The sequence below is a fragment of the Streptopelia decaocto genome (assembly GCF_964273445.1).
Source record: "Streptopelia decaocto genome assembly, chromosome: 18".
Classification (NCBI taxonomy): domain Eukaryota; kingdom Metazoa; phylum Chordata; class Aves; order Columbiformes; family Columbidae; genus Streptopelia; species Streptopelia decaocto.
Window position 1 is genome coordinate 1,699,223 of NC_138673.1, and position 288,358 is coordinate 1,987,580.

The following is a 288,358-nucleotide window of genomic DNA, read 5'->3' on the forward strand; positions in this document are numbered from 1 at the left end:
TGAATCATGCTTACATTCCACAGATGAAGACATACGTAACTTGCTGGTTTTCAATCTATTATTTTACTGTGCTGTGTTCTGACAGTGCAATTACATTTCCTTGGCATCACTTAAAACCTGTTTCTTTCCCAAGAATTTAATATAGAAAAAGAAAAGGCTCACAACATTTTCATTTCTATATATTGTGGATTGTTATCAGGACTGGATCTCAGTTTTCTCCAGTTCAAGTAGGACATTTTAGGCAGCTCTGGAAACTGTAGAATCTTTACCAAGAGCAAGATGTACAGAAAATCTGACAACAACATTTTAATTGGGAGAGTACTCCACTCCTACCTCTCCATTGCAAAAGTCTGAAAAACTGCCCCAATTTGGCATCTTTGCTAGGAAAGAATTTCAGCCCCAGAAGCAAGGGAATAGGGAGAAGGAGAAAAAGGAAATTCTCTGGATCTAAAGATCGGTACTTGACTGTTTGATGATGAAAATGCCTTTGAGTTCTTTTGTTTTCTGTCAAGACAGACCAAAATAGTTTGTAGCCTTGAAAAGCATTACTACATGAAATTGCCATTTTCCACCCAATTACTGTCTACAGCTGCCCATGGCCAGGCTTTGCCAGCATCAGGAACAAGCAGCTTCAAACACTGTTGGTTTTACGGTGCTTTAGGTGAGATCCCTGCAAAAACTTCCCTTTATCAGCTGCTCTTGTGTCTTCATCAGCCACCAAGTAGACATTTGACTGTCCCGTTTGAAGCTGTTGAGCTACCGCTCTGGTCTTGCCAACACTTGGGCATGTCTTGTCTCTTTTGTGACCAGTCCCACTAAACCCAGACCATAAAGCCGATGTGTTTGCAGCATCAGGCCCCTGGGGATTGATTTGACATCGGTCCTCAAATACATCTTTCTGCATTCATCTTGCACCAGCCCAAGGAGGGTATTACATTCGCAACCATCTCTTTCAGAGGAGCCAAAGCTATTTAGAGCTTCACGCACCAGTTCTTGTTGTCTCACATTTTAATTGGGGAGGGGGTTAGAAGAGAAATGAAGTTCCTCGTGGACTCCGGGGTAAATGAGAAGTAACTCGTTAGAGTTAATTAGCTTAAACTGGAATAAACCCAGAATCCAGCCTTTTGCCATTTAATCCATATGAGGATCTAGGTAATCAATGCCTCCAGATTCATCTCTAGGCAGTTCTTCACTAATACATGCATCTCCTTTTTTGCTTTTTGTCATTATTTCATCCCTCTCTGTTTTCAAGCCATTTACCATTCATTGCTAAACTGACCATTTTTTGCTCGTTAACAAAAGACATGGCATTTTAATTAAAGAAAACAACTCACAAAGTCAGTGCATAATGGTTAACAAAAAAAAAAAAAAAACCAACAAAAAAACTTTGTATAAAATACTGTAAATATTAATATAAATTAACTTGGCATGCAACCTAAATAAATCCTATGTTATTGCAAGTTACCCAAGTGTATAAAGACATGTATAAAGGAAAACCGAATGCCATATGTATCGGCTATTTCCTCTAACCAAACACTACTGTAAATATATAATCTGTATAAAAAGATTTTAATTTTACCATTATTTATGCAATAGAAATAAAGGTTTTTTTCTTTTGATGAGGGATGAAGTTCCTTTTTTTCCTCATTTCGAAGCACTGATATTTATTCATGCCCAAGTACAAGAGCAAAAGCTAGATTTGCATAAAATATTAGAACAGAGAGCCTTTCTTCCTTCTGAGGGATACATGAACATTTGGGGGTTTTATTTTGCTTTGAAAATAGATTTACATATTTTAAAGCCTGTTACTACAGAAAGAGCTCCTGGCTTAATAGATGCCTTGGCTGTTCAGAGCTGGGATCAAGGTTTCGAGACCAACACAGATGCGCGGGACTCATTACCATGCCAAAGAGAAGCATTTGAACTTCTCTTCTGGCAGTGGAAGCCAAAGCCACAACTGGTGGGGTTGGTGGGCACCAAAAGCAGGTCTCAAAGAGAAGGTTCTGACTATGCCATGTGCTCTTTTATGCTTAAAAACTCAGTTCCCTTTATTGCACATCACCCAGCGAGGCAGAGCCTGTTGTTGCCCTGAGCTCAGCTGGGCTTGCGTCCAGGGTGTTGCTGCCAGGAAGAGGACATTGACCACAGGTTTTAATCCCGTGTCTTCTGCCAAGGATCTGAACCAAGAGAGCTGCTCTGTGAGGCCAAACTACACTCGTGTCCTGAAGAGCAGCTGCTCCCATAGCAAATCCAGATCAGTTCATTGGATATTAGGAACAATTTCTTCCCCAAAGGGCTGTCGGGCATTGGAACAGGGCGCCCAGGGCAGTGGTGGAGTCACCATCCCTGGAGGGGTTGACAAGGTTCTCAGGGACATGGGTCAGTGCTAGAATTAGGTTATGGTTGGACTTGATCTTTAGGGTTTCTTCCAACCAAAATGATTCTATGATTTCTCTCTAGACCATTCCCCACGTCTATCAGTCCGCCATGTCCTATAAGCTCTTGGGCTGGAGAAGATGAGGATGAGATTAATTATTATCCCCAAAATTGCTTGTAGTGGTGCTTAAATTAAAGCTTAAAAGGAAACGGCTGATGTAGACAAGTCATCTTCTCCCAGGTGGACCCAAATCACAGTGGTAGGACTGCTGGGACAACCAGTGCAGCCCCCAAAGCTCCCACCATGCCCGTAGGTAGAGCACCACCTCTACCTTGTCCTTGGAAAGGAGCTGCGACACTTTCACAAGTCCTGGCCATTTTTGCAAAAATAGCACTTCTGATTCTTTCATTTAAACTCTTTTCAGAATGGTTTTCCTCAGACAATGATAGATAGCACACTCCATTTCATGGGCTCACATGATTTATTAATTGCAACTGTTTGGACAAGAGCCTGGTGGCTCAGATACTGTTCCTTGTTCCTGGAACCATCACAACTTTCAGTATGAGCAATTGTCTATGCATGGATTACCACTGAAAAGCAAGCCATGCAGGAACCTTATGTTTACAAAATTTGTGATCTAACAGTTTAAAAAAAGATACTGTAGACTCTAGTTGACCTCTTACGTTATGGAACTGGAGAGCGTTTTAATGAATGGGTTAGGAATAAACCTGAATTCATTACAGGAATGGATCAAATGAATTGTAGGAGTTCCTATATATTTATTGTAGAAACAAATGAGTAGTCAAATCAATTCTCTGCTGGAAGCAGAAAGCTGCACCACACGGTTCTCTTTTGAAAACAGGGTCCTCACCCAAATCATTGCATTCGATGTCCTCAATGAAACCCCAGGTTTCTATGTTGTATTTCAGCCACCAGAACCATTCAGAAATCGAAATTTGCTGGTGTCATTGCCCATACGCATCTGCTGTGCCCACCAGCCCTCAGCGAGGACGAGCACCAGGGAATCTTCACTGACTGCAGGGAGAGAACACAGACTGAGACCAAACTGCTTTATCCCACCATAAACAGCCCAAGCATGCAACCACTGGTCCAGCTCCACCAAAGCCTGCTCAGTTCGCACGTTATTTAATGCTGCCCATTCAGCACAGACATCCAGGTGAAGGATTCCACCCCATTGTTCAGCTCTGCCCCAGCGGGACCTTTCGGGTATTTGCTGCCGACGGGCAGGAACGACTGCGGGTCCGATCCAGCTCCCGCGGAGCCGGTGGAAACATTCCCAGACCTAGTGGGATTTGGATTAGGTCATCCTACAGCACAGTATTTCACACCCTGGCTCTTTGCTTTGTTTAAATGGAGTCTGGCCAAGGCCTCAAATTTAATCACTGAAATATAAACACTGAAGAAAGAAGGCTTTTCTTAGTCTGAATGAAATTCAGGCACGACCCCATCGAAAACCTCTTGCTATCAATGCACTCCCCTAGCTCAAAACTCCTATCAGACAGTATTTTTGGTTAGACACAACATTTTCCTCCAGGTAGGAACACTCTGCTCATGACCCTGCAGGCTGGCTTTACTATTAGGATCTCACCCACACTTCTTCCTGATTAACATCTACAGAAAGTATCTGCTAATGCAAATCCAGAGGCAGTAATTTATTTGGTAAAAGCTAGTTAATCCTGGCAAGGCTTTCCTGTGTTAAGTATAGACTAATATCATCTTGTTTTAATTGCTTCTTTAAGAGTTTCCCCCAAATCAAAAACATTTTAATTAAAAAATCCACCAAGAGTATCTTCCAGATCTTTTCCCATTTATTCTGCTTCCCACCACAATTATCAGCACATTTGTGAAGTTCTAAAGAAAGTAATTACAGCAGATGTTGATCGCTGCCGCTAGCACTGAGGTCGCTGAATGCTGCACATCAGTCTCCCAGCTTCTACTTCTTTGCAACTGTCTGAAGCAGAAATTTCCATTCTTGGTCTTTGCTCAGCCAAGAGCCATCTCATTTTACCTATAATGCCATTTGTAATGAATAAAAGTCCTGTCCAACCACCACATCCCCAAAAGGCAAGATGATAAATCCTCTACAAGTGCCACCAGCACACACAGTTACAACAGTGTAGAAGTCTCAGACTGAAGATGCCACAGGCACTCCTGCCACACTGAAATAAATGTCATTTAACCCCAATCTCTGTCTGGGTTTCTACTTGCCTACAATGAGCTGGCTTTAGAATAAGCCGTCAAAACCAGTTCACCATAAAATGACAGAAAGCTGAGATAGTCACAGAACAGCTGTACTTGTCCTTACAGACAGAAATTCGACACAACAGTGTAAGCACGGGGTCAGCAACCTGTAGCATGAGGCTGATGGTGCGGGCAAGCAAATTTTCAGTATCCTCTGAGCTGCAAAACTATGTGAGGAGCAGTGTCCCCTTTCTCTGCTTTGGGAAGAAAAATAGCACACAAGCAGTGCTCACTCAAATGCTTGCTGATGGTGGAGTACTTCTAGGTCTGAGCTAAGATTACATATAGAGCAAAAGTACCTTATGAAGTTGTGCAAAAGCTCCAGATCTTCTTTCTCTACATGACAAGTTAGTTTCACAAAAAACTCAGCTCTCTGCCTTCAGCCCATCAGTTTTTGGCCTCTGTTCTTCTGAACCCACCAAGCCCGATCTGCCGGAACGGTCCCGCTCCCCTGGGGATGCCGGACAAATCCCGCACGCACACGGACTGGTGGATTTAACACACCGGCTCGTACTCCAAGTTCAGCACATCTTAGAGAGCAGAAGCTGGTTTCCACAGGGCCGAATTTCATGCACACAAATTCTAGGGTAACACCATTAATACTACAAATATGTAGCGTTACGGGTTGGTGTGGGAAGGCAGGCGAGGCTCAGCCGGCACCTCGACTCCTGGCACAGCCATGGGGACAAAGCAGGGCCCCTCTGTCCCAAGGAGAACACGATGGTGAGCACAGCTGCTGCTGAGCCCTCTCCTCATTTGGCAAGTTCCAGTCTGCAAATTGTTTTACAGAAAGCACTAAAAGCTCCCGAAGTGAAGGATTTCAGATGGAGGGGCTGAGAGACCCCAGCTCTGGCAGTACGAACAGTACCGCTATAATAAGGGTAATCACTGCGTGTTGTACGGAAAAACCTCTTGAGTGATTGCTGTTTGCAGAGGCTGATTAAATAGAAATTAAACTCATCTGCATGTTCAGCAAGAGATGTGAACCGAATAGCAAGAGCATCCTTCCCATGGCTGCACGGAGCATTTGGGAAGCTAATCCCATGGCTTGGCATGTCCACACCTGGGCTGCTCCGCACCTTCTGGACCAGCGCCAGCAACCTTGGCATTTATTGCAATGAAAAGAACCACATACACATACACAGAGATGGTTTCAGCTGCAGTATGAACAAGCAATTCACTGGCCTCAAGTTGTTTGTGGGGGCAGAATGCAGCTCCCTGTCTTGCCACTGCTGCATTACCAGTTCCAGCTGGTCGTCTTGATTTCATTCGACCTCTCTAAACTCCTCTCCATCTTGTGCCTGGGTCCTGGCAATGCACCAAGTGCTCCATGTGTCTTTGCCTTTAAGTAAACAGACAAACCCTAAGTCATGAGGGGCCAAATTCTACACCACCAAGCATTATGGCTATGACTATGAAGAGATTTCTTAACCTTGGTTGAAAATGAGAATTGCTTCTTACGGTGAAAGCAAGCTCCAAGTACAGAAACAGGCTCTAGAATAACACTTGTCTATACAGCCTTGCCAAAATTAAATGTATTTGCTAGTGTATAACCCATACTTTAATCCTGAAGACCTTCAACCACATACTTTGAATACTTATTATTGCTTAAACTTGATTTCAGAGAGCATTTTTTGAATCAATCAGCTACTGTCCTGTTCTTTTGGAGACTGATCACAAAACTCACTGCCTCTTGGACATATTAAACTAGCAATTACTTTAAAATGTTTGTCCCCTTTAGAGAGGAAAAACAAGCACTGGTTCAGAGAACAGAAGGAAAGAAACGACTCAAGAGGGACAAAAATATGTCAAATCTGAAGAAACGTTGAGCATATGGACTTGTTTACGCTGGTCTCAGTAATAGGCTCAAAGAAAGAGACGGGTAGTGCATTAGGGGTACTACAAACCACTGTTATTTCTTGGGAAAGCAGTTATAGAGCTGTTGGGATAAATTGCTTCTAAGAATTCAGGGTACGGACTTGCTGACATCTGTCAGGCAGGAAGTTCAAGTTCAAATCACAATCACAATTATTGCAGTACTTTTAACCAAATCAGAGAGTGAACTTGCACGAATAAAAGGACTCCTTTATGCAGAAGCTGGCAAAATGAAAAAAACCCCTTCTGCTTTCCAGAACTCCCAACCAACCTCCAGCAGCCCAGGCAACCACAGAGTTTCCTCGGCAGCCTCGCTGAACTCCTGACCTGATCTAGCAGAAAGTCCTGCGCTAGCACAAAGGTTGTTATTGCTGCAGCCGCGCCAACGCCGCGCTCCCAGCGAAGGATTAACATTTAATTCTTTCTAAATTTGGTTTATGAAATATTGACACGCTGGTGCCTTCGCAGTAAGCTGTAAAGACATCTTCTCCGCGGCGTGCAGCGGGAGCTCGGTGATGTTTATTTACTTATCCCTTTCACTAGGTTTGGCTCCGAACGCTCGCTCTGCAATTGTTAGTGAGCGCCCCAGGCTGAGCGAAGCAGATACCAGCAGGTAGAGCTAACAACCAGTGTTAATAAAAACCAATGGAGCATTCTGACAAGGAATACCGTTATCCCTTTACAGCTCACAGTCTCGCTCTGACACAAGATGATGATCAACAGATGTAGAAGCATCAGCTGGGGGCAGCTCCAGAAATCTGTCTCTTAAAACACATCCTTTTGCAGTCCCAACCATCTGATTTATATATTCTCAGACATTTCTTAATACTTTTGGGACAGCTTATCTTATTGGCTAAAAAAATCCACCGATGTCTGCATCACTTCTAAGTGTGAAATAATGTTTTTAAGGTTATTGCGACCCTAGCGATGTTAGACCCTTTCCAGTCGCAGTGACCTCATTAATGACAATCCTTTGTATTGAAACGGTCCAGCTTTGTACAGGTCTCACTGCACAGCAAAGAGGAATTGGGATAACAGCGTCCTGTTGGCCTTCCAAACACGCTCTGGTCCAAGACATGACCTCACCACAAGGCTTTGCTGCCTCTTGCCGGAACAATGCCTTCTTCTGTATCCCGGGGAAATCAGTCACCGCTCTGGCACGCTAAGGTGGGTTCAGGAGCGGAGCTTGTGGCTCACACCTCTGCCTTAATCCAAACCAGGAGCAAGAATCTGCATTCACTGAGCAGCTGCAAAGACACGCTTAGAAGTAGCAATCTGCCTCTTGGAAAATAGGATGAGGAATTACATTTTCATTGGCATCTGCAGCAGAAATGAGGCTGCCCACACCCACGCAATGGGGCTGATGCACCGTGAGCACGAGAAGCCCCAAGCCAGGAGTAGCTTGGGGGCTGCCACGAGCCCCATGTTGTCCCCATTCCCACCAAACTGCAGGCACAGAGGTGGACTGGTGACAGCATGGGGGAAGCTGGCATGGGATACAACTTCCCTGATGTATCCCAACTGCGACACGAGGCATCTTTATCTCCAGGTGTTCACAGAATCACAGAATGTCCAGAGTTGGAAGGGATCCACGTGGATCATCGAGTCCAACTCCTGTCCCTGCATAAGACCCTCCATCTTCACCACCAGCAGCCCAATTATACTGTAGAGCTCCACTGGTTCTTCAGGCAGACTGCAGTGACAGTGGAGATACAGACAATTTCAGTAAGCATCTTAATGAGCCGTTCGTTCATCCAAATGGTGTCCTGGACTCTACTGAGTCCCAGCGGCTCATACAGTAAGACAAGCTCAGGTGTAGGCGTCTGAACTGTAGCTGTCCACATTTAACCACCCGAAGCCTGTCCCTATTTCTTTAGCCATTAGGAAAAAATGATGAGCCAACTCTTGATGGTTCTCCCCACCCTGTACGGATCTGTGAGTGTCCTAAACACCAGCAGAAATTTCACTGTCTAACAAAAAGCTCCGTTTTGTCTTCTCAGCTCTCACCCTCATCCCTCTAGTCTGAGCTGACATCAATAGTGAATGACACGGGATGAGACAGGGGTCAGCCCAAGAGTAACCTTAAGTATTTCTGGTTTGGGGGATTTCCATTTACCTTCCATTACATCCAAATACTTTGTTTTTCAGAATATGATCAATAACCTGATAAGACACTGCTGACCCAAATTCTTGTTTTTACAAATCTTTCACCAAAGTCAGAGGCAGAGCTTACCTAAGCAACAAATAAAGAATTCATGGTCACTCTAACCCACATTACCATTGACTTTTTCCTTTGCAAGAGTAAATGAGTGTAAATAGCACAGTCTACATCTGTTCTGGAGAATGAGAAAAGCATATTCTTTTTATTTGGTTTGGTTTTCCTATTACTCTCTGCATATAGAAGAGCTACCTTAATTAATGCAAGCTTATTATGAAATTAGAGCACCAATATCATTAAAGCATTGATTAAAACACCAATGAAACCACCAGCTAAACCACTTTTGAAAGAGGAGGAATATGAACACTACTTGATTAAATATTATAATTCAGTCAATAGTTAAACATTCAATTGTATTGACTTAATTTCTACATTGAACTGCAAATAAGCATCTCTTGGGACCTAATTATGTTAGTTTTGCTTCCTTTGTTGTTTGCTAGAGTTTGTGTGTTTGTTTGTTTCGATATTTCCTAAACTCCTGATAGAGCAGAACTTCCATTCCAGGGCACCGTACTTCACGGAGATAATTCATGAGTAATAAGGAGTTTTGGTTATTGTGTTTATTTTTTGAAATTAACTTTCGGAAATCCATAACATCTATGAAAAGAAGCCATGCCTCCTTCAGATAATGAGTTTGTTAATGAACTTAGCAGCTCAGTCAAATCAATACCCTTGCCCCATATTTACTGAAGGTCACTCTGGCGCTCAGTGAAGAAATTTGCCACCCTCCTTTCCACATCCATCAAAGAGAAACATTGTGGCAACATCCCAAGCAACCTCCATCTCCTCAATGACACACAAGGAAATCACATCTTCAGAGCCACCTCTAGCACTGGACGGATCCGCAGCACAATGGACTCCCAAGGAGGAGTGAGAGTCCCCTCTAGGAAGCCCTGACCCTTGAAGGCTCTGGTCCAAGGCTGATGGAACCAGAGAAATGGGGAATGCAACTGATCCTCCCATATTCAGCATGCAGTGACACAAGTCAAACCTCTCTGTCACCTGCACAAGAACAATGGGGAAGTCCTTCCTGAAGGGAGGAAAGAGAGAAGGTGTATTGAAGGAAACAGTAAAGAAGGAAGCTCAGAGATGTTAAACTGTATCAGCCATCCCCACCTCCTCCCTCTTGGAGATGAGCAAAACCCACCATCATCAGAGCAAATTCCATTTTGGGGCTCCTCAGCCTCATGTTCAGCCTGGAGAACAGGAGCTGAGGGGAGACCTTCTGATCTCTGAACTGCCTGAAAGGAGCTTGGAGCCAGGGGGGTCGGGCTCTGCTCCCCAGGAACAAGCACCAGGAGCAGAGGAAACGGCCTCAAGTTGCGCCAGGGGAGGTTGAGGTTGGATTTAGGAACAATTTATTCCCCAAAGAGCTGTGGGGCATTGGAACAGGCTGCCCAGGGCAGTGCTGGAGTCACCATCCCTGGAGGGTTGGACAGACGGAGATGAGGTTCTCAGGACATGGGCCAGTGCCAGGGGTGGGTTATGTTTGGACTCCATGATCTTGAAGGTCTCTTCCAGCAAAATGATTCCATGGCTCTACATGGCCATGGTCTCCTGCTTCTCTCTTCTCCTCGCAGCTGCTCTCCATCTTGCTCTTCACACCTGGGGCCTCCTGATCAGGCCAAGCTTCTCCCAGGCCCAAAGACTGATGGCCCAGTTGTCTCCTGGCATCTCCTTCACCCCCTGAGCACGCTACCACAGCCATCTCACATATGTTTGTTTCCAGCATTTGCACGGGCCTCCCAATTGGTCCCAAGGAGTGTTTCTGTCCTTTAAAGCCACAAAGTGAGCTGTCTGAGCAAATGTGTCCAGCGTAAACATGGCTATTGACCACCTGTTTAGCACTTGGCAGCTTTGTCTAAGTAACATCTGGGAACATCAGAGAGCCTGGAGGAGGCCACGTGCCCAGCCTGTCCCTCAGACTGTACAGGATGAAGGAAGCACACCTCTTCTTGAGGTTGTCAAGACATCCCTATGCTTTCCAGTGCTTACTGAGCAACCAGTTGCAAGTCAGACGGGCACTTTTGTAAGAGACAAGATTGCATTTCAGATTCTTGCAGGATGTTTGCTCTGAAAAACTAGCACAGCTTCATTTGCCTGTTCTTTTTCCCCTACAATATTCTCCAGTCTCTTTTACTTAGAGAAATGAAACAGCTATGAAGTGAGCACCAAGATGAAAGAGAAGAGGAGGAGGAGATTTTCTAGCACTTTTTTTTGCTCAGCATTTGCATTGGATCCTTAATTGGGTCTGCAGGAACGTCTGATCTGTCCCAGCGTGCAGCTTACTCACTGGCTGTGCTGACACCTCCCAAAACAAAGCTCAGCTTACCTACAAACGCGTGTTTTCATCAGGAACGTGTCTTGAGGGCGAGCAGCCAGGGATCAGCGTGCACATGTAGTCTTGTCTGTCCCCTGTGCCTGACACGGCTGCACAGCTCAGAGCAGAGGTTTTACAAAGCCTGTGTTCAAATAAAACTAGGCTAAAGTGTGAAAAACTGCTAGTTTGTCCTACTTGGTAAGTGCAACTCACATAGCTCCAGAAAAGTTGGTACAATTGTTGGGACACTTCCCAGTTCCCCCATTAGGAGGCAAAAATCATTAGTCAGCCCCCAGTGGGAGGGTTGAGTTTGGGTGGGTTTATTTTTGTATAAAACACTTGCCACAGAGTGGACACACAACAAGCTCTGAGCTGGACTTGGACTAAGAAAAGCTAAAACTATCTCGGTTCTTTGCTCAGCAAAGAGGAAAGAAGAGTACATGAATGTTACCACCGCTTGCAGAAGGACACTGAAGCAGTTTAAAGTTAGAAACACAAATCAAAGCCCAAATGAGCTTTGAGGCTGCAGCAAATGTGCTGTTGTGTGTCATTTGCAGCAATGCAGAAATAATGTTGTGGCACGTGTGTGAGATGTTAAAAAGAACAAACAACAACAGCAACAAAAAGGGTAAGGGGTTATCAACATGATGGTCTCCATCAAGTTACCTCTCATAAACTGAAAGCATCTTCTGAAACTGAGGGGGGAAAAAAAACAGTTTATGACATCTAGTGGTAAAAGCAGATGTGCACATGGGCACTGTCGCTGCACGGAGCCCTGAGAGACACTCGTACGCCAGTCAGGGCAGCCGGGCTGTTTGCAGCAGCGAGTTCGCTGTGCTTACATCTGCACTCCTTGACAATAATCTGTGTGCAAAGTGTCAATTCTTTCTATCAAAAGTCAAGGCGCTACATGCAACGGGTGAGCGCTTTCAATTCCACCACCGCCTGCACGGCACATGGCAAAACAGACCTTTGCGTAGGCAGACACCACGCTGACAACAGCAGATAGCTTTGGCTCAAACCCAGATATCCGTGAGCTTTTATTGTAAACCTTGTAGCTGGTTTCTTAGAAATGATGGCTGGCTGCATCTTTCACTCTTCTGGTTTAGAAAAATGTCCATGCTAGAGTAAGAAAAAAGCTGCTGAAACTGCACACGGGATTCCTGAAGTGAGCAGGTACAAGTCATTGCTCACAGAATAATAGAATCATAGAATAATTGAATAGTTTTGGTTGGAGGGACCTTCCCAGCTCCCCAGTGCCCCCCCTGCCATGAGCAGGGACATCTTCACCAGCTCAGGTTGCTCAGAGCCCCGTCCAGCCTGGCCTGGGATGGATCATCCACCACCTCTCTGGGCAGCCTGGGCCAGGCTCTCACCACCCTCAGCGGCAACAATTTCTTCCTCATGTCCCATCAAATGATGGGAGCACTCACAGAGGCTGTTTGACATCCCAGAGCACATGCAATTCCTGGTGTAACTGTACTTTTCTCTTATTGCGCTAGTAAGAGGCGGCACATATTCTTTCTAAGTGCCTTTATATGAAGTACTGTGATGGTGACAGATTGCTGCTTTAGGATGCAGGATAAACAGCTTTTCTAGGTCATTTGGTGCTGTTCTCCATCACAGAAGAGCTGTGAGGCTTGACCATCACCACCAAAGGCACTTGGCTCTTCCTCATGGTCTCCTCATCACCCGTTGCTGCTCCAAGGACTCCTCTTGGCTGCTGCACACGAGGCTCAGCTCTGCTCCGGTCCTGGAACCCACCAGGGACGCCCAGAGCAGGTCAGTCAGGGTCCCCTGGAACCAAGAAAAACCCCCGAGAATGGGAAAGAAAAGAGTGGACGTGCCTTTTGAAGGGGGAAAGTAAATATTGCAATGTACACCCAGCTACAGCATGATTTGATGGTGCTGCTAAAATGCACACAGCTCCACCTAATAACTCAGCACAAATAACATAATGCTGAATAAAGATTTGTCCACAGGAAATTAATGGGAATCAATTTAGAAGAATATTACTGTTTACACAGGATAAGCTGCATCCCTGGCTGCCTTTTAAAGCAACTCTTTAAACTCTAAAAAGTACCAATTACAAAGTTCTGAATCACTTTGTCTTTTTACTGCTAGAAACCCTTTGTATAAAGAGTTGCCACACACAAAGATGAGCAAAAAGCTGCAGTTTCTCTTTTAGACTCACAACCCAATACATTTTTAAGTCCAGGAGACTGTCTGGGTGCCAGGGAAAGGACAAGGTGACTGAGTTGGCAGAGATGGGGACTTTATCAAATGACGTGGTAGTGGGTCCAATACTATCACTGCTCCCTAGGACCTTGATGTTATCTAAAGCTCTTTCTGCACAGAACAGGCCAAATGAGATAAAAAGAAGATTCTCCTGTGACCCTGCCATTTCTGCCAAGCTCTTCCACCACAGGACAGTCTGCAGAAGGCAGAGCTACTTTGCTAGAGTGGCTTTTCAGTTTGTAACACAAGGCTTTGTTGAGCAGCGGTGGTCACAAGCAACTTTTGGTTAATCCTTTCTTATAACTCTTATTTTGAGAGAGATCACAACACTTTCTAATCCTACAACAGCCAGTGCTTTGGAGCTCAAGGGATGCAAACAGATCTCACAGCTCTGGTTTCTGTTCTGGGCACCAGAGCAAGAAAATTAGGGTTTCATCATCATTTCCCCATGTGACCAAGAGCATGGAAATCCTCTCTTCCTGTTCTGTTTCATTATTACAAAGTGGAAGTTGCTAAGCAGAAAAGGAAACATTTCTTTATTCCAGACTTACACGAAAATATAAATGAAAGACCCAGGAGAGAAGGCACGTGAGTGTCCTTCAGCAGCCCCAGCTCATGCTTAGTTGTGGTGTGGTCTCCCCAGGGCAGAGCAGAGGGGCAGGAGAACCTCTCTGACCTACTGACCACCCCCTTCTAACCCACCCCAGGTACCATTGGCTTCCTGGCCACAAGGGCCCAGTGCTGGCTCATGGTCACCCTGCTGTCCCCAGGACCCCGAGGTCCCTTTCCCTTGTGCTGCTCTCTAACAGGTCATTCCCCAACTTACACTGGAACCTGGGGTTGTTCCTCCAGCCGAGCTTCCTAATCCTGGATGTGGTTCTCCACCCTCGTGCAGTTTCCAACATTAAATTGCATGAGCCATTTATCTGCCTTCAACCCAAATCTCCAAAGCGCACAGCAAATTAACTGGCTCCATTTTTGCTGCCCGCTTCCACGCCATGGGGATGCTCTTGGCAGCCTCTGCTAAATGACGTAGGCTGCTGTCTACCTGGTAGGTGGTTTTGGCCCTAAATCTATTCCTGTAACAAATTCTATTGTCACCTTAGCAGACCGGTAGTTGACCTTTATTCATTTCTGTACTGAAATATGGTTAAACAGGGCTTTGGTTGCTGTGAGGTGTAGAGGGAGGAGGACAAGCAAGCCTGCACTACTCATGAAGCCCCAAAGCATCCCGGGTTGTGCTTTCTCAATCAATGCCACCTTGTCACAGCTTTCAGACCTTCTAGTGTGTTGCCCTCGTGCATCCCATTGCTGGAAAGGCTTAGTTTTCCCCCAGTTTGGCCCTGCCCTTGAAGCAGAAGGTCCCAGACCGTGCTGGGAGCATCTCTGCTCTCCAACCAGCTCCCTCACCTGCTGGGAAAGTTGGAAATCTCACCCCAAGGACCCAAACCCAAGCAGCAAGAGGTGTGTTGGATGTCACCTGTCAGGGAGAGCGAGGCTTCCTCCCCACCACTCGTTTAGCATCGGTGCTTCCAGACCTTGCTCCCAGATGGATCGCCCTTTTTTTTTCTTGCCTTAGGATCCTGGGGACCTCTTGTGGTGGAAAGTAAAAATGTGTTTATCTGAGAAGAGTACGAGAGGACCGGGCAGTCCAGACTGGCAGGGTCAGTAGCTTCTCTAAAGACACTTTAGCAATAGAAGGCAGACGCGTTGGGGATGACACCAGGACTGAAATAAAGCAGATTTCTGTGTCCACCAAGGCACTCGGGAGGAAGAGGGATGCTGCTATGCTGACTTGTGGATCTCAGCATTAGATTACTTGTTTTAAGACTCTGCTGGCCCAAGGGTATGGAAACCAAGGAAGAGAAAGTCAAAACAGCTCAAGCTAGACTGTTTCTCTGCAAAATGCCTGTGGGTTGCTAAAGAATGATGGGTGATTTAGTCCCTTTGAAGATTTTAGTGCCCTCTCCAGTCAGCTGGCACGATCAGCTCTGCTTGGAAAGACACCCTACAGAATGCAGATGCCCAGACCGGGTCCCAAACCCCCACCCCGCTCCGTCTTGCTCTCTATAAAACACGTGTAGGAGACCACGAAGACAAGACCGACGCAAAGGCGAATGCAGCTGGGAAGGCTGTGGGGAGAACAGTCCATTCGCTGTGCTGTTGGCTTGCTCATCTACAAGGGCTTTGCTCTTAACATGAAAAAAAAATACAGTGTAATTTTCAAAGGCTTTTTTGCTTGATGGAGTCTCCTGCTCAGCACCTCCAAGAGCTCAGGACATTCTTTAGTTAGCTTTTCACGCCCGTGGTCCTGTGGCCCATGCTGTTCCAAGGGGCTCACACCAGAGGCCACAGCACAGGACATGAGCCCAGGGCAGCGCTGGCAAAGCCACCGCAGCACCAGCCCATGTAAGTCCCTCTCTCCTCTGAGCAGCCACAAGATCCCTCCCTGCCATGTCAAAGCTATTTAATGTGAAGCCACAATTACACACCACTCCTAATATAGCTCTTAGATGGAAACCCAGACGATCTATACCTGCCCTTTAAAATATTAAACTACCAGTTTCTCTCTCTTTCTCTTGTCTCCAAATGTTTGAATAATTAACCTGCCACTGATTGCCAGCAGTGCCTCTGCCAGAGCTGCTTTGGGACAACTTGGCTCCCAGGGAACTGGGCTGTCCTTGGGGGGAGGTAAAGCAAACCCCCCGACAGGAGACCCTGTTCTGCGGCCGGTCCCCATCACCCACCCAGCCCCCGGGGAACAGGTCCCTGGCACTTGCCCGATGCCTTGTCAGCAAATATATTTCTTTTGCTATGATTTCTTTTAATGCCATGTGATATGAACTGTTCTTCTGAGTGTCCTAGAGATGGACAGTTCCTGTAATCCAGGCCTTTTGCCCCAGATGCTACTGTTCAAATAGCAGATTTATTATTTTTAACTTTTCTCCTTATTTCTAATCCTGTGTTTTCTTTCCCCGTTTTTTAAGGCCATCCTGTTGCCTGTGCAGAGATGCCTCTAATAACTCTGACGTTGCCCCAGATGGTTTGCCGAGTAGTTTAGATGGGGTTTATTAGGATCATGTGTGTGTTTGGGGTTTATTAGGCTCGTTTTCCATGTTGGAAAAGACCAAGACCTCAGCAGATCCAGCAGTTCCCAGTGCTGATGATAACACCCCGATGCTCACACAGCATCAGGGCTGGGGCAGCAAGAGGCTGGGAGGGGACACGGCTGCAGCGGGGAGCGAGCAACTGGCTGCCTGTTGGCATTAATTCAAAGCAAATATCAAGGAGATTTTGCAGGTTGAATGGACAGAGTTGTGTTTGAAGGTGAGGTTTGACTCCAGAGCTCTGTTTTCACCCTCAACTTCAGCAGTGCCAGTCAAAGGCAACACAGCTCCACTGCTCTTCCTTCTGTCTCTCCTCTCCGCCTGGAGGTGTAATTCCCTGGTTTGATACACTGATAGCCAGGACACTTGCTGTAGTTAAGGATCGGGGTTAAAAAGGTCTGAAAACACACACACACTCACACAGAAGATATTGGACTGTCCCTTGCACCACTGGACACTCCCATGCTCAGCATACGGCAAAACAGGGACGTGTGGCTGACACCAGAGCATCCCCGAAGGAAGAACCCATCAGGCACACTGGGAGCTCCGAGCTTGAAATTCACATTCCTGTTTATTGCCACATGTGCCGAGTGACAAACTCCTGTCCAGGAGCTGTGTCCTGAGGGTGCCGGCCAGGCAGACATCCCCAGTCTGTGCCCTCTCTCCAGCTGGGCAAATATAAACCATTTTAAACATGCTTTCTGTTAAAGCAAGAATCAACTTTCAGAGTTAAAGCTTCACATAAAGTCACGCAGTCACCAGGGCACCACTCGAGCCATTCATATCTTTATTCAAAAGCCCTTTTTTGCCCCCATTGGGGATTTGCTAGCCCCATAGCCGAGCCCTGCCCTGCTCACAGCCTTGCTGTCACCCTGGGCTTTTAATGCTGCAAAAGTGCCGGGCTGTTTGGTTTCCAGGCACAAGGTGGCACTGGGGAAGCAGCTTTGCCTGTCGCTGGGCTCTGGCTCCCCCCCCGTTATCCCCACAGACACAGACACAGCCTGGGATGTGGGGCTGGAAAAGTTGAGTCTTCTGTCCCTCTGCTCCGTGAGACCCCCTGCAGTGCTGGTGCAGCTCTGGGGACAGCACGGGACACACACGGACCTGCTGGAGAGCGGCCAGAGGAGCCACAGGAATGACCCGAGGCTGGAACAGCTCTGCTGGGAGGACAGGCTGAGAGAGCTGGGGGTTCAGCTGGAGAAGAGAAGCTCCGGGGAGACCTTAGTGCAGCTTTTCCGTACTTAAAAGGGGCCCATAACAAAGATGGGGACAGACTTTTCAGCAGGGCCTGTTGTGACAGGACAAGGGGCGATGGTGATTCATGGGAGGTGGTAGATGAACCATCCCTGGAGACATCCCAGGCCAGGCTGGACGGGGCTCTGAGCAACCTGAGCTGGTAAAGATGTCCCTGCTCATGGAAGAGCAGGAGCTGGGGGAGCTGGGAAGGTCCCTCCAACCCAAACTGCTCTATGATTCTATTATTCTGGTTTTTGGGTTTTTTTTTTACATGCATGCACTGTAGTATGTTTCCCTTCAATGAGGATGTGAGCATGCAGCAGAGGGCAGAGTGTTCTACCCTGGGAAACAGGGAAAGGTGACTCAGGTGTCACCAGCCCCATGGGCAAGGAGTAGCCTCTGGGCAAGGACTGAGCACCAGCACCTTCCCTGGGCTGCCTGAGAGAGGGGAGCAGCTCGAGGCAGCTGCCAGTGCTGCTGGAGTACACGAGATGATGGTCACTGGTGGAGGACCCACATGCGCCTGTCTGCACGGGCAGTGGTTTTCACCGAATCATTTTGGTTGGAAAAGACCCTCAAGATCATTGAATACAACCATAAGCCACCCCTGGTGCTGCCCCATGTCCTGAGAACCTCATCTCCGTCTGTCCAACCCTCCAGGGACGGTGACTCCAGCACTGCCCTGGGCAGCCTGTTCCAATGCCCCACAGCCCTTTGGGGAAGAAATTGTTCCCACATCCAACCTCAGCCTCCCCTGGCGCAACTTGAGGCCGTTTCCTCTGCTCCTGGTGCTTGTTCCTGGGGAGCAGAGCCCGACCCCCCTGGCTCCAAGCTCCTTTCAGGCAGTTCAGAGATCAGAAGGTCTCCCCTCAGCTCCTGTTCTCCAGCTGAACCCCCCAGGTCCCTCAGCCGCTCCATCACACTTGTGCTCCAGCCCCTCACCAGTTCCGTTCCCTTCTCTCAACTCGCTCCAGCACCTCAAGGGTTTTTTTGGTGTGAGGGGCCCAGAACTGACCCCAGGATCTGAAGTTTGGCCTCCCCAGTGCCCAGCACAGAGGGATGATCACTTCTCTAGCCCTGCGCTATGACTGTGCCCAAATACCTTCTCCTGTCTCCATCCTTCATCTCAGATGTTTCAGCCGTCTCTCTGACCGTGCTTAACACAGCTCCAGCCCAGGGACACCCACGTTGTTCGGGGCATGCAGGGTCTCTCGTAATAAATGGCTGGAGCATGTTGCACACAGCAAAGCTGAAAAATAACAGTCATGAAATGTTAAAGACCCCAACAAGGAGCAAATACCTCCTAGGTAGTTTTCCAGGCCGATGGTTACAACAATCTCACTTTATGTTTACACACAAATAACAATAATTAAAGCAAAACCCAACAGAACTGCGTGCACTCCTAACCAGATTGAAAATTAAAAAAATAAAACCCTCCTTGGGAAACAATTACACTTGTTCTGTGCTGTTTAGCGATTCTGAGTCTCATAGGAGTCCAATCTTTTAATGAAACATATTATAAGATGCAATTACAAAGGTTAAGATCCCATGTATCCAGGGCAAAACGATGTCCCTGCTCCACAGGATGGGAGCGGGAAGAGTTTTGTGCTCAAAGGCACAGCTGACTCTGTTTGATGAACAGTATTAGCATTATTGACTGGATAGTCTGTCTCATTGCAGCTTAATAGTAAAATTGCAGAGAAATAGATGAGCTTATTACTTTTTGTAATTTCATGCAAAAATTTGTGATATGGGGGAAATCATTCATTAAAACACGAAAAGCAGCTTGTTTGATTTTAAGGCTTTAAGGACTCTGATTCAAAGGCTTCAGTAATAAATCCATTTTACCTGCCGCTTTGCTCCAGGAAGGATCCAAACACCACGGGGCTTTCACTTTGTATGCGATCAAATATTAAGGAACAATTTAGCAGGTGTTTTTCACTCCTCACCTTGCAACTCCAACCATTAAATAATTCATATAGGACTAAAATCCGCTCTCCGTCCAATTGCAATGGGCAGATGCTCCTGTTCGCATCCCTGCACCTGCAGTAAAAGGAAATGGGTGTTAACCGGGACCACCGTGTGCTGGGAGCAGGGTTTCTGGCCCCATCTGTAGCGCAGCGGGAACAGTTCACAGCCATGTTCAGCCCGCAAGCACGTTCCTTGCAAAACATCGTTTTTTTAGAAATGTGCATCTCAGAAAAATCATGTTTTCCCTCGCCTGCTATTGTCACTGATCACTTGCCTCGCAGCAGTCAAGAGATAGCAGCTGATTAATATCAAATCTCTGGGAGCCGTTAGATATCCATCAAAGGCCTGAAGAGTGTGTCTTTTGCCTATTGAAACAGTTTAACCACTGATGGGATTATAATTATCTCGCTATCAACTGCAACAAAGCAGCTCAGCAGGAGCTGCTACACTTAAACAGAGGAGGTCAACTGAATTATCCTAGTGGGAAAGGAAACGTGAGACCATGACCTTGCTCCATAGATCGCCTATAATTAATTGGGTTTATGATTTATACTGTGGCCAAGCTTTCCCCTGGTGGTCCCAGGCCAGCGGGTCACACACTTGGCAGCTGGATGGTCCCTTGTTGTCACCTCCCATTGAGGCTTTGGGATGTGGGAAACCACTCCGCAGCAAGGAGGGAGCGATTCCTGGCTCCAGCGGTCACGGATGAGCAGCAGCTGCTGCTTTTGCGATAGGAAGCATGAGAAAGCTGCAGCTCGCTCTTTTCTGGACCAGAAGAATCATAACATATGGGAGCAGAAGGAAAAAAAAATCCATCCAGGCTGCTTGTTCAGCCTGGAGAAGAGAAGCTCCGGGGAGACCTTATTGCGGCCTTTCTGGACTTAAAAGGGGCCCATAAGAAAGATGGGGACAGACTTTTCAGCAGGGTCTGTAGTGGCAGAGGAAGGGGTGATGGTTTTAAACTGAAGGAGAGAGATTCAGGCTGGACATGAGGAAGGAATTGTTGGCCCTGAGGGTGGTGAGAGCCTGGCCCAGGTTGGCCAGAGAGGTGGTGGCTGAACCATCCCTGGAGACATCCCAGGCCAGGCTGGACGGGGCTCTGAGCAACCTGAGCTGGTGCAGATGTCCCTGCTCATGGCAGGGGGGGCACTGGGGGAGCTGGGAAGGGCCCTTCAGCCCAAACTGTTCTGTAATTCATGGTCCTACCACTGGGCTCACTACAGGGCACCTGGATAGGAGGCTCTGGGTATTTCTTCCACTCTCATTTAGCTCAAATGGGGTAGCATAAAGACTAGTAGAGTAATTGCTTTGTTTTGTTTTGTTTTCCTTGTTAGAAAAATAAAGTCAATCTCAGCCTACAGCAAAACCAGGTTCCTGAGACCCACATCCTCACATCTGCCCTCGTCCCTTTCACCCTCCCTCTGCACGAGCGCTCTGGAGCTCTCAATGAAGAACCACAGGCTCACCCCACCACCGTGTCCCAGACACCACGGCTTTCTGCTGCTTGAAAGCAGGATCCACCTGTTGCCTGCAGCCTTTCATGGTAGGAAGGTCTCGGAGTCTGGATAAGAGGTGGCTTTGGCCATGCGATCACCACCACCCAGCCTGTGTCAGGGCAGAGGCAGGACGGGTAGCAGCTGCTCTAACGAGCTGTGCCGATGTCTAGTTATTAGCAATAAAAAGAGAGACAAAAAAAAGAGGGATTTGGATTATAGGCACTATGATTAAAATTTAAAGAAACACAAACTGGTTTCCAACTCCAAATGCAAACTTGGAGAGGAAAGCTCTAGATGGGGAATCTAAGCAGCAAAGTGATGATGTACAAAGAACAAAATAACTAGGGGAGAAAACAAGAATATGGCGAAAACAAAGCAAAAGGAAAAAAGAAGAAAGATGAAATGGGGTAGAAGAAGAGAGTGAAAAAAATCAGAAGTGGAAATAGGCAATCAAAATAAATAGTGAAGGGAAGAGAGAGCAAACAAAAGGAAAAACATGGAGAATAAAGGGAAGAGAGAGGAGAGAGATGGAGCAAACTCACGCAGAGAACAAAGAGGGGGATGCAAGGCAGCCCCAGACACAAAAACTAAGACAAAACAGCGCTGAAGACAAAGGGAAAGTCGAACAAAAATAGCACTAGAGCAGAAAACATGAAGGGAGTGAAGGTACCAGCAAGATGACACTGGAGTCGAGGGGCAAAGCAGCATGTGGAACAGCGCGGGAGGGCAAACCGGGGCAGATGCTGCTCCTGAGCTGCTCATTCTCCATCCAGCACAGCCCTGTGGAACGAGGGCAGTCCCGGCAGTGGGCAAAGGGAGCAGGTCCCAGCAGAGCCCCACAGCCATGGGTGGGTCCCACACCATCCAACCCATTACAGCCTGGCTGCCTCCCCACCCTGGGGAAACGTGTCCTGCTCTGTGCACAGAAACCACTGAAACAGCTCTGGCACTGAGCCCTGTCCCTGAGAACCTCATCTGTCCAGCCCTCCAGGGATGGTGACTCCAGCACTGCCCTGGGCAGCCTGTTCCAATGCCCCACAGCCCTTTCGGGAAGAAATTGTTCCCCACATCCAACCTCACCCTCCCCTGGTGCAACTTGAGGCCGTTTCCTCTGCTCCTGGCGCTTGTTCCTGGGGAGCAGAGCCCGACCCCCCTGGCTCCAAGCTCCTTTCAGGCAGTTCAGAGATCAGAAGGTCTCCCCTCAGCTCCTGTTCTCCAGCTGAACCCCCCAGGTCCCTCAGCCGCTCCCATCGCACTTGTGCTCCAGCCCCTCACCAGCTCCGTTCCCTTCTCTCCACTCGCTCCAGCACCTCAAGGGCTGCCTTGGTGTGAGGGGCCCAAAACTGACTCCTGGATTTGAGGTGGGGCCTCACCATCCCACTCCACTTTTTAATTAGAATAAATGGAATTATTTTTCCCCAAGTCAAGCCTGTTTTGCCCATGACAGTAATTGCTGAGTGATCTACCTGCCCTTATCTCGACCCATGAGGTTTTTCATCCTTTCTCTGTCGAGCCAAGGGGGTGAGAGAGCAGCTGGGTGGGCACCCAGGGGCCAGCCAAGGTCAAACCCACCAGACCCCCCTCAGCTCAGCCTCGGGAAGCTCCTGCATGTGCCAATGCCCCACGCGGGATCTCTGCTCTGTCCACACAGAGCAGCATCCCTGCATTTTCCCAAGACGAATCTTGGAGCACATTTTCATTGCTGCGGAGCACTGTGGGCAATAACCAGCCTGCTCAGGGGAGCGCAGGGGCTGGAAGGATCCTCACAGTGGCTGTTCTGCTCTCAAAACGCCATGAGTCGTTACCGGTCTAGCGCCGGGTGCCACATTCCGCATCTCAGCACAGCCAACCACCTTGTCCTCACTCGGCTGTTATTTTCCTCCCGGCTGTGATTTCTGAAGAGCACAATAAGAAATGAGCTCCTGCACAAGTTCTTGCCTAACTATGAAATACTTGCCTATAACAATAAAACCTAGAATTACAATAGCCAGGGAAGACATTTGGAGAGCTATTACCCATCACATCTCAGAGCCACCAGATGGGGATAAAAGACGAAAATCCTCCTCTGGAAAGCTCTCTGGGTTATACAGTCTCTCTTCTTGTTATTTTGCCTCCTGTGAGAGGAACAACACTTGACACAGAGGATCATGATGGCTGTTCTAGGTAGCGATTCCTGCATACTTTCAAAATAAATATTGTGCAGTTTAGTATGCCCTGGAGCTAATGCCTAGGTGGTTATTTTCCCAAAAAACGGCATTGCCTTGAGCACAACCAGCGTGCGGTATCTGAGCTCTGGCTTGCATGAGTAACCCGAACTAGCAGTCCTGTACACGGGAACTGACCCTTTTATCTTCTGCTATAATTCCAACCTCAGGCCACAGCTGAGACGTCCCCGGGGTGTGGAGCTGCGGATGGCACCAGCTGCTGCACCCAACTGAGACACCGGCAGGGATTTATCACAGTAAATCCTCGTGGGATGTGACACTCACCCCACTTGCTCTCCACAAGATATCCTGGATGAGTGGAGGCTGCTGAGCTGGGATTTCAAGCCTGTCATTTTGCTAGGTTATTCTATTTTGGATGTGTTGCTGGGAGGATGCTGTCACTTGGCTTCAAAGCAGAAGGCACAGCTGAGATGCCGGTCCCGCCAGCACTGACTTACCTGCAAACCTGAGCTCAGCCACTGGCTCCAGTGTTTCGTGTGGCTCCTGCCTGCACGAAGATTTAAAGCCATTAATAAATTGGGGATTTTTTTTATCTATAAGAGCAGTGATTGCAGGAACCACCTTGTCCCAACACACAGGATCAGCCCACCTCAAGATCTTGGCCTTTCAGTGAAAACCCAGAAGATCTCAGCCCCTCACCTTTCCGGCACTAGGCTGATGGGGTGGGAGGGTTTACGTCCCTAAAGTGGGTACAAAGTTTTTCTGATGTTTAAAGTACCATTTAGAGATCACTTTGGTTTGGCAGTGACAGGGAAGGGCTCCTACCCTGTTGCCCCGAAAATAAGACCTGCCCCAAGAATAAGCCCTAGCATGATTTTCAGGATTTTTGAGGGTGCTTGAAATATAAGCCCTACTCCAAAAATAAGCTCTAGTTATAGAACATTTAAAAAGTCAATTTAAATAGTATCCAGGCAGCTATACATGTAAAAAAGCAATAAGTCTCAGAGCAAGAATTAATATAAGATCCTGTCTTATTTTCGGCGAAACAGGGTATTACCACGATATTACTTCATCCCAAAATCCTTGGAAATCCAGCTGAGATTCCTAATGGTCAGACACGCTTTTCCTATTCCCCAGCCCAACGCAGGACGGCTTCTCATCCACCAAGGTGAGCTGTGGAGATCTCAAAATGCCAGTTTCACAGTGCAGAGTGGAGCAGTTAAATCTCTTATCTATTAGCAGTGGATGAGCGCCCAAAGTTCCCAGTGACCAAGCAGAGAGGCTTTTCTATTGGGAGTCCCGGAGTTAAACTTGTGAAATGACAGCAGTTCAACTTTGTTTGAGGGCTTAGAGGGAACTTTCCGAAAGTTTGGCTCCCTGCCCTAAAGATCACACTGAAGGCATCGAAACAGTAAGAGCTCACGGTTCACTTCAATCGATGATTGTACCACTCTCCAACCGGGACCTTTCCCTTTAGAAACCCTTGAGCGTGTAAAATGCACAAACCAAGAGTGCGGCTTCTCTTCCATCACTCTTTGTGGGTGCAAACGGGACACCCCATGACGGAGCTTTATTTATTAACACCACACTCTGCCCAAACAGGCCCAAGGCTGGAGGTGACACTTACCCGGACTGACGCTGACAACCTTGGCTGGTGCCCTCAGGACACCCGCAGACACGGTCCCCTCCGGCGCGGGCATATATAACACTGACCCACACCTCACTGTCCTTATAGAGACACCGCATCACCCGCCAAACTGGATCTTAGGACAACACGGATGTCAGAAAGTGGGTCTAAGGAGAGCCCCAAGCTTCAGCTGACATTAGAAACCTGCAGCCTGGGTACAGGAATGCATTTGCAAGCGATGCTTTTTTACCGTGTAACGTCTCTTTTCAGCTTCTTCAATGTAACTGCATTATCTCAGTGAGTGGCAGCCGGCAGGGATGGATGAAATGGGAGGTTAATCTGCATCGGCCATCTCTCTTGATTTCTCCTTCATTTCCATTTCCTTTTAAAATGGAAGTTCCATTAAAACAGCAGCACTTTTCTATTAAATAAGTAACAGAGAAGAATGACTGCCTCTGTATCTCATCAGCAGTGAATCTTTTTAAAATCACTCAAGAGGCAAGGCTCAAATCATATATTTAATAAGAACCACTTCGATATCACTTTTTAAAGCAATTAACATATTATTAGAGATAAGCGCAAGATGCAACATTTAGACCCAGATTTCTACAGTTTAGGAGGGCGTGGACATCGGGTCGTTGCCTCGGCAATCGTCTCCGCATGTCACAAACTGGTGTCACAACAGAACTTCAGTTACATGGACACAGCAGATTAAATTCTCGCTTTTAATCCTGATTTTACTCATGCTGCTTCTTTTCAGTCATTTGAAAAGGACTCTGTGTCCACCGGTGAGAATGGACAAACCACCTCAATGGGGTTTCTGCTCCACCTCAGGGTCCTGGAGCAAAGTGTCCATTCCCACCAACCCCTTCCTTCTGGATGTCCAGGCATTTGCTTTCGTTATGGAGCACGAAGGAAACGCATATTGGAACCTTCACTTTTTTTAAAGGATCAAATAATCCCATCACCAACAGGATCCCCATGAGCAACAGGATCCCCATCGCCAGGTCGTTCTGTGTCACCTGGTTCCCAGCAGACGTCCATCAGCTCCAAGAGGCCCCACAAATGCCACCAGGCAGCTGGAGCTGCTTGGTGGCTCACCCAGGGGCTGCTGCCTCGCAAGCGGAGCCGTGCGGCCGTCCCAGGGTGACTCTGGTGACAATCCCGCGCGTTAAACAGAGCGAGTCCCTCCTGCCAATTACAGCAGCCGAGGTGCAGCCACAGATTCGTTTGTGCTGCTGGTGACAGGGACAGAAACCTCCAGCAGCTGAAGCAGATGGAAGGCTGGGGGCGGTGACACCTTATACCAGCACAATTAAATCTGACAAAGCCCATCTGTTGGTGCCCCGGGCACTGGCAGGACTAGAGCTGAACTGGGAACTGTGAATTACAGCACAGGCAACATCCAAACGTGTTTTGGTTGTTTCTCCTGAAACATGCAGGCTTTTCCCAACACCAAACAATATGTGGCTTCCACTGACAACTGACAGCAAACTGATTGCTCAATTAAAGGGCATTTTACCATTTTGACCACGGGCTGCGAAGTTTCAAATCCCCCAGACCTTCCTGGAGTCCATCATTACATTGCTTTTCTTAGAAAGCAGCAATAAATGCAAAGGGAAACACGTCATGCACCTAAAGACACTGTGATCATGTTGGTTTTATAAGTGCTAAAATTTATTAGACAAGAGATGACGCAACAGCGAATAAGAGCAAAATTCTACATTGACTCCCTACTTTGCAATTCAGGACAACTAAGAGGTTTTACTTCATTAAGGAAGGCAAGGGAAAAAATCAGAGACAACCCCAATGGAAGAGGAAGTCTTGTCAAGCCTAAATGAACAATCAGTCCTATGCGATGCTCACTGCTGTAGAAAGAACAATGCAACGTATCTGCTTCTGTTCAATAAATTACTAAAACATCAGTTATAAACCTGCTGCATGGCATTGAAAATTAAACTCATTAAACGTCCAGGTAGCTCCATCCTGATGCAAATGGAAGACAGAAATGAGCGCTCTGCAGCAAACAACTCTGTGCACGTCCCATCTTTGGGAAACATTATTTACACGTACACTTCATATATTAATATATTTTAGTGCACCCTAGCCAGAGGGCAACCAGAAAGAGTATTATTCCACGAGAAGGACAGGAGATGGGCTGGCTTCTCCCCGCCACCGAGCGGAGCCTGTATCCACCCTTTAGTCTGGAATCCACATAAAACAACTTTCCAAGACCACATTTCCCTTCGCTGGTTAGCCAGGTATCAGGACCCCAAACCAGCGGTCTCCCATGATGGTAGATTTTGTAGCCGCGACTACTGCGGGCCAAAAAAAGCAGGTGAGATTGCTCCACAACCTTCAAGTGACTCCAAGGTCAAGAATTTCAGCCAAACGGCCATTTAGTGGTGTCTTGCCCTCCCTCTCCATCGCCCATGAAGACTGCAGCACCGTGTGGTGTTTGGGGTGGACCTTGCCCATAGTCTCACATTGCCCAGGCAGGATGGGTGTGTCTGAGCTTCAGGAAGAGATCTACACCACTACAAAGTTACGGAGACGACCACTATTAAGGTCTTCATTCAGAGCAAGAATGCCTTAAAAACAAACCTTACAGCCTCCATGGGAGGGAAGCCCACACAGGACTTTCTCTTGCGTTACCTGCTCTCGGTGCATTGCACACACCAGCAGGTCCAGCCTCATTTCTACAGGGAAAGAGTGAAAAAAGGGTGATGGTGGGTGTCCAAGGGGGTTGTCCAAGGGGACAGTGCCAGGCCATCAGCTTTGCTGGGAGGGCAAGGTGGATCTTGCAGCTCCCTGATCTGCAGTCTGATTGATCCCCAAAAGAGAAGACAACTAGCCACCCAAGGTCTTTTCCAAGGGGAAGCCATATGGGGTGACCATGGGAGGGACCGGTGGCAGGAGCATGTTGGTGATGGAGGGGGAACAATAGGAAATCGGTGTTTTCATTCAATAGGATGCTGTTTAATGACACCTGTGATCCATGGGAGCCACTGAGGTGTCTCTGAGAGCTTTGCTGCTCCCAGCCTCAGGCAAGGGGCTGCGGGATGCAAGGGTGAGAAGGGGGAAAGAGATTGCACCTAGCAAAACACCACATCTTGCAAATTCAGCTCATTTAGGGCCTGGAAACCTTTTCCTCCCACAAGTATGTAAGTTTTCCTGCTTGCCAGGTAGGTACATCCAGGGTCTCTTGACTCTGATCGTGCTGCAAACCTACCTGGCCCCTTTGGGAGAGCTTGGAGATGTCCGGGAAAGCAACAATTCCCTGTCAGTAAAACGCTCACAAGACTGCATGAGCTTATTACAGTCATTCCAGCAGAAATAAGTGGTACCTTTTAGAGTGCTCGCCAGAAGAAAATAGCAGTTCTGACCCAATTTCACACAGTTGGGATCAGCTGTGGGAGACTAATATACAATAAAAATAAAAAGACACAAATGCCCGTTTCCCCCATGTCCTCTCCTAATAACATGAATAAAGCTCTGTTTTGATATTTTGTCCTTCCCAAAGGAGTCCAGTCAGTTCAGTCCAAGCCAGCTGTGGTTTGAGTCCAACTCCTCTGACCCTTCCACCCTTTACTTGATGAAATTCTTAATCGTCCACCTTTGTCCTGTGCAGCTGCGAAGAATCAGATCGATGCCGGCCATTCCTCTGTTCTCCACTTCCAAGCATCGTCCCGTTCCCTTGTTCAGGATGGCACCATTCTAAAATTAAAGGATACGGGGAAAATATTAAAAAAAAATAAAGACACGGGGTTGCCTGTGAAGCCAGCCAGGCCCCAGGGCTGCCCAGGAGCGCAGCTGCGTCCTCGTGCATTGCTGGAAGCACTTGCTTGGGCAGTAATGCAATTCAAACAATGAAATATTTCCTAAAGTAATCAATGTGAATTACATGAGCAACATTTATCATCGACAAGACGGATCCCTGAGCAACCAAAGGACATCAGTAACCTTTAAACAGCGTGGCTGCACCCCTGCGCTACAAAGGTGTGATACTTCTGTAAATGTGTATTATTTACTCTCTGCTTTGGGACAAAAGTGCTATGTTTTCTTGTATTTCAGCATAGATTATCTGTAAGAAACAAAGAAATCTGGAAGGGAGTAATTCAAAACCTGCCTGGACACCTTCCTGTGTAACCTCATCTGGGTGTTCCTGCTCCATGGGGGGATTGCACTGGATGAGCTTTCCAGGTCCCTTCCAATCCCTGACATTCTGTCATTCTGTGATTCATCGTCAGGGTAGGTTACATACACCTGAGGGTATCAGAAAGGGAAACTTCTATTGGAAATAGTCCTAAAATATTGTCCCTGCCTCCGATCCCCCTTTTCCCTGTCCCCTAGGACTTGTCACCTGCTGCTACACGGGACCATTTCACTTCATCCCGCAGCATCTCGCACCAATGATGCGCCCGCGGTTTGGGAAGCGGCATCGGCGACAGTCCCACAACAAACCTGTATGAAATTCCAGCGCTTATGGAGGCTGCTCTTGACCTTTTCGCAATCGAGGAGCTGAGGGAAGCGGCTTTTCACGTTATCCACCAGGCAGCGGGTATCGGGGAGAAGAGTCGTGGTGCCGAGGGCGCCGAGATGAAGGAATCCCTCCTTGGTGTAGCGCGCAAGCTGCGGGACGGGGAAGGAGAGGAAGAAAATCATCAGTACCTTTGGAGCATCGTTAAAAAGTGACGGAAAGGACAAGTTTGCAGAGCCCCAGGAAAAAAAAAACCAACTGTGAGGATGGTGCACAAAGTAGAACTGATGAGAGGAAAAACCCAACTTTGTGTCTTTTTTCTTGTTGTTTTGTTTTTGGTTTTGTTGTTGGTTTTGTTGTTTTTTTCTGATGCAGATGAGGAGCTGGAGCATAGAGAAGGGAAAATAATAACTCTCAGCCTTAAACCCACCACGGGGCAGACCCCCCCAGCCTCCTTTGGACCCAGACACCGCAGGCTGGGGACGTGGATGCTTTCCCCTGGTTTCTGCCGGAGCCAGCTGGCTTGGCTGGTCCTGCTGGCCCAGCCCGGGGTTTCTCACATGTTTGGCGAGCCAGCCTTGCTTTGGCCAGCAAACGGTGCTGCTGGTGTGTCTGGCACAGCCCTCCAGCAACTCCAACAGCCGCCAGGCCGCAACGGCAGCCCGAGGAGACCAAGAAATAACAGGCCCCGTTCCCCAGTGGATGGAAGCCCAAATCTCGTTCCAGCGCTGAAGCAAAGGCTCAGGATCGCAGCTCAGCCCTGCAGCACCCCCACGTTCCCAGGGACATGACTTGGCTGCCAGGGCTGGGAGCATTGGGGCCGGTGGCTCTTGGGGACGCGGCACAGGCAGGACATAGATGGCACCGACACAGCACCAGGGCCGCACACAAAGGGCTCCTCCATTTGCGGTGTTTAAAGAATCCCAGCCAAATACTTCCCTCAACATATTTAAATTCAGGAGTGAAAAGGGATGAATGACAGCGGCCTGCCTTTTATAGTTCAAGGGAAAGATATACACAGCTGCTTATTTAAATTATGAATCAATCTATTATCTAGCAGACAAATGAGTATTCAGCACATTAATTGACTGAGCATATCTATGACCCAGATGCTTCAAAACAGCCAGTAAATCACACTGGGAGTTTGGGTTATCTCAACTGGAATAATTAAACACTGAAAATCAAGTTAAAACAATGTAGCAGGGTCCAACTCCAGCATGAAAGCACAGGTACAATCTTGGTGCTTGAGGCCCATTCTGCCTTCCCTCCATGACGCTGGCTGCAGGTCCGGGTGTGCGGGATTGGGATGGGTGCCTGTCGCGCTTTGCTCCCAGCTGCTGATGCAGCTACACTTCCAGCCAACGTGTGTCTGAAAGCAAGACCTCCCCTACTGCCCATCCCACCGAGGTCCATCTGCCAAAGGGACTGATGCCCTGGCAGATTGAACAGCCCACACCATGCAGCTGATGCTGGCATGGGACAAGGTTGCCCTGTTCCATCCCCCAGCACAGGATCTGCCCTTCTGCCCCCAAAGCCCTTTGCTAAGATGGTGCAGATGGTTCACGTCTCTTTATCTTTGCAATTAATTCCCCCTCCAAACAGCTGCGCTGGTGCATTGGGGCGAACAGGCTGAGAGAGCTGGGGTGTTCAGCCCGGAGAAGAGAAGCTCCGGGGAGACCCTATTGTGGCCTTTCTGGACTTAAAAGGGGCTGATAAGAAAGATGGGGACAGACTTTTGAGCAGGGCCTGTTGGCACAGAACAAGGGGTGATGGTTTTAAACTACAGAAGAGGAGATCCAGGATGGACACGAGGAAGAAATTGTTGCCCCTGAGGGTGGTGAGAGCCTGGCCCAGGTTGGCCAGAGAGGTGGTGGCTGAACCATCCCTGGAGACATCCCAGGCCAGGCTGGACGGGGCTCTGAGCAACCTGAGCTGGTGAAGATGTCCCTGCTCATGGCAGGGGGGGCACTGGGGGAGCTTTAAATGTCCCTTCAACCCAAACCATCCTGTGATTCTACAACAGGAGGGCAGCCTGCAAAGCTTCAAGCTGTAACCATCATCACCTCCTCCTCCTCCCACTGATTCTCCATCTCCTCCAAGTGCCTGACCACAGGATGGGGATCCTGGCCATGCCCAGGCCCAGCTCACATGGCTGAGGTCCCAGCAAGGGACGTGCCCTACGTACGAGGCTGGAGCAACCTGGGCATGACCCCTGAGCATCTCCAGCCCAGCTGAAGGCTCACATTCACTTTATTTGTTTTTCACAGTTCCATGTCTCAATGAGCCAAGCTTCAAGTGCTGACAGCATGTTTTTAACCATGCAACTCACCTGAATTGAGCACCGACACAGAGAATGAGGACAACTGCCTTGTAAAAAGAGAGAGGAATATAAAGGAAAAGACAAAAAAGACAAGCTCTCTGCATGACAGACAGAAGAAATCATCCAGAGGTCTCTAATGGGCAGTGCAAGTTATTCTCCTCCTGTTTTCAAAATTTTCCTACCACGTACATAATTAGTGTGCCAGACACTTCCTTTTTTATGCTGTTTGGCAGCTCATCTTCAGACAGTTGGCCTAATGCCCACAAGGCAACATGATTTCTGCTCTTACATGTTACCGCCTAATGTGGTGGGAAAAATAAGTAGAGCAAAAATCAAATCTTTCCCGAGGAAGGGAGCAGGGCGGGTGCTGGAGGGAGACAGAACGAGCTGAAAAACAAACACGGGTATTATGAAAAATGCATTAAGTGCATCTATTAGATGTGTCATCTACTATGTATAATAGCCAGATAAATAAAGCACTGAACACGTGTCTGGATCCAGCACTCTGTCTAGAGCCTGATCTGCTCTGCCGAGCGCAGTGGAGGCTCCGCAGCAGCCGGTCCAGCCCTCCAGCCGCCAAACCTGAGAGCGACTATCCCCCCAAAATCCCACCTAACTCGGGAGTGCACGCTCTGCTAAGACATCTATGGGATTTTTGTCTTTTGGAATATTTTGCCATAGAGGTTCTCAAGGACATGGGTTAGTGCTAGAGTTGGGTTATGGTTGGACTTGATGATCCTGAGGGTCTCTTCCAACTGAAGTGATTCTATGATGCCTTAATTCTTCTTTGGTAACCTTGCTTCTCTCCAGAGCAAGCCAGAGGTCTCAAGCACAAGGTGACAGTGGGGGGTGAAGCACTCGGGTAAATGGGAGTCCTATGTTGAAGCAGCGATCCTGCTAAAGCTGGGTTTTTCTTGAGCAATAAAAGGCCAGAGCAGAGGCCGACACCGGGACGGCCCCGCAGGCTGTTGTGCGAGTGCAGCTGCAACCTGGATTCCGTCTGGATTTGCCCGTACTAGAAGAGACGGGAAACATCTCAGTCTCATGACCACGTTGCATTGACCAACATTTTCAAGAGTAGCTCCAGAGACTGCAACACATAAGACCTGAGCCGCCCTTAGAAACTGAAGGTGCCACACAAATGCTTTATGGTACCAGTAAATTGCACCCGCCGTTCTTATTGAAACCTTCTGAGTAGCAGTTCAGCAACTCAACAACTTGGTATCTAAAGCAAAGTTGTGTGTTTCAACATGGCCAGCACAGCCCCAGATGATGGTCTCTGGGAAAGGCAGTTGATGAGAACATATCCTTTGGCTGAATATGAAAGTTGTGTGAGCAAGATGTAATAGCAAGAGATTTCTGCAAGTGCTCATAGGGACATTCAGCATCAGTGCAAACACCCCTGGTGTAACACCGCTCCTTGGTTCAGGGGCTGCCAAGAGCAGGGACAATCTGCTCCTTCTTTGGGTGCTGTGTTTGGGGAATCTCAGCAATGTAATTGTGCAAATCCTGTTGTTTTCCTGATTCTGTGATTCTGTGAGTGTATCCAACCCACCCGGCACCACCTCGACAGTCCGTGCTCCTCCTCATCCTCACGCACAGCCAGGCGAGCTCTGCCCACAGGAGCTGGGACGGCTCTTCCACCAAACCTTCTGTTGGACCACAATGGTTTCCTCCTCTCCAATGTTACATAAGGATCATCCCTCCTGCTCTTGACTCTTGCATTACCAGCCACTCCAAAAATGTTGCCTACATCAGCACGTGTCTGGAGAAGGTTCCTCCTTTGGGGATCCCACGCCTGCTTTGCAGTCACTAAGGTTTTCATCACATGGACATCATGGTGTTTAACGATAATAACAGTTCATCCTTCTCCTCAGAAAATTATTTCATTGATAAAGAAGGAAGTTTTGCTGACGTGCAGTCCAGTTGCAAGAAGTTAATGAGAGCCCATGCCGTATAACCAGTTAAATCCAGTGGTATTTAATGTAACAAAACCATGTTTTTTCTGGCTTTGGATAAAGGCAAATCAACAAAGTCAAATATCTGAGTTTAAATTCTGCTTTACTTGCCCTAAAAATACATGTTTTCTTTTGAAGTGAGCTGTCCTGTGTCTCACTGCCAGGCAGGAGCTGAAGGAACAGGGGAGGATATGGACGATCCAGCAGGAAAAAACCAATCACGGAGATACCAGCCTGAGTGAATTACCCAGCCTGGCATGGGACAAGAAAGAAGGGAAAGACCAAGAGGAAAGACCAGAGAAAAAGAGTTAAAAACTATTACCAAGCTAACCATTTAGAAGTGCTTAATAGTGATGAGGTCTTAGACCTCTTAATTAGTGTTAGTGGCCCAAAGTCACATCCCCTGACAGAAACACTGATCCATAGCCATGGGCTCTTACAAACACCTTTCCAGGTAAAAAAACTGCATCTTGCAGAGTCGGCCACTGTTTTACACCACTTTTACGCCACTGATCTCCCATCAGCAAATGTGCTCCACCAATAAATCTTCTTTGATTATTGTTGCTGGCTGGCTGCATCTCAGGGATGGGAGAAAGTTAATTAGACATCTTAGCACCTGGGAAATAAAAGCCTTGACGACCTTCATTGACTCTATTGGAAAATAATTTAAGGTTGTTTAGCTTCCTTTCCGCACTGAGTAGATCATCAATTAGCAACCACAACTAAAGTGTCCAGTATTTTCTTCTTAACACAATTTAATCTGACGTGCTCTTTTGTCACCTTTGATCCTGCAGTGTCCCGGATGATCTCGGTATTGATGGTTTTGTCCTCAAGTTCTGGTGCTTAAATGGGCAAAACATATTTTATCCTGTAATTAAATGAAATGCTCCGCTGGGTGAACATTATCTTAAGCTTTATAGTATTATAGTGCTTTCCATCACCTTAATATATCACCATAGTTCTGTCACTCCAATGAGGTATTGCTATATTATTAGTGTAATACATCATTACAGCAAGGTGTTTTCCTGATGTATTGCTTAAAAAATGAAGCCATCAGGAAGAAAAAAATCCATGAGCAGGCTCAATATAATTACAGGATAAAATGATACTTCATCATGAAATCTGATAATGATTTGACCTGGAAGTGAATGAAAGTAGAGAGAATGGGAAAGGGAAAACAAGAGGAAAAGAAACCCAAATTTTCCCCCAGTGACAGATGCTACAGCTGCAAGCAAAAGCCAAGCCCCCATCTGCATTCGGCACCACATACGGGATCCATATGAAGGCTACAGGCTTAGCTTAAACAGATTAGCAGCCACCAGCAGAGAGAGCAGAAACTCAAGATATTATTTGGTATTATTATAATACCAACTGCCCTGCCTGGAACAGGACAAAACTCTCCCCGCAGAGCAGGTCAGCGCCCCTTTCTCTGCGCTGCTCACACACAGACACGCAGCAGCACGGAGTGGGGATGGATGGATGGATGGATGGGCTGCACATCAAGAGCGATGACTTACCAAAAATCCCCAAATTTGAGGGACCTGGGGGGTTCAGCTGGAGAACAGGAGCTGAGGGGAGACCTTCTGATCTCTGACCTGCCTGAAAGGAGCTTGGAGCCAGGGGGGTCGGGCTCTGCTCCCCAGGAACAAGCGCCAGGAGCAGAGGAAATGGCCTCAAGTTGCGCCAGGGGAGGCTGAGGTTGGATCTGGGGAACAATTTCTTCCCAAAGGGCTGTGGGGCATTGGAACAGGCTGCCCAGGGCAGTGCTGGAGTCACCATCCCTGGAGGGTTGGACAGACAGACATGAGGTTTTCAGGACATGGGGCAGTGCCAGGGGTGGGTTATGGTTGGACTGGATGATCTTGAGGGGCTTTTCCAACCCAAATGTGATTTTACACCCAGTGTGGCAGAGAACAGGACCCGCGACCCCACTGTCCTCGCATCATTAAATGCCTGCAGGGCGCCCAAACCTTCCCCTCACTCACTGCCGCTGAGGAACCTGCTCCTTACCTGGGAATTGCATTTAAATGTGTGTGCCTGAGCCACGGCACCAAAGAGAGGAGCTGAGATTTGAGGATGCTATACGAACACTGAGCTCAGGCACCACTGTGGGTGCTTCTGGATGCAGAACAACTCAAATGGAACTGCAACTCCTTCTGTTTCATACATATATATATAAAACAAGCAAACTATTTGAACAAAGTGTTGACATTACTTCTAATTAAATTCCCAGCAATAAATTACAACATGCAGCCCATTAGTTAAACGGTAGCAGCAAAAGTCCCATTTCTTTTGTGCGGCGTCCGTGCTTCTGCAAAAGGCTCATTTCAAAGCTTCTGCACTCACTGATAGCTACTTTTAAAAAGCACTTTCAAGGAGTTAAGTTAATTGCATGTATTGCTAAACAAAAGAACTGCCAAGAACTGGCTCTCAGCTGGAGAGGGAAGGGACAATGTGGAGGTGGAAGACCAAGAAGAAAAATCTGCACTGAGTTTGCACGACAGGCGAGCTGGAGGGAGCCAGCGGCACCGCAACATTTCACTGGAGAGTATCAGGTAGGGAAAGAAAACATCGTTAAGTTTAATCACAGAAAGAGCTGAGGAAAAAATAAATAACCTGCTTTTTACCATTCATCTTAAAGCCCAGGGTTAGCAGACAATGTCAGGCTAATTCAGTTTCTCATACTGTAATGCACTTAGAGGTTCAAGTCTCCATCCAGAAAGTCCAAGAGGTAGTTTGTGCCATTTAAGAAAAAAAAGGTGTGCATTTAAGCAACAGCGAGGTTATATTTAGCTTGATCAGCCACAGTTGACTGATCTTTGTTTAAAGGCAAGGATAAACCAAAGTGAGATTTCTCTCTCCCGCACAGGACTCCTGCAGCCAGTGCTTGGGCTCAGCTGGCTCCGGGATCTTGTAGTTCAGGCTCAGATGAGCTTTGGGGTTACTTAGTCCTGGTGAGCCTGGAAAGTCCGGGCTGACCATATCGTGAGAACGGGCTCTTTATGCATTTCCATCACTTGAACTGTACACTTTTAAGTTGAAAATGAGCCTCTTCAAGCTTGCTGAACCCCCAGACACTCACTAAGGAGAACAGCTGTGCTGCAGCTCTGCATCCCCAACTCGCTCCATCTCAATCTTTAACTCACCCTCACACCAGCGAGGCCCATTTTGCAGGCAGAGAATCAAGAAAGACATGTTTAAGTCGTATTTGTGGCCTGTGATAGAACAGAGAACTGACACCCCGTCTTTTTAAGCCCTGATTAATGTGCTGGGTTTTCAGCCAGATTTGATGAGCGAATCATTAAGATGTGACAACAAAAGAACAGATCTTATCTCGGGAAAGCTACCAGGAATGAGATCACATGTTCCCAGACCCTGGGGTACAGCTGCGAGATTTTGTTGTGAACTCTAATACATGTTTCCCACCTGAAAAGCCACATTTTGGCACCTCCCTCCCTTGGAAAGTCCTCCTAGCGCGTACGGGCTGCACGAGAACTGCGAAGCTACACTGACTTTATCTGTAACATCCAACGGATTAAAGCAAGTTCTGTTTCCAAGATCAAGTTTACATATCTCTGGTATTCACACAAGTTTTCAATATTTGGGTAATCAAAAAAGAGACACCCAAATGCAAGATGTGCTACAACCCATCGCAGGCTAGAATGCAACTGGAGCCAGCAAACCAGTCACAGAAGCCTCTGTTTCAACGGGAAAGCTCTGATGCTTAAATTGGAAATCTGCTCAATAAATAAATTACCCTAAATATGCTGGGAAACCCTCCTGTGTGGTGGGGCACTTTTCTTCCTCTCCCTGCTCTCCTTTCCAATTCATGGGAGAAATTTTCACCGGCAGGGTTTTATTACACAAATACCTGCAGGTACTTAACGGAATGGTCTTTATTACGTTGTATTTTACAATTTTGGTCTTAACGAATGCAACCACCGTACTTTCTGCTGTAACATCATGAAGGAACCAGACGTTTCCCCTCGCTGTACCTGCACGGAGACCCCGGTGACCCGGTGCAGAGCTGCAGGGCAGGCTGGCCCAGCTCCCAGGAGCAGCGATTCAGCACTGGTGTTGAGCACTTCCAGGTAATTTATACACTTCTGGGTTGAGAGGAAGGTTTGAGACAGTAACGTGCCTTTGATGGCACAGTAAATCTGTCAGACACTGGAGTGTATCAGGATTTGAGTCTTCCCTCATTGCTGTGTCACCTCCCGTGCTGCTGCCGTCGTGCAGGAATTTCAACAGGACCTCGGTGCTCACAGCACTTTAGACACACGGTCCTGCCCACCCAGCAGCTCTCAGCCTAAACCTCACCTGATGGCACTGGTTTGTGGTCATGATGATAAAACAAGCTGTTGGAAGGCACGAGCAATGGGAGAGTTACAAACATCGTGATGCCAAGATGGAAAATGGTAGAATGACAAGCCAGGGCTGCCTTAGTTGGTAAGGGAAGAACACAGCCCATAGAGCACAGCGACCAGAATACCTGCAATGAGAGGGCAGGTCTTCCCTAAAACACGCAAGGACAGATCGTTGTCCTGCAAATAAAATGAAATCTCTGTCTACCCCTTAAACATACCTAACACTGCATCCAGGCACAACTAGGATGGGATTGTCTCACCCAAATCAGTGTTAAACTTCCAGTGTAAGACTTGTCCTCTTGGCCATGGAGAATGAGCCGCAGGACCTACCCCACCGTGGGGGGTTCCGTGGGTGGTCTCCTGAGGCACAACCCGACTTCTTTTTCAGAGAATGTGGATAACAGCTTCAGTCTAGAAACGCGGTGCTCAGACAGCTCTTAGGTTCAGTTTTGCCCCAATTTCTAAGCAGATCAGTAGATAAAGCCCCTTCAGTATAAATGTGGCAGATCCAGAGAAGGTAACAGGGAAATATTTCTGAGTCTGGCAATGAGCAAGGACTTTTCAATGAAGAGAAAAGAAAATCAACAGAAGAAACAGTTTTGTCCCAGCGGAGTTTATCCCATGTTATCCCATTGCCACTACAGGCTGTGCAAGCACAATGACAGTAGAGCCCGTCATCCGCAACCTCCCTGCCTTGGCTGAATTTCTAAATTTCACAGCATTTACATGGGAAACACAAACAAAAGGAGGAGCTTGAAGCCAGACAGATACGTACATCAAATCCTGATGATAAACACCCGGGTCCTCACTGGATAGAGCCAAAGCACCAGAAGAACAAGTGCTGCTACTCTGTGGCTTTTGGGAGGTCAGACACAATTTTGGTAATGAAAGAAAACCTAAAAACCACATTGTAATTCTTGAAAAGCACATGTGTCGTAACATGGCCATTCTGTGTCTAGACTTAAAAGGAAACTTGTTGTATTTTCTCCTTAAAGATTGTAGGTGAGACGGATACTGTGATAAGGGAGCTGGATGATGAGATGATGATCACCAGGTACAGAGAAAGAAAAACACAAAGGAAATCACAAGATTTAGGTAAAAGACTGAGGTGAGGATATAAGCAGAGATAAGAGAAAAACAGTTAGCAGGGAACTGGGTAAATTATCCTTGGAGCTGATGTTCCTGGAAGTCCAGAGTCTGCTGTTGGTTTTACAGACACCAGCAGTGATGGAGTTGCTGTTGGACACGGGTTGTTCCAACTCCACGGCAATGGAAGCAGCAGCTTCTTAAAACATGAGAGAGAAAACTACAGAAGGGGCTGAATTAGTTCATCATCACTAACTTTGAGTGTTTGACACATCCATTAATCCTGTAAAAGATATAAGATCTAGAAAGAATCTTGGAATGATGGTTTCAAATCTAGAATAAACTTCAAATTAAGATAAGAAGCTTTTGGCTTGCTCTAAAACTTTGGCGAGGCAAAACAAGCGCTAGAAAACTGACGCGATGGTAAATCCCAGCCAAGCTGAAACGGCGATTAGCATCCCGTTAAGAAGCACTGTTTGTTTTCTCTGCCCAGTTGGTACATTTTTACTCTGCTGGGCGAAAGAAAAGAAACATCTTAAAGTGCTCTGCTTGTGTCCGCTCTGCTCGGCTCATTGGTTATTTGCTTTCAGCATTATTTACCCGCATCTAGAAGATTTTTTCAAATTATGCTTTTACTTGCAGCTCCGGAATGATTACGGTAATCCAGAAAACAGCCTAAGAGCAGCTGGGGAAATGCACCTTTACATCCGAGATATTTTTAACAAGCTGGGCCTTATACATTAGATGGAGAAGCCAACAGACACGCTGCGCATCCGCGCTCCCTCCTCTGCCAGGTACAACCTGCGTGTCCCCACCTGCGGTCCCCAGCCGTGACACGGGTACAATATTGCTGTGTGGTTCTCCTGCGGGCCCTGGTCCAGGCACACGTCTTTCGCCTTGTTGTTTCGAAGCTGTAAAACACAGAAAGTGCAGAGTTATACGGCCCCGTCTCTCCAGACACAAGCAATAAACTGATGCGCAGTGATGCCTCTGGCCTCTTGTGTTATAGAAAGAATTTATGGTGCTATATCACCAGGCATAATCAGGCAGAGAAAGGTTTAGTGTGCTGTATGTTTTCTTTAAATACAGAGCCTAATGATGACTGCTTTTATATAATAATCACCATTCAAAGGAGCCAACTTCCTTGAGCACAGTTTTCTTTGTATTTGGTCATGTGTGGTGGCAACAAACATACTTTTAGACCGCCGGCAGTGTGTTGCCAGGAGCCTCAAATCAATGCAGAATTGCTTGTATTCCATCAAAATCTCAACAAAGCAGGGGGAAAAAGTCCAGTTAGCAGAAAGAGCTCCTTCGAATCATCGTGGAGATGCAGAGGCGGACAAACGGCCGTCAGGGACTGATGGACACGCTTGAGGCGCAGAGTGGAAGTGCTGGGTTCATGTGACAAAGACCGTTGGCGTCACTGCAGAGGTGTCCTCTCCCCAATTCCCCTATGTAGGGCAACTGCAATAGTGCTTTGGAAAATACTGCTTTGGGGGAGGTTTTAGCTTGAAGGCATTAAGTTAACTTTGATAATAAATCTTTCTTAAAATTAATAAATCATTCTTAAAATCCATGCCCATGTGGGGTGTTCAGGCTGTTCCTTCTCAAACTGCCACTATTCCATGAGACCTATTGCAACAGAATATTATTAGTTCCCATAAATGCCTTTTTTTCTATTCCCAGTACAGTCTCCAATCCAGAAGAGATTGAATTAAGTCTCCTTACTTTATCTTGTCCTTAAGCTGTTGTGACAACACACTGTATCCTACAGAGACCTTGTAAGGAATTAGGCTGAGTTTAAGTCAAAGGGTTTTATGAGACGACCGTGCATTAAAAATACACATACAGCTGCTTAATCCATGGAGTCAATGAGTAATATAGATAATTTTCTGTCAGTTCAGTAAATGTGGTATTAAAATATTTTACTGTATATGGCCTCCAAGATCAGAAATAAATCCCCAAATAAGTTTTTAGAAGAAACTCTGAACAGATTTATATAATTATACACAAATAGTAGGTTTTGATGCACATTCCTCTCCTTTCAGGCTATTTCTCATAGGAGACTCCCCAGCTGTAAATACTACCAGTGTGATCTAAGGGACCGCTCCGTGTTAATTACCTCGCCATAAGCGACCGTGTTGTTGTATCTTCTCATTTCCGGATAAACGTGGTCCAGATACCACTGGAAATTTTTACACTTCAAGCTCTTCCTTAACGCTTTTCTCTCGGAAACATCCCCAATGTCAATACCTGGATTCTGAAAAATAAATACACAGAATGTCACTGAATGGTTACTCTTAAAAAAAGATCAAAAATGAGTGTATTTTACGGATGTTTCCACCTGAGAACTGCCAGCAGTTGAGTAATTAAATGAAAAGGCCATGCCAGGGAATTTTGGCATGTGTGCCAAAGGCTGAAGTCATCCTTGCAGAAGTCACAAGGAAAATGTGGGTTTATAAGCCCCAGTGAGAAGGAGACACCTACTTATCTCACAGGTTTTGAAGGCATCCTTGAAATGGCCACCAGACCGATGCTGGACACGATTTGGTGCTGGCAGGTAATTTAGAAAAGAGAATCCAAGTGGAAAAGAAAAGGTTTGGAAGGAAACAAGGGAAGCACAGTGTAACAGTGGCGAATCTTCCGACCCACTGCCCTGGGGTTTGGGTCCACCTGAGAAAGGTGAAATCTGTCAACGGGCACAACGACAAAGTGTATTGAACACATCTCACCTCTGGTTTCGGTACTGACGTACTGGACTTCCAGATGAGCTTAACATCAAATGTAAGTCAGGATTTAAAAGATGTTCATGTGCTGTATCCTGGAGACTGGACAATGTCCTCAGACACATGGTGTGAATTTTGGGGTTGTCCTGTGCAGGGACAGGAGTTGGACTCGATGATCCTTGTGGGTCCTTCCAACTCACGACATTTATGGTTCTATGAACTGCAAATCCCTGACTGAGCACTGAACACCAAACCCCTTCCCCTTACACACCAGGGGTGTGTGATGCTGCTAAGAGTTAAGAAGTATAAAGCAAGGGAGAGGGAAGAAAAGAAGAAAAAAGAGAAAGGCTTACGATTCATATAGGCAGACAACTAAGAATAAAGGATAAAAATGACAGGACAAGAGAAGTTGAGGCCGAACCTCAGAAAAACCTCCTGACAAGTGGGACAATTAGTGGTGAAATAGTCTCCCTGGAGACACAGAGGAACCCCGCTGCTCCAGACGATTTAAAAGCAGACGAGGCTACAAGATCCGTCCCCAGAGGAATAATCTGCCAGGAGCAGGGGCTGAGGAGACCTGCCCCCCTCTACCCTTTTATTCCATTACAGCATTTGGGGACTTAATGCAGCAGCCAGGTGAAGGAAAACAAAGGCTCAGTGCAGCCCCTTTTACTCTTCCTACAAGTGTCGGGGGGTTTAATCTGGTTTAGCTCCTGCTCTTGTCTTTTGCAGTGATCATTAAATACAGCTGGAAAAGCAATTTTCCATTACAATGCTTGTAATGATCTTCTAATGAATTATTCACTCTACTTTACAGAAGACACCATTTCAATGCATGACTGGTAGCTCGTAGGTAAAAATAAAGATGATTGAGCGTAGACAGGTAAGACAGGCTGAAATCTTGAGGGGGCGAGATGGGACACAAAGGAAAGCGGGACCACAAACCAGTCAGTGCCCGAAATATTCAGCGCTTGTGGTCTGGCTGGGGTTTGAATATAGTAGCATCACAAAATAATTCCGTATCTGTATTAATATCAACCCCCTGCAAAATACCACCCGCCAAACAAGGCTTCACTAAAACTCAATCTCAGTTTTATCGGTATGACCTATATAAGAATCCCAAATGGTTTTTAGGGAGAGTTGGATCTGTTCCCCCAGCGCTGATCCCTGTGGCGCTGCCTTTTCCCAGCCCTACAGCACCTGCAGTTTCTCATTGAATGTTAATCCCTTTCTTCCCTCTGTTCCCGAGCAGGAGTGCGGTGCCTGACATCTAGAAAGAAATCAGGGATTAGGGCTGAACCCACGGTACTTTATGATCCCTGCCCACGGGTGTTTGGATCTTGCAACCTATTTTTAAGAGAGATCTGAAATCCCTCAGTCCTGCAGACAAATCTCTGCCTCTCCAAAATCCTTGTGCCTGTCACAGGCAGTGCCCTCCTGCAGCTCGCTGTGTAAACACTATTTCTTTCCATTTCCAGTCATTTATTTCTCAATAACAAACTAATCCAGGACTCTCCACCACTGGCAGCTCACAGACCCTTCCCAGGTGCCTGTTGCTCTTTAATGCAGTACAAAATCCTGACTACTGTGGCTCTAAATGCCAGTAACTCTCCCCAGGTGTAACCTTTCCACAGAAAGCAGCGGCTCATTGTTTTGTGTTTTCCAGAACGCCCGGGTGTGTGGTGCTGCCAGCCGGGGAGGCTGCTGCTGCACCAGCGGGACCGAAGCAGCTCTTTACAGGGGTGTGAGCAGCGAAGTATGAGCCTTTTGGAAGGAAGCAGTTGTGGTGAACAGCAGGGTGACCATGAGCCAGCACTGGGCCCTTGTGGCCAGGAAGCCAATGGTACCTGGGGTGGGTTAGAAGGGGGTGGTCAGTAGGTCAGAGAGGTTCTCCTGCCCCTCTGCTCTGCCCTGGGGAGACCACACCTGGAATATTGTGTCCAGTTGTGGCCCCTCAGTTCCAGCAGGACAGGGAACTGCTGGAGAGAGTCCAGCGCAGCCACCAAGATGCTGAAGGGAGTGGAGCATCTCCCGTGTGAGGAAAGGCTGAGGGAGCTGGGGCTCTGGAGCTGGACAAGAGGACACTGAGGGGTGGCTCATTCATGGGGATCAATATGGAAAGGAGGAGTGTCAGGAGGATGGAGCCAGGCTCTTCTTAGTGACAACCAGTGACAGGACAAGGGGCAATGGGTGCAAACTGGAACACAGGAAGTTCCACTTAAATATGTGAAGCAACTTCTTCCCAGTGAGGGTGGCAGAGCCTGGCCCAGGCTGCCCAGGGAGGTTGTGGAGTCTCCTTCTGTGCAGACATTCCAACCCGCCTGGACACCTTCCTGTGTAACCTCATCTGGGTGTTCCTGCTCCAGCGGGGGGATTGGGCCGGATGAACTTTCAAGGTCCTTTCCAATCCCTGACATTCTGGGATTCTGTGATTTTGCCTTTATTTTTAGCAGCAAAAGGGTGGCTGGAAATAACCACTCACACAGGGTCTGGTCACTCACGGCAACTTCACCAGCCCAGTGCTCGTGCCGGCGTACGCTGCATGTGCAGTGAGTGGTGGGGAATCCATGTCCCAGCCATCACCTGGAGAGCATTGTGCCCACCCCTCCCCATCGCCCCTTCTTCTCCCTCGGGCAGGACCAGATGAGGGGGCCGGTGCATCCAGGGCGCTCCCAGCGCGCTCCGGGCAGCGTTCAGAGCCAGGAGGCAGGAGATGCCCTTGGGTTTCATGATTAGACACAAGCTGCACAGAGACCACAGCTCAAGCAGCAGCCTCGGACCTACAGAAATTCCTCCTGAAGCCTATAGAGCTTTATGCAGAAGTGCACAGCATCACGTAGAGAGGTCCACATGCAGGATGTGTTCTCTGGGCACAGTCAGCCTGTCTTGTTGGTGGGACCCCAATGTTTTCTAACGACACACCTTGCTGCCACACAGCAAGATTTACACGGAAAATCGTGTGTCAGATCTAAGAAAATCAAACAATTTCTGAACAAATAAATAGAACCACCAAAGCTATTTAAAGGGTGGTTTTGGTGCATTTGCACATGGTGCTGCTGGGAGGGGATCTCTGGCAAGCCACCGACCTCCCATCCTTTATCTCTGAATATGGTTTCTAAGCGTTGATTGCCTCAACTTCCCCAGCACTGGCAAAGCAAATGGCCCAGGCCCCTGGACCACACATCGTCTGCAGCAAACAGCAGCGACAGCATCTGGAGCTTGGAAACCCACGCTGGGCTGCACGTAACACAGACCTGCCCGAGCCGCAGGGAAAACCTTCACGGATGCTGATATTAATAATCTTCTGCCAACCAACTCTACAGACAGACTCCATCTGCAGAGCAGCGTAATGACACAAATTCATGCCATGTAAACACTCCACAGGGAGATAAACACTACAATCCAGGTTTAATTTTTAGAAATGAAAATAAAAAGGCTGATGCAAACTGCAGGAATTCCTCCCAAGTCTGCAGGCTTCGCAGCATCTCCAGCAAAGCTGAGGGAGGTCTGCTGACTTCCACAGCTGGGGATGTGACCTGGGGTATTTAAGCTTATCTTTCACCCAGGGGCACCAAATGCTCTATAATTCAATTTTTTAACCCAATAAAGTGAAGATTTAGGATAAGGTGCAACAGCCGTACCTCTAGCGGCAGGTTCCACGCAATGTAGACGTGGGATTTGTAGTCGTCCATCCACACCTCGGCCACCCGCAGGGCGTTGCGCTTGGTGTAGAACCCGATGTTGTTGTTGTAGGGCTTCTTCTTGCGCTCGATGTGAGCCACCCGGGAGCAGGGCAGGACCTCCATGCTGCCGCCGCACAGCCACACCTGCAACGCAACCGCACGGCGCCATCAGCACAGGGAAATTAAAAAGAATGACGTGGTGGGGTTTGAGTTTTCTCACATCCCATCACGCTTATCGCTCATCATATCACTTTCTTGCTCTCTATAATTGCACAAGGCTACAGGCTTAGCTTAAACAGATTAGCAGCCACCAGCAGAGAGAGCAGAAACTCAAGATATTATTTGGTATTATTATAATACCAACTGCCCTGTCTGGAAGGAGACAAATCTCTCCCTGCAGAGCAGGTCAGTGCCCCTTTCTCTGCGCTGCTCACACACAGACACGGAGTGGGGATGGATGGATGGATGGATGGATGGATGGATGGATGGATGGATGGATGAGCTGCACATCAAGAGCGAGGACTTATTAAAAATCCCCAAATTTGAGGGACCTGGGGGGTTCAGCTGGAGAACAGGAGCTGAGGGGAGACCTTCTGATCTCTGAACTGCCTGAAAGGAGCTTGGAGCCAGGGGGGTCGGGCTCTGCTCCCCAGGAACAAGCACCAGGAGCAGAGGAAACGGCCTCAAGTTGCACCAGGGGAGGCTGAGGTTGGATGTGGGGAACAATTTCTCCCCCAAAGGGCTGTGGGGCATTGGAACAGGCTGCCCAGGGCAGTGCTGGAGTCACCATCCCTGGAGGGTTGGACAGACGGACATGAGGTTCTCAGGGACATGGGGCAGTGCCAGGGGTGGGTTATGGTTGGACTCCATGATCCTGAGGGTCTCTTCCAACCAAAATGATTCTATGATAATTTAGGTGGCAGATGGAAACCCATGACCAGGTTTGGCCTTTGCTCAATGGAGACAGGGAGAGTTTAAAGTGTGCCCGGAGCAAAACATGTGTTGACATTGGAGGAACGAGATCCATGTGCACGTGGTATTAACGCATCGTAGGACTGGCTGCTGTGTTTACAGTGATGTTGCCACTAAATAAAAAGCATTAGAGACTGGAATAGTTGAAACAATTGCGAGATCGCCTCTTGCAGAAGAGATGAGTCAGTGAAACATATGGCAGGGACAGATTTCTCCCACTTGAAAACATTTGTTCATTATTTTTCTTTCACATGCTGCTTAAAATTCCCTTAATTCACAGTTTACAAGTTAATACAATTTTTTGAGATCTTCTTTTTATCATATGGAGAGGGAATTCACAGAAAGACTCGCCATACCTGCGTTCTTCCCTCCCCGTTTGTCTTCACCAAGACGTTATTTATCTTAAATTGAACACGTGCGTCCAGGACACCAGGACTTCAGGCAATCGTTACAAACACATATGCCAAACAGCCCTAATAATCCCAGTTTCGCCTGTTTTGCAGTCTGCTCTTCATTATCACCGTGCACAGCTGTTGTAACACCCATCGTTTCTGGGATCTCTTCCAGGCTCACCACCTTTTATCCCATCTGTGTTCCTGAAATTCTACCGACCCCGCTCGATCCCCTCTCCCGACACTCCAAGGAGCCTCCTGGCTGTATCGGGTGCCCCTTTTTAATCTCTAAACTGTGATTTCAGCCCAGCCAACGTGGGCCATGAGCGCAGGGGGTGCAGCCGGGATTACCCTTGGGGTGATGCTGCTACTCGTGCTGCTCTCAGTGGGACTGCTGCAAAACATAAGAGCGCACACCCTAAAATCAGAGCCCCATTTATTAGCTTGTGCATAAACACATAGCAAAAAAATTCCCATTTTACCCCTGTTTTGCCGTTTGACCTTTCTGAACACTTTCCAATATAATTTCATGCCTCCAGAGCTGATGTCTGAGATGAAGAACACGCTCGTCCGTCCTGCCCAGCCACAACCACTCTTGTCTCACAAGGTCTCCTCTAAGTTTTGCAACCGGCCACGTGCTGGCAAAACAAGAAGTGAGCAAGGCAGTTCCAAAAAAAGAAATAATGGTTTTTAAAGGAGTATTCTAAAGGCAACAGTTTGACAGAAATTGTGTTTCTCGCCTGCTCAGTTCTTTAGTTTCTCGAATGGGAGCATCGAGCTCATCCCTCGGGTGCTCCCAAAGCTGGTGGGTTCAGCCACAACACTGAATCAAACAGCCAGTCCTGGAAGACTCCCAGCACCACCTGTAGCTTTGGGGATTTGTTAGGTTTTTGTCCTGATTTCAGATCAGAATAATTATTTTTCAAATGTAAAAACCGTGACGTAATTAAAATGTCATTTTTCAGCAAGCTTGCCTCCAGCAGTTAAGATGCAATATTGTCTTTCTGTGATTTAGTTCAAAAATTCACGTGGCTTTATGGTAGACTGTTTTCCTAGCTTTCTGGAATAGTGTATAAACTACCCTGAAATGCACATATTGTAATAATCTGAGAGAGAAAGTGTTGGGCATTGTGCAACGTGTTATATACATATCCACAAGTCAACTCCAGAGAGATCAATAAAAATATAATTTAAAAGAGGCACTTATGGAATGAGAGACCACATTTCTATCTCCTAAATAAAGCCTAAATTGTCACGATAAATTTTAAAAAATCTTGTTTTACAAGGCATTTATAAACGTTTCTGCTGGTAACAATGGGAGCAGAGCCCTATCCCATGGGAAACGCTGCCGGCATCCCCGTCCGCAGCGTGCGGAGGAAACCATGGCCTTGGAATAAACTGCTCCTTCATGTGCAGCCCGGTGAGGACCTTCTGTTCCTGTGACATCCAAAAAAACACGTGAACATGTCCACCTGGGCTGCAATCCTGAGACATGGTAGATTCCTCATGTTCATAGCAAATACGTCTACAATCCCGTCAGATACTGCAACTAACAGGACAATCAGTCCAGGAATACAGACCCTGCTCCATCTCCCCCGTGTCTAGTTGTCTCATCTAGCACAATCACACGATGGGTGGTCCCATCTCCTCCATGCTCTAAGGAACCTAGAAAACACCTCAAACCAGGTTTTTAGTCTGGTATTTGTGGACACGGGCTGCCCAGGAATTATTTTACAGTGTCTGTGAAAAGGATAGGGCAAAAAGTTAATAAATAATGTACTGTAACCTAACTTGGATAAGTTTTTGAAGGGTTCTTCTCCTCACCTGGGAAAATTCACAGGACTTGGAGATTAGAAACATCTGAAAAACACTGTTGTAGACATTTAACTTCGAAATATTCCTAAAAGTCTTTCTGTTCCAAATAATTCCTTATAATACGGTATCTTGAAGGGGCCTCAGCCGAGGTTAAACTGCCACTGCACTGGGAACAATCCCCATGAGTTGTGACAAGCTCTCTCTTCATGTGATTGTATCTCAGTTAGATTCCACAAGTTGGAAAAGGAGAGAACACAGACAGACAGCACAGAAATAACTTGTCAAGCTGCTCAGAGGAAGAACCAAGACAATAATTCACACTTTCTCTATCCCAGCCTAGTGATGTCCTCGCTGTGACCTCCAAACGTCTGTCTTAAGCATCTCTCCACAGGACTTGTAGAATAATTCCGGCTGGAAGGGACTTTTGGAGGGCTCAAATCTGGGCGAGCTTCCGAGTCGGAGCAGCTTTCCCAGGACCTGCCCAGTCCTGGACAGAGAACGGGGGCTCCACAACCTCTTGTGGTCCCGGTGGATGCTCTTGTTGTGGGAGCTGAGCAGAGAAGGGATATTTTTCCTGTTCACATTAATAAAACCAGTTTGAAATCAAATTTGTGCCAGAGCCAGCGCTCACTGTAAGTGCTCATAGGAGGGAGGAGGCAGCCCTGGGATGCTCACAGCCTCTCCGTTCCCTAAGATACTTCTTGGACTATGTCCTATGTACATCAGCAGGAGAAAAATAAAGAATTGGGGATATTTCAGGTTTTTTGTCAGCACAAATGCCTAAACAGCAAAGCAGTTGTGTGTCCATGTGGTTTATCTTTTACGCAGAGCTCCCACCTGGACCCGCCAAGCGCAGCCTGTTGCGTGATGGATTTGCAGCAATTTTGTGTGTGTAGCTTCACCTTCAGTGTTCAGGGCCAGACACCTTGTTTCAAAAGGGCATCCCGATACAGCAGCTTGTGCTGCCCCTTGTGCAGCCAGGTGACAGCAGCGTCCCCTGGGGACAGCGCGGAGCTCCGGCTGTGTCTGGGTCCCGCTGCCACGAAATCACGCTGAAAAGGTGCAATTTACCAAGCACAGCAGTCAGCCGGTGTTTGCTACGCAGAAAATCGTTACTTGTGATGCTCCGCAAAGCAGCGTCCGTGCTGTGTCCAGACCCCAAGGTAAACGGAAAGAAATTAAGGAGATATTTTGTAGCCGCGCTTTCAGGAAGAGGAGAACACCAAAATGTGGTCCTGGGGAATGGGGAACCAGGTGGAACGAGCTCTGCGAGCAGGTGAGGGAGGATTTCAAACCCACTTCATCTCTACTCTGGTCCTGGGGACTGAAGGAATAGTTTGTAATGAGGACTTAATGTGAGGCAAGGTGCTTTCTGGGCAGCCGTGAAGGACACTTTCCCATGGCAGTGGTGGATCCACGAGCACAGCTGGTGCCCTGTTTGCCATAGGCAGAGGTGCATGTGTGTGGGGAAGGGTTACTGCTGCTCTTCTGGATGTTCATGTCATCTCAGATCTCCTAATGGAGCCATGACCAAAGATGCCCTTGTTCGTGTGGGCTGGGTCACCCTAAACAGTGCTACAGTCCATAGGTTCTGCCTTCGCTGGGAGGGCTCACGCAAGCAGCTTTCGCAGCAGATCTGGAGTATTTTCTTAAGGTACACTCTGATTCTTTAATTATTATAAATAATCCAAACATGTAAGTTCCCTGTAGACAGGGAAAAGCGTGAACTGACCAAGATACTTTTGCCTTTTTCGTGCCATCAACACAAGGCTCTTGGTAATGTGGAGGATGTAACACGCGGGTGTGCAGATTAAAACCATGTGAATCCTTCCCGTGTCTGACACAACGCTGTTGCTGGTTAGAGAGAGAGGCTGAAATCCCAGCTCTGGGAAAGACAATGGGAGTTGATCTTAGGGGGGGCAGGACTTAATATCTCTTACTATGAAGATTAGACTGTACAGGAGCAGTGTTAATACTATTATTCATAAAAATAGGAATGAAGCTCTGTTTTCAAACAGTGCTGTGTATAACAGGAGGAAAAAAATGACATTTTTGCTTCTAGATCTGTCCCCACTCACTCAATCCTCTTGGCTATATCGCCTTTGTGCACTAGTTGAAGGGTTGAATTTCTGGCTGCCACGAGCAAGCTCAAGTCCTCTGAAGTCAGTGGCCATGCACCCAAAGTACGACTACGTCAAGGAAATGCTGTGATCTTTGTTAAATCAACATCTAATGGTGAGTACGAGCCCTGGCTGCTTGCTCTGGCAACTGCTGAAGATGAAAGAGAGTCCAGATGGACGGCCCCCAGGATAGTTCCACGGTCTCGGAGTGTTTCATGGACGGATCAAGCAGCTGTGCCACAGTTATCACCCGAAACGCTGGCCCCAAAGACAGAGTTTCCAAATTTGCAATCACAGCTCAGCGGGTGTTCTGTCCTGATGGGAAATATTTCAGGAGTTGGCCAGACTTGAAGGAGCAGTGTTCAACAGATGATGGTGCCTACCACGTTGAGATGAGCAGGTTATTAATCTCAGAGCGCCTTTGCACAATGCTTTACCCACACATGTACTGGAATTTTAACACGTTTTTTTAGCGGAGGTTGAATGCTGCCTGTGACAATCAGCTATCAAGTGGTGTTGCTGATGATAGCTTCAGAGCCACAGCAATTGCTCAGGCTTTAAACTTTCATACTTGCTTTGAGTTGCGAAGTATTCATTATTTCAAAGTATAAGACGGCTCCACTGAAGAGAGGATTTTAACGCTGCCAGAGAAAATAAGCAGATGGCAGAGTGAATGGCAAAAATATGACAGCACGGCCCTGGTCTCTGGCCATCTGCTTTGGATCTTAGTTTAACATTTCAAACTTGCACAGACTAAGTGTGTCTGCAGCAGCGCTGGGCAGGAGCACACGGCAGCCAACAGGTGAGGATCTGTCCTTGCTGAAATGGGCAGATACTTTTTCCCCTCTAAAACCAAGGCCAGACAACAGCTCGGTTCCAGATTTTGCTCACCCTGCCCGAGCTGCCCAGAGGTTATTACGGAGGAGACAGCCAGTGTTTGGGGCAGTGCTCTTGCTTTCGGAAGGACTAGGAAAATAGGTTTTGCGCTGGCTCCCTCCAAGTCTTCCGGACATCAGTTTTGAGCAACAAAATTCATGGTCTGGTGAGGGGCTGGAGCACAAGTGTGATGGAGCGGCTGAGGGAGCTGGGGGGTTCAGCTGGAGAACAGGAGCTGAGGGGAGACCTTCTGATCTCTGAACTGCCTGAAAGGAGCTTGGAGCCAGGGGGGTCGGGCTCTGCTCCCCAGGAACAAGCGCCAGGAGCAGAGGAAACGGCCTCAAGTTGCGCCAGGGGAGGCTGAGGTTGGATGTGGGGAACAATTTCTTCCCCAAAGGGCTGTGGGGCATTGGAACAGGCTGCCCAGGGCAGTGCTGGAGTCACCATCCCTGGAGGGTTGGACAGATCAAGTTCTCAAGACATGGGGCAGTGCCAGGGGTGGGGGAACCGTTGGACTTGATTATTTTAAGGGTCTTTCCCAACCAAAACAATTATCCAATTCTATGAATCTATAAATCTATACCTGTGGTTCAGAGACATCCAGCAGTGGTTGGCAGAGTGAGCTCTGTGCACCAGGGACGGGTAGGACCCTTTGAAGCTCCTCTTAAGAAGAAGAAGATCTAAAACTGAGGCACAGAGCCTTAGATACACCTGACAGTTTGTTTCAACACTGCTGTTGATCATCTTTTCTAAGCATAATGAATGAGAGAGACTGTGGCAAAAACATGGGAGAGCTGAGGAAACGTTGTCAGTCTGGTTTTGAGCGCTGACAAGGCGTAAAATACCTCACGTGTGTACGTGTCTGCTCACAGTCACAGGCACTCACACCAAATAACACACACAGACGCCGCAAACGTTTCATCTCTCTGTATTCGCATGCTCTAGTTTTAACTTCATTAGCTGCTCTTTTTTGATGAGTTCCTTGAGCAGCTTTCGGCAGAGACGACGGGCTGAGTCACATTCCATCGTATCCATCGACGAACACGGATGGAGGAGCTCGGCTCCATCCCAGCGCCTTCCCCATCGGCAGCTGATGAGACGACATCCATAATTACAGATCACAAAAGCCGCAGTTGTGATGTGCTGGAGTTAAGAGGACGGGAAGAGCTCGGTGGAGCCGACGCTGTCAGCTCAGGAGCTGCTCTATCATGCGCCTGCCTCTCTCTGCATAAATAATTCTCTTTCAGAGCTGCCTCTTTTGGTGAAAATGATACACGGCACCTTCCCCCCTCCTCCTGCCGCTCCCACGCGGAATCCTGTTAGTCCGAAGAACCGTCTACAGATAATTTTCTCCAAAGGCTTTTTTTGCATGAAAAATAGATCAAAATTCTGTTGAACTATTTAGGCTGTTTTATTTTTACAGCTTTGACAGAAATGATAATAGGAAAATGACATCAAGATGCTTTTGGTACACTACTGGCAATAAAATCTTTAAAAAAAGAGCAACCTCCAAGTAGTTCAGGGTCAAATCCTGCAGGTAATTTCTGTACTACAAGCGTATAAAGCCCAGCATGTTCTTCATCTCCTGAAAGGTCTTACAGGTATTGTTGATGCTGTTTTGAAGGCACTTGTCTTTTATGAGTTGGTAATAATCTTTGCATTATACTATTACAACATAATCAAGTACTTGTCAGGCTGCCAAGACTGAACAGATAACATCAGAGCGCTGAGGAGTTTTAGTACTAAACTTATTAGGAGAGACCCAGATTTACACCGCAATCATTGCAAACCACTGCAGCACTTTGTGCTCCGCTGAATGTGGGTCTTGGCCATACGGGAGCTGGGGATGCAGATTTTGGCTCCAGCTCCAGCCAAGGCTGGGAGTTCAGATGCAGGAGCATCTCTCCAGTCTCACCAAGCACTTGCAAGATGCGGATTCAAAAATATCCTGTTCCACTTTTCTTTTCTTTTTTTTGGAGGTGCTAAAATGACAGAGCTACAGTCGCTCTGGTTGCCATAGTTTGATTCAGAAGCAATTAAAATATCTGTCCTGATGCACCGAGAAGTGAAATGCTTCTTTCCAGCGTTTTTTCCAAGCCAAGGGGACGCAGACAGTTGTCATTACAGCTAATCCTCCTCCCGCTGTGCTTTGTGATTGGAGTCTTTGAAATGGAGCTTCCCACCAAGCCCGTCCTTACGTATCTTATCTGGTGATAACGTCAAATCAATACCTGTTGTAGCCGGGAATGATGCGCTATTTAGAGCAGGTTGTATTGCATTTGTTGGAGAAGCACGGCATAAATTTTTCATAACAAAAACCTCCAGTTTGAGCGAAAGCAGTTGCGGTGCCTGCGTATCCTTCTCCTTGAATAGAGGCAGCACAGAGAAATCACTGCTTTGCACTGACGTGAAGCTTTATTCTAATGTCTCCAGTATGTAATATGTTAAACTATTTATGTTCCTTGCCAAGTTAAGAGGGTGAAAACGGTGGCTATTACCTGGTAATAGGATGAGGATTTGAGGAGCGAATGGTGCACCTGAGTTCCACTCTTATTTGGCATTTTTAAGTGGCCGTTATAAAAGGGATTAATTTAGTAGCATCAGCAGGAAAGGTAAGACATTTGGACAACATAGACATTCCTATTATTGGTCTGGCACAAGATAGACAGGAACCCGTCCAAAGTGGTATCAGCCATGAGGATAAAATGTGAGTAAAGGAATGCCAAAAACGATAAAGAATTTGTTGTTTTAAATGTAGTATTGCCCTCTCCTCCCACTTCCATCCTCTGCTTGAATAGACAGGGTCTGAGATGGTCAGGATAGGACATGGTCCATTGAAAAATCCTGTTTGAAGGACATGGCACATGAACACTGCGCCTGAGCTGGCTGCTCGGCCCCCGTCCTCTCGGAAAGGTTTTCCATGGTCTTATTAGAAAGATTTTCATTCTAGCAATGAAATTCCTTTTCCTGTTTCAGCTGCAGGATATTGAGTCTCTTTCTCTTCCTCATAATGGTTTCCAAGGTAATTTATGGGTTGTGCAGGATGGAGCTGTGTTCAGATTCCTCGTGGCAGTTCTTGGTCGGGCTGGTGGTCTTGGCTGTAGGTACAACACAGCACCTTTGCTGGAACTACAGCAAAATGGCCTCAGTGGTGGTATATTCACTGCTTTTGTATAAACCCTCACACCGCCAGTCCTCCCTTGATGTGATCTGTGAAAATCCACATATCCTAATTAAAAAGCCATCCTCTTCAAGGAGTGCTTGAGTCCACCCGCAGAGATGGTGAATGCTCTGTTCCACTGCGGCAGAAGGGAAAAGTTCCCAGAGAGAGCTGATTTTCCTTCCTTTCTTTCTTTTCCCCTCCGTATGTGGTTTCCTAACTCACCCTCATGTAATTCAGCTTAACATCTCTATTGAAGTCCTTGCCGTGATTGTTACATGAGACAGTGGTGGTCACAATAGCTTGAAAGGAGCACTGCAATGGGGATAGGGGATGTAACATCTATGTAAGTATATGTAAAAATGGAAAATATTATCTAGCTTGCTGTGTGTGAGTTATGCAGCTTCTGATTGTCTTCCATTAACAGCCATCATTTAATGATGAGGAGGTGTTTATTTACCAGAATTTGGATTTAATAGCCTTGCTGTGGTACGTGTCTCTCCCCGCTATGTCACACAAGTCTTGCCCTGAAGGCAATAAAGGTCCTACTGCTGAATTACACCTGTACGGACCAAACCATAAGGCTTTCTAGAGGTAGTAAGGCCAACACTTCACCTTTTCTGTGTGCTGAGGATGCTTAAATCACAGGCAGGTTCTGCGTTACCTCTCTCTTCATCCCATTCCTGACCCATTTGCTGCTCCGCCACCTCAGGGACAAGGAGGTGACAGCCTGGGCTTGGCCCTGGGGACGTCCTCCCGCGTGATGGGGACTGAGCAGGGCCGAAACGGGAACAGAAATGATAGAAACGGCTTCAGATCTGGAGCTGGAAACGTATCCGTACGTGTTGTTTCTTCTGAAAAATGATTAATTTGGAGAGATACCGTCTCTCAGAACCATACGAGGGAGCATGTGGAGAAATGATTATTTCTTTGCCTTTATTGCTGTTTCTCGATTTTATTATTTAGGTCTTTGTTCTGATACATTCCTTATTATTTTAGCTTCCCTGGGTAATTGTGTTTTTCCCTTAAACTAGGAAGTTACTTTTAAAAGAAAGGAGGGGGGTGAAGATAAGGCAAAGCTGTTAAATGGGAAATCTATTGCTAATTAAGGCACGGTTTTGCTAATCACCTTAGAAATGAAGTTATCAGCTGAAAAAGCCTGGAATTTGTGTAATGAAAGTTAGGAGCAGGTTGGGTTTTTTTTCCCCCGTTTCCTTCTGTCACAATACATTCAGAGATTAAAAGTTTAACTTGCAGACTTATCTTGACACCGTTAGACATGATGTCTCTTTGCATTAACTGCAGGCAGGCTCGAGCTGTTCTAGGATATATTTCGGTCTGAATAGTTAAAATTTGGCAACGTTACGAGCACGTAAAGTCAGGATCCTTTAATGGGAGCTGTCGGTGTTCATCGTGGATGTCGTGCCGCACTCCAGCTAGAACGCCATGTCCAGGACCCAAGGTAGTCACTGTCCCTTCTTATTTTTTGCTGTTGCTATTATTATTAATGATATCCAAGGGATAAGGAGGAACAGTATGGTTTTTCAGCTGGCGATGCTGATGGATGAGAGGAGAAGGTGCTGTGCTGGGCCAGGGGCTGGAAGGGGGCAAGGGACCAGCCCCAGTTTTGCCTCCCATTTTGCAGAAGTCCTCTTTTTTTGTTCTGATGTCAACCTTCTTTGTGCAAAAACCAGACGGTGAGCCTGAATTCCCTTGCAGCGGCATGAAGAGACGAGGGACATACGAGTTATCCTGTCATCCCAGGGGATGCAGCCCCTGCATCAGTGTTTTCTGCTGAAAATATTCTCCTTCAGTTTGACGTTCCCTGCCCGTGGGCACCACGGCATAGCAAGGGCTGGTTGCAGAAGGCTGGGGAGAGGAATGAGGTTTTTTTAATATATAATATATGCGTCAAACCTTTGTTTTCCGTGCCTTCACCTGTGCGCATCCTTTGCTGTTTGGTGGGTGCTGGCTGGGTCGCAATGCTGCATGTGGGCACCTGCAGCCCTGGGTGTCCCTGTTCCACGGGGTGCATGGAGGGGAACACGAGGGAGGCAGCAGTGCCCCCATGCTCAGCAGCATCCTCCTGCTTGCCCCAAATGGCATCCAGAGACATCTTCTGGGTCGCTCCCTCCAAGCGAACCAGACCTGTAAAGCGCTAATAGCACTGATGATTGGATATTAGGAAAAAAAACTTCCTGTAAAGGGCTGTGGGGCATTGGAACAGGCTGCCCAGGGCAGTGCTGGAGTCACCATCCCTGGAGGGGTTGGACAGACAGAGATGAGGTTCTCAGGTCAGTGCCAAGAGTGGGTTATGCTTGTTTGGACTCAAAGATCCTGAGCGTCTCTTCCAACTGAAATGATTCTATGAGTCTATGACATTGCCAGCCTCAAGGCATGATCTTGGCCAACCCTCCCACAGCTGCTTCTAGGCCTGCTCATCCGGGCAGCGCAGACGTGAGGCTGGGGTAGCCCAGGAGAGGCCTTCGGCACCTCCTGGGTGGTGGATCTCCCCTGGGTCACCCTTTTCTGCCCGGCTGGCTCCTTTGACACCAGGCAGACTACCAAAAGCCCTTTTGTTTGAATGACGCTTCTTGGGAATAGGCAGACAGCAGCAAAGCACATTGATAGCCGCGGTATATTTTTGAGGGCAAAGGGGATCATGGACAGTAATTGTTCCTAACTGCTTAACACTTTGAAAATTGTTTCTGCGGCTGTTGCAATGAGCTGATCAAACAAACCCGGGATTTTTGGACCATCAGTATGCTGCGTTTTGTGAGCAGTTTTCCATTTCCCCTCCATACCAGGAGTGCAGTAACTGCAGGGGACATGGACATCCCCAGGCAATGCCAGGGTGTCTCCTCCCTTGGCTTGTGCTCGGTCCTGGTCCCCATTCTTTTCCAGGATGCTCCCAAACACAATGGTTCCTCGAGTCCTTCGTGAATGAAGGATGTATCCTAGGAACAAAGACACACGGACTGCTCCATAGGAGCACTGTAAAAACAACTTTAATTTTGCAAATGCAGGCCTGAAGGCTGATGGCAGAGGAGATCCCAGAACCCCAGGCTGGTTGGGCTGCAGGAGCTCTGCAGATCCCCAGCCCAGCCCTGCTCACGCAGGGTCACAGAGCAGATCACACAGGTGGGTCCAGGCGGTTTGAATGTCTCAGAGAAGGAGACTCCACACCCGCTCTGGGCAGCCTGGGCCAGGCTCTGGCACCTCCCAGCAAACAAGTTTCTGCTCATGTTCACATGGAGCCTCCTGTGTTTCAGTCTGTGCCCGTTGCCCCTCACCCTGGCGTTGGGCACCATTGAACAGAGTCTGGTCCGTCCTCTGACACGCACCCAGAGCTACTGATCCCATTGATCAGATCCCTCTCAGCTTCTCTTCTCCAGCTCAACAGCCCCAGCTCTCTCAGTGTCTCCTCATCACAAAGATGCTCCAGACCCCTCAGCATCTCTGTGTCCCTCCGCTGGACTCTCCAGTAATTCCTTGTCCTTCCTAAATTGGGGAGCCCAAACTGGACCCAGTGCTGCAGATGTGGCCTCAAGATGCTGGTGTCTTGGCTTGGAAGTTACACGTGCACGAGAACAGCGCCTGGACCTCCCATGTAGCTCTGCTGCTGTATCGCATGGTGCTCAATCTGCTCCCGAATTCGTGTTATCCCAGCGCAGGTCACTGAGGCTGTTTCTCAAATGCTTTCACACACCCATGACACCTTCATGCTTTCTGGAGGGGGATGAGAAAGCCAAGCTGGTTCACCCCACCCCTGGATCGTGACGATGTCTCATGTTGACCAAAGTTCACGGCCCCCATGTGCAAACACTGCTGGAGAGTATCTGGCCAATGCACTTTCAGCTTAATTTGGACATTTCACCGATCAAGAGAAATCGCTGCTTCTCCACTCTGAATTCTTAGGAAGTCACATTTTTCTTGGAAAATAATTGCAGGTGTCTTACCCACCAGCTTTGTGAAAAACACATCAAAGGTCTCTGGGTGATGGATTTGTTTTCTGTTTGTTTCTCTGGGATTTCTTCACTAGAATTTAGCGTTAACTGGTTATTTATAAATCCCAGCGTCTTTCTGTACATTTGATTATTCCTGCGTGTAGACTGATGGAGAAGTTATTGAGTCACCGTCATTTACTGGAGGGGAATGCTTCTATTTTTAGCTCTGTGTCTCTTTACGGGTGGATGACTGGCAAGCTAATAGTCGTGTTGAAATCTGAATGTCAGAAAACACGGCAGAAACTTGAGATTGCTTGTCTTATTTAACCTGCTGTGTTACATACTCTATCCTCGAGTCTTTAAACATGCCTTTACATGCCATCCATGCATATTTTACCAAATAAAGTGATCATCGTTTCACCCTTTGTAGGAAGCAGTATAAAATACTCTGCCTTGTTAAACAGGCTAAACATGAACTAATTTGAGTATACCTTATTTTTATGATTGGTCTTAATGTTGTGCTGGCTCTTGATTACCCGTCTACTAAGATAATTCCTCAAGGCATTAGCAGAAACAACACGCAAATAAAGCACAAGGACATGAACTACGGCTGGGGGCTCTCAGAACAAGGACCAAACGCTTCCAAGTCTATAAAGGTCTGATCACACCGATAGAAAATATTCAATAGAGTTATAACAGAGAATCAGGAGGAGAGAGTTGGGCAACAGGCATATTGCCAAGTGTCGAAGGATAAGGCTAAAGGACGTGCAACAAAAGCGCTGTAAAAACACGGTTTTTCTGAACAGCTGAATCTCTTGAGTGAATTAAACTGTGCTGGAAGTTGGTGAGAACAGTCACTTCCCAAAATGCTCCTGCTCAGCTGCAGGAAGCTTCATCTCAGTTCCCTGGATCAAAGCAAACCAAACCACCTCTGAACAGGTCATAGACTCAGCTCATTCATTTATTTACCAAGTTTAGGAACCAATATTATTTAGTTTGCATGAAGTGTGCAGAATAGAGACAGCAGTAAAAACATACCGTAACATTTTCATGTGTTCAATCTGATAGGCAGCATTTTATGTATCTGGTATTACTGTGGTTACCACACTCCTGCGCTTCCCCTCAGCCCGATATGTGTAAAAGTCTCACTAAAGATTTAAGAGATTTGAAGAATTTCAATTCTAAGCCCCCAAATGCACAGTCATTTCCTAAGATCACCTAATACCCGTTTGTTTCTATTTTCATATTACATCCCTTTTAAAAATCATTAATTAATTTATGGCTCAAAAAATAGAGAAAATCTATGTAGAATAATGACACCCTCAATCCCCGCAAAAGGTTCAGCACTACATTTCACTCAGCACAGGCCAATTTCGAGATTGCATTTTAATAACAGTCCTTATCCGCTCTTCCCTGACTCCTCTTGTCCTTGATTTGCCAATTAGAAATAACAGCGGTGGAAGCGACACGATCCCACAACGCCGCTTTCAGACAGATTGTCACCCAAACAGCTATTACAGAGCCATAAAAAAAGCTCATAAGGCATTTTTTTTTCCCCCAATGAAGCACGTTGATAAAAAAAAAAAAAAGTGATGTTTTCATTTATTTATATGTATACATACTTAGGAACACATGTACTCAGATATTTGACTCAAACACAAAGAAACCAATTACCATTTTCTGTAACAGAGAGCATCAAAAAGCACCCAGAAGTAGGAAAATGGTGATTATATTCTAATCAGACATCTCCAAGGAGAATATTTCTAATTTTTCAGCCGAAGCCTGGAACAGCACACAAAACAGCCTCTCACTGTGAAAAATCGTCTTTAAGTCAAAATCGCTCTTTTCCAAATCTGTGAAAATTAGGCTGTGCTTCAGGCCACCCCATGTGGTGGCATCTGCCTCAACGTGCATCCCCAGCCGTTCCCTTGGTGTCCCCACTGCTCTGTTGGGGACATCTCAGCAGTGTTATGAATTCTGCTCTGTGGTTCTGTAAAAATTATGGCAACAAGTTGGCATTATAAAGACATTAAGTTTGGACTCTCCAGTGACAACCGTGTCCCAGCACGGTTCTTCGTGGCTGCGCTGGACTCTCTCCAGCAGTTCCCTGTCCTGCTGGAACTGAGGGGCCACAACTGGACACAATATTCCAGGTGTGGTCTCCCCAGGGCAGAGCAGAGGGGCAGGAGAACCTCTCTGACCTACTGACCACCCCCTTCTAACCCACCCCAGGTACCATTGGCTTCCTGGCCACAAGGGCCCAGTGCTGGCTCATGGTCACCCTGCTGTCCCCAGGACCCCCAGGTCCCTTTTCCCTACACTGCTCTCTAATAGGTCATTCCCCAACTTACACTGGAACCTGGGGTTGTTCCTGCCCAGATTCAAGACTCTACACTTGCCCTTGTTATATTTCATTAAATTTTTCCCGCCCAGCTCTCCAGCCTGTCCAGGTCTCTGATGGCAGCACAGCTTCCAGTGTCAGCCACTCCTCCCAGCTTGGTGTCATCAGCAAACTTGCTGATAGTCACTCTATTCCCTCTCCCATCCCTCAATTACAGCCAGAGAGCAAATAATCCAGGGAAGAACATAAATTTATTTCACGTAAGCAGCTTTCTTATGCAGCCAAGTTTCACTCCGTGCTACAACAGCTCCTCCACATCAGCTGTGTCGGGGAGCAGCTGAGACGTGGGCAATGCGCTTTCATGGGACGAAGATGAAGAGAGTTTGCAGACGAAGGATGTCCAGGAAAAAATGGACAAGCAGGTGCCCACGTGGTGTGGGTGCAGCTGGGATGGCACAGTATCACCTGCCCCATCACGGCACGGTCCTGTTGTGCTTGGCCATGCTGCCTTTGCAACAAAGCAGCTCAGCAGAAGAGGACGTGCCGGGCTGGGCTGCACACCTACAGGACTTTGGTGGCACCAACACCCAGAGGCAACAAGCCCTTCGTTTTGGACCAGGACAAGCACGGCTGCTCCTCAAGCACTCCTGACCCCTCCCAGTGAGGGGACACGAAGGTGGCTTCCACAATTGGAAATTAACTGCCTGTATTAATCATGCTACCTTGTGGGGACAAAACAGTTTTGCCATCAGATATTATGCCCTCAAAAATCAGCAAGCTTCAAGTTTTTCATGATGTCATCTACATTCCTGGTACACGTTGGCTTAGATAGACATCCAGCTCAGGCCATGGATAGACATCTCCCCGGTCCATGGAGGGGACGCTCCTGCTCCCTCTCTCAGCTGGCCTAATATATTGGAAGTCACCTGTTACAACACTGTGATACACCAGGGATGGGCAGGACAAGGGGACCTGCTGTGTAGGGCCTTCTGGTGCCTCACCAAAGTCCATGAGCCACCAATGAAGGACAAGAGCAGGTCCCAGAAGAGCCGGTGGACACGTATGTGGGACAGGTGAGCGCTCCTATTTCAGCGCTCTCACCAATATACTCAAAATGCTGCTTCTGGAGAAAGGCTGTGCTGTGGAAAAAAGAACCCCTGTCATTTAGCAGGAGTGCAGGAGGATCAAAGGCATCGCCCATTAACAGCAAACAATTAACGAGGCCAGACTGTTCTCAGCTATTTTAGTCTGAGAGACTGAAAAACGTGGATGCTCCTGTTGTAACTGTCACTGAGCTAATTTATTCCACCACCTTTTCCATCATGAAGTATTTCCCAAGCTGTTCATCTAAATAAAGTATAACACTTATAAACAAAGAAGTGCACGGTGGTTACCCAGCCAGTTCCAAACTCTGCCTGCTCTAAAGAAGAAACTCCTCTCACTCCTGAGCCCACTCAGTCACACATCCTGAGCCGGCTTTCATTAAACTGAGATTAAAAAGACTTTCTCCACAGACAAAAATCATAAAATGGAAAATGTCTCATTTCAGCTTTTGCCTCCCAATACCAGGCTTGCTATTCAAGGGCACACCAGCACTAATAACTTTTCTGCTGAAGCAGCTACTTGTATTTTATTCCTTTCAAATGCACGGCAGAGGCTACAAAACCCAGAGGGAAGGTGCAAGACATGTTTGTAAGAATAGCTCCATGGGACACGTACACGATGTTTGGCTCTGGGAGACTTTACTGCACCCCGAATGCAAAGGACACGGGTGTGAAGTGTCTCACACTTCTACCTTATGGGTATTTGCTGATAATTCAGCGTATAAAGGTCTGGCCATGTCTGAAAACACCAATGAGTCAAAAGCATCTAAAAACTTTTTCTTTAAAAATTTGGAATATGGTGACAACAATGAATTCTGCCAAAAAGGAAATGTAGCATTTCAAGATAATGGATCAAGCCTCATTTAGAGCTCATCGGAATGGAGAGCGTCTGTATTTTTGGTTTTGCATGAGGTTCAAAATTCATAATAAATTATAATAAAAATAAAAGCTGTGAATAGAGCAAAATTTCAGATGTAGTGAAACAAAACGTTCTCATCAAGTAGAGCATTTTTTAACTTCAGCTTTGGAAGCTTTTCAGGTTTTTGTGAAATGCATTTCAAAACCCGAACAGAAATAATGAGTTTTGGGAACTGCAATGTATAAAGTGAATAATGCAGAAGAAAATAGACAACGAGCAGCGCTGTGTCTTCAGGTCATGACGACGTTATGACTCACTTCTCAATTCATTTGTTGAGATTTCAACACCAATTATTATTAGTGCCTAATTCATCAGCATCCCTGGGTTTGGTACGAGTTTAAAACGCCCAATATAGCGATTCCATGTAAACACACAAAATCACAAGAGATGGAAACAAAGCATCAAGCCAGAAGATCCCACCTTGATTGCTCCCAGATTGCTGTCACCAAAGTTTTCTGAACCATTTGCTGCAGCCGTGGAGCCTTCTATGTGTTTTTCTGCTCTAGCAAGGTCACGCAGGAGAGGGGCTGGTTCTGCAAGTCGTATCAGCATGTTAAGATATTTTATTTTACCTGTAAGTCACTGGGCAGCCTTAAAGTCACTGCAGACCTTGCAGTAATGAAAAGCCTTCAACCAAATTCCCTCTGAAATGAAGCCCGGGCCATGTTCTGGCTCCACTTCAAATTACACTTGTAAAGTGTGAGCCAAGTCCCTAAAGGCAAATGGAAATGCTTCCATCCCCTTCCACAGGCTTTAAATCAGCCTTAAGCCTGGTCCTGCACGCCGGTTTGTATAGGAGGTGCCAACGGCATCATTACCTACCAGGGCTGAGGTTTCCATCAGGAGAAGCTGGTAAAACTTATTTTTAATTAAAAAGATTCATCCAGGTGCAAAAGGATCTGCTCCTCCGAGACACCGGCTCTGAAAAGCGCCTCTCGGCTCTGCTTCATTAGTTTAACGAGAAGGCGCTCATTGATCTCTCCTGTAAATGAGGGAGCCCTAGCACACCGTTAAGCACCGTTATGCACATCGCGCTGGAGGCAGAAAAAGCTTCCCCGGCTGCTCGTGTCCCCCTCACCACCATGGGTAACCCAGCATTTCTACGGATTTTCAGCTGAGAGCAGAGAGCACGACTCTCCTTCCATCATCAAACTGTTCCCCTGTATTTTTGAATCAGAATTTGTCGCTGGAAGCACCACAACGGAGCAGCTGCACATCTATTCCCATCGCTACCTGTCCCAGCTCGGAGTCGACAAGGCTGCCCAAGCGTTCAGCACTGCCAAGGAAAGAAAAGATGGGGTTTGGTGTCACCAAACCTGCCCCGCAGCAGAGACCGGGGCATCCGCACACACCGATCACCCGCGTGTCATGTACCAGCGATAACAGCTTTGCATATGCCCACAAAGCGCATAATAACTTCCCTTGTACTCATTTGCTATATTCTGTCTGTCATGGTTTGGGTGCTTTTCAATGTCTTTCGAGCTATTTAGAATTACTCATCCTTCTACGGCACAAAATGAGAATCTGCACTCAAACTGCGGGTACGGAGCTTGTCACTGACTGTTTGCAGCTCGGTGTAATGACTCTGGAGATGGATGCCTTCTCCGGAGACAGATGACTCAGCTTTCCCCGAGACCAACACGTTCTCTATTCTTTTCCCTGAAAATAAGGTACCCTGAAATTAAGCCCTAGCATGATCTTTCAGGATTTTTGAGGATGCTCGAAATATAAGCCCTACTCCAAAAATAAGCCCTAGTTAAAGTTCATCAAAAAAGTCAATTTAAATTGTGTCCAGGCATGTAAAAAAGTAATACATGTAAAGTAATACATGTAAAAAAGTAATAAGTTTTGGAGCAAAAATTAATATAAGACCCTGTCCTATTTTCAGGGAAACAAGGTAGTTCTCCAAAACCCTCTTGCTGTAAGAAAACCCCTAAACCCAGCCTTGCCATGGGCTTTGTGTTGGTCCGGAGTCCAAGCCCAGTGACGACAGGGCAGGCACAGAGGTCCCCAGTGAGCTCGCCATGTACCTGGAACTGCATTTCCATGGCAAATACAGCAATTTGGAAATTCCTTTTCATTCTCACCAGTCCCAGGTAAAGGCACCAGAGCAGAACAGAAACACAGGCCCAGCTCTTGTGGAACTTCTCTGGTTCGAGCCGCCACTGCGCTGACTTACTGGGAGAATACAGACACAATTCTGTTTATTTTTATAAATAGAATAATAAATATAATACTTATTTAATTCTGGACACTCTTCACCAAACTCACACAATCACACCAGCAAATAACCCCTCAGCCTGCAGTGTCAGTGCTAAACTAGACGAACACCAGCTGCTTTTTATTTCTCTTAAGCTCCATATGCATAGGAGACAGGATTTCATTTCACCTGTGTTAAATCAGATACTACCGGCCCACACGGGTGCTGCACAAAGCCCAGCCAAAGCCTTGATGCTGCCAGTGGCATCTTGTGACAATGGCACAGGGACTTGGGTTCGGTCCCAGATCTGTAAAATCCCTTAAAATGGAGTAATAGCAGCTGCTAAGCAAATGTATGGTTTAAAGCTAGCAATTAATTTATGTGTTGTCACAGGTCACACCCCGCGCTATCTGCAGATCAACAATTAAGTGGTATTTAACTCCTTCCAAGAGGCAGCAACAATTACTTAGGACAATGGTATTGTAGGTGCTATTTTTCTTGAAAGTGCTTTGCTTTGACCAAACCCCATTGTTGTGTTTCATTTTCACAATGGTAGTGTTTCCCTCTTTGTATTTTCTAAATGGAAATCAAACCCTGAAGTTTTCACATGCCAAAAAGGGAAAAGAAAGCTGAAAACAGTTCTTATTTAGCTCCAGTCTTCTGCCCTACATTTCATTTTGCATTGAAGTAGGAAAAAAATATCTTAGCGGGGAGCATCTCTTTCCCCCACAGGTTTTTAATAGGAAGATCTCTAACCAAATATGCAAAAACCCATGTGGTTTTTCCTGAACCCACACAGAAACAGGCAATTCCACAAAGGGCTTTACCCACCAGCGCCGGGGTGGGATGAATTATCCCTCAAAAGGCACTTGTCTCCCTCTGATCTGCAGAGAGCCCAGATGTGGGGCCAGACAAAGAATGGCACTTCGAGACAGGTGCGGTGGATATTGTACGGCTCATCCGCACCTGGGATTACTTAGGAAGAGCTCTGGTTGTGGTTGGCAGCCCCATGCTCTTGGCTCTCTGGACACCAGAGCACTTGTCCGTGTGTCTGTCTGGAGCAGCGTATTTTAGGCCTAAAGCAACGCCCATCAGAATCAACAAAAAATTCCTCTCAACCTCACCAGACACTGAATAACGACTAAAGCATTTATCCACCAGAAAGAAGCTCAAGCTGTTATTAGGTCCTTATTAGGCAGAATAAAAAGATTAGCTTAAAAACACCAAAGGCCTTCACCTTTGCAGGGCGGACACAGCCACGCTGTGGCTGAGGACGTGCGTCCCATCCCGTGTGGGACCAGGTGGGAGCGGACGCCCTGAGACCGAGGAGTTGAGCTGCAAATGCTGTTTGGCACACACACCCTGAGGACCGTGTTATACAGGCATTATTATACCTACAGCAGCTACAGGAACAAACCCAAACCCTGCACGGGTACAGTCACAATGAGATCCACGCTGTCACGGCCACTGCTGGCCAAACGATCTCACCTTTCTGAGCTCATCTATGCAATAATGTAAAATAAAACCTATAAACCAGTAGGAAACACGCAGGCTAATGATGGAAGAAAAAACATCATTGAAAACTAGAAGTGGTGACTCACTTGACAATCACAAGAACTGGTAGGAACTGGGATGGTCAGGGGACTGAAAATAACCAGAATGAACCTCAAGTCTTAAAGGACAAACTGTTAATCCGTGATCCACGTTAGTGGTGGTTTCCCTGCGGCACCACCTCACTGCAGACCCTGCTGAGGTTCACAGCTGAGAGGGCAAATTCAGGGACAGCAGGGCACTTACTGGGACCTTCCTGTGACAAGAACCCACCAAAACGAAGGAGGAATTGAAAATCCGGAGCTGGGCAGATGGTGTCTGGCAGTGTCTGCTTGGTCTCATGTGATTTCATTCCGCCTCCTAAATCTACTGGCTTCAAACCATGGTAAAAAGTCACATCCAAAACGAAACACACATTCTTGGAGAGTTCTGCTGCTGCCATCTGCAAATCATTCTTCATAAAAATAATTAAGTGCAAATGGCTACAAGAGGGGGAAGAAATTCCTCAGCTCCTTCCAGCAGGAATTTTGGTAGAAAAGGAGGGGAGGAGACCTGTGTGCAGCAAGTGTCGCCATTCCCTTTCAACGGGAACATCCCCAGCAGAGGGGAAAGCAGAGAAAGGCGTCCCACACCTCTGCACAAGCACAACCCGCCCAACACGTTCCCAACACACCGAGTGCCAACACACAGCTCTGCTCACACCCGGGGCCGGCCAGAGAGCCTTCGGGTCTAAAACCAGCTTCCAGAACTCATATATAGCATTGCAAGAGGCAACATGGGGCAAAACCACAGCCCTGGGCACGAACCTCATGTCCCCGCCCGGGACAGGGACTGATGTGGCTTCGCCTCGCACGGGGCTGCTCCGCAGATGAGAAGAGGCAGCAAGAAATCACGCCTGACCCACACCCACAGCTAACGGGCTGGCGTGACAACTTGTGCCTTTGGCTTCGTTTTATCCCGGGAAGGAGGGGGAGAAGCTTGGCCCGAAGAAAGAAGTCGTTGGGCAGCTATCTTGTGTGATCTTTTAGAAATTTTCTTTTCCTTTCCAATGCAAGTCATGAGACTGGAATGAGTGAGATTGTAAGATTAAACAAGTTATCAGCTCCCCATCACTGGAAACATAAAACCCCTTTTTCTCTCCAACGGCAATTAATAAGGAGCAAAAGCAGATGAAACAAGAGCCGGCTGCTTGCCATCTCCGCTTCATCTCCAGATAACTGTTTTCTTAAAGCCCTGCAGACAGGTTGTTCTGCAGTGGTCCCTGCAGATGAGGCTGTCCCAAGAAGGATAAGGACATAAAGGAAGAAAAAGAAGATAAAGAGATGGGGGAAATGCTTGGCATGCTAAAAAGGGCGAAAACCTACAAAGCTATTGCTCAGAAGCAACACAGGAACAGAGATGAAAGGAAAAAGATTAACTTCTGTTCAATTTTATGAAGGCGCTGTACACAGCTTGAATTAATAGGGCTTCTTGCTGAAAATCATACAGGACAGAATTAGCATCAGCTAAAGCAAACGGGGGGATTTGAAGATTAAATCTCAGCGCAACAAAGCGCTCGCTTGCCAGTGTTGTGCCACGCTGTTTCGAAGCCTTTGTTGCCGCAGCTCAATCCGGCTGAGCTGGGCAGTGTTGTCTGTCTGTCCGTCCTGGGGCACCTGCAGTGAACTGTGAGCTGTGCAGAGCAGGGATGTACCACGGATGAGGCTCAGCCAGGGGGAGGCCTGGACCGACTCCCCGTGTTTGCTCTCAGAAAGCACAGCACTGGGAAAAATATATTGTATCTATCTTATACCAATATATAATCCTGCCAGTGTCGCTGCACTAGTGCTCCCCATCCCATCTGTCTGAGCCCAGCACCTCCCTGTTCACTCCTCCAGTTTGTACCTCATCGGTCTGTCAATGAGGATCTTACAGGAGACAGTGCCAAAAGCTTTGTTAATGTCAAGATAAACATCTGCTGTGCCCTCACTCACCACCAGCCAGCCCCCTCCTTGCAGAAGACTATCCAGTTGGTCATATACGATTTTCCCTTTGTAAAGGGAACTATTGGACTATTCCAAATTGCCTTTTTTGTCCTTCAGGTACTTGGAAATGTCTCCCAGGATTAGTTGCTCCATCACCTTCCCAGTGATGGAGCAGAGGCTGACTGGCTTGTAACTCTTCTTTCCTGCGGTGACATTTGCTCTCTTCAAGTCCTCAGGCTCCTTTCCCAGTTGCCTTGAGCTTTCCAAGGCAATCGAGTGGCCCGGCAATGCTATCAAGGCAGCTCCCTCAGCACTCATGGGTGCATCCCTCAGGCCCCAGGGACATGTGTATGTCCAGTTTGTTTATGTGCCCTAACATGATACTCCTCCACCGAGAGCATGTCCTCCTCACTCCAGCCTGTCCCTCTGGTCTCAGGGTTCTTCAGGGCCAATGTGAGCAAGATGAAGGTGGCACTGAGGGCCTCAACCTTTTCCAGTGTCCCTGCTCCATTTAGCAGCAGACCCACATTTTCCTTTGTCTTTGTCCACCGCAGACAGACTCGTAGAAGCTTTTGTTGCCCTCTACATCTTTCACCAGATTCAACTCCAGGTAGGTTTTGGCTTTCCCAGTCTATCGCCATGCACTTGGAGAGCGTCTGGGTTCCCCTTGGGTGACCTGACTCTGCTTTCACCCATGGCATGGTTGTTTGTTTGTTTTATTTAGAATAATAGAATTATTTTGGTTGGAAAAGCCCCTCAAGATCGAGTCCAACCATAACCCAACTCTAGGACCAAACCCATGTCCCTGAGAACCTCATCTCCGTCTGTCCAGCCCTCCAGGGTTGGTGACTCCAGCACTGCCCTGGGCAGCCTGTTCCAATGCCCCACAGCCCTTTGGGGAAGAAATTGTTCCCCACATCCAACCTCAACCTCCCCTGGCGCAACTTGAGGCCGTTTCCTCTGCTCCTGGCGCTTGTTCCTGGGGAGCAGAGCCCGACCCCCCTGGCTCCAAGCTCCTTTCAGGCAGTTCAGAGATCAGAAGGTCTCCCCTCAGCTCCTGTTCTCCAGCTGAACCCCCCAGGTCCCTCAGCCGCTCCCATCACACTTGTGCTCCAGCCCCTCACCAGCTCCATTGCTGTCCTATTTGGGTTTTGTGAGGAGCTCCTTGTTCACCCATTCAGGCCTGTTGCCACCTTGGCTTGACTTCCTGCAAGTTGCAATGAACCACAGGCAGATGATCCTTCAAACTCAGCCCATCCACCGTGACCTCTCTTTATTTTTTATTCATTTTTTTTTTTAAAGAAAGGTCAATATCAAGTACCTCAGAGTATGTTCCAGTCTTCTTGGATCTCTGAGCTGAGAAGTCGCAGTGAGCTCTACCAAAGCTACACTTAGATATCACACTGATAAAGTATTACAGACAAGACAACCTGGAGGGATGATTTTGACTTTGTTTTTCTTGAGCATAAAAGTGCTAGAAGCAATTTTCCTCTCTTTTATCCAAACCTGAAACACATCATTGAGCTCTCCAGACTCCATTAAAGCATGAAAGCTATGTTCCACACTGTGGCTCTTTAAGAAAAAATAGTCCAAACTCCAAAGCCTGATTTCAGTTTGAACTGTCAAAATATTTTCCATAGGCAGTGCAGGTACACCCTTACAACTGCCAGTCATTCCAGATGTCTGCCCTGGTAAGGAGAATTTTATTTTACTTGCTAACTTCTTTATCCATTTTGCGGAAACACTTCATCCTAATTGTCTTAATAAGGCAAGTAAATAAGATGTGATTTCTAGTAGGACACCCACGTTACACATGTGAGAGACGACACAGCAGACACATCAGCTGGGATTGCTGCTTTGACAGAGCAACCAGAAGAATTTGGATAAATAAACACACCATTAGGGCTGCAGTTTCTCAGCAGTGCTCCAGGACAGTTTTCAAATACTTGCTAGTATCATTTTAAGCCCCAAAAAATCTGCTGTAAGGAGCATTAGCAGATCCCGAGAGCCTCTCCCGTACACACGGCTGCGGTGCTGCTGCTTTTCCCCCCATCAAACATCAGCGTTAGAGCCTCTGCTCTGATCCCACCTTTCCCTTCCTCGTGGCTGGTCCCACACGGGGCTCTCCCCTGACATTTCACTCCCAAACACCACTGGATGAACAGAATTAAACATCTGGAAGGGCTTTTTCTTTGATAAATCAGCCAAACTCCTCTAAATCGGTGGCGATTTGACAACCTCCAATGGTTTCTTCTCCCTTTCGGATGTGAATTTGAGTAAGACTTAGACCACATCCAAGTCCATCTCCGTGACAGTTTTTATATGAAAGAACATGTCAAATCATGACTTCTTGGCCCCTTTGGGATCCATCTAAAGAAGCCAGGCGACTCAAGCTCAGTTCAATTTGACAAAGTTGCAGGATTAATAAAGCTGTTTAAGAGCCGAGCTTCTCACATTGGAGTCGGCCGCGTTGTTTATCGACACCACAGCGTGATCGGCATCGGGAATTTCGGCACTCAGAGCTGGCAGCTTCCAGGCCAGAAGGTATCAAGTTACCTTGAAAATAAGTGTTTCCTCTTGCTCTCAGCAGCACTCCGGATTAGTTGGAAGTTATTTGTTATCTGAAACACGGCATGGCACTGAGAACAGCCCGTGGCCGACGGGGACGCTCACCAGATCTGCTGCTGGTGCCGAGGGGACAGCAGGATTCACAACAGTCGGCTGCCCAAACCAAAACACGGCATCGTGCTCTTCAAACAAATGCCCTGTGTCCAATTCCCTGGTGCCTCTTTTACAAATTGAGCTGCTTAATTAGCCCACGATGAGTTATTGCACGTATTAATAGGAAGCCCATGCAGAAGCGCCGCGCTGCCGCCTGGCTCAGCAAACGGGCTCCCAGAGCTGCCGTGCACATCGACGTGAGCATGTGGACTTTGCAAATTAAGGTCAATGAGAAAATAAGACCTTCATGGGTCTGATTTTCCTTCCTTGCTGCTTGCCGTGGAAAGGGTTCCCTGTCCCTGACAGCCTCTTGGTGACGGCAGCTTGAACTTAGTCTGATAACAGTATGGATATTCAAAATAAATCACAAACAGGCCAAAATACCCCACATGCTGCACATACAAACGGCAGTGAGCTGCCATCTCTCTACAGCCATGGCTGTAGATGACTTTTAGTGCAGCATTGGCTACAGCTGAACACTTCATAAAATCCTCCTTCTCAGCCCACCTGGAAGCTCAGCCTCACATAAATATATCCAAGGTCCTCCTGGAATACATGCCACTCATTTATCTTATAAATGCAGGGTAACACGTGCTTTTTAGTCTTTGAATTAGCAGCAATTAACTGGAAGCTGGATTTGCTGAGCGCTGTGTCCAAATATATTCTCTGCTGCTCACACGCTACATTAAAAGGCACAAATAAAAGTTTCTTATTCCCACCTTCAAGATGGGAAAGCAAAGAACGGAACAGTTGTGTTAACACACAGAAGGAGCCTGAAACAGCTGGAGGCCGAACCCAAACTCAAGTGCTGGTTTTGTGCAAAGGGCCGACCTTTCCAGTGCACTGGAAATAGGTGAAATCTTATATTTACTGCAGAGAATAAGCAAGGATGGAAGGAATTAAGGCGGGGGGAAAGAAAATAATCTAGCTCTTTGGTTATTTATAGCTCTTCTCTGTGCCGCAGGAGAGCGTGTGTCTGCTCACACCCGCCAGACTGTACAGAACGTGGCCAGATGGGCAAATTCCCTACAAAAGGCTCACAGGGCACATGGAAATGGATCTTTTTTCCTGATCAGGAGGCTCAAATGGACAACATGCAGCTTGTAGAAAAGTCATTTTACAGCTTTGAGCCCTGCTTTGCAACAAACATGGTAAAATTTGCAATATTTCACAAAGAAACACAGGCCGGGATGGTAAACTGTACCAAATATCATCAGGAAGGGGAAAAGCGTGTGGTTTCAATTCACCCTCTGAACTTACCACAGCTGTGAACAGGGAGACAACAGAGAAACAATAAGCCATGCGGGTTCAGACTTTCTGGCTTCAGACTCGCAGATTTCAACATTGTCAGCAAGGCTTACCATGGAATCAGCCACTTCCAAAGAAACACCTGGGATTTGTATTTTCTCCTTATATCAATGACTAATGCTACCTTGATTTCCCTCTCCCACAAAGCAGCAGTGACTGTTAAGCTCCAAAATATAACTCTATATTATAACTATAAGATAACTCAAGGATGCTCGATCCTCCACGTGTGATACAATCGGGCTTTGCTTTCACAGCAGCCCCAAAGGCTCCCTGCGTACAGGGACTCAATTAAGGCACTGAAAGGCTCTCATACCACTTTGCCCAGACAGGCACATCAATTTCTGCCCACAATTAACTAGGGTGGAAAAAAATATGTCAAAAACCAACAACAAAATGAAATCTGAGAGCAACGCTCATTGTCTATTGACTGAAATTCATAGTTGGCTTTCAGCTAAAGGCCACTGTCAATCTATCACCGTTGTCCAAACCCGCCTGAGCAAGCGTGGAGAGCAGGAAACACTGAAGCCGGTATTCAAACCAGGGGAAACTTCAAAGTGACAAGAGAGAGAAATAAAGAGCCAGCGGGGAAGCAAAGTGACGGGAGGTTACACAACCGGGATTATCTGAACAGCCGTGAAGACAAATTCTCTTTGTTGTGACGGGCTACATCTTAAAGTCCTTTCCTTGCCCTTTTTTTTTTAAATCTCTATTTAAATTCTCATTATTGTTCTATTTTTCAAGTAGTCGTCAAATCATTTTGACTCCAATACAGAATTCGGAAGCACACGCCTGATGGAAGCGAGAGGACTCTGGCCCTCACTGGTACGTCACCGCAGCCCCAACAAAGCCTCTCCTTCCATTTTCTCTCCTATTTTAACCACCAGTACTTAAAACCTATCAACTGTGATATTAAGAGAGAAGGTAAAGCGAGAGACAGGGCTCATTTATTCTTCTTGCTGCTTCACTTCGGAGACGTCATCGGAGCCAGGACTCCTAATCAAAATGGCCTTTTAGACATGCGCTGGCTTTTTTTAATGAGGAATGTTGATTAAAAATTTAACTCAGATCATAAAATTAATTTTATTTGGTGCTTCCAAAAAGTCTTAAAGTTTGGTGAGCCCCTCCTTCCTTATTTCAGTATTTGCTGATAACTAACCACCCCAAACAGGCCAGAAATTAAGTTTATCACGGGGGTGTTATTCTACATAAAATATGCGGTTTCTGGTGCACTTTTTGTATAATTTTGCCATCATTTCTAATATTAAAATGGACATGAAGGTATCTTACTTGGTATTATGCACAATAACACTCCTATATCTTAGAATAAAAGAGAAAACCACAGTTCAATAGCAGAACACAGCAGAATTTCACTGCCACGCAATACTGCAATACTTGTTTCAATAATTGCCTGCTCTGACTTCCATGCTCATGTACAAGTCATAAATATAAACTCGTTAAACCCAACACCATTCCACTTGAAATGAAATTCTGAAGCGCCCACAGTTTTTCAAGCCCATACTTTAAACACATAAAATCTGTTACTGCACGGATTTTCATTCAAATTTATGAAACCACATGGAAATACAGAGTTTGAAATGGATGTTTCCAGCAAACACCAGCTCAGACAACAACTCAGCAACCACTGCCAAGTCCTTGGCAGAGCCTCGGATATGGGGATGATCTATATGATATGTAATATAACATATATATTTGCACAGCCTCCCCACTCACAAGGATTTCAACACACACAACTCTTGTGTCTTCAACACACCAAGGAATAATTTAGTCTTGTCCATTGGTCATTTCACAGCAAAAAAAGAAAGTGTTATTTATTTGGAAGAGCCACATGAGAGCTAGAATCGTGGTGATGTGATAAAACACGTGCTGAAATGGGTATCAACCTGTCAACAACTTGGCCTTTTCAAGAGTCGTTCCAGAGTTTCTCTTGAGTGATGAGACCAAGTGATGCCGAGGGCACCGTTAGCGGGCAACGCCGAATGCTGAAGATGGCAAGAGCATGGGCAAGTCCTCAAAGTCTCCGTCTTAGAAGAGCCACACTAGCATTACGTCTATGAAAAAATCACAAAATAAACCAGACCCGCAGTACATCCCTTCCACATGAACCTGGAACCAGCCGCAGTAAAAGCTCCTCCATTCAGATGTGATTCCATCCAATGTGACGAAACCCTTAAGACGTGTTGGCTTGAGGAAGACAAGGTCATTCTGAAGCCAAAGCATTGACCTACTTTTCACTTACTCTTTCTAAGGAAAAAAATCTAAGGACTGTGGGCTCAGACCTGCTCTGTGAGATGATGGTGCGAAGAGGGAGGAAGAAGAGGAGGGTGAACGAAGCACGTTGGCTGTTCTCTGAACAAAAGGCAGGCTGGAAAACTGGAGGAGCAGCAGTGCACCCAAAGAGGTGATAACACCACTGAACTAAGGGCGTGTAGGTCACAGTAAGAGCACACACGTTCACACTCATCACAAAACACTGGAGCAGCAAATCCAACCCCATTCCTGCAGCCCCACCTGAAGTGAGGAGCTCAAGGACAGACATGGTCTCAAGGGCATCGGGCAATTGGGACTTGAATCTTTAACATCTGAGCTGGGTGATCTAAACCACCGTCCTTGGTCACACTTCAAGCACAACAGCACCTTCCTGCCATTTTAGAAAAGATGAAAGTTTAGGGGATGAGGAGGTTCCATCTGAACATGAGGAGAAACTTGTTTGCTGGGAGGTGCCAGAGCCTGGCCCAGGCTGCCCAGAGCGGGTGTGGAGTCTCCTTCTCTGAGACATTCAAACCCGCCTGGACGCCTTCCTGTGAAATCTACTCTAGGTGAACCTGCTTTAGCAGGTGGGTTGGACTAGATGATCTCTAAAGGTCCCTTCAACCCCAGCCAGTCTGTGATTCTGTTTGCTGGTCATGAATGGTGGTCCCACATCTCCTGTCCCTCACCCAGTGTCTCCACAGGCAGCCCAGGCATCACGCTAACCTGGGGCTTTCTAGATGGTTCATACCCGACCAGGACCATGCTGGGTTGTAGGATTTTTATTCCATGCCTAATCCAATGATTCAGACCAGCTATAATATAAAACCAGCGAGCTGGCTTCATCTTCTCTTCTGCAGCAGCTGCCTCCATCTAAGAGCCCACAAATTTATTTTATGGTTGGACTCGATGATCTTGAGGTTCTCTTCCAACCAAAATGGTTCTATAAATTTAGGCTAGGATTGGGGTTTTTTTACTGACCGCTCTCCATCCAAGCTCAGTTGCTCAATAGGGATGTTCCTGCTTTGCTGGCAAAAAATAAGCCTAAGAGTCAACAGGAGTTCAGACCCGTAACAACAAAATGATGGAAAAAACTCTAATAGAAAGAGCCAGAAAACTTAATTCTTGGCTGCTGTGCAGTAAGAAAGAAACGCTGTTAGCTAACTCAGTGCAAGTCAATATTTTTCGGTACTAGTTTAGACTTCATAAAGATAATAAGGCGTAATCGTGCTGCACAAACATTTCAGCTCTTTGCTTGGATTATTTTACATGGGGAAAAAATAGAAAAAAATGGCTTCAGTAAAAGTTTGAAAGGAAAACTAACTTGGAAAAACTGGGCACTAGCAGGGAGTTAATGACACCTTTTGTTTTTGCTGGGCAAGATGCCCAGAACGCCTAAGACTCCCTGTATTTGCCCTGATCAAGTCGGCAGCCGTTCAAGTGTCCCCAAAGCCCAAGCACAGGGGTTGGAAGTGATTAACGCTGCGCCAGCTGACCCGCCGCAGCCCTTAATGTGTTTTTCCAGAAATAAAATGAGAAAATACTTCATCCTCTCTTTAATTTGCATTATATTCACCTGCTTTTTCAACACTTATTACCACGTTCCTAACGGAATAACTAGGCTAAAGACCCAATGCGAGATGGAGTTTCATTTCCCAGGTCACGTATTACATTTTAATTAATTCTAATAACTGCTTATAGCTATTAGCACAGTGCCAAGTCGGGACTTGTGTGTATATATATATGTATATATATGTGTATATGTGAAATTTCACTAAAGCTATTTCTGTAAGACTATTTTTGCAGAGAAGTATTTCTCCACGTCCTTGGTTTTGTCTGGAATTGGGGGGCAGCGGGTACCATCGAGGTTGGCTGGTCGAGAAGGTGATAGAAAAACCCCATACCGCCTTTTCTTTCGAGGCAAAAATAATCTGTTTTGAGGTGACTGATCTGTGCTCAGCACCGTTTCCCATCACCCACGCAGCTGCATGAAACCCATGGAAACGTTTCCACCTGGAGAAAGTTTCAGAGATTTCTTCCAAGTAACTTTGCAGCCAATTCAGTGAAGCAGCAGCTCTGCACTCCAGCCAGCACCATTCACGCTGTTCTTCTTTTCACGCAGGAAAACCGGTTCATTTTCTAAAAATGGTTTCCATTTCATACTCAGGAAAATAATATTCCAAGTGTCCTCTCTCCTCAGCGAAATTATTTCATGTAATTCCCGCAGCATCTGGTTTTATTTCAGGAATTTTACGTCCAGCTTTGCAGAGCAACTGTTACAATTGAGACAAGGGATGTGGACTAACATGACAATAAGAATTCACAGGATGTTTATTCTGATTTCTGAAAAGCTTCGCTAAGGTCCAGAATATCCCCTTGGACAGGGGGATCTGAGTTCAGCTTCCAGTGGTTTCCTCCTGAATTCAGCCCAAAGACAGAAACACCACAAACCAAGAGCTTTGTATTCTCTTCTTTACCGAGCCTTAAGTAATGATGCCTTTTTATGCATGGCACTATCTATATTTGAACAAGACAAGTGGCAAAGAACATGAAATCCAGCGATTTGTAACTGAAGACTGAGAAAAAACAGATAATTCTTGTGAGGTTTCGGGTCTTCACTGTGAAGGCGGCAGCGGAAAAAAATACCAGTGAATTTGTAAGTAAGATCTTTCTGTAAATCCTCTCCAAAGAAGTAGGAAATAATCAGGTCTGGGCAAAGTTTTGATAAGCAGCTTTCCAGTGTGGAAATAATGTTTATTTTTGTGACAATGTTGGCCAGTGGCAGAAGAAAACGGGTGTTCAGGGCAGTTTGCTGCTACCAGGATATGGAATTCCTTCCAGCAGGCTCTGCTTAGAAAGGTTCATCCAAAGCCTGAAGTTCTCCACCACTTCTCCTCCAAATTTCTGACACAATATCCAGGGACACAGGGGATTTGTAACCAGTGATGAGGTTTTTGCTGATTTTCCAGACCATGAGAATCTCTGTAACACCAGAGGATTCCGATGCCTCCTGAGCCATTGTTTCAAAGATAAGAATCCTTTAGCACTCAGAATCACAGAATGTCAGGGGTTGGAAGGGACCTGGAAAGCTCATCCAGTGCAATCCCCCCATGGAGCAGGAACACCCAGATGAGGTTACACAGGAAGGTGTCCAGGCGGGTTGGAATGTCTGCACAGAAGGAGACTCCACAACCTCCCTGGGCAGCCTGGGCCAGGCTCTGCCACCCTCACCGGGAAGAAGTTTCTTCTCATATTTAAGTGGAACCTCTTGTGTTCTAGTTTGTACCCATTACCCCTTGGCTACCATTGGTTGTCACCAAGAAGAGCCTGGCTCCATCCTCCTGACACTCCCCCTTTCCATATTGATCCCCATGAATGAGTCCCCCCTCAGTCTCCTCTTGTCCAGCTCCAGAGCCCCAGCTCCCTCAGCCTTTCCTCACACGGGAGATGCTCCACTCCCTTCAGCATCTTGGTGGCTGCGCTGGACTCTCTCCAGCAGTTCCCTGTCCTGCTGGAGCTGAGGGGCCACAACTGGACACAATATTCCAGGTGTGGTCTCAACTATTATTACTATTATCATCATCATCACCATTTTTACCCTCAGCCTTGTCACTCTTGCTTAGCTTGCAGGACCACCGCTCTCGCTACAACACAATCTCCACAATGTGACCCTTTTCAGGAGTTTTCTTTAACTTTCTAATTTCCCGCTATGCTAATTCCCAGTATTAATCATCACTTGCTTCATCTGGTTGCCCAAGCAGCATTTGCCACTTAAAAGGATTTCCCGTGTATCACAACACGGCAAAGCGTTTGATCTGGAGTAACGCGCGGTGCCCTGAATTGCGTAAAGCTCTCAGGGGCTTACGCCCTGTATATTGTAAATATATAGCTTTAAACTTCTCCACTTTTGATCTCAAATCAGAGGGAGAACAATAAAATAATCCATTAAAGACGGGAGCTCGGGAAGATGCAGTGACTAAGAGCATCCTTTGTTTGGAGGCTCAGCTGGCGCTGGACCAGAGCTTTCCTGCTAGAGATGGAGAAAACAGTTAATTTGTTCTGCTGCTAAAAAGCAGATTAAAGTACAAGGCTAAAGCACAGTAAATAACATTGTGTTCCTTCTCAAAGCCAATCAAATGGTTATATAAAACAAACAGAAGCATTTCATAATTCAAATGGAAAAGGAAAGGAGGTTGAATTTGCACAGGGCAGACTCAGGCACTGTATTTTTCCAAGTATTTTTCTCTCTAGGAGAGAAGCAGCAGCAACCTGCCTTCCATTCAGGAGCCACTCAGCACACTGGCAAGTAATCCATCATTTCAAGCGCTTTTTTTCCTTCGAGCAATTATTTAGAGTTCACAGTGTATTAATTTAAAGGTAGATCTCATCTACATGGTATGCTAAACCCTCGCATTTAATCAGAAATCAGCCTCACGTCCGCTAAGCACCACCTCGCCCTTGTTTCTTTGATTTGCCCGATTTGGGCAGCGTTGATGAAGGACAAAGGGTCTTTGTTCATACTCGGGCGGCACAAGTCGCACAAAGCCCAGAAACTCATCTGGGTGACACGGTGGCAATTCCAGGGCTGGACCAACAACTCACGCGGAGCTACTTATCCAGGTCAGACCACAATTTCAACCACCTTCTCCGCTTATGAGTTGCCAAAAGGCTTTGATATTTTATAAGTATATAAAATATTTACAGCTGTAGGATGAGCACGCGAATACAAACTCCTGGATTCAGTGATAAAACTGAAACCCCAGCCCTGCACAAACACTCCAACATATTCCAACAAACACACAGAAACTGGTGACATTTTTAGGGGACAGCAAAGCTGGTTTCAGGTACATTTGGAGCTACATTAACCCACACTATACATACATCATGTGAATTAGCAGAATGTATTATAGTAACCCCATCAGTTACTATAAGTGATAATATTATAACCAATAATAATATAACATACTGATAGAAGCTAGAGAGTGATCTGGGAATGACAGGGTCTATCAGCATTTATGAATCCTTCGCGTCCTTTTGCAATTTCACATTTATGAGTCCCCCACATCCCGTTCACAAAAGGACGGCTCGCTAACAAATGACACCCCCTCCCCTCCCAGACTAATGCAAACCCAAAACAGCCACTTTGCATTTCATTCCAATCACAAGAGACACTTCAGGAGGTAACAAATTGAAGGGATTCTTGCCCTATATATTTTCACAACAATAATTTGCTTTACTTTATGCAAAAACATGTCATGAATATGTATTCCAGTAGCAGCGCACATAAATCAGAGCTGGGGTGAACACGCAGCTCCTCAATTAGAAACCTGCCTTCCCCGGGGATTAACCAGACTGTTTGCAGAAAAACACCGGCAGCCGCTTTGTCCACAGCAGCAATAGGTTTAAGTAACGCATTAATAAAACCCCAGGCTACAAACACCCCGTGCGTGGGCTGCGGCCGCCCTCCCCATCACCAGGTTTGCTGCTCTTCCCTCTCAGCCCTGTTTTATAAGATAATGTGCGATGTTTGCCAGACCACGCAGTCCCAGATATTCACAGGTCACGGAGGTATCAGCCTGTAACGCTCATCCTCAGCAAAACGCACTAGTTTGAAGCAGCTGACATCTGGCTGAACCACAGCATGTGTGCAGAGGTACTAAGACTCCGTTTTTCTTTAGACTTTCCCATGTTGGAGTAACACCAGAGAGGGAGAGGATTTTTATCGCAGCATTTTGATATGAAGAAGCATGACGGGACCAGAGGAAACGGCCTCAAGTTGCGCCAGGGGAGGGTGAGGTTGGATCTGGGAACAATTTCTTCCCCAAAGGGCTGTGGGGCATTGGAACAGGCTGCCCAGGGCAGTGCTGGAGTCACCGTCCCTGGAGGGGTTTAAAAGGCGTTTAGACCAGGTTCTTAGTGACACGGGTTAGTCCTAGAATTAGGTTATGGTTGGACTCGATGATCCCGAGGGTCTCTTCCAACCGAAATGATTCTATGAGTCTAAGCGATTAAGTTAATGTAGCACATTTTAAACAGATTTAAATGAGGACGTGATGCTGGCGCAAGCCAAGTTCACACAAGGAGGATTTGGTGCTGTGGCAATCCACATTAAACCGCACCAAGCGATCTTATCTGATCAGATCCCTGCCCCAGGACTCAGCCTGGCTGAGCCGGGACTCACACCCAGCCCTTGGGAGTGAAAATCTCTTTGGCTGACACACGTGCAGCTCTGCCCGGCACCGAAACGAAAGCCAGGAGAACAGACCCCAGGCAAACTCCTGAAAACCAGCAGCCACTGGAAACTTCAGCGAGTGCCCGGCCTGACCGAGTTCCTTTATTGTGTCCAAATCACAGGTTTGGAAAGGACTCTGCAAATCTCCTATGGAAAATCTGACCTAGAGACATGTAAAGCGCTGTTACCATCGTCAGTGTCAATTGTACAGTCAAATGAAGGTTCAGTTCCGCCGGATTTGACTCAGACGCCATCCACATGTATTACTGCAAAGCAGCAGCAATTAGCAAAACAGAACACTGATGAACCTCTCAGGGAAAATACATTTTCAAATACTCCATTAAATCATCCTCAGGCAGAGGGATTATTTCCTGTATCATGAGTGGGAAGGATCACACACCTTCCAAACCCCTTTGGAGCAGAGCATGATGTCCCACAACTGCATTTATTGGAAACAGTTATACAGCAGAACACCAGGACAATTCTCACAAGGATGAGCCAACTGGATTAGAAAGGAAACCTGCTCATTGTCTCTTTTTCATCATAACTTACCTCATCATCAAACAGGGTCTCAGTAATAAACTTCAGTTCTGCAGTTCCTTAAATTCAGCAATACTCCAATCTCAGGACGTGTCACCAATTCCATAAACCCAGGTGGGTTTATTCTATCTTATGTTTTAAGATTTCCCCTTCACTAACACCAAGGAGTTCCCATTTTCTGCCCGCAGGGAATTTGTTGTGGATCAGCTCAAAAAACATGAGACCTAAAAAATGGGCATTTTCTAGTAACTGCCCTGCACATGTTTATGGGAAAATAAGTTAGCTCGCATCTTAAAGTATGATCACACCACTTCCAAGATATCACCATAATTTAAATAGCAATTCTTATGCAACATGCAGGAACTGCAAGGCAAGACATGATGAAATATGTCTTATAATTCTCCATGCTGGGGAGGAACATATGTTGTCTTTAAATAGCGTTGCCTTTCAAAGCAACTGATATAGACAAAGTAGATAAATGCCAGCCTGGGAATGAGATTTTAAAGGCAGGTCCTCCCTGTGCATGGGATAATTCAAAATAAACCAGGGTCAAAGCTGGTTACCCTGAACGGGTGATGTATCAGTTACGGCGCACGATGGGCAATTTGAAATGAAAAACAATTTAAAAATTAAAGAAATGTAAAATGATATTTGAGACGATAAACAAGGAAGCGGCAGCAATCGGTTTTCCTTGGCGGGAACGCTCTTACACAGGGTGTCAGCGTCTCAGGTGCGCGGTGGCTGTCGGGTGTCCGCAGGAACCAGCTCACACCGACGGCTCAGGCCCGCGCTGTCACGTTTGCTGCCTTCAGGCTGTCCATGGATTGCTGGCGTTAAGGTCGCTGAGACCTGTTTTAACTCGACCCAGCCCCGGGACTGTTAGAGATGAGCGGTTTTGCTACACTTCAAGCATCCTCAGTATTTTTTCCTTTTTTTTGAGAGCAGCATTTCAATCACTCTTAGAAGAGAAGAGCGGCGACAATTTCTCAAAGCTGCTGCTCTGCAGAGTATAAATGTCTCCTGTAGTGATTTTTTTTCACCTAAGCTCTACTGATGCATTGATTCTGTGCGTCTTCTTTCTAACCTACCGTTCACGTGAAAAGCAAATTTTGGCCACAAAAGCAGGGCCAGAAATCGCATTTGAGCTGTCCACCCTGTCAGCTGCATCTCCACAACTCATCAGCGCCAGCGTGTCCCTGCGACCTGCACATCAACTTTCAGATTAGCACACGTTTTTATGGCCCATCTAAACCTCTCTCAAGGGGTTTAAAATGAAAACGCTGACACATCAGCCCTCGCTGCAGAGCAGGAGTGCCAAATGCAGTATCCACGCAAAAGGAAAGATGTAATCTTTGAGCATGTCTACTAGTGATGTACAAGGAAGGGTCAAATGAGGAGCAACAGCAGGAAGAAATCAAATAGAAAAATCTGTAATACCTGCCAACGCTGACTTTTAACTGGCTCGGCTGGGCTGGCAGGTACAGCAGCAAAGAGGAGGATGAAGGCAGGCACGCTAATCTGATTAACGGGTGATTAAAGGACACGGATTGAGAAAGGCAGAGGGTGAAGGGTTAACAAATACCACACTCAGAACAGCAGAAGGGAGGACGCCGTCTGCCTTGATGATGAAATGAGTTTAGTTTTGACAGATCTGGGTCTGCTGTGCTTAACCTCTCCTGCAAGGAGATTTCGAGCTGATTTGCTCTGTCAGAAGAAATCGCTCCTGCTGCCGAGCGCGTCCCCGGCACACGCCGGCTTAGCCGGCAGCAGGGCACAGAACCAGCTTGGAAATCACTTGCTGTGAACTTACGTGTGTCTTCGGTGCTTTATGGCTTTCCCGGAGTTGTCTTCTAAACACAGACGAGTTGCGAAGCGAGGCCACACAAACAGAGGTGAGATAAGGACTGGGAGATGCGTCTCTTCTCAGCGAGCTCAAATGGAGCATCCAGCCTATGGCATTTACCCAAACTCCCACTGCAGGAGTGAAACTTCAGCAGGATGAATCACTCCAAGCGCCCAAGTCTTTCTTCTCATTATAAAGGATACATTTTCCCCTCCAGGACTACTCAGCGAGGAAGGGAAGAGGGGACCCTTCAAGTAAGAAGCCCAGAGCTGCAGCAGCACCGCATGGACACAACCAGGGATGTCTGAGCTGGCACCGCTTTCGTGTGCACAGTAAAACCAGATGGGAATAGGTGGGGTGGAAAAGACTCTAATAAACTGAGTAGAGATTAACATTCAAGAGTCCTCTCCTCACCTTGAGCCAAATTCAGGTCTAGGTTTTTGAGAAGTGAAGCTGGATGTGGCCAAGAGCCGGTGCTGGGTGAAGAGGAGAAACATGTAGTGCTGCTGTCCCAGATGTGGTGACATCTGGAGTCAGAGCCACTGTCTCTAAATTTCACAGCCCCAGTGGACTTTTAATCCACTATTAATCCAGGAACTTGTTGCTTAAGTGAACTTTTAGCAGCAAAGTGCCCACGCACATGGTGAAGAGGCATTTTCTTTGGTGTTCTCAAACTCTGGGCTCCCCTCGGTACGTGTCGCAGTGGAAGGGCCCAAGAAAGGGAGTGGAGCATCTCCCGTGTGAGGAAAGGCTGAGGGAGCTGGGGCTCTGGAGCTGGACAAGAGGAGACTGAGGGGTGACTCATTCCTGGGGATCAATATGGAAAGGGGGAGTGTCAGGAGGATGGAGCCAGGCTCTTCTCGGTGACAACCAGTGACAGGACAAGGGGCAATGGGTGCAAACTGGAACACAGGAGGTTCCACTTAAATAGGAGAAGAAACCTGCATGTCTGTTTACTTCTGAGAGCCCAGACCCTTCCAGGTGATTATCAAGAGCATTTGTACAATGGGCTTTTCATGCTCTTCAGTCGACATTATCAGATATTCTTTACAGTCTATTCTATTTACATGATACACATTCGCCAAGAGCTAAACGCTTTCACTGAGAATAATCTACTACACGCTGCTCATTTAGAATACAGTTCTCTTTTTTCCTTTACAGTGATGCTTTCCAGTAATGAAAGCAGCCGATCCCAAAATGCCCCAGGACTTATTCGTAAGTGGAATTGAAATATGGAAATCCAGGAGAAAAAAGAAAGAAAATCTCATTTGCACTTCTTGAGATGTGCTCTAAAGCCAGAAAACGTCGGCAGAAGTAAAATCATTCCCTCAGTGCAACGCCCAGAGATCTTCAGCCTCAGGCCAGGCCTCCTGCAGCTATAAAAGAATATTTCTCTTCTCCCTTGTGAGAGTCGGTCTGAAGACGGAGCGGTATTTGCCTGACCATCGCCATCAAGAACCTAGAGAAATGAAGCCCTGACCGAAACAACAGATTGACAGTGACTTGGAGAGAGGCCCGAGGAGCAGCACTGTGTTGAACTGGTTTCTCTGATACGGGGGGGCTCCTGCTGACAATGGCTGCTGTGTGGACTTCACCTGCTGCTTCAGCCAAACCAGCCCCAGCCTCCTGAAAGCTGTTGTTATCAGGGTCTCTTTGACCCAGGGACAAGAGCTGCTGTCCAGAAGATGTGTTCTCACCTGCAGCCTCAGTCACACGTGTCCCCACCCACTCCCCCAAACAATGGCCAAAGAAAAGGAGCATGGCCAGAAGCTCACCAAGGGTCCTGAGGTCACCCAATGGACCAGAGAAAGACCCCTGAATGCTGCACACGTAAGCGTTGGCAAAAGAAAGCGTGAATCTTTCAAGCCTGCGCAGTATGAGCCTGGGTTGCGAAATTAAGGCGGAGACTGGCCTGAAACAATGGGAGCAAGGGGGGGTGAAGAAGCATAAAAGATGACTCCAGAATGGACACTGATTGAAGATCTTCCCACCAGAGGATCCCGAACCACGACAGAGGACCGGCCGGACTCCACGGGACCGGAGACCAGAGGGAGCTTCTGGAACTGGATTGGTGAGAAACGCAACCTCATTTCTCATCTTTACTTTTACTTTTCCCCATTTCTTTTCCCTTTTCTTTTTCTTACTCTCTCTCTCTATCACATGCCGCTTTACGGGCAAATTAATAAAGTAACACTGCTTGATTGAATTATAACCCCTTGGCATTTTGGTCACCTTAATTTTGCACTTCAAAATCAAGGTAAAAGAACCATCATGAGTCCATCACTGAATGGACTGTGACATCCCTCCATAAACCCGCATGAATTTACACCAGCAGAATAAGTACAACTGCACCCAAGCTGTACCAGATGTAACTATTCATTTACCTGCAGTTCAAATAATGTACCTAAGGTGTGTAGTTCCGTGTGCTTCTTCAAATGTCGCTATAAAACAAGGAGTTTTATGAATATCTGTTGTTGAGTTAATCGTCAATTTATTTCTGGAGCCTGCGTATTGGAAGTCAGATCAACTTTAGGAGAAAACGGGAGAGAGATACAATTTTATGAGAAGATAAAAAAATAGGTTTATGGTATATTACCATTATAGTTCCTCCTTCATATGTTTCAATGTCTAAAAAATTTAAAGCACTCTCTGTATTTTCCTCCCTTCTCCATAGCAATGATTGCCTTTAGATATATATACCAGTTACAGTAATATAATGGAAAATGATGATATGCCATAGGTGGTTTATTATGCATTCAGTTTTTTAGGACTTGGATTCTAACTGCATCACAGAAGCCTGGTCAGTAAAGCCGAGAGAACTTCTGCAAAGACAGCAAAACTCAACGTTTCCCATTTCGTATCACATTTTCCAAAGCACGGAATGTATCTCCCTCTTAAAAGTTACGGGTCTTCTAAATTTGATACCAATAAACACATTTTTTGCCTTTACGCGTGTCACAGAAAGAGCCCAGCAAACCCATTCAACACGCAGACGGCTCCGCCATGAACAGTGTCCCCCACACCAAGTGAAATCAGAGCAGCCCAGGCAAATGCTTCCCCGGGGGGCTCAGTTTTTAGGTAGATAGTTTTCAGTTTTATTGTTCTGAAAGACGCTGGGAAGTGGGGAGCGATTCGGTGCCTAAGTGTCCCTCGCAAAAAATGAAATACAGTCGCTGTAAATGTTTTTAAATACAAGGGAGATTTTAGAAACAAGAGGCACTTTCCAGCTGAAATGGAAGCAGAATAAATGGAATAAAAAGCTCCCTGGCCTGCTGGGTAAATCCACACCAAGAGCAGCAGCTTTTGGAGGCAGGGAGGACATGAATGAGATGGACTCACCTGCCCCATCTCCCACCCCATCGACAGATGGGTTTGTTGGGGTCACAGGACACCCCGTCCCTTCCTCCTGTCCCCCCGCTCACCATGGGGACACAGCTCCACGGCACCAGGTCATCACCCCAACCACACACCACAAGAGCAGAATCGGCTCCTCAAAGAGGCTTCAAAATGTACCAAATCCAAACTCCTTTTTCTGGGCCCTCACCTCATTTGAGCAAACCAAAAAGCTCTCCAGGAACCCTCCTCCATGAGCGGCTCCTTGCACTGTGACCACAGCCAACACCAGATGTAGTTTCACTTGCTGTTAAGCTTATACATTAGGAAAAAAAATACATTAAATGGCAGTTTCAGCCAAGGTAACAATCCTGTTACTGTTCTTGAGTGTTCTCCTTGTATCATACAAATGATAATCCCTGAACAACTGTTTGCTCCTGTAATATAATCAAAGTAGACAATATTAACTCTTGTAAAAATCAGACGAAAGACATGTCAAGACGCTCTTCTGTGCATTTGACAAAAGCAGCAGATGATGTAAATGAACGGTTTTGAAAGGCTTTCAAAATGGTTCACTTGGCTGATTTTGGACTGCCAGCAAAAATTACCACGAATCCACCCTGCTCAGAAAGGTCTGTGTGCTGTTCCTGCGGCTCGCACACAGCTGAGCAGCCCAGACCTCCTGTGATCAAACAGCTTTGTTTTCTAAGTAATTTTTGAGTCTTTGGTATTTGAAGCTTTTGCTCCATGGCCTTAGAAGCACATGGAGATGCATCTTCAGGCAATGCGGGGGACCTGCAAGGAGACATGAGGGTTCAGCAAACTCTTGGCCATGGGTCAAGTCCAACTAGAATAGATACGGTGAGAGAGGATATACGTGCTTGTTACCAAAGGAACACAGCGGGGAAGTGATGCCACTGCTCTGACAGGATGGTGTGGGATGAAAGGGCTGGCAAGGAGCAAGGCTGGGCAGCAAGAAGAGATAGTGACCCATCGCCAAGAAGAGATGATGACCCATCATCAAGAAGAGGTGTCGACCCATTGCCAAGAAAAGATGGTGACCCATCATCAAGAAGAGGTGGCGACCCATTGCCAAGAAAAGATGGTGACCCATCATCAAGAAGAGGTGGTGAGCCATCATCAAGCAGAGCTGGTGACCCATCACCAAGAGGAGCTGGAGACCCATTGCCAAGAAGAGCTGGTGACCCATCACCATGGCACATCAACAGCCTAAATCGTGGCAGCGGTTCCTCCCTGTCTGGGCAGAAGAAATGCAAGAGAACTACTGAAGACTTGGTGGCTTTGATGAGCTTGGACTAGAAATGTGGTTGCAACCACAGGCTGTGAAGGGGGTTGGGACAGACAAAGCGGCTGGTCACCCTTTTGGGTGCTCTGGCAAAATCTGCTCCTTGCTCACGGTTTTGGGTAGGGCTGGAAGGAGCCCCTGGTGGGAGCAGAAGGGTTTGGGGGCTGTCAGGGTGCAAGAGCTGACTGTAATATCAGAAAACTCTGCATTTTTTTTTTCCAGCTCTGGTTTTGTCAAATTGTGTTGAATGGAGCCATCTGCGCTGGCCGTACGAGCAGGGACAGAGGAGGCCCCGGGGCAGGCAGCGTGTGCCATCTCCTGGGACTCTCCACCCACCGGAGATGCCACTGGAGCGATCGCAGATAAGGAGAAAACAGAGTTGCCAACATCCTTGTTCACAAGCAGTGAGATACTATGGGATGTGGAGCTGGCTGAGCAGCAACCAGAACTACAGGAATGTGGCTTTTTATGTTCGCAGCCAAAGCCCATGCTCCCAATCCTGGAAAAATCCAGTAAGAAACCTGAGCTTTTTGCAAACCCACACTGATTTTCAAGTATAAATGGCCAAAGCTAAGGTTTTGAATATAAAACAGATGTAAAATCTGTACCTTTATATCATTTTAAACCAAAAAAAACCCAGGAAGGAGAAAGGCAACATTTTATTTCTGAATGCAGTAACTCTACAGCTGCAAAGCCAACTGAATCAGACCAAACAGAGGGGTGACAGTCAAGGCTCAGGTTTGGGTTTAGATTTACCCTCCTGGAGTTCACAGCTGCTTGGAGGGGACTGGGATGGGGACAACGTGTCCTGCCAGCACAGGAGACCCAAGGACAATCCCAGGAGAAAGCGCCAACCGGGGGATTTGGACCAATTCTCTCCATCCAGAGCTCCAAGGACAAAATGGGCAGGGACGGGGGCACAGGGAGCACTCGGGGTTAATACAGACACGTCTGTGCTACCAGACCCCGTAAAGAAAGGAGATTATCCACAGTCACCTGCCTTTGCTGGGCGGACAGACATCTCTGGATGGAAAGACCAGATAGTAAGGAGTTTATTTCCACTCACAATGTGTTTGCCAGCAATGTTAGTGCCAGCTCTTAAACATTAAAGGTTATGGTCCTTCCCCACAGTCCTGGCTCATCGTTTCATATCCAGCTTAGACCCTGTGTTTGGAAAGCAAACAAAAACCAGCCTCAGAAGCAATTATAAAAACCACCAATATGCCTTCAGGACAATCAATACGTAGCAACAAATAAACTAAAAGAGAAACCGAAAGCAGACTGCTGAGCTGAACAGGGCAGCGATGAGACCACCAGCTGCAGACCGGTACCAGCTCGCAGGTCTGGGAGATGTGCAGGACAGGGACATGCAAAATGCTGGCAAAGACACGAAGCGTTTGGGAGCGGAGGTACCAGGAGCATCCCCGGTGCCGCTGCCCATGAACAAGGCAGCTGTGTCCCCATCTGGGCAAGGGTGACAACACCGGGGACCATCCTCCTCCTAAAGCCAGCGCTTAGTTATCTATTGCTTTGGGTATTTCTATCACCTTGGCTCTTGCAATACACCTAAACCTCCTATTTTACATATTAAGTTAGATACATATAGTCCAAATGTGAATTTATATCTAATTGTCTCTCTCCATTTAACTCGGTTGCTTTGACAGAATTGAAGCACCTTCTGCAAAAATAAACCCGGGTTCTTGGTGCCCGAGGCAGACCTAGACAGTTATCTCCTCTATGGGATTACATATGAATTCTTCATTATAAGCTGCATTATTCGCAGCGGTTTCTGCAGCGCTAGGAATTGCTGATTCTTTTTCTCTTTTCAGTGCTGGCACTGAGCTTCGAGGCACAGATCTGATATTAAGGCACTGCAGTCAGCACAAAGCAGTATTTCTTAATAAAGTAAAAACGCAAAGAAAAAAGGGTGATCTTGGCTTGATTGATGCTACTTCATTTGCATATGCCCACTAGCAGCACCTTGGTTAATTAATACCTATTTTGTGCCTGTAGATGAATGTGAAAGAATGTGTTTGCTATTGAAGCTTTGGGTATAAATTTATTCAATGAACAGGTGAGTTTACTTCCTGGTGTCTTCTCTCAGTATTTTCTGTGTAAATAAGACATAATAACTCTCTAGAAGGTGGTGACACATGACAAAATCCAAGAAGGATGCACTTGTATTTTAAAGCTAGATGAATTAATTAGCTCATAAAATGGCAGAACCGTTTGGAGGGGGCAAAGCTGAGAAACAACACCTTCTTCCAGTAAAGAAAATTGTTTTGAAAATATTAACCCTTATGGCTCAAGTTCAGCTTCAGAGGCCTCATTCCAGAAAGGCACTTAAGAAGCTCTTCAATCTGAGCAGGTGCAATGGTGCCACAGGAATTAAGAGGGCTGCCCAGGTGCCGGGGGGTTAAGTGCTCTGCTGGATCACAGCCTGCGCAGCCAAAGGTGGAATTCCATTCCATTCCATTCTCTGCTCTGCCTTCGCCAGCCTCCTGCTTCAAACCAGCTTCCTGCTTCAAACCAGCTCAGGGATGCTGAAAACACCGCTAAAATCCCCAGTGCAGAAACCCCCCTAATATATACTTTAGTTCCGTCATATCTAAAACCTTAGTGGCCAAGTTTTTAGGCAAAGCCAAGGAAGTTTTTGGTCAACCACCTGAACTCTCATAGAATCGGAGGGAAGGATTTTTCTAGCAGGTTAATACCAGAACAAGGAGGTGTCGAGGTCAAGCTGTGATATTTTCCCCTTGCCCGGGACTCCTGGAAAACCCCTGAAGTCAAGGAGATGAACTAAAACCGTGTGTGTGTTCTTGGGGTTAATTACCGTTTCTGCATTATGGCAGTGGTGCATCACGGCGATCGGATCACCTATGAGGCAACATTCTTGCTATGAATAATAAATGCACCACGGGGAAGCCAGAGTTTGCTGCTGCGATAGAACCCGCTTTACAGGGAGCTCTGAGTGTGAACGCTGCTCAAAACGAGTCCCACAGAGCAGCCCCTCGCCAGCCTCACCGAGCATCACAAGGACACCCTGGACTGAAGGATAAATGCAACCGGAACCATAAATCACACCTGGTTATTTCCACTGTTACTCCCAATGATGCACAGGGCAAGTGTCAAGTGATGCCACATCGAGGGATACTCGGCGCCAGGCTCCTGCTGGTCACAAAGAGATGTTCTGGAATGGCTGAAGGAGGTAAATTATTAGTTCCCGCTGAATTTTACTGGGAATTTTCTCCTCCTTGCCACTCTGCGGCAGTCACTCAAGTCTGCTGGTACTCAAAAACCAGGGCAACAGGTGAGCCAACTAATTTGAGAAGACAACCAACCAAACTGATACTTCTTATCATCGCCATTAATACTGTTACAGTCCAAAGACATCACCACCTTTTCTAAATGCACAAGACAAGGCGATTCTGACCCCAATAAAGCTTCACATATACAAGAGCTATCTGAATATGGCAAACCAAGCAAAGTGAGCTCAAGTGTAATTTAGACCAAAAGCAGCCATGGGCTGGACACAGAGTCTTCTACAAAGCTTCAGAGCCGGGCACGATGCTGTAGCAAGTGTTAAAACACCTACTAAGTATTTTACAGCTGCTGTGTAGTCACTGTGTGCTGGAGCTTGTGACAGCACAATGGAGAACGATGCTCAGGAACACCGAGAAGGAGAAGGTCAGAGGCAGGTGACTGGCATCCAAACACGCTGGACGCAGTTTCTTGGAGGAATGGGTGACTGCAACATGGCACAATCCATCAAAAGTGCCCAAAAGCTGACACAAGAGGAAGTGCCACAAAGCAATCCCAAAGAGCGGGATACTGATGTGCAAAGGGTTCACATGTTCAGGAGTCCAGGAGATGCAGCAAAACTGGGATGCTGGAAGCACACGGGCGGGAGGCAGGAGGGAAAGGGAGTGAAGCTGGGATTGCTACAGGGATGGGACAGCACCTAGTCATTAATACTATTATTATTACTGCTATAATCTTCTGCTGACTCAGCAGAGCTGGGCTGGACACACACAGTCTGTTTCTTGCCATCAGCTGCCTTTTAACTGCGCTTCGTATGGGGAAGAGTTCAGGTGGAAAAGAAATATGGCTTAAAGAGTTCTCAGAGCCGAGACTGTGACTGCAGGGGGGTCTATTGGAAAACAGAGGGTTTGTTTGTAAAAACGACCCGAAATTCCTTGAGAGAGGATGACTGCAAAGCCTTACAGAGACACTGAACACGCTAAAAGGTCGTTAGGAATTTCTAGCTACAAGCTTTTTGGTTGAAAAATCACAGCAATGTAACAGGATTGATTATGTCTTCACCAGGAAAAATCCTCACGCCTAAGAGAAATCTGCAGGGAATGAAGAGAGAGCCTTATCCCTGAAAAAAACCCAAAGCTCAGGGATTACGAGACAGGACACCCCGAGGTCCGAAGCTGCCGACCCTGCGCGAGTCACCGGAGACACAGACAAAATCAACTTTGTGGCTCTGGGTGAGCAGGGAAGAGATCGGAGTGTCCCACAGCCCCAGCAAGTGCGTCACAAACCAGTCTTCTCATAAGAAAGGACAGATTAAAAGACAGAAAAATAACCTTGCCTGTGCACTCATGATGAACAGGGAGCTTTCCGAAAGCTTTATGAATATAATGGGATGAAAAAAACCTCATTCCTCATCTCAGTTTATTACGAGATTCATTCATTGGTGCGTAATTTCACGTCAAATATTCTCTTGGCATTTCCCAGGCGTGCTTTTTGTAAGGAGACAAAGTTCAGTTTGGCTTGGAGTTGGTTTTTAGGAAGACACAAGCCTGTTTTTTGTTTTATAGGGTAATTTATATCCCAGACATCGCAGGCACATGCACAGAGCAAATGGGCTGCTGCTCACCTTGTATAGTGACGACTGAAAGCAGAAAGCAAATTTCAGAGAATTATTGTTTCAGAGACCCAGAAATACTTTAAAGGACAGTTGTCCTCCAGGGAGCGATACTATAAAACCAGCTTTCAGGGGCCTAACACTGCCACATCTCAGCAATTCCTGATTGAATTGCAGCCACAAGGCACTGGGAGAGCCAGGATGGCTCTGGCTCATGCATCATCCCCACATTAACAAGAGCTCAGAGCTGGAGACGTGACTGTGGCCTGGGGGACACAGGGATGTCCCAGCGCTGCTTCCACTCTGCAGGACCCAGAGGGCTCATAAAGAAGCAAACCAACGTGCCTTGCAGCACAGAGGAGAATATGCCAGTTGAAATGGTCTGGGAACCCATCTTCACAGAATCCCAGAATGTCAGGGGCTGAAAGGGACCTCGAAAGCTCATCCAGTTAGGCTCCAGTTTCTAAAATCCATTGGTGAAAAGTGTAAATGAACCAAACTTTGCTTTAATCTCTATGAACCTGCATGGCCACTTGCCCTTGCTGTCCACAGACCCTTTAGCTGTGGAGATGCTGTGGCTGCTGTGCACATCTGGCGCTCTCCACATCTGGCTTTTCCACCCAGGTGACCAGTGTGGACTCCAGCGAGTTAAACCAACGCCTGGCGGATCCTCAACCATCGTTTGTCAGGGACGCCGATCCTGTGAAATACCAGTAAATAGCTGACACCTGCCAGAGTTTCAAGTGAAGATACAGCACGGCTGAGTCTTATAATGGATTTCTTCACTCACCAGTGAATCACAAGCGCGACACGCGGCCTATGGCACGGCAAGAGTTATCATCTTCTCCTGCAAAGACCATCAGTGTCTTCCCAGCATAAAAATCAACTTGTCAGTGAAAACACCAGAATCCAGTGGGGTGAAAATAGCAGAACCCTCCCCCGGCTCTACCTGTCCCCATCCGTCAGCGGGCAGGGATGACAAATCATTTTCTGTCACGAGGAAAGAGCGGGCCGGGAGCTCTGCGGCTGCTGAGATTTCCCGTCGCTGGCAATAAACCCAGCAGAGCCGCTCTGCACCTCCCAATGCAGAGGTTACAGCCTGTTTAGAAAATAATCAAAATACGGCTCCATTTCCATGGAGGCGGTTGTGATGAAAAGCATTTTACCAGTTTGGAAAACTACACCAGAGATTCTTATAAAGCATCTTCAAGCACCTACAGTAAATACTGAGCTGACAAGTAAAATGCCAAACATAGGATCTGAATTCGTACTTGTACTGATTTCTGCTCTTAAAATAAATGCAGGCAGTGATTGGATATTGTTCAGCGCTGTAAATGTTTCTCCAACCACACAACAATCACTCTGAAGAGCAAAATCAAGTTCTCTAACAGGGATGCAGGTACAAATAAACAGTCGGTGGCTGCACACGAAGGCAACATATTACTGGTGTATCACCATTTCTAAAGCTGTAAGAGCTTTTCCAAGGTCAGTCCTATTCTGCCTCTTATTTTGTTCCAAGTTAACTTGTTTTTTTTTATTTGGAAACAGCCTCAATTTAAAAAAAAAGCCCCAGTTTCTAAGTGGATTCTGGCTCTGTCCTGCAGATCAGGCTGGGCCGACCATAACTCCAGTGCCCGTTAAATAAAACTTACCCCAAGCTTTGGCGGTTCCCCTGTTACTTTTACCAAGGTTTAGCCGCCAACTTTTCAACAGGGTCTTGCTCTAACTCCAAACTTTCTTTCCCTGATGGGTGAGCCCAGAGTTCCGTCCCCTTCCCCTCCTGCCCACAGCCCCACTCGAGCATCCCCTGACTGACTTTGGCATCATCCGCATCTGAGCAGCTTCGTGGAGACTCCAGTTCCTCTGTGTAAGTTCTCAGAAATGTCGAAAAAGCAGGTGTTTGAACAGTACATACTCCCCAGATACGCAACTGGTATCTGGTAATTTTAAACCCAAATATTCAACTAGTCAGAGATATTTTCTCTCCTTCTGTGCAACCAGAAACGTGTGTCAGCCCATGCACTGACACCTCCTGCAACCAACCACAAAATAAAGCCTGGAAGATGTCTCACAGCAAACCCTATCTTCATCACTAATTCAGTCTCTGCAAAGCTAGGTGCAGATCATGAAAAATCATAGAATTGCAGAATCACTTTGGTTGGAAAAGACCCTCAGGATCATTCAGTCCAACCACAACCCAACTCTAGGACCAAACCCATGTCCCTGAGAACCTCATCTCGGTCTGTCCAAGCCTCCAGGGATGGGGACTCCAGCACTGCCCTGGGCAGCCTGTTCCAATGCCCCACAGCCCTTTGGGGAAGAAACTGTTCCCCAGATCCAACCTCACCCTCCCCTGGCGCAACTTGAGGCCGTTTCCTCTGCTCCTGGCGCTTGTTCCTGGGGAGCAGAGCCCGACCCCCCTGGCTCCAAGCTCCTTTCAGGCAGTTCAGAGATCAGAAGGTCTCCCCTCAGCTCCTGTTCTCCAGCTGAACCCCCCAGGTCCCTCAGCCGCTCCCATCACACTTGTGCTCCAGCCCCTCACCAGCTTCATCACCTGCACATCACGAGAAACTTGATTCGACTCTAACTACTGCGTCTCAGTGAACCCTCACGAGCCCAATAAATCCTCATGAATAAATTACATGCTTTTCAGCTTCCTATTATTGAAAGTGTTTAAAAAAACAGTGTTAAGAACGCATCATCACAGATCCCCTGCGTCCCACCAGCCTCGGCGCACACGGCACAGCGTGACAGTCACCGGTGAACACTGGAATTCAGGCCCAGGCGCTGGTGGGCAGGGCGGTTAAAGGAATTTCAGGTGTTACCAACCATCGGCTGCCAATGTCTGCACTCAGACTTTGAGATACGAATCAGAAGAACTGAGAGAGAGACAGACATTTGAAGATGACCACACAAAGAGCCCTGGCAAAACATTTGCGGTGACAGCAGTGACACACGTCACAGCGCCAAAACGTGGCACCTGATATTAGACGCCTGTGCGTTTGGTTGGTATCATGAATTCCATCCTCACTAGGGAGATTTTTACCTTTTGATGAGATGCACTATTTAGATACTAAGTTCATGCACATAGAAACCCAGCCAAATACCCATCCAGCAATGGTATTTCTGTGCTCCCCATTACGCTTGTGTCCACCACTCTCCATTTTAGAGACGTGCACCATGGTGTATAAAGACACAGGGTATCGGAGCCGGTGTTCGCACTTGGGCTGGGAAAATAAGTCTGTGCTAGCGTTTGTTTGGGGTAAAAGAGAGGAAAAGAAATCTAAACATCCTTCTCATGGCTCATAGTCCTGCCGTGCCGTCCTTCCTCTGCTCCCATCCCACGAGGGATCTCCCACCTCTCCCAAGGCTGGATACAGGCTGCTCATCCCCCGCATGTCATCTCGGACCCGACAAAGCTACAGATGTTGAAAGAACCGCTTGCTCTAAATACCATCCCTGCATTCTTCTTATAATGCTATGGGAAATGCGTGCATGAAGAGAAGAATTTGATTTCCTGAATGCAGAAAGAACCAAGCTCCCTTGTGGAATCTAAATATACCTACTTGATTGGTTTTCTTTCTTTTTGCCTGACCCTCTCAACATTTCAGCATGTGAATAAATGTACTCATAGAAACAAAACGGGCTCCTTCATGGATACAACACACTCAGGAGATTTGTGCCATTAAAATGCTATTTAATCTATTTTAAGGGTTTCTGAAAGACTGAAAGGTGCACAAGCACAGTATCCACCCGGAGAGCATCAATGTCACAGTGGTACAACCGGGTTACTCCTGTGCCCAAGTGGCTGCAGGACTGGAGTCTGGTTATTAAAGAAAACGCCGCTACCGACAACATGCTCAATACCCTCGTTGTAGCCATTTGATTTTCAAAGCTGTGTATTCCCAGCCCCTACAGCTGCGCCCACGCGGCAGCACCAGAAACCTCATCTGTTGAATCTAGATGACAAATCTGGGGAAAAAAAACCCTGGGCTATTAAAAAGGACGCGCTGTTTTCCTCTAGAAATAGTTTTAAAAGACCCGTCTCAAACTTCAGATGATTTAACATTCATAGTAAAACATAGCCTGAGTCAGTCACTAAACCTCAAAGGGATCCCTAGATTGTGCTTTTCTTAATTAATTCAATCATTGATTTTTACTACACAAATAAGGTGTGGGATGGATCAGCTAATAAGCATTCTCAGTTAATTGCTTTCTTCAAGTGACAATCTGTACAAATGATACCATCAAAGTAGTAATAATATCCTTATTGATTAATTTAATCTCTAAAAGACAACCCAAATAAGTTTAATTAGCAACGCGTGACAGAAGCACACAACTCTTTGGAAACAACCTTGCAACCCATCCCAGGCTCTAAAATCACAGCAACAGTCCTGCAATAGCCTTTTGCATCTTCACTCAAATTGACACGCGCAATTTTATGGAGCATCTTTAGTGCACGTCTGTGACTAACCATGAACAGCCAGGAAACCCTCCCTGCAGAGAAGTGAGATACGCAGCAGACACGGCCTTCCCACTTGGTCACACAGCCACCAAAACAGAGGGCCACAAAGAGTTTTAAAATAAAACAAAAAATTTCAACAGAAAAAGCAGAGATGGCCAGACAAGCCAAAATTCACACGTAGAGCTGATAGGGACCCACAGCAGCGTCAACACTTCCAAGCCCTGGAAAGTGGACACTAACTTAATAAAATCACAGAATCCCAGAATGTCAGGGGTTGGAGGGACCTGGAAAGCTCATCCAGTGCAATCCCCCCATGGAGCAGGAACACCCAGATGAGGTTACACAGGAAGGTGTCCAGGCGGGTTGGAATGTCTGCACAGAAGGAGACTCCACAACCCCCCTGGGCAGCCTGGGCCAGGCTCTGCCACCCTCACCAGGAAGAAGTTTCTTCTCATCTTTAAGTGGAACCTCCTGTGTCCCACTTTGCACCCATTGCCCCTTGTCCTGTCCCTGGTTGTCACCCAGAAGAGCCTGGCTCCATCCTCCTGACACTCCCCCTTTCCACATTGATCCCCATGAATGAGTCCCCCCTCAGTCTCCTCTTGTCCAGCTCCAGAGCCCCAGCTCCCTCAGCCTTTCCTCACACGGGAGATGCTCCACTCCCTGCAGCATCTTGGTGGCTGCGCTGGACTCTCTGCAGCAGTTCCCTGTCCTGCTGGAACTGAGGGGCCACAACTGGACACAATATTGCAGGTGTGGTCTCACCAGGGCAGAGCAGAGGGGCAGGAGAACCTCTCTGACCTACTGACCACCCCCTTCTAACCCACCCCAGGTACCATTGGCTTCCTGGCCACAAGGGCCCAGTGCTGGCTCATGGTCACCCTGCTGTCCCCAGGACCCCCAGGTCCCTTTCCCCTACACTGCTCTGCAATAGCTCGTTCCCCAACTTATACTGGAACCTGGGGTTCTTCCTGCAAAAAATAAAAAAAAATCAAAGCAGTATTTGGTACAGCAAAGGGTTAAAAGAGTTGGCACAAAGCTTGTTTAAAGAGAGCAGGTTATTTGTTCTGGGCCTGGGGATGGGCTGTGGGTCCCCAGCACCTCTGTGTTCCCCAGGACGGGCAGCGGACGATTGTCCTCCTGGTTCATACAGTGAGACCAGTTGCGAGATGTCTCCACATCTGGCCCAGCAGCTCCACCAGCACCGTCTGGTCCCCAGCCAGGCGCCAGGATGAGATTTCCACAAACAGTCTGCTGGGGGCAGTTATGAACGCAGGGACACATCAAATATTTGGTCCTTGCTCCTGTCAACACGGTAAGAAAGACCTGGTGCTGCTGGAATTCGATTGCAAGGCGCACTTTGAGAGGGAAAGAACTAAAAAAAGCATGTTGAAAACCACTTGGTTGAAATATTAGGCTAAACTGCCTTGCTTAGCAAACTCTTCTCCGCTCTCTGCCAAGAAAAGGGGAATTAGACTCAATTCTGCCTGGGGAAGTGAAGCACTGGACATCAGGGACAAGAGAAGTGAATAAGCACAACCTTCCAGAGACACTCCAGCGCAGTAAGAGAAAATACAGTAACACAGAGAACAGCGTGTTCCCCTTGCCAGGGCCAAAGCTGCCCCGCCAGCACAACAGGAATTTGCCCGGGGCAGCAACGTGCTTAATGGACTTACTACGATTATCTGAGCATCCCGAGGATGCTTGGAATCTTGCAGCATATTAATATAACACAGCTCTTACGCACTATAAGGCCTTAGCCTTTCTAGGTTACGACAGCCCAACCTTCTCACCCACTGATTTCATTTTGTTATTCAGATTACCTGAATTTAATTTTGCCAAAATTAACTTGTGCTTTTGCCTGAAACACTGTGAGTTTTCCATGTCCATCCCATAGCCTCAGCTGGTTTATAATCCCATTTTGGTTCTTTGAGCTTTTTTGGTAATGCAAGAAGAGAATGTTCAAAAGAATGCCATGGCATTCTCAGACAGATGATAGTATTTGCATAATCAAAAGGAAAATACATATTTTCTGTACTTATTTTCATCAAAAAGTCACTGAAATAAGCAAGGAACTGCCAAATTACTTTTCCAGCTATAGCTACATAAGACACTTGCACAGAGACCAATTGTCAGAGCTCAGGAATCTTTGAATATCTACATTCTACAAGGTGGATTTCCTAAGTATTTTGGCTCTCAAAACCACCAATATTTTTAAAACCTTGACCAGAACACTCAGTATGCGAGTGGGCGAACATCTGGGTTAGAAATGCAAGTCTGGAAAGTCACTTGGGGAAGACAGTGATGATTCTTTTTCCAAAAGGATGTGTATTAAATAGCCTTTCTATAAAGTTCAGCACGTGGAAAAGAAGAGGACATATGCTCATCACTTGGTCCCTGAGACATCCACCTTATTTTTCCTGTTAGGAAGCCAATCTTGCATGAAATCCCCCAAAACCCCAGCAGGCGGGTTGAATTACTAATTGTGTGAAGACTAGTTCCACAATGATATTGTTAAATATCCCACAAACACACAAATAAGGCCGGCCACAAGAGAAGCCTGGCTGAGAGCGGCATCTCTCTAGACCCAAGAAATGCGCTTGCATGATGATGTGCAATAATTACTTCACACGCAGAAGAGCTATATGGCATCTTTAAAGCCCTTAATTTCTACTCCCTTGTTTAAGTGAGATTATTGCTCCCTGTAGCCAACAACAACAGATTTTTTAAGTTTCTCCTGATTTGCCAGCAAAGCAAATATCCTCTGGTAAATCCACAAGCTGAGCAATGATTTTTCATTTTTACAGCAGCACGGTCAATTCAATTTTCCAGTTCCAAGTCTCCAGCCTCTCCCTCTCACTTTGTTAACGTACAAGTGCTGTGCTCTAAAACGTGCCTGCAAGAATCTCCACGGACTTCGCCATCCCGAGTTCCGTCTGAACATTGAATTCATTGCTTATGAATCACTTCACTGTATGTAAACACTTGAATCACTAAGCCACATCCAATATTGTACATAGTAATCAAGCAATGTTGTCACGGTGGATTCTGTAACAACGAATGTCTGTGCGGATGCTCTAAAAATACGACTATTCACGTTTCACCTTAAAAAGCAAATTCGAAAGTCCCACCAAATTCCCTAAGACTGTTCACATCACTAAAGTGGCACTATATTTTTTCTCATATTTAAGATACCTATAATTTAGAGTAATGATGTAACAACATGCTCAGGGCCTGGATGTGTTGACAAGCCATTTCAACTCACCTTTTTGCATCAGGTCAGACCAATAAGCAACCAAGGAAGAAAAAATGCACTCACCCCTAAAAACAAGTCCTTTTCCCCCTTATAGTTAAATTCAAATGCTATAAAACTCATCAGTGCTGAGTTCCCCTGAAGCATTCTAATAGCTGTTCATGCCAACTTGTTAAAGTGTTGCTTTGGGTTCCCTAAATACTGTTCAGATGCAATTTTTCTCACAAACGTGTCACAAACCTTGATGCCGAGCTCTATGTTCTCCCCTCCGTACACGTCCATCCCGGGATCGAGAAGCCCAATTTCTCCAAAGAACTTTCTGTGCACAACGAACGAGCAACCGATCATCGCCGGCGTCCTGGACAAAAAGAAAACCAACAGAAATGCGCAATTATTGACATTTTCCAATGTTTAATGGACTGAGGGCTCATCGCTGTGAAGTTACCTCAGAGACTTTGCAGCAATGAGCGAGTTCTGTGCCTTTGAAGATATTCTTTACCACTGCAATGACATTGTCTAAAATGTAAATTCATTTCACTGTGTGGACTGGAGAAAGAGTTCGCCTGGGATTAAATGACTTCAAAGCCTTCAGGTCTTGGCTTGGTGCATCTATGGGCACAAATTCTTGGGGTTTCAATTCCCCATTTGTGAAGGAAATACAATAAAGGCGTTTCCTTTCTCTTATTTTCCCCTAGTATGTAACAGAGGAGACTTCAAGCCGGACAGCAGTTTTTATGATGCCTTGTGAAACGAGGTTTCAGATTGGGATGATGACAAACGAGTCGTTATCAACTACCAACAATGAGGTAAATCGCACACTTGAAAAAGCAAATTCTGTAAAAACTCAACCGCTTGCAGAAACATCGGCCCAGTTCCACCAGCATCAACAGGGCTCCGGGTTAGAGATTAAGTCCCGTTCATCCTGTGCCCTGGAGCTAAGAGCAGCTCAGCTGCACCTCCGCGGGGCTGCCACCAACAGCGTCCGCTCAGGGAAATAACCGGGAAAAATGAGAGCGGTACTAACAACACTGACAACAACAGAATAGCAGAAAAACTGAGCGGAAACTTAGTGTCAAGGGTAAATTTATAATAACCGGGCAATTTCAAGGATGTAATAGCTGGCTGGGTTTGCTAATGACCCCGGCTGCCATGGGCACACGCACCTCCCCTCCCCCCTTCCCCAGCTGGACCAGATCTCCATCTGATGTGAGCATGCTGCTCTGGTTCTCACAACCTGAGATCATGTTTGGGGGTATTTTTTGAGTGATTAAACACTTGTGACCCCTCTCTATAAAATTACACTTTGCCACAGAGCATGGCACTGGAAAAAAACGTATCATTATGCTCTTGCTGCTTGGGGATACACGAATCTGTTGCGGTTATGGTATGTGGAAAGTTTACCCCCTGGGATATTTTCTGTACTAAAATAGAAATATAAAAACTGTTCTTCCCTTTAACTTGCCTTGATTTGAATCCATGCTGTAAAGAAAAAACAAACAAACAAGGATCCGCTTAGAGGGATCAGCACAGAGGAGACAACGCAGCTCCTCACCTGGGCCTAGAGGACGCCGGGGAAGCCTTGCAGGGTGTAACACCAGCGGCAGCCTGTGAACCTGGAGATCTCATCACACTGGTGAGAGGTGGAAATTCTCCAGAGGGAAACTGGCCTTGAGGTAGAAACGGGGTAACAGGACCATGTATTTGCATGCAGTTTGGGCTCCCAGTTCAAGAAGGACAAGGAATTACTGGAGAGAGTCCAGCGGAGGGGTCTGGAGCATCTTTGTGATGAGGAGACACTGAGAGAGCTGGGGCTGTTGAGCTGGAGAAGAGAAGCTGAGAGGGATCTGATCAATGGGATCAGTAGCTCAGGGTGGGTGTCAGAGGATGGACCAGACTCTGTTCAGTGGTGCCCAACGCCAGGGTGAGGGGCAACGGGCACAGACTGAAACACAGGAGGCTCCATGTGAACATGAGCAGAAACTTGTTTGCTGGGAGGTGCCAGAGCCTGGCCCAGGCTGCCCAGAGCGGGTGTGGAGTCTCCTTCTCTGAGACATTCAAACCGCCTGGACCCACCTGTGTGATCTGCTCTGTGACCCTGCGTGAGCAGGGCTGGGCTGGGGATCTGCAGAGCTCCTGCAACCCAGCCAGCCTGGGGTTCTGGCATTTTAGCATCAGCTGCAAAGTCCTGGCTCAAAGCACATTTCATCATCCGCGTTGTCGAGTGTGTTCAAGGCTGAACTAACCAGTCACGGCTCAAAGAGGAGGAAAACACCCTCGAATATAAGCCGACAGGGTGTACAGACAGCAAGGGTCAGACCCACGCTCAACCTCTCCATCCACACCACACGAAACAGTCGTATTGGCCAGAAGAACATCTGGGGTCCCTGAGACACCCCGGGCTCAGCTCCACCAACAGCGGCCAAACGAACCCTTGTGAAACCCCGAGCTCCTGGGATGACGAGTTCTAGCCACCTAAGTATTATTATTTATAGACATTTTAGTACTTCAAATAGACTGGTAGAAGAGCTGAACAGTGCTGCCATATTAAATTAGTTACAAATTGAATCCATCAGTGGGTTTTTTCAATAGATTTCTTCCCTGACAGCCAGCTCGGCCTTCCTTCCAATAAGCACTATAATGTTTCATGCTTTGCTGCCACTCTAGTACTTAAGATTTCAATTCTCTTGCTTTATTTGTAGCAAGTTAACTGCCATTAGCAGAAACAATTCTTTCTGAAATGATAACCACATTACAGATGCCAAATCTAATAGCTCCATTATCCCAGATTACCTCCTGGAATTAAATAGAAGGGTAAGTTGTTGTGGTTTTATGTGGAGCGTGAACAAGCCAGTTCATCTGCTCCACTGGGAATAGGTGTGGGGGAACACGGGAACCTCCGACTTCACTCAGAACCTGCTGGTTCTGTGAAAGGCACTCAAGAGATCACTTAAAGCCAGGTGAGAGTTTCAGACAAACAGAACTGCGTTTCTGGCCCAATAGTTTGGGTGACTGGGAACTCCCCACCAGATAAACAAGAGTTTCTGAACTGGAAGCCGCACACGGTAGCTGTACCCCAATAAAGCTTTTTTCATTATTATTTTGCAACATGACTTTATAGACCGCAGAGTCAACAATCCCCTCCAAAACGCCCTTGGAAACAGCCTGATTGGGATGTTGGAATGATCCAATTTTCCTCTGTTTTCCACATACAGCACTGTGAAGCCTGAAAAGCAGCGCAAGGTCCCGTGTCCCTCGGGCAATACAAATTAAGTGCTGCTTTATTCTTTGTAACAATGCCTCCATATTAAATAAATGAGGAACCAAGCGGCGTTCAACCATTTAAATAAAAACACCATTTGATTTTGTAGTAAATCCTTCAAAAAGGTGGACGTTTACAATAATAGATCGTCCATCCAGAATGAAATAACGGCCTGCAGACAAAGAGCTGATAAAGCCTCTTGTTCCTGTAGCCCTTAATTAAAAGCATTAACATAGCTTGTTTTTAAAAATCACGCAGCTCAGTTCAGCTAAATGCACTTTTATTTGTCCCAATAGCTATTCTTTCTTTAATGAGAAAAAGGTAGAATTTGGCAGAAAAGGATGAACGAGATGTTTAGCGGGGCTACTGGTTTTGTATCCAGAAATGCACAGCTTTAGTTCCTTACTATTATTTCAGTTGGCTCCTCTATACAATAAGTGACGAAAGGTCGAGGAGAGCAGCTTTTATGAAATATCCTCTGCATGAATCTCTAAGTAAAGATGAAGAAGATACAGGGAAAAACGTTTATCCCAGTCTATTAAGTTACTTTAATGGTCTTCCTTTCTTTAGTGCACAGCTACCATCTAATGATTAAAAAGTCTCAAGTAGATTGCTTTTTCAATTCAAGGAAATTAATTTTCTTACCCAATTGGATTTTGCTTCCAATTTTACACTAAAGCACAAGTTATAAAATATGTAGAAAAAAGATATTAAAAAAATAATTAGCAGTCATGTCGCTGAGCAGCAAAAGGCTGAGAATAAACTTTAAGAACTGGGCTGTCCAGTTTCCATTAAACTGCTGCTGTCTTTAATAAACTTCAATCACGGCGTTGCCCTACCTTCAGCATCACATTCCCACCGCTTTAGGAGACACAGCACATTTAGCAACACCTGGAATGGTCCTTTACCTGCCCGGAAAGGTGTTATTTGTCCCTCTCCCAAATTTGTCATTCCTAACTCAACATACCAAACTCAAACGTCTTGTTTTCCATTCTGAGCTTTCAGACTTGTCCAAAACACGCACAATTTCCCACTTTTGCTGCCCGTCTGTGTTACAGCTGGGAGGGTCACTGGTGGGAGCCGGCGGCTCAGCAGGGAACGCTGTGAGACTCTGAGATTTACATTTATCAAACTCGTAATATGTAGAAAATTATCAAACTGCGTCAAATTAAACCTGTAGATTTAAGTAATGTCCTGCCAATGGTTTCCCTGACTATGCCAAGGTAAGGGAGAACATCATTTCTTAGGTTTAGTGCTCGATTTAGGTTATGGTTGGACTCAATGATCCTAAGGGTCTCTTCCAACCAAAATGATTATATGATCTTTATTTTTAAGTGGCATATTGTCATAAAACACTTGATTTTCTCTTGGCCAGAGATGAAATTAAAGGCCCAATTTGCAAACAGAAACAACTGTCAGTGTCATCACCTCCGTGCTTCTGCACTTGTGGCACAGTGAGCATAATGCAGAATAAACGAAGACCGGGATAAACACAGGTTTATAGCGAGAGAAATTAAACACAATTATGTGGTATTATGGATCGTCCCCTCTGGTCAGAGCTCCAAGAGAGGCCTCCAGAGACCGTGCAAAGCCCTTTGCTCTGCTGGCAATAACCGTGAGTGGAGCATCTCCCGTGTGAGGAAAGGCTGAGGGAGCTGGGGCTCTGGAGCTGGACAAGAGGAGACTGAGGGGGGACTCATTCATGGTGATCAGTATGGAAAGGGGGAGTGTCAGGAGGATGGAGCCAGGCTCTTCTGGGTGACAAACAGTGACAGGACAAGGGGCAATGGGTGCAAACTGGAACACAGGAGGTTCCACTGAAAGATGAGAATGAGGTGAGGATGGCAGAGCCTGGCCCAGGCTGCCCAGGGAGGTTGTGGAGTCTCCTTCTGTGCAGACATTCCAACCCGCCTGGACACCTTCCTGTGTAACCTCATCTGGGTGTTCCTGCTCCATGGGGGGATTGCACTGGATGAGCTTTCCAGGTCCCTTCCCATCCCTGACATTCTGGGTCTCTGTGATTCTGTGTCCTTGGGGCTCAGGGACTGCTCGGCCTCATGAGGGGACTCCAGGATGGAGCCTCCTGTCCCAAGTGCCTCCCCAGCCAGTCCAGCGCAGTGCAGCCCAGGCACTGGTCCCAGTGTGACCACAGCAGGACGGCTCTGGGATGGCGCAGGGCTCCAAGTGACACCCCGGGCCTGCGCTGTCCTGGGCAACCTGCTGTTGGTGTCGCTGCAAAACCTCTGCTCCCTCGGGTTTTGAGGGCAGAGGAAAGGAACCAAATGAATTAAACATTTGGAAAACAAGCCCCTTTTTCAATTGCACTTGGCTTGGGGGCCACGTGCAGCCCTGGGGACTGTCCTGCTGAGCCTGACCTGCCGGGAACTGGGGCCATCAGAGTGGCTGTGACAGGGAGGTTCAGGCAGAGCCCAAAGCTGGAAGCAACCTCATTTTCCTCTAAAATGAGATGATACCAGGGCACGACAGCTCTCTGTGCAGGGCAAATGGCAGGGCCAGGCAGAGCAAAGCAGAGGACTAAAGGCAATTCTGGCTCACCCCACCACCGCACTTCGCGTCCCTGTCCTCAGAGAGGATTCGGTCACATCCAGGAGGCAGCACTGAGGATGAGGATGCTGATGAGGCAGCACCATCCTCCCCTTCAGGAACTCAACTGCAATGGTGCCCGTCTCACCCCTCCATCCCATCCCAGCTGCTCCCACAAGCAAGCACACGAGGCAGACACAGCCTGGATGCATGCTGTGGGGCAGTTATTTGCTCTCAAAATAAACTTCAGCTCATTAATTTAAGAAGTCTGCAGTAATGGAGGAGTGTTTGAGCACCAGGGCGGCCGCGGGAGGTGGTTAACAGCAGTGCCAGGGCAAGGGGCTGATGGCAGCATCCCAAAAACTAATGTCACACAAGCAGCACATCTCCAAAGGAGAAATACGTATTGCTGCTGCCTCCTCCAGCGGGGCATCTCCATGCAGACGTGGTGCTCTCAGCTCCCCTTCGCTGCCTGCATAATGGCCTGGGCAGATCAAAGCTGCATGTCTTTCATGAGAATGTAATAAAATTTCTAGGAAGGAATGGCATTTTAGCCCACAGCAGTGTACCTTGCCTAATATCATCCCCAGGATGGCATCTAACAATAGTTGTTTCTTGAATAATTCTCGCTTCCCTGCCCCAGTGACCTTGGTTAATTGTCTGTTTCAAATTGGTTTATTTTCCTGCTGTTGCTAAGTACTAGAGAACCTGCGAAACAAATTAAAAAGAAGAGATACCACATAAAAGATATGCTAGATTGAATGCCTTTTCTGAATTTACTGGAGATTAATACGACTTAAACTATTAATGGCACAGAAGCTGTGAAAACCATGTATTTTTTAAAATACCTATTATATCTACCCATGCCTGTGACCTTGCTCGAGATGGATTTGACTTTGTCGCTGTTGGATGCCTGCTCCGATTTCCACGTCGAGAAGAGGCTCACTCTGGGACCTCGGGCAAAGCATTTAACTTCTTTGTACCTCTGTTTCCTCGTCTGTCAGACGGGTATAATACCTAAAAGCTCTTGAGGAAAAGCTTTTATAAATCACTTTAGTGATTTCCCCATTGGCGCTGCTGAATTACCTACCAATATTGTTATGTGTGCCAGACCCCCCCAGTTTAAGTCATCTACAGTACGAAAAGCACTAGTAGCTAATAAACTTATAAGCGAGACACTGTGCACACAATTTGCTATTTCTAGCCTTGCTTTAAGCCATCGGCAGCAATGAAAACTGTGCAGATACCCTCATGGTGCTAAGACAGAGCGTCCGAGCCTCACGCAGATTTCCATCTACACATCCGAGCTTCAGGACTGCAACCCAATCATAACATTTCCCCTCCAGCATAAAAACTGCTGGCATAGTCATTGCCTAAAAGCATTTTCCGTCCTTATTTAGTTTAGAAAACCCCAGAATGTCCCAGCACTAAAACTCACCGGATGAGCACCCACCTCCACAGTCCCATTTTCTTGGGCGCTTCCAGCAGAGGTTTTTGTGCAGACGTGTGCTGTTTGAGGCCATCAAGATGCTTGTGTGCAGGCAGTAATAGCCCCCAACTCCATGTATTTTGTCAGCTGAAGTAAAACTCCAGCCCCAAAGGTCTCCATTACATCCATTTCCACAGCCACTTGGAAGCAAAAGACGCTTGGCCCAGATGCCAACTGCCCCAGCGCCTCCCACAGCCACCTTGTTGGGACCTCAGCGAACTACACCAACCTTGAGAAACCCTTCCAGACCTGGATGGGAGTGAGCCTTGTGGGAATTCACACACACAAAGGCGTTTTGGGCTTTTCTCCATCATTTGCCCGGGTGATGGCGGCAGCGCGAGGTGTCGGTCCCGCTCGCTGTGCGTGCTCGGGGAGCAACCGCAGCGCCTGAGTCTGAAAAACCATAACTCAGAGCGCAAGACTTGAAGGAGTCACCTTGGAGAAAGTAAATTTGATAATTACCCTTCCAATGTGACTCAGTCTCTGTTCAGGAATGGTTTTGAGGAAACAGTTGCAATTACAGGATTGTCCCTTGGGATACACTTAAAGGATGGCTCTTCGTTTCAGCTGATTTAATGGCAGTTGCAGAGCTATTCCTGGAGGCAGCGCAGAGATGGGAACGCAGCGCGGGGAACCCACCCTTCCTGCAGGGATGAGCCCGGGGAAAGAGGCTCCTTCCCCACGACCGCACGTTCGCAAACGAGGTTTGACCCTTCATGGTGTCCCGTTTATTCACAAAGAATTGCGGGAAATAACCATGATCACTCACGGCGATTTATTAGGGACAGTCCTATAAGAGATGCGACACAGATTTAGAGGCTGAGATAAAGCAGAGCATGATTTCCATATATGCACTGGCTCGCATTGGAAACTGCTGAAAAATGCATTAAAAAAAGCAAGAAAAATACTTTCCCTGGCTGGAAAGCTATTGCACAGAGACAGAATACAACGGGGAACACAGATTAGCATGGATGAAGAGTCAGAATGGCACAGTATTTAGTTAACCTGGTTGTACCTTTCCTATGTGACTGGTCCCCTAAAGGTCTTACACTCCAAGCAGATCTGGAAATTGCTGTTACATTTGACTCGCACAGAAATTATCCAGCCGCGGTACGTCTTGTAATCAAACCCAGGCGCTAAGCCACAAAGCCTTGTCTCCGCAAGGAAAATAGATGTTTTCTTACATCTCATTAGTTAAAACACGTTAACCAACATGAGGTAAAATTCCAGCACAACAAAGCGGTTTGCAATTTTAATCTGAGCTGAGGGTGAGAGAAAATCCGAGTCTCTTCTTCTGGATGTCTCACCACCCAGGAAAGCTGCTGTTAAGATGGGTGGGTAAGGACAGCACGTGCCTTTACAGATTAATCAACAGAAGGTCACGGTCTCTTCCTACTATTGACTATCAGTCGCCTCTTCAACGCAAATGGCAACAACCCTCCTGAACAGCTTATTCAGGGGTTTTCAATCTCACGTGAACTTTTCATTAAAAGGGTAGTGTTTGTCTATGCAAATCAGGCCTATTTACTGCACGGTAGAGACGCAGAACTCGCTCCCCAGGGCAACGTCAGGGACTGGCTTCAAAGTTCGCCCAGAAGTAGTTTAAAACCTCATTTCTGCTAATTGGCAGCAACTGAAATCCGGCTCATTGGGCAGCTCAAAGCAGAACGGGTGACGGCTTCACCAGTCCTCCCAGACACCTGGATTTAACACCACTGCTGGGCAGCCAACACCTCTAAACCATTTCCCAGTTCCTCGAGCAGACAATGTTTTTATATAGTACTAGATTTAACAAGTAGACAATGCTTTTAGCTAGTCTTACATTTAAAGTGTAGCATTTGTCCCACTTCAAAAACCCCACTGACACCAGAGCAGGTAAACGCTGGGATTTCACCTCAACAAAGGGGAAGATTTCTTGTACTTTATTTCCTCTAACACATGATCTTTTGGCACTTCTGACCCCTGACTTGTAACAAAACGTATCCTTAGAAACACATAGGACAGAGAGCAGGGTTTGGATGTCCCAGACAGCACTTGCTCATCTCATCTGACATCTAATCCTAACCCCACTGGCTTTCAAATGGGAGCATCTAATTCCTTATGGACAAATTAGACATGGATTATGGCAAACCTGCGGTGGGGACATTTTGGTAGCAGCCCTGGGTCTCTGACATCCCAATTTCCACAGCCCCCAGCCCCGGTGGGTTCGGTCCCAAATCGCTTCTGCAGGAATCGCTTCATCAGGAACACGGCCCTTCCCTTGCTATCAGTAATTAATGCAAGGTAACTGTAACTTCATCTCCTTCCACTGTTGCTAGATTGCTAATTAAATGATAATTACTTTTAGATGTAATATATATAACTAACAGGCATTTTACAGGAACATGTTATTTACTTCTCTTTTTCTAAGATGAATATATTTTTCTCAAGGGCAGCAAAGTGTCTGACTTTCAGTCATGTTCTTCCTCTCCACCTAATGCAAAAATCACAACAAACTAATTTCAGTGGTAAACAACCTTCTCTTTGTGCAGACACAACTCTGAGCCCAACACAGCAATGACCCAGCTAAAGTGCCGAGTTGGAGCTGAAGGATCAAGATGCAAACCAGCAGATCCCTCACTCTGATCCACGGTGCTAAAGAGCCCTCGGTGCCCAAAAGGGGACTTGGGCAGCGTGTTGTGCCCTAGAACAGGAAAAACAGTGTTCCCACTTAATTCGCTGGGGTCCCACGTCTCAGTGAGCACTTCCCAGGGGCTCCATTCTCAGCTTCTCTTCTGTGGAATGATCCCAGTACAGAACCCCAGAACCCCAGAACCCCAGGCTGGCTGGGTTGCAGGAGCTCTGCAGATCCCCAGCCCAGCCCTGCTCACACAGGGTCACAGAGCAGATCACACAGGTGGGTCCAGGCGGTTTGAATGTCTCACAGAAGGAGACTCCACACCCGCTCTGGGCAGCCTGGGCCAGGCTCTGGCACCTCCCAGCAAACAAGTTTCTGCTCATGTTCACATGGAGCCTCCTGTGTTTCAGTCTGTGCCCGTTGCCCCTCACCCTGGCGTTGGGCACCACTGAACAGAGTCTGGTCCATCCTCTGACACCCACCCTGAGCTATTGATCCCATTGATCAGATCCCTCTCAGCTTCTCTTCTCCAGCTCAACAGCCCCAGCTCTCTGTGTCTCCTCATCACAAAGATGCTCCAGACCCCTCAGCATCTCTGTGTCCCTCCGCTGGACTCTCTCCAGTAATTCCTTGTCCTTCTTGAACTGGGAAGCCCAGAACTGGGCCCAGAACTCCAGATGTGGCCTCCCCAGGGCAGAGCAGAGTGGGAGGAACAACCTCCCTGACCTGCTGGTAACACTCTTCCTCACATACCGCAGGTACCATTGGCCTTCTTGGCCACAGGGGCACATTGTTGGCTCATGGTCATCCTGCTGTTGATCACAGCTGCTTCCTTCCAAAAACCCAAAATCCCGGCTGGAGAAGGTTGTGCCGCCACCCTGCCCATCACAAAATGCGCCCATCTGTGCTTACACACATCTGTGTGCATCAGTCCAGGTTTGGGAGGCCAATACCACGCGGTGGCTCAGTCCCATCCCGACCCTGCGGCCCCTTTTCACCCCTTCTGGATGAAGATACGTGACACAGCACGGCAGGCAGTCATGATGCATCACCCAAACCCCGAAAGCATTTCTCCAGTGCAGCGCTTACACCAAAATACTCCTCCAGCTTCTCACCTTGCTTCAAGTGACTACCAAATGCAAAATGAAAGGAACTGCAGTATTACAGTTAAATTGACTTTTCAAAGGTGGTGATAATATGAACATAGGTTCTGAGGGCCATGCATGTGAACATCACTCTAGAACAAACCTGGTCTGCCAAACCCCAGAAATCACAAGTGAAACCTCCCTTAGTGAACCGCTGCCTATAACAAAGATGCTGCAAACCAAAATCATGCACCTGGGGACAAACACACACATGAAACTGTGCGTTGTCACAAAGCAGAGTTAAAAAAGTAATTCCCTTGACAAGCAGGAACAGAGCACAAGTCCCTGTCAGCTCAGCCGGCTCCTAAGAAACAACATGAGTAAAAGAGCCGTGAAATATTAATGCCGTCGTGACAACGAGCTGTGCTGTGAATGCAACACCTCCTCCACGGGATGGTTATTTTGCACTGTCACTTTTGAACCTACCATGGAACCACAACCCACTGACCGGTCCTGGTTTCCTTCCAACACTCAGAAGTACAAACAAAACCTAAATTCCTCCTAAATACTAAATTCAAGGTACTATCGGAAATACATGTTGGCTGATGACTGAGCTCCTTGTTATTAGTTTTGTACAGCCCTATGTTGTTTCCTGATATGTCACTGTAATGGACGTTGAAGTTAAAGATTCAGCAGACTGAAGTTTTGGGGAATTTCACCGATATTTCTGCAGCCAGAATTTAGGTGAACATGTTTACACTAACAATAGGCTGGTACTAAGAATAGGGACATGAGTAATAGTTATTGACAGATGGAGCAGTTTCAGTTTGTGGGTAAATGAGAGTGCACTGAAATAGCCCTGTAAGCAGCTCCAAGAAGCTGAGTAATGCATTTATTTTGACAACTACCTGATCCGAGCCGATTCGCAGGGAGGGCAGCTCTCAGGTTTATCTTACCCTTCACGCATCCACAGCGCAGCAGCACAATTCCTGAGAAATATAACAGATACAATTTGTGCCTCCAGCGTTTAATAGTAAATGTCATTCGCATTTCTCAGGGTTTGGGGTTTAGTTTATTTTCAACACGGAGCGAAGCAGACAGAAAAGAAAAATGGATACGGGAAGGACGGTATCAAAATGTAAAAGCAAACTTGGTAAAGATGATTGCCCGGTATGGAAACTCAGGGGTAGAGAGGCTGTTTTAGATTCTCCTCCACCTGGATTAGAGCAGATCTACCCAGCCACCACTCCATGTCCCAATATTTGCAAAAGGATTTAACCAAATTGCCTTTTTAAGCGTCAGACAACTTAGGACCAACAGTTTCAAAAGAAGAAATCACATCCCATCCTGGGTACATTTATCACACCAAAAGACCGAAGAAAATTTTAAGGCTCTGTCCATTTCCCCCATGGACGCACTAATTTTCTAAAGGGAGAACTTGGATTCAAGACCCTCTTGAAGTTGCTGGCCAAACTCTCAGCAAGCTCCTTGGTGGCAAGAGTTCACCTTCAGTGTTTAGTAAAAGAAAACACCACCACAACATTTGAATTACAGGTTGCTGATGTAAGCAACCACTGTCCATCATCAGCCAGACTGCGGTCCTGGCACCTGATAACTAGGTGGCCGTGCCAGTCGCAGTGGATGGGCCGAGCACGTGTAGGGGCAGCATCAAACCAAACTGGACCTGATGAAGAGCCAGGATTTCACTTATACACTTAACCATGACAGGAGCTCGTTTGAAGTCAGTATCTCCAGGGAGAAAAGGAAATGCAGAAAATAAGTCCTTTTTCCCCTTCAAGCTGACATCCCAACCACCACTCCATGTCCCAATATTTGCAAAAGGATTTAACCAAACTGCCTCATTCACAGTCAAACTGGAGAAGTCAGCACTAATGCTCATTTAGCCACATCTACAGGTGCTTTCTCACACTTCACAACCAATCTGGCCACCGTGTTCTCAGGACCAAAAAGGAGAAGGTCAAGGGAAGGCTGGACCCAGGCAGGGGGATGTGAGGGGTTTGGGTCTCTCAGCTCTGCAATGCGGTTTTGTAGCTTTATGCATAAAAATGCAGCTGGGAGCAGAGAGGGAGCTGCTCCCATTTTCCAGAGAAAGGTGACATTTTACACAAGGGATGAAAGCTTTGCCATTCATGTTTTGCTAACGAAGCGTTTGTCCCACGTTTTTGGCCAAGAGGCTGACTCTTTTATTAGTGTTTGGCCTAAAAGTGAAGCAGCATCAGACTCCTTGAGGGCAGGATCTGCAGTTTGCCCTGGCAGCCCTCCAACATACTGCAGCTTTTAAACAAATCAGACATCGTGATTGAATCCACAGCCTGGAAAAACCTGGAGGGAGTGGATGTGGGTGTCTGAACTGCTGGAAAAGAAGTCGGAATAGTGGGGAAACCTTTATCAGTGGATCATCTGCAGAGTCCTGCAAATCCAAAGACTGTTGAACAAACCAAGAGCTGCAATGAGTTCGTACCTTTAAGGACACGCTCTGTGCCTTCTAAACCAAACCGCCTTCTGATTCTTGGACAAACAAGTATTAATTTAAATTGCGTTTTTCAAGTGGCTTTGCAAAGGCTTCTTGCTCATGCAAAATTAACAGGAGGAAGGAAAGACCAAAAATAAAGGCATACTCTAGGCATCACTGACAGTTTTACCACATGAAATAACAATTATAGCCTCTCTTTCTACAAAGAGCTGCATGCCAGAAGAGCCAAAAGCACTTTCACTCCACTTTTGCCTTTAATTGGAAAAAATGTGTTGATTTTAACAGCCTAAGGACAGACCACAGGATAGCAAGGGAGGCAAGGAAGGTTCTAAGCTCGTTTGCCAGGGCAGGAAGAGGCTGTTTGTAACAGGAGTCAATCAGAAATGGGGAGTGAGGAGCAAAACCCAACTCTTCTGGAGCTGTGGGGTGAACCTGTACATGAGAACAGGAGCTGAGGGGAGACCTTCTGATCTCTGAACTGCCTGAAAGGAGCTTGGAGCCAGGGGGGTCGGGCTCTGCTCCCCAGGAACAAGCGCCAGGAGCAGAGGAAACGGCCTCAAGTTGCGCCAGGGGAGGGTGAGGTTGGATCTGGGGAACAATTTCTTCCCCAAAGGGCTGTGGGGCATTGGAACAGGCTGCCCAGGGCAGTGCTGGAGTCACCATCCCTGGAGGGGTTTAAAAAGCATTTAGATGAAGTTCTCAGGGACATGGGGCAGTGCCAGAGTCAGGCTATGGTTGGACTCAATGATCCTGAGGGTCTCTTGCAACTGAAATGATTCTGTGATTCTATGACCTACACAGGACAAGTGCTACGATGAAAAGGTTGATAATCTGCATGTGACACACAGTTCAACGTTAACGCTGTGCTGAAGAAGCTCTTTCCTGAGCTCCCACTTTCCCATCCCTGCTTTAATTGCGAGGGGTGAACCTGACATTTGAACAGGTGAGACACTCAATTGCGGATGGCGTGCTCCCGCTCAGGAATTTACTCTGAATTAAGAAAACCATTTAAGCCCACATTGATGGCTCGTGATACATTTTAGAGATTCTTGCCTAGCAATTTTCACAAAGAATAATGTTATAGAAAACAAAACACGTGTAGCATACACAGTTTAGAAATTGCTTTGTGCCTGTGGACGTGCAGCATTAACAGGGGAACCAGGGCACAGCAAAAGACTCTGGAGATAAGTTGTCCTGCTGGCAGCATCACTAACATTGGAGAAAAACAACCCGAAACTTTGCTCTCAGAAATATCTAGCCGCTAGCATTTAGAAACACTGTTTCACACATTTTGGTCTCAATCTTGCCAACAATACCTCCTTTAATAATACATTCTCAATTAAAAGATGACTGGGTGAAAGAAGCCCAGAATACGCATTTTCCACAGGATCAGTGGTTACTCCTGAGCTTCAACTCAGCGAAACCCTGAACACGTCCTTGGCACCAACCACAACAGCTTCAGGTCTCCAGGGTTACATGTTTCACTCTGATCCCGATGCAGATCCTTCGTTTGCACCGAGGCCGAACCAGCCCATTAGAATTAGCACTGCTAAAACCTGAAGGTTTGCAAAACTCCCCCCACTCCCTGATGGTTTTCAAAAGAAATGGTAAATCCACACACAGAGAATGAGAAGGATGGGTTCTCAGATATGGTTAAAGCCAAAAGCCCATTTCACTCTCCCCGTGCCTCTGCTCCATACTTGAAAACACATCGAGCGAACAGCAAGCAGATGGCTGGTTCCTGCTGGGACTGTCACAACCTTTGCCTTAATTATTCCCCTGCACAAAAATCATATTTGCATGCACAGGACACAACGGTTCTGCCCTTAAGTGGCCGCATCTGTGACTGGGGCCGTTTGATCTGGAGCTGTTCTGCAGGTCCTGTGCTGGCTGCAGAAAGCTCCAGGGCAGAGACGAGACTTCAAGTGATCTTGGAAAAGTCAAGATCAAGAAGTCAAACGGCCAAAGCGCAGGGGCTGTGCGAGCAGCTGGGGGTCCAGCTCTGCGTCTCCCAAGTGGTTTTGCTGGAATCGGGAAATGCGGATGGGGGAAACGACTCCCTCACGCCCACAGGAGCTTCCCCAAAAAATGTTTATACAAGTATTTTAGCAAAAAAGCTCATCTGGCCAACGTAGCAAATGGAAAACTCCCACGCATCGCCCACAGCAAATCAGCCCCATCACAGATATGTAGAAGGAGATCATGGACAAACCCAAGATTTAATTGCACATATCACCTCCCAGAACTGGATGAAAAATTCAGCTCTTAATTTAAACACAAAAATTGTTGCTCCTTTGCCTTTCTGAGTGCCCCGAGTGTCTCCAGAGTTGCTTTTGAACCACGCTGAGAATCAGACGCAAAAGCCAAAACTCTGCAGTGGGATTTAGAGCATCTGTGTGGTTGTTTTTACTCCCCATTAATTTAATTTGACAGAAAAGAGCAGGAAAGCTTCTGGCTCCCGTGTGGGCAAAGCAGATAAACAGCAGGAATTTTAAGGGAAGCTGAAACAAAACAGAAAGAGAAGAGGTTGGTGCACTGGCTAACGGCCTCCCAGGCTCCTTTTTCCCCCACCGTGTTCTCTGTGCCCTGCATCTTCTAATGAGACTTTTCATGCTCCCCACTTGCCTGTTTTAATCTGTTTCATTTAGGCCTTTTAATGGGTAAAATAACACAGAGTGCTCTTCCAGGAGGATCAACTCCCGTGATGGATCCCATGAAAAATCTGCAAGAGCGATTCCTTAATGAGAAAGCATTTGCGTAGCAATGGAGTCAGAACGGCACCCATTTAGCATCACAACTCTTCTCGCGGAAAAGATCTTCAAACCTCGTTTGTTTTGATTCTTTTCCTCTTTCAGCGGATACCCCTGGAACACAAGGGGCAGAGCAGCTCATTTGCTGCACCTACTCTTGGTTAATTAAGACACCTCTAAGCGACAGCTGCCGACACCGGCTGATTTACAGCCCGCGGAGCAGCAACGGGTTCGATCCCAACGTGAACATCTCTGACCTCTCAGCAGCACATGTGAGTGTTTCCAAGCCACAATACTCCTTTATTTCTTTAGCGACGTCTCAGCCAAACTGAAATGAATCCAGACTTGAAGGAGGCTTGAGGTTTAAGCTCAGTCCTGGCTTGGATGCTCAGTAGGGAAGGGACAAGGTGACTTTCTCTGGAACAGCGTGTAGTTCTGACTTGGATATATGCAAAGGAAAACAGGCGAGTCAGGCTTTCCTTTCTGCAAAGCAGAGCTCTTCAACAATAAATAACACCAGGCCTAAATCTTACCCCCTCCCTCTTCAATAAAAGGAAAATCTTGGCTGAAGAGGAGAAAGTTTTGCAATCAGCCTCAGTAGGGGAAAAGGATTTAGTCGTGATCTTCAGGATTTGGCAGAGTAGATCGGTACTAAAGCTAAGCCCTGTGTGTCTGTCCCACCCCTTCCAGAAACTCTTAAGTTTTAACTGAAGCAAGAAGATATGGAATTAATTCAAGTTCTCAGTCACACAACCATCAAACATCCACCAAAGCAACTGAACGACTCTGGATTGAGCCCGGCTGGAGTGAGATCAGAGCGTGGCCAATCAGCTATATAAGGAACACACTAATTAAACACCAGCTGCTTCACAATTTTCTATACATTTATCAGCCACTCACTTTGCAATATAAACAATTAACAAGACCCTGCTATGAGAGACAGCAAATGCTCCCCAGCTAAAAAAGGATGATGAGAAAAAGCCAATACGAACCTCCTCTCCATAAGGGACTCATCACACCGAGAGTCAGAGACCAGAACGCCTGTGGTTATACTGGGATCACCAGTGGCTTTAGGAGAAGGTTGGATCAAAAGATACATCACAAACCCCTCAATGGGCTGTTTATCAGGACAGCTGGGTTTTATTTTACCCGCTGCAATACAACCACTGTGACCGTAACTACATGCCCGTTGCTCTGCTGTTGCGCTACGTCTCCATCTCCCGCCGTCCTGAGCAAACACCTTCCCCGGGAAGGCAACAGCGAAAGGCAAGAACAAGGTGGGCTTTACAGACAGATACGGGCAACCACTTGCACAAAAACAAGATTTCAATTCAAAAAAATATTTAGTTCAACCAAAAGACTAAACTTGTATAACTTTTCAACTAAAGAAGGATACCCTTAGTTATTTTTTCAGGTATTAATCAACCCCTCTCCCCAAAAAAGATCTGCAAAGTGACATTTTTGTTTCAGGTGACAGCCTGATTTTCATTCAGCTGCACTCACGTGAAGAAATGGGCAGGTCCTTCACATTAGATAGTGATAGAAACAAAAATCCCCAACAAACAAGTCACTGAGAACTTAACACCGGGCTCAGAAAATGGTGCAGGCTTCAAAACTACCATTTAATGAGCTGCCCGGCCATTTATGGAACGCACTGTAATACAGTCCTTCAGAAAAATAAAACCAGGGGTATAAGAGTTCTTTCCATCAACCAAAGAGGATAAGAAAGGAAATGTAATATATGTCTACTAGTAAAATTTGTATAGGTAAGAATGGCACTTGTGCTGTCAGAAGATCACATCCTGCACTGCACCTCCCAGGCCCAGGAAGGGGATTTACAATTACTGGGAATATTTTATGGAATGTGGCAGCAAATTCCACAGTCTCCGCAAGGAGAAGAAGGAAAAATCGGCAGGTCAAGTGCAACAGTGTGAAGGGAACTGGAAGATTAAAAGGTTCAGTGGGGAATAGTTTACCTGCTGTTTCTTACAGAGGAGATGCTGGAAGGCAGGAGCGTACCGCAAGGAGTTACCGAAAAGAAAAGGTTATTGGAAACAGAAGTGGCGCTGGGGAGGCGCTGAGCGGAGCACAGAGAGCAGCCGAGCAGCGGGGTGTCTGCAGGGCAGCTCCAGCGGCACATTCCCAAATCAATCCAATCCCACGGCACTTGGAGCACGAGGCAGGAGGAGAAGGAGCAGCCTGGGCTGCCTGGCTCTTGCTTTCCACAGGTACCCGTCACCTGGACACTGAGCTGCATGGGGCTTTCACTACATTAAATATGATTATTCTTATAAAACTTCATGATTTAGGCAACTCATTTCCTTATCTAGTTTAAAATGTAAGGCTTCATGCAGTGGCCTTGGTGCTGCTATATACTCAATATTATGGTGAGTTATAAAAAGACAGGGAAAATGTATTTTCCAATAGTGTTTTAATGAAAAGGACCGTGCCTTCATTCTCCATGAAATGCAATGTTTCACCATAAGTCCAGCATCAAAATTTCGACCTGTGGCATTTCCAACCATCACAAGAGCTCTGTGCTGCTCCATGCACAATGGAGTTGAACACTTTCAGAATAATTCAGGTTCACTGAAAGCCCCATCCAGGGTGACGTAGAGTCAATAAATCTACCACATCTCCCGCAAACAGAGTCCAGCGTTCCCCTTGTCATCACAGCATCATGTCCAGACAAACCAGACTCCTGTCCCAGGATTAACAGAAAACATTATTCAATGTATGGGCGACTGCCAACATGAGTATATAAAGCTGCTCGCTCCAGACATTTGACCTAAAAATCACATCTGCCTTCTTAACAAATACGTACAGCACACTGCATTTATGTGACCAAAAATTTCATGCTTGCCACACTGTGCATGGAGCAGATGCTTGACAAAACTCCGGGGATATAAATAGGGCAATCATTTACTGGGGCCATATGTTGGAAGGATGTAAGATGGACTCACTTAACTGAAGAGCCTTCAAAACCCTGCAATGATCGTAATAGGACTGAACAGATCTCAAATCTAATATTCTTTGGAGCTTTTTAGTTTGGGGCATTATTCGGTAGAAACTGAAATGACCTCTGAACAGCTTTCATCTGCCCTCTCTGACGAACCTCTCCGGCGATGCTGACCAGCCACAGGCTCTGGGTCCCTGTGGAGATGGAGCTTGGCTCAACACTCCTGACAGCATCTGGACAAGCGCCCTTGTGTGATGCTCACAGCACGGACATCCTTATGCCTAGAGTGGTCTTGGAGTATTGCAAGACCCTGGAAACGCAGCACCACGCATCTCTGACTGCCCATCCCAAAACTTCTTGCTGGGTTAACACGGCGGTGATTTCTCTAGCACGCACTCCAGGAGCACCAAATTACCATTCAGAAGGACCTAGATAGGGAGAAGGGACCAGCAGGAGCTTCAGGATATTCGGGGAGGACAAATGCCAAGTCCCGCACATCTTGCATGAAGACAGGCTGGGGGCAGCACAGGGGAAGGATCGGGGTGTCATGGGGAGCAGGCTACAGCAACAACCGGTGGATAAGGGGACTATTCCCCTTCACATGGGACTTGTTAGGTCGCATCTGGAAGATCAACCATCATTGGGACCCCGAGGTTAAGAGAAGGAGCGGCTCACGGATAGATGAGTTCAGATGTCCCCGAAATGGTGGAGAAGAGGCTGCAGAACAGGGTTGGCTCAGCCTGGGGAGGAGGAGGCTTTGGGGACACCCCGAACAGCCTCCTATACCCGCAAGGCACTTACCAAGACCACAGAGCCAGACTCTTCAGCTCCCTCTCCCAAAACCAGATGTTGGAAGCTACCGTGACTAAATACACAGCTCTTCAAAGAGCTCCATCCAGATGCTGCTCCCGAATGCAACCGGACGTGTTACAGACACATTTCTTTGCCATTTCCCGGGTAGAATCCCCTTCCTTTCAGTAGCCTTCATATTTGGATGTTCCCAATTTCACTGTTGCGTTTTTTGGAACACGAAATATTTCATGGGTTGGGTTTTTAATATACAGGAAATTATGCGCAGCATATGCGAGGGGGAGCAGAACATGCTGACTGCACAAGTGGGTGGAAAAGTCCGGGGGGAATAGCAGCAGCAGGAAGGGAAAACACTGCATTAAATATTAGTGTTTCAAAGTTGCTGAGCAAAGGAGGAAGATGAGGGTAGCCAGGTTTGAGACACAGCCTTACTTCATCACTCCAGCCCCCAACAGCAAGGGAGAGAGACTGCAAAACCTGATGCCCAAATGTGAAACATATGGTGAATAATTCAAAACTCATCAATTTTTTTCTGATGAAATCTCCACAAGGAGATAAATATGCCAGTATTTGCCTGATCCTTATTACTGCATCAAGGGACAAATCCTGCAAGGCACTGATCATCAGCAACCTTTTCGAGACGGATCCACAGAGCTGGATCTCGGGGGTGATGAGGATGCTCCGCACCTCTCGTCCATCAGCATCCCAGCTCGGCTGCTGGGAGACTTTAGCTCTCCTTGTTCTTGTCAAGCTGCGTTTTCAACTCCACTGCCTCACTTATTTCCCCCTCTCTTGTTTCAGAGGCTGAATATTCAGCAGCGCTCAAAAAAGACTCTGATGTCAGACGAGAACATATTGATCTCTCTGTAAGAAAACCAAGGGATACGGCTTAAAGTTTAGGGGCAGGAGTAGTGTTCCATTGAGAAGTCCATTTTCTATAAATGTTGCTTTCATTTACAGAGAATGACAGTTTACAATAGTTCATAGTGAATAGTAATTGCATCCTAAACCCTCAGCTGACTCACGGATGCAAATTGCTCAAGAGTGCTCAGAGGTCTTCAGAACCAAAATCCAATTTTCAAAGGTGACCTGGATGCCTACAATCCTGAGTCTCACCGATTCGGGGCAGATCCCCTCTTCTCTCTTACTGCTATGAGAAATGAGGAAAACAGTTCTGCAATCCCATTAGCTTCCCTAACACTGGAGGAGAGTTCCAACGTTATCAGCGAGGTGTTATTGCTATTAAGTGACTGAGCTGGTCGACTATTTATTCTCAGCAACGCAGCAGGAAGCTTTTTCACCAAAACACCTGAAGAGATAGCAGTAGCAACCTGTTTTTTCAGGTTTCTTTGTTGCTGTTTGAGCATTTGGGGCTGGCCCATGATATACCACACTCAATAACCACGCTGACCAGCTTCGCAATCGGGCTTCATGACTTCAAGAGTTCCCGACAGTGACAGCAAGGCCACCCTTGTCCTCAGGACCACCAAGATAACCCACAATATGGCCCCCAATGTTCACCCCACCATCCCAAGCCCTTCCAAAGCCATTCTGATGTCACTAAAATGCGTTCAACCAATAGCTTATCCTGGGTGTGCCAGTGCAACCCCCAAACCACTGACTTTCAAGCTATTATGGGCATATAGAAACCCTGCTGTTAATAAGAGACATTTATTATGGAATCACAGAACAGTCTGCGTTGAAGGCACCTTCCCAGCTCCCCAGTGCCCCCCTGCCATGACAGGGACATCTTCACCAGCTCAGGTTGCTCAGAGCCCCGTCCAGCCTGGCCTGGGATGTCTCCAGGGATGGTTCAGCCACCACCTCTCTGGCCAACCTGGGCCAGGCTCTCACCACCCTCAGGGCCAACAATTTCCTCCTCATGTCCAGCCTGAATCTCCCTCCTTTAGTTTAAACCATCACCCCTTGTCCTGTAACTACAGGCCCTGCTACAAGTCTGTCCCCATCTTTCTTATTGGTCCCTTTTTAATCACTGAAAGGTCTCGGTAAGGTCCCTGTGGAACCTTCTCTCCAGAGCCTTCCCAAAGACAGACTTTTCTTTGGAGACAGTGGTGGTGTTCTCCCTCTTCCCAAAGCCACGCTGGATTTGTGGCTCTCCCAGCAGCCTTTGATTCAGATGAAATCACTACAAACTCACTACACTTTGCCACAACTTCTTAAAATCTCTCCGCTCCACAACTGGACTCCAGTGTGAAACACCCACCTTGCTGGATGCCTTATTTACACAGGCTTTGTAGCTGATTGCTACCAATTAGAAAACTGTCCCATCCATTACATTCTCAGCTTCTTTTTTAGCAGCAGGGTAGAGTTTAGCTCTGCAAAAGCACGTCCAGGCTCCCCGGAGCTGGCTCACCATGTGTCAGTCCCAGGGATCTGGCTCCGGAGTGACAGGGATGTCCTTCAAATTGTCACAAAATGAGCCTCATGAATTATACACACAGAGCAGGCTCGGCGGCTCCGAATCCATCACCCTGCTGCTGTCAGTGCTCGCCGGGAAGGGCAGGATCAGGCCACGCCATCGGCTGGGGATTATCTGCCAAGTCACATCGGTGACAGGGGTCAGAGCAGGGACTCCCGCCATTTACTGGCGGTGCTGAAGCTTTTTTGGACTATCCAGCACCTTCAGGGTTCATTCAGGTTTTAGGACATTAAAGGTGCTGGTCTGGGATGTGCGAGGAAGATGCATCACACCCTGGCAGATCTTTCATCGGATAGCGTATAATACAATGCGCTTTTTCTCAACAGGATCATTTGTTTTCTGCTTCACACTGTGCAAGACAGAGCGCACACACCACCTTACAAAAGAGCTCAGTTTACAGGAGGCAGGAACAGTAAATAAAAGTGCTGAGAGATGTGAATTAGTGTTTTGCCCTCAGGGTACAGGCCTGTGGCTGTATTCTTGTTCTCCTTATAGGCTGATGCGACCTTGGGTGAGCCACTTCACTTCCCACGCTCTGCTCCACCTGTGAACACCTTTTTCTAGCTATTCAGACGCCAAGGCCGTTGCAACACGGGTTTTATTTTGCTATGTGTTTGACACATGTCTAATAAATGCTTTATCTTGTTTGGGACCCCTGTGAGAATTACTGTGATACAGAGAAAAAACCCTGTAGTACCAACAGGGTCAAGGAGGGAAGAGCCGGGGCAGGTATCACACATGAATGCTCAACACCCCTCCTTCCAAAACAAGAAAAGGAAGACAAGACAGATCTTGTTGACCAAAATGAGATTCAGGTGGTCAAGCTGACGATCAAGGCCTGCAATTCCCATTAGTAAATTAAACCGCGACCATTTACAGAGCCAACTTGAGCCTTTTATGAGCCATCTGCTGCTGGCTTAATTTTGCTGTTAGATGTAGCTAATGTTTGCAGTTGTTAAAGTTTGTCATTTTAAGACAGTTTCATGTTGCTATAAATTAATTTTAGCTGGTATGACTCACGCTGCTGTGAACAGGATGCTTTTCCTTCGAGACAGAAGAGGCAGCCCAGCCAGCCCTCTGCATCCTTCTGCCCTCTCCCAGCTCCACCTTGTTCCCTGCCAGCCCCAACAGGCACCAAACGGGTTTGACCATCTGCTGCTTCAACCCAATCAGCCAGATCCTGCAGTGGAAATCCCCAGATCTAACACGGGCTGCTCTCCACAAAGATCGCTTCCAGTGGCTGACACTTTGCACGGCTCTTCAAAGAGCATTTGCAAGTAATTACTATTCCCTTGCCTTTTCTTTTTTTTTCTCTCATCCAGAACCACACAAATAAAACCCAAAAAAACTCTCCTTCACAAACTGCAGGACACAAACCAAGCAGGATATTTAATGGGCCACTGCACTTACAGGGAAGACTCCTCTTTTCCTTGATGTTGGATGTCAATGAGAGGCAATCTTTCAGAGCAGAAAAGCTCTTCAGAGACTTTAAATATCTCTGTTTCTTGGGATTTCATAACTCAATCAACATTTCACATCTACAAGGGATGAAAGAAGAGCTCGTGGGAGCTCTGCAATCCAGCTTCCAGCTTCCCGCTCCTGTGCCCAAGATCTCTTAGAAACCTTCTGGAAGGCAATCACAGCGGCAAAACGCAGGGGGTGTCATAATTCACAATACAAGTTCTCTACCGTATATTATCAAAGCTGTCTCTTAGCACTCCCAAAGTCTTCACATTGACTTTCCTTGGCTGCCCTTCTATGCGCAATAGCGTACAACAGGGCACCTCAGCACCCTTCACCTTCGTCACCTGGGCAGAACGAGAACTAAATGGCCATTCCATCCCAGGCTGCAGGATGCAGATGTCGATCACCTCGTTGAAGCCAACCCCCCAAATATTAACTCACTAGAAAATAAGCAGCTGAAAAAATCATTCTGCAGAAGCAATAAATAAGCTGTTCAGCAATACGTGTTCACATGTAGTATTAAGATCTTTGGAATTAGTTTTTAAAGTTTAGCCTGAAGTACAACACTACAGATTATTTCTCATTGGTTCTTCCCTGTATTTTGCAGGAAACAAAGGCAGAGTCCGGATCGTATCACACAAGTGTGGGGAAGGGGATAGGAGGGAGAGGACAGAAAAGGGTTTAACAAGAAGACCAGAGGTCACCATCTGGCCTTACTCCGCATTGTCTCTCCATTAAGAAGCACCAACCTGCGTGGGGGATGTGCCGCACCTCTGGGTATCACCGAGGCAATTCCCACAAAGGCCACAGGCTGGCTGTGCACACCCAGTCTGCTCCGAGTCTCTATTTTTAACTCGCAGAGGAGCAGACGGCTGGAGAAGGAGTTTCTGTCACACAAGATGTGCCCCCAGCATTCAGGGCAGGGACACATGTGGCTGTGCTGGCCCTGAGCTCCGCTCGCCCCACCGCTCGTGTTGGAGCTGCAGAGCTTTTAGGTGGCTCCACGAAGTACAAGAGCAAATTTACCTGTGCCCAGCGTCTTCACCAAACCAGCGGGACAACCCTCGCCCCAAAAATCCACCATGTATCCTCAGCCAAGGGGTTGGGGCAAAGCAAAGGGCTCAGACTGACATACCCATTGTTTCCAGTGCGCCGCTCTGCACACCCCAGCCCTCAACTGGTTTTTATTCTAAGCCACAAATCACAAGAGGTTGCTCTGGGGGAAAATAGATAAATAAATAAAATGAAGGTTATTTCCCGTTTGCTTGTACACAGCAAGAAAGATAATGCCGGTTTGCTTTAGAATAAAACTGCCACTAGTTATTTCTCCAGGTGAAGAATTAGGTATACTGCACTAGCTAGTAAAAGCTCAATGAAAAAGTAAATCCTTAGGATGGAGCGCACAGAGGAAAGAAAGATTAATTGATTTGTGACTACAAGGAGGTTTATTCAGAACTATATTTATCACTACAGTGTTTCTGAATTCAGAAGAAATCCTATTCCATTTTCTCCTGCAACCTTTCTTTGCTGTTCAAGGAAATATATCAGCAAGAAAAGAGAAGTGACACTTAATTTTAAGGAGCATAACCTTGCTTTAGAAAATAAGCTCGACTTTGAAGGCACGGCTCTGGGAGACCTGCCGCCCGTTCACACGCGGGTGGGATCTGGCAGTGTTCCTCAGCTGACAAACACGAGAGCACCGTCACTACGGTGGAGGAACCAAGGATTTACATTCTGATTTTACTCACTTTTCACCTCAAGGTGCTGATGCTGACAAGTTGCTTGGAGTAGAGAACAGGGAGGGAAAGGGAAGATGGGGGGTGTTCTCCATGCGCTAAATTCTGCTTCGCTCCCGCTCCTGCATCAACCCATGGTCCAGGGAAACCCACGGGCTCTGCAGACCCAGCTCCGTGGCAGAGGGTGCCCATGGTTTTAAAATGCACTATCTGACACTGTCTGGGGACTGTGCAATGACACAGGGTCCCACACAGCTGAGAATTTACTCACAGACCGATTTCTCCCATGTCTGAGGTTCAGCACCCGCTGGCATCCATCAGCGCTGTGGTGTTCTACACCAAAAGCAAGAACCAGTCGGCTCTTTCCTTTCTCTATATCTACAAATCACTGCAGAGCAGATGGGTTTTTAGAAACTTCCAGTTAGTGCAGCTTCTGTGAACACCCCAAAAGTTACTTTGCAAACACACGTGAACCCCGGCCACAAAAGGGCTGTTATACCCCAACCACGGAGAAACCCTGACCAGGAACAGAGATAAGTATTAGTAAGTAACAGAGATAAGTATTAACAATAAGGAATAACCGAGCACAGGGAGTCAGGCAAATCCTGAGCTGGTGAACTCTCAGATTCTGGCATCAAATCCCCCAATTTTCATGTCACTCCTATATTGCCTGTTCAAACATGCATTTGCTCGTATTTACTCACTATGGCAAACGGGACTGTGCTAAAATACATAGAGATTTCAATACTATAAAGATAGGTTAATCATTTATTTATTGTTCGCTTCTCATTTCAGAACCTGAATTACACCATAATTACTTGAAGAGAAGCTATAAAGACCCAAGCTGTTTGTCTAGCAGCCTCATTTATTTTTGCATGCCAAAGAAATTATTCCCCTAAAAATCAGAAAAATAAGAAAAATACCCTTGAGTGCTTCATCCAATTTCAAAGCAAGCTATGTGTTAGTTCACACAACAGTGAGCAACTTAAATCTCAACTAAAGGATTAGATCAAACAATAACTCTGGACTATTTCGCACACCACAAGCAGCTTGGAAAGGAACAGGCGCGTTTCTGTAACGGCGAGAAACTTTTCTTACACAAACCCAGCGCAGACACCTGCGGTTTCATTCGCAGGTGAGAGCAGAGAGCGAGGAAGGAAAAGTGAATGGGAAGAAACTGGGTGGCCAAAGACCTGAAAGGCCCAAGTGGAGGGAAACGCTGATGTCCTGCACCAAGGGTGAAACGCAGCCGGGCTGGGAAGGTTTTAAATATCTCTATTTCTTCTGCCAATGTCCCTTTTCACCGGAGACATCCAGCCTGGAGAGGGACGATCAGCAGGAACGGGGCAGCCCGTGCGAGCTGCCAAGCTCTGTTACAGATGTGCCTGGGGCCTCCTCCTCCCAACACAATACTCACGACTCGCAGCGCTGGCCCGTCCAGCCGTCCCTGCGCAAACCCGGACGCGTCTCGCTGCAAACATTTAAAGGGGCTTTTCCTTAATTCCTGGTCTACTCTGCTGCTTCTGGAAAATGAGCCATGACACAAGAGCTGTTTGCAAGGCGCTGCAATTATAACATGGGTTCTATTTCCATGGCAACTCCCCCCCCATCTCAACTTACAGATATGCGTTCCCGGCAGAGTTTGGTTGCAGACGCAGATCGTTATATTTAATCTGAACAAGTGTGTACCTGAGTTGACTTTATTCCATGAAACTATGTAAGAAATGCAATTTCTCTCCCCATTTCCTTCTCTTCTGTCCCAGTGTCATTACTTGCAGTGCTCTGCCATTACTTGTTGGCATTTTGCATCAGTACATAATGATCCAATATCAGATAATGTTAAGATGCAAAAAACACTCAAAACACCAGCCAGCAATTTTCTGCTCACTTTCCCAATTTAGCCTGAATTGATACTACATTGTAAGTTTGGATGAGGTTCAGGGACTACTCTAATTATAACAGCAGCACTCACTCGCATCCTGCCCTTTTGCTACTGGCCTTTACAGAGCAATTAAGAAGCAAAAGTGAGAACTTCTTTCCAAGATTTGTCCTAATGAACAGTAAGAGGCCCTGAAATTGAACCTCTTCTTTGATCAGGCTGCTGCCTCCAGCCCAATGTAGCCCTCAGCTCTAATGGAATTCATTATGTTTTATGAATATTCACTTCAAATGTAGTCGTTTAAGTCCCTTTTCCAAAAAAGCAGCACAGTGCGATGACAAGCACACCTGGCAGGACACTACACTCGCCGTCTCTGCAGCAATCCTGTAGCTACACTTATTCAGCTTACACGGTAAAAAGCGGGTTTTCCTCCCTTCTAACCATTAGCACTGCAAATCTGCTCCCATGGAGTCAATTCTGGTCTTTTCTGTCCCAGAGGCCACCAAAAAGAGACACTCAGCAGGTCACGCGTGATGGCAGCAACTCAGCACAAGTTGGGGTATTTACCTACTGACCTGAGTATAACAGTAGATACCACCGAAGCACACGGATGCAAGCAAATCATAGAATCATTTTGGTTGGAAGAGAGCCTTAAGGGCATCGAGTCCAACCACAACCCACCCTGGCACTGCCCCATGTCCTGAGAACCTCATGTCCGTCTGTCCAACCCTCCAGGGATGGTGACTCCAGCACTGCCCTGGGCAGCCTGTTCCAATGCCCCACAGCCCTTTGGGGAAGAAATTGTTCCCCAGATCCAACCTCAACCTCCCCTGGTGCAACTTGAGGCCGTTTCCTCTGCTCCTGGCGCTTGTTCCTGGGGAGCAGAGCCCAACCCCCCTGGCTCCAAGCTCCTTTCAGGCAGTTCAGAGATCAGAAGGTCTCCCCTCAGCTCCTGTTCTCCAGCTGAACCCCCCAGGTCCATCAGCTGCTCCCATCACACTTGTGCTCCAGCCCCTCACCAGCTCCGTTCCCTTCTCTCAACTCGCTCCAGCACCTCAAGGACTTTCTTGGTGTGAGGGGCTCAAAACTGCCCCCAGGATCCCATGTTTGGTCTCCCCAGTGCAGCGTCTCGCAGCCTTTTTCCTGCTGTCACATCAAAGAATGGGATGGACGGTGTGCGGATGGAAGATGTGCTGATCCCCCGACATTCCCCCGTTCAGAGGCCAAGGGAAAGGGGCAGCAGCAAGTGCTGAGCCCATAGGGACAGGAGCAGGAGCTCTGGTGGATCAATCCTTCCACATACAGCACTGAGAGCTCCACCTGATGAGAAGTCACAGATAAAAAATCCCTTCTTTGCTCCTCATTACCCTTTTCCTCCCTAAAACTGTGCATTAAGTCAGAAAATAGCACAGTGTTATAGCAAAACCCCATACCCCTGTGTGCTGAGTACACACACAACTCGCTGCTTTTAGGGGGCAGGATTTGAACCTAAGGCGTTCACATGAACAACTCACATGGTACGTGATAAAAAATGCTGGGTAGCAATTTTTACTAAAGGAAACTTGGAAGCTTTTTCCCCAGTGGAAAGGAAGCGGCAAGAGCTGCCATACGTGCAGCTTCACGGCCAAACGGCAGAAGGAAGCGGTCGGGGCTGGCACAGGGAAAAGCAGCTCAACTGTTCCAAAGAGAAGCTTTTACACTTCATGCTGCCTTCATCTGAACTCAGCTGGTGGCGATTTCTGCATCTCTAGTAACCCCTTTTATCCCATCTCTGTGCTGAGTAGCTTCTGCATTTTTAGCCAAATCTATAAAGATAACAGCAAACACACCAATCGTGTTCTAACTCTTGCACGTTGCAGAAATGAAGCTTAAATGAGACAAAGCCAGGATGAGATGAAAATGAAATGAAACCAGGATTTGCTATTTTGCAATGCTATCACAGATGCACCTTCAGGAACAGTCCCGCGGTCATGGAAGATACTGGCAACAAATGAAAAAAATCCCTCTGGAAAACACACAAGTCCAAACTGCTGTATTAAAACAAAAGTCACGACACTGTTCTGTCACACATCGTATGTGCTCGAGCAAGACAACACATGGTTAGGACTGTCACCCACACAACACTGCGCTACAGCTCTGTGTCAGAAAAGAGGCAAATCTGAGAATCTGAATCACAAACGTCCCCATCGCAAACGCGGCCAAGCGCCAAACCCTCAGCCAGCACAAGGGACCTCATCCGGAGTTGAAGTAGCTACTTCCCACCACCCAGCCCACGTTATCAATTGCTGGGGATAGTCAAGAAACAAAACTCTTTCAGAAGGAGAAAAATAGAAAGACATCAGCAGTTGTTTTTATTCTGCACTGGATGCAATGAGATTTCCTCTTTTTTTTTCTTTAAAAAAAAAAAAAGATGACCAAAGGACAACACTACCCCAAAGCAAAGACGCTGAGTATCTTGTTCAGGATATCCAACCAGGACATCACAAAGGGAAACAGCAGCTGAGTGCAGCACGTGCCCCGTGCATCCTCACCACAGCATCGGAGTTACTGCATTTCGCTCCCAACCCCTTCTCATGTTTGATGAATTACCCCGATTAGAAGAGCTCTAACCAAAGGGTCTGGAAGCGTCTCCCGAAACGCTGAACCCAGGACCACACGAGCTTTGGTTTCCAATTTTTTGGGTCAGCGCTCTGAACTGAACCCAAGCTGCCAGTTAAGAGGTTTCATTCGGAACCAAAAGCTCTGGGCAAGCCTGGCTGCCCGGGCTCCAGCGCCACGGAAATCTCCGTTTTGGAAAATGGCAAAAAAAGAAGGAATTGAAGCCAACGCCTTCCCAGCTGGGCTCCAGAAGAGCCCTCCGGATGCTTGGGTTGAGGGTAAGTGCATCACCAGCTCCCTTCTCAGGCATCGCACCTGGAATCCCAACTTTAACTCCCTTTCTCTTTCATCTCCACAGTTTGCCTTTAATAAATCATCTTCCTTTAAAATAAACTGCTCCAGCGTGGTGTTCACTCACGCATAGGAAATTAAAATGTGTTATAAAACTAATTTATGCGCCCTGTTGGCCACGGCGCCTGCGGAACGTGCCTCCCTGGACACGGAATCTGGAAGCATTTGCACATGTTTGATCTGAGTTTTGCTGAACAGCATTAGAAACTGCTGTTAGAAAACCACTAACAACTTTTCTAACAACTGTTAGAAAAGTTTTTAACTTTGTTTTTTTCCCCCAAATAGAAAACTTTATCAAAATAGACACTGACACAAGGCTGGGGTGGGAGGTACCATTAAATATCCCACCCTGAAAAACCTCACGTTTTCATTTCTTAATACAGAGGGTGAATATCGGCCCAATTTCTTTTCATTAGGACTCCTTATATTGTTCTGTCTTTCTTTGAAAAATTTCACGGGAGAAAAAGAATTCCCAACAAGCTTTAATTTTAATTGATTCATATTCAATCCAATGAGGTCATGCATGTTTAATTATCATCATCATTATTACAGACAGAAAATCAACTTCCTCTGATGTTGCTGGGCTAATTATCATCTCATTTGTTCAGGAATGGCATCTAGACAACTGAAGGAGATTACGGCAAACAAACAGCAACAAGACCAGTACAGAAGCCATTGCAAACAGCGGCCAGGATCCAGCAAAGTACTTTGCCATGTATCACATTTAACCCCATTTAAACGTTCGTATTTCACCTCTTCAAGTTAAGGACACGCTCGAGTCTTTTGCCACATTGAGCTTTCAGTAAAAGCAAGAGGAAAAGCAGCAAGAAAATATAATAATATTCATTTAAGCTATGGGAATGGAGGTGCAGAGTAATTAAAGATGAGCCTTTGAAGGGACAAAGCGTTTCTGAAACAGGGCTGGCAGAAACAACGGCTCAGGTCCTCGCGTGAGATTGATTGTGAAGGATAAACCACACTCTGGACAGATTTTTATACATTCCTTATAGCCCCAGTAAATCATCAGGCACCTCGACACCTTTGCCAATTTGTCCCTGGTAAATGCCAAGTGTCCTGTTAGTGGTGGTGAAGTTCTCTCCATAAAGATGCTGTCATTCAGCATCCTCAAAAGTGAGACATGAGAGTGAACGAGATCAACCAAAAACTCACTGGAAATGCTTCTTTCTTTTGCTTTAGAGAAAAGATAGGTAAACTTGATGTTAATCTCTGCTCCAAGCAAGCATAATTCTTTCACATCCAAATAAATCGTGGCATCTCGGAGTTCAGTTATAGCACATTAGTGCAATGATGCATGTGACCCAAAATAAGAACATCAGGACCAGGAGACTGCTCTTCAAAGCAGCTGGGTGCACGTATCTTTGAAATGGTTATTAAGTTCATTTAAGTACCAAATTAAGCAAAGAGTGGGAGAGAAGACTGATGAAGCTATGATTTGATCTCTTGATCCAAGTTTAACCTTGGCTTGGTGGCACTGTCTGGTTTTATACTTTTAATTCAGTAATGCTCTGATGATTTATTTCTATATTAGAGTCTACTTCACAAAATCACAAGAAGAAACTACTGCATAAAACGAAAACGCTCCCTCGCAGTTAAAAATGAACCCATTTTACTAGGCATGCAGGGATTTCTTGACTAAGCTCCCCATAAATCAGCAAGAGCGCTGCTCACTGGAAAAAATAGAAAAGCGGTCATACTATATTGTCTTTCTGCAAGGCTATTCCTTGCTGAAACGGAGAATGTGTCTCTGTTGTACAGTCCTGATAACTAATGGGTCTGCGAAGCAACTTGGTTTACGTCAAGACCTCCCTAGAAATCGCGTCCATAAGTATTTTACCACATGTGGCATTAGGAGCCCCCTGCGACGGCTGCTGGGAGCCCATCAGCCTGGTGCCACGGCCCAGCAAACTATTAATTCTTTATTTGATTTGTCTTCATGAATCCCCAAGTGATTTTCCTTGGCAATAACTGCAAGTCCCCATCCCCGAACCAGCTGGAACGCTCAACTGTGGGAAGCAGCAAAGCCACCATCTGCTCGCCATCTCCTCGGGTCTGTTATGAAATATAACAAAGGCAAGTGTAGAATCTTGCATCTGGGTAGGAACAACCCCAGGTTCCAGTATAAATTGGGGAATGACCTGTTAGAGAGCAGCGTAGGGGAAAGGGACCTGGGGGTCCTGGGGACAGCAGGGTGACCATGAGCCAGCACTGGGCCCTTGTGGCCAGGAAGCCAATGGGACCTGGGGTGGGTTAGAAGGGGGTGGTCAGTAGGTCAGAGAGGTTCTCCTGCCCCTCTGCTCTGCCCTGGGGAGACCACACCTGGAATCTTGTGTCCAGTTGTGGCCCCTCAGTTCCAGCAGGACAGGGAACTGCTGGAGAGAGTCCAGCGCAGCCACCAAGATGCTGAAGGGAGTGGAGCATCTCCCGTGTGAGGAAAGGCTGAGGGAGCTGGGGCTCTGGAGCTGGACAAGAGGACACTGAGGGGTGACCTCATTAATGTTTACAGATATATCTAAAGGGTGAGTGTCAGGAGGATGGAGCCAGGCTCTTCTCGGTGACAACCAGTGATAGGACAACGGGTAATGGGTTCAAACTGGAACACAGGAGGTTCCACTTGAATATGAGAGAAACTTCTTCCTGGTGAGGGTGGCAGAGCCTGGCCCAGGCTGCCCAGGGAGGTTGTGGAGTCTCCTTCTGTGCAGACATTCCAACCCGCCTGGACACCTTCCTGTGTAACCTCATCTGGGTGTTCCTGCTCCATGGGGGGATTGCACTGGATGAGCTTTCCAGGGCCCTTCCAACCCCTGACATTCTGGAAGTCTGTGATTCTGTTTCAAAGCAACCGCGATCTCTCCTTCCCCTTCACTTTTAGAGCATCCTTCAGTCAGAGCTCAGTTCCCCATCACTAAGTAATCCCGCACATTGTGTGCTTCTCCCTCCTTACAACCACATTTTCTTCCAGTGGAAATATCGTAGTGAAAACTTTACATTTGTTGAGCAGCGGGTAGAGAGATTTACAACACAAAAAACAGCACAGAGACAAGCCAGACCTAAATCCTGAAATTCACTCAGTGCAAGGTGAATTACCTTCATCAAACCTCATCATCTAAAATAAAAACAGATTTATTATTCTTTTTTCCTCTTGGAAATAGTGACCAAGCCCATATATAAGTGCCTATGAACAAAGAGAAAAAACAAATTCCAGTGCTCCTGCAGTTGATTTCTCTGTATTTTCAGCCTGTTCTGAGATGACACCGACACAGCTGGTCCCTGAAGCTGAAAGATAAGCCTGAACTCTGGGCTGGGCGGTCAGTCAGTGCTCGTGGCCCTTTCCTGCACCAAAAAGAGAAGGAAATGTACTGATACATCCCAACTCACTGTGGAAGCTGCAGCTACACTAAGAGAGAAGAATATTCCAGGGCGCTGCTCTCAGCCACCTTGCACTTCAAGCCAAACTAAGGCCCTCTTTTCAAGCTCATATAATTAACATTTTAGTGACAGCACTCACTCTTCGGAGCAACTGCTCGATCTCTCTATGAAATGCAAATGCACGTAGGTAAGAGCAGTTTTAACGTGCTCATTTTGCTGCGTGAATTGCTCCATCCGAACAGCTTTGTGTCAAAATCCATCTTGTCTAGCCCAGCGTATGCAGCACACCAAGCGCCAGAGAACTCCATAATTCCCTCGAAACTCAGAGGAAAATACAACAAGCTGCATCCAAACTCTTCCTTAGTGCAAGCCTATGCTTCTGTTTCGGCCACAAACGTTCTCGAGATGTTTGATGGTTCAACTCCAGTCCCACTCGGCACTGTCACCAGTGTCCAAATGCTCAGTGTCACCTCTCCTGGAACCTGCAGCTCTCTGGCTCCTTTGGTTTTCTGCTTGTACAAAACTAATGCCGCGAGGATTTCGTAGTGCTTCTTGGCACCCTGCCTTAGCAGAATCCCCACACCTACAGGAAAATCTCTGCCATTGTAATAGGAAAAATAAACCCTGACTTTTTTTCTGCTAAAAAATGAAATCACACAGTCATTAAATCCCACGTGGAAACTGCATTTGTGGAGAATCTCTGCCGAGCTCTGCGAAACCTGTCAAGACACTTTTCTCCCAGGGCTGGGCTTGACAAGAACATCAACGCTAAACAGAGAGCTTGAGAAGGCAATTATAAGGTGCCCATTTGTGAAAATGACTGATGGCTTTTCTAATTGCAAAGAAAAATGCAGCGGTGGCGGCAGCGACGGTAAGAGAACGGACTGTTGCCTTTGCAGACATCAATCTAACGCTTTGCGGAGGAAAGAGCTCTTTGGAAACACTCCCAAGCAGTGACTTTGGGAAGAATTCACAGAGTTTAACCAACCTGAGTTGCCCTTTTTGCAGACCTGGTCCGGATGCTCATCATGGAGGAGCCCATTCCCACCTTCTCCCAGTACCGAGACCTCCTCTCCAGCCCAGTTCTCCCATTCAGACAGACCCGCTTGCTGCAGCTACAAAACTTTCAGGTCTTACAGCACCATACAAAGCTGCTGACTTAAATATTTAATGTGTTTTTTAAAATATTCTTCCCTCCCAAAGTATTTTTTCCTGAAGGGAAACCACAGAGAATGACGGAAAGGATAAGGAAGGAGCAGGACACGCTGTGCTGGTGCTGGAGCGGGATGGATGCTCTGCCACCAGCTGCTGCTACAGGCTGTGCTGGGTTAATAGAGACATCACCCCAGACTGTTAGTGCTGCCTCCAGGCTTAAAAATTTAAAGACAGGACTAAAGAAGGGAGGGGATGGAGTGCCAGGCAAAGGAAGAGCTGCTGTCCCCAGGGCAGACAAGCCCGGTGCAGAGCCCAATTGGCTTCAATACAGGAGGTTTGAGGCAGTTCCCTCTCCCCAAAAAGAGTTTGCCCGGGCATTAATCAGAGCAAAATGAACGCTCTGCAGATCAAGCTCTGAACAACCCCAACCTGGCTGCTCATTAGCAAGAATCATACCTGCTCGTCTAACAAGCGGAGCAGCTACAAGGCAAGCGGGAGCTGAGAAAGGTGTTCATTAAACACCGCGGTGCCCGGCACAGAAAACCAGCCTTGCTCACCATCATGTCGAGGCAGAGACTTGGGCAGAGAGATGATCAGAGCAAACGCTGCTCCCAACCTCCCGTTTCCCCAGCACAGTCTTTTGCTGTCCCCAGATCCTCTTGGGAGAGCAGGTTTGTGATGTGGGGACTCCAGAAATCTCAGGGAGCTGTAAGGACTCCTCCCCGCCCCGTGGGATTCAGACACACGAGCCGAAGCTGTGGAGCTCGTGGCGGGGGAAGTGATGACCCAGCACCTCCCCAAACCTTCCGGGACCAGCACAGCCAATGCGCATCCCTAGAGCTCCTCTTTGAAGGAGCCCAATGCACATAACTCCATGAAGGGCTGCACAAGAGCCAGCCCAGCTGCAGCAAACATCAACTTTTCAGTTCCTCTTCCCCAAAAAACAAGAGGTGGGGAAATGGTGGGAGCACCTGCACATACGGGGGTGGGTAAACCCAACAACCACTCTCCTGCCAAAGACTCCAACGCTCCTAATTCCAACCTGCAACGCTCAGTTTGAAGTTTGAGATTCTCTGATGCGTCACTTCCCGTGACACACAACAGGGCCGTGGGGACTGTGTTCTGATGACAAACTGTCTCTTCCAAAGCTCGCTGTTCAGCAGGGATTGTTCCATCTGTGGGACGTGTGTGCACAGCTCACCGTGGAGAACAGACACAACCTGCAGCGAGCTGATAGCACTCCCAAACATACTGCTGGATCCAGGCACGGATGGACTGTAAAACAAATCAGTGACTGACTGGAGAGAGCTGGCAGCCAGGACATCCATCACATGCAACCAAATCACACCTCACCTACAGTCACCTCATCCCCTCCTCTTATTCTCTCGGTGACTTTTACCTTATCGGATGTCCTTCCACATCACCAAGGTCCCCAAGACCCCAGGACATTCATTTCTGGAGGTGCTGGTCCACACCAGCCCATAGCCAAGGCAGCGGGCAGGGCTCTGCTGCCCTGCACAACAACATTGCTGGTCGTGATCCTACTCCAGAAGCCGCAACACAGCTGAACTGGCAACATTACCTCCAACTTCAGAGAATCACAGAATTATTTTGGTTGGAAAAGACCCTCAAGATCATTGAGTCCAACCATAACCCACCCCTGGCACTGCCCCATGTCCTGAGAACCTCATGTCCGTCTGTCCAACCCTCCAGGGATGGTGACTCCAGCACTGCCCTGGGCAGCCTGTTCCAATGCCCCACAGCCCTTTGGGGAAGAAATTGTTCCTAGAGAAGCTCTAAGAAATCAGATCGAGATGCCAACATTTTGAAACACTCCAAGAGCTGAATTTCCAGAAACCCGCATACAGATGGGCTCAGCAGCGACCTAAACCAGTGACAGACGCAAAACCATTGGGAACTCACAAATCTGCCCTTCTCCAGGTTTTTCCATGAGGATGAGGAGAGGCGGCTGTGCCGACCTGAGCCTCCTGCTCCACACATGGCTTTAACAGACAACCCCCAAGACACATTCTGCACATTAAACACACAACGTTCAAGCCTGCTTGCTCGCATCCACGTGCTTTACAAGTGCAGCGAAAGCATTGGGAGATTTTGACTCGAGGAGATTTAATTTGGAATATCCAACCCAGGCGGGGGAAGCGGGGTCGTTTGTAAAAACCCAAGCAGAGATAAGCTGGGAGCTCCCAGGCATCAACCGCTCATTGCTCCAACCAATGGATATGATAATAAGGATCTATTTTTCCTTTAATTTAAGCTATGCCTATTTATGTGCCACTGACTGAAAAGGACGGTGAATTAAAGTGCACATGAAAGCAAATGATAGCCCTCAGCGCTTGCTCTCAAACACTCTTTTAAGTCTGATGAAAGGCTGCTGTGTTTTGTCACCGCGTGCAATCGGCTCCATTATCACTTCTTTGTTTTGAATACCCACCTCCGAAGTCATTAAATACTTGCTTCTTAATGAGAATAGATTGGTTTTGGCCAATAAATCACTTGAACGCCATCTGCCAAAGGGAAAAGAAATTCAAAGCGCCAAATCCCCCCCACTCCTTTTTGCATATTTTCCCCTCGGTTCCCGATTTAGAGAGAAAAGACATTTGTATGATGTATCAAGGGCATCTTTCTCCTGCGGGAAGTGTGAACAGACCAGGGAAAAAGCTCCATTTGGAGTTGATTTGCAGAACCACTTCACGGACTTTGAAACGATCCAGCCATTAGGATGTGAGCTCTGGATATTGGTGCTGCCGCAGATTGGTTTGTTTTTATTCATAAGATTATTTCAGTGAAAACAGTTTGACTGAAGCTTAATTTTACTAGCAATTGTTAAATAATTCAATACCCATATTTTCTGGCTCTTTAATGCCTCCGAAAAATCAAAACCCTTCACAAATTACAGGGCAAATCCTGTTTACTCTTTCCTTCTCTAAAGCAGCTTTGACATCAATAAAGGCTGTTTCTGTGACTTGGGCTCAGATTAAAAGTTCTGTCAGTGGGAGGTTTGTTTTATTTTTTTGATTCCTCTTTTCTTTTTCAAATCAGGAGTATGCTTTTTTTTTTTTTCTTTTTAATCAAAATACTTCTCTTACAAAAAGCTTTAAAAATACAACGGCAAATGCTTCCAGCATACCCAGCTTGCTTTATTTATACAAATCCCAGAACCCCAGGCTGGTTGGGCTGCAGGAGCTCTGCAGATCCCCAGCCCAGCCCTGCTCACGCAGGGTCACAGAGCAGATCACACAGGTGGGTCCAGGCGGTTTGAATGTCTCACAGAAGGAGACTCCACACCCACTCTGGGCAGCCTGGGCCAGGCTCTGGCACCTCCCAGCAAACAAGTTTCTGCTCATGTTCACATGGAGCCTCCTGTGTTTCAGTCTGTGCCCGTTGCCCCTCACCCTGGCGTTGGGCACCATGAACAGAGTCTGGTCCATCCTCTGACACCCACCCTGAGCTATTGATCCCATTGATCAGATCCCTCTCAGCTTCTCTTCTCCAGCTCAACAGCCCCAGCTCTCTCAGTGTCTCCTCATCACAAAGATGCTCCAGACCCCTCAGCACCTTCATACCCCTTTGTACTCTCTCCAATAGTTTCTTATCCTTCTTAAATCAATTACATTAATATTTTATACTAATAACAACTCCCTTCAGGAATCATAGAATCATTTTGGTTGGAAAAGACCCTCAGGATCATCAAGTCCAACCGTTATCCCCAGTCCTGGCACAGCCCCATGTCCCTGAGAACCTCATGTCCGTCTGTCCAACCCTCCAGGGATGGTGACTCCAGCACTGCCCTGGGCAGCCTGTTCCAATGCCCAACAGCCCTTTGGGGAAGAAATTGTTCCCCACATCCAACCTCACCCTCCCCTGGCGCAACTTGAGGCCGTTTCCTCTGCTCCTGGCGCTTGTTCCTGGGGAGCAGAGCCCGACCCCCCTGGCTCCAAGCTCCTTTCAGGCAGTTCAGAGATCAGAAGGTCTCCCCTCAGCTCCTGTTCTCCAGCTGAACCCCCAGGTCCCTCAGCCGCTCCCATCACACTTGTGCTCCAGCCCCTCACCAGCTCCTTTGATCCTTTGCCTCAGAAGCTTTTCTCTAATTTATAGAAAAAAAAAAAAGTAGGGTCCAGTCCCAGCCCCTGGCATTTGGTGGGAACCTCCCCATGGATCAACCCCAGCTCCGGACGCAGCCAACATTTGCAATGTCAAGGACAATCTTACGAAAATAAAAAGATCTGAAACAAGAGGCAGCTCTAACATACATGGAGGTCACTGGTCATCACACAGGCAACTACTAAACAAGCCACATATGCTGAAATCTCCGGTGCACCCTCAGCAGAGGCTTTATAGTCTTTCCAGCGGTGACATAAATCTGTTCATCATGTAAAACCCGACACTGTTACGAATTATTAGACACCCTTCTTTTATGCTTTGCATTAAATTATGTAGCATTAAAAAATGACCAGATGAGGAATTCATCATAAAAAGCCATGACACCAGCAATCCGAGCTTCCAGCTGCCCGGAGCTCCCAGCGCGTTTCTCACACCACTGGGAATCTCTGTGAAGTTTAAGATCTTAAAATTAGCACACCAACGAGCCAAAGTCACTTTGTACCGTGAGTTGGTTCAGTTCTCCTCAATACCTTTAAAATAAAAATCGGGGAAGTCAATTAAATGTTGTTTTGTTCCTTTTTATTCCCCTGTATGGCCTCAAATCAGCACAAAGAACCCCCTGGCCAAAAGGAAAACCCAACCTGAGAAAACTGAAAAGGATCTTGGCAAGGTAAGGCACTCGATGGTTGTAACTTGATCTGGAGAATGGATGACAAAGATTATTGAGGTTGTGATTCTGACCTAAATATTCTCTCTCCCAGAATCTGAGCCCAAACAAGACCGCCCCAAATTAATCACTGATGAAAATTTCCCCTGATTTCTTCTTGTTAGCTTATTTTCAAGGCTCCACAGAGCTCTGTTCTGACCTGTGCCCGTCAGGAGTGACCAGATTTTAAGATTAAGAGGCTCATTCTTGGAAGCGGGAGCCTCCAGCAGCCAGGCTAAGGATGGCTGAGATTCAATTTATTCACATTTTTATACGAGAAGATGCATGCAGCGGCTCCCTTTGCGGATGTCCTAACGAAACCCTGTCTGGGGATGAATGTCCATGTTGTCCCCGTGCTGGACTAAGGTCTGGTCCAATGTACTCTCAGACTACGGAGAGTTTTGCTATTATAATATAAATAAACCTAATAAGCGTTCTGCAGCTGTTGAGACGTTCACACGCATCCCATTCCTCCGAGCAAACACCTGCACACAAATGTCTTCTCAGACATGGCAGGTGAGGCTCCCAAACACAAATCAGCTTTCCCCTTGACTTCCAAAAGCAGCTACACCAGAAAGATCATCTTACAACTGTCTTCATACAGAAATCGGAATTTCCCTGCAGTGTGTAGATGCTAGTTCGAGTCAGGAAGCACTGATTTAAAAATATTCAGCATTTTGTATGAACAGTTTTCTAGCGAGTCTGAGATTCTTCAAAACAAAGAGAAACCCAGGAAATAATCCCTGAAATTCTGCCCTTTCCACGTATCACTTACGTTTAACCACCTGCAACATCTCCGAGTTACTGGATGCCTTCTGATAAACTGCCACGCCGAGCACTCAAATGTTGGGGAAAATATTTATAATAGTTTAAGCAAGCCTGTCAAAAGCAACCTACTGAGGTTCTGCTGTGTTGCTGTAACACACTAATCCCTGCGAAGGGGTGGATGCGCCACGGGAACAAATTGATCCAGACATGAAGATCCACTGAAATAATGTTGTGATGCTGTGGAGGTTCCTCCCAGAGCTCTTGTGCTGCATTGGCTGTTTCAAGGTTTGTGTGGACAAACGTTTTGGGAGGTTCTACTTAAATTTGAGAAGAAACTTGTTGGGGGTGAGGGTGGCAGAGCCTGGCCCAGGCTGCCCAGGGGGGTTGTGGAGTCTCCTTCTGTGCAGACATTCCAACCCGCCTGGACACCTTCCTGTGTAACCTCATCTGGGTGTTCCTGCTCCATGGGGGGATTGCACTGGATGAGCTTCGAGGTCCCTTCCAGCGCCTGGGATTCTGTGAAGTCTCATTGTTAAGACTAAAAGGAACGAACGCATAATTTATTTAATTAAAATTAAAAAAAAACCAAGTTTTCATGCTTTTGAAAGCTGTCATGGGATGATGGCTGCTGGCAGCAGTAAAGCAAGACAATAGCTAGTGGTTCCTTGAATTAAAATACATAAATATACATATAAATATATAATAATATCACCACAAGCCCCTATGGTCTTACTGCAAGTGGAATGCACAGCAAGCACCGTGGGAGACCTCAACACCATTTGCAGCTTATGACTGAAGGAACGGTTTATATAAAACACCACAAGCATTGTGTTAAGCGCTACAATTAGGTGCCTTCTCTCCACTCACATGTTGTACTCAATAACCTAAAACCCTTTTTTTATCTCGACCTCTGCATCATTTACACAAACGGCATGAGCGTTTGCTCTTTCATAAGTGCATTACAGGAACAAATCCATTAGCATTTGTGAGGCTGAGATAACAGGTAATTGGGTGGGTTAATTCAAATTATTTTCATCTTTAAAAAAACCTCAAACCGAACAGCCTCTCTATTCTTTTACAATCCATAACTCTCAAAACTGATCTCCTCCTCACAGTGATCTTAATACTAATTAAATTAGCTTTTGTCTTCCAAGATAGGTCAAGATTAAGTACCACACAGAACAGCTGCAGCAAAGCCCCGGTCAACATGTGGCCAAACCCACTCATGGGCTTGGAAAGAGGCTTCTTGTCACCTCTGAAGTCACCTGAGGATTTTTCTTCAGCCCCAATATGTTTTAGGGGTTCATTGACTAATGGAAATACCCAGCAATGCTTCTGCCTCTTGGACTCAACCAAGCATGGAAAATGCAAAGTGAAAGTCAGGAAATGCACCATATTCTAAATAATCGATTGTTTGGGACCAGCAGGGTCACAGCGCTGCTGATGGACTCGCCAAATAAACAGCAGAGATTCCAGTTTCTTTTCTCTGCGGTGGGAGATGTGAGCTACTGCCGGTAGAAAAGCGCGATGACCCCAATTTCCACGCTCAGGTGAGTGTCCCTTGTCCCCAGGGCTGCTCCACACGCACGATGTGCTCGCGCGGCTTCTCCAAGAGACACAGATGCAAGGATGCATTTAATTGTTTTCCTGAATCAGACCCCTGGAGCCATCAACATCGCACACATGTAATTATAAATCACGAGTCTTCCAACTGAAGTGCAATCAGCACATTGAGCCATAAATCTTCCCGATACCAGTCATTTCTCCAAAGCTGCTTTTTTGACCAAACCTGATGCAGGATGAATTAAACAGGTCAGGCGGAAGAAATGGCCAGTGTTGAGGTTTGCAGCCCAGCGATGCGGCGGCAGCGGATGGGATTTGTACCCCGAGAAGCCCCAAAAAACTCACATTTTGCAGGTGGGAAATGAAGCAGAGAGGGCAGATCCCACCATGGGATACCCCATTTCCAGACCAGCTCACCAACCTGCAACGCCAAAGACCTTTTTTGGACTTTCTATGGGACACGGAAAGAATCTTCTGCTTTATGTTATCACTCGTTTACTGGACTCTCAATAAACACCAATCAATGTATATCATGAATGACAAAGGGCCAGGTAAATCCTGGCTACATCTAGAGCAAGCATGTCCAAATATATATGTGTATATATTCATTAGCGCCATTTGAACTTGGAAGCCAAGACACCCCTGCGAAAGCTCACACTGATGAAGATCAGGATCTATATGACGACTGTTTCAAATGTCACTTACTGTCTTGCCTCTTCAGCGAAAACTAATTTAGACATGATACATGAGGCTATAATCACAATTTTATCTCCTTGGCAGAGGAGTCTGGAAGCCTGGCAAGGAAATGCGGCTGTGAAATACATGTACAACTGAGAGCTAAGACTGCGAGGATCTTTGTGTATCAGGATTTTAAATGGTAACGGGAGAAAAAAAATACGAAACAATAGATATTACAGAATACAGGTATTACACCAGCATCCCTCCTAGGCATTAGGGAAATTATTGGATAAAGCAGGAGGCTGGAGCCAGTCTGAGACTGGGTTTAGATGGGTTTCATGCCATCAGCTCTCTTTGCCTGAATAATTATATCTTGTGAATTATCCATGAGAGAAAATTGCCTCCAAACGTATCCACACATCTGTCTGTCTCCAGCCTCCGCTGCCGAGTGTTGGTGGGGACTGAGTACACACACAGGGGTTAATAAACACACAGGAACATCCCCCCACGCAGGGAACTTCTCCTGGGGCTGCAACGATCCCCAAGAGGGTAAAAACAACAAAAGAATAAACTGCCTTGCTTTGCTCCCACTCTTTTACCTTAACAAGTCTCTAAAAAATTAATGTACCTCTGGATACTATAATTTCAGAATTTCCTCTAATCCCATGCATAATTACACGGGGCACTGCATTTGTATCCCTTTCATGCAAATATTGCCATAAAGTGCATAGTTTTCGTAGCATTATATGACCAAAAAAAGAACTGCAGTCATTTATTTCTGGCCTGTATGCGGTTACACAACATAATACAATGAGACAGTATTTTTCATTAGCTTTTTGTTGTGGACACTACCCATTTATCTTTCTCACAATCCTTCCCCCAGTGCATGTTAACTATGTTATTTTAGTAGGGTGTTTAATTATTTAAGGTGGCTGGGAGGCTCTCCCAGCGCCCGTGTGCTTCCAACCCCGCACACACCACGGGCTCGAGCAGCAGCGTCCATGGTCCAGACGCCTTTAACAAAATCAAACAGACAATCACTCCGGGGGCTCCATAAACCTTCTCCGAGCTCTAATTCATCTGTGGTTCAACTCAGCGCTCAAGAGCGTGAGAGTCGGTCTGAAGATGGAGCAGTATTTGCCTGACCATCGCCATCAAGAACTTAGAGAACCAAGGCCCTGATGGAAAGAACGCATGGGCAATGATTTGGAGAGAGGCCCGAGGAGCAGCATTATGTTGTACTGTTTCTTGGATATGGGGGGGCTCCTGCTGACAATGGCTGCTGTGTGGACTTCACCTGCTGCTTCAGCCAAACCAGCCCCAGCCTCCTGAAAGCTGTTGTTATCAGGGTCTCTTCGACCCAGGGACAAGAGCTGCTGTCCAGAGATGTGTTCTCACCTGCAGCCTCAGTCACACGTGTCCCCACTTACAGTATCACAGTATCACAGTATGTTTGGGATTGGAAGGGACCTCAAAAGATCATCTAGTCCAATCCCCCCATGGAGCAGGAACGCCCAGATGAGGTCGCACAGGAACATGTCCAGGCGGGTTGGAATGTCTGCAGAGAAGGAGACTCCACAACCCCCCTGGGCAGCCTGGGCCAGTGTCTGTCACCCTTACTGAGAAGAAGTTTTTTCTCAAATTTAAGTGGAACCTCTTGTGTTCCAGCTTGATCCTATTACCCCTTGTCCTATCATTGTTTGCCACCAAGAAGAGCCTGGCTCCATCCTCGTGGCACTCACCCTTTATATATTTATAAACATTAATAAGGTCACCCCTTAGTCTCCTCCAAACTAAAGAGACCCAGCTCCCTCAGCCTTTCTTCATAAGGGAGATGCTCCACTCCCTTCAGCATCTTTGTTGCCCTGCGCTGGACTCTCTCCAGCAGTTCCCTGTCCTGCTGGAACTGAGGGGCCACAACTGGACACAATATTCCAGGTGTGGTCTCACCAGGGCAGAGTAGAGGGGCAGGAGAACCTCTCTCGATCTACTAACCACCCCCCAAACAATGGCCAAAGAAAAGGAGCATGGCCAGAAGCTCGCCAAGGGTCCTGAAGTCACCCAATGGACCAGAGAAAGACCCCTGAATGCTGCACACGTAAGCGTTGGCAAAAGAAAGCGTGAATCTTTCGAGCTTGCCCAGTATGAGCATGGGTTGCGAAATTAAGGCGGAGACTGGCCTGAAACAATGGGAGCAAGGGGGGGGTGAAGAAGCATAAAAGATGACTCCAGAATGGACACTGATTGAAGATCTTCCCACCAGAGGATCCCGAACCACGACAGAGGACCGGCCGGACTCCACGGGACCGGAGACCAGAGGGAGCTTCTGGAACTGGACTGGTGAGAAACGCAACCTCATTTCTCATCTTTAGTTTTACTTTTCCCTATTTCTTTTCCCTTTTCTTTTTCTTACTCTCTCTCTCTATCACGTGCCGCTTTACGGGCAAATTAATAAAGTAACGCTGCTTGATTGGAATTATAACCCCTTGGCATTTTGGTTGCCTTAATTTTGCACTTCAAAATCAAGGTAAAAGAACCATCATGAGTCCATCACCAAATGGGCCGTGACAAAGAGACAAGGGGATGACAAGGATACAGATGCCATGGGGCTCCCAGCATTCCCAAAAGGGATGTGACTGGCACAGAAAGGCTGCAGGAACTCCTGAGCAGACTGATAAACCTCTCGTACCTCCCAGTTCCTCCTAAGCCGTAATTGTTTGCAATTGGCTTAAATGCAGAAATAGGATGCTAACTATCCTGCCCACATTTTAGCACCATCCATAGATAAATATATATATATATTTTAAAGATAAAACAACCACTAGAACAACCTAATATGGCCATTGTGCCCAACAGAAGACAACTCCCATGGCAAAGCCTTCACTTCTATAGCAGGGGATCAGAAGCACATAAAACACCAAAGCAGCACTCAAAGCTCAGCAGTGCTTGCTGGCTCCCAGCATTGAACCCAGGAAAAACAGTGTGGTGGTACCCTGCTTTCCCCAAAATAAGACCTACCCCAAAAATAAGCCCTAGCATGATTTTTCAGGATGCTCAGAATATAAGCCCTACTCCAAAAATCAGGTCTAGTTACAGTTCATGAAAAAAACCCTATCAATTTAAATTGTGTCCAGGTAGCTATTCATGTAAAAAGGTAGTAAGTTTTGGAGCAAAAATTAATATAAGACCCTTACTTTCAGGGAAACGGGGTAGATGTGTCAGTGCCCAACATCGCTGTGACCCCCTCCGCACTCCCGCCTTGGCGGCCGCCTTTGTAAACTGGTTCATATCTGGGCAGCCTGGGGCAAAGCTACACCCTAAAAACCTGACAGCCCCACTCTGCCTCTTCACAGCCACCCAGCCCTTCGGCTGCCAGAGCTCTGCTCCGCCTCCTCCTCCTCCATCACTCACTCCTCTCCCACCTCCTTCCCTTCTCAGCTCCCCTGCCATCAAACACCAACACTGCATGTGCCCAAAGCCTGTTTCTCCAAATTACAGCGGATTAATCTAACAAAAGAGCCTGTTTGTTCTTCCCTGCAACACCTTCTTGACTTTGACAACCCCCGGCAGAGAGGTTTATCCCACCAGGGACGGTCAGTTTTATCACCCTCCGGAGGCAGCAGTTTGGGCACCGCACACTCACACCTCACAAAGGCTTTTCAATTCCTCACCTGTGTGTACCCCAGCCATTCAGCCTCTCTTAACAAGTCCAGCATCTTGCATTCGGTTAAAATAACTGTGTATTCCTCAAAGACTTGATGCTTATCCAGCATAAACTGTCAGTCCCTCCACTGATGGATAAATGTGTTCTCTGGAGCAAGGGAGCCCACAAGAACAAAAAGGTCCCTCTGTCACTAATCTCAGCTTCCAGGGATTCAATAATTGAGCAATTTTGGTTCCGGATTCAGATCAGGTGTGGATTTGCACGCACGCATCTGTTAGATGCCTGAGGACAAGCCTTCTCCATATTAACCAAGGTAGGAGCAATGGATCCTCTTCACCTGGCCAGACACCACTCCTGATCACAGCGTCACTTCTGGGAATCAGGGCTGCCAAGGGAAAACCGGTGACCCCCGCACACAGAGCAGCCCAGTCTCCTCTGTTTGCGCTTCCCTCCCCTCCCGCTTTTGTTTTGTCCAAAGGGGCTTTTCCCACACCTGAAATCAGGAGGGGCTGGGGGCGACACTTGAGAGCTGCCAGCCCTGTACAATGAAGCGTTACAACAACCTGAGATACATTTTTACAGCATGCCCCGAGAGAACATGTACTCTTTATTCAAGAAACACCAGCACTGTATTTCAGGAATTCACACTCAGTTCATTACACAGGAATAATCACCTCATTCTTTATGATTTGCAAAAACTTAATGCTGTAATTAAGGTAAAGCAACTTTGCCACATGCAGTTAAACATAAGACTGTACAAATCTATGCAGTTCCCATATTTCCCCAGTGTTTTTGCATATTGTAACAAAATAATAACCCTTTCCAAATCTCTTCACCCTCACAAAACCCCTCCTGGCTTGTGATAGAGCCTCTCTGAGCTGGCTCATGTTATGATGCTGTATCCAACCCCTCCAACCCTTCCTCACTTGATCCTTCTGCTTTTTGCCTCGTTGCACCTCAGCCCGGGCTTTGCCACGTACCTGATGGGCAGCGAGGGGTCCCCGGCGTCCCACCAGTCCTTGGGGGGGCTGATGTACATGCACCACAGCTCCCAGCTGTACCCGTGCGCCGAGTTCTCATAACGCTGCACCTCAAAGTTGTCCTGCTTGATGTTGTCTATGGAGGGGAGAATGACCCTTCTCCGGTTCTCCTGAATCCGTGAGAGGACGGGCTCAGCCCTGAGCAGTGAAGAAAAAGCACAGGAAGACACTTAATTTCTTCCATAATTTGCAGATGGACACTGTGGCTTTTGTATAGCTTTTGCACTTAAATGAGGGGTAGAAAACAGGCGTTCTTGTCACCAAGAAGGTGCCACCAGGACGCAGGGGCCACGCACTTTGGAGGGTTTTAGTGCTCTCCTACACAACCGACTACACGAACTCACAGCCCAGCTGAAACTATCAGCACAAGGAAAGGACTATTTCCACAAACTGCGGTGTTCAGCTGGGGAAATGTACTAAAGCCTCTGAAACTGGACCCCATCTCCTCCTGCAGAGTTAGTACGCTGTGTTTTCTCTGACAGCCAATGACAGGACAAGGGGCAATGGATGCAAACTGCAACACAGGAGGTTCCACTTAAAGATGAGAAGAAACTTTTTCCTGGTGAGGGTGGCAGAGCCTGGCCCAGGCTGCCCAGGGAGGTTGTGGAGTCTCCTTCTGTGCAGACATTCCAACCCGCCTGGACACCTTCCTGTGTAACCTCATCTGGGTGTTCCTGCTCCATGGGGGGATTGCACTGGATGAGCTTTCCAGGGCCCTTCCAACCCCTGACATTCTGGGATTCTCTGGTGTGCTGCTTTGAAAAAAAGCAATATTAAATAATAATTCCATATTCTGAACTTTCTAATTTTCAAAATGTTCGTGTTTTTAACCCGAGCTTTCCTGACATCTTTACTAAGGTAGCAATGAAGTCAGACAGTCCACTAATCCAGTTTTACAGCCAGGAAAAGGTGCTTGATGAACACCCGGAGACCCTTTTCATACAAGAACTACGGACCATCAAAAGCCTCGAGGGACAACAAGGAGTCGGCTCTTGCCACAGTGGGTAGTTAAGATGTAGAACACCTTGCGATGTGTTTTAGAACAATTTCTTCCCCAAAGGGCTGTGGGGCATTGGAACAGGCTGCCCAGGGCAGTGCTGGAGTCACCATCCCTGGAGGGTTGGACAGACGGACATGAGGTTCTCAGGGACACGGGGCAGTGCCAGGGGTGGGTTATAGTTGGACTCTACGATCACAAGGGTGTTTTCCAACCTAAATGATTCTATGAATGCTTTAAGTTTACATGGGCTCGACAGGCAATAGGTAAAAACTCATGAGAAATGCAACGACGGTTGCTAAATACATAGAAGCCGTGCCTGCTTCGCATCTGCACATCAGTGGACTTTCGTAGCACGCTCTGAAGGAATGCTGCATGTGCCAGCCCTACCCATATATGCTTTCCTAGGCTTGCAGCTACACTTAGCAGCACACCAGGAGGTTAAACAGACCCTGGGTTTGCTGCAGCGCAGCTGCTCTCATGTGCGGCTGTTCCCCTGCACCGTTACCCTGTGTAAAGCCCCGATGTGCAGCTGCAGGGTAACCGCACACATCCCTGTGCTGTCACGCATGAGTGGGCACCCTGCACGAAAACATGGTCCACAGGCTGGGAACCCTGATCCTGCAAAATCCAAAAAACAATGTCCCTGGGCAGAACAGGGTGCATTCTTAAAAGCGGGACTATCTGAAGAACCTTTTTTAACTTGGAACACAGTTTGAGGGACCATATCTGGACTCTACAGCTACAAAATTCTGCCCTGGGCCATGCAGACGTGCCCAGAGCAGGGGTGTGCACGGCTCGCTCTGCCAACACCACGAGGAACTTCCAGTCCCAGTGTCTCCAGTGACAGCAGCGGGTACCTAACACCAGGGCGACTCAGGCCCACACTGCAGAAAAGCTCTACCCCTAGAAAATCTGTTTCAGGAGCTCAGTAAATAGGAGCTTTCTCTGTGCATCAATAAAATCAGGTGTGAGGACTTAATGACCTGGAGAGAGGAATGTTTAGTTGGGAACACAGATATCAAGGTGAGATATGGCTCCTAAATCCACCCTTCAGCTGCGTTGTCATTACAAATAATGGGGTGTCTACGTGGAACTCTGTTTGCAGCTGCTCAAGTCTTTTTCTTGTGGATGTTACTGTGTTCAAATCAGATGTAAGTTAATTTCTTCTACCTCCACTTTTCTAAACACAGACCATTTACTTTTTACATTTGGTAAGAGGAAACACAAAAACCAACTCACAGGCTCCTCTCGTGATCTCAACTCAAGCTTAAGCCACTTGAACTCAAATGTTTTGCATCTCTGAGAAAATCCTTATGAAACACCTTTGGTCCTTCTGCCCCTCTGCACTTATTCAAGCGGCAGAAGAAACCAATCAATCTAAACCATGTAAGGCTTCCTCAGTGGGATCCAGCTGCAAAGGGCAGGGAAGCAGGAAACACTTTTGCATTCAATTCATTGCTGTGTGAGCTTTTCTTAAACTTCTAGAAACTACTTAGGGATGAGGGGATGGGAAAGCAACCTGAAAAATATAAACAGGGGCCAGGGGAGGGTAAAGCATAAAGGATAAAAGGAAGGAATAGAAAATGATGACAGAAAACAGAAGTAGCAAAAACTTTTTCTTGTATCCTCTCATCATAGAAATCATAGAATCATTTTGATTGGAAAAGATCTTTAAGATCATCCAGTCCAACTATAACCCACCCCTGGCACTGCCCCATGTCCTGAGAACCTCATGTCCGTCTGTCCAACCCTCCAGGGATGGTGACTCCAGCACTGCCCTGGGCAGCCTGTTCCAATGCCCCACAGCCCTTTGGGGAAGAAATTGTTCCCAGATCCAACCTCAACCTCCCCTGGCGCAACTTGAGGCCGTTTCCTCTGCTCCTGGCGCTTGTTCCTGGGGAGCAGAGCCCAACACCGGCCATGCAGCTCAGAAGGAAGACAGCATTAATAAACCAGTGGACTTGTTTGCAAACGCATCCTCACAAAACAATGGACTGTCCCTTATTTAATGTGTCACACACACTCTAACAGAGACCGCGAGGTCGAGCACTTACCAGCCCGCAGTGAACTCCACGTGAGCATCAAAAAACCCCGTGATCTGGCCAGTGGCAGCTTTCCAGCCCTCGATCCGAGCGCGGATGAGTCCCTCTCTCTTCTGGTTGCGCACCACCTTCACCAGCCCGGGGTAGCGCTTATTGACGTATTCTTCCAGTGGCGCCTTCAGCTCCTCTAGAGGAGAAGTGCCAGAGAAGCCAGTGAGAAGGTGCAACAGTTTTCACCTAAAATAAACCACTTTACTGATGGATACGAGCAGAACGTACTGGAGCCACATATCTCTGAACACCACTGGGAGGGATATAATCATTTAGAGTCAACGGATGCTGATTTGTAAAAGACCCCCTGATGGTGGACTGACTACAACCCTTTCAAAAGAAATTTGAGGTTGCCAAGGACATTGCTGTAGGACAACTAAGGAGCCAAACACTAGTGCTTGGAAGTTCTGACGGAGCTTTGAGCTGAAAGGATTGCTAGAAATGCTGCAAAATCCATCTCAATTGCCTTAAACTGCATCAAAACTGTGCATGAGCGTTACTACCCTTTTTACTCAGCCTCACTACTACGGTCTTGCTGAATGTTTTCCAAGCTTTGCTGCTAGGTTGAAATTCCCCCTGTTTTTATGATTGGATGAAAGAGATTTTTGACTGTGTTCAGAAGGGAACTGCGGATCATTTAATTATGTTGTCTAAACCTGTATACACGCTACAGCTGAGAACATAATGGATCTGTCAGTCTGCACTTGTTACCAGCATCAAACCTCGTGATAGTCACAAGTATTGAGTATAAATGACACACAGGACTTTGAACGGGGAAGCATACAAAATGTTACAATAAAATACTAGTATGATTTTTCAAAAAAATTGGAAAAAAGCTAGTGTTTTGCCAGAAACCTTAGTCTTTTTACTTCCCAGTGCATCAGTTAAATGCACAAAGATCACTGATGCAACACGGTCTATAAAGGTTCAGCAATGCCACTGTCTATCAACACACACTCTTAACGCCATGAAAGCAGCTCCTGAGAAAGTCTTTTATCCCTATGAGGCTCCAGGAGAGATAAAATTAAGATATGGTCCATGACCCCCAAATTATAGTCAACTACTCCCCACACATACTCCCTCCCAGACAAAAGAAGAAAAAAGTCACCATTAATATAATGCACAGGGTAAAATATTTGAGATATATGAGCGCAGGTGGGTTTCTAAATGAAGGAAAAATGCCAAAGGAGAGCAAAAGAGTAAAGAGCAAGTCCCATCTGCTGGGCTTAGCCCGAGAAATCATCAAAGGAAAAGGGATTATCTGCTGCCTTCCCTTCCACGCCTCTTCCGAGCACAGAAAATGTGCTTTCTTCAGACTGCCTTTCTGGGATGGTTCCCCTCACATATCAATTTCCCCAAAGTCTCATTTCTTTTTTATGCTGAAGTAGGAATAAAAAGAATAAAGCAAATGAGCCCCTTCCTCAATTCAAAGCATCTGCATCACATACATACATAACTCAGCAACTTCTATTTCATGCTGAGCCACTCGGAGAAAACCCAACATTTTATGGAGACAACAGCTCTCCCGAATGGTTTAAGGAGACAGAGACACAGATTTTTTTGACAGCCGAAATCCCACAAGCAGAGCACTGGCAGCTGACGTGGATTTGTCAGACGGTGAGTCGTTAATGCTGCAGACCACGGTGTTACAGGTTAGATGGAACAATTAAACAAGTTTCAAATTGAAGTTTTAAGCTCAGTTGAAGGAAAACAGGGAAAAACCTCACGGGAATTCTTTGAGAGAGAAACAGGGAAGAATTGTAACATCATGTCTCAAAGGTAGTGAAGGGTGAAGCCCAAGAGGTTCCTACACCCACCACACTGTATGCTGCACATCAGCAGAAACTCCCCGGGGAGGCAGAGCCACGTCCTGCTCCTCTCCCAGAGGATGCTGGATGCCAGCAGGTGAGGAGCTGATCTGCTGAGAGCCCCACGGCCGCTGCAGCACCCCCTGCACCTGTGAAACGGCTGAGGTGGCCACGGAGAAGAGCTGGGGAGGATGCTCACGATGAGCATTGTTCTAACACATCATCCTTCATTGGGTGAGGCCAGATTGCTCCTGTTCTGCCCACACCTCACAGTACAGCCACCCCTAACAGGCTGCTAAGTGGAATCACAGAATCATTTTGGTTGGAAAAGATCTTCAAGATCATTGAGTCCAACCATAACCCACCCATAACCCACCCCCTGGCACTGTCCCATGTCCTGAGAACCTCATGTCCGTCTGTCCAACCCTCCAGGGATGGTGACTCCAGCACTGCCCTGGGCAGCCTGTTCCAATGCCCCACAGCCCTTTGGGGAAGAAATTGTTCCAACATCCAACCTCAACCTCCCCTGGCACAACTTGAGGCCGTTTCCTCTCATTCTGTCACCACTCAGATAAAAGCATTAACCAGACATGGGAAATGTGTTATAGACCCTTTCTCTGCTCAGGGCTTTCTGCACAACCTTGCCCAGATTTTTGGGCTTTGCTCCCTGCCAGTCTGGCTCAGCCCCCAGCACACACCTTTTGGGTGAGAATTCAGTTTTCTTACGTGTTCTGTGCAAGCGCTACCAGAGAGGATGGCTGCAGGTCTGTGCAGTCTCTTACCCCTTGGAGCCAGTTTGCAGCTCTGCAGGGGCGAGCATGGTGCACAGCAGCTGCTGAGCACAAGGCCGCTCTTTTGATATCCCAAAATACATACTTGGCACTCAGCAGACACAGGGTTGGGATGAGCTCTGCATTTCATTTCTCTGTATATCCAGAAGCGCAGGTGTGGAAAATTCAGTATCAGGTATCAAAAGTGAAATGCAAATCTCCGGGAATGCACCGCAAAACTGCCGTTCGAGTACCAAGAGAGCCCTGGCCCCAGTGTCCCCCTGTCAGGGAGTAGGACTGACGTGGCTGTGGTGAAAGCCATGGGTCAAAGCCCAACTCTGGCACAGCCGCATCAGTGGATGTTGATCCATGGGACCAGACATGCTCAGCTCCCTCCACGTGAACTCCAGGGGGCTGCAAATCATAACTCACTCATGCTTAATCTTAACCCAAGTCATTTAAAATTATTCCTAATTTTACCCTGTGTTTTCCTTCACTTGGCAGTGACTTCGTCAAGCGCCACTGGCCTAAGAGGAAAACAACTGGCGGCGGCTCTGATGAGCGCTGTCAGAACTGGCTGCAGGCTGAGGATGTGGAGAGCTGTTGCACTAAGGTCAGTAGCAGCAAAGCTTTTCATCTGTCATATTAACTTAAGAAATCTTTCATTCCCAACTACTGAATCTTTGCAGCACATCCCAGAGCTGTAATAGGAAGGCTGGGAGGTCTGAAGGAGAATGCCAGGAGTTAAGTGACTTCCACTGATGGACAATAGCAGATACTCTTGCTGGAGGGACTTAGCTTTCACACAAACGGGTAACCCGGCCTTTGGACCTGCTATTTGCAGGACTTCATGCAAACTACAGCAGGGGAGAAAGCATCTCACAGCTCAGATAACTTAGAATCATAGAATCATTTTAGTTGGAAAAGCCCTTTAAGATGATCGAGTCCAACCATTCCCCAGCCCTGGCACTGCCCCATGTCCTGAGAACCTCATCTCCGTCTGTCCAGCCCTCCAGGGATGGTGACTCCAGCACTGCCCTGGGCAGCCTGTTCCAATGCCCCACAGCCCTTTGGGGAAGAAATTGTTCCCCACATCCAACCTCACCCTCCCCTGGCGCAACTTGAGGCCGTTTCCTCTGCTCCTGGCGCTTGTTCCTGGGGAGCAGAGCCCGACCCCCCTGGCTCCAAGCTCCTTTCAGGCAGTTCAGAGATCAGAAGGTCTCCCCTCAGCTCCTGTTCTCCAGCTGAACCCCCCAGGTCCCTCAGCCGCTCCCATCACACTTGTGCTCCAGCCCCTCATCACCTTTGTCACCCTTCTTGCTGCCATTGTCCTCCCCGCTGCCTTGCACAGGGTTGTAGCCGGGCTTGGGCCCCTTCAGCTCATGGCTGAAAATGAGAATCTCCATTAGATACTGAACCAATGATGATTTTAGCATGACCATCAGTGCAGTGTTCACAAGCTGAAACTCTGGACGCAAAATAATGCCAAAGAAAGTCAGGAGCCAAGATGGGAGCAGAGCGGTGGGTCCCCAGCTCACCTTCATCCTTCCTTACCAAAGAACCACTTATTTAGGCCACATACTTGTGAGGTATCTGTGAGTGGATCTACAAGGGCTACACAACCAGCAATTTCATCCCAACTAAGCTCTGCAATGGAATCCAGAGACTCCGTTCTCCTCTGGTCCACCTGACACTCTTCCCTACCACACTCACACATCCTTTGAGACAACCTAGAGCACCATCCTTCAGAGTACCCCCAGGTCATTCCTAAGTCATGGTTATCAAGGATGTAATCAATACCTGCACATGGAGGCATTTGTGAACGTCTGGTCTCTGTCATTGCACTTCCAGGGAAGATTTGCAGAGAGAAACCCTATTGAAAACACCAGCAGATTCCATTTCAATCCTGCCTTTTGTTCTCCACCTGTCCATATTGATCTTCAATGAAGTGAAAGCCCAAAGAACTACAATCCAATAGACTTGTTGCTCTATTAAAAAAAACAGCATCTGCCAGCTGCAATTAATTATGTTATCCATTGCAAAGTATTTTGTCACCTACATGAGCTTTCTGGCAAATAGGGCTGCCAGAGAAACGGATGCCACTAAAAGTGACCATGTCACGGACATCAGACCAGAAGCAACCGCAGGAACATCCATTGCTCAAGTGTTTCACACCATAAATCCTGCCCAAATAAGCCCAAATCCCCTTGAAATCCCCAGAACTAAAGGTGGGAACAGCCTGGTGCCACACAAAGAAAGGAGTAAAGACCAACGGTACCAAAGGAGCTCAAGGAAATACCCACAGCAGAAAATCTCTGATCCGACAATGGCCGGGTGGTCCTGGGGACGAACTGCACCTCCTCTACACCCCTAAAGAAAACACGGTTGTGCTTGCCAGGCTGAGCTAGGTGGCAAAATTCCACAGAGCCCCAGGCTGTTATCAGCACCCCTGAAATCAGGAGGACACGGGAGGGGGGGCTGGGAGGGCTCCGGTGCCATGGGAGACACCCTGTCCCACGCTCCCTCAAACACTAAAGCCACTGGGGGCTGGGTTTCTGCTGCACAAACTCACAAAAGAAACTCCTTCAACAGGCAATAAAGGGATATGAGAATTTTTGCAACGAGACTCAGAGCCAGGTGACAGAGCCACCAAGATGCTGAAGGGAGTGGAGCATCTCCCATGTGAGGAAAGGCTGAGGGAGCTGGGGCTCTGGAGCTGGACAAGAGGAGACTGAGGGGGGACTCATTCATGGGGATCAATAGGGAAAGGGTGAGTGTCAGGAGGATGGAGCCAGGCTCTTCTCAGTGACAACCAATGATAGGACAAGGGGCAATGGGTGCAAACTGGAACACAGGAGGTTCCACTTAAATTTGAGAAGAAACTTGTTCCCGCTGAGTGTGCCAGAGCCTGGCCCAGGCTGCCCAGGGAGGTTGTGGAGTCTCCTTCTCTGCAGACATTCCAACCCGCCTGGACACCTTCCTGTGTAACCTCATCTGGGTGTTCCTGCTCCATGGGGGGATTGCACTGGATGAGCTTTCCAGGTCCCTTCCAGTCCCTGACATCCTGTGATTCTGTGATTCCAAAGCTTTTGACATTTGCTTGCAAATATTAAAGAGCAAACTACAAAATGAAGAGCAAGCGCATGAATCGGGTCTCACGCAGCGTTCCAGGCAAAGCTGGACCCACCCAGTGCATTTCCCTGCGAGTCTCTGGTTCATCTGGTTTACCAAAAGCCAAATAAGAGACAAACCAAGGTTTGCTGCTCCGCTCCTCAGGCTGGCAGGGCCTGAAAACCTCAGACCTGAAACACTGGTGGGACAACACCAGGTCAGCTGCAATTAAGTAACACATTTGAGCAACTAAAATAATTAGGCCCTTGGGTTGGAGCAGCACCTCGGGAAAGCCGAGATATGACTCAGCTTCTTGCAATTCTGTTAAAACCTTCCTCTAAACACAAACACGCAAAATGCAGCTCCCCAGAGAACATGCACAAACCATTGTTGTTGCTGTTGAAATGAGCTGCAAAACAAGAAAGGGATAGATCAAGTCCCAGCTAATACGTTACACCGAGGTAAATTACAACCCGTAGCATGGTCTCCCTGAGTGCAGCCAGCTCCTTTACGCAGGCTTTTATCCCAAGGTTTTCTTTTAGACTAAGAGGTTTCCTTCCAAGAGATATCATCCCAGATTAAAAACACTGAAAGACAGACAGAAGAAAAAAAAAGCAAAATAAAGAAAGCAGGTGATGATTAAGCAAGAGACTCAGACAAAGTGTGCGGCTGCGAGATAACGTAACATCTCAGGGGCACGCTGCTGTATGTCTCCAACAACCCAGGAAAAATGTTATCACTCGGAAACACAACCTGCGCACTGGCTTTGTAATTACACCCCTGCAACAAACACAAACAAAAGCGGCCTCCAAAAAAGGTCTTTATGAAGAATAATGTGCAGCTCAAGGGAGAAAGGGGTTCAAACTACAACTCCCCAAGCTTTTTCCTTCAAGGAGGGATTTTTTTTTTCCCATTACAATAGATTGGTATCTTTTATCTATTTACAGCTCAGATATAAAGAATCAAAATGACTGTGTTTACTAACTTTTCATCTCTTTGAGCACTTTTATGTTGTGCGGTGCTGTTGTACATACCGCGTTACAACAAAGATAAGAACGAGAAGCGTCTAATGAGTCTTCAGAAGCAGCTTGTTCCAGTCTGAAAACTACAAAACGCCAAAAGGTTTTGATGGTGTCTGTAACTGCTGAGTGGTCTCCCCGAAGAGTAAATCACAGCCAGGGGTGCTCAGGGCCTGCGGTTCCAACCTCCATCTCCAGGACTAATTGTAAAACTTGGAGTTGACTTGGAAATCCCAGAGGCCTTTTAACACTTGCTTTGGGAACGTGCTTTGTTCTTCAATCACCGAACAAGCTGTATTTCCTCTTCATGGCTGTGTAAAGTGCTCTCTGCCGAATCCCACACAGAACCCCCCAGAGCCACAACTTGCACGAGCCTTTAGAAAATGTCCCAGGAGTTGCTTCTTGTAATGCCTCAGAGTACAAACACAGCTACTGGGTTTGAGCTCCGGCTCTACAAGGCCAGCCTGCTTTCAGCTGTCTAAAACTGAGCCCAAGGGCTCTGCCCATCTCAGACACACGCGGCTGCTCACAACAGGCTGCGCTAATTCCTCCTCTTGTTCAGCGACAGCCGCTCGAGTCGCACCCACACAACCACATCCTCTGCTCAGCGCTGGTGCCTGATCCTCCGGGATTCATCTCTAAATCTTAGAGCTTACAAGAAACTATCTTCCTGTAATTATTTTCTTGTAGAAGCCAAATCCATACATTGCCAATGACTGTTTGTAATATCCAAAGCATCAACTATATGATGTTGCTATTGCTGCTTACAATTATTTCCTACCATTAGTGGGAACTATACAACGATGTTATTGCCATTAATAATTCTTGGCTGTCATTGAAGTTCCTTGATGGTGCAGAGAATGAATGCACGGGTCCCAGAGAGATGGTCTGGTTTGTATCATTTCTTTTACATGAGAAAACTAGATTATTACACGCTTGGGAGGAGCTCTCCATAAACATCTGCCAAGCTACCTCATTATCTTCCTTCAAATCCCTCCTTAAAAATCTCATTTGTCATGATGCCTACAAAGACTCAACAGCATAGTACGGGCATTACTAACTACCCATAGCAGCCAACAGCATCTCCCCATCCCCTGCGCCCACTCTCCTCGTACGATGCCGTCTCAAGGTTTCTGATACGGAGACACCCTGGTGTTCAGGTGTTGGACAACCCTCAGCACAACCCTGGCCCAGCACTGGGGACCCTGGATGCTCATGATCGCGATATAATCAATGTATCCCACTGGCAGGATGCAGAGGGCACGGTGCCTGGGTGTGCAAGGAGACTGCGATTTCCCCACGTGATGGGGACTGAGTTTTGAGCAGAGCCTGTTACAACAGGAAAAGGGGTGATGGTTTTAAACTAAAGGAGGGAGATTCAGGCTGGACATGAGGAAGGAACTGTTGCCCCTGGGGGTGGTGAGAGCCTGGCCCAGGTTGGCCAGAGAGGTGGTGGCTGAACCATCCCTGGAGACATCCCAGGCCAGGCTGGACGGGGCTCTGAGCAACCTGAGCTGGTGAAGATGTCCCTGCTCATGGCAGGGGGGACTGGGGGAGCTGGGAAGACCCTTCAACACAAACTATTCTATGATTCTAGGATACATTAATTTGTCCCTCAGTTTAAGGTCACCTACCTGCATCTGCCACCCTGGCCGCTGGGTGCCCCAGGACACTCCAGCACAAGCCGGGTGGCCTGGCTGGCCTGCACAGCACCAGGACGAAACCCCAGGGCTGGAACCGCTTGAGCACACAACGGGCTTTGGCCACCTGCCTTGCCACCCTGTCACCCACCGGCCACCAGGCAGCCCCACCACCAGAGCCCCCCAGCACCAGCAGCAAACAGCCAGGGACGATGGCACCTTGTAATCTCAGCAGTGGAAAAAGGGATTTAATCCTGCGTTCTCGCTGCCAGCTGCAGCTTCAGCTGCCTGGGGGGCAATTCTTTTAGAAATTATTCATTTCATTGTCCTGTGCCTTTCAGCAGTGGCTCCAGAGCACTTGACTCCAGAGCACTTGCTACATACTGAGTGATGGGTGGGGGCCGTTTAGAAACATATTTCTTTGTGCATGGGCAGAGAAGCTCAATAATTATTACCAATGGGTTCTCTTTTTAAAGAGTGCTCTTCTCTTCACCCCATTGATATGATAAAATTTGGAGAGGAACATCTCATTTTAGCTTTTCAAACCCCTAAGTACTGGGCAATGCTAAATACTGCAGCGACAGGTCACCTGCACTTTCTCTGCACAAGCCAAGCGTCCCAGCTCTGAAATCCCAGTGCTCCACTGGTGCACATCACCCCAGCTTTTGTACCAAAGCTGCTGCGATTTCCATCAGCTGAGGAGCTGCCCTCCGGTTTCTTTTACTGGTAATTATAATTCATCAGCTTTCTATGGTGCTCATTACCGTGGTGTTTGAGTGCCTGTTTTTGCAGGCTTGAGTAGCTTGCTGTACACCAGCTCGTCTCATTGCAGACAAACGAGCAGCCTCTCAGGCTCCCTCTGGAAACGAGCTCTGCACATCCCGCACCCTCCCTGATCTTCCTTTCTGATCACAGCACCCATGGCACATGTCTATTATTTTTTAGAGTAATATTAAAAACATGCAGCACAAATAAAGAAGGATCAAAGTAACTTCACCATTTGCTGTTCTTCATAAAGATTTTTAACTACTCTAATGACACCATCCAACTGTATATTGGGAAAAACAAATCTTGCAAGCATCAGAGTCTGAAAATGCTTCCACGTGAAACCACCTCCTGCGGTTTGTTGTTATTAGAAGCCAGGGGGAAGGTTTTGCAACAGTGAGCAAGAGTGGGTTGAACCTAATGACATGTGTGACACGGGAAACCAAACATCCCCTCTGTGTCTTGTCATGGCCTCACTTGTGCAGGTTTGGTGTGTTTGCTTCCTCTTCTCCCTCTTTACTCATCCTTCTCACATCAAAAACACATTATGAGAGGAATGAGGGCCTCTGCAGAGTCCCAGCCACTTACAAAGCCTGGGACTTTATTCTACAGATAGGGAAACCGAGGCACACACAAAGAAAATGTCTCATTTAACAACACCGCAAGGGGTCAAAGCAGAAATAGCTCACTAGGCTCCAGGCTCTTGTTCCTCAACTCTGTGAGAGGTGCATCCCTACAACAACCAGAGTGTTGTTACCAGAAACAAAGATACACCTGAGACAAGAACTTCTGGATACTACTGTGAAGAGAAAGGTAAGATTGCGCTCTGGTTTCCTTTAGCCTTCTTGCTTTCAGCTACACTGCCAAGCAGTCTCAGATTTTAACTTGGGTTTAATCCTGTTTGTTTTTTGCTATAGAACTGGTGTCCCAGCCAGCACGCTGTGTGCCCCCCAGCAGCATCACTGCTCCCACAGAAGTGTGACTCACTCCTCCATGAGATTTTAGGAAATTATAAAACCCTCCCAACGTTTTGGAAACCCTGGAGCCCAGTGCTGCCAACCTTCGTCACTGTTGTCATCCACAAGGATGATCTCCTTCAGGAGGTGAGCTGGTGTGTGGTTCACGGCGCTGTGCACTGATCGCAGGATAACCGACAGCGCCTCGTTCACGAAGATGAAGATGATGGAGATCTGGGGCAGGTCCTTGCCGTATTTCAGCTCTTTGCACCTGCAACATGAAAGGCAGAGAGGGAGAGACGGGGTTAGCAGAGCACACTGCGGCGCTTCCAGTCACGTTTAATACACGGTGCGAGACGACGCCTGACACCCCACAGATTCACACAGTTCCAGCTGCCTGGGCGTGATTTCAGCAGTGCTGTCTAGGAAGAGAGAGCAGCAATGGAGAGCACGCTCCGGGCTCTGACAGCATCCTCTAGGCTCTGAGATCATTCTCCAGGCTCCCAGAGCACCCTCCGGGCTCCCAGAGCACCCTCCGGGCTCCCAGAGCACCCTCTGGGTTCCCAGAGCATCCTCCAGGCTCCCAGAGCACCCTCCGGGCTCACAGAGCACCCTCCGGGCTCACAGAGCACCCTCCGGGTTCCCAGAGCATCCTCCAGGCTCCCAGAGCACCCTCTGGGCTCACAGAGCACCCTCCGGGCTTATAGAGCACCCTCTGGGCTCAGAGAACATCCCCCGGGCTCACAGAGCACCCTCCAGGCTCCCAGAGCACCCTCCGGAATCCCAGAGCATTCTCCAAGCTCACAGAGCACCCTCCAGGCTCTGAGAGCATCCTCCAGGCTCACAGAATGTCCTCCAAGCTCCAAGAGCATCCTCCAGGCTCCCAGAACATCCTCCGGGCTCCCAGAGCACCCTCCAGGCTCCCAGAATACCCTTTGGGCTCCCAGAGCACCAAGGGCAGGGCGCAAATCCAGAGTTCACTTACCTGAAGTTGTGTTTGCCCATCCGTGCATGTATGTAACAAAAAACAGCCTCTAGGAGAGCGAAAATGGCTTTGGCTTTACCATTTAAAGTGAAACGCCACATTCCTATTCTGTTTTAAGATTAATAAGTGCTCAGAAATGAGCTCTGTTCTTAAACAGCACTTGTGAATTTTCTTCCCATTTGCTTTGGAATGAAACGAATATGAAATGACCCTTGGTTAAATCGTCTTAATAGATGTTTTAGCTCTCTTTGCTGATACTTCTAAATACATTCCTGCCTCTGCAGTACCCCAGCACAGCGGTGCCATGAACTGGTGTCTGTACTTCACAGCCAGGATTGGTTAAAAATGAAAACTTGCGCTCATCTCTCTGTGTTTCAGGAGTAATTGCTTAACTGGGGCTGGTTTTGTGGCTGGGTGCTTGCTGAGGCCCCGTTCTGTGTACCACGCAAGCAACAGGTTCACACGACACCCATCTCAAGGGCAAGGGCACCCACGGAGCAGAACTAGGGTGGCTCTAAGAGGAAGAGGTTTCTCCATGGAAATACAGACATTGTTTTAATGCCACACTTCATCCTAACCAGAAACTTAATAAGTATTCGCAGAAAGCAAACAGGCTGTCTTGCACTACTTCAAGCAATTCAATCAAACTCTCCAGCTTTCCCTACAATAAATACGTGCAAGGGAAGGAGCAGACAAGGAGCGTCCCCGCTCCCCATCCGCATTCATGACAGATTAGACATGCAACATTAGCGGTGTTCGCAGAATCACAATGAGCGTTTACCGAGTGAATCCTGCCCAGATAAGCAAAGAAAGACGGAACCTGCGAACGACATCCTTGCGTCGCTTCAAGCTCATTGACTCGCCAACAATGACTCTATTTAATTGTGCTGGGTGTTTCTTAGGCAACAGCAGACGTTCTTCAGACTCCAAAATGAGACTTGGGAGACTAAGATTTTCACAAAAAAACAGTTCTTTATGAATCTTCTGTAGTTAAAGAAGGATGCTGGATAAAAACAAGGTTTTATTTCTTGATTTAACTATTGTCTACCCTAAAGCAAGCCAAGCTCGCTAAAAAAGAGAGCGTACCAATTGCCGAAAATGATCTTCCTAAGGGAAGATCTCTCTTTAAAATGAACAGTTGTGATGGGGTAAAGTGACAATTGACCCCGATACCCTGCCATGAAAGTCAAACTAAAATGACTCCGAGATTAAAAACCTGCTTTTGATAGATGTTGATACCTGCTAAGCTGAAGAGAAGGTGGTCACAGGAGCAAGAGTGTTTCCTTTTAATCATCGCACACCTCTGGGCAGCCTCCCCAGGGCGCGCTCCGGGGGGATAAAGCGCTCAGTTTCTGATCAAAGAGGTTTGGAGGAAAATCCAAATCAGAGCCCTTTGAGGTTCATCTCCTGCTCATTCGCATTCGCCCCACACCACTCTTATCGCTGTTCTCCTTCCCTCATTGCTGAGGACAGGCGAACAAAGACACGGGGAGAGGAGATAAGTCCGGGCTGAGTGGGCAGCCAAATACCCACATTGTTCATATGCACAAAGCTGCAATTCTCCAAAGGCAGGAGGAGGGAAGCAAAGGCTTTGCATGAACACCGCGCTCTCCGGTGGCTTTGGCTGCAACCACACCAGCAGGGAAGGCAGCAATTGAAAAACAAATGAACCTCAAGTTTGTCAGTGTTCCTCACATGGGCCGTGTGATGCTCTCTGACCACAGCCATCCGACTCCACCGCAGCGGTTTATTATTGACAAGCTGGCGTGGCAACCAATATTCCTGCATGTGTGCAGGAGAACACCTGGTGCTTCCGGGCTCTGCTGGGGCCAGGGAGGGGGAAAAGGAAACATAAAATAAATAAAATAAAATAAAATAAAATAAAATAAAATAAAATAAAATAAAATAAAATAAAATAAAATAAAATAAAATAAAATAAAATAAAATAAAATAAAATAAAATAAAATAAAATAAAATAAAATAAAATAAAATAAAATAAAATAAAATAAAATACCATGCTTGAGCTTGAACATAATTAGAAAGGCCAGCGGAGAACTTGTTAGAAACAGCAGGAATAATGAGTATGTGGGATGGGAAGGGTAGAATCATAGAATTATAGAATCATTTCAATTGAAAAAGTCCTTCAGGATCATCGAGTCCAACCATAACCTAACCAAACACTACCCCAATGTCCCTAAAAACCCCATCTAAACGCCTTTTAAACCCCTCCAGGGATGGTGACTCCACCACTGCCCTGGGCAGCCTGTTCCAAAGCCCGACAGCCCTTTCCAGGAAGAACTTTGTGTTGGGGTTTTGGTTGTTAGGTGGTTTGGTTTTGTTTCTTCTAAGCATTCTTCTGGGTAAGGCGGGAAGACAGATGATGAGATATTTGCGCTGCCTCCAGCATTGCAAGCACAACGCATAGGAACGGCACAGAAAGCCAGTCCCAAGCGGTGCCCAGGCTGTCGAACCCCAGCTGGGTCACATCTCGTCCCTCTGCCCACAACCAGTGCCCTCGGGCGAGAAAGAATTTGGCTGCTTGCCGCACAGTACCTTCAAAATGCAGATCCCAGGCCAAAATCCTTCTGAATCCAGGATTCACATCTCACTAATTATTCAAGGGGGATGCACAGGGCAGAACTGGATTCTAGCACAGCTGTGGTCCTCAGCTCAGGCTGTGGGCTGATGTCCTAGGGGATCAGCAACTAATGAGATAAATGTGATATTCAGGAAGGTTCTCAGGGGAGCTGGAGGCTCAGCAGCACAAGGAAAACAAGAAGCTCTAGGAATAAACATGTTGTGCTGAGATTTCTGCCAAGCTTTTCTAGAACTTGAATTAATACCAAAGCAAATTCACTTCTTATGTAGGCTGGAAAACCTTTGCAGCTCCTCATGTCTTCTATGAGGAGAATTTCAAGTTTTATTTCTAACGCTCAGCTCAGCCCGTATCTGCTCTGTCCACAAGCAAGTCTCGGTCCAGTGAGTTGGATTTCCAAGGGAACACTGAAAACTTTTAAGTTTAAATGAAACACAAGGGAGAGACCACCACAATTCATTCCTGTTGGTGTTGGTGATTAGTTACCCACAGGGTTAAAGACCAGAAACTCATTTTAAATTTGAAGTTCCTCACTTTCAGTTCTCCATCATTCCCAAAGAGCCATTTCAGAAAGTTCTCCCCACCACGTACCAGGGACATGTCTGCATGGGGACCACCACAGAGCCACCAATACCTGATCCCCCACAATGTGCTCTTTGCTAAACGAGAAGCACTCGACTGGTAAAAGCACAGAACGCCATTTACTTGCCACCGCCGGTAAACTCATTAGGTGCGGTTCACACAACGGCTTTTTCCCCACTAAACCCTCCTCGCACGGGCTGGCCCTGCCTGCAGGATTTATGGCAAAATTTCAGGAATCAATATCAAAAAGAAACAGATCACTTACAGTTTTGCCTCTCGTTTAGACCAACAGATTATCAAAGTAACAGGCATTTTATGTCCCATTAAATCATGCTCGACTAAGCCCCATTAAATCACGCTTACAAAACTCTAAGTTTTGAGAGGCTGGGGCAAACATAATTGATGGTGTTGGGTTTAATTTAGGGACCTCACTGAGCTCCCATTGATAAGTGTCGCTTGCCCTTACACAGAGGAGAAAGGGGGTTGACTCCATTCTTGATCCAAGGTTCAGATGCGTCTTTTTTCACTTCAGAAACAGACCAACCGCAGCCAACAGACCCAGCACAAACCTGCGCCTGGGGTGTCCACGGACCAGGTCCAGGTGTCCTGACCACCCACCCGCGAGGGGACCGGGACACGGGTGGGTGCAGAGCCACAGCACTGCGGACGGGGACGCTGGCACCTCCCACGGTCCAACACCTTTATTCTACATGAAGCCCCAATTTGCAACCCGGAGAACGTGCATGGAAATGCACGAAAGGGACGTGGGGGTCCTGGGGACAGCAGGGTGACCATGAGCCAGCACTGGGCCCTTGTGGCCAGGAAGCCAATGGTACCTGGGGTGGGTTAGAAGGGGGTGGTCAGTAGGTCAGAGAGGTTCTCCTGCCCCTCTACTCTGCCCTGGGGAGACCACACCTGGAATATTGTGTCCAGTTGTGGCCCCTCAGTTCCAGCAGGACAGGGAACTGCTGCAGAGAGTCCAGCGCAGCCACCAAGATGCTGAAGGGAGTGGAGCATCTCCCGTGTGAGGAAAGGCTGAGGGAGCTGGGGCTCTGGAGCTGGACAAGAGGAGACTGAGGGGGGACTCATTCATGGGGATCAATATGGAAAGGGGGAGTGTCAGGAGGATGGAGCCAGGCTCTTCTCAGTGACAACCAGTGACAGGACAAGGGGCAATGGGTGCAAACTGGAACACAGGAGGTTCCACTTAAATTTGAGAAGAAACTTCTTCCTGGTGAGGGTGGCAGAGCCTGGCCCAGGCTGCCCAGGGAGGTTGTGGAGTCTCCTTCTCTGCAGACATTCCAACCCGCCTGGACACCTTCCTGTGTAACCTCATCTGGGTGTTCCTGCTCCATGGGGGGATTGCACTGGATGAGCTTTCCAGGTCCCTTCCAACCCCTGACATTCTGGGATTCTGTGAAATAAAATATATTTACATAGCACATTTTTCACGGTGAATTCTTTGCAGTTACGGCTTTATGTGAGAAGCCATTCAGAAACAAATGAAGGATGAGAAGGGGAGACGGGGGAAGGGGAAATATAGCTGAGTTTATGCTGAACAGCTTGTCATATATCAGGCCACATTAATCAAGTCAGCCAATTTCAAAACAACAACAAAAAATATGAAGTTTCCCTACTAGGTAGGTTTGTCTGCTGCAGGAGTCTGTCTTTCAACCCCCCCATCATTTGTTTTATGCTCAGCACACAGCTGTAAATCTGCTTTTCAGTGCAGCAAGTGAGATTAGGATGTTTACTGGCTGTCTGGGTAACAGAAAAGGGATATCGTATCATTTACTGCTTCATGATCCCAGGGCAGAAAAATAACCTGGAACCATAGCAAGCACTCCTGGAGCACAGAGGCCACAAAACAGCAAGTAACATTGCAAAACCACTTCTTTGTGCTCAGTGATTTAACATGATTCACTCTATCACTCAATTAATACGTATCGACTGTTTCCTGGAGCATGGAGCCATTTCTATAAACCATCTAGAATCAAACTGTGCGGTGTCTGACAACTGAGAGCCAAACTCAAAACACACCCCCGCCCAAAAAAACACTAATGAAAGAGACAACATTACATTATATTATTTCAAAGTCCATAACCACAGACAACAGGAGCACTACCTCACACTGGAAAAGCAGCTTGCTTCCCCCCCAGATCACAAAGCAGAAATCAAATACTGCTCGTACTGAGAGATCCCGTAATCACTCATTCCAGATGCTGGATCAAAGATGACACTGATCACTGGCTCTAGGAATTATGTTCCACCTTCCATGATAGTCCTCGCTCAAGCATCCACTCCTGACAGCACACACATCTATTCTACACAGAACCTCCGATCTTGGAGACCATCCCTTTTTTCCTACCTTGTGCCTTTTGTATTGCTCCCTTTCTCCAATTTCAACATAAATACGCCTGTGGAAGTTGTAATTTGAGATTAAATACCATTAAGCAGAAAGTATAGCTGTCACCAGTTCCAGCGAGGAGGCAGAACTCTGTAAATTTGACAAGCCTGCTTTGGTTGGAGGTGCCATGGTTTTCAAATATGTGCAATGTTTGAAAGGTAATACTTGGATCTAGATAAAAAAACAGGCTATCTGAAAAAGATCCATCAGTTACCTGATTTTCCTATGATGTATTTGTAATAAATCATTCCCAACTCACCGCCTAGAGCCTGTTGCTGGGGGAGCAACAACACGCAGAGGTTTTGTGAGAAGATCCAGAAGGAGGAGAACCAGGAGGAGTATCAGGTGCTAGAGAGATATGGGAACAACACCACTGAGGGAAAAGCATCTGCTGCTGCAGACTCCGAACACAGACAATATTTTTAAACCACAGTTTTAAGGAGTGTAGAGAAAAAGCCAAGCTCGCACCCCCGTGCCTGGAAACACGTGGGTCAAACAGTCTCACCATCTGTCCCGAGACACATTTTTGCATTGTATGGAACCCCATAGACACAACATTTCGCCACGAGGGGCACAGTTTGGAGCACAAGCAAAGGTTCTGCTCACAGATGGGGCGGTTCACCCTGCGGTTTGTGAACGATGCCCAGGCTGATCTCCACCCCAGCCCCATCAGCCCAAACCAAAGGTTGGTCCCAACCCTGCGCTCAACCCGACTCCTCACCGTCTGCAATGCCAACACAACAGCGAGTGAGGCCAAACAGAAAGTTCACTAAATGCCAATGAAAAACAAAAGCTGCTCATGAAAGGAATGTCTCAAACGTGCCCTATGCCACAAGGGAAGAAGCAGAACACAGGGGTGGTGGGCAAGGCCACAGGCCTAAGCCAGAGCTTAGGACAGGACAACCACCTTCCCCCAGGCTGCAGTTTGATTTTTAAACAAGGATCTGACCCATAACCTGAAGAACAACAAAGACAGAGGGGAAACCAAAGGCAGTGCGGCTGCATCTGTGTGGGGTCTTACAATACAATAAGAGGAAAGATACGTCCCCCCCAGCCTCCTATCACTTGCCTGCCCTTGGTTTAAGGTCCTTCTCAAATAAAGTCAACAAAAATACAGTAGGCTGCTTTTTAACAGTCATCGGAGAAATATAATTGGTCTGACTACCGGCTGGGCACAGGTCAGGGTTAGGCAGCATCACACAAGATAATTTTTGGAAGCACACAGCACCGTGTTATCCTCTTACGCTGGGGAACACCCCGATGGCCACACATGGCAGAGGCTGTTGGAGCACAACCCTCCGCACCCGCCGCGAAGGGGGCTCGGGCTGATTGATGACCAGTGTATCTATTGAACAGCTCCATCACCATTAGCTTTGACACTACGCCATTCCTCATCTTTGCAGAAATGTCCTTTGGGGCTGTTTGAGACAATTCTCCCATGCCACATGAAGGGGACATCCCTTCTCCGTGCCCTTTAGAAAGGCCAACAGCGGGAACTGCCGTGGAGAAGGGTGAACACCCACGGCCCACAGAGAGCCCCACATCCTCTGAGTCTACCCCTACAGCTACTAATGGGGGTCCTACTAGACCCCCTCCATCTTTTTTGTGTGATCAGCCATAATAAACACTCGTGAACCGGGCAGACAGAAATAGGCATGAAAATCTGTGCCAGTTGTACAGTGGCACAAAATGGACAGCGGAACCCAGATCCCACGTGCCAAGGGAAGAAGACGGGGTAGAAAAAGACTTGATTTTGGTGCTTCTGATTATGAAGACCACACTTGTTCATAAAAGAAGATGCTGATGATCAGTTTTCAAAGATTTCCTCCTCTCCTACACATTAGAGTGGTTACGTTTCCCGTCACACACACATTTTTTAAGTCTGAGCACCCAGTAGTTCCCCAAACCAGTTCCTGAAGTATAGTTATTAATCACTGTTTTGCTGGCCATCACATAAAATAAATCCAGCTAACGTGCTTATCAGGAGCTTATCCCTTCCTGACATTTCATTCTTGTAGAAGGCTTGAGGGTTTGAATATTTAAATAGGCAAATATCCTTTTGATTAGTAGAATAAATGATTCTTGTTACTTACTGCCCTCAGAAACACTGTTAGCGTCATGAAAGTGCTCAACTGTGCTGGCACAGCTTTTACAGGATTTTGTAGAATTTCCTATAAAACGTGGCTCAGCAGCAGAGAGAGAGTTCAACTTAATAAGCTCATACATTTTTAAACGCCTTTCTTACAGTGATATATAAAACTGCACCATTAAAGCTAAGGATGTGTAAGAGACAACTTGGTTCTAATTTCTGCGCATCAAGTGAAATTCTCCCCAAAATTACTATCACATAGATTACTGGTTCGCTAAGCTCTTACAAAGTCAAACTGAAGCAAACATCTTGCAACTAAAAGAATTATCAACACATTTCTCAGTGCCTGGGAAGCTCTGAGTTCCCAAAACTGCACTTCCAGAGCTCTCCCCAAATACGATGTACCAACAATGTCACCCCATTACAGAGCAAGAGCACCAGGGCTCTTTTGGTGGAGCAAAAGGCTGCTCTCCCCTTAACTAAAGCATCAATGATTTAAGCACTACATGAAGTTGTTCAAACTTAATATAATAATTGCTCCAAATGAGGGAATGCAGAAATTAAGTGGTCAAGCCCAAGAGGACAGGAGGTCAGGAACAAAACCCACATGTCCTGCTGCAATGGCTCTGCCAGTCTGTTATCTTTCTGTCATCCCAGGCAAAGACATCAGAAGGGAAGAAAATTTAAGATATAATAATAAAAATAATAATATTTTTAAAAATATACTAAAACAATGTAATTTTTGCCTGTTTGTTTTAAAACAGTCCCTCCAAACAGAGTGTACGCTGAATAATGTCAAGGAGGAACGCCGACCCTGCTGCACCGGGGCAACCAGATCCTCACCAATTACCTGCTCGGAGATCACAGGATGAAAGGCAGTAACGTAAAGTTGTAAATTAACAGCATATGTGTGTGTTGCTCACGTAGCTGATCGTGTAGACGCACTGCTAGATGTGGCTAATTAAGAGATAGCTACAACCTAAGTGAAAGATCCCATCGAGGTCACTGAAGAGAGGCTGATGCTGCCAAAGGACAATTAATTCCACCCCGCCGTCCATAAGTATATTTCTGTCGGTAAAACAGACTGATGCAGCAATTTTTCGAGCAGGTAGAAATGCCTTTTTTCTCCCTTGATCCCAGGCAGACCTACATTGAAGGTTCAGAAGGTTCATCCGGTGAAGTCAGCCCATACTCCCCCATCAGAGCCCCCAGAGCAGTGGCTTCAGGGTGACAATGACACCAACCAACTCAACCGACAAGTCCACAGCTCTGCCCAGGCAGGTTGGTATAAAACCATCACTGGTGTGAGCCTTACCTGCCAAATTTCTAATGAAAACCTTGGTATACGGCCTTACCGTATGAGCGTCTTATAGAATAGATCTCATGGGAACTCCAGATTCTGACATCCCCAGCACATCCTTGGGCAATGAATAAGAAAAGTGGCCAACACTTGTCCTGCCTGGAACACAGGGTGCAATGAAGCCTTTGGTATCAAAATGATGAACCTAAAAGGCACAACGGATTTTTAGAGATAGCTCTGCTTTTTCTGTAATAACAAACCCACTCTGCTGACAGGTTTATGAACTGGGAAGATTAAGAGGTTTTTAAACCTTTTCTGTTACGTACAGAAATCACTGTGTAAGTTTATTTAACCCCTGTCAGAATTAGATCAGGCTCAGCTGAAGGGTGTCGCTCAGCCCCAGCTGGCAAAGCCCTGCACTAGTTAATGCAATTAACTCATTATAAATATTGGTACCTCCTTAATGGTATGGGACAATTAAGCATGGAGAGTTTAATAAACCTGAGGACCCCATAGGCATTTAGTAATAGAGTTCAAATGCAATGACATCCCACACTGTCCGTACTCCACTTTTTAATGCAACAATTGTTTTTCTGGTGCAATAAATGCAAAAGGCCAAACATTCACCTCATTATGCCAGCAGTTTCCTTTATTCCACGGATGCAGATCCACACCACCACTGTTCTCTGGGGTTAAATTTGCTCCCATACAACTTTTGTACTGTTAACATTGTCCACCTCGGGCAAAAGAAAATGCAAGAGGCAAAACTGGGAGACAAAACGGACCAACTTGGAGCCCAAGCGTAGAGAAGAGATGTCATCCAGTTTATCCCAGTGCAAAACAGTAACACCAGTTAGTAACACCAATAGAGCCAGTCAAACAAGAGCTGAATTGCTACAGGATTAAGAATAAGAAGACCAGGACTGTGATTCTGAGTGATGAGTCGGAGATGCCCTGTGAGCTGTATCAGACCTTTTGCTTTGCCTGTTCGCTGCCTCTATCTGCAGAGATCCAAATGTCAACAGACACTGCTGCCCAGCACAGACCCTCCAGAAAGTCCTTTCCTATTACCTAAACCCAGAGAACATGATTTTAGGCTATAGGTTTATTTGCTACCCCACCAGAGACACTGACAGGAATATCTAAAGCCTGACACACTTGAAGTCAGCTCCTCTCCCACGCCAACACCCCCAGAGCAGACATATATATATATATATATATATATAAAATATTACTGCAACTTCAGGTGCATGTACTGGCTGCCTCATTAGATGCATTTTTAGCCATTTTTAGACAGTGGTGGCCATGACAAACTTGATCTGAGTTAGACCCAAAAAATGAGCTTTCCCGGCAAGAAAAATGATACAGAGGAAACCATGGGAGCCTTTAGTTGAAGAACCTGCTTCTGACCAGTAGAGATGGCAAACAGAATTTTCAAAAGGATATAACTCTTGAAAGTAAAAAAAAAAAAAAAAAAGGTTAATTATTAACCTATTGTTGCTGAGAGTTGTCTTTAAATTAAAGATAGTACTTAATAAAAACATGTTTTGTCCTAATGTCCCCTTATATTTAGCCATCGAAAGACTGCTTCCAATTTCTTGCAAAGATGGTTTTAAGAAAATTCTGTTGTCGTATAGCCTTTGGTGTATTTCCTTTCGTCATTCATTATTAACAGGTGATTTGTGCCTCACATGTTCATTGACAGAGTCCTGAGTGGCTGGAAGTGCTGGGAGTGAGAGCCCGGCCCGGGTACCCAGAGAGGTGGTGGCTGAACCATCCCTGGAGACATCCCAGGCCAGGCTGGACGGGGCTCTGAGCACCCTGAGCTGGTGAAGATGTCCCTGCTCATGGCAGGGGGGCACTGGGGGAGCTGGGAAGGGCCCTTCACCCCAAACTGTTCCATAATTCTGTAATTTGTATGGAAATACGTGCAGTGAGGCATGGTTACACCTTCCTAATAGGCCTACACCTGAACAACACACAGCAGGGAAACTCAGGAGCGTTCTTCCCTCTCATCCTGACAAATACCATCCGACTTACACCCACTTTTCCCAAGACCTAACACACCAAATCTTCTCCCACCTGCACAGCCAAGCTTAACACATTAATATACACCCCAGATCTGGCTTTTCTTTGTTCCTGCAACCCGCAGCTGTTCACAGATCCCCTCCTGGCCCCGCACACGCTCTGCTTCCCCAACATCCACTGGGTATTAATGCCGCTGAAAACCTGGGAGGTGAATTCTTACAGATCAATGGTGCACTGATTGGATTGAATGATTTACTCGTGATCAGGCTACAAAGCACTGTGGTTGAAATATAATGCGTTACAAATCACATTACAATCTTCTGGTGTGAACACACACAGGCAGGTCCGAGCTTGCTCAAGTTTCCTTAATCCAGTCACACAGACTCCTCTGCAGCTCCTTCTTACATATCTGTCCTGCTTTTTGTCTCTAAATTTAAAGTAGGAAAGAATAAAATCTTGTGTATCCTCCTGAACTGGTGACAAGAAATTCCACAAGCTACAATTATTGATTTCAAACAAGTTTCCTTCATGTTCCCCTCACAAACATAAAGCATCGCCAGGAAATGAATTGATCTTCATGTGGCTTTTGTAAAGATTATGAACAAGCTTAAAAGAAAGCAAGTGTTCAGGCTGCTATTCAGATTGCCACTTCCTAATCACGCTACATTCATCGATTGCTTATTTTAGTTTGTATTTTGCTGATTCAGTCGCACGTGTCGTCTTGCAAAAGGGATTATCAATATTAAATCAATTGTGTTTATGAAGCAAATGGAAAACCGAACCGTTTTCTATTACCCAAGCGTCTTAAAAGACCTAATGCTCTCTCAGTGTTTACAGATTCACCCCACCAGATTCTCATAAACTCTTTCTGATCATTAAAGCTCTACAACTCTCCACATTTCTCCATAAAATTTGTTTGTTAAAGCACCTGCCTTATTTCCATTAAGTGTTTTTCAGAAATGTTTTCTATTTCAGAAGTAGGGTGTCAAAAATATGCATTACAATTAAAACATTGAGGGATGTACAGGCACTTCTCAATGCACATTATTTACTCAGCAAGTTCTAACAACAAATTACCTACTAAGTTGTAAAAAGAGAAGGGGTAGAACAGGATTTATTTTTGTGAGGGGCTCTTGTAATAAAGTTATTGGGTTCAGACAGCTCCATGGGACATAAAAGCCAGAGCAATTCCGAGTGTCACATCCACTTACCCATTTCTCCCCACGCACGGGAGCTGTTTCACACATATGGAGCGCAAGAGCCATTAGGAGACCCTGGGCCTGGGATTTATTGAACAGCCACAACTTAGGAAGAGACGAGAGAGAAGAGAGAGAGAAAAAGAGAGAGAAAAAGGGGGAAGGGGGGGAAAGGGGGAAGGGAGGAAAAGGGGGTGAAAGGGGGGGAAAGGGGGGCAAAGGGGGGGAAGCGGAGAGAGAAGAAGAGAGAAGAAGAGAGAAGAAGAGAGAAGAAGAGAGAAGAAGAGAGAAGAAGAGAGAAGAAGAGAGAAGAAGAGAGAAGAAGAGAGAAGAAGAGAGAAGAAGAGAGAAGAAGAGAGAAGAAGAGAGAAGAAGAGAGAAGAAGAGAGAAGAAGAGAGAAGAAGAGAGAAGAAGAGAGAAGAAGAGAGAAGAAGAGAGAAAAAGAAAGAGAGAAGAAGAGAGAAGAAGAGAGAAGAAGAGAGAAGAGAGAAGAGAGAAAAAGAGAGAAGAAGAGAGAAGAAGAGAGAAAAAGAAAGAGAGAAGAAGAGAGAAGAAGAGAGAAGAAGAGAGAAGAAGAGAGAAGAAGAGAGAAGAAGAGAGAAGAAGAGAGAAGAAGAGAGAAGAAGAGAGAAGAGAGGGGAAAAAACAGAAAAGGAAAATTCAATAGCGAACTCCTGAAATATTTCCAAGGGTTGGGCTCTGTGCTTGCCCGTCCTTTGGCAGCAGCGGGGTCGGCAGCACACGCTCCTGCCCGGGTCACCGTCCCCCTGCACACAGTCAGAGCGACAGCCCAGGGCAACAACACAGCCCAGGGCCCCGGGCGCTGGAAAACCCCATCAATAACCTCAGCCCCAACGCTGTCGCTGTTTGATCCTGAATATCCAGCCTGTTGAGAAGCTCCCGCCACAACCAAGAGCTCCCTGCAATACATAGAGGCAGATTGGGAGCACAAACACAGCAGCTTTGATTTCTCTGGATGCCAATTTAAAAGCAGCGTATCCAAAGCTTAATTTGGTTCGTTTATTTTCAGATGTATAGTTTAGTCAGATGTATTTATGGTAACGCAGGTATTTTTCATCACTGGAGTTCAGGAGAGCACAAAAGCAAGTTGTTGAATTATACTAATTCTCTGTCAACATGTGCATTTAATACTTACATTTACATCAGTAAATGTTTTATAGCTCACTTCACAGATGTAAGTCCTCCCTAAAGCATCATGTTCCAAACTTACAAGAACAGGGGATAATTTTGTAGTCAGGAAGGGAAAATTGACAATTAGTGGAATGTATTGCATAAAAAAAAAATTGGGTACAATTAATATAAATCCATGGCCACACCATTTCAAAATTACACCATGCAGAATAACAACAGTAAGAGGACGCTCTCACTAAACACACTCTAGAGCAACTTTCCCAAAAGCGCTTTCTCACCACTGATTTTAAAGAAGATATTGCGACTTCTAAGCACTGAAACCTTCTGACGCTCTTCTGACTCCAGACAGAGCACATGCAGATGTCAAAATATACACCAAACACCTTTAATGCAAAATTAAAAAACAAAAAAGCTGTCCTGTGTCCGTATCTCAGTCCAGAGCTTAAATAAAAAATAAAACCCTAAAACTTTTCAGTTCTCGAGTGATTTTTCATAGTGCACGAGGTGCATCAAGACAATTAAATTAAACAGTATTCCCTGAAAATCAAGCAAACAGTTTCAGAACAAATATGGGGCCCTGGTACTTATTTTTAAAATGTTCTTTAAGCTCCAATGATTGTTTGCTGCTCCCCTTATCTACAGTCATGCTGAATAAAGCTACAGCTAAATGGAAAGTTAAATGTATTCACGAGGTGTTAATGTCTACATCTTATTATTTGCAGTCTCAGAGAAAGCAAAAGTAACTACAAATAGCGCTATGCCAGAAACTGGTTTCTTGACCAACAACGTTGCTTCAGCATGCAGTGAACTGGATCATTCTAAAGTGGTCGCAGTTGTTGATGACAAGAGGCTTTGTATTTGAATATGGCACGGCTTTTGGTCCATGTGGAAAGAAGTTTGAATGTTAAATATTTTCTGAGACTTTGGAGTTACTGTTGCTCTTCCCGTTTTTTTAGGTCAACATATAGTTCATGGCAATACCGTACAGGTCTAAAATCTCTTTACAGGAAGCAGTCTGGGGTGCAACAAGTAACATGGCACAAGGCAGCATGGGACCTTGTGTACTATGGGCCACAGCAGCAGGCAGAAAAAATCCACAAATACATGTTTTTAGAGACCTTACTTGCTCAGTTTTCAAGCAAAAGAATTACTGGCAGTCCAATAACAATGTCTCCATACACACATATTGGTACACACTGAGGAATAAAGATCGATACCGGTGTTTATTCAATAGAATGCTGGGTTGTATTAGTACTGGAAGAGCAAGGTGGCAATAAAGCAGCTTCTTCCCCTCGTGCGAATCATCTGAAAAGCGCCCCCATGCTGCAGGGGCACCCCCAAGGAGGCGGGTGCTGGCTTTGGGGATGCCAGAGAAAGAAAAATCGAATTGTTTCAGATCTGAAGGTGGGTTTGCAAGTGTCTTCCTACCCCCGCGATCTCCAGAGCAGAGAGGGGACAGATCCAGGACAACCTCATGCGTTCCCCTTGTAAGGAACATTTAATGGAGAACTGTTGTTTTTACATCACTGAGGACCTGGCGCCTGACCCCAGCAGGGGGGAAGGACCGAGAGACATCGGACTATGAATCCTTAATGCAACACACAGTCTCTTCCCAGAATATATACTGACACCTGGATTGGTAAGTTAATTCAGGGGGAAGTGTAGCCAAAGTACCAAGTATCCATATCTTAAACAGATTGATAAGGGGAAGGGTATTGTGTGCGTCGGGATGGTCTGTAAACCCTGCAGTACCAACCAATGGGGAACAGGGGAGGGAAATTGCGGCTGGGATGTTGGGGAGATATAAGCAGGGGCTTTTTGCCCTATTACGCGTGCCTGCCTTTAGGGAGAACACCTGGTCTTGCAAAATCTGTATTAAAATATGCTTTGCTGAGAGATCCTGCCCGGGCCTATTATATTTGCAAAAGAATTGTCTCCTACACCCTGGAGAGCATCAGGACCACATGCAGGCTGGCAGAATAAAAAAGCCACATAGGGACAGGACAGACTGGGCAGGATGGGACATACGGACAGAAAATACCCAGCAATCTGTCTCCGAGCTGCCAAACGGATCCACTTTTGCTGAGCCCTGTTCTAAGACACGTTTCCTTCACGCCAGAGCTTTGGCACTGATACTCGCTGCTTCATTGCTCCGCTTGCTCTCCCAGAAGATTTTCAGGTGGCATCTTTCCAAGTATTGGAAAAATATTACTTTTCCGTTTTTTATGCCTGAAGCCATAAAAAAAAACAAGGGCAAGAGTGTTTTTCACACAACACTGGAGGAAATCACAACTAGCAAGTAGGAGAGAAGATATACACCTAGTCCTGACTTTTTCCTAGAGATGAAAGTGTCTTTTAATACATTCCCACATACTATTCAAAGAGAATTTCACATCTGAAACACTGTCATTTTTTCTTTCCTTTCTCGCACTGTCTTGATTCCTTGTTAGTTCTTCCTTCAGTTATTTGATGAAGAAAAATCACTACATCCCGCCTCTCTTTTCCTCTGCATTGTTTGTATGTGGGGCTGCTAAAATAAAACAAAAGCCTCTTTGCAAAAGGTAAAATCACATCTTGTGCATGCGAGAGAGAAAGAGCTCTTCTGACCTCCTTTGCTCGCAATAAACAGCAATGACTGCAAATAAACAGTCAGGAAACTCTGTTTCCCAGCAAATATCACCGGTATAACTGAAGTAGTTTGTTTTTGTCATCTCAAGCGCTGTCCTTCTGCTTGGACTCATTTCACCCCAGGGCAGGACGTGACTGAGTAACTGGCAGAATATCACAAACGTGAGACTCCAGAACGTGCCAGCTCCTAAAAATTTAAGGAAACTACCAATAAAGAGCTTTCTCACCTGCCGCAATAATATATGTAGATCTTGGCCACGTCTACCAAAGAGAACATGCTCATTTGGGCACGGGGATAGGCAAAAAAACCATTTTGCTTCAAGCAAAGCTTGAAGGAGGTTGTGTGTCTTCTACTTTGGGGAAGAAATGAGCCACAAGACAAATGTGATGCCAGATATATGAAGCATCATACAGGGCAGTCCATGCCCAAGTCACAATATGGGCTGAGAAATTATCTCATTTCATTATCTTGATACAAGAGAAAACTGAGACAAAGCCACCCGCAAAACCAGGTGTTTTTAGTTATTTCCGTGGTGGAAGAGATTGTCTCTTCTGCACAAGAAATGAATATGATAGGACATGAAACCTCCAGAGAGTTTCCTGAGCCCCATCAGAGCAAAGCACAGGGCACAGGTTGAGCTTCATGGCTCAGAACTTTGTCACAGTCTTGGAGTCCCCGGGGAAGCCCCTGAGAGCAGATCCAGCACAGGACCAGGACGCCTCGGGGCCAGCACGAGATAGAAATCAATCAATAATGGATTTAGGTCTTCCAAGTTAAGTTGTCAAAGAACAACCCAAAGTATTCTCTAAAACCCTCTGTCTTTTCCACTGTACCACAGAGTTTTAACTGATCTCTGGTAATAAAACCAGCTAAAGCCAGATGGTGCTAAAAAGCCCAACTGCTCCCAGGCTCCCAAGGAAGGCGGCTACAGAAATAAACGGGTGATTCAGTCACTTGAGACGCTCCAGTGTAATGAGTCTGAGTCAACCCCCAAACACACCACTGGGAAACATTAAAATCAAGTCAGTGATAGGCGGCTGTTTAATCCTTAGCAATGGTTTGCAGGGGATGGTACCCAGGACACTGATCCAACTACCAAATCCAAGCCTATTACCAGGTGCACGCTGCTAAAAACCAAAAGCAGATTGAGCTCACCCTACACAACGCCAACGACTTCTCGAGCTTTGCCCGACCCACACGCAGGAGGAAAGGGTCAGGTCTCCCTGCTAAAAAACCCTCAAAACCTCCGAAAACCAGCCTGTGGAAGCTGCGTATCACTTACACCATCGTTCTTCTTGGCTTTAATACCTTGAAGCTTTCCTACAGGAGAACAGCTGCCGAGAGATCCGCAGCAGCAGGAATGTGTCATCTTCACCCAGTGATCCAATAGTCCTAACAATCGTGGGTATTATTTTTCTTAAATCTACTCCTTAATCCCATAATGCCACAAAATACCACTGAATCAGAGCTTAGCAGGATTCCAGAAAGGAACCGACTTTTAAAGAGATAATGAGAACTCCACATTTATATAAGATAGGATTGAAAAGGGAGAATAGGGAAGACAAGGTACCAGATGGGCAGATTATTTCATAGTTTGCCTTAATATGATTTATTCAACCTGAAGCATCTGGTAATTCCACTATTGGAGATGAGATACTGGATAAGATGGACAGGCAGGCTGATCTAACACAGCAATTTTTATTTTCCTGCTACAGGTAGGAGGGGTTCCCATTAAATCACACATCACAGGACAAGACAGAGGTGAATAAAATCTAGTGTCAAAGCAGGGAATGCTAGCAGCCCCTAGGATCCCATGTAAATACGCTTCACTATTAATCAAGAAAACAACACGTCATCTTAAACCGCCCCCATCCTTCATCAGCGAGCAGAAAATGCTGTGAATTGATCAGCAACAAAATTCAGAGATCAGCCTCATCCTCACAGTTTTTGCAGAAAATTGAAGAAAAGCAATCTCTGCAGCTCATTTTTTGAGGCTGGTGCAGCCGTCCCGCAGTCTGCCAGCAGCACCCCGGCCACTTCCAATCTAGAAGCAGTAATTGTTTTCCAGAACACACAGGAATCTCATCTTAAAGTCCCAAAACCTACTCAAGCAAGATACAAGTGTGTTGCCTACGCGTATCTTATTACACACTTTCCTGTAGCGTGACTTGAAATAAAGTCCCTGCACCAAAATACTAGTGCGACCTTATTCTTGCCAAAGGAGCAGCTTTCTCGGCCATCCAAAATGTTCTCTGATTCACTCTAAAAGCACAATGCACACCCAACACAACCTTTCTTACTGAGCAGAAGGCCGGTGTCAGAAAAATCAGTAGCAATAAGCTCAAGACTAAGGTCTCCCGGGCACAGCTCTGTATGGTATCAGTACCACACGCATATTTCATGTATCTGCATGATCAGCAGCACTTTTTCAGGAATCGCTCTTGTGTAAAGCCTGATACTGTTTAAGTGGTGAACAGCAGCACTGATGTTCTACCTTCCCGCCAGGTGAGCAGCCTCAGCTTTGGAAAAAAACGAAAAATCTATTAAACTGCATTTTACAAGCAAAATGATGAACCAAACTATCAAGAAGAGACACCACAACCCCTTAAATGAAAGGCTGAGGGAGCTGGGGCTCTGGAGCTGGACAAGAGGAGACTGAGGGGGGACTCATTCATGGGGATCAATATGGAAAGGGGGAGTGTCAGGAGGATGGAGCATCTGGTGACATTCTGGGTGACAACCAATGACAGGACAAGGGGCAATGGGTGCAAACTGGAACACAGGAGGTTCCACTTAAATTTGAGAAGAAACTTGTTCCCGCTGAGTGTGCCAGAGCCTGGCCCAGGCTGCCCAGGGGGGTTGTGGAGTCTCCTTCTCTGCAGACATTCCAACCCGCCTGGACACCTTCCTGTGTAACCTCATCTGGGTGTTCCTGCTCCATGGGGGGATTGCACTGGATGAGCTTTCCAGGTCCCTTCCAACCCCTGACATTCTGGGATTCTGTGAAATCAAAATAAGTGAGATGCGCTGCCCCAGGAAAGCCCTCACCTTCCACCTGCATCCAAACGCCCCCAGGACTCTCTGCAGAGACACTCAGCTCTGTCCCGCACTCATGATGCTCCTCACTGCCCACACCTGCCTGCAAATCCCTCTGAGCAGCGACACCCAAACCTCTGAACCCTCAGTGATGCCGAACACGACGTGCAGGGAGTCAAAATACAGCAAGGTGACAAATATGCCCAATGTCCCCTAAGCTCCCCTTCACTTCAGCCACAGTCACAAAACAGGGGCAGGAAAAGAACTAAGAGGTGAGATCCAGCACAGCTCAGCGCCCAGGAGAGCGACGCTTGACCACATTAATCTTTTTCTTTCAAAAAAGAGAAAATTAGAAGGAAAGAACACACGGCAGCCGCTCCCAGGAACAGTCCATCGGCACTCCAGCTGTTAGCTGAACCAAACACACTCTGCTATTACAGTTAAAACTGATACACGCTTTGTAATGCTTATCAGCTGGAGGGTTTTCAACAGTTTTTCCCCACTAATGCTGCAATTTCAAAGCCATTTAGGCTAATTTCCTTTGACTTGAATCTATTTTAATCAGAGACCAGGACACTTGACTTAAATGGTTTGTATTAAACCCTTCATAAAATCAGCCATAAAATTGCACGCACAAAATAGCGAATGGATCTTGAAGTCGGGAGTAGTAAAAGCTCAAACTTTTCAAATCCTCCAGCAAACTCGAGCCTATTTCATCACCAGACCAACCTATATTAGAATAGCAAGCCAACTGATCCTGAAAAAAGAAAGCAATAACCAAAGCACACTCCTGAACTTATTAGATAAAAAACACTAAGTTATGCAGCTGCAGTCAGCACCCACAAATTCTCTCCAAATTATTAGCCCAGCTCCAAAATGATGCATATTTCAATAAATTGCTGTCTGCTCTGTCCTCTCCGCCACCCTCCAATGAAATGACGGATAGTGGCACCGACGAGGAACACAATGCAAACCTAAAAATGTCAGAATTAATCCTTTTCTTCCCCCCAAGATCTCAAATTAATTCTCCCAAAGTATCGCTGGCTCTGCTAGAAGTCAGAGCTCTGGATGAGAAATGAAAATAAGAAGCTCAGGTAACTGCGAGAGAAGGTCTCACTCGGAGGATTTGTCATTGTAGTAGGATTTGCATATCAGACAGCCAAAGGTGCCATTTGTACCTGCGATTCGTTTTGTCCAGATGAACCGTAACAGCAGAACTGAAAGCTGGGCCTCCATTCCTATGAAAACTCATCCAAATATTTCTGTTGTCAGTGGTTGACAGGTTTGGAAACTCTGAGTGGCTGCTTGAAATTCATGCGGCATGCAGAGAAGTGAAGGAACAAAAGCTCTCCCTGCTCTCCCATCCTTAACAATTTGCCAGGACGCTGGAGACATGGAGCTGCATCCCCTTGCTGCATGATTTTCAATGGTTTGCAGACGCCAAGCAATGGATTTGTCACTGTCCTAATGACACAAGTATCTGTCAGAATCTAAATCTCTCGGCTCATTTTTTTTTTTTTTATCAGGGATTTCACTCCAGGCCTGGACAAAACGACACTTTGCTATTCTGAGAAACGCTCTGCTAGCCCTATCTCTCATAAAGATAAACTTACAGCACAGAATCACACAGAATCACAGTGTGTCAGGGGTTGGAAGGGACCTGGAAAGCTCATCCAGTGCAATCCCCCCATGGAGCAGGAACACCCAGATGAGGTTACACAGGAAGGTGTCCAGGCGGGTTGGAATGTCTGCACAGAAGGAGACTCCACAACCCCCCTGGGCAGCCTGGGCCAGGCTCTGGCACACTCAGCGGGAACAAGTTTCTTCTCAAATTTAAGTGGAAACTCCTGTGTTCCAGTTTGCACCCTTGTCCTGTCACTGGTTGTCACTGACAAGAGCCTGGCTCCATTCTCCTGACACTCACCCTCTCCATATTGATCCCCATGAATGAGTCACCCCTCAGCCTCCTCTTGTCCAGCTCCAGAGCCCCAGCTCCCTCAGCCTTTCCTCACACGGGAGATGCTCCACTCCCTTCAGCATCTTGGTGGCTGCGCTGGACTCTCTCCAGCAGTTCCCTGTCCTGCTGGAACTGAGGGGCCACAACTGGACACAATATTCCAGGTGTGGTCTCCCCAGGGCAGAGTAGAGGGGCAGGAGAACCTCTCTGACCTACTAACCACGTCTCGCACTCTTAACAAAATTATTTGGCATCTCATTTGAAGTATTTTCTGTGATGCTCAGCAGGTAAACACCATCATCTTAAAAGGTCATTCTGGAAAAATATTGCTACGGGATCCACTGGGCTCCCTTCAAAAGTGATGCGCAGGGCTGTCACTGCTCAGGAGCTCTTACTCTAATTGATATTTTAAGCCTTTTCTCATGTCTTCAGTGGCAAAGAGTTAATGTGCTTTTGTCCCCTCTCTGGGCTGCCTAAAGATGGACGGGAGGTGCTCGAGCAGTCACAGGATGAGGATGGTGCTGGGGGAGCCCTGGGGGTCCCGAGCTGACGGGGAGGAGAAGGGGACAGTCTTTGCTCACGTTTCCAGGGTAATAAACCCCAAAGGCCAGTGAACGGCCCTTTGCTGACAAAAGCAGATGTGAGCTTCTGATTGAGGAGGTATCACCCAAAATAACATACTGCCTTAGGAAATCAAAAGAAAGAAAGGAAAGAGTGGGGAGAAATCCACTTTTTCCCCCAATAAATAATCTTTATGAACTGCCTCAGTTCCAGCCACACTACATCAGTTGTTCATCACAGAACACGGCCCTGTAAAGGATTAAGGAGGGAAGAGTGAACACTATCACACAAGAACATGAAAACAACCATCACTCCTGCTCTCGGATGATACCGATACATGCGCACTCCTTCACGGAGCAATTGGTACTTACTTTGTTGGGCGATAATCTGGGATGGAACGATCCAGGGAAATTTTCTCACTGAGGTAGGAGTTGTAGCCGTATTTCTCATGGGGTCCCTTTGCTTTCTCCTCCTCCTCAGGGGACAGGGTGGCGGGAAGGCCACCTTTACCGCGGCCACCATAGCCCTCAATGAGACCCAGCGACTTGGACAGACCTCGAGAGAAAAGAAAAACACTGTTAAAACTCCTCACTGTTACTTCCAGGCTATCAAAGAAACAAAAACAACCTAAAAATCCAGGGGTTTATGGTTTGGTTTCCTAAAAACATTTCAAATTCTAGTTCTTTGGCCCAGCACTGCAACGAAAATGACACGAGCTTTGAAATTCTTCACGGCTCAGCACGCTGTTCCGCATCGCTCTGCCACCAGCATCCAGCCGATAACCCGGCCCAGGGATCCGTGCACTTATTTAGTTGTTAGGAAGGTTATTTAGGCCTCCCTCCCACTCTCAGAGAGGTAATTACATATAAGGTTAGACATCCCCAGGAGAAGGATAGCTTGAACACAGAATAAGAATAAAATAGGGTTGGTTAACTGCCAGCTGACTGAATTTTTGCTCAGTATGAGCAGCGATCAGCATACAAATGGTATGGATTTAAAAACAATTTCCCCTCAAAGCTTTCTTATCTTTTCAAGTATAGCATTCCCAGACCTTTATCAAGCGGAATTATTTATTTATATCTGCATAGCTGAAGGAAACAGGCAAAGTTCAAAACGAGCTGCATGAAAACAGCTATAGCAACGGTTTGGCGGTGGCTGTGAGAAGCTGAGCGCCTGCTCACGGTGTTATTTATTGCACAGGACACCTGGAATTTTAATATTTTTCATTAGCAGAGACTCACGCTCTTTGTCAGAAACAAAAAAAAAAAAAAAAAGAAGATTTTATTTGGTTTTTTGCTCATTTATTTGTCTAATAAAGATATATATTCCCCTTTGTTTTGGTGGCAGAGTCCTGATTCCCAGTGAGACCAGACTGTTGTCACCACTGACTCTTTTGAAGGGACAGTAACCTCGAGGTCCAGCTCTCAAACCCACCATGGATTTCCATGGCCCTGGACAAAACACCATCCCCATCTACAAGACACTAGATTTAAACACTTTTTTCCTCATAAAGTAGTCACGTGAAGCAGTAAGAAAATCACCTATGATTGTAAATCACAGTTTGAAGCCCTCCAGTAGAAATTATTGTTATTATTATTCCCTCTGACCAGGCTTCCCTGCTCAGGAGCTCCTGAGAGCTGACGGATCCCTCTGACTGCGCTGGGCCTGATTAGATTTTATCTGAGGACAATAATAACAAATCAAGCGCGAGGAGCAGCTCCCCGTGACGTGAGGATGGATGAGAAATCCAAGCTGCCTTTTTCCACCTCAAGGCTCAGCCAGAGGAGTGAGTCAAGAGAGCTGGGAAAGGTGAAACGTTCTGCCCCACAGATCACTGGTGATCTTCATAACCCAAAGGGCCAGAGGGACAAGGTGCAGCTTACGAAGAGAACAGATACCAGTTTCATCTCACACCCACATTCCAATAGAATTAAAATGATATTTAACAAAATAGGTCGAGAGAGGTTCTCCTGCCCCTCTACTCTGGCCACACAAAGGCTGCACAAAGAAGTGGACATTTCTATGAGCTTGAAATGCCTTTTCTATAACTTCAGCAATTCTCCTCAGCCCGTGCAGTCCCTGGAACCCAGGGAAAGCTCCTTCTGGGCAGGGACCTCCGGGCTTTGACCCACGTTTGGGTCTGCAGGGACACTCAGACACTTTCCAAGCCTAAGTGAGGGCTCACCTGATCTCGGAATCGCCTTTTCCAGTCCCTGCTCAGGCCACCGTCACTGCAGTGGGACCCTGGCCCATGTGGAGCCCAGAGCTACAGACAGCAGGTTTCTGGAGGTGGCATGTGAACCTTCTTTCACTTTGTGTTGGCCTGTGTGGAAATACTATTTGGGCCTCAAAGGACATATAAACCTCTCATATCATGTCCAAACAGCGTAACGTTGCAAATGAATGACTAAGTGGCTCTGGTGACGCAGGAGCAGAAAGGGGACAGCATCTCTGCAGCCGATTATTCCCACCCACACCCACCCAGAGCCGGTTTCCAGCCCAACCTTCTGCTGTGGCTTCTTGCTTGCAGCATATTCACTCTTTGAAAACCTCCAGCCCTTTGCCAATCCTGCTTGAAAATGGCGCAGAAGGGCCAGAAGTTACACGCAAAGACACAACGAGCAAGAAAAAGCAAGAACATGATCCCATCAGCTTATTTCCTTGAAGAACTGGGCTAAAAAGAGTCAAAACCGTTCCCGTGTCACAGCTCAAACCCTTTTTCATTGCAGGCAGGCACCAAAGCCGCTGCCAAAAAAGTCTCTCCTGATGCCTGGTCCAGCCTATCTACAGAGATAAACAGCACTTATTCCCCACAAAAAAGCTTGATCTTCGGAGTGAATTCACTCCTCAGTGAATTTTGCTGCTCATGAGATGGTAACAGGCCTCATCGCGATGAGATGTTCAGCGTCGATCAGAGCTCGGAACGGCTCTGAGCTCCACTCATCCTTAAGCCACGTTCACCCAACAAGTACCTTAAAAATGAAAAGAGGATTTTTCTTTTCCAGAATCTCCCACAGCATCTGAACTTTGGGACAAAAGGAGCGTATTGCTCTTATATTGCAGGAATAGGAGGGGAAAAAAAGACACCACTTAAATCTGCTATGATCTGAGACGTTCCTGCTGAAACGGCCAGACATGGGATCCCCTGGGGCAGGCAAGGACTTGGTTTTCCTCGAGGTGATATAAAAATTTAATATCTACAGCAAAATTATTCCTAGACTGAGTACACTTATAGCAAACATATTATTCTCCCCTTAAACCGGCAGTATATTTCATAAGGAGACAGGAGTTTTTTTAGGATAGAGAAAACCGTTGGTAAAATAACAATATAACGTGATACACAGCCTTGGGTTATACAGCACCCAGCAGCCGTGTTGGAAAAGCGTTTTGCTACATGTCAGCCCAGATGAAGGTGAACGTTAACCCTGCCGGTCCAAACCTCAGCCCAGGAACCTCCTTTCATTAAAAAGAGGAAAAAATACTGGAAAGGCATTTTGGAGAAACATGGGTCCTGAGCCTTAACACTGGGGGAGAGAACAGGAGGAAATAATATTGCAAAGGTTTCTGGAAAAGCTAAATTTTTTAGTTGTGTCCTTATTTGTCTATGTCATCCTGCTGCTCCACTTACAGAGTATGTATAGCTCAGATTGAAAGACATACTCCTGTAAGAAAAACACAAAGCTCTCCTTCTCCAGAAGAAATAATTCCAGTATAAGTTGGGGAATGACCTGTTGGAGAGCAGCGTAGGGGAAAGGGACCTGGGGGTCCTGGGGACAGCAGGGTGACCATGAGCCAGCACTGGGCCCTTGTGGCCAGGAAGCCAGTGGTACCTGGGGTGGGTTAGAAGGGGGTGGTCAGTAGGTCAGAGAGGTTCTCCTGCCCCTCTGCTCTGCCCTGGGGAGACCACACCTGGAATATTGTGTCCAGTTGTGGCCCCTCAGTTCCAGCAAGACAGGGAACTGCTGGAGAGAGTCCAGCGCAGCCACCAAGATGCTGAAGGGAGTGGAGCATCTCCCGTGTGAGGAAAGGCTGAGGGAGCTGGGGCTCTGGAGCTGGACAAGAGGAGACTGAGGGGGGACTCATTCATGGGGATCAGTATGGAAAAGGGGAGTGTCAGGAGGATGGAGCCAGGCTCTTCTCAGTAACAACCAGTGACAGGACAAGGGGCAATGGGTTCAAACTGGAACACAGGAGGTTCCACTTAAAGATGAGAAGAAACTTGTTCCCGGTGAGGGTGGCAGAGCCTGGCCCAGGCTGCCCAGGGGGGTTGTGGAGTCTCCTTCTGTGCAGACATTCCAACCCGCCTGGACACCTTCCTGTGTAACCTCATCTGGGTGTTCCTGCTCCATGGGGGGATTGCACTGGATGAGCTTTCCAGGGCCCTTCCAACCCCTGACATTCTGGGATTCTGTGAAATAAATAATACTGAGGCAATAGCGAAAAACAAGGGAAGCATAAAGAGAAAATTAAAGTAGATGTATTTGAAAAGTACAGCTCTTATTAAGCAAAGCACCACCCAAATACCTCGTGTTTCTGGCCTCACTTCAGCCCAAGATTTGAAGCCAACAAGAAAATTCTGACTCAGGGAAAAAAGCAAAACCAATGGGGTAAATGGCCGTACTCGTGCCATGTGTTACTCTGCGGATATCGGCTCTGCGTGACCTCTCAGTGAGGATGGAGAACAGAGAAGCTTTTAGGGCTATTTTATGAGAAACTAGAATAGATATCAAAGGGCGAAATGTCGTATGTAATGCTAGAAATTATGGAAAACTGCTGAAGTTTTTAGTGTTGTCCTGCTGATTGCTGCAAATACAGACTATTAGCGGGAGGACTCATTAACGATAAGGGTAATTACCAGACTAACAGGCACCAATTTTCCTTTGCAGCTTTGATAGAACCTGAGACCTGGGATTCTCTGTTTTCTCCCTGCAGCAGTTTTTACACTATTTTTACCAAGTTTTCTATTTATTAGACTAAATAATGCAAATCCCACTGACTGTAACTAGAGCATATTTTATCTGTAATCCAACATACCCCATCTATAAAAAAGCTCCTGTGTACGTAAAATTATTTGAGTAATTCTCACTAAATTAATTCGTTCAACAGACCACTAAGTTTTCACTTAAATGACTGCGACAGGTGGGTGTGCGAGAATCGTGCACATTTTCCCACAGTCCAGGATGGCAGGACCAAAATAGGCTGCCCAGGATGGGCACAGTTCCTCGTTATTAAAGATATTTAAAGACAGATTAGATGAACATCTGTATCTAGAATGATTTAAGCCAAGCTGCACTTACATCGTCATGGGAACGGCCAGAGAACATCAAGATTTCTTCCTGCTATGTACTGGATGGAAAGGATGGGAGAAAACAGCCAAACCACGTAGAGTTTGAAGTCTCGTTTGAAATGTTTTAACATTTACACACATATATATATATATATATATACATATGCATATTCAGAATTGAAGTTTTCTTATCTATATGGAAATGGAAACACAGAGAAATTACCTTCAGAGCCAGAGGGAGGATCAGCGCCCCTCGCAAGGAGAACACAGTCATCAGGAGAATTTCAAAGCCTCTCTCGCCCTATTCAGGCCATTACACTACCAAGTTCTGGTTCCAGATGATAATTTCCTGATCAAGATTCACCTCAGGCAGAAAATAACAGAAATCCTTCGACTGGCTGAGGCGGTTTAGTTCACAGCAGTGATTTAGTTGATTCTAAAAGCTGGGACTAGTAGAAGAGCTTAGACATAGATCAACACTCCCTGCAAGTCTGAAGATATTAGCGTCTACCATTCTGCTTCACATTTTCAAAATAACTTGTTGAAAAAAAGGCAGGACTTGGCAACAGAACTGGATTAGCGTCAGAAATCCCTCGGCCAGGAAAAGCTCTTTGCAGCTCAGTAGGTAGAACAGGCAGTGCTTCAATGGGAGACTTACGCACAGGTATCTTGTTCAGATACAGAAGACGAGACCCGAGGTGATCTATATCCCAGGGAATACCCTGGACACGCGTGAAGCATTCCTGACAATTTAATTGCAGCGATGCTCTTCCCAAGCGTGCGCTGACAGACCCACCCCAGGAGATGTCCTGCTGCTGCAGCTCCCCGTTTAAACAAGAAGTTCAAATCAAGAGCTTAATCACCAACGGTTGCTAACGATTTGTCTCAAAATGACCAATTACAGCCTGCTGCCCTTTGCATGGTCCATGGTTTCGAATGGATTTGGCTTCCCTGTGCTCTCCCCACCCTCCCCTCGTGCCTCATGGTATTTGCACCCCAGAGCATCCCTGTATCATGGTGGGAAAAGGGGCTCCTGCGACTGCTAGGCGGTCCATAGCTCTTTCTGGGATGAAATATGCTGTAATAAGCCGCATCATTACATCAGCAGGCAAGAGATACACGCATTGTAAGAAAGGATATGTATTTTGCAGGCCAGGCGTTGATGTATCTGAGGCGGTTGCCAAGGAGTGGAGCGACACACGCAGCACCCGCAGCCCCAGATAACACACTGGGGTCTGCCAGGGGGGATGGATGAAGTGTATTTGCAGGAAAGGTAAAGAAAAGAACGTGGTGTAGCAATCTCACTTGCACATTATGACACAAATAGAAACTTTTATCTCTGACTAACATACAGGACCATCAGATTCTGGAAATATCTGTGTTATTTACTGGAGAGAAGGGGAGAAAAAGGCCAAAAGTAGTAAATCACAATGTGTAACAAAAAGGAAAAGCAGGGTCAAAACCATCACTGAGATCATTCAGCGAGACAGCTGACTCCAGGCACACTGCATCTGCGTTCAAAATGCTGAGGAACTCCAGAGAGCTCGCTTTATTAAGCCCTGCCTAAGGCCTGCTGTCAAGAAGTCAGTCTTACTGGGATATAGGCACAACCACTGCCCCAACACACAGCAACGTGTTTCCATAAAGCGTTTGGAACAGTCTAACGCAATCTCCTCGCTGTTACTTTAAATTGGCATAAACCATCCCAAAGAACCATCATGCCCAGGTGGCAATAAGAAAACTCTGAGAGAGCAGAGAGGAAGATCTATAGAGGAGCACCCAACACGACCGGCTATTAACACAAGTAATGAGACCTAATTAGAGAGAGAGGAGACACCCAGCACAGCACCCTGGGACGTGCAGCTTGACTCACAGGCAGTACGATCAGATTTGTAGGGATTACACCACGTTCCTGGTAAGATGCTCCAGCATCAGCAATCTGGGTTCCATTTATCTCAAAGGCAACTTCTCTCCACCACTGATCACTCAAGTGGCTGCAGACAAAATGCTCTGCAGGCTTTTCATAGAATTTCAGAATCATTTTGGTTGGAAAAGCCCCTCAAGATCATCAAGTCCAACCATAACCCACCCATAACCCACCCTGGCACTGCCCCATGTCCTGAGAACCTCATCTCCATCTGTCCAACCCTCCAGGGATGGTGACTCCAGCACTGCCCTGGGCAGCCTGTTCCAATGCCCCACAGCCCTTTGGGGAAGAAATTGTTCCCCAGATCCAACCCCAACCTCCCCTGGAGCAACTTGAGGCCATTTCCTCTCCTCCCTCAGGCTTGTTTTGCCTTTTTCCCCCTTTAAGCCCAGCCTAGTGCCACAGAGCAGGGCTGGTTGCTCCACTGCCAGCCAGGAATCTGGGTTCCAGGACAAGAGGGGGACTCAACACACAACTGCTCTGTGAGAGGTGAATGTTCCGTACAGGAGCGATATTTTGCAGCTTCTCTTTGCATTGGCAGCAGCGAGGTTAAAGAGCAACACTAAAAGCTTTGTCCAGCAATACATCTGCTATGAGTTCACATACAGCCATCTAAAAACTGATGGAGTGTCATAAGAGTCTGTATTAGCAGCCTACCAAGGCAATATAACATGAACCATGGCAGGACTTCACATTAAAAACCTGATACTATTCCAGTAACTTCCAAGATCAATTTAGGGTGTGTCACCATTTAGAAGAAAGACCAGGTCCCCGGTCTGTGCACCTAATGGTGTATTGATTGAGCACACACCCTGGGTTTGCTGAAGCACACAAGCTATTCCCACACAGAGCCCACGGGAGAACTCGGGACACGAGAGCCTGGATGCGAAAGGCCAAGGGCAAAAGCAATCTTGCATATTTATGCTTGCCAACCATAAGCCCGTTTGGGTGATGAATTCGGCAATTGTCTGCAGGTTCGTTTTTAGACGGTAAATTGCAATTTAAGCAAGTACAACCTTTCTTGCTTTCCTATTTGAAGACGGCAGGAGCGGCGCAGATGGAAGGGCAGCCCAGAGAACCTGGAGATGCCCCATCGCCAGTTCCAGGTGTTCCAAGAGTTCCAGGTCAGGCTGGATGGGCCTTTGAGCAAACACTGGAACTAGATGATCTTTAAAGGTCCCTCCCAACCCAAATCGTTCCACATTCTGTGATTCTGCACTGAGGTCTCCCCATTTATTTTTAGATGCAACCCAAGCACCAGAAAGCACAAAGGAAAATGAGGATACGTTGCTCATTGTAACATCTTCAGTAGTACAGGCAGATTAAGAACTTCCCAAACTCCTCTGCCCCCAGCAGCAAAACATCCCCCTGCTCATTTGTGCTGCTGCAGTGATTTGTGGGGCCATTCTGCAAACTGTTCATCCCCGGGCAGTCGCTCCAACCATGGTCAGAAACACCCTGTCAGATGAGCCTTTTGTTTAATTCCGCACAGCTGCTTTTAAAGTCCAGCATTAAATTTAACTTCTTCGGGTGATGCAGTCCATTCCCATCTCCATCACAAGCCTTTTGCACCAAGGCAAAGCTGCTGGGCACAGCACAGGGTACTGAGCTGCAGTGAAAGCTCAGGACCACACAGCCAAAGGTGGAGATACAAGAATTGCTTCAATTCATGTTGCCCCCCGTGAAACCGGGACTAGAGTTACACCTGCAGTGGGACGGGAGACCCCAGGAAACAGAGAAGAGCCGCAGGAACTACTATGGAAACAGCAACAGAACCCAAAAAACCACAAGCCAATGTTTTTTAAACCCCAAAGGTTAAAAAGAATATTTTGCATTTCTGTTTTCACAAGGAATCTGTTATTTCCAGATCGTGTTTCTATAACAAGCTGTTAGTGTTTGTGGTTTCTCTTAATGCATGTTCTTGTTTCCCTTTTTGTAATATATTTCCTGCCTCTATAGATTATCATGCTGGAAAGGGGGGGGCGGGGAAAGTTGCCATTTGGTAGGAAAGGAAATGAAGAAACATCACAGTTTAGCACAGATATCATAAACACAATGCTGGCTACTCCATTTGGGGTTTTTTGCTTATGTGATCGGTTACACGTTCAGCTCATAAACTGCATCGTCCCCGCAGAGTCCGGAGAGCAGGGAATGGGAAAGAGCAGAAACCGGAGCTGGTCACCAAGCCCTGCACGAGGTCAGGCCAGAAAACCTCCCAAAGGTTGGTGAGGCCAGCCGAGGAGCTCCCTCCTCCTTCCCCACTTCCCACCCCTGAACACCCGGGAAATGGTATTTTTAACCTGGCCCCAAGCAGAACACCGCAGCATGGAGACAACGGGCCAAAGAGCTGGCAATCTGTGGACAACAAAAGGGATGGAGGACCATACCCTGAGAAATAACTGCTCCTCAGCATGCTTCAAGTTTCCCTACAGGGGCCCATTGACCATATTATCGTTCCCCAGGCCACCCCTAAATCTGTTCATTAAGCTTTTCTTTACAGACCAACATATCAGAGAAGGGAGGACATTGCCCACAACGGCCTTTCCCAAGCGAACATCTTGAAGCCAACCAGTCATTATGATGTCAACACAGCTGCAGAAAGAGAAACTCAGAATTAAAATGTGCATCTTCAGCAAGTGTATACATGCTTCCTCCTGCTAATTGCATTTACCGAGCTGTGAACTTACTACTTACTTTTTAAGGTCAAGAAAGTCTATTTTACAGGGTTTTGCTTGGTGCATTTAATGTGTTCTGTAGCACTTGTTCTGGCTGTGCTCAGACGCTGTTCTCGCTCAGCCACTGAGCCAATTTGTTGTTGGTTTTCTGGTGTGCGTTCGGTGCTCTCAGACATACAGGACACCCCAGAGAGCACTTGTGCTCTTCAAATTTCTTCCCATCTGTTTGTGCTTTGCAAATAGTTCATAGGGGTGATGCACCATGACTTGCAACATCTAAGGACGGAAATAAAGGCACTAATTTGCTCAGCAGAGAGAAATATTCTCCACTGCAATGCCTTTATTCTTGTACACATCTGCATTCTCCAAAACCACCCACTATTAACAGACCCAAGGTGTTTTATATAATATATGTACGATTGTAATGAATGCCGAGCACAACCTCTAAGATAAAAACCTGGAATTGCTCTAATATCTCTTAGTCTTTATATGGTGAAGCTTTGTTTAAGTTCAAGTAGTTTGCTACTAAACCCAAGTTCACTGAACTCTGTGAAACTATTCAAGCATTTAATTAAAGCATCAGCTTAAATGCTTTACCAGACAGGGGTCCCAGGGAAGGAGAACCGGAGCTTGCTCTCTACCGTCAACACAGATTTATGAATGGTTACGCTTTATGGCATCGGGAACAATTCCTAAGAGGCCGCAGATGTGTGACTATTTAAGTTTGTGTTTCTGTAGAGAACTTCTGATGACAGGCACTAAGTGCTTTAAAAACACAATTAATGCTCAGAGCACTCCTGAGAGGGAGCTCAACGTATGACTCAGATTCCAAGCTACCTGAAGTAGGACTGTCCTTGTTCTCTTCAGAAAACACTTGGTGCAACAGGGTCTCAGTCCCACTGTGTGTGTACTCCAAGGGAACACAAGAACAAACACGCTTCACTTCTTTTCTAGATGGTTGAACACAGAAAATTATTTGTCCAAGGTGACTTAGCCAGAAAAGATCAGTGTTTACAGACAGAAAATGGGAATCCCTAGAAATTAAAGAGCTTCCTGCCTCCAGAACAACTGCCACAGCAGGGGGGGTTCCTCCAGAGGCCGCTCCGAGTGACCAGCACCAAGTGACGGTGACACCCGAGCAGCTGGACCAGCACAGTGCACGGTGGCCACTTTGCTTTCTGGTCCCCAGAGGTGTCACAGAATGAGGCCTTTGCCGAAGCTCCTCTCCAGGAATACCTGCCCCGCGTTTGCCACACGGCGCCATGACTCCGCACGCAGACACAATTCTCTTCTCTGTTTTCTCTCCCACCCTCCCAGCCCTTCAGCGCACACACTTTCTTCTCTCTTTCCACCCTACCTTCACCTTCTGTCCATCCCCGCTGCTCAAGGCAGTCTCCCTTTACACCGCAGCCCCTGATCGCTTCAGCCCTTGCCGCACCAACCACGTCCTGCCCCACGACTACACACCCTACGCCGAGTGCCGGCCGACCCTGCCCTGCAGGAGCCCAAATCAGAGACTCCCACCCAGACTCTTATGAAGATAAATTAATTCTTAGAATCATAAAACCATAGAATAGTTTTGGTTAGAACAGACCCTCAAGATCATTGAGTCCAACCATAACTGCCCCATGTCCCTGAGAACCTCATCTCTGTCTGTCCAACCCTCCAGGGACGGTGACTCCAGCACTGCCCTGAGCAGCCTGTTCCAATGCCCCACAGCCCTTTGGGGAAGAAATTGTTCCTAATATCCAACAATTCACCTCAACAAACTGTGCTGAGTAACCCTGCAGTTCCCCAGCACACAGGAACAGACTGATCTTTTTGTGTCAGTACTCATTTAATTTAAATGCCTTGTCATTGATTGTTCTAGACATGCAGGGAGAAAGACAAGTTGTTAAGCTTATATTTTATTTAATCCCCAAATTCATCATCTTAAGCAATTTGGGAAGTATCTTGCAACCACTCAAACAGTGTGTTGTATTTTCCTCTCACTCTTCCACCTATCTGGGGAGAAATGCAACTATGACCCACCCAGCAAAGCCTGCCCGCTTCACCCTGAAACAAATTAGAGGACTTAAGGGTGGGAAAAAAGGTGGTTGTGTGATACCCAGGGCCACCAACCTCCCTTAGCAGCTCCTTGCCTTTCCAGGGCAGGTTTAGCAGGGAATCAGATTCCCAGTGGAAAATGCAGCTGCAGTGGCCACGGAGCTGCCAGATCCCTTCACTGCTCAAGCAGGTCCTGGAGATGCTGTGGAAAAGACGCCCTAAAAAGACGCCCATTCTCAGAAAAGGAGGATCATTTATTTCCCCTCCCCTTTCTCCAATACATCCTTCCATGATCTGCTGCTTTTTTGCTTCCTGCTTGCCACAACAAAGCCTCCCACACACCCAGAGTTTGCGTTTTCCTCGGGGAAATTATTTATTTATGACCAAAATGCAGCTCCTGCTTCAGATGCGGGTCAAGAGAAAAAACAAAAGCATTCCATTTATTTCTCCATGTTTACTTATTAAGGATATGCCACATCTCAACAACACGTGAGAGTAATTTGGATCTACAATTCAAAGAGAATAAGAAATGCTGAGATAGGAAGCAAGGAGAGGCGGGGAGAGAAGCGAGTCGCCCACCCAACTCACCTTTTGGGCTTCAATTTTGAGTTTCCAGTACACATTCTCAAAGCGGAATGTGGAAATATTTTAAGCACTTGCTCTTCAGTGCTGCTTTTCCAGAGTCAAGTTTTCCAGCACACCAGAAGTTCTCAGCTCTGCCTCCCCTTGGTCACTGCTGTGATAAACTGCACTCGGACCCATATCCCTCACAAACCCCACCCCTCAGTGTCCTCTTGTCCAGCTCCAGAGCCCCAGCTCCCTCAGCCTTTCCTCACACGGGAGATGCTCCACTCCCTTCAGCATCTTGGTGGCTGCGCTGGACTCTCTCCAGCAGTTCCCTGTCCTGCTGGAACTGAGGGGCCACAACTGGACACAATATTCCAGGTGTGGTCTCCCCAGGGCAGAGCAGAGGGGCAGGAGAACCTCTCTGACCTACTGACCACCCCCTTCTAACCCACCCCAGGTACCATTGGCTTCCTGGCCACAAGGGCCCAGTGCTGGCTCATGGTCACCCTGCTGTCCCCAGGACCCCCAGGTCCCTTTCCCCTACACTGCTCTCCAACAGGTCCTTCCCCAACTTATACTCGATTAATTTGCACAACTAAAAGCACATTATATGCCTCACAAAACAAAGCCATGATCCCTGGCTGGAAGAGCACTCTGCTTGCAACCCGAAGGCGCTGCAATATTGGCAATTACTCCCCACACCTCCTTCTGCAGATTAAAACAAGGATCTGAATTACTGAACCGCAGTTGCTAATGGCTTCGGAGCAGTCTGACTTCACGGGAGTCCTTCACCTTATTTCAAGAAGCCTTAAGAAAGATTCTTTTTTATCTCAAACTGACCAATTTGCTGAGGGTCACTACATTTCAAGCTGAATACTTACTGAGTCTTATTTCAGACGCAGGAAAAGTTTTCTCTGTGACATGTCACCCCCATTACCTACTTGTCCCTGTCACCAAACCTAATTTTGGTCCCGGGCAGATAACAGTAGTCTGAACCAGTTTTTTCTTATGTGCACGCAGGTGTTTAATGATCTGTGCTGGGTGGGGAGGGAAGGGGGCAATAAGACACAGAAAAACACAGTACAAAAATAATAAATATATTCTGTGTTGCTCAAGATTTCAGCTCCAAACTGGGGATAGTTACGGGGCTGGCAAGAAAGTGTCCTGGTTTTGTTAAAAAAAACAAGTTTCTCTTTTAGTGAATTTGCCTGTCAGCTAAAGCTTCACATGAGCTGCATTTTCCTGGAGAACCAGATACATGTTTTGGTAAACATAGCAATGGAATGCAAAGTTATTGATTAGCATGGATGGGTACCTGGTGAGAGGGGCAACAAGAAACAGGTGATCAAGGAACTGACCAACTGAGTATAACATCCCATTCACGTGAATACTTCATATAAAAGTGGGAGATCACGAGGATCTCGTCCCTTTTTTCCCTTCTGCTTATGGCCGACATTAGGAGAGGACCTTGCTAGTCGTCCCTGCGAACTGAGGCCAGTGACAGACTGAATCCAGCTCCGGTTGGCTGCAGAGTCCAGTCCAGGACTTCGGGTGCCGGCTCTGCAGTTGCTGGGACTTTCAAGATTGGTTTTGTATATTTTGCATTATTTTCTCTATTCTTATTACCAGCATTAGTAAAACATTTTTAATGTTTCGAACTCTCTTCTCTCTGTCCTTCTTTCCCTCCCGATCGCCTGTGCTGAGTGGGAAAGGGGAGAAGGAGGGGCAAAATGGGGAAGGGGGGGAGAGGAGGTTAACAATACATCTGCCAGGGTTTTACTGTCACCCCGCAATCTAAACCCTCGACAGAAAGGCGCATGTAGTTTGAGCTACTAGAAAATAACTTGCTAAAAAAAAAAAAATTCCTTTTTAAAAGGTCAGATTCCTGAGAGGATACATTTAGAAGGACAGTATCAAGTTGTTTAGACCAAATAATTTGTCATACTTTCAATACACGCGCTCTTGTAAGACATGTGGTGTTCATTTCAACTAGACCAGCCTCAAAAAATCAATCGTTCCCAGACCGAGTCTTGTGAAAGAGAGAAACGGCACATGTGCTCCACACCCCCCAAAATAACCCTCAAAACAACCCTCACTCTCCTGCCAGAAAACACATCGGACTCCCAGCAAGTCCAATGAGAAACCAGCGGGTGCTGGTCAGAACCAGCCCAGAGGGTATTTGAGTAAACAAGAGCAAAATTCAGATTGTTGGCTACACCGCGATGTCCCAGAACAGCTGCTCATGTGCTCTCATGTTACTGAGAGCAGAGATAAAAACCTCAGGGTGAGAGTATCTGACAGAAAAAAAGGACAATATATGTTTACTAATTTTTCAAGAGGTCTCAGGGCAAATTCTCCCATTTTTGCCAAGATTAATTAGAGCAATTAGTTAAGTCATTAACTGTAAGGTCTGTGAAGCAGTGTGTCATTCTATTATTTGTAGTGAGCCTAACTCAATGAGACCCTGATCCATGACTGGGTGTCCTAAACGCTGTCTAGGCACAAATACCTAATGATAAAAACAATAAGTGCGATTTATTTAAGGTGACCGCAAGACTCCAGGAAAATGACGTTAATCAGCACAACTTTATCACCTTCGGGACACACCCCAGCGCTGGACCGAGGGCTCTGGGTAACCACAAACTACGCTGTACTCGAGACGGGGATGTGGTTCTTGTATTGGTTCGACTTCAGGGACCAAGCAGAATTCTACCCAATCTGCTTTTATCTTTCGAAATGTCAAAACTCCCACCTCCAGCCAACACATTTTTAAACACTTGCCTGTGTTTTATGAAATGAACATCCCTCCCTTCCCCAGGCTGGAGAGAAGAGCTGCATTTCACTCTGGAGAGAAAATCCATCTGTCGACCACGACCGGGCTACACACGTAGGAGGGGAGGAAAGGCGAGTGCATCACGAATTACCAGCAGGAAACTTTTATCAGCATCTGAGGAGCAACATGTACCTGTTTCTTGGTATTGCTGTCAGAGAAGCTCATGGAGCCTCCTACTGTAAACTGACTGGACTTGGTGTTTGTAATAACAATTTTATCATATTTTTCAACCTTAATGCCTATCCAACCCAGTATTTCTAAGCATCACCTGCCTCTTATCTTACAAGGAGATCCTGTCTGCACAGGAACGTCTGTCTGCAGAGAAACAAGAGAAATGCTTTCCATATGAACTCTGAAATAAATACAGGGCACTGGCAGACCGCATGCCATAATTCCCCATACGTTACATGCCTGTAGAAAGTAACTTGCTCGTTATGGTTAAAAAACAAAACCACCAACAAAAAACCCCAGCTGTGCATATTTTTGGCATTCATTAAAACTGCCTTTGTGAATTCTGCATTAGTCAACGTGTTAGTCAAATGAAATAATACACAGCTGCAAATCATTACAAACACACAAGGTCTAATCCTATAATACCCCAGATTTAGTAATCAGGTACTAAGCCCCATTTCCTGCTATTAGTAACAGAAGAAATTCTGACATTCTGGTAAAATTTTTCAGGTAATCCCAATTAATGGCCAGGAAAATTTCAGTAACTCTTCTTCTCAGGTTTGATCCCCTGCTCAGACTAATGTAGTCACTGCTCCCCTGTCTAAAATAAGCACTTTGTGTTTTCATTCACATGATTCACTATTAAGTTTAAACAAAATCCATATGTTGGCATCAGCTACCACATACCTCATGGCCCGAAGTACCGACAACAGCTCCATAAAGCTAATTTTACCCTCCTTCCAGCGCAGAATTTTTTCAAGCAATCTGCTTCACAAAGCCACCCTGAAGGAACAACGTGGGGCTGCAATATCCTATCGACAAAGAAGAAAGGGAAATAAATCCCTAATGACACTGCGCCCACATTGAGGTAGAAAATCCGTTATTTGAGTGCAGGCAGCTGAGCTGGTATCAGGTTCCTGGAAGAGCCCAAAGCTCTTTAGCAATCACAGAGGATCAGGACCACAGATTAAAACTCTCTCCAGGTTCAATCCGCAGCAACAGCATCACACAGACCCCAGTGCTGGCAGCTCCAGGGCCTCTGGCACCACAGGCTCCCCTCTCCAAATTCCCCAACTGGGCAATAACTGCGCTGAGTCCTCCTGAGCTGATAAACCAGGACATCCGCTCACCAAACCACTGATATAAGGAGAAAAGGAAAGAACAGCAGCAGGACAGTCAGTGGAGACAGATGAGTTTGGATCAGCACACGGCTATTGAACTGCAGCGTTACTAATGCATCCGAGTGGGCTGAGAAGGAAGACGCTCTGATCACCCCAACTTCCCATAGAATCATAAACGTCCTGAGCTGGAACGAACCGCCAAGGCTCATGAAGTCCAACTCCTGTCCCTGCACAGGACACCCCACAGGTCACCCCGTGTGTCTGAGGACGTTGTCCAGTCTCTTCTTGAACACTGTCAGGTTGGGGCCGTGACACCTCCCTGGGGAGCCTGTTCAGTGTCCAGCACCTCTGGGGGAAGAACCTTTTCCTCATGTCCCACTGACCCTCCCTGGCACATCTTCTGCCGTTCCCTGGGCTCTGTCACTGTCACAGAGCAGAGCTCACCCTGCCCCTCCTGCTCCTGCTGAGGAACCTGCAGCCCATGAGCTCTGCCCTCAGGCTGCTCTGCTCCAGCTGAACAAACCCAGAGACTGCAGCCGCTGCTCATCCGGCTTCCCCTCCAAACCTTCCCCAGCTTCGCAGCCTCCTCTGGACACTCTGCAGTAGCTTAATATCTTTTTAATCTTCTCATCAGGGTGCACAGAGCTCAGGAACAAACCTCTCTGAATCCCACCCAGCAGCCGGGGCTCCTCAGGTTCCATTTAACCTCCCAGAGAGCTGAGCAGCCTAAGTCTTGCACCATAGTGATTTTAGGTCACTTTTAATCCCCAGTTGTTCGAGCTAAAGGTAGAGCTAGGATCTCCCCCAGCACCAACAACAAGGTGAGAGGCAAGTAATCAATGACCCTTTTCTAGCTATTCCTGCACATCGTATTATGGCTACAGAAATACAGGAGCTGGTTTAATCACTTTCAGATCAGAGACTCACTAAGCCTGCTTATGCCTAAAAAATAGTCCATATATATAACTAAAGACAGTCCAGAGCAAGTCTGGAGACTTTCAGCCTCAAAAGGCAAAGCTTTCAGACGCTGTGAACGTCTGAGCGCAGCCACTCATGGAACAGTCGGGTTGTCCAAGTGCTGCCACTCACCGGCATGTCGGGCCAGCAGATCAGTGAAACAGATCCCCAACCTGTTCCCATCTAACACAACAGCAATCCCACCCCAAAAAGTCAAACCTAAGCTATGCATTTTCAGTTCCCTAACCACGGGGGAAAAAGCACTTACAGGAAAACTTAGAGAAACATGGAACTCTCAGAGGTAACACTCAAGCTGAAGGCAGCAAGATAGAGGAATGAGCACCAGAGATACAAAAGACAAGTGGAAGAATCATAGACTCGTGCATCTTTCTGTGCATCTGACTTGGGCTTGGCTATGAAATATTCTCAAGTGTTAAGAAACTGCAAAGCAAAAGATGTTTATTTAATCTTGAGGTGGCAACTGTTGAGCTGCGGGAACAGCAACACGGCTGCTCTGTAACACCAGACTGGCGACAGAGCGGAGAAACGACAGCGCTGGGACGCGGGCATGTGGTCCATGACAAATAATGAGAGTAATTAAAGGCAGGCAAAGGCAAGAATCATCCTATTAATTCCTCTTTGCATTTAATTTTGCATTATGCTGGCAAAGGAGCAGGCAAGCAGCAGAGCTCATGCTCAACGGCCAGGCTGGGGCTGAGCAGAGCTCTCCAAGCGGGGCCCAACATGCGCCTTCCAGAGCTCACTAGTGGTTTTCCTGTTTCTATGCTGTCTCAATATATTTATTTGCAGAGTTCTTCATGCTTTTGAGGCACAAACACTTCCAAAATTCCAATGCGAGTATCAAAACAGAAGTAATGGCAAAGGAAGCGCAGCTTTCACGCTACATTACAAATAACCAAACAAAATCAGAATGAAAATAAGCAATTCCATAGGTTGAATTTTCCCCTGGAAATCTGCTATTTTTCTAATATATCAATACTTCTGTGCACCCATCCAGCACAAATACTAGCACAAATACTAAATAAAACACCAATAATATCAGAGTACTGCCTTTCAAAGGCAGCAAGACGTGATTGAGATAAGAAAGGTGACGAACATGCCGAGATTAAAGAAAAAGCCCTTTGGGAGCGGGCAGGCACGTTTGCTGGCGCGGATCCGAGCAGCGTTACTCCATCCCCGCTTATCTCCCGTGTCATCACCCCATCACTGCTGAAGCACATCACAACCTGTTACGCAGCACGAGCCGCACGTTTCCAACCCAGCGTACATGAGCAAATGTGTCATCTCGGGAGCCCTTCACTCATTTCCACCCGGCCTGTGTGGGAGCGCGATGCTCGCACGTGCCACAGCAAACACAGTGGCCCACGGCCGCGAAGCAACAGATTTTCCTTCCCAGTGATGCAGCACAGATGTGTTTGTTCCCTTGAATGGAGCGCACCGCAAATGGTAAAAAGCCTGGCTGCACTGAGTCACGCTGCATGGAAAATACATATATAGGACTAGCAGAATCCCTAATGTCTCTCCTCTTACTATTTCTTTTACAGATTGAATGTTTCCAGCTGTAACACATAAAGATATACATTTTTTTCCCATCCTCTGGCCAAATGAGAGCTCTATTTTAGGCATCTGACACACAGATTGCATACTCTGCGAGATTTTCCAGACAAGCACCCACAGCCAGGTTTTTAAGGGTATTTAGACAACAATTTCCACCGATTCCATTACATGTTAAATCATATTTGGAAATAGACCCTCATAAATCATTTATGAGCCAAATGACTTGCCTGAGGTCATCTGGAAAGAGGCACCACCTCAATTCGTCCAGTAGCAAACTTACCTACTGATAATCCTTCCTCCCGGCACATCAGGGAACTTGAGGGCACCAAAGGAGGTGCCTGGGCCACCACCTGTGTCCCCAAGTCCCAGTGGGGTCCTGGCTGCTCCTGTAGCTCCTGACCCTTGTGGCTGCGGCTGCATTTACCACCTCAGCGATGTATAAGAGCATGGGTCTCCTCCCAGCACTGCATCTTCCTTACCAGGGTGCAAACCCCCCATTTTCTTGCAATGGCACAGCCACAGCACCAGTGCTATTTGCTCACCCCAGTGCAGTGGGACCACGCACCAGTAATGTGTCCCGGGCTCCAGTGCTGCAGGGACCTCATGGCAGATCTCACAGATCAAGGTCTGGGGTCCCAAGTGCAGGTACAAACCCTCCGTAACCCACACCACCCTACAAACCCAACAGCATGTCTGTAAAACGCCACTGACTGATAAAAACCAGACAATGGAATATTGTGTCCAGTTGTGGCCCCTCAGTTCCAGCAGGACAGGGAACTGCTGGAGAGAGTCCAGCGCAGCCACCAAGATGCTGAAGGGAGTGGAGCATCTCCCGTGTGAGGAAAGGCTGAGGGAGCTGGGGCTCTGGAGCTGGACAAGAGGAGACTGAGGGGTGACTCATTCCTGGGAATCAATATGGAAAGGGGGAGTGTCAGGAGGATGGAGCCAGGCTCTTCTCAGTGACAACCAGTGACAGGACAAGGGGCAATGGGTTCAAACTGGAACACAGGAGGTTCCACTTAAATATGAGAAGAAACTTGTTCCTGGTGAGGGTGGCAGAGCCTGGCCCAGGCTGCCCAGGGGGTTGTGGAGTCTCCTTCTCTGCAGACATTCCAACCCGCCTGGACACCTTCCTGTGTAACCTCATCTGGGTGTTCCTGCTCCATGGGGGGATTGCACTGGATGAGCTTTCCAGGGCCCTTCCAACCCCTGACATCCTGTGAAGCCTGATGCATAAAGCCCATCACACCCTGCACTGGGGAGAAAGTTAATGCTGCTGGCAACATGTGCCGAACGCAGAGCTGAACTCGTAATAAAGCTTCGTGACACACCCTTGGTTTTCTACAAAACATTTGGGTTTGGGAGAACAACTGCAAATACTCTGAGCTTGGCTAAGCGAGATGCAGGGCAGGCAGTGCTTTGGCAGTTTAATCTGGTTTTCCCTACGTGTAAACAGTCCCATTAACTCACAGCTATTAACAAACTTAACACTAAAGATGCGCTTAAGTGGATCTGGGTCTTAAAACACTTACATAGGCCAATGAAACAAATAAAGAGTGTGGCAGATTTGTACAGGCAAGAAAGGAAGCCTGATGTCTGGCTAAAAGACAGTGCTGTGGTGTTGGTACCTGGAAAAGGTATAAACTCCTTTCGGTAAGGACTGTAGGTTTTTCAGGGAGAACACAATCCATCCCAGCTTTGCTTAACACTCATCCCAAATTTACCCAGACCTACGACAGTGTCTGGCATTGAAGGAAACTACCTCTCCTTGCAAAGCAAGCCAAGTATCTGACTGCTGGCACGGAAATACCTGCAGCTTTGTAATATATGGTGTCATAGCATCTCCTAGTCTAGAAATAGATCATCCACTTAATGCATGTACCGAAGAGATGAATGCTAGAGGAGTTTAATAGCACCCTTGATAATAGGGCCTGTAATAGATTTTTAAAGTGAATTTAAGTCTGAAGGAGAGATGCTGCACTGACGCTCCTGGAAACCTAAATCCCGGTGAGCCCTGTCCCAGAGCTGTTCTCGGCGAGGGAGCGAGAACTTGGAAAGAGAGAGCTCTGTGATTCACCAACGGGGAGCAAAGCAAAGGCACCCATGGGCTGGTCCACTCTTAGTCCCAATTGACACACAACGTGCTGACTTGTGTGGAAGTGCTTCCTGGCATCTGCGCTGCTTGCTGCTCCAAGGGAAAAGTAAGAGAAAACACAGGAGCATGAGGTCTCCGAGGCATTAGTAAACCCTCTATGGTTTGCAGGCTCGAGTGGGCTAAAGGAGACCCTTGAAGGGTCCTTCATGACCCAAGCTGCCACCCTTGATCCTCTCTCCCTGCTCTTCCTCTCTAACTTCACCAAAACCACCTTTCCCCACAGCCTGAGCTCGTCCTGTCAGTCCTGATGGATCCCACATGTCCAGACTTCCATGGGGACACAGGAGTCACCACACAGAGATACCCCGCACGACCAGAGCCAGAAGCATTGCTCCAGCAACTCCTTATGGCTACGATTTATGCTTAATTTTAAAAGCATGAATATTCCCCACATTGCACACAACATGGCATCTTTCCCCAGACTCCAATGTTCAATGGAATGCAGATGCCTTGTTGTACAAAAGTCACTATAACCTTAAGCACATATAATATTTAAGAGCCAGGATTAACACCAAACAAGCAAGCAAAAGCCTCAAATTATAACAGGGCAAGAGAGAGAACGAATAATAATTTAACAGGAAGGAGAGCACGTGGTCTTTAAAAAGATATCATGGGTAAGACAGAAAAGGTGGACAAAATAAAGGTTGCGCTGCGGTGACTGCTGCTCGGAAATTGCCTTAGTGTTCTGTATAAAACACGGCATCTCTGTCACACGGGCGCAGATGCAATATGGTTCAAAAGCAGATGTGAATATGCTTAAATAATCCAGGGTGAAAGTCTGAAGAAGGCGGCTGCCTTGGGTACCTCCTGACATTCATCTCCAAGAGGCAGAAGAGCCCTAACGACTCTTGACTGGTGGAGTTGGCCTTATCAAATCTTTCTTCTCTCACACAGATTAATGTCACACAAGATCCAGAGCATCGTGCGTTATCCCCTCTCTCTTGTGGCACCGATATCGTTAGAAGACTGTCAGCATCCCCGTTACAATCTATATCTTCAAGTTGAAAATATGAATTTGCTCCGGGGTGAAACTCGACATACAAGCTTCTCCCTCGGAGCACCTGTTTTAGAAAATGTATTAAGATCTTTCCGTGGTAGAAAAGAGAAATAGAAAAACAATTACCTGAGACTATTATTATTATTAATTATAATTACTATAAACTTTGGTCTTGGTGCAGTAGAACGACTTTTTTTCTGGGGGAAAAAATTATGCCTCAGGCACAGAGGCCAAGATGTTTTAGTACTGGATACCTAAAGCTAGGCTCTTCAAGCTATGTCTTGAGATTAAAGAAGAGATTTCCGAAGCCATATATAAAAGTTAAATGCTTTGATTTTGCAGATCTGCAGAAACTTCTGCATCTTTTTATCTTAACAAACTACTGAGCAGCTCTGCTGATTAATTTCATTTAGGCACATGCATCTAAGTCTAACTTCTGTAGAAGCCTAAGTCTCACTGATTTCTGATAAAAGGCCTTCGGTTCACATACATTCTTTTGAAAACGTCGCCTTTGATTGCTCTTGACATCATCTATTGCCATGACCTTGAAAATCTCCTCCTTACACAGAGAACAGGATCCAGGAGCGTTTGCTTTGGGAAGTGTGTCTGAAAGCCTGACACCGTTCTTGCTCCAGCATGAGTTACCTTACACCGGAACAGCTGCACTTTCAAGATCTTTAGGGTTTTTTAATAGCAATATCAGTAAAGATTAAAAAAAGACTAGCCAACAAGGACAAGAGGTGATGGTTTTAAACTAAAGGAGGGAGATTCAGGCCCTGAGGGTGGTGAGAGCCTGGCCCAGGCTGGGCAGAGAGGTGGTGGCTGAACCATCCCTGGAGACATCCCAGGCCAGGCTGGACGGGGCTCTGAGCAACCTGAGCTGGTGAAGATGTCCCTGCTCATGGCAGGGGGGGCACTGGGGGAGCTGGGAAGACCCTTCAACACAAACCATTCTGTGATTCGGTGATTCTAAGGATGTGTGAGATAGAATACAGAGGTGAAAGTGATTTTTCTCTTGCAATGACTTTAATATAAATATTTTGTTTATGTTAATGTAATTATGGAAATGTAAACAGTGCAACATTAGCGTTAACAACAACACAACAAATCAGGAGGTGCGACGTGCCAGGCGCCCCGACACAGCTCATCCACTGTTGCTGGGGGCTGCAGGAGCCACTTGTGGCCCAGGTGATGGTGCACAGAGCCCAAAACCAAACCTGGACACACACAGTCCATCTCTGGCCATACACCAGACACTATAAACATTTCTTTATTTTATAGGTCTTTTCCAACAAAAATCATAGAATCATAGAATCATTTTGGTTGGAAGAGACCCTTAAGATCATGGAGTCCACCCATAACCCACCCCTGGCACTGCCCCATGTCCTGAGAACCTCATCTCCGTCTGTCCAGCCCTCCAGGGATGGTGACTCCAGCACTGCCCTGGGCAGCCTGTTCCAATGCCCCACAGCCCTTTGGGGAAGAAATTGTTCCCAAGATCCAACCTCAACCTCCCCTGGTGCAACTTGAGGCCGTTTCCTCTGCTCCTGGCGCTTGTTCCTGGGGAGCAGAGCCCGACCCCCCTGGCTCCAAGCTCCTTTCAGGCAGTTCAGAGATCAGAAGGTCTCCCCTCAGCTCCTGTTCTCCAGCTGAACCCCCCAGGTCCCTCAGCCGCTCCCATCACACTTGTGCTCCAGCCCCTCACCAGATCATGCTCCATTCTGAATATTATTGCTTTATTTTAGCTGGTTGTGGGTGAAACAGGAGGAAATGCTCAGATATGATGTCCAGAGGAGCTGGAAGGAGCCAGTGCAAAACCTGTTTTCTTAGTCCTGTCAACCACAAGAGCGATGCTGCGCTGCCGCAGACACCGACTGTCAGCTCAACAATGACCGACGGGCAGCTCGGGCAGGGCGAGCCAAATCTGGAGCAGAGTTGTCGCCTGGCCCAATGATTCTGTGATTCTATTTTTCAACATTAGGCAGCCCAGACAGAATTTAAATTATGGGTCCAAACAACTCAATCCCCATCTGGAAAACCAGCGACACACAAGCCTTGCTCTGTGCATGACATTTGCTCCCCAAGCCTTAAACAACACAGAAGTGTTAACACAGTTCCTCATGCCAAAGCTTTATCCCAAATTCAGCTCCAGAGAGTTCACATCCCCATTGTGGTGCTTTCGTTACACAAGTCTGAGGCTGGAGATCATTCCAGGAGGAGGTGACCAGAAGAGGAAAGTTCAGAGGGTTCACAGGGTACCAGGGAAAAGGTAAAACCAGAGCCAGGAAAAAAAACGCCCATGGCTTAAACACTGAAAACAGCATTTCCCTGGCAAGTCGGGAATCAAAGCGTAGAGATTGAACACGATAACGATTATTCAGCACATCTCCTGTGGGTTGAAAAATCCTCCCCTCCTTCACAGGATAAAGATGTGAGGCCATTAAGCGGAGAAGAAGGGTGGAAAGCTGCATAAGCTCTCGAGAGAAGTTGGTGTGCAAGTGAATACAAGCAGACTGAGCCTTTCGGCAGCCTGTCTGTCCCCACACACACACCGTAAGCAGAAGCTGAATATGAAAAGCTGCCAGAAACCACTCACATCCTCCCACCCAACAGGGAGAGAAGACGGTTCAACCGCTACGCTCCACAAACAGGGGTGAGCAGAGATTTCCCTCCTGAAAATAAAGACAAAAACTATTCCTAAATGCTTCAAAATGTCCTGGGCGTTTAGTATAGAGACAGACAAGGTTCAGCTGCTGGCAGAGGATGATATAAATCAGGACTGGGGCTCACCCAGGGGATTACTGGCTCATCTCACCACCACACCTGCCCATAACATCTTGCTCAACCATTGTCATTAACCAGCCCCTTTTGTGCAGCTCTGCATTCATTCACGAGCTGTTAAATGGAAAAGAAATGCATTGATCTCCAGGATTTACAACGATAGCACAACACACGGCTGGCTTTATTAGGTGAAGCAAGCTTGCGCGCACACACAAAAAATGAGCCTCTGTGAGCTGTGCTTATTAAAGACATCCATTTCTTTGGGAAGCTTGCACACATACAGACCATGCAACGCTGCATCTGGGTGTTATTTCCAGGGCTTCAAGCCTGCAGCACCAGCAGTTTGGTCCAATCCAGTGTCACAAAATGAGGTTTCTGGAACTGTTGTGTGGATCCCAGGAGAGGCCCGGCCCCTCTGGGTTCAAAACCCGGCGGAAAGGCTCCCACCCACAGCCAGGCTCTGTGGGTTCCAGGCACACTGGGTTCAACCACAAGCTTATTGCACTTCTCTACACACATCACCATGTTACCACAGTTGAGCTCTGTGGTTGTATTTTTAAAGCAGACTAATAATTTCACAATAAAACATGCATCTAAAACCACTGGACTGTGACAAAAAGTCTAAACCAAAGAACCTGCCGTTTTATGGAAACAGAAGCATATAACAAGAAAAGAAAAAACTCCAAACAGTGGAGTGAGAGCCTCACAGAGACATCCTTGTGCACCAGGACCTTTGCAGGTCTATCCTGGGGTAAAACAAAATGTGCCTTTCCCAAAGTGGAACTCATCACTTGTCTCCTAATGGCCAAACACTCCATGTCACACAGAAAATACTTTCTCTTGAGTTTATGTTAAAGGACAAGGAAATATGGCACTGCTGCTCCTGAGGGCAAATTGATCAGAGCCTGTCAGGATAAATAAATTAATAACCCATGTTTTCATGCATCCTATAAAAGAAAAAAATCAGGCTGTGCACATTCTATATGCTGTTCTATGAGTCTATGATTCTATTTAGCTTTTTTGCCTTTGCATGTTTGTAGCAAACTTTGCAGAAGCCTGGCACTCACGAGTTACAAAATACAAATCACCAAATAGACATTAAATTTACATGCCCAGGCAATTTGCATCCCGTTAATGATTATGTGTACATAATCACTAATGAGGCTCAGAAATACCACCCCACCGGTGCAGCGGCCCTGGCGCAGCACCCTGTTTGTGCCCAGGCAGAGGCCTCCCCATCTACTCATCCATCATCTGCTCAATTAGTCACTGCATTATATTATATCGTCTGGTACCCAAAATCTGCATTTGAGACAAATGTTAATCCGCAGTGAAGTGGGAGATAGTTGCTGAGCTGCGGTTTCTGCCAGCACAGACCCAACCACAAATATCTACAAGCATCACAGCGTTGCAAGGCAAGGGGAATGTAAAATGTTAAAATGCTACGTAATGTCAAGAAAAAGTCTCAACACAACAATAACACTGCTACATAGTGCACTGGGGAGAGAAAAGCGGGATGTGTGGGTATCGCGCTCCTGAAAACGCTCTTTCGAGAGCCAGTTGCAAGCAGCAGCTGAGCTGGTACAAGCCCCACAAGAGCAGAAACACTGACGACAACTGAAGAAGTTTTAAGTTGGGTTTCACTCAACAGCAGTTGAGTGGGTTCAAGCACAGAAAATGAGAGGAGGACAAGCCAGTTAAGTTGTTTTCAAAACAAAAAGGCAGAGAAGGTCAGGAATGAAACGGCAGCACAAAAACACCAAAAGCACCACTGGCTGCACAGAAAGCAAACCGACCGCCAGCTGAGCACACAGACAGACAGACATGCTTCCCCTGGTTCTAAGATGTAAGAGCCAACTTCACAATGCTGTAGAACAGCCCTTGGTAGATCAGATGTGAGAGAATCTGCGTTAAACAGTTTTCAGAGCCTGCTGGAAGCCAATAGGCGAATTCTTGAGAAAGCTACTTCCTCAACAGAAAATTATATAAATCTGTGATTTAAAATTTAAAAGAACAACCTCAAAAGAACTGCCAAGTACCCTTGCTATGGGTCTCATGAACAGCCATGTTCTGCAATCACTGAAGAAGCTCTTACAGCTGATCAAGCGGGCCTGAAATGCACAGCAAAGCAAAAACAGCCACACCAGTGATACAACAAAAAAAATGACTTTTCCTCCATCTCTTCCCCTCTCCCTGGCTTACATTTATTTGTTCTTGGCAGAGACTTACTGAGGGTGACAGTTAAGGAGCTGATGGCACAGAACACTATCATTTGTCCCCACACATGACAAATGCAGCAAGAAACCACTGCCAAGAACAGCGGGTGAAGTGTCTGCGGGACTGCGGGAGGTCAGTTTGCCCATCGGATCTGTACCTAATGCTGGGATGGAGAAAAACACCATTTAGAGGATTTGTAATACATCACGCAGGAGCAGCAGCTCGCACTGCTCGGTGTCTGCCCCACCTCAAGAATGATGCGGCCAGCAGGACAGGGCAGTGATCATCCCTGTGCTGGGCACTGGGGAGGCCAAACCTCAAACCCTGGGGGCAGTTTTGGGCCATCATGCCAAGAAAGCCCTTTAGGTGCTGGAGCGAGTTGAGAGAAGGGAGCGGAGCTGGTGAGGGGCTGGAGCACAAGTGTGATGGGAGCGGCTGAGGGACCTGGGGGGTTCAGCTGGAGAACAGGAGCTGAGGGGAGACCTTCTGATCTCTGAACTGCCTGAAAGGAGCTTGGAGCCAGGGGGGTCGGGCTCTGCTCCCCAGGAACAAGCACCAGGAGCAGAGGAAACGGCCTCAAGTTGCGCCAGGGGAGGTTGAGGTTGGATGTGGGGAACAATTTCTTCCCCAAAGGGCTGTGGGGCATTGGAACAGGCTGCCCAGGGCAGTGCTGGAGTCACCATCCCTGGAGGGCTGGACAGATGGACATGAGGTTCTCAGGACATGGGGCAGTGCTAGGGATGGCGTAATGGTTGGACTTGATGATCTTAAGGGTCTCTTCCAACCAAAATGATTCTATGATTCTGTTTGTGGCACAGCAAGGAGAGCACCTGGGCGGGATGGAGGGAGACAGGACAGCAGCCAAAGGGCTGAAAGAGCAGCCAGTGCAGGAGGGGACACGGTCACTGACACTGCGAGATGAGATCCCTCTCACCATCTTGATCCAGGAGAGCAGGTGAAGCAGATGTGAAGCACATCAAGGGTTAATGTCACCTGTCTGTCACACAGGAAGCCTGAAGAGGGGAAGGGCTTCATCTCAAATACTACAGCAGGAAGGAGGACCTGCTGACACGAGCACAGAGTGGTTGAGTTTGTGTTGAACTGATGACTCATCCAGCCTTGGCCAAAAAGATAATACATCTTTTGCGAGTTCCAGGCACTCTCCCAGGAACACTGATGCAGCCTCTCGGTGTGAATCCAAGGGATTTATCTCTCATTCTGCCGCGTTGTTAGAGATCGGAAGAAAAATGTCCTTTGTGAGTAATTCCAAATTGTTCTCCAACTGAATTATCTGCAAGGATCTTACAGAGATTCACAGTGAACTACAGAATCTTCTTTTCCAGAAAGGGAGGTAAGGTTATTTCAGAGAATACACGTAGTCCTATATTTTTAGCCCCATGAACCTACCTTACAAGAGGCTGTAGATCCCTGTTGCTGCCATTTTTCAGTGTAAAAAGTACATGGCCTTTTGGCTGATCTACACACTAAAGCACAGAAACAACCACTAAAACATTTTGCACCCTTTTTCTGATATGAACCATTTTGTTTCTGACAGTTGCTAGTGAGCTTGTTTTTCTTCTCTGAAATTCCTTACATCTGACATTTAAAATTTTGAAGTTCTCAGGAGGCCTCCCCTGCATTTTTTTCCCCAACTCAACTCCCTTCCATTAGTTTAGCTTTAATGACCAACTTCTTTCCCAATCTCCCTCCCGTCTTGTAGCGCCGTCCATCCATGGAATGAGTTGCAAGCTCCCCACTTCCAGTACTTCTCTCTTTTCTGAAAGCCACATAATCTCTCTTGGACAACAGAGAAGTGCTGTGGATAAAAGTCTCCTGGGGAAGAAGAGGGAGGAGGACAGGGCCAGAGGAAGGACGGCTGCGTAGCAGCGTGCGGATTGAGCCGCGGGCTTTAGCCACAGAAAGCAATAAAATCAGGAAACTGCAAAACTTTCCAAGACTCACTTGGGCATTAATTCCACGTAACACCTGCCAGTTTCAGTTCAGCTCAGCTGTCTGATGAGGCATCTACAAAAGTAAGTTTTATATATTAAATCCCTTATAGCCCTTATATAGGGGTTAGGGACTCTGAAGGAACAAGAAACTTCATCCCAAGCGAATGAGCATCCATCCTGGACTACAAACCTCAAGGGCAATGGTCTCATTGCGTGGATATCTGTGCTCTCCACATTCGGCACAGACACCTCCCACCTTAATTTTTTTTCCTGGTGCCCTCACAAATTGACCATTAAGTCAAACGTGGAGGAATGTGCTTTACCAGAGGAAGAACCAGGAGTCACATTGGATGCTTCTGAGATTTTTCGGGCTGCATCTGAGCTGAACATTTTACAGCGCTGGCTGTGTCTGCGCACACAGGGCAGAGATTTCTCATTTCATACATCATTTACTCCTGCAGTGATTCCACAAAGTCACAACACGTCCTTAATACACAGGAGAAATCCATTCTTCTCATGATAATGGTTAAGGTTGGAGATATTGAGCATAGATTTCTCTGCACAGCAATGCCGCTTGCTACAGGATAATCCTATGTCCTTAATAGAGAAATACAAGGCAAACACAGGAAAGCATCATCTCCTTGCAATCAGAGGACAGTTACATCAGGAGGTTTCCCACAGCCCTTAACAAGTTATTTATGTGCAAAGCTCCAGCCGTTAAGTGGAGCATAATTCTCGCTGGAAGCTGTTGACAAGGTTTTCAGAGTAGAACAGGTGCCTGTGGGTGGTCAATAGACAGTAACATTAAGCATACAGAGCCTTTTACATAACTTGGGGTATCAACACAAATTAAACCAATCAAAATAATTATGACACTCCTTGGCAAGCTCAGCTTCAGCTTAAGCGTCCTCCTGTCCGGATCTCGACGTTTTCTCCTCGACCTCTACTATCACATCGCTCCTCTCCCTCTTGCCCTACAGACCCTTACACGTCCCTAATACTGCGGGACGGGCACCTTGGGCCATTTGCTAAGGATTAAGCTGTATGTAGACTGGTGCTAAAGCACGACTCCAACCATCACTGGAAAGAAAGGGAGGAAGCACTGGGCCATTGTGGCCAGGAAGGCCAATGGTACCTGGGGTGGATTAGAAGGGGGGTGGCCACGCAGGAAAGCAGCACCTATACCTGGCTGCTCCATCTGCTAGAATCTGAACATAAATATCCTGACACATTTTAGGGCAAAATCTCCCATGTGCGCTACAAAACAGCATTCTGTAGTTGAGCTCCTAGAAACAGCTCCCAGCACCTTTTAATATGCAACTTCCTTTGCATACAGATTTGTTCTTTCCATTTGGGACTGGATCCAAACCCTGAGCCTCCGATACCCCTTTCTTTGTACAATATGGGTCCTGTACAGCTCCTGGGATTATACAAAAGGGCAGATCCAGCCCTGGCATCAGGGTGAGGAGCAGAAGCCGTGCAAAGCCCCCTGAACCATCACCCCCCTGCTTGGACCCAGCGCCCGCTCGGTGCCCAACGCTGCCGTTCCACAGGGCTCCCAAAGGCTCGTTACAAATTCACGGCTGCAGCTGACCCCATTAGAAAGTGGCTTATTAAATTTGGTTTATTAAATTAAAACATCAATCCCAGAAATAGATGTTTGCTTAACGGACTTTAAGTGATTCAGGGACCTCACGCCGCAAGCCGTAAAATAAAATCAAACTGTGGCAATGCCAAAGAAATTAAGCCATAAAGAGAAAGCAGTGGGAGGAATGCAGAGACCTCTGCCAAAAGGAAGCTGCTTATCACAGGCTTGGTACAGATTGAAGGCTCTCAGGTGTGCCACATGCAGACAAAAATAACTCAGCAGGTGAAAGCAATTATCAAGCCATACACAGACAACAGGTACTAAGGGTATTTGATTCTACAGACCTTAAGTGCAGATTTCCTTTCCGACAGTTTTCTACATTTGCTTCCATACAGAATTGGCTACATCATTTATCATTATGATTTTTTTTTTAAGCAGGGAAATTGCGTTGGTTCTAGGATGTTCAACTGAGCGACACATCCTGTCTGCACTGCACCGCCCCTGTGGTGTTCCCTTTATGAGCAGTGCCGTGCTGCAAGATATCTACAGGGCTTGGGAAAAGGAACAAAACACCAACCACAGAAAAAACCCACAAACCCAAAACACTCTGCTTCACTTCCCCTGCAAACGCTGAGAGGATTTGGGGGCTGCTCCCCAGATGTTCCGCTTCCCTTCCACGTCGAGGGCCACATGTTGCACCGTTCAGTTTTTAACCCTTCAGGAAGGCCCAACTGCAATGAGCTACTTGGAGAGTATTTGCTTCCCTACCCGCACGCCTGGACAGGAGGCAGCGTGATTTGATTCCAGTCCCCTCTTCTGGCACCGAGTTCTGTTAGGGACACCAGTCCCAGCATCTCTTTGGAAAGCCAGGTGAGCAAGGCCCCATTCCAAGCTGCACAAAGCGCAGTTGGGAGAGCTTTAAGGATGGAAACATGATACAAGAATTTATTTTCAAAATCCAAACCTTCACCCTCCTTAGGGCAAGGCGACTATGAGAGATGTCCCCTCCAACCCCTGCTTATGGCAGATACCAGCCCTTAAAACTATTTTCCAGAGGTACAGATGCCATACCCTGCCCAGCAGTCCCAGCTTCAGCTCATCCCCTGCAGCCTCACTCAGACGCATCCCAGCAAAGCCCTTCCTTCTTCCATATCAGGATAAGACCTCTAAGTGGTTTGGTGTTTATTTATCCATTCCCTGGCTCTCTTTAGTGCACACAGGAAGGAAAGCGAGGGGTGTTCTGGTGGGCCGGGGCTGGAGGCAGCAGCCCCAGAGGCAGAACTGTGGCTTCAAATCACAGGAGCTTTGCAGGAGCAAGAGGGAAGAAATCATAAAGCCCACAGATGCAGAACTGCCATATGTAACAGTACAGAATGTCAGTCTCCATTATATTAGAAAAAACAACCAGTTAATTAATTTTCTGAAGAAAAGATGATTTTGCAGAGCTTTTACAGGGTCTGGCATTACTGAAGCTCCAGTCCTACGGCAGACGCTGTGCCAGCGAACGCAGAGCACACTCTGTTTGCACACAAGGGCCCATCTGCTCCATCTCTCACAACTGGATCCGAGAGCTCCGCTGGTTTGTTTGCATTGCCATACCCACGGGAACGGCTTTATCCTGTGCCGCGGACAAGCGTGTCTGGAAAAGGACACTGTCTTTATCAGTATCAACTATTTCTGCGCTGCTCTCCCTCCCTGGGGCTGAACTCCAGGCACCAAACACCCAGGACAGAATCTCTGGGGCATTTCTCATCAGGGTTCAGGCCAGTTTGTCCACCACCGTCCACAGGCAGCAACCGATAACCAAAGCACTTTAGGTTTCAAAGCATAAGGTTTAATCCTGGTATTTCATAACCTCATCACAGAGCAGAAGAACTGAATGAAAAAATATTGTGAAGCAGAGAGCCTGCTGACCCAAAACAAGGGTTATGACATGAGGAGACCTATTCTGCAGCTAGTTGTGTATCAAGGATTAAATAACATTCCCAGGAGGCATCTCAGCAAGGCCTCAGCTTTCAGCTTTGAAATGCAGCCAGCACGCAGGGTCCCACAACACCCGGCTGCCTTGGATTGCAGATGAACGCTCTGGGCACGGTGAGATATGGTCACTGCAGCTCTAGGACCCCCGAGATCTCAAAAATGTCTTGCGAGCCGTCTGAAGCCATTATCTGTAACAAACTGCCTTCCGCCAAAGGCAAGCGGCTACAACACCGAAATCTAAAATTTCATTTACCGGTTGTCTGAAAACAGATACATAACAACAAACAATAAAGCAGCTTTGATTCTGATTCCCTTTTTGGGTATCTTCCAGTTTGTACCAATCCCCAAGTCCTGCTTCCAGGTCAGCCTTTCCCAGCGTTAATCCTGACATAAGCTACTTCTTAGCCCTCCGTTCTCAGCAGCCTTTCTGTTGAATATAAAACATCCCGTTTTGGTAACTGATTTTATTTGGGCAATATCCCATTTGGGCAACACCGCACATTTCACACCTTCTCCTTTAGGTCAACGCCAGTGAACTTAGCAAGTTTTTGGACTCTCTCCTTGAGTGGTTGAGGACATTGCTGGTACAACAATCTTTTGACTGAAAAATATATAAATAAGATTTTATTACAACTTAACTTACATGTTTTACCATTCAATCAAATGCCAAAATGGCTAAGAAAGAATTGCCATGTCAGCTCTCCAACAGTTCAGCCAAATAAAGTCTTTTTTAAAAATACTACGTTAAACTAAATAATTCTGAAAGGAATCGTTAAATTCCTACCATAGACACAACTTGTTTTAATGACACAGAATTACGTTGTAAAGTGTCTTACGTTTTCCATTTCAGTTTGATCTGTTTACTCTCTGCAGTATTGACACACACAAATCTGAAGTGCATTGTATTGACGTACACGTTAAATACAAATGCTACAAAAGAAAAAAAAAAAATCAAAGCCTTACTGGTTTCTGACATGAACAAGAGTCCATCGTGCACAACTGCAAAAGACAGAGGTGAAAGGATCAATGTGCAAGAGGAATAAATGCAGAGCGGAGACTGGAATGAGCACAGACTTGCCAAATTCTGCTCAGCAAGAGCACCACAAATATCCACACCACACATATTGAGAGAGAAAGGGGAGGATCCATCTGCAACCCCACTGACAATAGGTAAGACACATCCCTGGGGATGCCAGGAGGTCCTAAGGACTCCATTAATCCTGACACTAAAATTAACGAACTAAAGTTATGCAAGTGGCTCAAACCATCCATGTCACTTCAGGCTCAGCTTTAAGCACTCAACTTCTATTTTCTGATGCACCGAGACTCTACAGACCCCATGAAGCAGCCCAAAGATCCAGGAGGCTGAGGGATCTTCCAGCTTCACCTTCTGCACCAGGTCACTGTGGGGAAGAGGGTGGGAAGGGGAGGACTTGGAAGAATTAGAGACATTCAGCTCAGGGTATGAGAAACCATCCACCTGAGGCCTGGGCCAATTTAAACAGTAATAGTAGGAACTGCATATAAAGGAATGTCTTTGATTTTTCCTGCAAATATTGAAGCCAGTTTGCCAATGTCTGGCCCAAGTACTCCCTCCTTATTTCGGGCCTTGTGTTCATACCCAGAACACCGGGTGCAGCTCTAGTCATCTCCAGTTAAAAACAACCAAGAGTACAAAACAAATCTAGCAATACAAAGCTATAGCATGTCAAAGATCTTTTAAAATGCTCTTTATATATGAGAAATGAAATAAACTAAGACTCTTCACCATGGAAAGAAGGCAGGTGAGCTCAGAGGATGTGACAGAACTCTTCAATGCTCAATGATAAAAAGCAAGATACAGTAACTCATTGCACCTCTCCAAAAGTTAGGAGCATCTAAGAAGTCACCAGGTTGCAAGTTTAGAACTTAGTTAAGAGTCCATCTCTTACCAGACCTTACCAGTTCTCCCCATCGCTCTCTCAGTATCAGCTGATAGACTTTCCTCCCTGGTCAATAAACTTCTATTTTGTATATGTTACTTGAAACACACAAAACTTTTAAAACAGGCCACAAGACTTCCTATAGACTTCTCAGATTTACTATTCTTAGTGGAGACTGGAAGTTAAAAGGCGCTGAGTTTTGACTCGAAAAAGAAATGCCATTAAAAAAGCAACAGGGGACAATAATTGCATGGAACAGAGTTGTTACGGCAGCAGCAATGCCCCGAGGTGGCTCCGAGCAGCCTTTTCTCACCTACTCGGCAGTTCTTAATTTTTAACTTAGTTAACTGTCAAATTCCCACCGGGCTTCACAAACTCAACACATGGCTCCAGTGAAACGCGACCACCCGCAGGGCAGGGACGTTGTCATCTCGTTCCACTCAGGTATTGGAAGAAATAAAGATTTCAGGCAAAGATAACCAGACACACATTGTTCTTACAAAATATTTATCACTATGCAGGGTGAGCAAATAATTTTTAGTATCTTCTCTGACTAAATGTACAAATCATCTCTATAGAAACTTGTTAAGATGACTAGTTCAGATAAGACTGAGTCAGAAGCTCAGACCAACAACCCGTCCTTCCCTTCTGCCTGTCAGGACATCATAATGCTCTAAATGCAAGAGCAGAGTATCAGTTTCTGAGCATCCGAAAGCTCAGACTATCGCAGTTTCTTGCAATGCACGAGCTGCACTCAACTCAGGTCCTGGATATATAAATTATTTTGCAGATGACACAAATTAAGATACAAACACAGCTTGCAGACCAGAAAGCAGCACCAGCAGGGCACAACCAAACGAGTGTTGGTTCTCTAAACAAGTTATAAACCCCCTGGGGCTGACAAATCAGCTTTTACTGTCTAAATTCCTGCATCTCGATGGCTGGTATGACCCATGGCCATTCTAATCTGAGAGCACATCACACTGAATTCACAGCAAAAGAAGTGACCATACCAGGAACAGGGCAACGAGCCGTGACTGCGTATGCTGGTGTCACTCACTCCAGCCCCACGGACAGCACTGGCCTCCCAGACACCGCTGCTGGTTTGCAGGTAGATCCTCTCCTAAATGGTTGCAGATCTGAATCAGACACATATTATTACTAAGGGAGCCCATTTGAAAGAAAAAATGCGACAAACCGTATACCCACGTCTTTCTACGTACATAGGACTCCGTGCATCTCCTGGCTACTAAACTAGGAGTGCATAAAACCAGAAGTAAATGCACCTCACCCCCCATCTGCTGCTCCACCATGGACCGGGGGGTCTCCAAATCTGCCGCCGTTTGGCAATTCTCCATGAGGACGTTCCCGAACATCCCATGCTCTTGAACACAATGCTCAAGAGCCCCAGAGCTGCTCCTTCTCATTTAAGCGAAGCAATGAAGGAGATTTCCTACAAATGTTAAGCTGTGATTAACATTCCCCCAAAGCCCTCTCTGAATCTTGTCATCTACCAAGTTTCTGCACATTGAGCTGCACGGTTCTACCTGCAAAGCCAACACAAGTCTTTTGAATGCAAAGGAGACTCTTCAAGGACAAATGACGTTTCTTCAGCTCCAACTTCTTCACCCTCTGGCAGGTGAGTGTCAGGAGACGGCTCGGCCAGGGGAGCACTGATGCAGATACTTTAAAACTCTATCAATAAATAACGAGCCCGTGTTTGACTCCACCGGCTCTCCCCCTCCCTTTAAGTAGGTCGTTCTGCCTGCTATGGAAATCAGCTCGTCTTCAAAGCAGGTTTGCTCAGCTCCTTCCTTATCTCTTTAATATTTGAAATGTGTAAAGCATTGTAAGAGCAAAGGCTAATTTCAGACTAATTTGATTTATTCCTGGCACGTGTATAAATATGAAACTGTATTTCCTTGTCAAAAATAAACCCCAAAATATGAAAAATGAATGACATCTTGTAAGGTATTTGCTATACGCTTAGCTCTGAATTGAAAGGGTGAGTGTCAGGAGGATGGAGCCAGGCTCTTCTCAGTGACAACCAGTGACAGGACAAGGGGCAATGGGTACAAACTGGAACACAAAAGGTTCCACTTAAATTTGAGAAGAAACTTCTTCCCGGTGAGGGTGTCAGAGCCTGGCCCAGGCTGCCCAGGGAGGTTGTGGAGTCTCCTTCTGTGCAGACATTCCAACCCGCCTGGACACCTTCCTGTGTAACCTCATCTGGGTGTTCCTGCTCCATGGGGGGATTGCACTGGATGAGCTTTCCAGGGCCCTTCTAATCCCTGACATTCTGTGATTCTCTGAATTTGGTATAGAGCTACAAGTCCAAGTCCTCAACAGATAACACAATGCAAATGGAACACAAAGGGTCTTTGTGGTCTAACAAGAGGGGAATAAAAAAAAAAAAAAAAAATCTCTTGAATTAGACCGCAAAAGCTCAAGGGATCGATGCAGGAGAAGCCCAGCATATACCAATGTCAGCCTGAAAATTAAGCCTTACCTTTTTATTTCTTTCCCCTAACATAAAGCCTTCCGATTCACACTGCCAATTGATAAAGCGCTTCAGACAAACCTGATCCTAATGGCCCTGAAGTCCCTGGCAACACCACAGCTTGGACCTGCACTGAACAAAGTGAGCCCTGGGCTCTTCCCAGCCCACCCCGATGAAGGGACAGGGCAGGATCCGCTCCGCAGAATTTACAATGCAGACAAGACTACAGGGTTTGACTGTCGGTGCTTTGAGCTGTCCCCATAATGACTCTCAGAAAACGTTCTGTTCGCGCTGATCCAACCAAGCACCTTCTCTAATTCCAGCCTAGATCACCAAATAGCTTCCTGAGCTCTGCATACGGGGCAGGACTGCGGATGCTGCAGAAAACTCAACTGAAGGCATGAAAAGAAATACCAGTGCTCACTGAAGGGTTTTATCTATTAACACCTAAAAAAGTGAGACAAAGAAAATTAACCACAAGAATTTTGTTATTAATTGAATGCCCCATCAGCAATTTTGGGTTTAAATTTATTTTTTTTTTTTAAATCAGCATTTTAAAATTCAAGTATAATGGAATTTCCTAAGACTGGAGAAGCATTTGCCTTATGCATCTCTGCAGATAATCACCTGGTGTGAGCCCCTGACGCAGCATGTTCAGCAAAGTTCTCCTAACTCACAATTGTGCAACTTCAGCCTGTTCTTTTGCTCCATTGATCCAGTGAGAAGAATCCTGGATCAGCTCTTTTTTCCCCTCCCAACTTCTTGAGCTTCAATTCTTAAGGTTTTAAGCCAAGGCTCAGCATGGAGGTGTGAGAAATGCAAACGAAGGAGCAGGCAAAAAAGGAAACCTTTATATTATAAACTCCTGGAGGAAAGAGATAGAGGCTGTAGGGCTGAGGTTGCCTCTAAGAACAGCAGCATTTTGCCTTCTAGAGAGCAGAAATGGAGCTGATGGCTCAGAAGCAAGAAATAAAATAAGCTCTGCAGATACGTAACCACAGGAGGTCTGTGCAGAAGGAGCGTGTGGTTCAGCACGAGAAGAACCTGCTGCACATCATTCCCTGGGTGCCACCATCTCTTCCTCCAGGTCAGATTGAATTATTTGGCAGGACACAAAGTGAAAAGGGTGTATTCAAAGCTTGCACTTACATTCAAGTATCTAATTCCGGACCTGAGCGCTGCCCACTGCACCTGAGCCTAAAGCACTGGGACATGCTCCTAAGCCACGTGCACTGCCGGGACATACCTGCCAAAAACTGACATTTAAAAAAAACAACCATAATTGCAATAGGCCTGGAGGCTTCTGAATTTGGAAAGCACATTATTAATATTAATATGTATCATTTTACAGTAGAAGAAATACCAAAAATAGACAGCACTGTGCCTTAAGGCCTAGAATCAAGTGGGATTTTGGGCAGCACATGCTGGAGAAGACAGCAGCAGCTGTCAAGTCACAGCTGGAGTTGCCTCTGGTGAAGATGATTGAGAAATGGGATTAAGAAAAAAAAAACAGGTAAAACTGAAGGTAAAATGAAATGCAAGGAGGACAGACAACCAAGTTAAGAGGCGTTGCTCACTTGCAGAGCATCTGAATTGTTACAAGTTGTGTATTTCCCTTTTTCCTTCAAGTATCCCTGCTTCCTAATGTTTTATCAGTTCTGTACGACCACTTTTCCTTGCAATCTCAGCTCCGTTTTCCAGGGAGGCTGCCAGACTACAAGGTCGATGGCCCCATAACAACTTCAGGGCCTTAAACTAGTTCACATGGTCCTGTTACACCAGCCCTTAGAGTAGCAAAATGGACCAGGACTTTTTCATCCTGCCTTTTTCATTCCCACAAGCTGTGTGGGAAGATTGCAAAGCCGCTGCCTTTGCTGCCACCTTTCAAACAGCCACATTTCCCTGAGTCAGAATTTCTTGGAAAATCCTAAGGATTAAAAAATAATAGAGCAGGAGGTCCCAAAACAAATAGCGTTCCACACCAACCAACCTTTGTGGACCCAGCATGAGTTTATATCACAAACCAAAGCCTGCTGAAATAAACAGGTGTGTTCTCCAGCACTGCCAGATCTCACTATTTCTGCTTCCACTGGGGACCAGTAGATCAAAAACCTTCTAATGAAGAACAGTGCGAGGCGAGCGCTTAACGCCAACCTGCAAAAATCAGCAATAATGCTCAGTTCTCAAGAAATAAAAGAAGTTACCAGCAGTTAGCCTGAAACTAGGACAGCTGCAGCCTTTGAAATACCTACTGCGGATGAGAACTACTTAGGCACATCATAATTAGTAAATGGCAAATATTAGGAGTTATGGGAAAAGCGATCGTTAAACCAGATTTTAATAGCCCAGCATTTCATACGTTCAGATGTGAAAATACAGTCAGCGTACACTTGGAGCATTAAGCCTACATTAAGAAACAAACTGCTTCATTTCTGGAGTTGTAAAAACAAAGGTTAAATATCTGTTTCAGCACAAAACCCATAATTTTTCCACAGTGACTGTATTGTTTTGCTTTACACAGCTAATAATACCTGCCCTGGCTTTATACCCACACATCTGCATGCTCTGCAAGGCTAAAACTTTAATCAGCAAAACCACCCAAGAACCACATTTAGCATGAATGTTTCTGGAAGTAACCTACCTTTTTAGTTAAACTTCATTTATATAAAATATTGCGTTGAAAATAACAGTTTTCTGCAGCTGGCCATATGTCCACTACTCGTAATGAAATTACCAAGGAACTGCGCTACATTCAGACATTCCTGTAGCAAAGCGGGGATGTCCCCAGGACACCCTGTCCTGTCCCATCTCTCCCCCACATCAGCCTCCTCATCTTCTCCATCTCTGCTCCTGTGGTTTCCCAGCCCCATTTTTCGGAGCTGCCAGCTCACTCCTTGTCCCTTGGTACCAGCTTTTGTCCCTCCACAGGAACAATAGAACACGTTTTTCTCACACATCATATTTCCAAAAACATCCAGACCGGTTTGCTGGGATTACAGACAAACATGATATTGACAATATCTGACCATCTCAGCCTCACTGGGAAAACTTATAAACAAATTAAAGCAGTTTCTCACAATGGAAAAGCCTGAGCAGCCTCAGAATAAGATGCGACCAGAGATGCCTACACCTGGGTCTGCAGTTTTGCAGCAAATTGCTTTCTTCGGATATCCAGCTCCAGTAACCGTAATTACAGCTGGCTATTTCTGGATATGCAGTTCCGGTAATTATAATCAAAGCCTAGACATTCAAGGGAATTCCAGGATTTTCCAAACAGCTGCACAAAGAGCAGAAATTATGCCAGATGCTTCACATTGGGATGTGATGCCGAAGTTTTATTCCTTTCTGTTCGCTGTTTCCTCATCGTAGCCTGGCAGATGGCTCTAATTTGCAAGGCCTGATGCTGTTCTAGAGGATCAAACAGGCAGCATCAGTAGGGAGGAAAATTGGTGGAAGGAACAGAGCATTAATTAGTATCTGGAAGTTGAGCAACTTCCTGAGAAAAGACTGATAAAAGTGTAAAATCCCATTTTACCGTCTAACCCTTTGATATCTGTGCAGAACAGCTATTAAACTCCCCCAGAAAGTCACTTATTGATTCAGTGCTTGATCCAAACACAACTGAAGTCAATATGACCTGACTCCACTAACACCTTCCACGTCAGACAGGGCAGAAACCGGTAACTACCCACAGACACTCCTGCCAGGGGCAGGTTTCTATATGAGAGCTGCCCGCACACCCATAAATCATCTGCATGATCCAGCTGTCATACTGTCCCTTCATATCACAAGTACTAATCAAACAGCACCACGTTTGAACTGTCCCCCTTCACATTGGAGAAAGGAGCTCACCCATCCCCAGCCCCTTAAGTTAATTATTCATTTATTTATCTAGATACTGCAGGTTTGTTTCTCATCTCCACCCGCAGAGCTTAAAATCCAGCTCTGTCCCTTTGGGCATTGCACAGGGTCAATCAAATCAGCCTTAACCACACCAGCATCTGCTCCTCCAAGCTGAGACTTCTGGTCCTCCCACAACCAGGATTCCTGAATTGGTGCATGGTGGTTATTTTCCTCATGTTGAACCTGTTCCACATCACTCATGGGGGCAAGTAAAGCTTCTGGAGGCAGGAACCCTGAGGAAGGACAGAGAGGAGCTGCTCCCTGTCCCCTCCGCTGTCCCCAAAGCCCCCAGCACGTTGCTCCTGCCCAAAACCTCCTGTGTCTTCTTCACCAGCACATCTTCCTCCTCTATTGCACTTTCTCACACATTTCCCCTTCAACCTAGTCGAGATATAATTAATATAGTTTTAAATCAACATGAGTTTTAAATCCAAAAGCCACAGGGAATTAACACAACATTAGGTCTAATTCTCCCCTCGTCTTCAGTCTCATGCTATTGCATGATTTATCTCACTGAATGACAAGCGAGTGGGGAATGGCCTGTTTCTCACTGTTTATAGCACCAAATATACGGGACATGAAGCAGACAGGGCCACTGGGCAGGGTCACAGTGTAAATGAGTGGTAATCACTTAATTAAGGCCACATTTCAGCCATTTGTTATGGTGGGGAATAAGTAATGAGTCAAACATCTCTCCTTTCTCACTTTTTCTGTTCCTACCTTTTTGACACCAGTTCCAAGCATCTTCAAATCACTGCAACTTCTCCTTTGTTCTCATACGATTTCCCACATATAAGCCTCTTCATCTCTTCCTGCCCTTGAGACATTCACTCAGCAATACAGAAGGCACTTGAATCTCTAACTCATATATATTTGTTGTAATATTATTCTAAGTGACCCATCCAGCATCACACAAAACGTTGGAGGAAAAACTGCGACCTAACCCTTTGGTACTGAATGCCTGGTGCCCTTGATGGTGACACCAGTCCCTTCGTGGTGACACCCTCCAGATTACATGAATAACAGCTCCAAGCAAACTGAAATTCCACATTATGGTGTTTGGGCTACACTTATACACAAAGCACAACGTGGCCCCAGCCTTGACTACAGGTTTAGACAAGTGTGATTGTTAATATGAATATTGTCTTGTCAGTGTAAATATGAAACACTTCAATAAAATCTGGCAGCCTAGGGTTTTTATGCTCCAACCTGTTTAAAACATTCAGTGTTCCAGCACACTTCACTACACACCAAAAAACACACAAAGATCAACAAAAATTATTGAAAACCTAATTAACGGAATATAAGCAAGCTCCAAAACATCAAATTGTTTTTCACTTTTTTTTCCTTCCTACTTTGCTTTATGTTTTTAGAGTATGATCAAGCAACTGCTTTGGAAGAATTTGTTGTAATTTGGCACAAACATGAGTGCTCTCATGATTTAATTTAAAGTGTAATGTAGGCAAAGACCCAGAAAGAAACTCTAATTGTTGCATTTTAAAATTAACCTTCTGGGTTCATCTTTATGCTCTGAGAACATGCACAACCACAGCGGACTGCTGCGCTGCCCCAAGAACTACACGAGTAAATGAAGATTAAAAGCAAGGTTAAATAAATTCCAATGACAGTCAGGTAAGAGACCTTGCCTGACTCTCTCCTGCTCCCTGCAGCTTGAGGAAAAACCCAAAATAACTCACTGTTAGTGTCTGTTAATCCACTCTTGGTTTTTCTCTTGTAATGGGTTTCTGCTTTCTGTATCTCAGCAGCACTTAGACACGCCAAGGAAAAGCAATTTGGATTTTCACTGCCCACAAACACACACAAAAAAAAAAAAAAAAAAAAAGAGGAGAAAAGCAACTCCTGTATCCCATTTGAGTGCTGGGGAAGGGATTCAGGGAGACGAAGGATGCTCAAGGGCAACCACGCTCCAAAACATGGGGAGGAACACAAGACATTTATTTCCTTTTGTGCACAGGCTCAGGGTACTAAAGGGAAGCGGGACTGAGGATTCCCCTTCCTTCCTCAGCATTGGATGCTGACACATCACACAGCTGGTTTTACTGTGCTGAAATTAAGTAATCAGGTACAACAAGACATGCCAGCTGTGCAGTGAGAATTGATGATTTACTACAGATGACAGAGCCCCAGCTTTGAAGAGATCTTCCATTTTCCCTAACAGCAGGAAGAGTCGTGCTCTTGGTCAGACAACCTGGGAAAATCTCTATTTTTAAAAAATCCAATTACCAAGAGTTATCATATTACTCCTGTATTACCCTGCGGAGCTGGAGGTATCTCCTGTTCCAAGGCTGAACGAGCGCTGTAACACGGCAGGAAACCTTTAGCATCACTGTCTGGGTATCCGAGCAAACCCCGGGAGGGCAGGATCATCGGAACCGGCGCGTGTCGCACAGCGAGCGCACATCAGCAGCTTCTTCAAAAGGAAAAGGCCAACTGTGATTTTTATCCAACTTTCTGTTGACTTTAGGGAATTGTCTTTCTTTTTCTGATACCTTTGCATGTCCCCACTGACACAAGCACCAAAGCCCTGTCGTTACATCAGGAGCAGGGTGTTAATTGCTGGGTGAGAGCAGAGCGAGGCTCAGCACAGCTCTCCCCTGCACATCATGGTTTACATCGGGCTCTCGTTGCACCACCGCTGTATTATTTTTAGATAACCATCCGTGACTGTTAGAATATGGGTCGATAGCTATTAGATTTATAGGCAGAACTAGCTATGCTTACAGCAACAAAACGTAAAGCATTTGACAATTTCTTGAAGAAATTTGACCACGGGGACTGGGGGTTAGAAAATACAGTTGCTACTACTTCCAAAACTGTTTAGGAAAAATAATATCGTACCACTAGGATACATAACTGATGTTAAATCACTGCTGTTGACTCATGGTAGGGTCAATACTATGACTATTCAGTTTGAACAGCACTTTGCAGACTTCAGTAAGCACTTCTTATCCTAAAAAAAGGTCTCCTTTTTAAAGTTTAATATTTCAGCATGCAGAATGTCCTCACCTACCTGGGGACGCAGGTGCATCTGTGCGAGCTGGCGGCCTGCCAGCCTGCCTAACATCTGGACCAGATTGTTCAGTTTTAGATAAAGATTAGTGGCATAAATCACAGAATTATTAAAACCTTCTTAATTACCTGAGAAGGATTTCTGTTTTCTTTTGTGCTATGCCTTATTAACAGGTAGATTTGCTCACGAGCTACATAACAGCATTTTCTCATTCGAAATGCACACGCTTTCTACTGGCAGAGAAGGAACGAGGGAAGACGGTGGCCAAGACAGACCAGAACTCCCCAAAATCTGAGTGCGTTGACAGCACACACCTCAAGCCAACTTTGTCCGTCTGTCCTCCCTGATCGAAGCAGAAGATCCCAACCCAGCAGGCGTGAGACTGTGTCGTCTCAACAAAAGCCCAAAGGCCTCGGAGTACCCGAGTCGCCATGGAAGCCCAGCAGATGTGACAGGCGGTGACGGCTGAGTCGGGCCCCTCTGGAGCGGCAGCTGGAGCCTTCAGGCACCGAAATGTCACTACATGCCCATGTTTTGCCAAATGCATCCAATTCCAAATGTCCCTTACTGGAGACACAATAGCACGGCGCTGATCCGGACTGAGGCTTGGAAATAATACTGTAATTCACATCATGACATCACCTTTCTTTTTTTAAGCCTTATAAAAATATTCTTAAAATCTGCCCAACTAATTTAGCAGCATAAATCTAATGTACCTTCGGAAATCTACCATCTCCTTTTGGGCAGACCTGAATTAATATGCAAGAATAAAATACCAGCATTGTCACTATTCTCTAGTCACTGCTGTTGTTGCATCTCGTGAATCCTGTGTTGTCTCTGCATGATAAATGTGCTACTGGCTTATTACTCATTCATCGCCAATGACAGTGAATGTTCGGATGATGATGCCAAACAACTATCGAAAACAAAAATTATCTATCAGTTCCTAGTCAGCCGGGTTGTAAACTAAATGTCACATTAACGTCTAAGCCTCCAGATGCCTCCTAAATGACTATCTGAAGCCTCATCTTTTAACTCTAAGATGTATTTCTTTCATTCACTCTTTCATTGGTATCAGACCCAATTTCCATGAACCTGATCAGAATGATTTAGACACGAGCTCTCAGGTGTCTCAAGCCTGTGCACTGGCCTGCAGTTGGTAAGTTAGACTGAGAATTTCTAAAAGCATGGACTGAATCTGGATATTTTGCATTATTCTTAACAGTGAATATGGCAACCCGTTCTGTTAGGTATATGATAAATATTAAAGCTGCAATTTTTACCATGCATCTATACAAGGCTATACCAAAAATACAGTTGGTTTTGACTTCAGACACATCACAGCAGCGGGACAGACAGGGCAACAGCATCTCAGATTCTGGTGACAACTGTCACCAATACAGAACTCACCCCATTCCTATTGCTTTATCTTCACAACATCATTTCACATATCAAGGGATTTCGCCTGGTGAGGTTGTGCTTGCAAAGAAAGCCATTCTATTTCATTAACATGATTTAAAAGTTTGGGCTCTTCTGCCTACAAACTGCATTTCCCTGCTCTCCATTATTTACACTTAGAGGTTTATCTTAATTAGAGAATTTCTTAGCATTTTAGTTAATATATTACCTGTTAAAACCTTCATATTACTAGTCTGTGAGCATAACGCTATTAAATACTACTAAATGGTTGCTAGAACTGCTTTTAATCTGCCTTATTTACATATATAATTTTTATGCGCAGTAGTTAACTAAGTTTGTAATGACCTTTGAAGATGATAAGTGTTACAGAAGATAAGCATTATCTTATCCTTATGGGAAGTAAATCCACATATCTTTAAAGTGTTTTAAGTTAATTAAGTGCCACTTTACGAGGGGGATAGCAAGGCCGTGCAGAAGGCTGTGTTTCAGTATCAGCCTCGGTGTCCACACACAACCCCCCCAAAGTTCATTTCCTAATTGGATAAGCAGCCGCGAGCAGAGTCTGTGTGCAGGGAGGCTGCTGGCGGGCACTCGTTCAGATCTAGGCATGTGCAAATAATTCCACGTGCAAAAGCACAGATGCAAACTTGTTTGAAAAATGAACATGGGCTTATTTAATCACCAAGGATTTTAAGTTGTTCTTCGACTTTTTTTTTTTTTTTTGTACTCTTTGTGCACTTGTTTAGCACGAAGGGGAAAGCCCTCTCTGCTCACCCACTGTCTGGCCAGCATCAGTGATTCTTCATCACTGACCTCTCATTTACAACAATTTGCAAATAGCTTTTATTCTCCCTGATCTTACACATAATCTGTTGTGAGTTGACAACATAAAATGTACAAGAAGAGCTGAGGATGAGTCAGCAACACCCTTTCACCGTGTTTTCTGTCTTACTAATATTTAGCTTGAAGGATTTTTATGTGGGTTTTTTTTTCACCACACTCAGAAAGATGCCACATCATTCCTGTCTCATTGGCTTCCAGGCAGCCGAGCACCTACTAGATTCAGCTGTTGTGTGTACACCCAAAAGCGCTAGAGAGGGTGTTTAGAGCCTTCAAGGAGGCTGTAATCTAAGAGCCAGAGCTCTGTGCACACACACAGACACGGAGGTTTCACCGCAGCGCACCCAGGAGGTCCCTCAGGTGACAGGGACCAGCAGAACTGCTGCACTGACAGCTGTCTGGGGTGCTCAGCTACAGCAGAGATGGATCACAGCTTCCCCACGCGCAAACTAAGGGTTTATTTAGAGCACCCTCCCTCCTGCGCTTCTTATTCTCAAGCTAGCAGCGCTATTTAATGACTAAACTCTTCATATATTGACTCCAAGAGCTTCTGGCAAACAGGCTTTAGAACAGGGGATCGCTCACACTTGGGTAGGATCAGCCTCAGAAGGATGGAGACAAAAACCAACACACAAAATCAGATCCAGGCTTGTTTGTCTTACCTGGGATGAATAATCAACACGGGTGCAGCCCCAGCGCTCTGCACACGTAAGGAAAGCTGCGTATGGACCCTGGACATCCCAACAGGCTCTCAGATAACGACCAAGCTCTGAATGCTTCTCCTATGCTGGGCAGGGATGGCTGAGGGCAAACATCAGCTTCATCCTCTCTCCTGCTGCGTTGCAGGAGGCAAACTACGGCTTTCTTCAAGTCATGTCGCTCATCCTAGAAATAATTTGATGCTAAAAATTGGCCCACCTTTGTTGTCTGAGGATCCTACAAATGCATTATTTCACAAACTCCTCTGGATGGGTAAATCCAAGCGTTTTCCCAGTGCTGCCCAGGAGGCCCACGGTTGTGGCAGAAGCTGAATATTCTCTTCTAGGTCTTTATTTGCTCCAGCTCCTCATGAGCTAATTAGCACAGAAGCCCTCTCTTTGTAAACACAGACCCAACCGAAGAGTTCATTTGTGTGAATCTCCATTAAGTTGGAGATAATCTGGACCACAAGTTTTGCTTATGTAAATGTCAACACACAAAAAATGAGGTTTGGATCAAAAAGACAAGTTGTAGTTAATACCCGGAGTAAAACATGCACGTTCCTTCCAGGCCTTCATTAGCTTTCTCTGAACATCTGCTGAACAGAAATCTCCATCCATAAAAGTGACTACAGAAATTAAAAACCCTCTGAATTGTCAGATAAGTGCCTGCACATACAAACCCCTCCATTTCAAAGGACGCCCTCGTACTTCTTTGTGACTGTGGGAGCCATTCAAGTGGAGAACAGCAAAAAGCAACAAAAAAAGCAAAAGGTAAAACCCACAAGACTCGTGCAACGAACTAAGGGGCAATAATAAACTCTTTAAAAGAACAAAACACACCTACAGTTCTCAGTCAGCTTTAGGCCAAAAAAAGGAGGGAGACAAGGGGACAGCAACTCCTGCACAAACAGGACTAAGAGGGAGTTACTGCCAGAACGGCACCATAGAGAAATGCCCTTCGAAAGGAACAACTGTGTAAAATAGCTCCTACACCAGCCCCCAGGCAGTGTTGTTTAGCTTGTTTTCACGGCCAACATTTACAGAAATAAATAAATAGACTTATATACATACAAAATGAGGGCTGCCATACCAGAGAGCGCTGCTATTTCCAGTCTGCTTTACACTACAAGACTCAAAAAAACCCAAACCACGGCAATGGTATGATCAGATTGCTCATTTGATCTTTACAGAATGGAGCTTTTTAAGAGATTCGGTTTTTCAAATATGGCTTCAACTCCCACTGAAATCCAGCCAAGTCCTATAACGCAGAAAAAAATCCATAGCTGACTGCACCCAAACTGCAGTTTAGTTTCTTTCTTTGGCCAAACGCTTCCTGATGCTCCCTGAGGTGCAGGTTTTCCACGTGCCACACAATATATATACACCAGATTCTAACATTTTATATGTGCCAAACCACAGGTCAGAATTGAAACAAAACACAACCTTACATGAGAGAAAGAGAATTCTCTTGGTGGCTGCGTTTTGCAGGGAGCTTGTCTAAGAGCATATGGTGGATTTTGTTAGACACTTCACACCAATGTGCAACTTCCCTATCCTAAAAGGAAAAAGAAAGAAAGAAATGAGCTCATATTGGCACACTTCAAGCAAGCACTAAGATCGGAGCTTTAGGTATTATTTCAAGTGCCCAGAATGACTTCGGCACAGAAAACTCGTGGTGGGGAAGCTGGTCCAGCCGCCTCCGCACCCTCAGTCCTCTGGGCTGCCTCGGTGGTTTGTTTTTAGCACCGGCTGGTGCTGGGTTCACCTGGCCGCCCACACCACGTTCTAAACCCACAGCTTGTTGAAGCGCAACAACACACAGACATCGCTCGGAGAACAGAGCACATCGTACTTTTCTAAAAATCACAGGTACCAAATATATACTTGACCCACAGTTATATAACTGCTACGCCAGAGCTATTTTTTAGCCCGGCTCATCAGCGCTGCTATAAATCACCCCGGTACGCAGAGGCCAGACAAGCTGTCACATTTATGCGCTCAGCTTTCCGTCTGCCCTAAGAAAATGTTTGTGGTATGGGCCACGTATCTGTTACCTCTCTGCCTGCCCCGGTCTTTAGGTGCATGGCTGTTCCTCAGCACCACGCAGACCACCGTACGACACCCAGAACATACCCGAGCGCCCCACAGACCCACGTTCAGAGCTGCCGCAAGTGCCGCCAGCTCCAAAAGCAGCACCCAGCGGGGCACGGACTCCCAGGTTCATCTCTACAGAAGAAAGGTAATAAGTTACATTTCAGTTCTCCCTCTGTATTTGTGGCAACGGTAGACAGTATCACGATTACCTGTCCAACACCGAGGTCCTAGGATGAGGTCTCCTGTGCTGCACTGCAGCTATCGCCCCTTTTTAAACGAGCACCTAAACCCTCCTCAAAACTTCTGCCTGAGCAATATCCAGAAGCAACCAGTTTCACAGTTTGACTGTAAATAACTGAGCTTTCTACCTTATTCCTTGTTACTCTTTTGTTTCACCTTGTTTGTCACCCAACAGTGCAGCTTCCACACCTCCTGTGCCAGGCGCTTTCAGACGCAGGATGGGTTTTTCATGCAAGTGTATAAAGTAGCAATATAAAAAGCACTTTTCTCGGCTAAGTGCTTCTTGTTTTGTGTAGTGTCTTCCCTGAAGCACAGACACTGAAACAACCACTCTGCGCCAGGGAAGGTGTGTTGTGTTCCTGCACCTGCCTCACGTCCTCGGTGCAGGAACAGAACCAGCAATAGCTCTGAGTCAATACGGAGACACAGCACAGCCGGCTTGACGTTCAGCATGGCACAGAATCACGCCTTCGCTTTATATTCCAAACTCAGAGAAAGAATCACACTGACATCGCCAAAAACATTAACTCTGCTAAGTCTGCAATACGAAAACTCACATTCGTTAGAGCTACAGAGATTGGAAGCAATAAATGGGACTCTTGATTGAGATTACATTCCCAGTTGTGAACCTACCGGGAATAATTTAAAAAAAATGAGCTTCCGCAGTCAGTGTTTTAATTAGATACCTCACCTAGATTTCTTATGTCTTTACAACGTGTTTCTCTATCCCACACAGCGTCTTTAAAACTCCCTCTCTACATCTCAGAACTACTGAACCTGGTGAGAGTTTAATAGAAATCCCTTCACTATGCTATAAAGAGAAGCATTGCTTGAGATTTTAATTAGCAGCTGTCAATGCTGAGCCATAGGAGATACTAAACAGTTTGCTTAACTTATTAGAGAAAGTGCATTTTGTTTTCTGACCTTCTGCACTCAAATCATGCAAGGTATTTTAGCCATTTAAAAACTCCTTTCCAAAACCCTACTCTGTAGTAGTAAATGCCATTCCCACAATCAATATACTGCGTGGTGCTCCAACCATATTCTCCCACCGAACACCCTTCTCATTTGATGCAGAAATCGTGACACTGTAATTTCCTGACCGCTACTATAAAGCTGAAAGGCAGCACTACGCTATTATGCTTTCCTCCCATCCTGCGCAAGGTACTCTGAGCTTTAAACACAGGCGGAACTTGGAAATCAGACACTAAATTGATACAGTCCATTGAGACTCCATTTGCACGATAATACAGTAAAAAGCACGGTTCTATCATGCAAACTTCAAGCAAGCTGTGCACCCGCTCTTTGCCTCGATTCACTACCCACAACCGTACCCCAAAAAAGAACTATTTCCTACCATTCAGCTGCCTGTAGACTATATCTTCGAGAAGGGAGAGCCTCTTCAGCACCGCATCCTGGATGGAGCTGATGCCACGGGCTGTCAAGTTGGCCACTTCTGCCCTGGGATGGATGTCATGGAAGGAGTCGCCGCTCTTGGCCGTGATGGGTCTGCACTTGGCCAGGAAGAGGACGAAGCCAGCCACCGCGATCAAGTTTAACACCAGCAGGACTTTGACTCTCCTCAAAGAAGCCATCAAACTTCCCGAGGGGCCCCGCCAGCCGCCGCGCTGCCCGCAGGGCTAAGGGAGCACTCCGCCAGGTGCCCGCCGCTGCGCGCACATCGCCCGGCGCGGAGCCTGCGCGGGGAGCGGCGCGCCCGAGCGCGGCCCCGGGCTCACCGGCGGGGAGAAGCGCCGCTCGCCGAAGCCCGCCCCGGGGCTACGGCCCCAAAAAGGAGACGCCACCGCCGGGGCCGCCCGCCCCGCTCCGCTCCGCCCGCCGCGCTGCCGCCGCCGCAACTTCATGCCCCGCGCAGGGCGACCGCGCCTCGGCTCCCGGGCGCCGGCGGGGCCGGAGAGCCCTGCGGCAGCGCCGCCGCCGCGCCTGCCTCCGCCGGCCGCGCGGGGGGGCGCGGAGCCGCTGCTGCGCTGCGCGGACGGGGCATGCCCTGCCGGCCGCGCCGCCCCCCCCGGCCTCGCCGCCTCGCTGCACCGCGGAAGGGCGGGCAGAGCGGGGGGCGGGCGCGGGGCTCCCGCCCCTCTCGGCGCACGGGGAGGGGAAGGAGGGAAAGTCACTACGGCGGCGGGCTGCAGCACGGAGAGCGCCGCTCCGCGCACTGCCCGCGCCTGCGGAGAGCGGCCCCGCCGCGCCGCGGCTGCCGGGAAATCCCGGGATGGAGCGCCGAGCACGGCGCGGGCCCCGCCGGCTGCCGCTCCCGCCCGGGGATGGGGGAGCGGGTCCCCTCGGATCCCCCCGGCAGCGCCAGCGGGGCGGCCAGAGCCGGGCAGCGGCTCCGGACAGCGCGAACGCACAGCGGGGGTAACATCGGAACGCGCAGCCTGGGGGTAACTCCGGGAACGTGCAGCCGAGGGGTAAGACCGTTACATTTAGACAGGGATTGTCACGAGAAAAAAAAATAAATAAATCACAGAATCATTTCGGTTGGAAGAGACCCTCAGGATCACAGAGTCCAACCATAACCCAACTCCAGCGCTGAACCATGTCCCTGAGAACCTGGTCTAAACGCCTTTTTAAACCCCTCCAGGGATGGTGACTCCACCACTGTCCCGGGCAGCGATTTGCAATTCAGTCTCACAGAAAGTTTGAGCATCTCTGATTTCGCTGCCCGCAGGGGTGCTGAGTGGTCCTGGCACGAACTTTGCTCCCAGCTCTCCCAGGTCAAAGCTCTGTCCCTGAACTCAGAACCGTGGCTTGCTCTACACATGCATTTAATCAAGCAAAGCAAACCATCCTGCTTCCAGATATGGCTCCCCAAATATTCTGTGCCAGGGAAGGGAATGGTTGCAGCGCTGGCACCGAGCTGGTTAGCAAGGATCTTCCACACTACAAACACTAAAAAGATGTAGCGGTAACCATCATAAACTACACTTCAAATCCAAAATTTTCATGCCAAAATACTCTGTATCCTCAATCTGAGAAGACGGCTATGGCTGAACAATCACAGTAAAGCCACCTACTCAGAGCTTTAACCATTTGCCACAGTTAACCCTGCTTTTCAGAAAGATGACATTGAAAGGGAATGAAAATGTGAACAACATTGAGTCATCATATCCTACAAGGCAACTTTTCAACGTGTAAGAAGAACACCCTCTCTCACCTTCAAGCCATAACTAAAAAGGAGAAACAAACAAACAAACATCAATGTCATGGAAACAAACCTAAAATTGCTTTAAAGGATCTGGAGTTTTAATTTAATACCAGCTGCACAAGAAATCTTTTATGGTTTCTACATTCAGACCCAGAACCCTGCTACAAACCTCAAGAATTGCGACAGGCACATAACTCACAGTGAGACCTTAAAATAACGTGGTCAGTCCATCATCCGCGCTCAGGTTCATTATTCCAGCACGAGGGCCCAGTTGTGAATGATTCTGGTGACATGAAGCCAGAACTACCTTACAAATTCCTCAAAACCATGAAAGCTTTTTGCTGGCAGTAAGGGGAAGCTCTCATGGCAGCTGCAGGTGCGGGGGCTCTTTAGGAGTGCGCTGGCACACGATAAACATGATAAAGAGTATCAGGAGCAGAAATATTTGTGCAAACAGAAAACTACTTATTTGAAAACAGTCTTGGATAAAGAAGCCCTAGTCCTGCATTACCCAGCGCTCCCACTGTCACATCACACAGAAACAGCAAGATCTATTTAAAATATCAAATACTGCTTATAAAAAGAGATTTAAGGAAGTTGGGCACATGGTTATTACATAATATGACCCTAACGCAAAAAAAAAAAAAAAGTCTGAATAACCTTTTAAAAAGTGAATGCAACAGTTTGAAGCAGCTCCTTGCTGAAGGACAAGGACAGTAATTTTGGCCCCCCAAGAAAGGAGCAGAATTAAGTCCCCAAAGCAAGCAGGGATGGAGAGAAAAAGCCACAACGCACCTTCTGGTGACCCCGTGTTGCTGTGTCCAGTTACAGGACAGCTGGGCGCTGTGACGATGGAACAGCATGCCAGGGGAAAGAAACACGTCCAAAAAACCTGCAGGAAAACAAACAAAAAATATCCTCTGTGGGGGAAATAGCATGAGCACTAAAAATTAAGAAAGCACACACATTTACCAGCCAGCCAAACAGCTCCCCCATACCATCCAGGAGGATTAACTTCAAAAACTTCCCCAGGTGTGTTGTTGTTGCTGCTTTTCTTTCTATAGAGTAGAACCACACAGTGCAGACTTTGTTGTTGGCCAGCAGGGCTTCAAACAGCCATCACCTGGGAAGTTCACCAACCCAGCTGCAAATCATCTCTGTTACAGAGGAGAAAAGTTTTCTGCTGCTGGCCTCATGGGGCAAAACTCCTGAGGCTGGAGAGCTGTTCGGGAAAAATTTAATGAAATATAACAAGGGCAAGTGTAGCATGTTGCATCTGGGAATGAACAACCCCAGGTTCCAGTATAAATTGGGGAATGACCTGTTGGAGAGCAGTGTAGGGGAAAGGGACCTGGGGGTCCTAGGGACAGTAGGGTGACCATGAGCCAGCACTGGGCCCTTGTGGCCAGGAAGCCAATGGTACCTGGGGTGGGTTAGAAGGGGGTGGTCAGTAGGTCAGAGAGGTTCTCCTGCCCCTCTACTCTGCCCTGGGGAGACCACACCTGGAATATTGTGTCCAGTTGTGGCCCCTCAGTTCCAGCAGGACAGGGAACTGCTGGAGAGAGTCCAGCGCAGCCACCAAGATGCTGAAGGGAGTGGAGCATCTCCCGTGTGAGGAAAGGCTGAGGGAGCTGGGGCTCTGGAGCTGGACAAGAGGAGACTGAGGGGTGACCTCATTCATGAAGATCAATATGGAAAGGGGGAGTGTCAGGAGGATGGAGCCAGGCCCTTCTCGGTGACAACCAATGATAGGACAAGGGGCAATGGGTGCAAACTGGAACACAGGAGGTTCCACTTAAATTTGAGAAGAAACTTCTTCCTGGTGAGGGTGGCAGAGCCTGGCCCAGGCTGCCCAGGGAGGTTGTGGAGTCTCCTTCTCTGCAGACATTCCAACCCGCCTGGACACCTTCCTGTGTAACCTCATCTGGGTGTTCCTGCTCCATGGGGGGATTGCACTGGATGAGCTTTCCAGGTCCCTTCCAACCCCTGACACTCTGGGATTCTGTGAGTCAGCACTGGCTTTTTGGGGTGGAGAGGCACCCTGGAAAAAACCATCTGCCTCTCTTGAACAGATTTGTAACACTGAACATTCCACAGGGGCTCCTGCCACTGGGCTACTTAGAGCAGCAACAATAATTTTCCCTCAATTTCTTTTATTCAGAAAATTTCTAGCAAGCTACCATTTTGTATTTATCCGAACATTAAGAAGGTTTGTCAAGACCCCACTCTCCCAGTCTGGGTTTCACCAAGAAGCACAACACCCACTGCAGTGTTCAGAGTTTAGGTTTTTTCTTTTTTCATTTTTTTTTCCCTTTTCATTACATTCCTACCAAAAAAAGCATGACACACTGTTGCTAACTAGAGAAGAAGAATAAATCAAGGGTATTTATCAGTATTGGGGAGAGAAGATCAGTTTGCATGCCTAATAGAAAAATTCTATTTTTGCCCAGTGCAGTGGAGTTCTACCAACAGCACACACGCGCTTCTCAAGTGCCAGCCAAAATAATTGCTTCTCTCCTTCTGGGGGGGAAGTTCCATTAAATAATGAATATTCAATGGAATGATTAATGACGCACTAATCCTTTAGCTAAAGTCTCTGCTCCTTAAAATACACCAAACGCTAGCTGCCAGTTAGAAAGAAGAATTAAACATACCAAAATAACTTGGTTTCCAGAAGTTATTCTGATCACTTTGGACGTCTATGATGGGAGTAGAACACCATGCCGCATTGCGGGCAGACTCTGTGTGTTCTGGTACGTGTAAACCAGGCAGAAAACTTGCTTTCTTGCTACTTACTGGAGCCACTGCCAGCGTGGTGTGTTCTTCAGCGGACGCAGCAAAGCTCTGAACATCCACACTGCCAGCTTTGGAAACACCAGCCTAAGCAAGTAGATGTTGAGGTCTTCTTAGATCAATCGGCTTGAACTGCATTAATCTCTCTGTCTTTGAATCCCTGTATGAAAACCATGATCTGCAAGACAGGGAAAAAACACAATAAACAAACAGAACAACAAACCACAAGGGTTCAACTGGAAGCCATGAGCTGTTTCCTCAAAATCTTACAGTTCTGGCTGGAGTGTTGCCAGTGCAATTCAGTTTCTTCTTTGTTTTCAGGCTTGAGGTGGCACCCAGGAGTTACCCATCCTTCATTTTTTCTCTTAGGCTTTCGAGATTTCCCAGTTATTCAGTTTTAATTGTGTTTCTTTGCCACCTCTGAGAAAACTCCTCCCTCATCGGGTCAGGTGAATTCAAGGCTCAATATCACCCGTGGGCTCTTTGTTCCTCACTGGGGTGTTTTTCTCTGTGCAGGAAGCTGTTCCCTGACGTCCAAACAGCTTCTGCAGCCCCACACTGTTCCAGAACACACAGCGGTGCCCGCATCACAATGGTCACCGACACGTCACAGTTCTCTGGACCTTCAGTTTATTGCTCTTGTGAAGCCCAATCTTGTGAAATGACTAAGCACCTGCAAAAATAATATTTTTTGCAGAATCTAATATTAAAAAGTTGGTGGCACATTGTCTGCTCTCTCTGGCTTCACTTTTGACAGTAATTCAGGCAAGTATTTAACGTCGCGGGGTGAACTCTTTATCTCCAGCCTTTAGTTTTTCTTCCACTACTCAACAACTAATGCACGAAAGTAACTTTCTTCAGTTTTATCTTCAAAGTTTGGGAACATACTTAGTTCTACATCACAATGACTCTATTCAGATTCTCATGCTTTTTTACACTCAGGCTGTGAGCAGGCACAGCGCATCACTGACATATCAGGCAAAAGCTGCAAAAAAACAAGCAACTTATTGTACTTTTAGCTTATGAAATTACTTTATGGTTCCCCTAAAGGATATTAAAAAGACATCTCTGCAATGGTTATCAATAAGTATCTTTCACGAGCAGCATTTCTAAAGCTTCTAGAATGGCTTCAACTCTTGACTGAGTTCAGAAGAGAAAGAACTGAGAGAAAAAGCAAAATCAGAGCTTAGAGCTCAACTACTCTTCAGTTTTGCTGCTTTGAACTTTAGTAGTCAGCTTGATGATCAGAATCTAATTCTTAGATAATTTTCCTTCCAACCAAAATAATCTCTTCCATTCTACTCTGTTCTTATTAAAGCTGGTTAGAAAAGTTTCAGCTTGTCAAAAAATTGAAAAACTGAAATCTTGACAAACGATTGAAAAATTAAGAAAACATGTTTTAAATATTGACTTTTGGTGCAACTAGAAAAAAATTCCCACTTATTTCTTTTTATTACAGAAGACACCTAAACAGCTCATATCATTTCAGCACCTCATTATCACATAGACCTTCCGAACATCTCATTTGAGCCAGGGAACACTGTTATCATGTTATGTGCAAACTAAAAGATACCGAAAGACCTTTGGAAAAGTGGGTTTTAAATTCCCAGGGAAGTCAAGAGCTGACAGAGCCGAGCGGCCCAGCATCAAACCAAGAGCCTTTAGCACAAGAGCTCAGTTGGCCACCGCTCTCTGAAGTTCAGGGCCAGCCCACCGAGCTGACGGCCCGTTCATCAGCACTGCCGTACGTCTGCGCCAGCGGAAAGCAGGGAAATCCCCAAAGATCCCCAGCACCAATTTGCAACCTGTCCCTGTTCCAATTAACATTGGGGCCGCCTTTCTTGTGACTGTCACAAGGGCAGATCCCATAGTGCAAAGAAAACCTAGACAAGAAGTCAATTTGCTTAAATATAATAAATCCTTTCAGGGTTTAGTTTTCTCTCTAAACGCCTGATCTTGCTTCCTGGACCAATCTGGCCTCTCTTACCACAGAAGAGATCCTGGACATGGAGTATTCCTGCTCTGCTGCTTGGTAAGCCTGGTTCTGAGGACTTTGTAGATGCTACAGCTCATGCTCAAGAATAATTTCTTCTCCTCTGCCTTATCCCAAGTAGTCAGGTTCAGGTCAAGCCTCAAAGCCTCTTCTGAACCCATGGGCTCCTCTGGGTGCAATTCACAGCTCATCCCAACAAGCGATTCGGGGTCACGGAGACTGAAGATCCAGCGTTCAAGGCTTGGTCATGGTGCAGCCACAGGTGTCAATGGAAAACTGACACATGCATTTTTCTTTCCTTGAGAGCTCTTGAAGTACTGCAGTGCTATCTTAAATAAAACAAAAAAAACCCTACTGTGAATTACAAGCCAGTGTGTACAAATACTTGCTGCTTTATGTCTTTTCTTTTTTTTTTTTTCTAGACAATCAAGATATTTCTTGCACTGGATTTGTTCTTAACCTATGTTACAGACATACTAGGGCAGTTTTTCTGCTGCGATTCTGAATGGTGGGCTGACCATCTGGAAATAATACACTATTTTAACCTTAAAAATCTAAACCCCCCAATAAAGACGTACCACAGATTGCACCAACTGCTTAATGAAAGCCAGTTTGTGTACTGCACCACACTAATTCAATGTTATTGATAGGAATAAGTTTTTTTTACAGAGCTTAAAATATGCTTCTCATGAAAATTTGAAGAGGTCTGCATCCCAGCAAAAAAGAAATACTTCAAAGCACTTCTTAACATTTAGAAACACAAGTAGGTCAGGAAACAGACAGCTGTATGTTTACACATTGAAGTAAGGAATTGAATTTCCCTGTTGGGTGGCCTTTTGTTGTATTATGGGGAAATCTGTGTATCGACTGTTTTACCAGCTCCCAAAACATACCAAGTGCATATCTCAGTGGTACCTCATAGCTAAATATAATACAAGGTGCTGTGTATCCTTGTGGAGTTTAATGAAAGGTGTGGAGGGAAAAAACCCACCAAACTGGATTTTACTCCAGCTTTGCTTTTGATTTGTTGGGTGTCCCTGGGCTGAGTTTTGAGGGCAGTCAGACACCCAGCTGAGGGCTACAGCTTTACAAGAGCTTCATTCTGCACGTAAATCTCAATGCACTGAGCTGCTCTGAACAGCTGGAGCCTGTGTGGGAAGGGAGATCTTGAGCAGATCTCTCCTCTCGCACACACGCTCGCATTCTCTGCTGCCACCTTCATATCTTTAAGCAGTCCTAAAAAGCACATTGAAATCCTCAGCAATGCCGCTGAAATATTCCCTGTCACCAGCTGTAGGTGGTTAGTTTGGGAGGTGGGGTCCACAAAACCAACAAGCCCAGTGTGGAGGCCCCTGAAAGCAACAATTTTCAGATTGAAGCCTCTTTTTTATTTCAAATATTCTCAGCTGGGAAGTCATTCACGTCAAAACTCCTACCTCTTGATTAATGGCTGGGTGAAGCTGCTGTAGGAGATTTGGGACAATACAAGCCAGAGTTCAGGATGTATTGTGCTTTCTCCTCAGGGTTATACATAGAGCAAGGACACGGGAGGAGGATGAGCAGCTTCAGCCAGGTCAGCTCTGCTCACAGCACGCACTGGATGGTGGAGCTGCAAAGGAAAGCACAACCCAAGGCTAAGTAAGACCTATAACTTGCTCTATCCAATGAAATCAGCTGTGATTCTGTCCCCGGTTATAAAAGCAGGAATCAAGGAACCCTCCCTGTCCCCAAGCACAACCCAGTGCAGTCCCAGGGGGCACCACTCCAGCCACTGCCACACGCAAATGTCTCCACAGGCAGCTCCAGCCTGATAAAAGTTGCGAATCTTGATACCTCACAAGTACAAACCGTCTGTTTTCATATGGTCTAAGTAGTTATTGAGTTACCCTGAAGGGATTGTTCTTAGCTTTGAAGATTGCTGCTTTCATTTCAGAAGAACAGCCAGAAAGATTTTCTGTTTTCTTTCCAACAATAGTATTTGTTGTGGGTGACAGATATGACATCTTTAAGGAAGCAGAGAGAGAATTATGTGCTAGACCTTGCCTCTGAAATGCAACCCCTGAAGGAACATACATCCACATCTAGGGCCCAAGATCCTACAGAGAAGAGTATTTTTTAATGGAAAAAAGCTGCGCTGAGCCCATCAATTCTCCCTCCTTTGGTCTGTCGCATCGCAGCACCTGGCTGTTTCCCCTGTTCTCCACGCAGAAGAGAAAGAAAGCATTAAGAGATGGATTCACTCAAGTTGCAACCACAGTTTGCAACCATGCAATGAAAGGAGGGTGACCCCAGAATCTCCTGCCTTTTCCCCATCCTGTCGGAACCTCCTGCCTGAGGACAGGCAGCAGAGCAATGTCCTGCTCCACACTGCATCAAAAAATCACGTTAAGTGAACAATCAGTGACGGTGAATCAAGCAGACACCGTTATCTCAGTGCTGTTGCCACCAAGCGCACGCTCAGGGCTTGTCAGTAATTTTGGCTCGAGGACGAGTTAAGGCTGTTCTTGGCGTTGGTTCTATTAAGATCTATATGCCTCCAGCAAACCAGTTCCGCAGTGTTTCAAGCTTCCAGCGCACGGCACGTCCTGCAGTCATTCCTCCTCACTCCCAGCACCACCGCACTTCAAACACCAGAAAACACCACACACAGACACTGCAGCGCTTTGTTTTCTGCTCTCCTTAACTGCTTCTTTAGCATTTTAAAACACGATGTGCTCATGAAAGCTTGTAAAATTCCTCGTAAAGTTTACTGTGCCACAGGATTATAGAATTTATCTTGGAACTATGGATAAACAGCTAATCTTGGATCTGTCACCAGAAAGCACTAATGTATTTCAAAAAGCTATTAGCCCTTAAACCAAAAGCAACACAGAATTTGATTTGGGGCAACAGGCTATAAAACACTGAAATTGTTTGGCAACTCTGCACTGAGAGCAGGTGGAAGAAGCTGTAAGAGCTCTGGCATTTGTTTTATTCTGCTATTTAAGGCATATTTTACATAGTTTCCAAAATGTGAGCATGAAAACTAACATTAAGTAAGGACTCTTGAAAAAACTGTTGAACAATTGATTTACCACACATCTTTAGGAAGCAGAACAGCATTTGTTATGTTACACAAGAAGGCAGGGGAAGGCAGTAAATATTACATATAAAAAATAATAAGCAATAAATAGCCTTTGCATTTTTTTTTATGGCACCATATCCTTAAGGAGCTTTAGAGCCATCAGCACTGACCATAACCTCCAGATGAGCAATATCCATTTTGTGGATAGGAACACTAAAGAGCACCTATTAATCCTAAACTCCCTGGGTATTTTTGCAGGGCTTTGCACCAGGAACAGCCACGCCAGCGTGGAATGGCAGGACAGGAAAGAAACAGTGTGTGTTTGAGGAATATAAGGGGGAAATCAAATTTGAGAATCCTGTGTGTAAAGCTGAAGCCTAAATGTGTTTCATAACTTCTTTCCCTGGCCTTTGTGAGTCCCCAGTCTTGTTCTTGCCTCTTGCCAGTGGCTGCAGGTCATGAAATGGAAAAGAGCAGGAAGGTGAATTTTCTGGTCAAGATGATGTGAAGAGACCAGACGAATGCTTCAGGTGAGGGGTGCAGGAGTTACCTTTGCACAAGGTAGAGGTACTCTGGTTAAATATTTACAGTGAGGTCATGATTAAGCGACTCAAAACCTTGGAGAAATGGAAAACACAAACATGATGCAAGGCGAGCCCTGGCTTGTGGCTGTGTGCTCAAATCTGCTGTTAGAGAGAACAGAAACAGCTGATGAAACCAGCCACAACGCCGCTCCAGTGTCGGTTTATTTGCAGCCCAGACAGGGCATTTGTATTTTCTGCACAGAGTGATTACTGCAGAAAGGCTAATACCCAGGGGAAAAATATTTTTGATATTTCTCTGGGAAATAACCTGCTATATGCAATAATTTCTTCCCCACACCCCAAAAGATGCACTAACCTCAAAGCTTCTTAAGGAGGAGAGGGCCAGAATCATCGACAAAGAGCATTGCTGCTCTTGTGCTCCTGCACCAGCAAGTGTTGGACCTACAACTTATCAGCACAGCGGTGTAACTCTGATCTTTACATGAGGCTTTGGGTCATCTTGAATGGGAAAACTACACGGATGGGTTCTTCTGACTGTACAAAATTGCATCAAGTGAAAACTGAGCAGGGCACTTCAGAATTAAGTATATGAAAAACAAATAACAAAACCGTACACACACTAAGCCAAAAATAAAAACCCAAACAACAACAAACCACAAAAAAAACAAAAACAAAAACAAAAAAAAAAAAACAAAACAAAAAAAAAAAAACAGAAATCTACTCTCTCAGTTTAGCTACTAAGCTGCCTGTAGTTCACTACAGATGAAGCAGGAATCACAGACAGGATCACAAGCAACTACTCAATAGGTTAAACTCAATAGGCTAAGTAGTGCACCGAGCACACCAGCTATCACTTCTCAGGATTAACAGAGAGCAAGGTGCCACATACAAATTGCAGTCTGGCTACAGCACCTCTCAAGATAATTGAAATTAAGGACTTCAGGCCTCAAGCTTACCAGTTACAGAACACAGCTGGAAAGCCTGGTCTCCAGAGCCCTGCAGGCACCAAATGGCCTTTGGAGTCAGATGTACACAGCAAAAAATGACTTTATTGAGAGTCCTGATGCTTAAGCACACCTGGGCCCAAGCACATGGACAGTCCCGTTGAAGCTGGTGACTCCACTCATTTAGAGAAAATGTACCACACCAGTAAGTGCTGGAAGAACTGGGATCCCAAGTGCTGGGGTTTGGAATAAAGCATCTGACTGGTAAAGGCAGAGGAGAAATGTTACTCAGACTGAGCAATTCAGTGAATAAGAAAACACCATTTCCTAGATTTAATTCTTGTGTTTGTGAATTGCTGGCAAAGATATAATTTGTGTGGATAGTCTCGGCAGTGCAATAGGAACCTGAAGGTACAGGTTATAGCTCGTTAATCATTCATTTGCAAATGGCCAGGATGATACCTGTGTATAACCCAAAGCCATTTAAGCCCCAGATTTAAGACCTCCCTACAGTAGCTCGCTCAACTGAATCACACGAGTAACCAGTATGTACAAGTCTGGGTTTGAGTTGTCTTGCTCTTGATCTAGTTCCATTCTGGCTCATGAGATCACTTGTGATTAACAGCTACAAGGTCACAACATTTATGTGGACTACAATTCAATCAGGGAAGAAAATAAATTTTGACATACTACATATAAGAGTTAATGTTAACTAAGTTAATGTTTAAAAAATGGTTATTCAAATGAACTCTAATAACTTGATAGAGCTGCTTATAGAAATGACAATTCTCTAGCTCATATTAACTGATCATACTGAAGCTATTCATGGCTATTATCTAACAATTATCCATGAACCTTTGACAATTAGACTTGGTGTTAAAAACCACTCATCATGCAAAGCAGTTTTCTGTAAAATATCTGAATAAGCACATCAACTGACCACTCAAAGAAAACAGTTTATATACCTATAGCATGGGTGGTCCTACACAGAAATCACCACAAAAAGGCTAAAATATTTCTGTGCGTAGTTGATTCTGCTGCTGAACAGGAGCGTGCCTGAATCTCTATTTTTGATGCAGGGAGTCTGGAAAGGATCTGTGTTTAAACTCCACCTGGGGTGGGATAATGAATGGTCTTTCAGCTGCATTAGCAAGGAGGAAGGCTTGTAGGCAAAGCTTTCGGCTTTTCTTGTAGGTGTAGCTTATAATTACCGGAGACTATGCTGAGGCAAATAAGCCTCTTTATGTGGTATTTCTCTGAAAAAAAAAAAAAAAAAAAAAGAGTTTTTGCTGCTCCTTTAAAGAGCTGCCAGCACCTGGAACAACTTTATGTATATATTTATGTGTATATGTAAGTATTCTGTTTAGAAAGAATGTCTTGGTCATGTTTTCCATACTGATCTACCTTTCATCTGCATCACCAAGGGCACTTTCACAAGAGCAAGAGCCTTATCAGGGATCTCATGTGCTACCACTGCTTATTCCCCTGCCTGAAGCTGAACCCCCAGCAGACGGATCTTTTTCATTTCCCCAGCAAACAAACAATGATATCAGCTTGCCTGGGGGAGAAGAGTTAAATTTCAAGGGAAGGTAAGAACACCTAAGCAAAGACAAACAAAAGAAAGATTTCATAAGGTGTCATTAATAAATGACAGGTCAACCTGTCAGATATTTTCCCATATGGTCCTTAAATGAAAATCTTGCTGGGCTCTGCAATTGCTGGTATATAGCTGGGGATCAAGGCACGTTCAAAAGGAATACTGGAGGCTAAGAAATGTAACATCACTCACCTTCAATATAAGCCACGGCTATAAAATGCAACACTTTTATGGCATATTAGATATAAGGCACTTAGGTACACTGTGAAAGCCATAGTTCTCCACCCATTACCTGGATTTTTGTTATGGACTATTATTTGACATCTTTATTTATACTAGGTAGCGCTTCACCTAGTAAAGCCCATTTACATCCCTGGAACTGATCACAAAGTAACTTTTAACGGGTTATGGATAAGGGTAGCAAAGCCTGGTCTTCCGTAAGGATAATAGATGCAACGCACCTCTAGCGCATCCGTTATAATTACAGTGGTTTACAACTTGGCAGCTTTAACCCTCTTCCAAATCTTGGATCCGCATGACTCGGTGATTATTAAAGAGCTGCCGCACTTGTCAGCGAGCAAGAGGTTTGTGTTTCATACCTGAGGGTCCAACGCTGCTGCAGCAGCCAGAGGGTTCACATGCTGACTCCAACACCAGGTGGTATCTGTTACCTAGCGGTGTTTACAGCACATCTCCAACCTAGACCCATAGAGGTCACAGGAGAAACTTCCACCAATGCAGGAAAGACCAACAGCAATCCCTATAATTCCACATTTCATGCCCATGCTCAGAGACCCACCCGCACTGAGATGTTTTCACCATCCTGTCAGAAAGTTCAGTGTGTATTGACATGATCCAAAGTGACACGTATTTGATCATGGGTTTGGGTTTTGCTTTTTTAAAAATCTGAAACAAAGGGTCAAGGCCAGTCCAGCTTTGAGTGGACAACAATCAGAATAACCAGCAAATCCCAGATCCCTGCCATGCTGCAAAGGGCACAGCCCCGATCTAAATAGGAGGATGCACGAGAGCAATAACATCACAGCTCTTCAGAGCGAACAGAAACTGATACCAATAGGAAAGGAAGATTTTAATACCTCCTTGCCCACCCCTACTTAGGTAAATCCTTACCTGTTAATGTCTAAGCCCATCAGAAGCAGACCTGGGTGGTCATTTATGAAGAGCCTATGGCTGCAATGTCTTCGTTTTGTTCAGAGAAGAAAGCGTGAGGCGGGAGCTACACCTGAGGCAATCAGCCCATACCCGCGTCCTGGGAGGAACCTCACAGATCAGCACAAATCCCTAAAAGAGCAGCATAATTCAGACATTATTAAGTACTTGTCTTTGATCTGCACAGTTCATGTATGTATTTGTCCCGTGCATATTAACTTGTCCAACGTGGCTGAATATTTTCTTCTTAATTTGTTGCTTTGCCTGCCTGGTTCTCTCTGTGGCTTACATACTCAGAGAATGCTGAAGTCCAAACCAGTGATGCCACTGAACAGCCAACGCTGCTGAGCTACCTCTGTAACCCCAGGTAAACCCCATTTGTCATCATCACTTCAACAGCTTCCTACTGCCACAGAGCACTTCACAGCACAGGGAACAGCCTCCTGGCTCATCAGGTTGAACTACCTATTAAATTCTCTCATATCGGCACTTTTAGTAAAGGATCATGCCTGTAACATTAATTGATCTGACAGACTAAAGTGGGGCTTCTTGGACATCAAATCTTCATTTCTTAACAATGTGCTGAGGTCTCCCAAGCATCATATAGTGAGAGCAGGAGAGTCCAGCCCCAAGATTCTTCATCCAGGCCCTCCTCCTCCCCAAAAGGCTCTGTCCCCACATGAAACCTGAGAGATTTTACTTGTTTCAGTTGCAGACACTCCACAGAGACAAAGCAATGATTTGAATAACCAAATCCCAAAGCTTTTTCTGGGTGTTTTTGCTTGCTTGTTCTTTAATTGCCAAGCCCTTTATTATATATACAGTGCTACTAACTGACAGGCTCAGGGAATTACTGGGAAAAGGAAAACAAATATATAAGAAAATAAGATACTTTACAGAGATAATGAATTAGGGTAAAAAAATACTCAGATTGCACAAAAGCACTTTCCAGGAAAGTTATACTGTATTATTTATGACTTCTAAAAACATGAGGCAGAGAAAGATTCTCTCTCTCCTCCCCAGATCTACGTTTCCTGATGAATATCACAAACCCAAACCATCAAAATATGTCTGCAAGGAGAGTCTGGGCTTTTTACCTGGGTGTGCTGGAGTGGCAGAAAACAGCAGAGTCCCTTGTAGTGCAGTGACCTCAAGTGTTGAAGCTTTTTAACCCCCCTCTCACAGTTCTGAGGTCCCAGTTCAGGCTGGGATGAGTCTGACCCAGTAGCCAACAGGGAGACAAGTATGGATGTGCCAAGTTCTGGTGTCCCTGGGTGTTTTTACCCCCTAATTTTTCCCCAGTTTTCCTTTGTCTTGAAATACTTCTGTACCACATCATTACACAGAGTTGCTGCTTGCTGTTAAACAGATGTTGCCACTTACACCTGCAGAGCTGACCTCTAGATGTAGGTGTGCTTTGTTTTTAAAGCATTTGTTCCTTTTGAATGGAAGTCACTAAATTAAAGCAAGGTACTTCCCCCACCACCACCACTTCCAGAGTATAATAGAACACAAACATAAACCAAAGGATATTTAAACACCTCTTCCAAATCAAGTAAAAACCCATCCATCTTAATAGCAACCCAAACCAATAGTTCTTCCTACACACTATGAACACAGCAGATGTTAAAAAGCTGTTTAATCATCTTTAGGTAAAAAGCTGTGGCTTTCAAATATGTACAAAGAAGGTCAGAAAACTAAAATTCCTCAAAACAGTTTTGCTTGGGGCTAATGGGATCCAAAGTGACCTCTATAATTTCTTAAGTTCCTGAACTTCATTATGATCAAGCTCTCCTTCCCTTTTGATGTGTTTAACTACACATGAGGTGGGTGTTGCCTTCAGCGTATCTAAGACTTTTAAGCATTTTTGATTTATTCTCATTGAAAAGTGAGTGTACCTGAAGCCGAAGCTAACGACTGGAGATCCAGTTAAGTGCAGATGTACCATCATCACTTTTTCAACCCCATCACGAGGACAGCTTTACCATTTCCCCTGGATGTTCAAGAAAAAATGCTGCAACCCCTCAAAGTCCGAAACCGCACAACTATTTTATAAAAGTTACTGTTCTTGGAAAGTTCCCTCTTGCTTTACAAGAGGATTTTGCACCTTTACAATGGGTCATTCCCAGCTTCTGCACCAAAACCTCAAGAAGCTGATTCCCTTCTGAACGCAACATTTTTCTACCACTACCAACCTCAGCGGAGTCACCAAACACCAACACAGGTTTTTAGCAGCAAGACTTGCAGTTAGAACTCTTTTTACACGTCTGTCTTATCTCCTAGCTGGATACGTAGCTTTTAGTATTTATTACTATCATTCTGAATAAGACCAGGCCATTTTCTATAAGCACATATACAACCCATTACTTTTAATTTAATGGCACAGACGTTCTTTGATGCAATTTAGTACATCTGACCCGCAAAAAAAAAAAAAAAAAAAATACTATCAATGATTCATCCAAGTTCAGTTCAGTCACTGATGGAAAGAAATGCTGACTTCCTGTATTTAGGCCTGCACTTAAAGTTCAAAACCACCAACACGATGTATTTTTTTTGACAGCATGAAGGGAGGGTTTGCCCCCTGCCTAATCCCCTCTAATATTATATTGTTGCTCACCTTCACTTGAGAGAGACCAGACAAATATTCTGCATAAGAGGTGGAAAAAAGCAGTGCAGGATTTGACTCGGGTGGAGAATATAACATCACAGACAGCACAGGACAAAGCCAGAGATAACTGAGTGCTCCTGCAAAATACATTGCATATATAGAATAAGGGCTTAATGCAGGGATGGCTGCAAGAAAAATTCTTATCTTCAACAGGCCCTGGGCAAGACCTTGAATATTTAACTAAATATCAAAGAAGTTGCCTTTCAGGATCCACCCTCTGTTCAGCTGGCTTGTCCTTGTGATCTGTCAGCACACAGCTAAAACTAATTCGAGAGAGATGTATAGAGATCTATTGCACTAATTGGCAATTAAGCAGGGAAATAGGGTAGAGTTTGCCAGACTATGAAACACAGACCTGCTCCAAAGACAAGGCAGCTTAATTATGGGGCTTATTTTCAACTTTTCTTATACTCTCTAGTTTACAGCTTTAACATGAAGACAATTTCTCCCCACATCTTTACCATGAAGCAAATAACCAAGCCAACCTTTTATCCTGGCATTTGCCCCAACTTCCAAAATCTACAGAACAGCTCTGGGGTTGCAGGTTGAGCTCATCAGCCGATGTCATTTAAATCAATTAAGGGAACACAGAACACTTCAGACTAATAAAGGCAGTCACACATGCAGAGCAGTGAGGGATCTCTAGTGAAACCATGACAATATTACCTTTATTTGCATCAGAGTGTCCCAACAGTGCTCAGGTGGTGGCTCATGGGCACTGCTGGAGCTTCACAAGTAACCAAGTCCTCACCGCGCCTGAGGAGGTAAATAGGTTATTCTTATAGCATCGTACCATCTGCTTTGATGTAGATTTGTAATGGTACTGAGAGCAGATTTTAGAGCGTTGAAGATTTTATAAATGTAACAAATGACGGGCTTTATAGTGTCCCGGAGCTGGAGTATCCATGACAACTCTCCGCTATGCCAAGGGACTTTTAGCCACATGCTGGGAAAGTCACTTACAGCCTGGTTTTCATAAGATGCAGCAAGGTCCTGGTGGGGTTTTTTCCTTAATCCCCAAAGATTTCACTGCCTGCAGGTGTAACAGGAGACAATAACCCCAGCTGTGGACTTCCTTGGTTTCTGCTGGCACCAAGCACAGTTACAGCTTAGAGATCTACCTATCAAATTGTTCCCAGTTAGCATGTACAACTAACTATCATGAAGGAAGCACAAATAACCCACTTGGTTTAAAACAAAATGAAACAAAACAAAAAAACCAAACCACATACAAACAATAAAATCCCACCCAAACCTGTTTTCATTCTATCAGCTAAGGAGTTCAAGCAGTAAAGAGCTCCAGCAGACGTAAAAACTTGGATTATTCAGACATGGCATGTATCACTTAAGCACAACAATGTACCCCCAATGCCTTTTAGAATCTGATTTTTCTGCCCAAGTACTGTCAAACTGAGTGGTGTGGCATATCCATCATGTTCTTATTCACTCTTTCCCTACAGAATTCTTCTTTATTCTGTCTCATTAGATGATGAGCACTTAGGAGCACATTTGAAAAGTCTTCCCTTTAAAATCCTCATGACACAGCCCTGGGTCAGACCACAACTTCACAACTTCAATCCATTACTAACTCTGTTTTCCAGAGTGATCTCCCAGCACAAGCCCCTGCCCTGGCCAACTACAGCTGCTGTTGCTGCTTGTTACTGTCAAAAAATGAACACGAGGGGACTTCCCCCCCCCAATTTCCCAATAGTGAACATTAAAGCACAGTACACAGCCTGATTCTCTTTCTGTGATTAACTGATGTTCTGAACGTGCACGATTGATTTGACCACATGCATTATTCACGAGTTTTTCCCTTTTTAAAAATAAACCCTTATGGGTTTTTAGGATTGTCAGCTGTCCTGGGGGCTCAGGGCTGTACTGTTTGGTGCAGGAGCCCCAGTCTCCAAGCTCCTAACTCATCACTTCAGTATCTACTAAATTCGACACACAGAAGCCCCAGTGAAGCCCGTAGAAGCAAAACCTCGCATTCTTAAATTTAAACGTTGCTCTGCAACTGCTGCAAAGTATTCAATGCATCAGAGATCCAAGTTTCAAAGGATTTAAAGGCTATAAGCCACATTGGCCTAATCCTCACTCTACGATGTGCACAGAAAAAGGCCACACGGCTCTAAAGAGCAGGGTGCTGAGTGTGTGTAATGTCCTGCTGTACACCAGGTTTACTCACCAGACAGACAGCAGAGCTGCTTCCCTTTGAACCAAGAGGCTCCATCTGGGGAGACACAACCTCAAATGACTCCGGTACAGAATCTGAAAGAAATGTGATGAAGTTTACAGCAGAAGTAGGACAGCAAGGCTCCTACAAAGCAAACATGGGGCTCCTTTCAGTGCAGGTCCCCAGGGGCTGGCAGGAATAAAAGTCCCAGGAGACCGAAGTGACGAAGTTCTGCTCGTTAGTTCTGTGTGATGGGGAAGAGGTTAATTAGCCAGCAACACAACCCAGCCCACTTGCACTGCATGGAAATCTGCACGAGAGCAGCACGGCAGCATTCTCAACCCCTTACACAACTCGCTCGCAGGACAGATTTCCAGACAATTTACTGAATCACTTTTGCTTATTTTGTCAGTAAAGTTACAGAACGTGCATAATGTCCATGGCCAGTTACCCAAAAAAAACCCCAAACAAACCCACAAACAACCATGTTTCCCAAATGCTTTGCAGTTGCCACTGTTTGGAACCCTGAGGTTCTCTGCAGTTCAGCAACAGCTTTTAACAGCAACAAAAAAGCATTATGGAAATCTGGTTCACAACAAGACAGTGCAGGAAAAAATTGTATTCCTACCAGATCTAATTTGATTAGCATTTCTATACAGAGCTCTCAGTATTTTGGACGGAATACTGCAAAAAACGAGTTGATATGCTTTTCCCTTCTCAAAAAAGCCCATAAGCTTGGGCATGTTTTGAAAAGTTCAGTCTACTGAGTAAGAGGCTTTCCACACTTCTCAAGTTACAAATTAATGAAAACCAGAAACAAAAATATTTTTTAAAAGCCTGAAATCCTTCCATGAAGTTGAAGATTATCTTGGAACGTAGGTTTTAACTAATAAGCTCTTAGAGCCCAAATGATATTTTTTAATAAACCTTATAATTTGAAATTGCTACGACTTAAGGGAATTTTCTAACTGGGATCCAAGCATTTTAAAACGGAAATAAATAGGCAAGGAAAACGATAACAGAAATTAATTAAGGGAATTAAACAGAGTCAATTGAATGCTTTCATGTTCAGACTAATGCAAGGTCTGTATTCAACAAATGTGAATGTAAATCAGAAAATTTCCTTTATGTACCTACGCTCCTTAAACCTGTAGGTAATTGATTTCATGCATTTTGCATCTCTATTAGGTTACAGTTAACAACATGTTAATATAAATAAAAGCTATGACTCCAGTAATGGCTTCACTAAAAGTAAAATACAATGCGAGCGTTGTAAGTGATCTTTCTTGCTGACAATATTGAATTTATACTAAATACTGAAGAGAGTTTTATAGATCTACTGGGATGTGTCCCTGCAGAGGAGTTTGGGCAACTGGGAAACATAAAGATGTATCACACAGACCTGAATTTATCCATTTTTATTTTATGCTGCCTGATAGCATGGAATCAACTGAGAGGAGGTTGCTGAAGGAGGGAAGAGCGGAGCTGTGGCATGAGCCTGGTTGTATCAAAGGAAACCTTATTCCCCAAATCCAGGGGAGAGAACGTTGAAGAGAACTTATCCACGGCCGTATAACTTGGCTGCACACTTATTCTGCAATCCTGCTGGTTTGCATGTGGAAGTTGCTCAAGTTGTCTTACAAAGATGCTTTCTCTAAGTGTGCTGAGCAGACATAAGTGGTTGTTGTTCTTACCCTGCAGCAGAACTCTGGAGCCATCAGCAGTGGGTTCCTCCTGCAGCACCAATTTGGGACTTGTCACACGCCTCTGACAGCCACAACGCTGGGAAGCAAAGGGACAGGTCTGAGACACAATCATAGCTAATATGCAATTAGCTAAGATGTTCCAACTTGCATGCAACACCTCGACTTTAAAATATCAGAGCGCCAGCCATGTTATCAGTACTTAATCTTGCCATGAATGTCCAAGTCACTCATCACCTCCTGCCATGCCAGAAAGGATTGTCTGCTATAGGCTGTTATTCCTTGTCCGTTCTGTTTAGTTTTAAGATGCGCTGTTGGCCAAGTGTCCCTCTGAGGTTCTGCACACACAGTGCAAAACACCTCACTGCCAGGAGTGTTCTCCCTCACACTTACTACATACCTCTCGAGTTTCACCTTCCTTCTGGCTTGAGTAATCCCTCTTCATAGTTTGGTTCTTCAAATATTTATAGTGTATTATGTTCCATCCCTCCATCACCCTCAGCACCTTCTAGTAATTTTCCTTATTAATCAAATCCTTCAGGCTCCTGTTAATTTCTTAGTGACTCTTTTCTGACCATCTTCTCAATTACAATAGCTGTGCAGTGATGAAGTAATCAGAATGTAATTTATTTTGGGTGCACTTATGTAAATACATTATAGAGAAGCACAGCCAAGTGCATCAAGCAACATTCATTTAGACAACATGCTCAGTGACCTGCACTCCCACCAAACACTGGAGGTTTTGCACATTATTTGCAAATCATCCCCAGTTCAAGTGTCTGTCTCTCTGGAGTGGTAACGTTTGTCTCTCTAGGAGTGGATTTATGTCCCTGGGCCAAGAGACTCCTCACACATTCCCTCTGCAATTCAGCTTTCAGCACCTTGTTCACATTTCCAATGCCTCCACCCAGGTTGTGTTTCAAATGCAGTCACCGGGAATTCTGCATGCACAATAAAATCCAAATGCACTCACAGATTACAAGAAGGATGAATGAGAGACTGAGTATTAGTAAGGAAAACAAAAATCCAGACAATAATTGAAGAGAAAAATAACAGTAAATTCAAACCAAGGTCATTTGAATTTATGCTAAGAATGGTCAATTGAATGCTTTTATGTTCAAACTAATGCAAAGCCAATATTTAATAGACTTACAGGCAAATAGAATTTAATGCATGCACATTTCTTGAATATATAAGGAATGGTAAAATAAAGTGCCATGCTTCAAGAAATAAAATCCTTATTGATATTGTTACTGCAAAACCATTTTTTTCCTTGGGTTTGTAGAATTTTCCTTAGACACCTCTTGCTCTTCGGTAAGATCAATCAAGCCAAAGACAAGATCACAGAATCACAGGATATCAGGGATTAGAAGGGCCCTGGAAAGCTCATCCAGTGCAATCCCCCCATGGAGCAGGAACACCCAGATGAGGTTACACAGGAAGGTGTCCAGGCGGGTTGGAATGTCTGCAGAGAAGGAGACTCCACAACCCCCCTGGGCAGCCTGGGCCAGGCTCTGCCACCCTCACCAGGAAGAAGTTTCTTCTCATCTTTAAGTGGAACCTCTTGTGTTCCAGTTTGTACTCATTGCCACTTGTCCTGTCACTGGTTGTCACCCAGAAGAGCCTGGCTCCATCCTCCTGACACTCCCCCTTTCCATATTGATCCCCATGAATGAGTCACCCCTCAGTCTCTTCTTGTCCAGCTCCAGAGCCCCAGCTCCCTCAGCCTTTCCTCACACGGGAGATGCTCCACTCCCTTAATCACCTTTGTTGCCCTAAGATGAGAAAAGCCAAGAGCACCGTTTACAAGCTCTTGGTCAGATGGGGTCTGACAAACCCTTCTGGACCAAACCAGGCTGTGCAGTCCAAGTCAATGCCAAATGTTCAGATTTCACTGCCTCAATACATTTACTTTCCACACACACACCTCCCCCTGCATTTGTTCTCCTCCTCAGTGTCTCTGCACATGTTGGGCCTTCTCTGCACAGTGCACAGGTCACATTTTTTGGACAGGAGAAATGCCAGTGTAGCACTAAGAAAGTATCTCTTACATGCAGAAGTTCACTGAGTTTTCCCCACGGCCCACAGATCCTGGAACCATTTCAGTTTCTGGTTCTCATGAGCTGAAATTCTGCATTCTTGCTCATGTACTTTCTCAAGCTGTTAAAAAAAAAAAAAATATCACATGCACCAAAATACTTTCCCTTTTGCACACCCATCCCACAACGTCTGGAATGCAGCTTTCTCCAGAACAGGCAGGAAGAACTTCCCAGATTTATTTCACCATATGAATTCATCTGAAATGTTCTTGCTGGCTGATGAAGAAAACAGTTTTACACTTGGAAAGTGAGGGTAAGTTTGAGATGGTCGCAAAGAGCACAAGTGTGAAAAATCGCTGCTCCTGACAACATCCAGCAATTCCTTAGGGGTTCTGGAAAGCGGACTTGGCAACAAGAGCAACATAGAAAGGACTATCACTCAACAGCTGACAGAAATAAATGTTGCTTTCTGCTAATATGAGCCAGCTGGGTTTATCCTTGTCCAGCATTATCACACATGGCTGGCCCATGGTATATTACATAGGTGTAATGATTCAAACCAGAGACCTCAAAAGCCAGCCCATGCCATCTGTAACACCAAGCACCATATATAAGGTTTGCTCTACAGACATTTAGTAAAGATGAAAAACTGGTTTTCAAACACAATACCAGTGTTAAAACTTCTCTAGTTCCTTTTCCTTAGGTAAACATGCAGTTTTGCTTCATTATAAACTGGCACAAAGCTCTCCCCCAAAATCCTTCTCTCCATTCAGAAACAAATAGCTTTGCCCTCAATACAAATAAGTCTCTGTATTTGTCATGATTTCAGCTGCTCAGTGCCAGTTCTGGTAGGGCAAAAAAAGGGGAGAGGTTCAGGGAGAAAAAAAATAAAACTCTGCTTTTTAATGCTGATTCATTCCAAAGACCATGAGGACGTGCAGGCATGGGTAGCAGTGGTCAGAGGGGTGGTTGTGTTGGTGAGGTTTTCTGTCCGGCAGCGCAGTCTGGACAAGGGTGTTAAGAGCCCTCCAGGCCCACGGCGAGCCAAGACAGCCCCTCACCCTCATTGCTTTTCCAGCTTTGGCTCAAATTCCTCAAGAGAAATAGCTGAACTGGTGGTCCCACACATGCCCTCTTGGGTCTTGCCCCTTTAGTGCATCTGCTTACAGCATTTCAAATCCTCATGCAATCTCCAGCCCACCTGCTGGCTTCCCTTCTTTCTTTCCAGAGACCTCAAGTCTCAATTCCTTCCACCGATTTACACCACGATCTGCTTTCTACTCCTGACTGGTGTCCTTCTACAGAAAGGACTGGACCATGACCTCCTCATAATTTCCTTACAATGGTTGCTAAGCATAAATTCAAACTGAAAGACCCATTTCTACCACTGAAGCTACTCCCATGTCTCCCTACACCACCCTTACCCACATTCACAGTTTGGCCATCCCCTCCCATTTCACCTTCAAGAATACAACCCATTGTCAACACTTTCTGAACACCATCTCCGAATAAGACAACATCTCACCATGAAGACAGACCAGTGAGGTTACAACTTTGCTCCAGGCATCAACCAGCATCTCCACTATTGCAACAGCTGTTTCCCAACCTCAGCAAAGATCTGTGCGCCCTTTCATGACGATACTGCAAAGTCCCACCTAAGGGACATGCCTGAGCGTGCCCACTCACATCAGAGATTTAACTGAAACTGCACAAAGTGGAATAGACTCCAGGAGCAGAGATTATGTTATACCAACCTGCGACTAATATACAATCTGGCAATTAAGGCTCTCACATTGAATGTAGAAGGAAAATTTCAATTCAACATTTCAAATTACAAGTTTTTCCTCTCAAAGCATTAAAGTCTTTTGATCTCAATTGTTATTTCTGATGGATCAAGTTTTTTTTATTATTATTATTTTACGATGTTTTCAGTATAAAGAAGCGGCTTCTCTTCCAATCTTTTTTTAAAGCCATAAAATGCCGCCCTTGTATTTACTGCATGAAAATTATTAGTATATTTTTTTACAGTGTGGAAGAGGTAAAAGCAAGCCAGCAGCAACCAAGATACTTGGAAAATAAACACAGATCTACCACTAAGTAGCCTTCAGTCACATACGTGACGTGCTCTGCAACACTACTTCCACCTTCATTCCACCTACCAAACTTCATTTATTACTGTAGCTTCTTTTCCTTATAGAAGAACAAAGCGAAGGTAGGTATGTGTACACTTCTATACAATGAGCTGCACAAAGCCAGAGGAAGAGAAATAGGGAAAAGAGCACATAGAGAAGTACGGCCAGGAGAAATAGGATCAGCAGGTTTGGGGATTATATGTGCAGGAAATACAAAAGCAGAGAAAAAAATTATCCTGTTGACACTGTTTTCCAGATTAAGCATTTCTGTTACATCTGACTCTTGTCAACTGGAGTAAGAAGATACAAAAGGAAACTGGTATGACATACATTTGTGTTACTGCACATACCCAGGGTGAGGTTTTATTTGCTTCTCGTGTAAAGACAGAACACCTACTTCTTCACGCTACTGTGAGCATTTCAGGTTGCCTAAATCCACTGCAAATATCCAAACCTATTTTGGGGATTCAGAAATGGTTTACTTACATGTAAGTAACTTGATCCAGGAGATGAGAACAAGCTAATTAGCCTGTAGTCATTGATTGCAACATTATCTCATGTATTGAAATAGCTTGGTTTTTAACTACCTTCTGACTGTCATGTTTTATTTCTTCAAAAGCAACCAGCTTACACTTCAGACACGCAGGAGTACAACTATAGCTGCAAGGATTTCCTTGCGGGTCTCTTGAATAAATTTGAGACCTACAACAAGAAATCATCATAAAACTCAACACCACTGCAAAGCAATAACAATATTGAGACAATCATTTGCCAGGTTTGCTTGCTTCCCAAGGCAATCTGAACAGCCATGAGAAAGCCTTGCTGTACAAAACCTGCCTTCCTCACCCCTTTGCCCAGTCAAAAAAAGCTCAAAAGCTCCAACAGAACAGAGTCCAGCACCATTCCCACTCCTGTCGGTCACGAGTTGCCTCTCCCAAGCTGGGCAAAGACCCCAGTACCAGCACTTCACAGCGCTCAAGTTCAATTTCTAGTTCAGCTATTAGCTGACCACAGGCTAATGGGGAAAAATTATCCCAATTCCCTTCTAAGTGCTTTTAGATTCACACAGAGATAAAAGCTATGAAATTATTATCACTAGAAGAGATAGATGATCTTTGAATTGCTCTGCTTTTTGCCCAAGTCCCTGTCCTTATAAAACTTGCCATACGCTGGAAGAAAGTCTCGGCAATCCCAAGAGCTGTGTCAGATCAGCAAAGACACAGTTTGCCTACTTAATTTTCTGTGTCTTACCCTCCTCTTTAGTCCTCCTTTCAAACCCATTGCTAAAACACTCCAGCCTTATCTCTGCAAATTTACCTGAGCGACTTTGTCCTACATATTAAATTTTCAGTAAACATTATATTTTCCCAATAAAGGGACAGCCACAGAAAAACAGCCTAGAAAGATGCCAGACAGGCTTTGATATCTTCAGCTGCTTCAGAAAAATAGCCAAACTTACAGTTGTTTTTTGTAGTCACCTTTGAGCGAATGCTCATTAGACATTCTCATCCTCAGGTCTTCTGAGCTTATCTTCTCCTCAGCAGAAATCCTCTCTTTAGTTGTGTCACATCCAACAAAAACAGAGAACAGGACACGTGTGCGCTGTTCGAGGAGACTTGCTCAAAAATTACCAGGTAAATGCTCCTTAGGCCCATCAAAGGTAGGGAAAACACAACACATTAGGGAGCAAAAGCGAGGTTTATGCAGTTTATGTACTTATCCCCGCTGCCCGTTCTCAACACACATGAACTCCTGAACATATGGTTAGCAGTAGCATCCTCAAGGTCTTAAAAAGCGAAACACAAGAACAAATATGTTATCCACTGCCTGTTGCTGGTAGCCGCCATGACTTTGGTGTGCTCAGAGACTAGAGAAACTTAGAGCCATAAATGCAGCTGTAATGGGAGAATCAGACATCCTCATGTGCATCAAGTAAATTACATACCCAGGCATAATGCCAAGACTGGTTTTTCAGTACCACTAATGACTATTTCACAAAATAGTTAATTAGGGGACCACAGGAAAATCAACTCTTGACTTGGCCCTGGCCAGCACTGAGGATCCAGTTCTTCATGCCTGTTCATGCACATCAAGTTTGGCCCGTGGACCACTGTGTGTTTAACGTCAAAGTCCATCCTGGATTAACTCTTTTAGCAATCAAAACCAAGTTGAACTAAGTTCAGGAAGACCCCATGCACCTCAGAAATACAGTCAGAAAGAGCAAGATCCTTGCAGATGACAGAAAGGTTCTGTAAAGATGACACTACATAGAGGCTTCAAGAAGGTGAAGTTGTACCCCAAACAGAATGCAGCACGTACTACTCGGGCAGACTGTAAAGCTAGTACAAACCAGGCCAAAATACTTTGAGGAACAAGCTTGCAAAAATTGTAACATCTAAGAATAAATCCTTTATCAAAAATGTCCTAGGTAGTAGCTTGCTAGAGAGCCTGGAGGGCCAGTGGATGATCAAGGTAGAAAAGGAGCTTTCACAAAAGATAAGGCCACAATAAAAAAAGATTTATTTTCATTTCAGTGGAATGTTTCAGTGCTAGCAGCTTTTTTCCCCCCAAGACAGTGGGAGTAAGTGGCCTTGGAAGACCTGCCTGTATTTGAAGTGCCAGTGGAAGAGGTTATAGCAAAGGTAGAAAGCACTGATGGTGCCAAAACATGAGCAGAGGGCAGGATTCAACCAAGGGTTTTAAATGAATTCTAAGAAAAGAACTGAACTTCTCTCTCTTATACTATATGTTTAATATCTTATTTGGGCCCCATGTTTAATCTTGCAAGGGAGTTTTTAAGCTGACCTTTCTGGAAGGGCATAAATAAAACCTCCAAACTACTGTTCACAAGGAAACTCCTCTTCAAAATGTTTTGCTATGTGCACTGAGAAAAAGAAGTGCATGAAATGAAAAAGGCACAAGACTTTTGCCACATAGCCTGAAAAGATCTTAACTACAGAGTAGTTACAGTTAGTAGGATTTACGAAATACGCTAAAGAAGTCAGGTATGCAAAACCCTCCAAAAGGGTTAATTTGATATCTGAGAACTCCTCCTTTAGTGCCTCTGAAAATCTTATATTCATCATGGCTGGACCGGGTTATTAATTGCAATGCTATTGTATTCTGTGACAAAACTGAAAAAGTTGTCAGAGGTGCAGAGCTGGACCTGGATAGATTGGATTTCTCTCTCTCTCCTACTCTCATTCATCCAAATTTTGGCACTTCTAAAATAGTTTGGGTGAATCATCCAGTATAATGCTTCTGTCCCCACTAAATACAAATTGCACCTAGTGACCCAGTTTAGGATGGAGGTTTAACTGGATCTGTGTACAGGTTTGGCTGGGAGCTCTCACCCATGTCCCTCACCAACACCTTTGATCCCAGCAGAGCAATGTGGTCTTCAAGGATCAGGTGTCAGCTCCTTTGCTCTAATTTTGTTCCTGCACTTCTCAATTGCAGCAAAATCTTTCGCCCGACTCCCCGCTTTGTAAAGTGGTTGTAAAAACACAAGTTACCATTAAAACAGCAAAAAGTTATAGCTACCACTGCCAACACCACATAAATTAACTACATTATCTCAGCCTGTATTACAAACAGCTACATACTGTGGCAGTCAGGCTGTATTAATAAGAAGATATTTAATTATCTTGCTCAGAGCTGCAAAGATAAATTCACGTCTATAATTAACATCACGCCACCTGACCTGCACCCAGAGCCCGTCCCTCGGAGCACACGAGCACGGGGAGGCCGGGAGAGGTGAAACCGAGAAGAACCAAATAACTACAAGGATTTAGATGGCAGCTGAAAACATTCTTTCTTATTTTGAACCAAACCAGTTCCTTCTAAGTTCACATGTACTGGATACAAGTGAATTTACCTTCTCTTATATAAGTTTTGATACTAATGTGCCTTACAACTCTGGACACTTGAAGCAGCAAATCTGAATTTTGTGAACTAGTCTCCTGATATATCTTCCCTAAACTAGGCCTAACTTGAACCTAAGTTTACAAATAATACAGCTGATAGTGAGAAATATTCACCTTCACCTTCCGAACTTATGGATTACCAACCAGAGCAGAACGGCCACAAGCACAAGGGCTCCACTCACAATTAGAATTCATTTCTCAGTAAAATACATAAAAGCCAAGTTACTTCAATAAAATACTTTCAGATCTCTAAAAGGTTGGGAGGCAGTTTAAATTCTCACGATGCAAGTGCACTTGAACTCGGTCCTTTCTGTTCGACTCTGATCTATTTGCTTTTTTGCATTTCCCACAGGATGTGCCGCTGCAAATTTCCCTCAACGTCTGTCATTTCTGAGAGCCCAGAGGAAATGATAAGAATAGCCTAATACAGATGAAAAATGAAGCAATCAATAGGCACTAAAATGGAAAATTGCATACATGTATATTACATTAACTACACAGAAATACATCTTCCAGAAGGCTTTACAGTAATTGTTGAGAAAATAAATCATACCTAAAAAGTGCTTATTAAAGTGATGGGAAATAATGTTGCTTTTAATGTAATTTTTACTGATGACTTACTAATTTATTTTTTAGTACGTTATAATTAGTAGCCTTTACAACAATTTAGATTAAAAGAAATAAAAATCGGAAGCTATGTAGGTCAACACCAACATTGTTTATGATTTTTAAAGAAGGAAAATAAATCCTAAAGGATTCTAAAAGCTGCTTTCCCAAAAATTGCAGATTCCCAGCTACACAAACCCTTAATTACAAGCTGAAGTCAGAGCTGGTGATATTAATTAGTATCACAGTTAGGGACTGAGAAAGAGGGGGGAAAACCCAAGACAGTCTCAACACTTACCCAACGCATTTGGAGTAACGACTAATTCAGTGTTTTCTGTAGATGTTGTGCAGACAAAACCACAAGAAGACTGAGGTTAAACAGAGATGGCTACCCCAGTTATTTTTTCATAGATGGAGTCATAAATCTGCCCATTTATGCTGAGGTTCCTATCTTCAGTTACCACAATTAAGAGAAAGCCGCTGTTCACCCATGAAGCCAAGGAACTCTTCCCTCATTAGCAAAATAAGAGAATTGTCCTCCTTTTTCCATCCGCTGCTCATTTGAGCAGCTACAGCCTTTAAACAGGAGCTTCATCCCAAGATGATTCTCAAAGAGAGACACCTTAATACAACAGGCGTTATTAGCTGTATATTCAGCTGCCTTCAGTCAAAAATACAACTAATTTGTACTTTGAGCAACAGCCAAAAGGGAATTTGAAGCCTTACAGTAAACATGTGAATGCTCTTCACTAATGAAGTAAGAAATTTTGTTTCCATACAGGTATATTATACTAATGTCAGAGAGAAATGTATGGTTACAAATAACATTAAGCTCTATTCACTTGATACGTCCTCAAACAGGACATAATAATCTCTCAAGCTTCCTCTAATCTATATATCCTCTTAAGAAGATTATTTTCAAGCTCATTCATAACCAAGTCACAGAGTCTATGTAACCAACATTATCCAAATACATCCAAAGGATGTCTCATTTTTAACCCAGGAAACACACTCTCCAGAGGCAGAAGAGTCCCTTGTGGATAAGAAAAAAAAATGTTTAACTTCCTTAGCTATGCCTCCTAAAATATTTCTCCACAGATTCAAGAATATGAATATGATGTATTATAGTAAGTTATTACACACACTGTGGATACAGGTCATTGAAGTTTCTCCCTGGGGATTAAAGAGAAAGCAAAAAAAAAACCCAAAGCGCTTCAGACTTCTTTTCCTTCAAAAGCACAAAACCAACAGTAAATTGGATCTGCTGCATCCCTGTGTACTACTGACGTATTTCAGTAGATTACTGAAGACATAATGGGTCATTACACTTTATCTCTGAAGTTGGAAGGAAACAACTGCTGGTAACAGCACAGCCACTTTCCTTCAACTTTTCAAAGCTTTCCCCCCATACAGTCTAACAGAACTGGAGGGATCCCATTACAGAATATGGTGCTTTTTACATACGTTTGTCCTCTTTCCACTTACCTGCGTGTGAGGATCTATGTTTAGGAGAAGCTCCAACATGAAGCACGTGGGAGCCCTGTTGCATTACTTGGAGGTTTGTTTTAGGAGATGCTGCTCAGATACGATGCTGGTGCAGGTGAAATTACATTCAAGCAGCCTCCCTGGCCCTACCTGCTTCCCGAACTCCTTGATCGCACTGTATTTGTTCTACGCTTCCCACCACAGTACCGCGAACTGTATCAAAAGCAAACAGGCAGATAAAGGCCATTTCAAAGAGATCTAAGAGCATATCTCAGTAATGCAAGACGTAACCATCTTCTGTGTGGCTGTGGGAACAAAGATAACCACTTGTGCGAGATGAATTCTCTGCAATCTGAAAGTAAAGAAAAGAATACAGATGTTAGCCCCATTATTTAATTTACCACCAGGAAGTGTCTGAATGTTACTGTAGTGGCTGTGGTACAAGAAAATCCTGTTGAGAAAAGAATACTATCTCCCTGATATTGTTCACAGTCATCATGTTTTCTTTGTTGTATTCATTCTCGAACAGATGTTGGAGCTGGAGGCGTGGAGCCAGTTTCTCAGTTTTGCCCAATATATTTTATATGTTTCAACATGGACTTGTAAAACCAGAAGTGCTTCTAATCCAATGTGAAAAGCCGCCTTTGATTTTTAACAGCAAAATGAATGCTTGGGTCTTCCAGCTAACAAGACTTCTCATTGAAAAAGGAAAGAGGAGTTAGCAATATGCTCTGCAGCATTCTTAGGATAGTCTTTCATTAATACCAAAATAACATTTTTAGGCTTAAAGATATTTTCTAGTTTTCCACATTTAAATGCATTTGGCAGGAAATAATTTTGCCATCTAGTATTAAAACGTAGTATCAGGCAATATGTTCATACCAATTGCTCACTAAACACCCCGTCTAGAAAGTAGAACAATTTAATTCCCTAGTAACTCCTCTTTTACTATCATGATAAATTCAGTTTATGCAGAAAGGTCATTTACTTCCTTTCTTACAGAACTTCTATGAAAGGGAGAAATTGATGCAGATATGAGGTTTTGAAGATTTCCCACTAGAAAATCCAAGTTTCCCATTCGTTTTGTTTACTAACAAAACCTGAAGTGAAACCACTTATCCCCAAAGAGAGAAACCACCTTGGAAAACATAAGAATTGGGCTGGAGAGTGAAATGGAAGAAATCCAAAAGGCAAGGATTTCTGAAGTGGAAATTGCAAAATCTGACATCCCTGACAAGGTAGTGCTTGATAAAATTGTACTTCCAGAATAATCCTCTAAACGCTGCCTCCTTGCTGCATCACTCACCCCATCAGGGCTCCCTTCTTGCTGAACAGGTAGAACATGAGGCTCTTTGTACCCAGACACATACACGACTCTCCAACTTCAATTCCCTACACCTGCCTCCACATCACACTGCATCTCACCACTCCTGTAACATCAGGAGATACGCAAAGTGAAGGACTGCCCTAAGCCTTTGCCCAACAAGTAGCACCTATTTCTTTGCCTGCATTTACAAATTTACAGCCATTACAAACCAAGAGCTTTCTTCATTTCTGGGAGTGGTTAGAAACATTTAGCCTCTTTCATAGCAAGGTCATTTTCTTTGGGCAAGCAAGGACCAGCTTTTTCAAACAGTACAAACCCACGTTTTGTGGGAATCTCAAAAGCCTCTGGAAGGTGCAAGAGGAGGCAATGGCGACTGTTGGGAGCAGTCAGGATTTTCAGTTGTCTGCTAGTTTGCCTGCAAGAAAAATAGTACAACCTGTCATCTGCATTACTACCCTCTACAAATTGCACATGTTAATTAACAAAGATCTCTCCAGTTCTTTATACTATTCTAGCCCAGAACTTAGAGGATTCCTTCAAGTAAGATTAGGGGAAGAGTGAACCAGTTTTATACTGACAACAGTAAGTACAATAAAGAATCTGTGCTTGGATGTTAAGCAGACAACTTGTACCTTCAAACAAAACACAAGTTAATGTAAAGGGTGGCCATGCTAGTCCTGGAAAACCGAAAACTGAACCATTCAGTGCAACTCTTACCTGTTAGCACTTCTACACATGTCAGAGAGTTTCACAGCACATACTCTAATTTCCCCAATTGTGTCTGGGTTTCAGAAAAGACTGTGGTTAGAAAAGTGTCAAAACTGTATTAGTTCCTACCCAGGGATGCAAATACAGCCTGCCAGATTTTGGAAATCTTTCTATAAAGTTTCCTTAAGGTCCATATCTGAACAGACTTGTGAGGCTGCTCCATTTTATAGAGCCAGGGAAACTAAAGGCCCGTGGAAGCAAAAGCATCTGCTCAGCAACACCAGCAGGTATGAGCCCATGGCTGCAGATTCCTTGGTTTTGGTGATCTGACCAGTAAGACATGACACTTTCTGAACCACATATTTTCACAGAAATCCAAGCAAAGCGAGGCTGAAGAGACAGAGAAGGTGAGCTGGAAGAAATGACATTTCTCTACCATGTGGTTCCCTTTAGTCGGCTTGTAGAATGATATTTACATTTCATGTTTATCAACTTCCATTTTTTTCCTTCACTTGTCACACTAAGCGAAAACTTGGTGGTTTACTTGAAATGCCTGTTAATTGTTACCCATTATTGCTTGTTTTAATTCTGTTCTTTTTGTCCTCCCCTTAAGAAACAGGAAAGAATGGAAAGATTATGTATGTGCTTTGGATGAGGGCAGAGGATAGACAAATTGCCACCTTTTAAATAACAATACCAATTAAGTTACCAAATCAGACCAGTCAGAAACCTCTCAGAAAACTGCCTTGCAGATGATGTGAGAACCTCTGTGGAAAATAATCTACTGCTGAAGTTCTGCGCAGGTACCAAGTGTTAACATTTCCACAGAACTGGAAACACCCACCGTTCTCATGATTCTTTCTGTGAAATGATCGCTAGGTCTGAGCAGTTGCACTAGCAAACCCTTTACTCCAGAGAGAATCATCCTTTAACCCCAACGGCAGCAACAGAGAGAAGACTCTGCAGTAGTAATCTCGGTGCTCATAGCAACAAGCCTGCACACAGAGGCTGAAGGAGTTAAGACTTTCCAACGCTGTGTTCTCCTTTGATGTGTCCGTGTTCCATCTCTGCTGCCCAACCCTTCACACTGCAGCCAACCCCACGTGAAGCAGCAAAGGTTTGAACCTTCACCCCAGCCTGTTTCCAAAGAGGAGGACAACCTGAAGCTTTGCCCAGGTCAAAGATGCAGCTGAAGAGCCTCTCATCCTTTTACGCAGGGAAAGGAGCCATGAGATGAGATGCACGTCTGTTCTTTCTCACTGTATAGAATTTCTCACATACAAGCCTCACCCTCCACAGGTCTTGAACATCAGATGCTCCCACTTCCAAGGTAGCTCTCAGCTTCGAGAAGAGTCACGGTTTACAGGGCTGTTTTTCTTACTCCTGTAGACAGGCTCACTTTCTCTAGGTGGTAAATTAATCATTCTACACATTCTCAATCTAGGCCCTGGCATCACATATACTATTAAATGCTGCAAAATCAATATATTCCAAAAGCTATGGTAGTCTGTGGCAAGCTGTAGAATTTTGAATCCTTTCTCTAGCTATGGAAATTCTCCATTTTTGCTGTTTTCCAATTAAAAATAACCTATGAACAACAGTGCACAATTTTAAACAACAGTAGCCTGCAGGAAGGATTGAGGTATGTTGTAGTTTGTCTTCTTAAAGCCAAACACATATTAATATTTTATTTGCTAATAATGTCTAGGTGTTATAGGGGTATCCAAACCAAACCATCAAATCAACCGTGTTTCCATAGTTTTGAAAACAATAAATGCTTGCTCAAATGTTTAACAACTGACTGGCATTCTACAGTTGAAAGACAATGAAAGCGTCTCTCCTCCAGAAGTTAAGTTTTAAAAGAGGAACTTATTTTCCCCAATTTCATTGTGACTACACATGTACCAAGAGTTAAATATTTGTAGAATCTAGATTTTCCACAAACTACTTAAATCTGCAGGCTCTGCAAGGTGTCACATACACCTATGACGCTTCTCCAAACAAGGAATAAGAGAAGTCCATCTGTACATTCAGATTGAAGACTATATTAATTTTGAAATCAGGTTACTAAACCCAAACAGATTTAAAACTTTGGCAATAGAATGTCCACAGAATACCCTGTCACAGCCCTCTAATACTTCCAGCCTAATTTAAAACAACTGCTGTTCCTAGGCATAGAGCAGAGAGCAAAGACAAAAACAAAAGGCTAATAAGCCTCCACCCCATCACCAGTAAAGCTGTGGGTTGCTTCACTGAATCCAGTTTCTGTTCCTTTACAAAAGCCAGTCACAGCATTGACTCCATCCCATCACCAGCAAGTGTCCCCTTCAAGTCTGGACTGAAGCTCTATCATTATTTAAGGCATGGGAAGGAATGAAATTATGCGCTAGTCAGTTCTGTGCACTACTACTGCCTTATGTTGATTAGCATTAAATTCAATTTCATGCTAATCATCCTGAGTCCTTGCTATATATATATATATCTATATAGTAGGAATGGGTTCTACTGTGCCCTGAGTGCTGCAAAAGCTGCGTCCTTTCAGCAATTATTGCAGTGTTATTCATTGCAAGACTCTTCTCCTCCTCCCTGGCAGTCTCGTTCTCCACTGCTGTGCTCAGACACAGCTGTGACCAGAGGAGAAAGTAAATCATCCCACTACAATAGATATTGGATAAATCACCACCAGGAAGAGTCCATCTCTCTTTCATACATAGACAGATTGGTCAAATGTCTAAATTCTGGAAAAGCAGACTCCAGGGACATCATCCTTTCCCTTGCCTTGACTTCCATGCTCTTCCTTCAGCTGGCAACTTCAAGACTCAAGAGTTCCTAAGAGGGAACAGCACCATCCAGCTCCTAGCAACAAAATCACTTGCTCTGCCTCAGCTTTCAGGATCCACCTGCTCACTGCTGTGTGCTGAGAGGGTCTGCACAGCCCAGCCCTGAAGGATGCAAAACTCAATCTGTGCTTCCATGGAGCAGAAGCTGACCCTAGATCAGCTCTCAACACGACTGTACATAGTACAGGACTCCGGTACAGCTGCTCTCAGTGCTCACTCAGCCTTCGCATTTTGAGACTTCAGCCTTCGCCAAGGAAACACCCAGAATATCTCTGTAGCTTTCAGCAAGTCGTTTTCAGAGGTACTTTTAAATTACAAGCCTTACAGATTATTCAAACTGTCCCTCTGAAGAAAAAAAAAAAAAATAAAATAACCCATTCTGGACAGGTAAAAGCATGCAAAAAATTATGAGCATGATTCATTTGAACATGATAATAAATGCATTTGCTTCAAAGACAGCTGGCAAGAGCAAAATGCTCCCACTAGGTCCCAGCGGCTGCTTTGTGCTGTGCCATCAGGCTTCGTGTGAGAAAGCCCAATCAACACCAGAGTCTTTATAACCCTATTTGCCAGTGTGCACCAGTATTCACTTCGTGCTCTCCTTTTGCTCTGCCCATCCCCAAATAGCCAGGTGAATAGCAAAGAGTGCTTCTTCAATGATTTATTCAATAAAGATCACAAAAATAATCAGATAAATTATTCAATACGTTATTTACCAACTTTTGCTGCTCACATTGCAAGAAAGAAATTGAGCTCCAGAGAATGTTACACACAGAGAGGTTGTGCCTATGAAACAGCTTTGACAAATCTTCAGACTATTATTTAGCAATCCCTATGCTCAAATAGCTCCTACTGCCCTGAGAAGGGCCAGTACAAGAGACAAAATAGAGGCTTGCTCTCCAGCATCAAAATGGGGAAAAATACATATATTTATCTTAAAGGTCGGTTCAGTCATTGAATAGTTGCCTAGCAACATTTCCTAGCAACACCACTGCAGAAATACCACAGCAAGCACTCTCCTACAAGTCAATTAGAAATGGTAATTTGTATGGGAAGATCCCACCGTCCGTTCCAATTAGAGACAACAATTCTTTCCTCATCACCATTCTTTTTCATTAGAAGCTTCGTAAATTTATCCCTCGCTTCATTTTGCTCTGCTTTCTTTCACTTCTCCTTCCCAGGTAACAAAACTTCACATCAGCAGCAAGTCAACGTCGACAGTTTCAGGAGCAACACCTAGAAATATAACACAACCCATTCATCTTCATCTCCAAATCAATGATCTCCTCTGCAAAAGCAGCTCAAGAGACACAACTCGCTCTGCAATCCTCTTCAGATGTGGAGATACTTCCAAGGGAAAAGTCGCACAGCAAGCTGGATTTCTGGCACCGAAAGTTGCATTGTGCTTTCCAAAGTTCACAGGGCTGTGGGTGGGGAACTTCATGTCCTGAAGCGTAACACAATTAGGCAACGTGGTATTGCATCCCTAAACTACGACACTTTTCTGTTTCATAGAGTCTGTAAGCAATAGCAATGAGTAAGAACAGTTTGATTTAAAAAAAAAAAAAAAAAGTAATTAAAGTGCTTGGTAATTTCAAGTCATTTAAAGCAATGTGTTCTGAAATGAGATTGGAAAACTAAAAAGCCAGGCAAATCTTTGAGATGGGAACAATCACATATTTAAAGCCTTTCATGCTTGAATCTGTCAATCTCAGCAATGAAATTAAATGAAGAGAAGGAGGAAAGAAGAAAGTGATACTGTGTGGGCTAGTGACTGATCAAGGTTTAAACAATCTCATTTATTGATCTCTCCAATATACAGTAATGACAAAAAATAGATTTCCTGCTGTCAAATGACCATAATTTTCTAGCTGTTTACTCTTTCCAAAGCCAATCCACTATCTCCTACTTAACTGATTCCAAAAACTATTACATGCTTTCATTGGTGTTTTTGATACTCCTTCATCTAGATTGCAGTAACTGGAAGGAGACATTTCCCTCAAAGTTTGAGGGAGATAAGCTTCAATACAACACTGACCTACAGGCCTCACCCATAACTGACTCACTTTCCTAACAAGCTGCAAACTCACAAAAACTTGAATTAGAGAAGTCCCTTCAGGGCCTTAGATCCCAAAACACCTTTTCCCAGCCCTGCTCTCCCACAGCAAACAGCGCTGCTGACCTCGAGGCCTGGGACGCCTTTGCTACCGACACAGTCAATGCAAGCACATTTCCAACAAGGTATGGCTGCCTTGCAGTGGCTGGGGAAACACAGCAGGCACAGCTGAACGTATCTGACTTCAGGTTGAAAAAATGATATTACATCTCCAGCAGCACCAGCTTTATAGACACTATTAAGAGAAAGCTTATTAGTCTGTCAAGCCTATGTGGTGAATCTGCAACCCTCAGGCTGACTACAGCTAGCTTATTTCATAAAGCCCACAGCAAAATTATTCAATAGTAACATAAGGGGTAAAAGCCACAATCATGTGTTTTAATGTATAGCTTGCCAAAGTTATTTGAAAGGTCTATACAGCCTTTAGCAAGGAAAAGGTTCCCCACAGCTGCCCAAAAGCAATATAGTTGGTAATAAGCTCATACAATCAAAAAGCAGACCTTCCTCCATAGCAAACACATTCTGATGTCCTGATTTACGTGACAGTATCCTGCAACAACTAAAGCTGGATCTGCCTACACCTCTGCTTGAAAGTGAACACAGTAAAAATACCAAAAGAGCACCAAATCTCCAGAGTGAGCTCAGGAGAGGATCAACCAGCGCAGGCCACATTCTGCAGCAGCAAAACCAGAAATGCACCAAGTGTGACGGATTTAAATGAAAGGGCCTGAAACAAGTACTGCCATTCACAGAATCCCAGAATGTCAGGGATGGGAAGGGACCTCGAAAGCTCATCCAGTGCAATCCCCCCATGGAGCAGGAACACCCAGATGAGGTTACACAGGAAGGTGTCCAGGCGGGTTGGAATGTCTGCACAGAAGGAGACTCCACAACCTCCCTGGGCAGCCTGGGCCAGGCTCTGGCACCCTCACCAGGAAGAAGTTTCTTCTCAAATTTAAGTGGAACCTCCTGTGTTCCAGTTTGCACCCACTGCCCCTTGTCCTATCATTGGTTGTCACCGAGAAGAGCCTGGCTCCATCCTCCTGACGCTCACCCTTTCCATATTGATCACCATGAATGAGTCACCCCTCAGTCTCCTCTTCTCCAAGCTCCAGAGCCCCAGCTCCCTCAGCCTTTCCTCACACGGGAGATGCTCCACTCCCTCCAGCATCTTGGTGGCTGCGCTGGACTCTCTCCAGCAGTTCCCTGTCCTGCTGGAACTGAGGGGCCCAGAACTGGACACAATATTCCAGGTGTGGTCTCACCAGGGCAGACTAGAGAGGCAGAAGAACCTCTCTCTGTGAAGGGGAAGGCAGGGATAAACCAATGGGCTCATCTCTCCTTACCATGTTCTCAGCCTCTCCAGGCCTCAGTCTCTCTGACACTGGGCTGCAAGTCTGGTCCCCTGTTGTCCCCTTGCTGTCCCCGGTTGCTGCTTGGGGGGTTCTTGCTGTGCGTCTTAGGTCTCCATGAAGGAAACAGTCCTCATGCACAGGATCAAACCAGGGATGAACAGAAGCAGAGGGGTAACTTTTTCGCTTCTGCCAAACATAGCTTTTAAAAATAAAGCAAACCACGACAAGTGAACAAGCAAACACATCCCCCAGCTAGAACCACTGGCACTCCCTGGACATGGATCCAGCTTCACAGAAGTTAAATTTAGTTAAGTGGTTAGAAGTTACTCTTCCAGTGCCATGATTTGGAATTATGTAAATTCTGTGTTAAGAGCACAGGGAGAGATTTATAGCCTTTTACTGAAACTGCAGTACTGAAACTGTGTTGGCTCATCCCTCAAAGGCCAGAGAAGACTTCTACAAAAGAAATGAAAAGGTAAGATTTGAAAGGCAATTTTAGAATTCAAATGAGCAAGTAGTGATTATGCCTTCAGCCCTTCACGACAGACAGAAAGGCTTTGTTATAAAGTTAGGCTGGAACCAGCCCAATTCAACTATCAAAAAAATAGAAAGAAAACAAAACAAAACAACTTCTCTGCATTAAAAACATCATCATGTTAACAGTCCAGAGATCCAAGACACCCATCCCTCACAGGAATGGGAGGGCAAGCAACTGTGTCACTGGAGAGGCCCAGTTAATCCTGAAAAATTTCAAAGCACCCGGAAAGGATTCTGTAGGGTAATACACTGGCAAGATGAAAGACATTACAGCCTGTGTATCCCAAATTCCTTTATGTTCTTCAGACGCACTCAGCCATGGCGAGCGCCAACTGCTCCTCTTCTCAGCGGAGTTAACTGCTCCATACTGACCCTGCTGCTGTCCCAGCAACTCGGTAATTCAGCTTTATCCATGCTGATTTGACATGGATGGAGTTGGAAGACAGGATGGAGAGAAAAGACAGAGCCAGCGGATGCTGCTCCAGGTCAAGGGGAGCAGTGGGCACCCTCCCAGCACCCCAAGGCCTCAGGCACACAGGCTACCCAAAACCCTTCAGGAGAAAGTACTTAATTCTGTCTTGCTGTTTGATAGCTAAGCAAGAGGAATCCTCCCTGTGCCCAAACAGGAAAAAAAGTATAGAATAATATGTAAGCTCAAAAGCCTGCCTTTGTTACAAAGAAAAAAAGGCATGGAATGAATATTGGGGGGCAATTATAAAATAAGCCCAGGTCATTGATGAAGTCTGACAGCCTCCATGCAAAACCCACAAGCTTTCCTGGAGATATCTCTCCTGAATACCATGTCCATTTTTGTTTTAAGTTCTCCTTTTACTGAGAAATCCAAGTGCCTAAATGGTTATTTGTGGAATACTAATAGGATCAGTTTGCAATTGAAATGAAGACATACTGCAGCAGGAACCGTATAGTTAATCCATTTTGTCAGTCAGAGGGTACAGGTAGGATGCGAGCTCCTAGATATCAAGAAGCACAGCTGTGGCAAAAAAACCCCAAACGTTTTATGAGCATCTTTGTCTCATGAATAACCCGCAAACTCAACCTCAGTCCCCAAAGCTTTCACGCTCACCACAAGTTCACTGGTCATTGGTCACACACAGGGTAAGTCACTGGCCAAATCTTTACTGACAACAGAAATTCAGTATCATGACCCTGACAGAGAGCCAAAGGAAGCCAGGGATGGGACTGTTCAAGGCTAAGTCTCCAGTTTATCCATTAGACTTGCAATTTAACCTAAGAATACAGTGGAGGGTGGGTAGAATCTGTCCCTTCTACAGATCAACAGACTTCAGTTTCTCAAAACAGTTATTTTTGTTTAAGACTAACACACATTTGTCAGGTCATCTCTTGCCAAAGAATCTACAAGTTCTTTGCAGAAAACCATCTCAAACAACAGTACTTACAGAGAGATGCAAAACAGAACCGTAAAAAAAACCCTGTTTTCTTCAGCAGTTGTCTTATTCTCCAGCAGGTATTTTCACAAAGAGGTTATCTTCATGTCTTCCTCAAGAAAGACGACACTGTTTAGGACTAGAACTTGCAATTGATTCTCTGACCCTTCAGTAGCTTAGCACTCAATGAACATTACTCTACTTGCCTGTGTTTCCAAACTACAGAAGGATTTTATTTCTGACTGGAGTGGCCCGCTCTCTCTCTCACTTTCCCTGTCCATGCTTTGTAAAGCACCAAAAAAATAAAAGCAATGAGTGGAGACCTCCCATGTTCAGATGGAGCAAAACTTCCATTCGGTCCCACTCCTTTCTTTAGGCAGTTTGGCCCCACACAAACTTCAATGAGAGGAACGGTGTGCTTGTCAGACAATCAGAATTTGGGTGGATTCACATCTTTGACACAAGGCGACACTCAACTCTTCCAGCAAGCCAGGGGTGCAAACAGAGTTGGATCCGTCACTCCTCATTCTCCCAGGAAGGTGAGAGGCAGCAAAATTTTCCACTGCTCACATTCAGCATCTGCCAACTTGCACATTTTTCCTCAGAGAAAAGAGAACAAGGGGAAGAAGTTTTGCAGAGAACATTTTTTGCCTCCTCTGACTGCAGCCTCATTACCTGTCAGAGTTCAGTCTGCACCTTCCCAGAAATGACTCATGAGCAGAAGGTAAGGCCAAGACAAGTTGAAGTCCCCTCTGAAATTTCATAACATTGAAATGCAAAACCATCCATAGGAATACAGATCAGCTGGAACAGCAGCAAAGATCTAAGATGTTTGGCAAGCCTGAAGTAGCGAGCACAGTAACCCCAAGATGAAAAGCATTTGGGAAGCGACACAGCAGCATACTGATGATCCCTGCAAAGCTCTGCTGCTCCGAAAGGCACAGAGAAACCACATTTCCAAATGGCAAATCTCAGGGTGTTCACATACACTTACACCAGAACCATCCACATGTATCAAGCCACATGCAAAGGCTGTGGGGAAAACCTGTTCACAGAGCTTTATTGTGCTAAGGACCCACTCTGTGTGACTGGAAGTGCTTAACGATGTGCCAGTTATACTGTTCCACAGTAGTTTGCAAAGGGAGATGGCAGAGGAGACCCATGCCGCAACACCAGCACCCATTCCTGAGTGGAAAGTTTAGAGAAAAGCCTTTTTTCAGCCTTGTTACCTCTCAGGATTAGCACCCTTTCCTACCGAAGGCAACGCGCTTGCTCAGCCAGAGGCTGCAGCAGGAGCGCAGGTGGCTACGGGGAGAGATTTTGCTAAAAGGTACATAGACCTTTTTGTAGGCATTGGATCACTCAAATATGTGCCCAAGAGGTAAGGCAAGAAAAACAGCACGTTGAACTGCAATGCACTGGCAAACGGTCTTGAGCAATGAACAGCAGCAGAGGTGGGAGTGTGGCTGTGGGCCACCTGTTTGTCACAAGAAGCCACTTTCATCTGCCCTTCTTTGGATGTGGTAAATATGCTGAGAGTAACTGCAAACCCCGAGGCACCATTGCAACAGGCTTGTGTACTTCAGCACTGTAACACCAGAAGCTTTAAGATCACTGGGCACTTGATCTGTAGCTCTTGCTATTGTGCAATTATATTAGTGAGTGTAATGAACATATTTCTTCCCTAAACTACCTCCCTGAAACACCTCAAGAGTGGCTTAAAGCACAGGTCAAAAAGTCCAAGTGGTTATTGCATTGAAATGATGAAACCCGAAAGGCTCTAAAAATGAGAAATGCTAACTATTGTGATTGCCACAAACTGATCTGAAAACAGATACTGTGATAAAGAGAAAAGGATGGGCACAGTCTTCAAAGGATGGTCATTTTTCATTATCCATCAGCAACAGTTCTATTATAGCACACAGTGTCCCCATGTGCTATAATTATACTTTCAGCTGTGCTCACAGGCAAATATTTCTCAAAACTAGTTTCCATTCTGCTACAGACCCTGCAAGTCAGACAAGGCACTGGACAGGGATGTCAGGGGCACGGAACTAGGTGACCCTGAAGATCCCTTCCAACTCAAACCATCCTATCATCTGCTATGATCTTCTAAATCAAATTAATTAAAAGCATAAAATTATACACTTGTATGCACACCTTGAGCAGGCCTTTTGCTGTTAGTCTTGATGCAAGGCCTGGATTCAGTAGAAATTTACTTACAAATCAGAGCACTCAGGTAGCCCAGACACAAAATAATCCATCATGTTCATGGACTACAAACAGGTTTCTAAAAATGCAGCGGAGGGAAAGGCCCGGGACACAAGCCTAGTGAGCGCTCACAGAACACGTATGCAGGGGTTTTGGGTTAGTCTGTTAACAAGCACTAACCACCTCTGTGCCATTGCAGGGAAAGCAGATGAAGGTCCAGAACACCCAACCCAGTACACTTCATTCTGCTCAAGAGAATTAGCCACAAACAGCTGCTATTTCTTGTCAAAACAGCCAGCAGATCTGCAGATCCTGCAAAAACAAAAGGCAACCCATGCTTTACCACTCCTGTGGCTGCAGGAGCTCCACAATTGCCACCTGCTTCCTAAACAACTGAGTGCTCCAGAAAGGAAACAAAAAATAGACCCACTGATACAAAGGAGCAGAGCATCCATCAAGTGATAGGACATATATATAACCCTGGTGCTTTCATTAAAGTCAGTGATTTTATGCAAGTTATCCCTAACCTACCATGCTGCACCAAAACAAATGCTTGTTTCACACTGTGTTGCTCTCTTCCTGCAGACCCTTCACTACATTGCTCCCTCGCTGCCTCCCCACTGCCAGACCTTGCAATATTTGGCACTCCATGACACTTCTTGTGGTCTTTGAAGCTCAGGATTTCATTAATTCATTTCCATGCTTTATTTCACCTAAGAATTCCTTCGCGAAGTCTGCTCAGTTTTGGGAAGCAACACGGCGCTCATGCGCACCTTTTATAACCAGCAGCTCAAGCGTGAAATGGGAGAAGGACTGAGCATCCGTATACTCACACTATAGCACAAATAAGTTGGAGAGTAGAGGTCACACGAGAGATGGGGAACAGCTTGCTGGCCTAGGAACAGCTTTCCATTCCAGAAGATGAAAATTGATTTCTCCACTCTAGTTCAATTAATTACTATAGCCGGTCCCATGTGATTAAGTAGAGTAGATGCTTTAGACCAACAGATTTTCCACCAGCAGCTTCAACAGCAAGCAGAGCTGGAGGTTGCTGTGCATAGTAGTGCCACAGCCAGGCTGGCTGTCGCTGTGCTCCATCATTGCCAGAACCCAGATTTTCCTGTGTCTTTAAGCAACTCACAAACAACTTCCCTACCTATCTCACCAGCAAGCCACACTTCACAGCAATCAACAAAATCCAGGATGTCACCATCCATAAGTCCTGTTGCTTTGCCATCACCTCTTCGGGTTCTTTCCCTACTCCCATTAAAACTGAACTACAAGCAGTTTTGCAGTATCTTTTATTCTGCATTGTGGCTGCTGCACAGTTTCTCCAGATCAACTCCTCCTCTAGCTCCTCAGAGTCTTCTCTCCTGGGGTAAAGACAATGGTTTCTGCAGGTAAGGAGCACGACCTCAGGAACAAGCCATAGAATCATTCCAGTTGGAAGAGACCCTCAAGATCATCAAATCGAACCATAACCCAACTCCAGCACTGAACCATGGCCATGAGAACCTCATCTAAACACCTCTTAAACCCCTCCAGGGATGGTGACTCCACCACTGCCCTGGGCAGCCTGTTCCAATGCCCCACAGCCCTTTGGGGAAGAAATTGTTCCCCAGATACAACCTCAACCTGCCCTGGTGCAATTTGAGGCAGTTTCCTCTGTGCCTGGTGCTTGTTCCTGGGGAGCAGAGCCCGACCCCCCCTGGCTCCAAGCTCCTTTCAGGCAGTTCAGAGATCAGAAGGTCTCCCCTCAGCTCCTGTTCTCCAGCTGAACCCCCCAGGTCCCTCAGCCGCTCCCATCACACTTGTGCTCGAGCCCCTCACCAGTTTCATTGTCCACCTCGTGACTTGGTTCAACCAAACATGCAAACATTCCTATCGCCCACGGACTTTTTAACAAACCTTTCAACTCTTGAATTACAGACCACATTCTGATTCCCCACCTTTAAATTATTAGGCTAGGATATGTACAAGTTTCTGCTACAAGGAACAGAATCTAAGATTCTCAAAGCTGAGTATTCATTTGAATTGGGACTAGTTGAGCTAAATTGATTTTTTTTAATACGTTTATCCTCAATGGGGACTTATTTTTTTTCCTTAAATGCTGATTTGCTGAAACTGTGCCTATCCAATACTCATTACTGAAATGCATGGAAAGCTGCCAAAAGAAGCGATGCCTTCTGGACTAAACAAGGGATTTATTACTGAAAAACCACAGCACAGGGTAAAAATCCATCACAAACTTATTGATTTAAACTGATTGTAAGTAATCACACACAATTTATATTAAGTGAAACATACTGCCATCTAATTTAGAGTAAGTGAATTGAATGCTATTACTCTGAATTCAGTTTAAAAGCAAACTCTAATTGATCTCCAAATAGAAATAATTGAAGCTTTCAGAAAATATGAACAAAAAATTCCGCTATCTCTGCTTATTATGCATTGATAGGTCATTTTTACCTATTTAAAAATAGTTAGACAGCCATTATAGTATTATATTTCAGCAGAGATTTATATGTAATCCTGAGTGCAAGCTAAATTGAACTGGACAAGTACTGTGCCTACAGTGTGGAGAAAATAATTTGATATGCAGGATGCAGTTTGAATAACTTCAACTCACTCTTAATATAGAAGCCTCAAACTTTGCCTGCTTTCCACCCAAAATATGATGAAATATAAGTCATACATTTTACTAAAACATGATTCTCTCACTTTCAGAGAAAGCATCTCAGGATGATAATTGTATTGTCTGGCACAAGTTATCACTACAGCACCACATCTTCCCTCCGTGATCCCATTCAGGGAATTGTGCTTGTCAGCCTCCTTTGATATGTCACATAATTGGATCCCAATCCTCAGCAGTATTAGTCAGCACTATAGTCAATTTTATTTCTAAATAAAGGTTTGAAGGTATTTGCTTTTAAATTGTCAATGTATAAACACTGCCAGGAAAAAAAAAAAAAATTAAAAAGTTCAGAATGATCTCTCTCACACTCAGAAGTTTGACTATCAATATTTAAGGATGTCAGACCATGTTACTTTTTATTAATAAAAATCACTCACGTGTTACAGGAGTGCAGAGTGTGCCACCACTTTCTGTAGGCAACTGGCTTCAGAGCTTTTGAAGACCCGGAGGCCCAACTCAAACATTTCCTCATGGAAACCCCTTCGCAGGTCACACTTAGTTCAAGACTGACAATTTCTCAACAGCAGCACTTGTGCCAGATCACGACACGATGAACTCACAGGGCTCACTGGAAACATTTCAGCCCTCCTTCCCACTGCAGGTTGGGTTTAGCAACTCATCAGCTGCCCATTTGCAGGTGTTTCAAGTCTTACATGAAGCTAAAAGCATAAATAAGGCGTTCAGATGGCCTTCTGACAACTTGGAAATTTTATTTTTAAAGTAATGCTCTAACATATGTTGCACTCATGAGTTTGAACTTAACCCTGCAATGAGCTGCTTGGAAGGGGAACAGTTGTCCATAAGTAGCCTCATTACAACTCAATTAAGTCCATTTGCGGAGAGCATTGCAGGACTGGGCCCATAGGAATTTATTATGTTCCTGGAGCTGATTAAATTGCTGGATACCTTCAGCAAGGCAACAGCTCTCTATCCAAATAATAATTTACTCCTATTTACCTGGTTAGTACTAGCCACCTGTTAGCTGTTATTTTTTCACAACTGGACACTTCAGTTTTAGAAACTTCCCCTATTTTTATCATAACCTGGCTCTTAACACCAATCCCTTGATTAACTACCACAAAGGACTCTCTGCTTTTCTGCTGCTCTGAGATGAAGTAATAATCAACTGCCATGGAAAATGCTGAATAATACCAGAGGATGCCCATGATCCTCTCAGGTATTTGCCAAGCATGACTTAAATTCTATGCAAAAAAAACCCTAATTTACAAGCTCATTTTTTTTTAAATAAAGCTACAATGCCATTTAGCAGAGACTTTTTTCTCTTCACTTATGTGGATGTTGCCAGACCATAATAAGCCTGTTTGGGCCTCCCAAAAACCCCATGCTACCACCTACTGCACTGCTTGTTAAAAGAGTAATTAGCAAGTCAGAGTAACAAGTAATCCTTTTCTCTGAGGGGGAAATTTATTTCTTCATTAATAAATACAAGTAAAGTTCAGCCAGAGATAAATTGTCACAAGGGAAGGAAGTGAAAGAAAACTTTATTTTGTCAAAGAATGGCTAATGTTGCACAGATACAACTTGTAATTTTCCTGCTGTATTTCTCCCTCCCCACCCAGTCTCAGCAGTCCAGCTATTTCCACCCAGTCTCTGGAGTGTACAGGAGCAACAGACAAATTAACCAAAAAAAGCCAAAAGAGGAAAGTTCAATGGATCACATGCAGAAAAGACAACTCTGGCACAATCTCTGAATAGGAAATAGTGAAATGCTCAACTTGAGAATCAGCTTTTGGCATCAAAAGCTGCTCGCAGTACGGTTGTTTGCAAGCAGAGTTCTACAGGTTACCGTTGCAGTCAAGGGGAAACAAGGGCCACGCAGGTGCGTTCACAGCAAAGCAGCAGCAACAGCACATCTTCCTCCTTTGTAACCTGGTGTGGGAACTAGAGCATCAAAAAGACATCCTAAAACCAGGAGCTTGTTGTTTCGACTAACCCGTTTCCGCAGGCTTGGATCATTGCGGAGTACACCACAGAAAACATGAGAGTTCCCCAAGAAAAAAAAAATATATATATATATTTCATCTGCTGTTACACTAGTAAGACCACACAAATACATAAATACAACTAGCACTAATGTCATATCTCTCCCCACATCCAAGAGTCTGTTAGCTTCAATTTTTTTCTTAGCCCACAGTCTCTAAGCTTCAGTTCTGTTCTAGTAAAAGCCATTTGTGCTGCACTGCAGCAGTCTGACACTTTGCTTTTCAGTATTAAAGTAACTCCCCTGCTAACAATTTCCACAATCCTGCACCAGAGGATGGCAGCAGTGCTGACACCATTCAGGAGGACAAGGGACATGGAATGAGATGTTGCAAAATGAAGTTTAGACATGCTGAAGCAGTTGAAGCACCAGTTAATATTTGCTTTCTTTCCAGTCCAAAAGGAAGCAATTTTATTAAAGGATAAGCTACCTTACACACTCAAACCCCATAAATCCAACAGCTCTAATCGAGGCCACTGCTCTCCTGCCCCACAGGGCACATCGCCCCATATGACAACAAAGCTGAAGTCAGACAGCAAACACAATCAAATCACAAACACAGCATTTAACTCACTGCAGGCGACAATCAGATTTTTCCGAGCATTAGGGATTAGCCTTCTATTGTGGCAACAGACAGAGAGCAACCCCCACACCTTTCTCAGGCCTATCCTAAGTCTCATTCATAAAGCTCCAGCCTCTTCCAAATACGGTACCTTCTGAAATACTTGCACTAAGGCTTAAAAAAAGCCACAACTTGCACTATTCGGCTCGAATCCATTCAGCCCTTGCCCCGACCCACGCAGAGCTCCCCAAATCTTGCTGCTCTACTTGCAACATTTGCATCTCCCCTCACTATTTTGGCAACTCCTGTCCCCTAAGGCACAGCTCCAGCCCTCTGGATGCACAAAGACTTTGTTTGCCAACCCTTGACCTCCAGGCTGTGGGGAAATTATCAGTAATCACCCCCAACACTCTATGGGGAAACCCAGGCCACCCTGGGGAAACAGAGGTGGTAGGAAGTGAATCTGGAAAACACTACTGAAGTCATACTGGAAAAATAAAAGCGAAAAATAACAAAGTGACAGCTAAAAGTCTGCAATTCTGTGAAAAGTTGTTTACAGCATACGTGACAGTTTTAGAGAAGCTGGAAGAGGTGTTGCAGAGAGCAGGAGTTACTTTTACCCAAGGAACACTTTTCTAACACCAAAAAGCAATACAAAGCTTTCCTTTCTCAAAGCTGCCATGAAACACACGTTGGGCGGTGTGTCAGAGCACTCATCAGAGATCCATCTGCTAGATAAAGCAAATAAAACACCAAGCTTGCAAGATGAACCACTGTCTGGCATTTGCTCCCTGGATGCAAAAGGCCACAAAGGAGCAAACAGCAGCACCAGAACTCACCACTGTGCTGGTCACAGCCCAAAACAAGCTTCAGAAGACCAGGATTAAAAACTCCAATGTGTAACTGCCTCTATAGAAATTACTTTACCCCTATTTCTCTTGCTACAGGCAGTATGACATTGCCCTGCCTCTGAAAGGGGCAAGAACAGACCCCAGAGTGGTTTGGTTTTTAAATAACCCCCCGACACAGTCTCCAGGAAGACTGGGAGGCCCTGACTCCCCACCAACACAAGCAAAAGACAGCAAAATACTACAAGGTGTTTGCTGTCCTGGGTGGTGGTTTTAGCCTCAGAATTTCTTTCAGGAATGAACTAAAATTTAAGTCAATGTAATGCCAAATAGCACAAAAAAATCCACTCATACTCACATCTTCCTTTGGTATCCCTGTGACAGCATCCCCACACACCTCATGTTTAGAGCCTGTTACTTTCCAATGGTCGTCCTCTCCTTGCTGACATTACAGCTTTGGATCTCAGGAAAGTGAAATATTCATACTGAACAGGAAAGAGAAATTCATCTGTGTGATGAGAGTAGTGAGCTGGAGTAGAAGCTGTCAAACCAAGGAAGTGTGTTACAAGTGCCACAGTATGATGAAAATATTCTTTAAAACTCTTCAACAACTGCAGAGTGAGCCAGAAAATAAAACTGCCTTCACCTGGAGACTCTGTGTGTGAGCATATCAGCTTCTGCTCTGGACTGTACAGTCAGTTTGAGTGGGGACTAGCCCGATTTCCAAAATGCTTAATTAACAGGAAAAAGGGGCAGACAGACCATTTTGCTTCCCATTTCCCCTGTGCCAAGATAAGTCATTATTGCAGTACTGTTCAGGGGAAGACAGGAGAACTTCCAAGATACCACGTGCAAGTAGGTCCTTGCAAAGCATCAGCCTGGGACACCCTGTCCCCTCGGCAGCACGCACAGCACTGCTGGGGCAGGAGGGATGAAGCCATCAGCCACACAAAGCCAAGCAGGGGAGGGTCAGGTAGAACGAAACCTCAGCTTATTTGAAGAGAAGCTGGGGACAACCACAGCCCAGCACATGTTTTCAGGCTTTTAGAGGATGCAGCCTACATAATGAATCAGGAATCAAAATAAAGATGCACATAAAGCTGAAAACTCAGCAGAGTCCTTACTTACACTTGCACATCTGACTGTCAAATAACAAAAGACTTTCTTAACAGAGAGCATCAACACAGGTTCTCTTTTGCCAAAATTTCTAGAAAGCTACCGATAATTTCTGTGAATTAGACTTTGCCTCATTGCAAACATTTCTCTGCTCTAAGAAAGCGCAAGATTTATATGCTTTAGACACTTAGGCAGAGATTTTCACAGGTCACCAGGGAATTCAGATGTTGAGCTCCTGCCAGAAGTTTGAACATTGAAGAGTAAGCACAGGCAAGCAAATATTTGAGGTATTTAACCTCCTCCAAAGGTACCAAAGCTAAGTACCCAAGTGACTAACCACTTGCACAAATACAAGCCTCCAATTTTGGGAGGTCATTTGTGTCAGCATGAAGCAGCTATTAAGAGATGTGGGAGCATTATCCAACACCTTTGCAGTAGCCCTCTGTGCTAATGGAGTCAGCCAGGCACACAAGGCAGAGCATGATTAGCTTCACAGCTTTTAATCACTGTTGTGATTGTATACAAAGTGCAGAGGTGGGGAGGAGGGGCATTTAGTAAGGCTGGTTTGAGGCCAGAGAAAGTATGAGGTTACGGTTAAGAGTGGAAGATTGGTATTTATAAACCAATACCGTACAATAAATATAGTGTGTTAAGCCAATTAGCCAAGTGGAGTAAGATGAATGTGGGGTATACTACTGAAACAGCAAGACTGCAAGAGGCTAAAATTAAATATACCCAAAAGAGAAGGGCAACATAAACACTATTCTAAAACAATGGGGCTTTGGTGACTATGTGCAGTTCGAAAACTTCACTGAGCACAGATGTCTCAGCACTTTTGGCGCTCGTATCCTAGACAGAGAGTGAACGGGGACAAAAGTACACATTTTTTCACAAGCGAGAACACAATAATGCCAAAATTCTGCAGATGAAGCTTGTTAAGCTGTTTGCTAAATACCACTGCACTGTAATACACTGAAAAGAAAGAAAACTGTCATTGTAGAGATCTAGCTGCTTGCAGAAGCTTATTAACTTGTACCACAGCCCACATGTCCTCAGAGAATACTCAAACAGTCAGATGCAGCCAGAAACTGTGGGAATAACGGGGAAGAGGAGGCGGCCAGGCTAAGAAAAGAAATAACAGCTGAGGAAGAACAGGTATTTTAGACAGTTACCAACATTTAAAGCAGAGAACTAAGCTAACATTATATCAGACTGGGGCTGTTTGCACTGCACCACAAGTCAATGGCCTTTACATGCGCAGGAGGAAAAAGAAAGTAGCCTGCTAAGAATTAATTTCAACTAGGCACTCAAGCAAAAGGAAAACAACTCTCCCAGAATGTTTAAGGAGAAGCTAATGGTGAATGATTTACACATGCATATATTAAAATTTTCTCAGCACTGAGCATTTCAACTTCTAAGTTTCCTGTGCAGCTTGAAAGCAAGGCAGAAGCCAAATTGTTAGGAAGAACACCATCTCTTCAGAGGATTAGGAATTAAGTTAACTGCACATTAGAGATAAAATAGTGGAGTGCTTGTCTTTATTCTTAACAATAAACCATAAAGCATTGAACTACACAGCACGATTAACTTCTTTCAACTTCTCACTGTTACTGCTGAGACAGCAACATGGTAGTCTCACAGAAACATTAAAAAATATGGAGTGATTAAGTTAAAATTAAATAAATTCAGGGTAGGCAAAAAATGCTACACTGCAGCACAGAAGAGATCAGTCTTTTGTTCATGTAAAGAACAGCCTGAGCACTAGTAGTGTTAGAATGAAATCCTCAAAACCAAGAGTCATTCATGGTTTGAAGTGACCAGCTCTGTTGCTTTACATGTTACCCTGCATCCCTTCTCCTTCCTAACTCAAAATTCATCTGTCTGCCTCGTCTCTAGAATAACAACACTGCTAATGATGCCTACCAAGCTGCTGAAAAGAATGAACTTGGGAAACCGCAGCTAAGGTCTCATCCCCTCCTCCTTTTCCAGCTCCATGCACTCCTGAATTTCATTTTTAGTTGAATAGGTTCCCCATTTACAAAAATCCTCCTAAAAACCCAATGGCTAAAAACATGTAAGTCTGTGAGATGCAGAGATACTACACAAACAGGGGCCATTCTGATCATTAGACAATCAGCCCAACATACTAGAAGATACCAGCAAAATCCAAAACTTACCAAGACTCCTGGGAATGAGAGGCTCTCTATAAGATGGACAAAGTTCTGCCTTCAGTGTCTAACTACAAGTCTTCAACTATTCTCTATCATTCAATGAGTTGCTAAATTCACCTTTACCCTGACCTGGCTCAGGACGACTGAAGAGAAAAAACAAAGCAAATATCCCATCCCTCCTCTTTCTCCCAGCTTTAGCTATAGCCTATGAAAAAACACCTACATTCTTTCTCCTATTTTATTGTCTCCCACCTCTGGGAGAAGCTCACCTGAAAAGTAGGCACAGCTACTGGTTTGAGCATTCATCAAATTCCACGTTAAAGTGCTTCTTTACTGCCTGAAAAAGCTGGGCAACACTTAAATCACTGACAAAGCTCTGGCACCAAAGCCCTATTTTCTTGCGTTACACAGAGTCTAGCACAGGTGACTCAGATCAAAGATTAAGCAAATCTAAACAAGCAAATGGCCCCACAGGGAACAGCTGAACTCATCATGGCACAAGATACAGCAGCTGCTGTGAGGTAAAGCACCCTCCCAGTGACATCAGCAGTAATTTTCCTTCCCATCTGATTTCTGGAGCTGTGTGAGGTCCTAAGCAAAGTATCAAAGCCCTCTCAGCTTGATATGATGTGTCATCTGTGACATAGTGGAACACATACCTTAGCCAAGCACACAAGGATGACTATTTGGAGATCTGCAGTGGCCTTTGGGCATTAAAA

General features: G+C 46.0%; 1 protein-coding gene and 1 long non-coding RNA gene across 2 annotated transcripts in view; one reads left to right on the top strand and one right to left on the bottom strand.

The window, feature by feature from the left end:
- Window positions 1–1,626, top strand: part of LOC309447506 — a 2,010-nt gene extending 384 nt beyond the window's left edge. The window contains exon 2 of the long non-coding RNA XR_014185621.1: window positions 1–1,626. This exon is cut by the window's left edge and continues 165 nt beyond it. This is a non-coding gene — a long non-coding RNA (uncharacterized lncRNA).
- Window positions 1,627–25,397: 23,771 nt separating this feature from the next.
- On the bottom strand, window positions 25,398–235,714 carry GALNT17 (polypeptide N-acetylgalactosaminyltransferase 17). Its single transcript, XM_082068448.1, has 11 exons — window positions 235,093–235,714; window positions 184,625–184,808; window positions 161,839–162,005; window positions 151,627–151,801; window positions 148,513–148,710; window positions 101,255–101,372; window positions 45,471–45,656; window positions 41,226–41,363; window positions 39,919–40,014; window positions 29,357–29,524; window positions 25,398–28,609 (listed from the first exon to the last, which is right to left on the bottom strand). The coding sequence occupies exons 1-11, from the start codon at window positions 235,328–235,330 to the stop codon at window positions 28,481–28,483; spliced, it is 1,797 nt and encodes a 598-aa protein (XP_081924574.1). The 5' UTR covers window positions 235,331–235,714; the 3' UTR covers window positions 25,398–28,480.
- Window positions 235,715–288,358: the final 52,644 nt, after the last annotated feature.

Excerpts from the sequence above, each read along its gene's own strand:
- GALNT17 (XM_082068448.1), bottom strand. The coding sequence starts at position 235,330 with ATGGCTTCTTTGAGGAGAGTCAAAGTCCTGCTGGTGTTAAACTTGATC. Across the intron at positions 184,809-235,092 it reads AGTCTACAGGCAGCTGAATG|GTCTGTCCAAGTCGCTGGGT; the intron begins GTAGGAAATAGT and ends TTTTCTCTCGAG. Across the intron at positions 41,364-45,470 it reads CGTGGAACCTGCCGCTAGAG|AATCCAGGTATTGACATTGG; the intron begins GTACGGCTGTTG and ends TTTATTTTTCAG.